We start from the raw sequence: 288358 nt of genomic DNA on the forward strand, positions 1-288358 counted from the left end.
GGAGACTGAGCTTGAAGTAGTATCCATATTCATATATAACTTCCTTTTTTGCAAAAGGAATATGCATATGTATATATTCCTGGAGGAGTAGATGTTACATATTCTTTTGTGTACTCATGCAGTGATTTTTAAATACAATGTCCCTACTGTGTGATCCTGGGCAAGTTTCTTAAATACACTAAGCCTTAGTTTTCCACATCTGTTAAAAGCAAATATGTAAAAATACCCAATCCATAATATTGTTTTGAGGACTAAATGAATTATTATATACAAAGTACTTAGAATAGCATCTGGCACAGAAGAGCATGAAATAAATATGAACTATTTTGATCATTTATAGAAAAATATAACCATGGTATTCCTTATTAATAAATATTTTAAAAGAATAATTAGTAATAAATATATAATATCTATTGATGTGCTTTGCATTGATGGCTTGATACAAATATCAGTAATTATTTATTAAAAATGCCTAACATTTCTGGGAAAGACTTTCTGATCAATAGTACCTGTTTATGACAGGTTAAGTATTTGAATTATAATAATAACAATATAATAATAATAATAATAATAATGATAGAAGTAGCTCATTGTGATGCTTCCAAATGCACTATTCACACGTTAATAGATGCTAAATTATTGAAGAAGTGGAAAATGTAATCCTGATTTTAGTTGAATGATTTTTTTTTCTCATTACAAATTTAAAAACAGTCACCAGCAGAAGAGAATATTAAGGGTATAGGTACTGTCAACATTGGTGAATGAGGACGTTGCATTTGCCTTGGGAAAGACAGTGATTGCCTTAGTTTAATTCCTATCTGGAAGCCAATTTATGGATAAGTAACCACGCAAAGAGGGAGTGCCACGTTACTGACCCAGCAATGTGGGAGAGGGGGAAGGGGGAAAGGAGAGAGGGAGAGAAAGAATGAAAAGAAGGAAAGATAGCAACCAACGAGGGAAGAGAGAAGGAAGGGAGGGAGAAAGGGAGGGAGGGAGGGAGTAAGGCAGGCAGGCAGGCAAGCAATGGAAAAAGTTTGAGTATGAATAAAGAGTACTCAGAAGGTTTCCAGTTCAATACATCTCCTTTGTATATTCCACAAATTAGATTGTCAAGAACTCAGCTTCTCTCAGAAATTTAGGCTATTAGCCATCTACAACTTACTTTGAATTGATTTAATCAGATTATCAGATTAGGATTTTGCTTAGAGCCTGCCAAAATCAGCCAGCCTGAGGAAACTGGAGTTTTGATTGAAAAGTGGAACCGACAGGAGTTTGATTGTGAAGCACAGGGCTGCCGCTCCAGGAGGAGGGGATGCGGGTACCCAGTGGGGGAGGAGAGCCTGGGACAGCCAGAGGGCGGCATGAGGGCCCTGGATGCCTGAGGGCTGATTAAGAGAGTTTACCAAAAGGTGAGAAGTTTCCCAAGACAAACAGCATACTTTGCACTTTGGCTAGGGTCCCTAGTGGCAGTGCACATTCTTGATATCTGCTCTTGTTACATTTAATCACAGTGATGTTATTTGTGAGATGAGAGGCACCACATTCTCTGAGAGGACAGCTGAAGGTTATGAGTTTATACCTGCATATCTATTCAGTTTTATGTCCCACTGGTTTTGCTTATAAACTAAAATGTATTATATTTTAGCCCTTTGCTCCAAAATGCTAGTGTAATATTAATCATGTTTTTAGCAGACTTGAGATTTTAACCCTAAAACCTTCTCAGCATTCCATACGCTGTGTTTCACAAGGGCCTTGTGAAGTATAGACTAGACACATCAGAACTGCAAGGGGCTTTTCGTTCCTACTATTGAGCATTTCAGACTTCTTCTGAAGGTTATAAATTTGAAATGTAATATCTTTCATGATGTGGGGAACGCTGTGGGGAAAGGTCTGGCCAGATGAAAATGTTAAGTCTGTCTGCCATCAATGCCTTTATCCTGAGAGACTTTTGTTCCATTTCAATAAATTTTACTATCTTCAAGTTTTAACAAAAAAGTAATTATTAGAATATATATAATGTGTTAGGATATCAAATTCAGTTTTTATTACCATGATTACTTTCTTTTAGATTCCAAAAAATTGTAATAACTGTAAACATTTAAGAAGGAAAGAAAGTGGAGAGACCATAAATAATTGATTGTGATTACATTCAAGATAAAGAAACCTGTATTAAATTCCTAGGGCTGCCATAATAAATTACCACAATCTGGGTGGCTTCAAACAACAGAAATTTATTCTTTCACAGTTCTGGAGGCTAGAAGTCTGAAATCAAGATGTCAGCAGGCCATGCTCCCTCTGAATGCTCTCTTCCATGCCTTTCTGTTAGGTTCTGGTAGTTGCCAGCAGTCTTGGGTGGTCCTTAGTTTGTAGAAGCATCACTCCAGTCTCTGCCTCCATTGTCACCTGACATTCTCCCTGTGAATTTGAGTCTTCACCTGGCTGTCATCCCTCTGTGTGTCTTCTGCACTTCTTATAAGGACGTCAGTCATACTGGATTAAGGACCCACCCTACTCCAGTATGACCTCATCTTAACTGATTACTTCTTCGGTGACCCTATTTCCAAATAAGTTCACATTCACAGGTACCAGGGGCTTATGACTTGAACACATCTTTGTGGGGGACACAGTTCATCCCACGAAAAACTCACACATAGGAATAAACCAAAGAACAAACACATACTTAAACCATGTTAAAGGAATAAATGTTTCAAATAAGAAAATCACTCAAATGGAGTGTTAATTTATTCATTTATAATATTGTTCTCAAGTCTGTTAATGAGAGTATGACATGACTCAAAAATGTTGTCTACTTTCCAGAATCTAGTTTCTTCCTGTACTTGAATTTGTATTTATTCCATAGACTTCAAATTAGCTATTTGAAATTAATCAGTAAACATCTATATTTTCTATGTAATTCAAGACTTCTGCTTTATTTAACATTAAATATTCCACTCAGTAATTTTCTCATTAAGTAATTCATAACACTTAGGAGTGCTTACTCAGTGCCAAGGACTGTGTGGGCTACTGAGAATGGAAAGAAGGAAGCATAATTCCCTGTTCTTAGTGTCTTGGGAGATGGATAAAAGCAAATTCAAATAGGTTATTATGTTATTTTGAAGTGTGTATTGTACTAGGGCTAGGCATAGAAAGAAAGCTAAACTAGACCTTGGTCAGGAAACAGTCAGGAAAGTCTTCCTAACAGAGTTGATATCCACGCTGTTTCCAAAAAAAGGTTGGCAAGCAAGGAAGGGCGTTACCACAAGTGCCCAGACCGGGGAGAGAAAACATGACAATGAACCTAGTTTTTGCATTGATGGTGTAATTGGATAATTTGCAAGAGATGTTATTAGAGAGCTAAACAATGATTATACCACAAAGAACACTTACAGAGTAGAGGCCTGGTATATAGTGAGCACTCAATAAACATCACCTTACAGTTTCGATAGTAATCAGGAGCATAGGTTCTGGTGTCGGATTGTTTGGATTTAATCCTGTTTTTCCATTTACTTAAACAGTATTTAACCTCTCTAAACCTCAGTTCCTCATCTATGTAATGGATATAATAATAATGTATTAGATTCCTTGGGCTACCATAAATTACCACAAATTGGGTGGCTTAAAATAACAGAAAAGTATTCTCCCACAGTTCTGATGGCTAGAAGTCAGAAATCAAAGGGTTGGCAGTGTTCGTTCCTTCTGGAGGTTCTAAGGGAGAATCTGTTCCATGACTTTCTCTTGGCTTCTGGTGATTGCTAGCAATCCCTGGTGTTCCTTGTCTTGTAGAGGCATCACTCCAATTTCTGTCTCCATGGTACCATGGCAGTCTCTATGTGTGTCTCTGTGTCCAAATTTCCTTCTTCTTATAAGAATACCAGTCACATTGGATTTAGGGCCTAGCTTAATCCAGTAGGACCTCACCTGAACTTGATTACATCTGCAAAGATCCTATTTCTAGATAAGATCACATTCAGAGGTACAAGGTGTACATGAATTTTGGGACGATTACTCAACTCAATACAATAGAATGTATGTCATTGGGCTGGAGTGAGGATTAAAGGAGATAATTCATGTGACTAATTTAGTAGAGTTAGTGCTCAATGTTGTTGTTAGTGTCATCAAGTCAAGTCTGACTCCTAGCAACCCTGTGTACAGCAGGGTGGAACCCTGCTGGTCTTTTTACACCATCCTCTCACCTTCCAGTGCTGTATCACACAATGCTTTGCTGCTATTCATAGAGTTTTCATGACCAATTTTTTCGGAAGTGGGTGGCCAGGTCCTTTCTAGTCTGTAAGCTCTGCTGAAACCTGGTATTTGAAATACCAGTGGCATAGCTATCAGCATCACAGCAACATGCAGACACCATAGTATGACGACCAGCAGATGGGTGGTGTGGTTCCCTGACCGGGAAACAAACCCAAGCCACAGTAGTGAGAGTGCCAAATCTTAACCACTAGACCACTAAGGCTGGCTAGTGCTCAATACATTGTAGTTATTACTGTTGCTCTTTATTTAAGATCATTCTCCATTGGTTGACTTTGAAGCATAATTATAAGAGTCATATTCATAGGAACTTGATGTTAAATGCTAAAAATTGGGGTTTTCTCAGAAAATATCTACATCTGCAGACATTTTACTAGATCTTCTCACTTATTATCATGGTGCTCTACACATTTTTTTCTACAGAAAAAGAAACAATAAGTGAAAGGACTTTTTGTCTAGTGAAACTGGCATAATATCACAAATTCATAAATAGTTTAGCTATTGTTAGCAAGTATTGGAGTAGAACATACTGTTGTTGTTTTAAGTGGCCATCTAACATTGTGTTATGAAGAATGTAGCATGAAAAATCTGTTTCTTAGTACAAGAAAGGAGAAGAAAAACAATATAATATCTTAGGCAAGATTTCCAAGACCAAATACAGAGTCTGGGATTCAGCTTGAGTAAGCAAGTCCTCTATGCTGAGTTCTTTTTTTTAATTTATTTTTCTTTTTTCCTAGCTTTATTGAGGTAGGATTGAGAAATTAGAAATTGTATATATTTAAGGTATAGAACATGGTGTTTTGATATAAGTATACCTTGTGTAATGATTACCACACTCAATCAAGCTAATTAACATATCTTTCACCTCACATAGTTACCTTTTTGTGTGTGTGTTGAGAACTCTTAAGATTTACTCTCCTAGCAAATTGCAGTATACAATGCATTAATATTAACTCTAGTCACCATGCCGTACACTAGATCTCTAGAACTTATTCATGTCTATAACTGAAAGTTTGTACCCTTTGATCAACATCTCCACTTTTCCCCCACCCTCTCAGCCCCTGCAACCACGATTCTCTCTTCTGTTTTTCTAAGTTCAACTTTTTTGGATTCCAAGTATAAGTGAGATCATGTAGTATCTGTCTTTCTGTGTCTGGCTTATTTCACTTAGCATAATGTCCTCCAAATTCATACACGTTGTCAGAAATGGCAGAATTTCTTTCTTTTTTTATCTTTGAGGAAGATTGGCCCTGAGCTAACGTCTGTTGCCAATCTTCCTCCTTTTTTCCTTTTTTTCCTCCCCAAAGCCCCAGTAGGTAGTTGTATGTCATAGTTGTACATCCTTCTAGTTGCTCTATGTGGGACACCGCCTCAGCATGGCTTGCTGAGCAGTGAGTAGGTCTGCACCCAGGATCCGAACTGGTGAACCCTGGGCCACCTAAGCAGAGCACGAGAACTTAACTGCTATGCCACCGGGCCGGCCTTGGGATTTCCTTCTTTTTTAAGGCTGAATTATATCCCATTGTGTATCTATTTCTTTATCCAATCATCCATTGATGGATACTTAATTTTGATTCAGTTCTTAGTTAGCCCACATGTCTTATGCGATTTTCTTAAGAATGATATAATCTCTTAGTTTTTGATCATTTAAGATGTTTTATTGTTGCCTTTATACATGAAACTAAATTTGGCTAGCTTTTCAGTTATAATACTTTCCATGTCATGTAAAAGAAAAATAAACTCAAATGGCTTAAACAATAAGGGAATTTACTGGTTCACATAACTGAAAACAGTCATAGGTGGGGTAGGATTAAATCTGTTTTAATTATATCATCAAGGTGCTAGTTACCTTCTCTCTCCTCACTGTCTTCTGTGATGTCAGTTTTGTCCCCAAAGCTTGGTTCTGTCATAGTTACAAAAAGGTGATTCCCAGTGACACTTGCCTCCTTTTTACATGAAAAACCAGATCAACTATGGTCATGTAGTCCAGATTGCTCTGAACCAGTATCTGTGGTGGGAGGAATGCAGTGCATTGATTGGCTTATACCTGGTTTTCACCTAATTCTATTGGCTTAAGGCAATCATAGTTCACCTCTGATCTTTATGGTTGGGCCTGAATCCTTTTTATTCAAAAACGAATTTACTCCAATGTTATGTAGATATTGTTGATTTTTTATATTGTAGCGAAAGAATGTGCACAGCCCATTTTTATTCTTATGTGGATAAACACACACATACACTTTTCTGTTTTGATAATGGTAAGATTTGTCCTTCAAAATTATTATGAAAACTTATTCTTTGCTAGAGTGATCTAGGCCTGGATCTTCCTCCATCAATTTTGCCAAGCACATGGTGAATTATTTACTTTGACATGGTTTAAGAAAAGTTTGCTTCTATTCTATCATCTTCTATACCTTTGATTTTTTTATTTGTTCTGATATTTCATGAACATTAATTGTCCATGAATTATCTTTTCATTTTTAATTCTTGCTATTGATCAATTTCTCTTTCACAATTTCTTGTTTTTTCCTTCTGCTTTCCTGGAACAAAATAGGTCTTTTTGATGTGCCCACTAAAATCTTTTATTTTTTGTTGTTTTGAGAACTTTTTTCTTCAATTATATTTTTGTGTTCCACATTTTTCCACTTGTCTCAGGGTTTTACTTGGGAACTGTGGAAATATCGTGAGATCTCTTCTGACTCCAGTTATCTGGCATCTGAGAATGGTTGGCTGTTAAAGAGAGTAGGAGCAGGTTGGAGGAAAAAGAATAAATTTGATTTTAGGAATGGAGATGGGGTGCCTATGGGCATTTAGAAAATGGGATTTGGAGCACCATAGAAGTATCTGTGCTGAAGATTTGGAGGTTATCACCCTATTTGTAAGAGTCAATTAGATTTCCGAGTAGAGTGAGAAAAGGAAAAAAAGGAACCTTGAGTAATATCTGTATTTAAAAAATTGAAAACAAAATTAATACATGAGAAGAAAAAAAAATCTAGAGGAACCAGTGTAATGGAAACCAAAGAAGTAGTTTTATTACTTTAATACATGTTTCTCAGAAATTTTTCTTCCATGCTTAAGAAAATATTGAGTAACCGACCCATGAGGTGTTTAATCATTTTTTTATTTAAAATATTTTCTAGTGCATATTTTAACAAACTTTTAATTTTAGAACAATTTTACATTTATAGAATTATGGCAAAGATGGTACAAAGATTTCCTGTATGTCCCACACTCAGTTTCTCATTACATTAATATGATATATGTGTCACAATTTGTCAAACACAATTAATACATTATTACAAACTAAAGTCCATGCTTTATTCAGATTTCCTTAGGTTTTCCCTAATGCCTTTTTTTTTGGTTGTTGTTCCAGGATCCCATCCGGGATACTACATTATATTAATAGTCATGTTTCTTTAGGCTATTTTTGGTTGTGACACTTTCTCAGACTTTCCTTGTTTCTAACAACCTTGATGATTTTGAGGTTTATTGGTCAATTGTTCCATAGAATATCTCTCAGTTGGAATTTGTCTGATGTTCTTCTTATGCTTAGACTGGAGTAATGCATTTTGGGGAGGAAGACCACAAAGGTAAATTGCCATTCTCATCACATAATGTTGAAGTTGAACACTATCAAAATAGCTTACCACTGTTGATGTTAACTTTGATCACTTGACTTGTGGAAGTATTTGTCAGCTTTCTCTGCTGTAAATTTACTCTTTTTTCTCTCTCTCTTTCAATATTATGCTCTTTGGAAGGGAGTCACTAAGCTCAGCCCACATTTAAGGAGTGGGCACGTATGCCCCACCTCCTTAAGAATGGAATATATATATTCCAATAAATGATTTGGGATTCTTCTGCATGGGATAGTTGTCTATTTTCTCCAAGTTATTTATATAGTAAATCATTAATTTATATCAGTAAGTACTCATGGATATTTATTTTCTACTTTGGGTTATAATCTAATACTACTTTATTTATTTTGTTGTTCAAATTTTTGCAAATTTGGCCATTAGAACCTCTTTCAGTTGGCTCCTGTATCCCTTTAATATATCTCCATCATTGTTTACTTTTTATTTTTTGGCACTTACTTACTTTTTGGCATTATAAGATGCGCCAGGCGCATTTTGCATATATCCTGCCAAGTCCTGGAATCAGGCATTTCTCCAAGGACCCCTAGCTCCTTTTATTGGAGAATAGTGTTAGAAACCAAGATCTGAGTGCTGGATGTGCTCCTGTATACTGGTGTCATTGCGTCCTAGGCCCTCTCAGCTGACAGAGCAAAGACATGCATATACTTAGATCATCTTTTGTTTTTTTCATCAGCAGTTTGTAGTTTCTCACATGTATGTATTGTACATATTTTGTTAGACATATACCTAAGTATTTAAGTTTTGGATAATATTATAAATGCTATTTTTAAAATTTCAAATTCTAATTTTTGTGCATGTGTGTGTGAGGAAGATTGGCCCTGAGCTAACAGCTGTGCCCATGTCCCTCTATCCTATATGTGGGACACCTGCCACAGCGTGGCTTGACACGCAATGTGTAGGTTCACGCCCAGGATCCGAACCTGTGAACCCCAGGCCTCGGAAGTGGGATGTTTGAACTTAACCACTACGCCACAGGGTTGGCCCTTCGAATTCTAATTTTTCATTGCTGGTAAAGAAGAAAGCAGTTGGCTTTTAAAAACATTTTTAGTGTGTTTATCTGTTTTATTGAGGTATAATTGACATATCACATTGTGTAAATTTAAGGTTTACAATATGTTGATTTGATACACTTATATATTGCAATATCATGACCACTGTAGTGTTAGCTAACACCTCCATCACATCACATAATTACCATTTCTTGTTTGTGATGAGAACATTTAAGATCTAACTTCTTAGCAATTTTCACATGCACAATAGAGTACTGTTAACTGTAATCACAATGCTGTACATTAGAACCCCAGAACTTACTCATCTTCTAACTGGCAGTTGGCTTTTTAATATTAACCTTGTATCCTGAAAACTTGCTCTAGTTGCTTCATTTTTTTTTTAATTATTTGGGATTTTTCTCTATAGATAATCCTATCATCTATGAATAGAGACAGTTATATTATTCTTTTCTAATATTTATATTTTTATTTCCATTTCTTGTCTTATGGCACTAGCTAGGACTTCCTTTGTGATGTTGACTAGCAGTGGTGACAGGGAACATTCTTGCCTTGTTCCTGATCTTAGGGGGAAAGCGTCTAGTTACTCATCATTGAGGATATTAGCTGTAGGTTTTTGTAGATTTCTTTATCAATTTGGAGAAGTTCCTCTCTATACCTAGTTTGCTGGGTATTTTTATCATGAGTGTTTGATTTTGTCAAATACTGTGTCTTCTGTGTCAATTAATGTGATCATATGATTTTCCTTCTTTATTCTGTTGGTATGGTGGATTACATTGATTTTTCAAATGTTGAACCAGCCTTGCATACATGGAATAAATACCACTTGGTCATAGTGTATAATTATTTTTATATGCTGTTGAATTTGACTTGTTAATATTTTATTGAGGCTTTTTGTGTCCATGTTCGTGAGAAATGCAGGTCTGTAATTTTCCTCTCTTGTATCTAGTTTTGGCATTAGAGTAATGATGACCTCATTGAATGAGTTAGGTAGCATTCTCTGCTTTTATTTTTTGGAAGAGATTGTGGAGAACTGAAATCATTCTTTCCTTAAATGTTTCGTAAAAATCACCTGTGAAACCATTTGACTCTGGTGATTTCTTTGGGGAAAGATGATTAATACACTTTATTTATAGATATAGGGCTATTTATGTTATCTCTGTCTCCTTGAGTATTTAGATTGTTCTTAATCCTTCTGAAACTATAGAATATACATGATAAAATATAAAAATATCTACAGAGATTCCCTCAAAAAAGCAGATTTATAGATTTAGAAAATGGAGTGAAGCAGGGAGTGGTTTAAAAAAAAAAAAACCACAGTGGGAATGTGAAGTCATTTTTGAAATTTTAATCAGATCAGTAAGAATGGGTTATCATATTTCCATTTCTTAAATGCACTGTATTTTTGTTTGTTTGCTTATATGTTTGCTATATGCCTGTGTGCACCTCTATTTGCTACCCCAGGTAAGAAGTTAAAAAACATTTTTTCTGTTTTGACAATTTTATGCTGTATTAGGTTTTATTTTAAATCTTTGCATATAATATTCATGGAAAATATTTAGTCATTTAAGATCATTTTCCTTATAATACTTTGAGTTGTTCCGTGATCACATTCAATTTTCATTTAACATTTATTTGAAATTGTTTCTCATTGTTTTATGGATATTCTTATTAGGAAACAGGTTTTCAAAGTACTTTATTATTAGTCTATCTTGCTTAAAGTGAAAGCCAGTGTAGTGTCGTTTGCAATTTACTTGGGCGTGATAATGGGCTTTTGTGCACAATGATTATGCCTTGGATTTTATTTATTTATTTATTTTTTGTGTGGTGAGGAAGATTCGCCCTGAGCTAACATCTGTTGCCAATCTTCCTCTTTTTTGTTTTGCTTGACGAAGATTAGCCCCGAGCTAACATCTATGACAGTCTTCCTCTATTTTGTATGTGGGTCACCACCACAGCATGGCTGACGAGTGGTGTAGATATGCACCCAGAATCTGAACCTGCAAACCTGGGCTGCCCAAGTGGAGTGCACCAAACCCAACCACTATGCCACAGGGCCAGCCCCTGGATTTTATTTTTAAATGTCAGCATTTCAAGAGATATATGGTCTTTTTGGTCTCAACTAGCATGGGAAATAATAAGGAAAATGTTTACAAAAAAAAGATAAGAGAAACTAACAACCGTAATTTCACACAAGCAATGATATATGTTGGTACTTTAAGACAATGACATCATGAAGCTGTAGGGTGACATAAAATATGTGATTTTTCACAAAAGTGTCTTTCACAGTAACTTGTTTATTGTAAGTACTTGAACATGTAATAATTATCAATATTGTCATAACCCTCTATCACATTTATAAAACCACTGAACATTACCAACTCAGCATTCTGAAGCACTCAACAAACAGTGTCATTCTCTTTAGAATTGGCTGTTTGGCTTTCAGTTTGCTTAATAGACTATCTGAAACATGAGATCAGAGCCTGTGTTTTTTATCCCACGTAGACTGAGCCCAGTGCCCCACATGGAGTCAGCATCAAGTAGAATTTTTGAGAGGATGGGTGAATTGAAAGATGGATGAATGCTCACATCCACATGTCAGCTGGTGGGAACTGTTGCTAGGTACAACAATATCCTATTGCAGTGGTAATTTCAATCACCTTTTCCTTACCTCTTCTGGTTAGGTGTATCCGTTTGCTATTGGCTTCTTCTTTCTCCCTCTACTAACTTTACATGGAGATCTCATTGATTTTTACATATAGGTTGATAACCTAATCAGCAGAGCAACTATCTCATCATATTCACAGGTTCCGTCCAACCTCTAGGGGATGTAGTATACCCAAGTGTACACCAGGGGTGGGAATCTTGGAGGCCATCTTTGAATTCTGCCTGCCACAACAGCAAAAGTCTTCCTGCTCTAATCCATTTCTCATCATTATCTTGCTGCTTCCAACTTCATGTAAGTGGAGTGTCCATCCCTCAACTTTCTGGGCTAATATGGTTTCCCTTGGTGATATTCTGATTAATCTTTGACTTGTTTCATCTTTGACTATCTTCAGTCTCACTTCATTTATCTTTATCCAGACTTTCTTGCAAGGCATCCACATTTCTTTTCCTTCTTCCTTTAGAGTCTCTTCCCTTTGTAGAAGTATTGGAACTTTCCCCTTACAAAGACTAACCTTTTTTGTTTATAACTCCTTATATGAAATTTTTATGTAGTACCAGACCTTGACTGGAAATTCTCCATGCATCAAAACTTTCTTGAAAAAGCAAAAGTTCACATACTATTTTTTTATTGTCCTAAAGGGAAGGCTAGGTACCTATTTCTTCCATAATTCTTTTCAAAGTCTGTGCATATTAATTGTGCACATACTGTTTTGTTAGGTACCAAACAATGACTTCAGCACAGCATTCCTGTTCAAAATATGCAAATGAGAAGTATCATGGAAGAGTAGCAACTGTGTTATATTTTCCTTCATTCTTAACACCGTGTATGGCTTTTATATAAAACTCAGGCATACGTGTAGTTCTTCCTCTTTTCTGGAAAATGTGAATAACGTACACTTCCTTCATAAATTACATGCTCTCTTGGACAAAATCAAACAGACACCTGAGTATAGAAACAAGTTATAGTCTAATAATAAGATAATTTTTCACTCCTTTTTACTAAGACTTGTATTAGTCTGCTCAGGCTGCCATAACAAATAGCATAGACTGGATGGCTTAAACAACAGAGATTTATTTTCTCATAATTCTGGCAGCTAGAAGTCCAAGATCAAGGTGTGGGCAGGGTTGATTTCTCCTGATCCTCTCTCCTTGGCAGCAGATGGCCTTCTTCTCTCTGTGTCTTCACATAGTCTTCCCTTGGTGTGTGCCTGTGTCCTAATCTCTTCTTGTAAGGATACTAGTCATATTGGATTATGGTCCACCCTAATGACCTAATTTAACTAAATTGTCTCTTTCAAGTTCCTATCTCCAAATACAGTCACATTCTGAGGTACTGGGGGTTAGGACTTCAACATATCAATTGCGGGGGAGGGGAACACAATTCAGCTCATAACACTCATGATGTGAACTAACTGCTTTGCACACAGATGTCTAAGGAGAAGATAGGAATGCAGAATGCAGTGTAAGAGAAGTAATTACTGAGATGAACAAATGCTACTATAGGACCACCATTTTATAGCTACTGCAGAAGTACATGTCATGTGATGGTGGGTGATAATTTACTTGGTAGATTGTGATAGACCATTCAGAGAAACGTGTTGACCGTTTTCTTGGATTGGTAGAAAAGGACACACAAAAAAACACATTTTTCCCAACATTTTGTTTGATTCTATAAGATTTTTGAGCATCAAACTATACTCTGCTATGTAGGAAGCCAGATCCAATGAAAACTCTTTTGGGATTATACATGTATTACTTTCAGAATAAGGATCATGTGTTCTACAGTATTATCTTGACATGCATTTTTAATGAATTGAGTCTTTCAGTTTATGTGCACCCATAAAACCTAATAGTTCAACATCCCGCCATCTTCACCACTAGTTCAACCTCTCTATAACCATCTTCGCCACTTCCTATCTGAGGAAATAACATTTTATTATAAAATTACAATTTTTGTAATTTAGACCTCTAGTTTCTAAGATAAGAAAACAGACATATCATTTGGGGGCAGGAATAGAAACAAAGTAAACTCTCTGTTTAAAGGAGAAGAAACAACTTTCTGAAAAAATTCCTGGACATACTTTTACAGTATTTCAAAAACATTTCTTTTTTCTTATCTTCTGACTACAGTATGAACCAAATTAGTTATGTTAAAAAATAGAAGTCTTACTGGCTATTTGCCCTAAATGAAGAGACATATTTCTACCTCAATGTGACAACAGAAACTAAAATCCCCAAATGAAAAAACGCTGTCCTCTCTCACCATCGTCCATAATTAGGCATTTGGTCAGGAGTAGGAATCACTTGGTTATAGTGCACATTATCACACTTCTCTCGATTTCTCTCTCTCTTCCACATGTTGAATGACTTACCGATTCATTTTCTCCACGTTTGGAGCAATGTTTGGCTCCTGTCTAGTGTGTAAGAAGATCTTAGTTATTGGATCTCTTTTCCCTGCTACATCAGATAATTTTCATTATTACTTAAATTGTACTTTCCCTGACTAACTTCTCTTTAGTTTCCTTTTCAATTTAGACTACCAATGGGCAAATTTTAATGTTTTACAATTCAGGATATAATTTTTACACTCAACCTAAGAGCTAAATAAGCTTAGAAATTTAGCAAAGGTAAATTGGGCCACTTCGTACTTTTCATATAAGGAAAACAAATTACTTGTGTGCTTAGGAGGAATTCTCTGGAGCATTAAGCAGTCAGTACTAACTCTTAGAATGACGTGAGTCTTTCCGGTCCTATGATGGCAACTTTCCATCTTGCTAGGGTCGAAGAAGTTTGGGTTGGGGGGAATAGGTACCACCTTTGTTCTTAGGGTGCATGGTAGGGGCCTTGTTACTGATACACACAAGTGTAATTTTAGTGTTAATTTTAACACGTCAGAAGAGTTTAGGTTAGAATTTGAAAGAAATGTACAAATTCTCGTTACCTTCAAATCTCAAATTCTTCTCCATGATATAAAATGATCTTCTCTAAAAAGATCATGAAATTATCGCGTAATACCCGATGCCGAACGACAAACAGTCCATAGTTACCACGAGGAATAGGGTTAAAATGTGCTCTGCAATGACAAATCCCAACCCGGAACAGATTTCAGCCAGGCAGCTAGCAGAGCTCGCCGGGTAAACTGCACAGGCCATCGTGGGTGCAGAGCTCAGAGCCGGAAAGCAAACAGCTGCTGTAGCCTGATTTGAGTTAAAATAGTGTGAGTGTTTAGTCTGGCGCACGGCTTCAGGGGAGATTGGCAGCTGGGTCAAACAAAGTCCTTCCATTGGCTCTCTTCCCAGGCAGCTTCTGCTAGTATTTAGGTACTAGTGCAGTGGAAGGCCCTTTTCTCAGGCAAAACCTAACATCTGACCGCACCCTCTCTGCTTTTTCCAAAAAAAAAAAAAAAAAGCAAGCTTCTTTTTCCTTCTTTCGTTAAGATAAATTCTCCAGTAGACAACCTCTCCCACTAATTGTGTATTAGCAACGTATTTTATCTTGAGAGCTGACGTACTCGGCTCTTAACGTGGTGTAGAGAGCAGCCTGTTACAGTGCTGGATTCATAAAAGGGCCTTTATGGTTTGTGAAAGAATATCTGTGTGCCTGGGCAGGAAACTTTTTGATCTGCAGAAAAGCCAGGAGACATCTAGGTAAGGCTACGGATCAGATCTACTTTTTGGGGGAAAAGTTGGGCAGCGAGAATGATTCGTCACAGTCAACGTGAGTGTGGAAGTGTGCGTGTTCACTTTTGTAGAAGTTTGAAAGTTGCTGAGGATTGTTTGCTTATTTCTTGTTTGTTTGTTTAAATCTTAAGGGAATACTGCAGTCTGCATTTTTCCGATTTTGTTTTCTGCTATTGAACTGATTATAGTGGATATAGAGTTTTATTATATAGCAAAATCTTTGTAAACTGCCACAGAAAGAAAGTGTATTTAGAAGGGAAATTGACAAGTTTTAAAGAGTAATTGTACAATCATTTGAGGACAGAGGAACACTGCATTAGACTAACAAGGGTTTAATTACCAAAAAAAGTTTAATGTTGCTTTGGAAGGAATATTAAGTAAGTTGTCTTTGTCTCTTACTTTTTAATTTTAGTCTCTGATTTAGCCTGTTGGGTCACATTTTTTGTTAGTGCTGAAGGCTGCCATGAATCCCTAATGAGGCCCCTTTGCACATGATTTTGGCACTTGGCCAAAATCAACTTCCCAGCGGCAAGCTTTCTCTAAAGAACCTGGAGCAATTTTTTTTTTTTTGATTAGGAATCGTGTCTGAAAGCTGCCACGACCAGTTGTGTAGGCATGTCAAAATGACTTTATACAGTGAATATGAAACAAGCATTTAAAAAATTTTTTCCTCATATTGTTGCTTTTATCATTATGAATTCCTGCTTGCGGCCACCTAAAAGACGTTAGAACAAGAACAACCTTAAAGAAGATTTACCAATTTTTTTGTTTTTCTCAGCAGACCAGAGTAGGGTGGTCATCTCATTGAGACGTATACAGTACGAAAGGGTTATTCAAAACACTTCAGGATAAATAACAGATGAATTCTTAAAACTGTTAATCTCTGTAAGTAATACTCAGTGAACAGTAAGTAATGAAGTTTTCTAGAAGTTTCATTGTGCGCACAATTAAGCTTAACATTTTTTAAGTGGGATTTTTGTGTATTTTAAATATCATGGTGTTTGGGATTCTAAAAAATGTTAGCATTTATTATATAATTTTGAAAATTTGTTAACACCTTGATATTGTTTCTAACAATGTTTTAATAGAAATGTTTGGTGTATAAACATGGCTGAATAACTTTAAATTATTATATTTAATTGCTGTTTTGCAAGAAAAAAGATGATTTTCCATGAAAGAAATTCTGAAGCTGAAAGGCGCTTCCACCCAATTTTTGGAACTGTTAATTTTTATTATACCATAACTGAATTTTGTCACGTAAGCCGACATGTTATTTTATAGTCCAGTATTTTAAGAGTTAAAATCACAAGTTGCAATGAAATACTATAGTAATCAGATATTAACAACCTCAGATTTTAAATAGCCATTTTCAGCAATATCTTTAGTCATTAAAAATAGAATATTTAAAAGCAGAAAAGTAAGATCTCGGTTGCTCTACTTTCTTGTTAAGAAATTCTGTTATCACTCTCCTAAATACTATTTTGCGTTATATGTTAGTCTATAGTAATCTAGTGTGAAACATTATTTTGTACTTTATAATAATCATATTTCTTTTTCAAATATTGATGAGAACCTGATTTATTTTCCTTTAAAGAGACGTGATTTAGAGCTGTCTTAGTTGGTGTGTTTTTCTTATAGTTAACACTATGTTTATCTTCCCTTTATTATTACACAGTTTAAAATGTTGCTACTTTGGGCCATAGAAAAAAGTGAAAATTAAGTAAATTTTCACATTAGAAAATGCGTCTTGATTTCCTTCAGATCAATTTATGTATATATATACTTTACATATATATAAAATACTTTTTTGGTATTAAAGTGGACTGAATTATGATACTGTATATACCTTACTATTAGTTGCATTGAGGCATGGAGTTTGAAATGATCACATTAGATAACATTAAAATACATAGATGTTACAAATTGGGAAAGGACAATACACATCTGCTATTTACAGAAATATACCTAGATAAGTTCTCTACTTCTATGTGAGTTCACAATTGAAGTCTCATTTAATGTAATCTTTGATATTTTTTAAAAAAGAGTAATGTATAAGATAGATATTTCAAAATTTGGACAAAAACGGGAACATTTTATCATTTACTATCATCAAACAGGTGCAGGAAAAATAAGATAGCTTGTCTTATTCCGCATAATTCTTGCTTAAAAAATTATTTTTGAATTCTATTTTTATTTTAATCAACTCTCATACACATAATATTGTCTTCTGTTTTGATTTTTCAAGTATTTTACTTACTTGAAACTGGCAGAATATTTCTCTAAAATATAATGAGAAATGTTTTATGTGAAAATTTTAGGTTTTGGAGGTTGTTTTTGCTTAACTAGAGGTCATAGCAAAGTACATGCCATAAAATATAGAACTTTTAGAGTGCACAAATATGTTAGTGTGTGAGTTCAGAAGAAACTTAGCTGTACACGATTACTTATGTATTTTTAAGTTGAGATAGAAACAAGTAAGTATTGACAAAAATTTAAATTATACTTTTTACTGAAAAAGCTAGCTAAGAAATTTACTTTCTTTTGCTATAGCTACAAATTGTAATTGAGTATTACAATAGTGTAGGTTTTTTGGCAGAATTATTAGCTAATTTTCCTTGGCACCGTAAATGCAAACACTGATTGCATTTTCTTCATTGAGCTGACATTTTAGAAACAATATTCAGAATATAATTACTTTAAAAAGAAAAATATTTCAATATTTTTGTTTAATTTATTCTATTCATGAAGAACAACCTGATAATTTGCTTCATTTATAATTTTTTCCATCTTTTTGGAAATATTACAACCTATTCCATTACAATGTGGAAACTTCACTCTTTAGAAGAAGTGAAATTAATTTGTAGTTGTCAATTTAGATTATGGACTTTTACCATTTTAAGTGTGACAGGGTTTTTGTTTCAATTATGCAACAGGCACATAAAATGCTTTTTTTTACCCAATTAAAAGAGATATTAAATAACTAAATATCAACTTTAATTCTGTATCGAAAAGAAAGCTTTAAAGCCGCAGTATTTTATCCACAATTTTTAAAATGTGAGAAATGTGTACCACACGGCATTTTTGATGAGCGTTTCATCATTTAAATGAAATGCTTTGTTCTAAATGGTCTAAATTCCAGCAATGAGATAAACGTAGTGCTCCATTAGATAGAATGTAATTATTGAATTTTGGCACAACTTCAGTGACCTCTGCCATAAGAGATTAGTATATGTGGGGAGATGTTGGATTTGCAGTAACAAAAGTAGATAAGTGTAGCATGTGAGACACCAACCTTTGTTGTTTTGGAGAAAGTATATACTAAAATAAAAGGAGACATTTTTCATGTAAACTACTGATAATAATATTTTGTCATTTCGTTAATACAATAAATCTTAAACATTAAAAAATTAATTACAATTTGTAATGCATTTGTAAGACTTTTCCCATAGAATTAACTGCAGTATTTTATTCTTTTATGAGATGAACTGTCATATTTCCAAGCAGCAAACATATAACTATAAATTAGATAACTAAGTAATTTTTTAATGTTGTGCTTGGATTTAAATACAATTAATATTGAATAAAAAGAATAATGTTCTCTGATTTCAAGTCTTTTTCATAAAAGAGAACAGTTGATTTGCACTTGTTGCATTTTTTACTTAATATTGGTTTAATTTTTAAATTATCATAAAGTAAATATTGCTATTTGATATAGTTTTTAAACACGGTAGGATTTATTTTACAAGCAACCTGACCTGTTACATATTTAAACAGTGGTGATTTATGTCTAGCTGTATATTCTCTCAAAGTCAAGATCAGCAAAGGGCCCTCATTTTTGGTGCTCAAAATTTTTTCTAAAAAAACTCTTGAGTTTTCTCTTGTTTGTGTGTTCAGGTGTGTTTGTTGACCTGAGTATCTGCCTACCTCCTGAGGTACCTGTCTTGTGAGCAGTAGGCTGGAAAGCATAGTGGTAGGCTCTACATTTATTTTTATTCCATAAACTCTGAATAAACAAAAATTTTGGTTTTTTTATTGAAAGCTAGTCTATATATATGAATCAGTATAGATGATCACGTCAAATCTGATGATTTGGATAATTTAAAGCCCTGAATATTCAGCATAAGTCAGTGGTCATTTACATGTTTATGTAGTGATTCTAAATATTTGATTATTGCTGGTTTTAAAAAGTTACTACTTCATAGAAAATCTGGAATGCCATCATTTGCTTAGGAAGCTATTAATATTTACTAATTTTATAATTGCCTCCACTTTACTGTAGCTCTCTTTAAAAATACCCTGAGACTAAATGGTGCCTTACTTTCCCTTTCTCCCATTAACATAAGAGGTCAACGTGTAGAGGGGGGTGCTTCAAAATATTTCAAAAAAGTTTTCTCCTGTGATTATCAACTACTTTTATTTGCAGAGATTTTCAAAGAAATGATTGTATTTTTTGAATGTTTATACAAATGTGAGGAATACATGGTCTTTCTGTGGACTTCAGTTGAAAAACTAAAATAGGAATTAAAACTGAGATTAATGACATGGTATATTTTCATAGCAACTAATTACAACTTGCTATTCATACATAAACAACAACTAGAAAGGTAGACAGTGAGCTCTGAGAGCAGCCTTCATTTACTCTTTGCTTAAGAACTGCTGAGAAAGTGGTGGCCGAAGGATAGTTTGGGTCCAGTCTGTATGATCTGTGGTGTTTTCGGCCCACGCAATCATTTCCCATATTTAAATCCCCTAGTCTTGCCTCAGATCCCCATATCAGTAATCTCAGACATTTTTATAGAGAGAGAGGTTGCAACAGAACACACTCATTCTTGTTGTTCACTGGAGGGTCCGTGGTTGGAATTTCTTTGGCAGAGGCAGTGTTCTTCTCTGTATCCTGATTTTTTAAAAAATCACAGTTTGGGTAGGTCAGCTCAATCAGTTGGCCAAGTCATCGTAATAACCAAGCTAACTCAGCCTTAACAAGAATAATTAGTTTTTCATTCTTCCCTAAACCTGGGCATTTTTCCGAAGAATGTGGACAGTTGTGCATGAAAGGTTGAGTTGCTAAAAACTGTACAACGTGTGTATTCTACTTATGAGTTAATAAACTGTGTTTTGTACTCAAAATGGTATATATTAATATACATTGTGTGTCCAAAATATTTAAACAATGATAGAAACAATTATCCTGAAATTAAATTTATGGGATTAACTTTATTACAATTCTATTTGCGATATCATCTACAAATTACTTTTTAAAAGCATTCCTTTAAAAATTTTTCTATTACATTCTTCATGCAGCATAACGATTTAGATGTGAATTTTCTGCTAGTGACCAGTTTTTGAACATTATGTGTATATTACCATGGCGTGTTCTATGGGATTGTACCCTCATCACATGTTCTTTCCTCTCCATTCCTAGGACCCATTCATAAATATTCTCTAGAGAAATTTTCTTTTTTGGCCACAGTCAGTTTTAGATACATTCAGGTAGCTTGACATTTGAAAAGCTTGATGCTCAGAAAATTCCTACTCAAGAGTGATTTAGCTATTTCTAAAACATTTTTGATTGTCAGGAAATGAATCAACAAGGATATAGAAACAAAGAATGATTTGTAATTTTGGCAGATAAAACAGAGCAATAATCAGTTCAGAATATTTATAGAATGATAACATTTTTCGATTCACATATTTTTTTTTGCCAGCGAATTCAATTTGGAAACTGCTATTTGTTACTAGAAGGCAGTAATTGACTTTGGTAATCAGTAGTTCAAAATGCCTGGTATAAGATGAAGGGCTGATTTATTGAATGAATAGGTCTTAGATAAAATGTAAGCTGTTAGGCTACCTCATATCTGAAATTTGTTTTAATTTTCAATACCTGAATCATTAAATATGAGTGTAATGTTATTTGCATATTTTCCATTTTCAGAATTAGCCAAGTCTACCTATGAAATTTGTTGTCTCCTCTTAGATAAGTAAATAACTTAAGAGCAATCAAATATCTTACAGTTTCCACTTTCCATCTTAAAGCTTGCTCAAGATCAAACTTGTAGTAGCTAAATCACATAAAAGTCTGGATTAATAGCCAGATGAGATTGTGTACCCCAAAATGAGATTATTTTTAAAGCACAGGTGTTTACTAGCATTTGTGTGGTCAGATATGCAAATTGCGTTGCAGGTAGAGCTTCTCCTTTCTCACTTGAGGAAGGTGCAATTAAAAGTAATTTACAGATGTGCAAATGCACAGCTGCTTTCTTCAAACTAAATTTTGCAGAAATAAGCTAAATTATAATGGGTTTACAAGTCACTACATTTTAATGGTTTTTAAATTGGATTGGAGGCATCGTTACTAGGTTTACTAGATCAAAGGAATTAGTACTTACCAGTACCTGGGACTGTTTCTGTCTAGGGGGCAGAACCATTGAGGTATTGGAAATTACAACCAGACCAAAACTTATAGCAGGTTTGTGAAAACTGATTATTGTGTGTAGTTCCACTCTATGCCTTTATACCATTTATATTACATACTGCCTGACAGCATGCAAAATGATTCAGCTACAGCTGGGAAAAGTGTATGTATGTGTATGTGCATGTTCACAAGATGGTGTGTGTGTGTAAGAGATCTTTATGTTTCTGTGTTGCCTAAATAAGGAAAATATCAAGCGCAAGATGTAGGTACATTGGTAAAAAATAGGGAATATTTTTAAACTGTTTTTGTGTATTGGATTATAAGCAATGACCATGAACCTACATTTCTGGAAAATCAGCTTTTTTTTTTTTAATCCGTGCATTTTACTTGGAGCTACTCATGTACTCAATAGTGATAAGCTGCTGTCGTTAATATTATCCCGTTAGGTAAAGACCTATCCTTGACCAAGTTTCCTTGGGCTTGAAATAGATTTCTTTTCTTTGCAGCTAGGAATAGTCAAGTTTTTCTAAAACCCTTCTGGGAAGGCATGTTGTTGGTTAAAGGAAGAAGGGGAAGTGGAAGGTGAGGGATTGCTTTGGACCAGCGAATTAAAGAGCTTTTACCCTGTGTAAGCTCGGAGATTTATTATAATCAGTCCATTACTATTTCAACAATAACTTGCTTTTCTAAGAGTATTGCTGAAAAGAATTCCAAAAATTTGACCTTGGAGGGAATTAGAGAACTGACTTGTTGGTTACGAGTATCCTGATGGAACCCCTTTATCTATCCTGTCGACAACATTTTTTCAAGTGATTGACTCTTGCCATTGAAAGTATTATACACGACCACTCATTAATGCAGTGGTTCAGATCCCATGCAGATTTCTTCATCTATCTCATCTCACTTAATCCTTAAAAAACCATCACAGGTGGGAATAGTTATCCCTGTTGTACAGATGAGAGACTCACAGTGCTTAAGTAATTTTCCCAGAGTTCCAGAGTTAGTGAATGTTGATGTCAGGATTTGAACCTGTGTTAATCGTGCTTCTAGCCCATCCTGTTATCCATTGCGCTACATATTTAATGAACTTGACCTTGAGAGTATGAGGAACATTAAATATAACCTTCTGATTTAAATGCTCTTTTTAAACAATTGAAGAAACAGTTCTGAAAATATTAAAATCAGCCTTAGATGGTGAGTAGTGGGAGATACAGTTCCTTTATATAGTAAGTACTTTTAATATTGTTCTAAGTTAAGCAATAATGAGTGACCAATAAAACACTTGGGCGTAAGCAGTTTTTCTCCAGAAAAAAATGATTATATATATGGGCAATGATTGCATTTCTAGTGTGAGGATATTTTGCACATAAGTGGCTTAAAATATTGAGAGCTGTGGAATAACACAATAGGGGAAAAACATCTCTCGGTCAGGATATTTCACTAGCTTATTTTGGTGAAACAAACATATAAATGATGTTATTTGTTTTAACATATATGTTGTTAAAACCAAAGAGATGTGAGAATTGGAGAAGCACAGTGATTTTTCACTGTGGCCACCGATACCATCCAAAGCTCCCAAGCAGTGCTCGATTATGGTATCTGACGGAAGCAGACTCAGAATCTTCCCAAAGTGCTTCACTGTTCTGAAGTAGATGTTTCCCGCTAGACGCCGATGTCTCTTTCCTTTAAAATTCACAGTTTGTCCGTATCACATGCTGTGTAGAAAGAAACTTGAAATGTATTATAGACCAATTGTTGGTAACTGTTTTAAACATTAGATTTCTAACTTCTGTTGATATGACTAAAACTTAAAAGAAATAAGCATAAAATGCATTTTATAAAATTGTTTATTTTATTTCAATTAAGTTTCATGTCATGCTGGATATTATGATCAAAATATCTTGATGAACACTGAAAAATTTGGTTCAAAATCACTTTTCCAACACTCAGATATTTGATTCATTGGCTTTTAGAGCTGTGATCATTGCATCTTATTTCTTTAACTCCCTTATTTTATGCAGGAGAAAATTGTGACTTAGAGGGGAAAAAATGGCCTTTTTGTTCATGGTAATAACAGTAGTGCCTGGAGAGTTGGCTTTGAATACACGTCTTCCTTCCAGTTTTGTATTCCTTCCTCTACATGAGGGCCTCTTACCCTGTCAAGTCATTTATATCCAGTGAGCAAATATTCTGTTTTTCTTTTTTTTAAACTGTAGTGGTATGGAAACATAGTGGAAGGGGGATTTAGCTTCATAGTTAAATGTAGAAAAGACTAATAACAAGTCTATATAATTGAATATAAACTTACCCATGAATTATTTTTTCTGTAAAGTCACATTATTAAAAGTTTCTAGTTTATCATTTCATCCTTGCTTTGTATTCTAGGGCATTGTGTCCTTTAATGAGTTTTGTTGAAACGTCCACTTAGCATCCTTTCTGAAAAACTGAAGATAGTCCTTTGGATTTTTTCTTTCTTTGTGAGATTAAAAGGTTTTTTTTTTTTAATGGAGATATTTAACATGCATGATTTTAAGTATAAAGCTGTATGAACATATGTATATCTATGCATATATACATGTAATCATCTCACAGATCAGGATGTAGAAATTTCCAGCACCCTAGAACACTATCTCATGCCCTACTGATGTCTATACCATTGGTTAGGTTTACCAGTTTTTTATTTCTTATAAATAGAATCACAGAGCGTGTATGCATTTTTGTCTGGCTTATGTTACTCAATGTTTTGTCCCTATGATTTCTCTGTTTGCATATATCAGTATTGTTCTTTTTTATTGCGGTGTAGTATTTCTTTATGTACATGTAGCATAGTTTGTGTATCCATTCTACACTTTTAGGTTGTTTCCGGTTGTCTTTTTACATAATTTTTAAAATGTAGATCTGGTGCCAAAAAGGTAGTAGTCAATTTTTCTCTCTAGTAGATAAAATATGAAAAAGGATCATTTTAATTAAACCATTAAAGGCAGTGCTTGCTTTATATGATAACTGACTCATGCATATTTGAACTATGTGAAGCAAGGACTCAATATTACTGAGTTATTAGTGGAAATATTTTCTGAAAATGAGAATTAGTATGTATTATTCTAAGTAGATGCTGAAAAAGTATTTCTAAAATATTTACACTTTTAACCATTATTCCTTTGCTGTTGTTATTTATACACAAATGTAACTATAATTATAGGTGGCCCCAAATATGCATCTTTTTTAGCTCAATTATCAATTTTTTTAAAAGTCCTTGTGGATTGCTGAAATTTTCTAGTGTAAAACAAAATAAATTAAGCTATTGTCTTTGACACAGAATAATTTGGAATAATTCTAAACATATTTAACCTCATAATTTCATATATAAGCAAAAAAAGATCCAATATTTTGGCAATCAGGATAAAGATTAGTTTTAAAGTAATGGAAATAGTTTTAAAGAGATTTTTGTTATCATTTTCTATGTTATTTTTGATAGTTTCACAGTTCCTATGACGCTATATTCAAATTTAAGATAATTTACTCTACCAGGAAAACACAAACATTACTAATAAAAATTGAAAAAGTCTTTATTGTAGGAAAAAATCAGATTAAATTATTTAGATGTTATTAACCAACTCAACTATTGAGTTATTTACTAGCTTCTATTGAATGCATCCCCCAAGAGCTAATGAATATATTTATTACATTGGCTATATTGATAAACAGTCTTGGGTTCTCATCTGGGTAGTATTTATACTTGCTAATAAAAAACTGCTTTAAATAAAATAAATAACGTTAAAGTAGTATGTTAAAATGTAATTTACAAGGTTCTTTCACATAATACGCATACTAACTTGGGGACGGAGAAGATATCACATTTCCCTACCCCAAACAGTGAAATAATTAGTAGTCTATAGCCAGTAAAGACTGATCTATGACCTGTGCTGGGATTTTTTTTTCTCATTCTTACTCTGTTGTCTTTTATTACAAGCAACTACATCTCTGTAAGTAATGGAACCCCATATAAGAGGTCCAGGGTGAACAAGTGGCTTACTACAATTTTCCAAAATATTTTTTTAAAGAAAACATTTTATTTATATTTATTGCACTATAGAATTCTCATATAATCTGGAAATTTATCAACAATAAATAATAAACAATTTGTTTTTACAAGTTTCTCAAGGGTTATATTTTAAAGACATTATAGCCCTTAAAAACAATAATACCACTTTCCAGTATTTTTGTTTTAATAAGAAGTTAAAATTTGTCCAGGGTCAATGATGCTTATTATTATTTTTGATAACTATACAATGCTGAATGATGATTCCATTTCTGACATCTGCTGGCAGTAAGCTTCCCTCTCAGATGAATTCATAGATGGCCTGCTCACAATTCAAACATGTAATGGACACTACAAAATTCCACTGCTGTGCTTCTGCTTAATTAGATGTATTTGCATCTCGTAGGAAGAGAAGACGAACTTTTTGCAATGCTTTTTTCCCGTAATTTTATCTTATGTATTTAAATACATTTTTAAATGTGTGCAATGTCTGAAGGCCTCCAGATAAACAAACTAATGTGGACTTTTAGAAAATACTAGTTTGTCATTCTACGATACTATATATCTTTAGCTTTGCAAAAATATGGTTGACTTCAAAGTATTGTCCTCTTTAACTCAGGATTCACCGTGCAGCAACTGGCTTTTGCTGACCCGTGAAAATGGATGGAGTTGTTCTGATCTCTCTGTGGAGAAGGTCAGGTTCACAACTTGGATCTGAGAACAGCAGAAGGAATCACCTTAGAGGAAGAATCTGATTTTAAAAAAGCAAATGTTTGTTTACATTGCATTCATCAGAAATAGATAGAGATCAGGAAGGAAACAACTGTAGAATTACTTCAGATATTTTTAAAGTGCCTCCACTTAGGTATCCTTGTCTCAATATGTTAATTTTATAGCCATTTCCTCATGAAGAATGCATTGAACGTTTCACTAGAAGAATTTTTTTTTAACTCCTCAATTAACACATGCGTATTCTTCTTGTAATATTTAAGCAATTTTATCTTATCTTAAAGATTTCATAGTACTTAGTTCATTAGTCATTATTTCTGTCATCCTGCAATTCTGTTTGCTTTAGTATAGCTGCTATAAAAAGCAACCATGATCATTGCAAATAAGCATTACAATTCACAAAAATAGCATGCCTTGCAGAGATACAAGTAAAAATATAGTAGAATATATGCATATATTTATTAGTAGTAGTAGTATTTATTTATTGTAGAATATATATAGTATATGTATACATTACTGAGATGAACTTAATTCCTGGAAGTTATTTTATGCTTTGGAATTTTTATCTGGAATAGTCTAAATCTTAGGTTATTTTTGGTGGGCATACAAAGATCTCCAGGAGAGAACAATAATAAATATAACTTTTTTATTAATAGCAATTTATTTTGCGACTATGGTATTTATATTCTGAAAACACTTTTTTCATTCATGAGTTTGATATAGAACAAGAAGCAGTACATTAATGGGTGATCATTTTTTCCCCAGTATTATAGTTTTTTAAGAGAACATGAATTTACATTTAACTATGGTGAACAACAGAAAGAGCTAAATGTGTTTTTATTTGTCTAGACGTATTGTGAAGTGATAAAGTACAAAATTTCTAACCGATTATACAATGTTTTAAAAGCACAGAACTTACTGTCACTAGTGGCTGTTTTGCTGTAATCACAGTCATAATTTATCAATAAGTTTTCTTTTGAAAGGAGGGGATGTATGGGATATTTCTTTGATTTTTCCTTGTCTTGTTTGTAAGAAATTCTAGCTTATGGAAAACTAAATGGCAATTCTGGCCATAAGGGACCACAGCAATACTCAAACCCAATAAGAAAATTACCGTATGTAGAAGATTGTTCTCCTGCCTTGTTAGAACTATTTATTCTTTATTCATTGTAGGCCCTGATACCCATTGGTAGGAAATAATATTCCATTCTGATGCATGACTAATTTGTCATTTGAGTTGTGTTAAAAAATTAAATAAAATCCAAGCCATAAAGGGTTAAAGAAATATACATTGTCCTATTCTTTTGCATTATTTTTATTGCAAAACAAAACCAAATAGTCTTTTTTTTATTAAAGTATAATCGACATACAATATTCTATTAGTTTCAGGTGTACATTATAGTGATTCATTATGAAATGATCGCCATGATAAGTTAGTTACCATCTGTCACCATACAAAGTTATTACAGTATTATTGACTATATTCCCTATGCTGTACATTGTATCCCCATGACATTAATTTTATAACTGGAAGTTTGACCTCTTAATCCCCTTCACCAATTTCACTTGCTCCCGCAACCCCTCCCCCATCTGGCAACCACCAGTTTGTTTCCTGCATCTGTGAGTCTGTTTCTGTTTTGTTTTGTTTGTTCATTTGTTTTGTTTTTTAGATTCCACGTGTAAGTGAAATTATATGGTATTTGTGTTTCTCTGACTTATTTCACTTAGCATAATTCCCTTTAGGTCCCTCTGTGTTGTCACAGATGGCAAGATTTTATTCTTTCTTATGGCTGAGTAATATTTCATTGTGTATATATACCACATCTCCTTTATCCATTCATCTATCGATGGACACGTAGGTTGCTTCCATATCTTGGCTATTGTAAATAATGCTTCAATGAACATAAGGGTGCATGTATCTCTTCGAATTGGTGTTTTTGTTTTCTTTGGATAAATACCTAGAAGTGGAATTTGTGGATCATATTGTAGTCCTAGTTTTAATTTTTTGAGGAAACTCCATACTGTTTTCCATAGTGGCTGCACCAACTTACATTCCCACCAACAGTGTATGTACAAGGGTTCCCTTTTCTCCACATTCTCACCAACAATTGATATTTTTTGTCTTTTTGATGATAGCCATTCTGACAGGTGTGAGGTGGTATCTCATTGTGGTTTTGATTTGCATTTCCCTGATTATTAGTGATATTGAGCATCTTTTCTTGTGCCTGTGGGCTATCTGTATGTCTTCTTTGGAAAAATGTGTATTCAGTTCCTCTGCCGACTTTTTAATTGACTTATTTGGTTTTTTTGATATTAAGTTGTATAAGTTCTTTATATATTTTGGATACTAACCCCCTTATAAGATGTATGATTTGCAGATATCTTCTCCCATTCAGTAGGTTTCCTTTTTGTTTTCTTGATGGTTTCCTTCACTGTGAAAAAGCTCTTTAGGAGGAGACTGGTCCAAAAAGTATTGCTAAGACCGATGTCAAAGAGCTGACTGCCTATTTTCTTTTAGGAGTTCTGTGGTTTCAAGTCTTACATTTAAATCTTTAATCCATTTTAAATTTATTTTTGTATATGGTATTAGATAGTGGTCCAGTTTTGTTCTTTTGTATGTAGCTGTCCAGTTTTCCCAGCACTATTTATTGAAGAAACAGTCTTTTTCCTATTGTGTATTCTTGCCTCCTTTGTCATAGGTAAATTGACCATATATGCTTGGGTTTACTTCTGAGCTGTCTATTCTATTCCATTGATCTATGTATCTCTTTTTGTGCCAGTACCATACTGTTTTCATTACTATAGCTTTCTAGTATAGTTTGAAATCAGAAAGCATGATACCTCCAGCTTTGTTCTTCTTTCTCAAGATTGCTTTGGCTATTTGGGATCTTTTGTGGTTCCACAGAAATTTTAAGATTTTTTGTAGTTCTAGTTCTGTGAAATATGCCATTGGTATTTTGGTGGAGATCGCATTAAATCTGTACAAATAGTCTTTTAAAAAGAAATGTGAAATGAACTGATACTTCTTTCCCCCTCTGTTGTCCTTCCAGTCTCTAATGGGTGTTGGCTATTAGGTAAATGATTCAAGAAAGGAAAAGATGAACAGACAGCATGGTATATCAATAGACTATAGTAATGCTACCTTCCCCCTGGAGTAATAAAAATCAGTCTCCAGTCAGAGTGGTTAGTCAGCCAGCTGCCTTCCATGTCATGAACACACATTTCTGTATTCTTCTTAAAAGCACATTCATGAGTATTTCTGTCCTCATGAAGATTATAACTTGGTTGAGAATATTAAATAGAAATGAGCCAGCATGAAAAAAATAGAAAATAGGCTAAATTAACTGAGCTAGTGGGGTGTTTTTTTTTAATCCTATGCTTTGCTTAAAAGAAAAAATAATCAGCTCAAAGCCAGCAAAAAATCTCTTTGAACGACTTGCCATGAAAAATATGCCCTTAAATATATGAGCCGGTTGGAAAGGTAACCGAGTTCAACCAAACCATTCATTGACATTCTGTGTGAAACCTACCCTGATAGTGCATCTGGCGTCCTATTCCTTTTTCTGTTGCGGAACAGGAACTGACATACAATGTATGCTCAACAAATATAGGTTGTATCGATAAATGAATGAATGATACTAATAAAATGAATATTTGTATCTCTAACTGGGTTTCCCATTCTCAACACAGCTCATTTCCTTAAAGACTAAAAGATTCTTACGGGTGCTTCTGGAGCTCTTATCCTTCAGTGACTCAACTTGTTTGCAAAGGAATAGCATCTAGTTAAAATTTAAGTATTCAGAGAAATCACTCTGATTCTCATTTTGTAATATTATCAGCCATTGAAATTGACAATTTCTGAGGATCTGTGTGTGTGGGAACTTGTAGTCATTGTGGCTATATCTGATCCACAAAAAAATGAAGATTGTCAACAAAGATTTCATAATTTAGTTTATAATATGATTTAAAAATCAATTAATAACTCAGAGTAAAAACCATACCCAGCCTATTTTTGGCCTCCTTGTATTGTATCATAATTAAAACAAAATATTTCACTTTTCAAAAGGTAATTGTGTGGGTATATATGTAGTTATTTCTTGGAGCATTTTTTGGACCTGGTACATACAAACCATAGCTTCATATACATGATAACTTTTATTTTTGCCACTTATGAAGTCAAATGAACAAATAGTGCATATTTTCATATTCAATTATTAAGAGATTTTAATGTTTAATGAGGATGCATACACAAATGTCATAAGTGATAATGAATTGGTATAACACCTATGTCGGAACACCTTTTAATTAGTGTAGTAAGTGGAGCAGATTTCTATTCCTAAAACTATTTTTTCTCTGGATTTAATGATGACTTCTAAATCCTCCAGTTCATAGCTATCATGATCCTCCCATTCATGGCTGCTGCCTTTGGCTTTCTCTCTGGCAACTTATCACCAGGAAATTTCTTAACTAATCATCAGGAAGATTTAATCAACACCAGTTAGTTCATTTACCAACACATATACACTTAAAGGTATGGAAAAAGCCCAGTGTACAATGATTATTTCACTATATATTGCTAACACAGATATAAAACCAGTGACCTTTCCCCTCCTCCCCCTCAAAAAATACATTGAAGAGAGTTGGGAGCAAATAATTTTTGACAACAAAAATCTATTAAAAAAATAGTACTAGCAGCTACTACTACTACCTCTCAAATGTCACCTCTGCCATTTACTAGTTATCAAATCTTGACAAAGGTACCTTTCTACCTTACTTTGTTTATCTGTAAATTGGTAATAATAACAGAATTGATATAATAGTATTTGTTAAACAAAAAAATTAATAACATTTCTTCCAGTTAAGTGAAGATATACAGAACTTAATCCGGATGTGGGAGTGAATGTGAATGAAATGGGAGAGGAAGCGTATTCTTATGAGATGTTACTCTTTGTTAATATAACGTCATTGAAAGAAACATCAAAGTATCTGAAGTCTTGCCCGTCATGGAGGTCAAAACAGAGAACAGAGTGGCAAGTTGCAAAGAATATTGGAAAGTAATGAATGTTCTCTGCTTCATTTTTTTAAAAATCAACATTAACTGGAGGGTATGCCAGCCTTATCTTCCATTTATGTTTTCTTTTGAAACATTTCTTCAAGGAACCATAAGCACCTTAATTAAACCAGGGTAAAACTTCAAAGAATCTACTTCACTTCTCATAGTGTAAGTTCACATAAGAAAAAGCAATTAATTTAAAATCCAAGTTTCATATATTCTCAGCTCTCCAGTTGGGAGATGATGAAACATACATTCTCAACTCTCTTATTTCTTTCTAGAATCAATTGTCACTTTCTCTTGGTCTTTTTCCCTGAAGTAACTGGTTATTTTGATTACCGTCAAAAGGCTGAATGGTGTTAATAATTGTCTTCTTTCTCCTTCTGACGCTAATTCTATTGTTTAGTAAATTAAGAGAAAAGAATACCAGATCAAACCTGGTACGATTTTTAAAGTTTGGAAGGGAAATCAGTGTTTAGCTTAATTATTGTCTTTTATGTACAGGTCTGAATATTTACATTTGGAACAACTCTTGAGCTTAATTCAGCTGTTTAGACATGAAATAGAATTCCAAGTCAAGTTAACCAATTTTTCATTAAGATGTATTACTGTCAATATATCTTGCCCTGCTTTTAAAAATATCTTTTTATACTCTATGTTTTGATCTATTTAATTTATAAAAAATTTAATAAGTTTCCAGTGTGGAAAATGTTATTGTTTCTAATCCAGTCTCTTTATACAAAGTCCAATAAGTCCATTTTAAGAACAGAATAAATTTTTCTTTGGATGAGTAACTATTAGTGGGGAGCACAGTATCTAATCTATGCTGAACTAAATCTAAAAAGTTTTCCATTCTGGGATGTCTTGCATTGTAGATACTGAAAGCGTCAATGTTTCCATTCTCTCAAATTTTCACAAAAAAAATCAGCTCTGATGGTGTGATGCGTTCAAGATCTAACTAGAGACATAAATCAGAAACAAATTAACTGAAAGAAAAAGTTAAAAAAAAAAAAGGATGGATGTTTTGGGAAAGGAAATGACTTGGTGGTGGAGTGCTAGTTTAGATTAATGCACCCAGGTTTCAGAAACTAGAGGGCTGAAGTATGATAAAGGATGCTCAGAATTCTTGAGCACAGTAAAATAAACAAACATATAGCAGAGGGCCTTGCGTAGAGTCTGGGTGTTGCTTGATTTTTAAAAAACGAATGAAAAATGTCCTTCAGTTGCTTTAGCAATTCCTAAGAACATCTGTATGGTATCCATCCAATGTAATAAGGAATCAAAATCATCTGTCACTACCTACTGCCGCTTCATTCTCATAACAACCCTCTAACTATGTCTCATCAGGAAATTAAATGTCTATTCACATAGGTTTAAGGTTGTTTACAAGACAGACTTCCGCTGTGCTAGTTCATCCTGCATATTGCAGCTAGAATGTTGCAGCAAATTTCCAACTGATCTCCAAGTTTGTACTCCCTCAATTATGTTATGTACTCTTTTCCTTTTGCCTGAATTTTCTTTCAGAAATTAAGATCACATCTCTACTTTTCTGAGTCTTTTATGACCCTGTTGCCTGAAGTTTGTTTCGTCCCCTAAATTTTGCATATTAATAGATTATAGCATTAACTGATTATTAGTACTAAATTGATCTTGGAGGAACTTTCTGCGAGGAAACATTTCTTGGTGGTGTTTTGTAGGTTATGACACATGGGCACGTAGAAATTTTGCAGAAAGATTGTGAAAGATCCCAGGAAGGGTATGGAAATGGGTGAAGAATAAAGTTGAGAGAGAAAAGCGATGGCATTCTGCAGGGCAGGACATATTATGTAGAATTTAATGTTTCTTAACTTGCCTTATTGAATAAACTGAACATAGAAATTCCATGCCTTAAAATATGACCACCACAATGAACAGTAAAGGGATAGCACTAGATCTCCAAAAAGAGTTCTATGTATAAGCCGTGCATTGGGCCTCTGAGGTCATTTCTTGATTAAAAACGTAGCCTACAGAATTTAGAAATTCTCTTCAGAGTCAACATCTATAAGCTTGAAAATGTGTATATAAAGATTTAAAAGAATAAGAAACTGATTTTGTTTCATTACCAAAACATAGAAATTGTATGTTGTGGTTTTAATCGTATGTTTATTTTTTGAAGAAGACGAATTGAACTAAATAAGGAGACAAAATTCTCATTTAAATAACCATTTTCTAATAGTCATCTACACTTTGAAGAAATTATTATTACTAAATTATTTTAATACCAATAACTACCACTGTAACATAATAAGAGATTTATTATTTGAATTCATTATACAAATGACATCCAGAATGTTTTTAAAGAAATTTTAAAAAATCAATTGTTTGCCTTTAAAGTATTTTTGCTGGTAGCCATGGTAAAATACTGACAATAATAGATTTAAAATGAATATTTGTATCTATTATTTCAGAGTTTCAAAAAAGTTACTGGATGATAAAATTTTTGAAATTTTATTTGTCATTAAAAAAATGAAGAAAACAGAGAAACAAAAGTTCGCAGTATTAAACATCTATGAAAATCACTATCTGAACTTTCTTGTTGCTTTAACATCCTGGACTGTCACCTTTGTATATTAAAATGCTTGATGTAGTTTTTATGCTATTAGGGGAAAATATGGCCTTCTTCAGAAATCATACTTTGTCAAGGAAAAACGTAAATAACTAACGTCAGTGAGAACTGGCTGGAATAATGACAGATTTCTAGATCATGGTCAAAATAATGCCATTACCTCCTGCATGATTGCTGCACATGATTTTTCAACACTATACAAGCTGTTTTATCAGAAATTTTGGCTATTGAAGGCTTCTCCTGTCTAAATGCAGTTGTGGTAATAATCAAATGCTGAATAACTTGAGAGTATATTTTAGACCTAAAACTATTTGTATTTATAGAAGGACCAATTTCATCTTTGGTAAAACATCACCGGAAAATGGAGATTTTGGTATTTTAAGCATTGTCACTTGAACCTAGAGGTGACATTTCTCCTATTTGCTTATATGATAGTTTATATGCTTCATTCAAAAGCAAGAACTCCTCAGAATGCTTATTTTTAAATTTCACCACAGCTTCATATGCCAAAGAAAATATTTTACTTTAATTGAGTTTCAAATCTTAAACTGGAGTTAGTATAAAACATTGTTTGGTGATTACATATATTTTATTGTTGATAGTTAAACATATGCATTCAATGTATAGCTTCTATTTTTAAAAACAAATATGAAAGGTGGGGCCAGCCCCATGGCCGAGTGGTTAAAGTTCCACACGCTGGGCTTCAGCGGTCCAGGGTTTGGGGGTTCAGATCCCGGGCACAGACCTACTCCACTCGTCAGCCATGTTGTGGAGGCATCCCACATACAAAATAGAGGGAGATTGGCACAGATGTTAGCTCAGGGCTAATCCTCCTCAAGCAAAAAAAGAAGAGAGAGGAAGACTGGCAGTGGATGTTAGCTCAGGGCGTATCTCCTTTGCCAAAAAAAATACGAAAGCTGCTTTAGCATGGTGTGTGAACAGCTGAGCAAAGGAATGATAAAAATACTGACTTGCAAGGAGTGGGAATTGGGCAAACACAGTCTGTTCTTTGCTCCAGAGGTGGCAGTGGGAAAATAGTCTGTCTACCCAATATCCCACAGCTTTCCTGCTTCCCTATGAGCTGCTACTATTTTCTACGTTTTAGTCTGAAGAATGACTTCAGGGAGCCACCCTAAGATACCCACCCATTGTCTGCCCAATATCGTCTTACCCCAAACTACAAACCAGCTCATAGATCACCACTAATGTGCTGCAGGAAGGAATGTGGGTTGGCTGTGGATGTATATAGGGAGAAGTTATTTCTAAAGAGGTTATTTTTTATGAAAATTATTTTTGACTATTTTTCTTCCCTGTTTAAATACCTGCAAGATAAAGACTATTTCTATCTATCCAGAGTCTTGTATGTAGAGGATCCTTTCCTCATGAATGTTTATAGAATAAAATTCAACATTAGAAGCAAGACTGAGCATTTTGTTTCTTGTCGCATGCAGGGTTAAGGCAAGCTCATGGGATAAGTCTGGGGTTTTTGTTTTGATTTGTTTTCATTTTTTTTGGATGAACTGTGGTGTAATAGAGAAAGAGCAAGCAAGCAAGAAAGAGCAGTGGTAAGGAGGACAAGAATTAGAGAAAAGTTGATAAGTTCATTAGTCCTTTCCATTTCAGCTTAGTATTTAAGGCCTTTGCCTCTACTCTTTAGCAGCTGAATCAGTTGACTTGAAACTCGCACCAGTTTTTCATAACACTATACATTTGCACATAGTATTCTACATCATGAAAAATCCTCCCCTTCTTTTCTACCTGAAAATTGTCTGCTCTATATCCTCCAATACTCTGACATCTTTGAAAAAAATCTTCCCTTACACCCCCAGGCAGAGTTGATTGTTCTTTTTTGGAGATGGTACACATCTCTATCACAATGCTTTTCATGTCAGCTTACAAACATTCATTTACATATATGTCTGCTCTCAGGCTAAATTGTCAGCTCTTTACAGCCAGGACTATTTCTTATTCATTTCTGTATTCCCACCACCTTCTATTATGCCTTTCGTAGTTGGCATTCAATGAAAGGCTGATTGATCTTTCTAAGCATTAAACCAGTCTTTTAGAACAATAATATAATATATTTACAGTGAGATGATATATGATCCCAAACAGTAGTTTGTGCTCTCGCTACCTTGTTTTTTCCCATGAAAGTAAATAATAAAGGAAAAAAAGCACTAAATTTAGGAATGAAACAAGATATGTTTGAAAGTATTAATTTGAATAACTTCAATAAAATATCCAGAGTAGTATAAATATCATATTAAGAGAAATTAAGATTAGAAATAATTTTTACACACTCTTTCTCACTTTTTCCTAGACAATAGAATGCTAAAGTAGACAAATCATTAGAGGGTATCTTATTCAATTGTATTATAAATATACATTGAATAAATGAATGAATGCATGAAGCGAAGATGTTAAGTGACATACGCAAGTCACATACGTTAGCATCAATGCTAGGACTAGAGCCCAGATCACAATGTCAAGTTTAAAGTAAAATCCTGACTTTTAAAATGCTGTGATTTCTTTTCTTAACTTTTATTTTCATATGGTTTTAGACCTATGGAAAAGTTGCAAAAATAACAGACAGTAGATGTATATAGCCTTCACTCAGTTCCCCCTAATGTTAACTTATATAACTATGGTATAGTTATCAAAACTAGGAGATTAATATCAAATTCAGGATCCCATATTACCTTTTGTTGACTTTGTCTCCTCGATATTTTATAGTTTCTCGGTCTTAACTCTTCTTTTATGACCTTGACACTTTTGGAGAGGACCAGTCAGTTATTTTGTAGAATGTCCTTCGATTTGAGTTTGTCTGATGTTTTCTCACAAGGACCTTGAGGTTATGCATTTTGGGCAAGAATAAGTGATATGCCCTACTCAGGGCATAGTATCACGGGATACATGATGTCAATGTATCTTACTCCTGATGACGTTAACCTTCATCCCTTGAGGAGGGTGGTGTCGGCCGGGTTTTTCTAATGTAAAGTTACTATTTTTCCCTTCATAATTAATATATATATTGGATGAGATACTTTTAGACTCAGCAAAACTCCTGTGTTTCTTCCATCTTTTGCCCACTGATTTTTAACATTTATTTGTGGATCTTGTCTGTAATGATTATTACTATTTTGTTTGCCTAATATGATTTTGTATGCCCCTCATTCCTTCTACCTTTAGTTGGAATTCTTCTAAACAAGAGACGTTCCTTCTCCCCCATTTATTTGCTTATTCGGTTATACATTTATGTTAGTATGGACACATGGGTATTTATTTATTTTAAAGGTTATAATTCAGTACTATTATTGTGTATTTTGTTCAAATTATTTCAGCTTCAGCTATTGGGAATTTTTTTCAGACCGGCTTCAGTGGCTATTCAGCATGCCTCCACCCTTTTTTGAGCACTTTCTTATTTTTTGTAACACAAGATATTCCAGATTCGCCTGGTGTTTTTCCTGCTCAGCTCTGAAATAAGCCACTTGTCCAAGGAGTTCTTGTTCCCTTTATTGGAGAATGGTATTTAGAAACCAATATCTGCGTGCTAGGTATGCTTATTGCTACTGAGGTGTTATTGCTTGTAGATCTTCTTAATGGATAGAGCTAGAGTACATATGTATGTATACTAATCCTTGCATAGACATTTGTTCATATTTATTTCTGTATCTATCTGTCTGTAAATATATGAACAATTGTAAGTTAATACTGATATCTCTGATTCTAATTTAATCCAATAGGGTTCGTTCCAGCTTCCTATGTTTCCTTGTTTGTAACTTTTTTATCTAACAGTGAAAAATTTGGCTCTCATTATCTACAATATACTTACTTATTTGTTCAGTCCTGGTACACACATCAAGTAGTTACAAAGTTGATAAGCTTTACCCCTGTGAGAAACTGATTTACTCATCAGAGTAAAGTAATTGTGTGCAGTTCTTTTTGCTTCCCAGTATCTCAAAATGTTTTTTTTCCAAAAAAATACTTTGGTTCATTGTTTTCTTTTCCATCCCATTCAGTGTGGTTATGTTATTCATTTATAGTGTAACTAGGTTCATTTGTTACTTGTACATTCACGTCCTATTCTGGGTTATATTAATTTTCCTTTATTTTTTTAAATTTTAACTTTCATTAATTTTTGTGAAAATGGCTATAGTTCTGAGGGGAAACTATTCAAAAAAAAAGTTATACTTGGAGAACTGTTGCTCCCTCTACATCCTTACTACCATTTCTCCCTTCTTCTTACTCTTTTCTCTCACATTCCCTGTAAGTAACCTCTTTTTTTAGCTTCTGGTTTATCCTTTCTGTGTTACTTTTGCGCAAATGAGCAGATACATGTTTATTTTCTTATATATTTTTATTTCTGACGAGAAAGGTAGCTACTATAGATACTCTTTTGCAATGTACCTTTTTCATTGAACACATTTTCCTGGAAACCACTCCAATTCCATGCATAAAGATCTTCCTCATTCTTTTATACAGCTGCAGAGTACCCCATTGTGTTGCTCTAACATAATATGTTCAGTGACTTTCCTGGGCACGAGCATTAGGTTGTTTCCAATATTTTGCAATTAAAAACAATGCTGCAATGAATAACCTTGTGCATATATATTTTCTAATTGTTGGAGGTATCATCAGGGTAGAGTACTAGAAGTTAGATTGCTGAATCGATAGGTAATTGCATGTGTGGGTTTGTTAGGTATTGTCCAGTTTATCTCCAGAAGGGTTGGACAGTTTTCATTCCTACGAGTAGTACATGGGAGTGGCTGTTCCGTTACACCCTGATGAACAGAATGTGGTATCATTAATTTTTGCCAGTCTGAGAGTTAAGAAATGGTACCTCAGTGTTTTAATTTGTACTTTGCTGATTATGACTGTATTCAAATATTTTCGTATATTTGAGGGTTATTTTCTGTGAAAATTGTTCAAATGTTTTTCCAATTTTCATGTTTTTGGTGTTTGTTCCCCAATTTTTAAGAGTTGTTGATATATTGTAGATATTGGCTCTTTGTCTATGGTATATGTTGTGAATATTTTTTCTCAGTTTTTCAGTTGTCTTTGACCTTGCAAATTTTCCCCTGCATATATTTAGATTTTTTTTATTTATTCAAACTTATCAATCTTTTCTTTTTTTTCTTCCAGTTTTATTGAGGTATAATTGACATACAAGACTGTATAAATTTAAGGTGTACAGCACAATGATTAGACATACATATATTGCGAAATGTTTACCACAATAAGTTTAGTTAACATCCATCACCTCATATAGTTACAAAAAATCTTTTTTCCCTGTGATGAGAACTTTTAGGATCTTTTCTTTTATTGCTTCTGGATTTTGATGTGCATTTGGAAAGCCTTTTCCTATTCCACAGCTAGAGGAATTCATTCATGTTTTCTTCTGGTATTCATATGGTTTCATTTTTAATTTAGATCCCTAACTCATTTATAGTATATTTTGGTGTATACTGTGAGATATGGACCTAGTTTTATTTTGTTTCCAAATGGCTACCCAGTTGTTCCAGCACCATTTATCAAAAGTTTATCTTTACTCCAGTGATTTGAGATGCCACTTTTAACACGTGCTAAATTTTAGACTGTTTCTGGTTGTTGCATTCCATTTTTCTGGATTATTTGTCTACTTATGTTCCAGTACTACATGTTTTAATTATAGAGGCTTTATAGTATATTTTAATGTCTAGTAGGGCTAGTCCCCCTTGTAGTTTTTCTTTTTTAGTGTTTTCCTGCCTATTCTGAAGTTTCCTGAACTGTAGTATCACCTTGTCTAACTCCATAAAATAGCTTGCTGGTGTTTTCGTTGGGAGTTCATCAAGTTTATAAATTAGCTTAGGGAGAGCTCACATCTTTATAATGTTGAGTTGTCTTAGTCAAGAACAGGATATGTCTTTCCATTTCTTCAAGTCTACTTTTATGTCTTTAAAAAGTATTCTTAAAAATTTTAAATGTTCCACATTTCTTGTTAAATTAATTCCTGAGTATTTAATCTTCTTTATTGTTATTGTAAATGGGTTTTCTTTATCATTATATCCTTTAACTATTAACTACTTATTTATTAGTATAGTAAGGCATTTATTTTTTATGTTAATGTTATATCATGCTACTTACTGGACTCTTTATTTGAGTTAGCATTATTATTGATTCTCTGAGGTTTTCCTGGTATACTATCATATTATCTAGAAATAGAGATAGTTTTGCTGCTTCTTTAACTGTTCTTGTGCCCCTAATTTCTGTCATCTAATTGTATTGGCTAATATTTTGAGTACCTTGTGGAATAGTAGCATAAATATGGGCATGCTTATCTTGTTCACAATTTCAGTGGAGATGTTTCTACTCTTTCCTCATTAAATAAGATATTGGCTTTGAAATTTAGATATATATAATTTTATTTATATATATTATTTTATATGTTATATATACAGTATCCTTAATTCCTATTTTCTTCATGTTTATTTAATCATGAATTAGTGTTTAATTTTGTCAAAAGCTTTTTCAGCATCTATAGAGACAATCATGGTTTTTTTGACCTTAGATCTATAACATAATATGTAATAGTAATAGATTTCTAAGTATTAAAGTAGTTTTACATTCCTGGTATAAAGCCCATTTGGTCATGGTGCATTTTTTTCTTAATATGGTATTGGATTCTGTTTGCTAATATTTTATTTAGTATTCATGAATTAATTATGAGTGATATTGGTCTCTTGTTTCTTTCCTTATAATGTCTTTATTTTGTTAGATATCATTGTTACACTTGTTACATAAAAGGAATTATCAATTTTTAATTTTTTTTCAGTGCACTAGAATAATTTCTGTAGCCTTTATATGGTCATAGAAAGTATGTAAAAAAATCCCCTATGAAACCATCAGGGCCTAGTGCTTTTTATGCAGTAATTCCTAGGTAACTTCCTGTTTTTTTTCCTATGGAAATTGTTCTGTTTAAGATTTATAGTTCAAATTAAGTCAGTTTGGTAATATCTATCTAGTTTTTCCAATTTATTTGAATAGAGCTCTGCAAAGCAGTCCTGTGTGTGTGTGTGTGTACATGTGTGTGCATTTCTTTTAATTTCTTTGATTTCAATGGTTATTTCCTTTTGTCATTTCTTCTTTTGCATCCTTTTCTTACTATACTTTTGCATTGCTTTTTCTTGATCAGGTTAGCTAGTGCTTTTTCTCTCTCATTATTTAAAAAAACAAGATTCTAATTATAATTAGATACCCTGTTTTTTAATTCTCTATTCTGTTTCCATCCTTATGATACCTTATTTTTGTTTCCTATTTATTCCTTTTCTACTTTTGGAGACGGGGATTTAATTCATTTACTTTCATTCTTTCTTTGTTATTAATGAAAGTCTTTAGTGCAATAATTTTCTTTTTATCAGATATGTAGTGTTTTCATTATCATTATTTTTTTATTTCTGTCATGTCAATTTGTATTTCGCCTTTTACCCAAGAGTTATTTAATAAAAAGTTTTTTTTTAATGTACAAGTGGAAAGGCCTTCCTTGTTTTTTTAAAAAAATATATGTAATTTTTTATTTAATTGCCTTATAATTATGGAATATTGTTTATAATATTTTTGCTTTATCAGAGTTACCAATATTTTCTTTGCAACTTAATATATGATCAATTTTTGTTCACTTTCTGTGAGTACCTGAGAAGAATGTGTATTCTCTGTTCTTAGGGGGTAGAGTTCATTATATATCCAGAAAATCTACCGTGTTGGTTATGTTGGTTAGATCTTCTATCTCCTCTCTTCTTTTTTGTCCATTTGTTCTGTCTTGTACTAAGAGTGGCATATTAAAGCCTTGTATTATTAGTGTTTTCCTCTTCTTGCATCTCTTGTAGATTTTGCTTCATAAATGCATTTTTCTGATTTCGTTAGAGCCTTTCCAGCTGCCTGACTCCATGGATGATTCATAAACCTTTCTCATTTAACAAAATAGTAGAATGCATTGGAATGACCTTATTGCTCTGCATAAAAATAAGGTCCTATTGATTCTATCTCAAAATGAATTCTAGACCAGAAAATACTTTGAAAATTGTCTGTGTATATTGTTATGGAACACTTTGTCTCAAAAATAGATTTTTTATTGTAATATTTAACATTGAATACTTTAGACCATTAAACTACTGACATTTCATAAAATTTAGCCCAGCAGTTCCCAACCCTGGCTGTGCATCACATTAAAAGCTTGTCACGCAGATGCGTAGGCCTTACCACTGGGATTTCAGTTCAGTATATCTGGACGTGGCCTGAGACCCAGAGGCAGAAAATCTGGAACTACACAGGGAAACTATTGATGTAGTCCTCTAATTTTGCAAGTGTTCCTCTTAAGCAATGTTTAATTCCCCACCCAATCACTTTGATATTCAGACCATTCAAACCTATTTACCAGCTTTGCTGGTAAATGTCCTCCTTCTGAACCTTTGGCATTTTGACTTGGTGATCGTGACACATATTCAACCATTTAAAATGTACTTAGGTTGACAACAGGCAGTATTAAGACTCTCTCCTGGGTAAAATACAAACAGTTCCTTAAACCTGTCACTCTTATATTTCCAAACAAAAGAGGAGCTATGTTAGCATCTGAACCAACAGCTGTAAATAAAGCTGAAGGATGTGATTATTTAACAAATTTGTTCACACACAAAAAACCAACTTTGTATACTATAAGTATCTGGGCACTTAGAAAAGACTGTGAGTGATAAGGAAAATACAAAGAGATTATTTGGAAAATCGTGCAACAAAACTATAACCATTGAACTCATTCAAGCAACAGAAATATTAGTTAGAAGCCAAGCTCTAATCATTTGGAATTTTCCTAGACTTGGAAACAACTAACATCACTTCATAATGTCAAGTAGGGCAATATTCTGAAAAGTTCTTGTTCTGAGTCTTTAGTTGTTTTGCTAAAGTCTCACTCAGTTTCAACTGAGCCTAGGTTACAAGATTATTAGACTCAAGTGTCATCCAAACTGACAAATGAAAGCATCCCATCCCTGCCATTGTCCACAAAATACAATGGAGAATAATAGGTAATATTACTGTCGATGTTGCATTTGGCTGGTAGTTTCTCTGTTAAGCTAGTAGATGAGTTATTTATCATCTCTTTTGATTGTAAAATAGATGCAGTGTTGTAATTCAGGGGTTATTCATATATCCTTTAAGATTTTTACTGTGCTTGCACATTGCACGTTGACATTCATTTTTAAAAAATTATTCTGGTGTAGCTGAGGTGGAAGCCTGAAAGTATTGGTCTTATTTATTCAGTGGTGAAAGAGAGACAGAGAGTTAGGGAATGCTCTGCCTCAGGCTATCAATGTAGATCTCTGAGATGACTAGAGGCTGGGAAAGAAGTTCAAATCTGTCTTCATTTCCCAGGCCAAGATTTCTCTACAAGACTAATTTTCAATTTAGCCATAAATATAACATTTGATTTCCCTTTATAATGTATATAAACATATAGAGCCTCCTTTGTCCTTATTTCAGAGTTCCTTACCTTCTACTATTGGAGGCAAAGCGAAAGTCAGGAGAATTAGACTAATATGAAAAATGACCAAATTATTATTGCCCCGGAGCAGAGCACAGTTGGAGTTTATCAGTGAATCGTTTTATAGCCTCTGATAATGTTTCTGTCTCCTGAATCCATCCTCTGCTAATATTCCTGTATCTTCCAAAGCAATTCTATGGAAGAATTATCAGCAAAATTGTTCACGTGCAAGGGAAGTACCTTAATTTATTGACGGTAAAACAAATGTTGTCAGTTTTTACTCCAATTCAAAAGATAAAAAACACCAAACGAGAGTCATACACAACAGATGTTACTATTAAACAAAGGAAAAACTATAAGATCTTTTCATCTTTTGAAATAAAATGGAATGTCCAACCACTATTTTATTAAAATTTTTTACTATAAATAAGACTAAAGAAGAATCAATAAAATTATTTCACTTAAGAGGTAATCATGCTTCTCCATAAATATTTAAATATCAATTGAAGTACAGATGTTTAGCAATTCAACAGACGCCTTCCAGTGATATATGCACCATTTACCATGATACACGCAAACAAAAAATTGCATCTATTTCAGAGTTTTGAATGTGTCAAAAATGCCCTGGTATACTGCTCAGTAGTTACAACTAGCAAACAATTTGCACAAATATTGATTTGAGATAAGATCATTTTCATCAGATCCTGGTTCAAAGCAAGCAGACATTGTAGGTATAATAATATCAGACACGTTTTTAACAGTGTTTAAGGGACCAATTTTTTTGTGTGTGAGGGAGATCAGCCCTGAGCTAACATCCATGCTAATCCTCCTCTTTTTGCTGAGAAAGACCAGCTCTGAGCTAACATCTATTGCCAATCCTCCTCGTTTTTTTCCCTCAAAGCCTCAGTAGATAGTTGTATGTCATAGTTGCACATCCTTCTAGTTGCTGTATGTGGGACGCGGCCTCAGCATGGCCGGAGAAGCGGTGCGTCAGTGCGTGCCCGGGGTCCGAACCCGGGCCGCCAGTAGCGAGCGAGCGCACTTAACCGCTAAGCCATGGGGCCAGCCCTGGACCAATTGTTTTGAACATTATACTTGGTACAAAGGCCCCATGAGAGTGACTTTTAACCCCATCAATTCTTTTAGGCAGGAAAATATTAAAAATGATTTTAAATAACTTTGGAACTAAATTTGGTCATGTAAGAATTATTCTTGAAACATTAGTTTGATTAATAGATGTTCCAGATTTACAAGCCGTGTCTATTAGAGAGATAATTTCAGGTTTTTTAATTTTACCAGAAGGAGAAAGGAAAATTGTAGTGTAGTCTAAGTTCTGCTGTGATCATACTTAATTAGTTGTGTGATTGTAATAATAATGCTAGGAATAGTAATGTAGCAGTTACCATGTATTCAATATTTACTTTGTACCAGGTATGTTGCTATACACTTTACATTGATCCTGAGATTTAAAAATTACAACTACTATTATTTGGAGCATTTTGCATAAGGAGAAGGTACTCTCAGAAAAATTAAGTAACTTTTCCAAGGTTAAATTTCTCCATAATTTATACTAATTTCTACAAATGTCTTCTTTTCTTGGTTAAGCTAAATCTTTGAAAAACTGCCTTGATCATGCAATGTAATCATGATGTAATGCAACGAGAGTGGTGCCAACTCTTTGGGCTTTCTGGGTAATAGTGAGGATGCTCCACTCTACTTGGGGACATCATTTGGCCCTGGGTGTAATTGGTCCAGCATAATTGTGAGCTACTTTGTAATGGGCTTCAGTTGTATCTGATTGTCTACTTTGCTGCAGTGAACAGGACTGTGTATTTGATGAGAGTCACAGCGGTATAGGTATAAATGTGACATTACAAATGATGTCATATGCAACACATGAGACAATTATTTAATGAACAATGACTATAAGCATTCTACATTGCGTTTTATTCAAAATGTTTCATAAGAAAGGCTCTTTTGTATTCCGTGAGGTGATGATGGAGTAATTATATAGTACTTTTTCTAATGGGAAAATTATGAAACATTCACATTATATAAAAACTAGAGAGATGACAATATAAAATTCAGTAAAGATGCCGCCTACTCCACATGTCCATACACGTGACTATTTTCTCTAATGTTTTCTTCTTGTACTACAGGAGAGTCTGAACATTCATTGAATTAAATAAGTGTTAATGTGGTTTCTGCTTTCCATTTTTCATTTTAACTCAAATTATTCAGAACAAATTATGATTTTAAAGTCCCTAGCTCAGAGCTTTAATTTTAAAAAACAACTTTAAGAAAACATTTATATGCTCAAAATTCATTGAATACCAACTCTGAGCCAGATACCTTGCGTAAGACTTGAGGACAGAAACAAATGATTTAGTCTTTTGGTTGAGATATACAAATTAAGAAATGATTCTCCAGAGCTTCTTTATATGAAGTTCATGGTCTCCATATAAGTCTTTGAATAGGCTGCAGAGGATTCTTGAAATCCTGAAATTATATGCAAATCGTTGTGAGTCTATGGGTATGAACATTTTGCTAGGGTAGATGTTCATGGATTTCATCAGATTCCCCAAAGATTCATAATGTAAACAAAGTTAGGAATTATTAATCCTCTTCTTCCCTGGCAACGGAATTAAACTAGTTTTAGTGGTAGGTTTTTTAACATGCAAAGAAATTTTGGTTCAAAAGTATTATGACTTGCCTAATATCAAGTATCTGCTTAATGGCAGATTTAGAATAAGAATAATAAGTTATCTTTTGACATAGTCCAGAATTGCTTCCCACCATGTATTTATCTCATTAATATTATCTCAATTTTTATTAAAAGTCTAAAATATTGGCTAGCCATATAGCCAGAAGCATTTTTTCTTATATTCTCTTCATCTGTTAAATGGAGATATGGGCTTTCATACACTTCCATGTTTAATAGGGGGAAATTCCAACCCATCATTAGACATTCAAACTCTAATTCAGCTTTTATTTCTGCTCAATTTTTGTAAGAGGCAAAGAACAACCAGAATTTTTTAAACGTAATTTCCTGGAAGAGACTTAATCTCAGAACACTGTTTATCCAAGTCACAATATCTTTGATGTCTAACGATCTTTGATCATCATAAAGATAAATAAAAAAAAAAGATTCCATTGTGTTTCTTCTGTTCTCTGACAACTAAGACAAGGGCATAAATGAACAGAATTTTAGATATTTCAACAGGATTGGGCAAGATGTTCCGGTCAGACCAGTAAACCAGATAATGTAATTAATCTGAGGAGCCCATTCTTCGTGCATTCTGGTAGCCATCAGTGGTTTGGCTTGCCTTTTTGTTTGTTTGTTTGCTTAGCATTCAGATTTGGTTTCTCTATCAGGAAAATGGTATTTATCAGTTTAAATGATAACAACTTAGTGTTTTCCTATATGACCTCAGAAACTGTCACTTTTATCAATGCACATATATAAATATATATATGAAGATTGATTTGCTTATTTAAAATCCTTCTATGAGAGCTGTTTTAAAGATTTTAGTTATTTTAAATAGAAAAATTGGAAGATATGATCTTTTCAGAAAAGGTAATATGCCTTGCCTATTTTGTCATTATGAAGAGTAAAGTTCATGCTACATTTCATGTATTTATCTAACATTTTACCACTCTAGGGGCTGAAAAATAGGAGGAAATTAGGTCAGATTTAGCCTTTATAAAAGGCATTTTTACTCTGACACACCACTGGGTGGAGTACATTGCTAGCCCAGACTCTAATTATTACTGTATTGTAGGGTGTTTCTGTGCCAGAAGAGAGAAACTTCTAATCAATTTTGAGGTTTTGTGTATTGTTTTAAAAATCTGGACATGTTTAATAAAGGCTAAATGACTAGAATATAATACCAACATTGAATATGCTCTGGCATTATAACTTTCAAGATTCAATCCATCTTCCCTAAACCCATGGGAGATAAGGTTTGACACCCTGCCTAGAAAACTCAGGGAATTATTTGGAAGAAGGCCATTTTATGTTGTGGTCAAAAGAGCAGCTGTAATTTGGGCTGAATTAGTGCTTTATCTCTACGTGGTAAAGCATAAAGCTTATTTTTGATAATGGAATCAAACTGTACCCAGATATTGAATTTGACTTTTCATTCGATGTTGCTTTGATACAGTTGATGTTGGAACTGAGCCCTAATCTTATAATAAAATGAACTTCTGTCAGATTCACTGGGGGACTATTGTTGTTGATAGCATTTACCTGCATTTGGCCTTCAGAACTTCATGAATGAGAATAATTTCATAGGACGTGTTAGTTCTCTGTGACTTTCAGTTTTCCCCATTCCTCTCATGTCTCTTTAATTTTTTCTATTTAAATGCTGGGAAAATGAAATTTACTGATCAAGTCTAAAAATCTCCAACGTTACAAATTTATTGTGTCTCAAACTTTGCAGTTCAATAAAATTACGACATTTTCATAAAACTCTTTAGAATCTATAATTCCAAACATATATCTCATATCTCAAGTAAAAAATTTTACGTTCTTTGAAAGACTCTCACTTTGACAATTCCTTTCTCTTTGTTTCTTTTATTCCTTTAATTTCATTTTTCTGCTCACAGTACCCCTTCGTTTCTTCTAAGCTTTCAGCTCTCAAACCTCACCCTTTAGTTTTCATGCTTCCAAACCACCCTCCTGCTCCATTTTCCATTCTAAAATGAATTCTCTTTCATCTGTGTTTTTTTAACAGCCTCATGTTTTCACTTCACTTAAATTTTCTTTCCAATGCTATTAAAGATTCTTTATTTCTCCTCCCCTCCCCCTAAAGTATAGCATCTCATCTATTTCTCTATACTGGAGCTGCTGTTTACCCATGGGAGGCACGTTCTCATGCACACAGCTCAGTGCTATGATGATTTCAGTGGTGCCAGCATATTTTAACCACATCATTATCATGTAGTCCCAAAGCCTTGCTCACTGAAAACACCATCTTTAAAAGGATTTCGTTTCCATTAATCAATTTTAGAACTTGAGATTCAAGCACGTACAGCATTTATTAGAATGTTCCCTACTTGTTCCCACATTCATTTCATTCTCTTGACTATCTGAGAAAAAGGAATTGTGCAAGGGTCTTTTCTTCCTCCATGCTTACCTCTCCTTTCTATATCCCACCGAGCCCCCCCAAGTCTATTCTTCCATACAGTAGTTAAATCAGAGCATGCGGCAGGACGGCATTGTGTGAACTGGTGGCCACACAAGTACTTTGTATTCACTGGAGGTTTAGAAGTACAGCAGCTGCATATAAATATGCATAGTTGAGAGATTCATGATGGTGCCACCTCATTCTAGTGCTGGTTGGCTGCAGTGCAGGCGCTACAAATCAATGAACATTTTCCCCATCCATCAGCTGCTCGCTTGCAAGCAGACAAAACACTTACAATGCCAGAAACCCACAGAGAGCTCCTTAGTGAACGAAACCTCACTGTCACAAGATTCAAAATAGCCCTCTCCCTCCCACCCAGAACCTCCGCAGCTCTCGACCTCAAATGTCTTTTTTTATCCAATGTGGATCACAAGCACTTAAAAAATAACACCAGGAAAGAAAGAGAAAAAAAAGGAGCAATGATAAATCAGGGTTTGGAGGGTCCTCATGTTACACTTGTCACAAAACAAAGGATTCTTTGAGCATTAACCCTTTTAGAGAATAAAATCCATCATAAAGATGAATCCACTTATGTTGACTGTACTGCTTTATAGTTGTAGGGTTTGAGTGTTGAAGCATTTAAGTATGCAAAGCGTTGTGCCATACTGTGGCAGACATTTGTAATTTATCCATAGTCATTTGATGGCTTTGGGTACTGAAGGAGTTATAATATGCTGATATGAGAAAAATAAATCATAGATGTACTTAGTAGTAGAAATCATGTTATCTCCCATTGATTCAACAATTTTTGCAGAGAGCTCAGACATATTTATATTGTAAACCATTCAGTCCATGTAGAAATTTTAATAAAAGCTTAATTTCATTTAATAAACATATTAATGAATCAAATGTATACTTCATGGTGAAAAGATAAATTTATTACATCTAGAGAAAGAGTCTATTTTTCATTTTTAGGTGGATTAACATTAGCCACAAAAATAGTTCATTCTTGTGTGGAATGAGTGTTTAGCTATTAAACAGTTTATAATGCTTTCTGACAACTTGCCAATCAAGTTTCCAATAATGATAATAATCAATTCAAGTTTTCATTTATTCATTCACTTTTTCAATTATTTGTCAAATACTTACTGTAACACTGTGCAGTATAAAATAATATATGATAATATCTATAGTCCATGTTTTGAAGATGTGAATATTCTGGTTGGGGAGATAGACAATACAGTTATGTAAGTGATCATGTGACTTTCAAATTTTGAAAAAGTCTAGTTCTAAGCATGTCATGTTGAAGATGCTTAGTAAATACTTGATAATTGTGTATGACATATTGACTTATAACTTATCTAGCTGGTTAATATGTTTGGTCACTATATTGCAGGAAAGGTATAAACAAATATAATTAATGTAGTTGTAATTAACCATAACTATGGCTCAGAGAAGCTGACTGGCATGTCCACGTTTTATTTGCTTGGGAGCAGCAAAACCAAATTTGAACCCCTATCTGCTTAACTCAGAGTCTGTCCGTTCACTTTCACTAAGCCATGTTGAATTACAGGACAGAATGTGATAATTGCTCTAGATCAGAGGAGGTAAAGATCACTTCCAGCTGGGATGACTAAAGAAGACATCATTAAGAAGGAGTAGCATTCGAGCAAGCCTTTGAAGAACGGGCACAAGAACAAAGCAAAACTACAGACAGGGGTGAGCATTGGTGAAACATTATGACTCTGGAAAACAAGTTGCCAGGCAGACGAAGGACATGGCTTTCAGTGAAATGGATGCTGTAAATAACACCACTATTTAAATAATTGCCAGCCAGAATCCTCAGTTATTATCCACAAATGGATTTGTATTTCAGGTTTCAAATGAAAGTCAGTTAAACTGTCTGGATCCCAGTTTCTTCATTTCTAAAGGATTTGAACCAAATAACCAATGAAGACTCCTCTAGGGAGTTCTGTTTTGCAATGCTTTGATTTTCATTTTTTTCAGAATATATAAAAAAATGCTGGAAGTAGCTGATTCAATGTATGGCAGTTATATACCCTGTGTATATGTAATTATTCTCAGAACACAAAGCATATCTAGGTATTTACATAATCTATATCTATGTCTATATAAACCAGTTATTTGCATTTGATTGACTAATCTAAGCTTTAAATTTAATTTCAAGAAAACTTTTATTTCTGGCATGTATTTTTTCCCATTTTGCCTCCCATTAGTGTTTGAATGCAAACTAATTCTTATAACAATTTAATCAACACATAACAAGAAAGTAAACATATATTAAGTATATGATAAATAGAAGATTTGGGGATTATGCACTCTCTCACAGTATCTGTTTTGTATTTCTACTATTGGAAAAGATATAGAGGTTGGAATATTAGACATTAATTCATCAATAAAAAGGCATTTTTTGTAATATTCATGTTTTTGAATAGATTCACATATTTTCCACTTTTCTAGCCTATAACTCAGACAATATTCAAACGAATATTTTGGCAGTGTTTATCAAATATATATCAATGATATATATATATATATCAAATAAATATATTGTGTATGTGTGCACACGCATGCATGCATGTAAACAAGTTGAGGGAACATGAGAACTTAAAGAATGATACAATACTTATTTTTTCCTGACTTCAAATCTTTTTTTTCTGCCAACGTTTTCCCCCTAATTTTCCTTCCCAAACAAGAAAAGAGAACAAAGAGAGAGAAGTGTTTTGTCTGAATTTAGGGTGAAAAGAAAACCAAACATCATTTTTCTCATAATTTTTGCAAAGGCTACTAAAGGGATATTAGTGGGGAGCTCTTCCTTGAATAGAATTGCCCTGGATGGAATTCCATCCTGCCATTGTTGCTGCCAAGCACATTAACAGGGAACTGGATGTCGTGAGAGTCCTGGACTCTTTCATTTTCCATCTTACACTTTCTCTTATGTCCTAAAATAGTATGTTTGGGTAAACACTTATTGGATTCCAATTTATTTGGAATTGAGCTGAATTTATTGAGTTTGTTTTAATGGTTTGAATGAAACTAAACCTCACTTGCAGCAAACAACACAGTGCTTTGATCATTGTAATTCTGACTCTGATCTTAAGTGGAGATAGTTTAAGCTCATTTTGGTTAAATCAGTTTATGGTCAAATTAGCTAATCTTCTTAACAAATATTTACTTAGCACCAACTATACTCATTAGTGCTGAGTCTTGTTAAGATGAAAGGAAATATAACAAGTTTTCTGACCTTGATGGCTTATATTTTATTTTGAGAAATAATATTAAATCCTCAAAAAGTTACCAATTTAAGGTTTTATATACATAAATGCTAAATGAGTGATAAAATGTACAACGTTGTTTGAAAGTTCAGAGATCAGGAATTTGCGTAAGTCCTGGCTTTGTAACTAGGCAGTACCAGCACCACTTTTTATGCGAGAAAACTCTCAAGATGAATTTGCCCTCCGGTGCATTCTGAGCAGACGCAAGTTGAAAGCCGCTGCTCCAGGCAATGAAAGTAATTGAAACAATTTGAGATAATCACTTAATAAAAAGAAGATGAAATTGGAGCAGTGGGTAGATTGCAGTAAATTTTACTATCACAACTGGAAAAAAAGCCTCCCTTCAGAAGAAGTAGTATCTTGTAGGGATGATCTTAAGTTAGAAGAACTTTCACTTGAGTTACTTTTAAATAGGGTCATTAGTTTTTGTGAAATAAAATTGTCAAGTTTACACCATGGAAAAATTAAGAGCAAATGTTATTTAGTATTTCAAAACCAGTCATGGAATTAAACGCTTATATTTCAAGAAAGGGGAATATGAATGAATACTAAGTACAACAACATCTTAAGACTGGAACTTGGATAGAGTGTTAACTTAATGGCCCATAAGTCTTCCCATTTTTCTTAGGTACCATCTATATATCCATCTATCTGAGTAAGCAGCAGATATAGTAAAAAGGTAGGTTGGAACCAACATTCGGAAGATGTGAATTGCTTCAAGTTTGTGCATTTCACCTCTCAGTGAACTTGGAAATGTGTTTCAAATCATATAAATCTCAGATTTCTCAGCAACAACATGTAAAATAATAACTATTACCAAACCTACCTTCCAGAATTGTGAGGGCTCTGTAAGAAGTAAAGGAGTATGCTCTAAAAATGGTGAAGCCCACATTTGAGATATTGTCATTGCTGTAATATTACTTGCTTTGTTCTACGATATTTTTCTTTTAATGTTCAAAAAATTGAGTGAGTATATTTTAAATTCTACCTTTTAATAAATTTCCTATAGATAGAAATTGTTTTATTTCTTTAGTCTTTTGTTCTGTTATAAAATTGATAAAAATCTTGTCTGATATATACATTAATTATTTTAATCTGAGACTGGAGGAGAGGTGAAGGTGTATTAAAATTAATTATGAGATCAATCACTAGAAAAAAATGTAATTGTGGACAAAATAATGAGCAAATAAGTAATAAATCGATGATTAGAATGTAATTTGTGAGCTTCTTTAATGGCTTATTGAGCAGTGGATTCCAAAACTATGTTATTTCTTAAAATCTAAGTCTGTTGAAGTGACTAAAGAACAAATATCACGCTATCCTCTCCCCTTCCGGCACTATACCAAACAACGCTCTGCTGCTGTTTGTAGGATTTTCATGGCCAATTTTTCGAAAGTAGGTGGTCAGGTCCTTCTTCTTAGGTTGCCTTAGTCTGGAAGCTCCACTGAAACCTGTTCATCACGGGTAACCCTACTGGTATTTGAAATACCAGTGGCGTAGCTTTCAGCATCACAGCGACATGCAGTCACCACAGTATGACAACCAACAGACAGGTGGGTGGTGTGGTTCCCTGACTGTGAAATGAACCCAGGCCATGGCATTGAGAGTGCCAAATCTTAATCACTAGACCACTGGGACTGACTGTCTTAAGATTAAAAAACTATTTTTATGTTTAAAACTTACTATTGATTTCACAATAAAATGCCACATGACAGGAATATTATTAGCTAAATAAACAAATTTAGCTGAAAAAAATTTAATTTTGACCAAATTGGCATTCCGTTGTCAGTGTCCATGCATCAAACTATGTTCGGTTTTGGCCATCCAAAAAAAACTTAGGTGACAGGACACCGTCTCATCCACAGAGTGATTTATTTATTTCTTCTTAAGCTACTTGGGTCCAGATAGTAATTTGAAATGTTATTCATCTCTGATTTGGAAAAAATTGGGTTGTTCTTAATTTCCCATTCCCTAACTCACTCACTTAACTCGTTCTCATAGACCCAAAGTCAAGAAATTTCCACCTACATAGTGAGGGTAATGCTTTGAGTTTTAGAATCAGGACTTGAAAGCTCAGATTCTAACTGTACCATGTCATGCCTGGGGCATGTTACTTACAAGTTTCAGGCTCCTGCTCTGTGAAAATGGAGATTGTATCATTTCCTTCCAAATTTCTTCTAAAGGTGAAATGGGATATGAATAGCACAAATGAACAAGCTTGATGCCTGCCCCATGTTGAATGTTTGGTAATTATTAGTGTTGCTATTCATCCATCCATTCATTAGGTATTTATCTGTCAGGTACTGTGCTAGGAAGTGAGACTATGCAGATGGATCTGACACGTTCTCTGCTCTTTAGGAATATTCAGTGTGGTTGGGTAAGAGAAAGAAGAGACACACCAAAGAGTAGGCAATTATAATATGTATAATAAGTATGCTGAAGGATAAGCAGAGAGAACTAATGGGACACACAAAAATATCTAAATCAGGTTTGAGACAAGAGAGCTGTTTGTCCACTGGTTTAATCATTCAGTCCCTTAACAGTATTTATTTAGTGCCTACTATACACTAGTTATTGACCTAGAAGCTGGGAATATTATGGTGAGAAGAAAAACAGATACTGTGTGTTTTATGGGGACAGGTATCATCTTGTGAGAGAAGACAGTATTCTAATAATTACTACAATAAATATAAAATGAAAACTGCAACAGTTGCTACTAGGTAACCCAGTGCTTCTCACCTGGGAGTGATCTTGCTTCTCCCAGGGGACAGTTGGCAATGTCTGGAGATATTCTGAATTATCACAGCTAGGGGAGTGCTGCTGGCATCTAATGAGTAGAGGCCAGAGTACTGATCCTACAATGCACAGAATAGGCCCCCATGACAAAGAATTATCTAGGCCAAAATGCCCATAGTGCCCAGGTTGAGAAACCCTGAAGTAATTCCACCACTCCTTATAGAATATAAGCCCATGATGGCAGGAGTGTCCCTCTTTTTTCACTGACATATCCCCATATGCCTCTTTTTTCATTCCCATGTCCCCTAGTAATGTGCCTGTCACATAATAGGTATTCAGTAAATATCTGTGGGGCAAATGAAGCGGTTGTGAGTGATTATAAATAGCATATTCAAAGGCCTAGGCTTAGAGGAAGGAGCTGTAAAGGGAGGCTAGGGAGTCTGGAATCAAAGAGAGCAAGAGGGTGGTTCCATTGAGAAAACCAATGAGAATGGGCTTGCAGATATTTTAAGTCTATTTGCAAGTCTCAGTCACTTTATATGTACAACCTAAATTGTTACTCCTGAAATTTCATGCAGTTTCTTTTTATTCTGTTCTCATTGGAGAACATATTAAATATGTTTAAATAAATCCAACCTTTTCTATTTTTGGTTAAAGAAGTCTAAAATGTACTCAGCCTGTCTTTTTTGTCTATGCTGATTTATGTTTTCCAAATTCTCAGAATTGTGATCTAGATCAAGAGTCCCAGGGAAGAATCATTTAATGACTCGGACAAATTTGAATGAAGAGATGGGATTCCTTAGAGCAGTAGATCTTGAGGGAGTGTTTGTAGAATGAGTGGGGTGCTGGAGCAGAAATAGGACGGCTATTGCAAAAGAGCCATATAACCGTCTATTCCTGCCAGTTGCATCCAACCAAAGAGTGGAACATTGCTTTCTCGGGCTATGTACTCTGACTCCCTATATTAGGCCATAGCTCCCCTTTACCAGCTCTCCCAGCTCCCTGTCTATCATTTCTCAATGATGCCTACATTATAAATATCTTCATTTTCCTTTACCAATGGGGGAAGGATTCAACAGTGTGTGAATTAAACATGGCAAAAAAATATTGATAATGATTAATTTGTGAAAATCTTAAAATATATTTTATGAAGCAGCAAAGACACCAATATATTAGCAAGTCTTACACTCGCTCTCTTTTTTTTTTAAAAAAATAATTATACTGTAAGCACTTCACCCCATCTGTGATTACAGGAAATATAACTTCCCTTCTTTGGGAAGGAAAATATGCCTCATTGTGCATAGGCATGTGCACAAACACACACACACACACACACACATATACATACACAGATTTTGCCAGTGGCTTCTCCCAAGAGTACAGTAGTAAGTGGCAGCATTTGAAGGCAGAGGAAAGTCTGACATTACATGGGGAAAGTATAAGTGAGGAAGCGAAGGGAGAGAAGAGGGGACATGCCGCTGAGTGTTCTTCTTTACCCATCTCAGGTTGCGTTCTATTATTTGAAAAAGGAAGACTGTGGCTAAGAAACAGGCATAAATAATAAACCATTTAAATATTTTGGCCATTTTAAATCAAATCATTCATGTGATATCCAATATATTTTTTGAAATTGTATTACTATATAGTTTTGTATAGTTTGTACAATTGTATTATATATCTAAATGGCTGATGTAATTTTAACTAAATTCAATTACTTTAAGTCCAATTTGTAAAATTATGTGATTTATTTTGCTTTATCTGAATGTCCCACCTCTTTAACCCTTAACTGGAAAACCTGGAGAGTCACAAAAGGAAATTTTAGAAAAGGTAGCTGAAACCTAGCAGAGACACTCCTAGGATCTCTTTCCATTCCCTAAGGGAGAAGTGGAAAACCCATATTGCCCACCTTATAGCTTTTCTGCTACAGGTGAGAAGTTTCATCCTTCTGGGAGATGAAGCAACTTCAGGAGGAATTCTGTCTACATCATGACATTTTGTTGAAGTAGACTAAATCAAGATTGGGGGCCATGGTCTGTGGGGTGAGCCATCCTGGCTCACATGTAAGATAGTGATTCTTATTCATGTATGCACACCAGAATCACCTCGCTTCAGGGGCCCTTTCAGAATGCACATGCCTTAGACCCATTCCTGGATATTCTGCTTCAGTAAGTTCAGGGTAGGGCCTTGGCATGTGTATTTTGAAAAGACTCCTGGGTAAGCCCAATGAGCTTTCTGGATTAAAAATCACCAAAAACCTAGGGCTTTCTTCTCACGGTCATGCTACAAGGGTCCCTGATAGTTAAAGTTTTCACTATTGGACAGAAAGTTAAGAGAGTCCACTCTTTAGGACAGTGACCTGCCACTCTATGAGTTTGGGACATAGACTAACCTACCTTGCCCTGCCGTTCTTCCCACATTTTTACCTATGATTCACATCTATACAAATCAAAGCCCTAAATTTTTTGCTCATGTTTAAATAATATTTCAAAGAGAATGTCTTAAAGTGAAAAATATCTCCAACTACTAATTTATTTTAAAAATTCTTTTTTTATTGAGGTATAATTGATATATAAAACTATATAGGTTCAGGTGTACAACATAATGATTCAATATTTTTATACACTACAAATTAATCACCACAATAAGTCTAGTTACCATCTGTCACCATACAGAGTTACAAAAAGTTTTTTCTTGTGATGAGAACTTTTTTTTTTTAAGTTTTATATTTTCATCGGGAGTGTATGAGAGATTTGATTGTTCCAGGGGTAGCCTCTTTTTTTTGTGTGTGTGAGGAAGATCAGCCCTGAGTTAACATCCATGCTAATCTTCCTCTTTTTGCTGAGGAAGACCTGCTCTGAGCTAACATCTATTGCCAATCCTCCTCCTTTTTTTTCCCCAAAGCCCCAGTAGATAGTTGTATGTCATAGTTGCACATCCTTCTAGTTGCTGTATGTGGGACGCGGCCTCAGCATGGCCAGACAAGCGGTGCGTCAGTGCGCGCCCGGGATCCGAACCCGGGCCGCCAGTAGCGGTGTGCGCACACTTAACTGCTAAGCCACCAGGCCGGCCCCAATGAGAACTTTTAAGATTTACTCTCAACAACTTTCAAATATGTCATACAGTATTATTAACTATAATCACAATGCTGTATGTTACATCCCCATGACTTATTTTGTGACTGGGAGTTTGTACTTTTTGACCCCCTTCATCCATTTCTCCCTCCTTTCACCTCCTCTTCCCTCTGGCAATCATCAGTCTGTTCTCTGTATCTATGAACTTGATTTTATTTTTGTTTGTTTAGTTTCATCCATCAATGGATGAATAGATAAAGAAGATGTGGTATATATATACACAATGGAATACTATTCAGCCATAAAAAGGAATAGAATCTTGCCATTTGTGACAACATGGATGGACCTTGAGGGCATTATGCTAAGTGAAATAAGTCAGACAGAGAAAGACAAATATTGTATGATTTCACTTACATGTGGAATCTAAAACAAAACAAAAACAAAATAAAGATTCTTTTCTAAGTTATATAAATATATCCTGTATGCTTCTTTGAGAGAAGTAATACTTTAGAGAAATATTTGCAAAAGGCAATGATAATGAAGTAAACAACAATAGGTATAAATAAGTAAATAATAAATAAATGTATAACAATTATAGTTATCCCGTATGGAACACCTTTATATCTCATGTCTAACTCACTAAACTAGAGGCAACTTGAAGCTCATACAGATTTTAATTAAAATGTAATTCATCTTTCTATATATTTAAAATAGTATAGAAATGGCCTATTTTCATAATATTTTATTTGAACTTTATATATACAAAAAAGAAATCATCATACCTTTGCTTTTATTTATTCAATAAACATAAGAAACACTTTATCAGATAATTTTAAAATATAACTTCTGCCCTTATAATGCTACTGAAACTACTCTGTTTCCTTAGGATCACCTAATAAACTCTTAATTGACAAATGCAAGGGACATATGTAGTTCTTACTTTACTGGACTTCTCTGATGCCTTTGACTTGGTCAACCACCCTCTTGGAAATTCTCTTGACTTCTGTGACTGTCACCACTCTTCTTCTAATCTTTCACCATTCCTCCTCTATCTCCTTCAGGGGCTCCTTTCTCCTAGGAACACTATTATTTATCATTCTTCAGTTTCTTCTCCCTACATTCTAAACACTGTTTCTAGGTAAGCAAATTGATTCCCATAATTTCGACTCACTAGTATGCCTATTGTTCCCTTAATTTTTATCTCCAACAAACTGACTTCTTACCTGAGCCACATATTCACTGCCCTCTAGGTGGCTCCATCAGTATCCCAAATCTCAAAGCCATATTTCAGCATTTTCCTCTTCAAATTTGTTATTACTCTTATACCTTCTATCTCAGGCGGTGGCATCAGAATGAACCAATCTTCCAAGCTGAAAGTTGAGCATCATCTGTGACTCCTCCTTCAACATCATCACCCATATCTGACTTCTTCCAGTATGGCCTCCTACGTATTTCTGGAAACTTTCCTTCCTCTCCCTGCGTATTCCTACTGCCCTGGTTTGGGACTCTCATCATCTCTCTTCTGAACTACTATAAAACCCTCTTAATTTGTTTCCACATTCCAAGTCTTGCCTGAGTAATCTACAATTAAAGAAAAATCTTAACATATTATTACCCCACACATACACTGAAATACATCAACCATATGTAACAGGAATAGCAAATATAGCATCAGTGCCATGACTCCCTGTTCTTGCATCTACGGAAAATTTAGTAATCAACTAAAGTATTCTATTTTAATAAGTCCTAATATTCCCTCAGAGTCCTTCTCAAAACAGAAACCAAGCCATCCAGTTACATTGTATAAAATTTGGCAATAAGAGTAAATTCACTTGCCATATTAATTAGGATAAATCCCTTAGTACAACACAGGTCGTCCGTGATCTGTCCTTTGTCAAATTCTCTGGTTTCATCTCAAGCCACTCCTTGCCTCATATTCTATGTAACACTTCAGTGATAATAGTTTCTTTCTAACACCGTGCTGCGTGCTGCTTCTTCGCTCTGGGCTTTTGTTTATGCTGATCTCTTTGTCTGGAAGCTTTCTCTTCACACCTCCAACTTTTTGCCAATTCCAATTCCAGTTAATTCTTACCTGTCCTTGTAGCGCCAGCCTAGTTGTCACTCTCTTCCTGACTCCAGTGAGAGATGGTGTCTCTAATCCATGTTCCTGTAATATCCTGTGTGTATCTCTGTCAATGTCTGTCATTGCTCTTACTGTGCTTGGTTATCATTTTTCCAATTATGTGTTTGTCTGCCCCACTAGGTGATAGGCACCTTGAAACAGGAACAGTTCTGTTATTCTTTACAATTTAACAGGGACAACTTAAACAGTAACAAGCACGTAACAAAGCACTATATAAGATGGATTAATTAATTTTAAAAGTATTGCTACATATGGGGAAAAAATAGATATATGTAAGAGAGGTTTTCATCTTTTTTTAAAGCAGAGTTGCAAACTCCTGAGATGCACTCTCCAGCCCAATACAGTCCACCCCAGTCCATGTCATTAATTTATGTTGTCAGGTTGCTGTAGCAATTTGAATTTTAGACATCTGTGTAAATAATATAAATACTAAATATATTTTCTGAAAAAATTATGTATGTTTAAGTAATGACTTCAGAGAAAACAAGGTTTTTTGGGGGGAAATTGCTCCTAAATATCTAAAGTCTGTGTTTTTTTAAATCACAAATTATTATATTCTACATTATACATCAAAGTTACATATATTTTATATTTATTTGTCCTCGCCTGTGTTTAAAAGAATACATATTGGGGGGCCGGCCCAGTGGTGCAAGTGATTAAGTGTGCACACACTGCTTCGGCAGCCCGGGGTTCGCCGGTTCGGATCCCGGGCGTGCACCGATGCACCACTTGTCGAGCCATGCTTGTGGCAGCGTCCCATATAAAGTAGAGGAAGATAGGCACGATGTTAGCTGGGGGCCATTTTTCCTCAGCAAAAAAGAGGAGGATTGGCATCGGATGTTAGCTCAGGGCTGATCTTCCTCGCACAAACACACACACACACAAAAAGAATACATATTGACTTGATTATTTGTGAATGTAAGCACTATTTATTCACCCCAGAGACATGTTTTGCTTTTATATGGTTGCAGAATATTTAATAAAACTGTTCTAAGATATTTTTATAAAATAATGCATACTACTTTCCTGGGCTTCTTAGTCATAAACTGAAGACATAACTTTGCAGATGTGAAAGTAGGTAAAAGAGCTCTATATGGCCTGGAGAAATTTGCTATTAAAATTTATTCATATTTATATAGCAATGTACTTTTAGAGTCCTCAGTCAAAAATTTTTTTTTTTAATTTTCTTGAAGCTTTACTTGTCGGGTTTTTGTAAAACTAAGCAGAAATGATTATATACTAATATGGATATTTCCATATTGTCTGGATCTTAATTCATCATCAAGGTGTGTGTGTGTTTATACACGTTGTTTGGAAAGAATGTGAGAAGAAAGAGGCCAGAGGAAAAAGGGCTAAGTTTCAAAAGACAAATGCTGTGTAATTTGACCCAATAATACATGAGCCTTTGAGCAGGAACTTAGGTGAACTGGATCTCATATTTTACATGGAATGTTTTTGAGAATCATGAGACAGCAATCTGAAATATTTCTGCTTGATTCACCAAAACATCAGTACCACAAAGTAGTTTTCTCTTTTGTGTCTGAATGTAATTTGGTGACTCCTAGATTTGGAATGTGTTGAAATAAAATTGTTTATCTCAAAATATGAAACAATATGTGTACTGGCCACTTTATAGAGATGAACGGAAGGCTCTCCAGAAGTATAATAAAAATTGTGGGGAGAAAATATCTGTGTGACAAAGAGAAATAGTACCCTGTGATTCTTGTTTCATGTCAGCCAGGCAAACCAACTTCATTTCTAAGAAAATGGAGAAGGAAAATCTGGCCAAGGAAATGACTGATTCCTGGCCTTAGTAAGTCTGCATTTTCATGTATAGGAGTGCAGCTCGGAATCATTTCCTCTGAATTATGTTGCGGCTCAATTCATTCACTCCCTAGGGTTTCCTGAGCACGTTCAACATGTCAGGAATGATAAGCAAACACAGAATTGACCCCAGCTTCATGGAGTTGAAGGTCTAGTGGCAGAGAGAGGCAGATTATTCAATATTCACACAAACAAAAGTAAAATATTAACTGTCATGATTGCCAGGAAGGAATACAGAGGAATTAGCAGGGGAGTGGGAGAAGGTCTATATGAGAAATTAACACATCAGTTCAATGCAGTATCTTTGTTACGGAGACAGACATTCTTCGGGAAGGTAAAAACTACACATAGAAAGCACACACACCAACTTCAGACTATTATTGGTAACCAGGGTACCCTGGAGGGGAAATGGAATGTGTTGGGTGGAAATTTGGCTGCAATAAGATGCTTATTTAGCGTGCAGCTTACATTCCACAAAGGTACAGGTAATAAACATTTTAGCACATAAAGATCAACATGTTAGGTAGTAATAAAGGCTATGAAAAATAAAGCAAAAGAAGAAGCTGGAAAGGTTGGGGGGATGCCATTTCAGATTGGGTGGTAAGGGAAGTCCTTTCTGAGCAGACACCTGAAGGAAGTGAGAGAGTAGCTCTGTCCTGTTTTATTTTATTTTTTAAAGAGCTAGAGAAAAAGATAACTGAAGCAAGCATGGCAAAGGGGTAATGCCTATTTAATCTGAGTTGACTACTTAGAGCCTGTTTATAATTTTTGGTACTTCTGTACGTTTGTATTTGGAAGTATTTGAAAAATAATTTCATAGAGCATATGTTTCCAGTCAGTGGGAGGGAGGCTGGTGTCTACGAGGTCCTGGAAGAATCCAGGTTAGCACCAACAGTAAGGTAGGAGTTTCATGTGAGACAAGCCTGGAGAAGTGGGTAGGTACTAAACCAGCAGATCATTGTAGACTGTTAAGAAGTTAAGTCTTTATTCAAAGGGCAATGAGAAAATGTTGAAGGATAAGCATGAGTAGGAGTGATAGGATTGGCTCTGCATCTTGAAGAATTTAAGAACTTCCATTCAATTAAGAAATTTTAAGCTAACATCTACTATTTGCCAGGCCCTATGCTAGGTATGGGGAGACATAATGATGATAGGTCTTTTTTTTCTTTTTGCTGGGAAAGATTCACCCTGAGCTAACATCTGTTGCCAATCTTCCTCTCTCTTTTTTTTCCCCTCCCCAAAGCCCCAGTAGATAGTTGTATATTCTAGTTGTAGGTCCTTCTAGTTCTTCTGTGTGAGCCGCCACCACAGCATGACTACTGACAGGTGAGTGGTGTGGTTCCACTCTCAGGAACCCAACCCGGGCCCTGGAAGCAGAGTGCGCCGAACTTACCCACTAGGCCATTGGGGCTGGCTCTGATGATAGATCTTTATAATTGGAGAACTTGAAGTCTAGAGATGGGTGAAATTTTTGCTGTCATCTATAGATGAACTCACTGGCTAGCTACTTTGAGATCTCCCTGTAAGCTGTTTATTCTGCATTTTCAGCAACCTGCATGTTATCATCTTTGACAAAGATTGGGCAATCACCTTTATTTTAATGACTGAGAATTTTGGTAACTCAGTTCATTTATTAGGTAGAAAAATTTGTTTCTGTGTAATTCAGTAGCTGCTTATATGCCATTTTACCAGTTTCCTGTTGTATCCATGCAATATTTACGATCCTTTTCTAAATTTCAGGCTTTTAATATTTCAGGGTCAAGAAGTCCTGGGCAAAGAACAGAAGAATCACATGAAGGGCATGGTCATTGATAAAACAAAACAAAACACACCCCTTTTTTGGAGTGTCGTGTGAGAACTGGAACTTTACAGCATTGCCAAAAAGAGGATGTAAAATTCAAATATCAGTGATAAGTAAACTTTTAATACTTTGGAGGTAGCATATGTCCTCTGTCCAAGAAACATATTCTAAGTGATTCACTGCTGTTGAGAACCTGTAAGAAGTGATAAAGATTAACTCTTGATGAGAATATATGAGTATATCAAAGGATGCCAAACAATTCAAATGATTGGTTTAGGATCTTCTTCTGAGCACTTTCCTTTCACTTTGATTGACATCATTCCTGTGGTGTTTTATCATTTTCCACAAAACTTAACTAATGTACCTCTCAAGACAAATGAAGGTCATTGTTTGCCACAGAGAGAATGTGAGTATTAATTGAACTTGGTTATTGAGCCATTCTCTTTAGTTATGTAGAAAATGGGACTACCAAGTTACTCCAATGTCTCGAGTAATTTATTGACCTAGGCATAAATTTCATAGCCACTTAGATTTTGTTTAAGTAATACAAATTGATGCCCTATAGAATAAGCCACATTATATTGGTCGTAAAACAGGAGCAGTTATCTTTCTGGAACATGCTAGACTATTAAATCTTAATCTTTAGAACATGTAAAACTCAGTTATCATACTAGGAAAAGAAAAATCGTTGTGTCCAGACTGAAATATCTATAGATGAATTCTGAGGAAGAAAATAAAATTTATAGCTAAGACTGATGTCTACTTTTAAGATAATCATGAGTAATATAAACAATTAACTGAATCATACATATTGTATGCAAATGCCAAAACCATGGTGGAATTGTATCAAGTCTAATAAAGTATAACTTTGTATGTCCCCAAATTAGAATTGATTAAATTTATTTGTTTGATTGGGGCCAGGGAACAAAATGAAGAGTGAGATAATCTTATGAAAGATAGAGAGTGAGAATGCTAAAATCAGAAAATGGGGGAACTTCATGTTCAGTTCTTTTGTTGTTACTACATAGGCTCAACCTCAAGGGCAAAAGAGAATCCAATTTCTGATTTGAGAGCCTTCAGTGCTATCTTTCTCATTAACAATTAGATGAGGTTCATAAGTGATCATTTAACCATTCTGCCTTCACTTTCCTGAATAATACCTACTTCAGAACTTTTATGAGAGTGACAATAAGTAATTAGGGAACATGCCTTGAAGAATTTTAAGATATGGCAGAAACATAAAGTATCACAGTTATTATACTAGATACGAAGGTTTGAGAGAATTGACATGATGGTGGAAGGAGCTTTACATTTAGTCCTCAGAGGGTCAGTACAGTGGGGCTACGAGAAGTGACAGGGACCCAGGCCAAAACCTTGTCTTCACCCCTTACAGTCTTTCTGATGTTGGGAAGTTACTTAATTCTCTTAAGTATCTGTTTCTTTATCTATAAAATGGAAATAATAATTTTGAGTTTTAACTAACGTGTAAGTGACCTAAGATGGTGTCCAAAGCTAAATGAAGGTCATTAAGTTCCATTCTGGTGCATTCTCTTTAATCACTGTGTTCTTCTTTTCAAATATTACCTATAATATTTTTGCAATCAATTATATGTTACAAAAATCTGCAAAGTGTATGTTGTTGTCCCATTTTACGGAAAGATCACATGGTGATATGAAGGAATCTCAGGCTCAAACTCCATTATAGCAGAACCTAGGTGACAGCTGATAGCCTCCAGGAAGCAGTGTGACCTCTTCCTTTTGTTCTTTTCCTTCTTGATCTTCCTAATCTTCCCACCTTATCTAAAAATGTAACAACACCAACTCACTTCCCCATTTCCCTGCTTTATTTCTCTTCATAGCTCTTACCACTATTTGTTATGTTACATATTTATAAATTAGTTTATTACTTTTGGTGGTATATAAACTCTATAAGAGCAAGAATTTCTTTTTTTGGATGTAAACTTCTCTTAATGAAAATTATTAATTATTTTATATTTTCCAAAATAAAAATTGGTGTATTTTTAGGAATAAAATACTGTGCATTTCATTTGTTGGGATCAAAAGAAAATACATTTAAAGAGGGTATGTGTGTGTGCGTGTTTTTAACAGATGATGTTAAACCTACTTTGTCATGTATATGATGAACACAGCTAAAAATTACTCTTCCTGGATTTGTGTGATTTTAAAATATAGCCCACTTTACTTGCATGGAGATTTTTATTCCAGAAAGGTATGGAACATGACAAGCTGACAGTCTTTCGCTGGGATGCTGTCACTGCTTGTCTCAGATCAACTGACAAGACCTCAGCTGGTCCTCTATAAGTTGTTTAAGAACACTTCTAGAACCATCCTAATGGGCATGTTCCAACTGTCACTTAGAAAAAAATGATCACTTGAGATCAGTCTCTACAGCGGGTCTTTTGGCAGAAAACCAGTCATATCCTTCTCTCCAATAGAGGCTGTGTGGGGAAAAAAGCCTTATCAAATTCCTTGGACGTGAAGTGACTGTTGGAACTATTCTCAAAGCATTCTATTACCATGCAAGGAAGCTGCAGCTTTTGAAAGGTCAAGAGTGGCCTTACAATGATTTAGACCATCTTACGATAGTTAGGAACTGAAGATGGTTTTAATTCTATAAAAGCTTTGGGTCTTAAGCTCTTTTGTGAGAAGAATCTGTGTATCATTAACTAAACCACAACTTCCTGACATAATTGTTAAAGAGACCAAGACTGAGAGACTAACAATAACCCTCACCCTACCCTGGACTTGGATTCAAAGTGTAGACTTGGGTTATTCAAATTATAGGATGTAGAAGAGAAAATTGAGTGTATAAAAGGCTAGGCAGAAACAGTACTTTTATTTCTTATGAACAAAAATCCATGCTTTGCTAATAATTGTCAGAAAATTTAGTATTTTAAAATTAAGCTTTATTTTTTAACCTTGTGTTTATTCTTTTGTGTTGATCAAATAAATGAATGTAGGTTTTCAAGTAAAAATATAGTACTAGTAGACATTATTTGATTTGAATCCTAAGGAGGAGCTGGAAGTGAACCTCAAAGCGAAAAACATGGAAGTTTTAATGCTCATTATTCCTAAAATGGCAATACTAAGCTTAGTGGAAATCAAAAAAGAACATATGCTGTGATAATAAAATTAGGCTTTACTCATAAATATTATAGTATACATCTTAATTCATTTATATAATATCTGTACAATAGGGGACTTCTCTAGACAATCAAAAGGCTTTTAACCCAGTTGGCCCACTGGTAATACTATACTATTAAATTCCATTTTAATAAATATGTGAAGTATAATTCCCTACATGTTCATGATAAAGAGCATGCTGATTTTGTGTTAAAGGTGTATAGTGTATTATGAAGTTGGTTGTTCCTATGTACTTTTGTAGACATGCTAAGGTCTAATTTTGTTCCTGCTCTTCAAATGCTTTGAGCATTTGCTCTCCTTGTAGAATATACACTTGTTGTGACCTCTTATTCTGATGAAAGAATTAAAGACTTTAAGAATGAAAGCTCAAAAACATTTATACAATATTTTAAATTCTCTTGATTATTCAAACTGCAGGATCTTTTAGTTGTTTTTGGTCGCATCTTAATAAGCAATAGCCTCCTCAGTGGAAGAGAAAGAGGGAAGAGAACAAGAAGAGAGTTTCTAATTAATCCTATATTAAAAATAGTAACTTGACTTATCTACTTCTTTGTCTTTCATCAACTGTCTGCAAAATCTTGCCTTCCGCATTATGGTACTCTTGCCTTAAATTGGCAGTCGTTTGTACCGTGTATTCCACTTTGAAACTTGTAGATGTGTTTATTTACCATAACCCCGATTTTGGAGATATTAAAAAAGCCAAAACTCTAGTCTCTAGTCAAGGATATTTGAGAACACAAGATACATAATGGATTAGAAGTATATATTTCTGTTTTTAATGATATTTGCTTGTGTACAACATGATTGTGTCCACCCACAATAGTGTGTGTGGGTGTGTGGGTGTATTTATATATCTATAAAATAGGAGTGTTGAACTGTGATCATATGTTTTCCTATAGAAAAATGTGGGAACACTTTATTCTTTACTCATTACTGAAATTTCAAAGAACGTATTTCTTTGTAATCCATTCTGTGACTTTATTTCTCTTAAAAATGGTTGGGTTAAGTTGCTTAAACTTTGGCACAAAAAACATTTGTCTCAGCATTCTTTCTTCATGATTTAAGCAGAATTGAAATATTGAAGTAATAAAATCCAACAAATACATCTTATTATTAAATAATGCTTTATCTTGTTAAAGACACCAGATACTTTAGCTAGGTACACCCCAAACTCTCATTATTTAAATCTCACATTTTGGAAACATTTTTTTATATAATGTCTTTTCCTGTATCTGATAGAACTTTTAAACTTACAACACTCATCCTTTGACATTCCGCAAAGGAAGCGTGAATTAATCATCGAATGTGTCCAGCAAGGGGAGAGGCATCTTGCTGACGCTGCGAGCTTTCAGCAGGGCACATACAAGCTGTGTAAGAGATGACAGCACAAGACAACAGCCCCACAGCTATTGCATTGCTGCTTGCTCAGTTCCCGGTCTCTTCAAATTCTAGGCCTTGATAGTACAGGAGTGGATTCGGTGCTTACATAATGTTGATTCTGTTATTGCACTTTCTGGAAAAATAGAGGTTACTGTTAGCAAAACAAACTGGGCCAGGGGTTATTGTGTATTTTTTGAAAGCATTTACAAGAAATGGTTTAATAAGCCATTGTTTTTTTTTTTACAAAAACTACGTTTTATTAAGAATCACAGATGATTGTATTTATTTTTATTTTTATTTGTTTAATTTTATTATTTTTGTGTGTGAGGAAGACTGGCTCTGAGCTAACATCCATTACCAATCGTCCTCTTTTTGCTGAGGAAGATTAAGCCTGAGCTAACATCTGTGCCCATCTTCCTCTATTTTGTATGTGGGATGCTGCCACAGCATGGTTTGATGAGCAGTGCGTAGGTCTGCGCCGGGGATCCAAACCGGCGAATCCCAGGCTGCCGAAGTGGAGCATGTGAACTTAACCGCTACAACACCAGGCCAGCCCCGACTGTATATTTTTTTTAAAAAATAAAGTCTAGTCAGAGAGCAAAGGAGAATGATTTCATTACTGCTTATAATAGTACAGATCAATTTAGAAAGGGGAAGCATTTCTTAGAGAGCAATGGTAAATTTTTTTTGTTCGAAGTCTGCCCAGAAAACAGATTTTACGTGAAGGACTGCTGGGTGGCTTCTCTCATATCCAGTGAGTAGTGTTATTGACAAGTTTTGTCAGCTTTGTTGCTCATGTGCTTTTTCCCTTGGTTTTTTTTCTGCTTGTTCTTATTGATTTGTAAACAGCTGAGAACTAGAATCTGTCATCTAAGTCTTTGGTGTCTCCCTCCACCAAGGAAAGGAGTTTTGAATGATACAATACAATACAATACAATGCAATGCAATACAATACAATATAATACAATACAATATAATAAATGTCTATAACATAGGTCATTTATTCAGGCAGGAATATGAAGCTTCAGCGAGAAGATGGAGCTTGTCAAGAGCAGAATACACCATTCCACTCCCTCTAATTCTTTCCAATCTTGGAAGTTACAAAGAATTACATAAGTTAATGCTGTGGGATGAGTATGAGGCTGGGAGATGGAAATTCTACCTTGAGTTCTGTCATGATCTAGTTATGCCACTTTCCCTTGCTTATCTGTAAAGTGAGGATGTTGGACCAGTTGATGTTTAAATTACCTTCTAGTTCTAAGATGAAATCTTTTCTATTGAAGGGTAGTAGCATTTTCTTCCGTTAATTCTCTATGCCAGGTAATATCTCTCTTAAATCTCTAGAGCATAGGACTTGGTTTCACTCCAAGTGGCTCTTATGATCATATAAGTCCACAAAATGGACTGCAATTTTAGTAACTAAATTTTTAATGATCTAAAAAGATGTTATTAAATCTGGAAGTCATTGTTTTGTAATTTTGTTGTTTTTTTAGTTGTTGTTTTGCTTTGTCTTAGCAAGATGGCATGATTTTACTTTTTCCTTTTCACCTTTACCAACTGTCAGTAGTCAAATTACTAAATTGGCTAGCAGTTGTGAACAAGAGTCTTAATCACCACATCCATGCTCTACAGAGCACAGAAATGCTCAATCTACATGTACTGTTTTTATTCTGATGCCCTTGTGCCCTGTGTCACCCTCAGGGTTGCCAGCCTCACGTGTATTTGCAGATGGAACAGCCAATGCCTTGCTGCAGCAAATAGACCACCCCTTAGCGAATAAACCACTAACACTCGATTTGATAATAATGTTAAAACAGTCCTGCTATTTTATTATTCTCTATGTCATCTATTTTCTATTTCTTTTTTAGGATATCCTTGAAGATTAATCAGAGAACCTTTCACTCGCCTATAACGGTAGGAAAAAGAAAACTTTTCTGGTTATAAAATATGTTGTATTTGTTTTAGCTATGTTTCAATAATTTACTCTTGTTAGATAGAAATGGAATTGATGTTGCTTATTCTGAATAACTGAAAAGTGTGTTATATCTACTTACTTGCTAAACTTAAAATCATTCAATGCATAGTGTTTAATCAGTTTGAATTTTTCTTCCGTACTATTACATACTATTACGTTTATTATATATTATTACAGTTTATGTTTTACTGTAGACAGAATTTATTCTTTCTTTTACATTTTTGTATTACCCCCTCAGTAATTTTAGGGTAGTTTGACATTACCATATATCAGGAAGGCAATTTTATAATATAGTCATTTATATATATCAATATATGCAATATACTGTTAAAAACTGAGATTCTCTTGTCTACCATTATTTCATATTTTTCTTGCTATTATAAACCTGTAATTTTTTGAGAGAAAAACAAAGTAACCATAAGTGTAATTAGCTGTCCGTGATTTAGTAATATAAATGTTAATTTGGGAGAATTTGCTTCAGTGTTAGCTTTACTTATTAAGAGTGCCAGAAAATGTGGCCCCTTTCTTGGCTACGACGTATGTGAAGATAAATTTAGAATTTCTAGTCTAGTAAATACTTCTCTGATAATAGCTTAATTGTAGCTATTTCAAACCAAATTGTTTAATTGTGGTGAATCATATGCAAATTGTTCAGATGTAGGTCAACTCCCACTGCCACATTCTAGCATCTCTTTTCTCATTCAGGACAAACTGCTCGATGCCTAAAAGAGGCAGAACAGTACAGATTAAAGGCAGAAGACAAAAAACAAAGCAACACTAACATAAAACCAACAGTGAGCCAGGAGTCAGAAAGTGTTCGTAAAAACGGCAAGGCAGGTTGCACTTATTTGTGCCTTAGTTGATCCCTTATGCTGGCTGTGTGTTTGTAGATCATAATTTGCTCACTGCTCGTGCGATTTGTAGCTTGGTTTGCAAATCATGGTGCCTCTAGGATGCTAAGTTTCCTCATCTGTAAAATACATGCAGTAATATCGTTCTTGTCTGTTCATTGAACTGAAATGAGGATCCAGTGCTATAACGAGTGGGTAACTCCTCTAATCCCACATGGGAAGGGCATGTGATTTTTGATGATCTGGGTGAGTGACAGAGGAGTGGGCTGCACTGATGGGAAGGAATACCTGTGTAGCTCTGGGCAAGGCCAACTGAAATATATTGCAGTTATAGAAACTAAAGAAATCTTTCATTTTTCTAGTTATTACATTATACTTCTAGCCTGTAGTTGCCTTTGTGATGAAGCATTGTGTCATTTTCTGATGAATGGCTGAGCTTTTATGATTCTATTTAATCTCTGTATGTCATCTACTATACTTACTTCCAAAGAAAATTTTTTATTTCCAGTTAATAAAGCATTGAAAAATGATAAGGCAGATTCACGAATTTGTTACATTTTTGTCTTTTATCTTTAGGTGATTATTGCCAATGTTTTTGGTATTGGCAGAAAATAGTGAACCTTGCTGGTTATTGATGAAAAACTGTTTTTTTTTGGTTTTAATTCTACTATAATTAGAATTCTGCCTTAATATAAACATAATTTTTTCATTATCATTCTTCACTGGAATTTGTTCAAGAATTTGAATTTATATTTTTATATAATTTATGCTCTTTAACATTTTCTAAAATTTATTTTGAATTAAATTATTCATTCTTGAAGAATTATTGAATTAAATTTTTGAATTAAAAAGTGATAGTGATTTTTCTAATTCTTAGAGTAGGGAAAATAGATGCTGTTTACTTTGTGCTTCTTCCAATATAAATATCTTTCGTGTTTGAATTATTTAAAATAAAAAAATAGAGAATTATGCTAAGTACAAAGTAATATTTCCCTCAAAGTTAGCTACTGCTAAAGTTTTGGTGTTTATTCTTCAGGGTTCCCTCTTTATAAACATAAACATCAATATCAATATGTGCATATAATGCTTTCATACTATATGTGTGATTCTGTTTTTTAACATTTTAATTATGAACATCCTTCTAAGTCAAAATATGTTATCTATTTCATCCTTTTTAATGACTGCATACTAGACAACTTTTTTGATGTACCATGATTTATTTAATAGGCCCTCTAAACTTTTTTTTTAAAGAGAACTTTAAAATAGAATAAAAGAAGACCTTCCTTAATTACACGTTTGGCAGGCATACAAAAGAATAATTCCCATTCATACATCGAATCGGGAAATTAAGGAGCGAAGAAAAAGTGTTACAGTAAAGAGGCATAAAAAATATTATTAGGTAAGTGCACATAAATGGTGAGGGGAAAGAAAAGCTAATAATATAGATGTTCATGAAAAGGTGTTGTAGTTATGTAATACTAAAATTATACTAGTTTCTTCAAAGTTCACCCCAAGATACCTCTTTCATAAGCATTCAAAGAGACTCTTCCCTTCATTCTCATTCTCACCAGCTGTCTTACATCTCCATAGCACTTTGGGAAAAATAGACCTTATTAGATGATATCACATATAAAAATTCATTTTGCGTATATCTTTTTTCCCCTGCCAGGCTGTTAACCCCTGGAGGGTAATGACTCTGTTATTCATCTTTGAACCTAATAGATGCTGAATAAATGTTCGTTCAGTTAAATTGAATTGAAGTGTGAGAAAAAGGAGTGATCAGGTAGAAATTTTTAATCTTACCAAAACTTTTTAAAGTACCACTGTCTCTCTGTGTCTCAGTTATCTCTGGAGTAAATTATAATCAATTCACCTGCAAGATGAGACACAACTAATATAAACAAATGGTTTTTGATAGATGATGAAAATTATTTTAAATTGAACTTTAAGGATTCTTTGTGGTATTCATGCTCAAAATCGTACCTACAAGTCAAGTATTTAAAAAAATCTGTAAGTTTATGAAATAAATACTTGTATGGTGCTGAACTTGCGTATACGTTACTTCACATGGATCTAAAAGCACTTCGTCAGCTTTAAAGCATTATACACATGCAAGACATTATTATACACATGCAAGACATTATTATTATTATTGTTGTTAAGACAGTAATTAAATTGGCTCTGTGGATTAAAAATAGAGATGCTTATTTACAAAATAGAAGTAATATATAAAAGAAGCAATTCTTTGTGTGAATTCTGTTAGAAGAAAGGGAGTATTATTTTTAGTACTTTGCATAGTACACGTTGCTACTCATGTCATTTAAATGAATGTTTGGCATTGTCTCAACGAGCAAAAGTAGAGTTATTAATAGTGTGAATTATACCTGAAAGAACACCTGATTCCACATTAGCCTGAATTCAATGGTAATGTGAATTTAAAATATCTGAAGATATATACCAATATCAATTTACATTATAGAAAAATAAAGCATTAGTGAGTACAAAGGTCTCTTGAAACTGAATGTAATGCCTAGAACATAATAGTTTTTCTCCTCATCCGACTTGCATAAGTCACTAGCCCCAACTCTGATTTTACATATACTTTTATTTTTTTGTGTGAGCAAGGTCAGCCCTGAGCTAACATCTGATGCCAATCCTCCTCTTTTTGCTGAGGAAGATTGGCCCTGGGCTAACATCCGTGCCCATCTTCCTCTACTTTATATGGGACGCTGCCACAGCATGGTTTGACAAGTGGTGTGTCGGTGCCCACCTGGGATCCAAACCTGTGAACCCTCGGGCCATCGAAGCGGAGCGCACGCCCTTAACCGCTGCACCACAGGGCCGGCCCCTATGATTTCACATATTTTTTACTGGGCAAGTTAGGAAGAAGGAAACAATCTTGGCCAGTATTTTCTAAAAAAATTTTTTTTGAGCTTGTTGCTGACCTTTTTAAACTCAGAACTTGAGACTTAGTATTTCAAATGCATACTTTTGCGTTGTCTTTGTTCTCAAAGCTCTCCCAGTCATTGTTATCTATTTGGCCAGGGTTGCACATGAAAGTACCTTCAGGATCCATGCATACAACAAAATGAGTGTAACAAATAGTATCAGACAATAGGGAGTGGTGTGGACTTCTGAACAGATGATCATAGGCTCAACATATGAGGTCTACTTCTACTCATTCTAGTCCAATTTTATAGTCAATTGTATGTTCCAGTGGCCATAAGTTCTGAAGGAATAGGGAGTTAAATATTGGAATTTTTCTGTGAAATCTCATGATTTTTGAACGTTGGCTCAAATTTTAAAAATTGGAAAAAAAAAAGAAAACCTTGTAAAGGAGTCAAGACATACCTTAGGTAGGCAATTTCCTGCCTTTGCATAGATAACCATGTAAATATTTGCTCAATCAATGAGTAAGTCATAGACCTCTATAAGAATTGGGAAATTAAAGAACACTCTAACCTTTGTTCTCCCTTGTCCATTAGAAATTTCATACAATATTTTAGGAAGGGCCACAGTCATAGCAACAAATATAGAGACCTACCAGGTAAGACTTTTCAATCTATCTCTGAGTTCCAGAAGCCAGAAAGATCAGAAGGGGGAGAGCAAGAGTGAACCAAGTAAACTAAGAATGTGTTGTTAAAATATTTTATGATATGCAAAAGAATGGTGCCTAAGAAACATCATTTTTTGGACACATTTTTATCTGACCCCCAACTTACCTTATGCTACTAATTTATTACTGTCTTGTCTTTTATTTGATGTTGCTGCAAATCTTTTGTCTCTTATTAATCTTAAAAGAAAATGATGAATAAGGATAATGGATCAAAAGGAAGTTAAATGCATGAGGAAAATAAAAATTAAACATGCATATCCTGTCACATAATCATTACTGAGTAAACAATGGTCCAATGGACCCGGGTTAGTTTTCCATTCTGACCTAAGATTTACTTCCTATTTGAGATCTCTCCTACTTTCCTTCTTGACAGGCTCACCCTTCCCTCTTCTATATCAATCCTTTATTATACTACCACATATTTCACTGTACTTAATGGTATTAATTACAGTTTCTCACATGTCTCTCTTCCCAAGTAGAATTGAGAATCTCAAGACCAGAAACAATATCTTTAAAAATTTTTTTGGAAACAGTCATAAACTTGTAGAAAATTTGCAAGGTATGGTACAAAGAACCATTTGAAAATAAATTGCCAGGGCCAGCCCCGTGGCTTAGCGGTTAAGTGCATGCGCTCCGCTACTGGTGGCCCGGGTTCAGATCCTGGGTGCGCGCCGACGCACCGCTTCTCCGGCCATGCTGAGGCCATGTTCCACGTACAGCAACTAGAAGGATGTGCAGCTATGACATACAACTATCTACTGGGGCTTTGGGGGAAAAAATAAATAAATAAAATTATAAAAAAAAAAAAAAAAGAAAAGAAATTGCCAACCTAATGCCCCCTTATCCTCAACTACTTTGGGATATGTCTCCTTACAAACAAGGACATTTGCCACATAATCACCATGAAATCATCAATATCAGGTGCTAAGGACTCAATTATGCCTCCCCCCCAATACATATGTTAAAGCCCTAATCCCCAGTGTAATTGTATTTGGAGAAAGAGACTTTGGGAGCTAAGTAGGTTTAGATGAGGTTATGAGGATGGAGCCCTCATGGTAGGATTAGTGTCCTTTTGTGAGAAGAGACACCAGAAAGCTTGCTTCCTTTCTCTGCCATGTAAGGGCACAAGCAAAGAAGAGAGCTCTCACCAAGGAATGGAATTGGCTAGCGCCTTGATCTTGGACTTTGCAGCTTCCAAATATGTGAGAAATAAATTCCTGTTGCTTAAGCCAGCCGGTCTATGATATTTTGTTATGGAAGCTAAGCTGATTAATACATCAGGAAATTAACATTGATACATTACTACCATCTAATCCTCAGATCCCATTCGGGTTTCATGAGTTGTCCAAATAAATTCCAACTGCTGTCCTTTAGAGTGTGAGAATGTGTTTCCAAATGTTATGCCTCATTCAGCAGTCACATTTTATTAGTCCTCATAAGTGTAATGAGTGTAGAAAAGTTCCACAGACTTTCCTTGACTTTCACGACCCTGATACTTTTGAAGATTACTTTGCAGCTGTTTTGTAGAATGGCCTTTAATTCGGATGTATCTGATGCAGGGACCATGTTTTATGCATATCTGGATCCTAGCATCTATGACAGTGTCTGGCATATAGATGATGTTCAATAAATGCTAGTTGAGGAATGAATTAGTGATTGAAAACCTCTGCTGGGATACTCTGACTCTGAATCACTTGGGTAAAGCTAATAACAACTATTTCAAAACTTTAAGGAGAAAAATGTACAACATGTCCAGAATAGGAAAAAAAAAGAAAAGAAAAAAACACAACTCTGGTGTCTTCCTGTAGCACTATTGAGGTCTGTTCTTTAATTCATTTAGTGAGCATGCATACACTGGCCACTGTGTAAAGTAATACTAGTTTCTTTAGAGTAGTGCTTTTCAAAGTGTGGCCTGTGGACTGTTTCCAGTTGACACACTGTTTCTGGTTCCTCATGATATAAGCAGAGAAATTAGAAATAAGCCTTTAGAAACCTTTTTAGCATAGTGATTCTATTTTTGCTGAATCTAATAATTCTAAAGTGATAATATTAGATATATTTTATCTGCCTTTTTTATTCTATCTACCTAGTAATTAATTCACATTATATTTTCCATAATTATTGATCCACAATGGATTAGAAATTTTAAAATGTGGCCATTTACCACAGTTTTTGGCCTTTCCCATCAGAGTAGAGTGGGATAAATGTGAGCTAGAATATGGTGGGATTTGACCTGGAACCTGAAGAATAAGTAGGATCTTTCTAATTTATAAAGAAGTTGTTGTCGTTAGTGCTGTCGAGTAGATTCTGACTCTTAGCGACCCTGTGTACAGCAGAGTAGAACCCTGCTCAGTCTTTTTTGCACCATCCTCTCAGCTTCTGGTGCTGTTATCAGACAATGCTCCACTGCTCTTCAGAGGGTTTTCGTGGCCAATTTTTTTGGAAATGGGTGGCCAGGTCCTTCCTCCTAGTCTCTAATCTGGAAGCTCTGCTGAAACCTGTCTACCATGGGTGACCCTGTTGGTGTTTGAGATACTGGTGGCATAGCTTTCAGCATCACAGCAACGTGCAGCCACCACAGTATGACAACCGACAGATGAGTGGTGCGGTTCCCTGATCAGGAAATGAACCCAGACCACAGCAGTGAGATCACTGAATCTTAGCCACTAGACCACCAGGGCTTGCCTTATAAACTACAGAAATGGACAGTTCAAGCACAACAAAGTGTAAGAGTATGCCTGTGTGTGTGCATATGTGTGTGCCTATGTGCACGTGTGCACTTGTATGCACGCTTGTGTGTGTTGGGTGGGTATCAAAAGACAGGAGCCTTAAAAGGCAGTAAGAGCTCATGATTCCAATACTGGGTGATAGGAACTCCTCCCACGTCTCATTTCAGTGTATCCCAAAACATTGATTCCAGTAGTATTCCCCTCTGTAGAACATTCTCTTGTTCTTCCTTTCCTTTGCGAACTCATTCTCTCTCTCAACCACCAGAAACCTAGAATTCCCATTGCTGACAAAACCGCTAATAAGCTCCTCTGACCAAGAAAGTGAATAGTACTGCTATTGCCCCTTCTAGATGACAGAGCCTATGCACAGATTTCCAAATATTTATATGAAGAGAGAAGAGATGTAGATAGAAAAGAGGAAAAATGATGAGAGAAATAGAGTGAGCATAAGAAATAATGATAGGGGGCAAAAAACCTGAAAGGAAGGAAGTAAATGATTGCATTAAGTTTAATTTACCTTGGGAACTTTCAATCTCAGTAACATTCAACTCAGTTCAAAACATATTTCTTAAGCAACTGTCATAGACCAGACATTGGACGCAGGAAATGAAAAGAATAATAAGACACAGGATCTTGCCCTAGAATGGCTGCAGTGTTTTGGGTAAGACAGATAAGCAACCATGATGCCAATGTAATGATTGGGACGTTCCTTGGGGTATTCTCAGGCACAGAGGGAAGGTGATAGACCAGCCTCTCAGGCTTCTTGAAGGAGATGATGACCGTTAAGGGTCTGGATGAAAACTAAACTAAACTGAAAAAACGAGAGGGGAAAGAGCGCAGCTTGATAATCAGCATTCAATCCAGAAGCTGGTACATTGTTGGTGCTTAATAAATATTTGTTGAATGAATGAACAATTTAACTAGTTAGAATTAGGTGACAAACTAGAGGTACAAGGAACTCTAGGAAGAACTAGGCCGAGGCATGGAAGCATAAAGCAGCAATGGTGAGGAGGGGAAAGGGGAAGATCTGCAGTCCTCCCTGGTGGAGAATAATTGTATGACAGAGAGACGTGAGTTGAGAATGGAGACATTAAGCAGAGGCCAGGTAACGGAGACGTTTCTTTGCAATAGGAAGGCCTCAGGCTTTATCTGTGGGTAACAGGAATGTGACATTGTGAGATCTGTATTGCTGTTTGATTGTAGATGACTAAGTGCAGGGGAGACAGGGCAGACACAGTGATACTAATTAGGACGCCATTTCACTAGTCTTGGCAAGACAAGACAAAGACCTAAGATAGGGCGATAGAGGAAGGGATGGAGAATGGGGAAGAGGCATTGGTGTACAAATTCAGGAGTCATTTGAGAAATAGACTCAGTGGAGCTTTTCACTTATTTAATGGAGACTGGAGGGGGAAGGGCAATCACAGTGTGAAGAGAAAGGATGAGAGCTTGGACAATTCCCATATTTATGATTTGGGTTCCTGGATGGCTGATGATATCTTAAATTGAGCTAAGGTATATGAGAGGACAAATAAGTAATTGGAAAGTAGGGAGAGTCATAAAAAGGAATCCAGTTTTAGACATTAAATTTGAGGTGCCTGTTGAGGAAGACAGAAGATCAAAACTGGAGAACTGTCTGTATATATTTTTGTATGGGTGTATATGTAATATTACAGGTATGCATATATAGCAAGGGTTCTGTGTGTCAATTCTGTCTGTACAGAATCATGTAAAAGCTTTACTTTCTCGTTAACTTACTGCTGTCAAATTAACTTATTGCTTGAATATATCATTTGAAACTCTAGTAATTCATTCCATATTTCAAAATGTACCACAGACAGAGAAAAATGCTGTAGCTTAAAACTGGTTCCAGACTTGTGAAAACATCATGTGTCTCTACTACCAAAGCAAAGAGGAAAACTGTGCCAATTACATGCCTGAACCTGTTTCGGTTTCAATTACCTGGATTATTGAGGCAGAAACAACCTTTGTGCTTAATTTACCCTTATAATTGCCTTAGTTCTCTGCTTTGCCTCGATTGTGGGTGTATTTCCACATTCTACTATTATTAGAAAGGAAAATTCACTTCCTTTTTTGGTGATTCCAGAAAAAACATTTAAAATATACTGTACAATTCAGAGAATTAACATTTTATAAGCCTTTATATTTCAAGAGTAATATACTAAGCAGGGGGAAAACAGTTAACCAGTAATCACTTCATTGTCATCATGTGATAGTTCAATTACCTCTTACTCGTTTTTATAACAAACCTCAGTGAATCAGCCTTATCTGGAGTGACCTTTGAGCACCTCCTGGTTTAAGATGTCCAAAGAGACAAAGTAGGTTCTTGAACTCTCCATATATTTGAGTCAGTGTTGTGAAGGTTAGGTCTCCAGTCAGCTCACGCACCTGCAGTGAAGCTCAAAGTGGATTAGTCAATGGGAAGAGAAGACTTACCCCTCAGTCTCCCAACCGCAGGTTCAGCTTTTCTATATAGCAGTCCAAACCCTAAGCATTTCAACTAAATGGAGACATTAACAGCACAGCCATCATCATAGCCCTAATATTTCACTCATAATACCTACTCAGTAATTTTTTTCAATGTAGTTAATGGGAAAACCAGAATGGTAAGGTAGTGCTTAAACAAATTATCATTTTCTCAAATTACCTTTTTGGATTATCTTTTATACAAGAGGTAGATAAGATTTATGTGATGTCACTTCTTTTCTCCTGCACACAGTCAGTGAAAATGGATGTCAAGTTTTAGTAGTCAATTTTGTTTAACTATCTAAAATATATAGAATCCAAAATACATAAATCTAAGTTGAGTGTTTTAAAATTCAGTTAGAAATATTTAACAGCTCAAATTCATAAAGCATGTAGGTAGCCTCCCATCATTTATTTTCATCTCTCCAAGTGCTCATTCATTTGTGGATTTTATTAATGAGAATTGAGCATATACTGTGTGCCAGGCACTGTACCAGGCTTTGGAGACTCATAAGCATAAGTTAGATTGTCTGTCCTCAGAGAGATGCACACAGAACTAAGAGCACAGAGGATAGACTTTTAACCCTAATCTGACCCAAAAGCCTCAGGGATGGCTTCCCAAAGGAGGGGATATGAATATGGAGATTTGAAGGGTCAGGCAGACTGACAAGACGAATAAGGGAGTTCCAGGTACCATAAACAAATATTGATGGCAGGAAATGCCACCGTTGAGGAATAGCAATATGGTACTTGGAACGCAGAGTGCAGGTGGGAGAGGGGCAAGACAAGTAGGCATGTGCCAGATCACAAGAGCCTGCATGCAATGCTAATGACTTTGAATTAAATTCTGCAGATACTGAAGAACAAATGAATACATTTAAGAATGGGCATGAATTGACATATTTATATTTTATTTTATTATTTTTTTATTTTTTTTTTATAATTTTATTTATTTATTTTCCCCCCAAAGCCCCAGTAGATAGTTGTATGTCATAGCCGCACATCCTTCTAGTTGCTGTATGTGGGATGCGGCCTCATCGTGGCCGGAGAAGCGGTGCGTTGGTGCGTGCCCGAGACCCGAACCCCAGGCCGCCAGCAGCAGAGCTTGCGCACTTAACCGCTAAGCCACGGGGCTGACCCATATTTATATTTTAGAACAATGTCTGGAAGGTTGTTCTGTGAAACAACCTTCTGTGAACAACTGTGAAAGCTGAGTAAAGCTAAGTAAATTGATCAAACAAGAAAGATCAAGAAAGAGGAGAGTGATTAATGAAGAGAAGAGAAGAAGGTATAGTTGTATTGGTTTTCAAGAGATACTTTAGATATCAAATTGACAAGATTTCACCATTCATGTGTGGGAGGTTAGCACAAGCTGGAAATCTTAGATGAATCCCCAAGTTTGCAAGAAAGGCTGGGTAGATGAAGGCCCCATTAATGGACTCCAAAGAACAGGTTTGGGGAAAAGATGACGTGTTCAATTATGAACATTTTGAGAGGTTGATGTGTTTGGTTATGTAAATAGACTCTTGAATCAATAAAACTGACCCTTAAAAGAGAATCCTAAGCTAGAGTTAGCAATTTGGGTGTAATCAGTATAATGATGTAGGTGGAAGCTAATTTATTGATGTAAATGGAGGTAGTCCAGCAGTATATGGCAAGAAGAGAACAGTGCTTGAAACAATAGTCAGCCAGTAGATAACATGAAATTATAAAAGCAGGATTGATGTGACAAAAGTCTCATCCACAATCTTAATGTCTTTGAATATTAATGGGGGATGGCTTCTTTAATAGATGCCTTGTATTTTGAAAGACAAGGATCGAAAGTGTAGGAAAAACCTTTCCAAAATAAAAGGAAGAGCACCCAAATCTTAATATTTGTTCTATTTCTGTAAATCTTATTTTTTAAACAATCCACTTTTTATATTTTGACTCTCAAATGTTCAAACCTGTCCTGTTCAAATATGAGCACAAAAACATGATCAAAGATTGCTCAGCACTCAGGATCCCACTTCTTTATACCAGATCTTTTGTTTTTTATAATTTTATAGTACCCAACTTGCTTGAAGAAGAACAGCCGTCTCAAAGTGTGAAGTTTTCAATGATCTAACTCACTCAGCCACGGCAATATTTTCCGGCATTAGCTCATCAGAAAGCATGCCAATGACATAAAAATAAATGGGAGTAAAAATAAATTAAATATTTGACCTTAATAACATATTGCGCAACTTCTATTTTGTTTAATGTCACCTTCACATGAATTAGCCTAATTGAAAAGAATGATTTCATTTTCTACACTGTAAAACAAAGTTACAGAAAGGTTAAATGACCACAGAAAGAAACATAGTCTGAGGAGGCATTTTTTTAGTTTGAGAATTAAATAGGTTTTAGGCAGCTATTAAATCTTACATATTTTAGGCCAATATTTTAGTCAAGGTAACATTTTACTTTTAATTAGACCTATACACATTGGTGAGATCTCTGTGGGATCAATATTAGTAAGACCATACATGGTTGAATGCCATAAAGATGAATCAATTTCATAGTCTTGAAGTTTTTTAGGATTCATTATTACTCAGATTTAACTGTATTTCATCACCATCAAGATATTGTTTAAGTGAATCAATGAATTTTTATCAAAAGTAGATGTAAACCTAATTACTTAATTTGATAATAGCTTTTTTCTAATTTATGATGTCTGAAAATTTATATCATTTTCATATTATCATAATTGTCATTTTAAAGTATATATCTTGAGCCATGTCCAAGTCATAAATAAACAGATAAAGCCTCTTTTATAACAGTCATTTGTATTCATATTCAAAAACTGAAATTTTTAGAAATTTACATCGTGAACAAAAGTAATATATTATCATTTGAGATAATTTGAAGATCAGTCATTACTCATGGGCACATGGATGGGTTGATCCTTTATCAACCCAATCCTCACTTCTCGTTCCCTTTCCCACCCATCACTCTTCTTTCTCTGGTGAAATATTTCCTTGACCAGACAGAGCCACATGTAGCTCTGACCTGTGTGTGGTCAATAAATATCAAGAGAATTTGGAATGCTTCTGAAAGAGCGCTTTTTTTTTTAACATTTTAAAGGAAGAGATTAAAAACAAAAAGAAAACTCCATCCCTAGACTCTAAACTATCATACATTGTTTATGAGAGTATGACTTTGAGAATTGCAAGAAGACAGGGCAGGGGTGAGGGGAAGGTGGAACAGTGTGGTTGTTCAAATGAATGTTGAAGAATTATGTAATCCAAGACTGGTATTTTTATGAGTTTCTTGATGCGGTATATAATTAAAATAAACGTTTGCTTATTTTAATATTGCTTCAATCTACTTTTAGCAAGAGGCTTGTATCCAATTTTATGGAATATATCTTTAAGTATCTAAAAATAAATCACTCCTTAAATTTAACTACTAACATATTTTTCCAGCTTAGACTTTAATGAGCAAAAAAAGTTTGTATTTTTAGCCTTAATAACTTATTGGAAAATAAAAGTTTTTGTCATCTTAGGTTTAAAATAAGGAATTCATGTATTAATAAAGGAGATAAAAAATTTTTAGCAATGTTTTTACAAGTTGCATTAAAAAAATGTTCTCTTTGGGGTGCCGGCCGGGTGGCGCAAGCAGTTAAGTGCTCGCGCTCTGCTGCGGCGGCCCGAGGTGGCAGCTCAAGGTTCGCAGGCCCGGGCTCGCACCGACACACTGCTTGTTAAGCCATGCTGTGGCAGCGTCCCATATAAAGTGGGCACGGATGTTAGCCCAGGGCCAGTCTTCCTCAAGAAAAAAGGGAAGGATTGGCATCGAATGTTAGCTCAGGGCTAGTCCTTCACAAAAAACAAAAACAAAAAAAAGTTCTCTTTGTAAAAATTAGACCTTTCCTCTTCTAGCCAAATTAATCAGATCTTGACTTTTTTGAAGGAAGCATTTTTGAGATGTTTATTTTCTTTTTTTTTGATATATTTTTAAAAATTTTTTGTTTATTACAGTAAATGGTTTATAACATCGTATAAATTTCAGGTGTACATCATTAAACGTTTATTTTCTCATTTATCAACTTACGTGCACATCTTTCTTCTTTGACACTTTCATTTCATTCAACTTGATCTAACTCACTCTTTCAAAGATCTGTGGCTAGCTTCTCCTTACTCCTTTGGGATTTCCATTATTTTAATTAAAAAATATCCTTCGTTTTTTCCCCGATAGTCTTCGTCCCTCCACACGTTGCAAAAATTGGCCTCACAATCTTCTCCAACATAGCCCACATTTTCCAATGGTCTTTCTACTTTCTGCATCCTCTCCCCATCCTGAATACCCCTACCCTTGCCTTGGTATTGCCTGCTAAGGGCCCCACTTAGCCATGTCTACACTCTCCTTTGCAACCCCACTCTATGAATAGATGTCAAGCAGAGTAGTTCATTATACTTCTTTGTATCTAACTCTCCTTAATAGTTTATAAGCTGAATTATTTTTGTACTCTCAGAACCGTACTAAATGCCGTATATGTTCTAGATGCTCAATAATTGTTTACTGTATAAATGAATGAATGAATAATCCCATCATTCGAAAAAAATATTTATTCACATTTTTAACTGTTTCATTCAGGTATTGTTTAGTTTTCATGAAATGTTTTTTAGTTGATACCTAAACATGTTCTGCTTGCTTTTATCACTATTTTAATATTAATTCAATGTGTTTTCTCATGCAAAGCAAATTTCTCTGTATGTAAAAGTTTTACAACACCTCAATATTTTATTTCCTGTATGTATCTGCCCATTGCTTCATAGAAATATTTATCTGCATTTTAATTTTTCCTCTGAATATATTTCTAGAAATGAAATCACTATAATCCTGCAATTTAGAGCTTTTGATATGTTTTGCAAAACCACTTTCCAGAAAGATAGTGCCAAATTATATTACCGTGGAAAATTTGTAAGACTTCCAAAACCCCTCTCTCTCCCCAAAACTGGAAAGTCCTATGATGTTTAACATTCGCTAGTTAGATAAGCATAAAAAATTTGTCATATGTCATTTTAAACTAGATTTCTTTCTTTTACACTAGTTAGAAGATAAAGTTTTTAAATGTTCAACACCATTTTGATAATGGTCTTCTAGTTTCCAGTCTTCCCACTTATTGCCTCTAATCCACTATTACAACAGTAATATTATTCCTCTACCATGCTCATGACCACGTTGTGTAGAGAATATCAGTAATTCCAAGTTATTCACAAAATAAATTCCAAATTCATGGTTCAAATTACTGTCCCCTTTACAGCCTAGTACTTTCTCTTTCTCCTCACTTCTTTCTTTCTCCTCAATAAATTTTTCAACTCTCCCTCACATACCCTATAATTGTGTCAAACTGGTATATTTTTCAATCCCCTTCCCCCATAACTTTTTTTCCTCCCATTTCTACCAATTGAAATCCTACCCAAGGTTTACTATTTGGTAAATATGCACCAATGTTTATGTGAGATTTCTATCTAATATTGCGTTTAATTTTCTGTTTTCTTGTCCTTGGTGTTCAATCTTACCTGAAAAGTCCCTATACTGACATTTCAAAAGACCTTTGAGAGCATGTCCAACTGTTGTAAGATTTAATTACAAAACAGTTGGTCCTTTTTGAATCTTGTGTTTTAAAATAACCTCAGGTCTGTATATCTATAACTTCCCAGAAAGGGTTGTTAAATTCTGGTTGCTGAGTCTTTGAAAAATAGCTTAAAGATATATAAATAATAAGTATTTGTACCAATTAACATAATTTAAAATAATTTACATATGGTGGTTATGTTCTGTATAAGTATGAGTGTACATTTAAGTTTAATTCAAAAATTTTGCAGACTAACTTTGCATAACTGTCACCAAATGGTAGTCATTAAACCCTATTTATTTTTGTAGCGTTCTTGGGATACATGTGTTTCATTTTTGATAATCTACCTTCCATTCAGCCAAACACATGTTTCTTCAGAAAGAAAAAATTGAGAACATAATCAAAATATGCACTCAGTTTACAAGTTAGTTATTGATGGAAAAGTAGACCAATTGATTTAATAATCAGTTCTATTGGCTTGTGTTTAGGGCTGTAACTTCAAAAACGAGAAAATAGATCAAGAGTTTTTTTCTTCCATCTGTTAATATCACCTGCCTTATTTGGATATATATTTACGTTTACATTTGCATTTAAATGTGTATTTATATCTTACTTAGCATAGTAGTCACATATGGTGATCAGCAAATTGTGGTAGTCCTTTTAATAACCGGGTAGTAGGTCCAGTTATATAAACTATATATAGGAAATCAATCTATAATTTTAAAACTTTTTAGGTTTTTCTTTTTAAGAAACTCTCTGAAATAGACTTGCTATTTCTCTAATCTAGGTAGAGTTTGAATTTTTTGAAAGGTTATTAATTTATGATAGTGGACTAAAAGAACGTATAGTTATTGGTTTAGATGAATTTAGAGTGCAAAGTAGTACAGGTAAGATTCTCAGGTCATACATTGAGTTATCATGATCCACATTTATTTTCTTTTTTTATCATTATATTTCTACTGCTGTGTAAGCTACATTGTGTTCACCACCAAAAGTCTAGCTGCCATTTGTCACCGTACAAATGTGCCCCTTTACCCCTTTCACCCTCCCCTCACCCCCACATTTGTTAATGACTTTGTCTTAAATGTCGTTAGCAGTTAACTCTCCGCTGGAGAGAATTGATATTTTTATATTATTCAGCTTCATTCACCTAAAATAAATAAAATGTCTTTCTGTCAAAAAATTGCTTTGGCTTTCTGGTTAGGCACTTTATTTTCGGAATCTTTAAACACCTCAGTCACACAAAGTACAATTCCAACAGTCTTCAGACCACACAGATAGTACAGTGTTTAATACTTGGTTTAACAAATACAGGCATTAGCACTCACAATTTTGATTCTTTACATATTGACCGGACTCATTAAGGCAAAAGATCAAAGACTCTTTTTTAAAAAGAAAACCTCCATGCTAGAAAAATGGGGGAAAGCTGAGTTTGAAATTAAATCCTAAGCTTCATAGGTTAGCTTTTCAACAGTTCAAACCTCAATTTTTTGCTTTAGCTCCCATTTGAAACAAAATGAAATTTGCCAAACCTAAGTGCTATGTGTTGCTAGCTTTTTTGGTTTCTTTGTAACAGTATTTCTCTTTTTAATCAGCCTGTCTCCTGCTTTTATTATTTTCTTTGATCTCTGTTCTCTTTTAATTTTCCTCTTTTTCTATGTAGTCTCTTTTTTCCACCACACTTTTCCTTTATCCGCCTCTAAATCTTCACACTTGAATCTAATGATTAGGCCTTAGAGCAATCTAATACTTTTGACTGCTTGCAATAAGCATGTGTAGACAAAACTGCAACACTTTCTCAGTACCTTTGTCCTGTTTCCACTATTTTCATAATTTATGAAACCATAGTAGATGAAATTTGAGTAAATATTCTCAACGTATAAATTCCACCTCTTGTAATTATCAGTACCAATTTGGAGTGTTGTTTATCTATAACTTTACCTTTGACAAATGTTGATTATTAGCATCCTTTCCTATTTCTCAGGGAAGTGACAGTTTCCATCTTTAAATTATATGTTTCTAGTGCTTTCATCTCATACCTCTATGAATTACTTCTGCTTTATTAAGAAATGAGATATTATGTAGGAAATGTGCTCTGGAGTCATAGAATATAGAAAAGCCTGAGAGCCTAAGTGTGCTAGAAAGTCATCTGGCTAGGTGACACCAAACCACAGTACTGCAGACCACACAGTGTACTTCATCAACACGTTAGTTAAACTGGCCCTTTTTTTTTCCTATAGCCAAAAACAAAACATAACCCACCAAAAATATCTTAATTTTATGCTTTTTGGTTGGCAGGGTTGAGATCCAGCACATACGCTTTAATCATAGAAATGCCTTTCTTATAGAGAAATAGAGGATGCCAACTAACTAGAGCAAAACAAATAAAAAAAATTCTTAAAATGAACAGGGCATTCATGCAGACATCGAGGCAATAAGGCTGGCACTTACTCGTCTCAAAGGACAGTGTCTTTTGGCCAAGGCTACCATCCTCTCTGCTTTGACACTTGGAAATGGTAACTGAGTTCATAAGACAGAACCAAACATTGCCCTTCTTAATGTGAGAAAAATATGAAGTAGAGCTCACAAAATGGAATTCATGAATATAATTACATGCAATATTGCTGGGGGCAAAAAACAGACTCATTACTATAGTAGGTCAATTATTTGAGTTTCAGGGACCAGTACATTTAGTTTATTAAAGGGATGATATGGGAGTAGTCAATTCCAGGGAAATGGATGCCTCCGTATTACTGAACTACGCTTTCATTAAAAGGCTGCTGAGCTGGACACAGGTTAAGAAAGGGGACTGTCAGGCATTGTGTCGTTAATCGTTTGAGGTTTCTCTCTAGGCAGATGAAACAAGGAAGTATTGGTATGACTTCTCCTCTCTTTAATGTTGATGTAGAAATAAGTTATTTTAGAAAATTAAGAGCAGGAAAAACAGGAATCGAATTTTAAATTTAACAGCAAAGTAATTTGAAGAAATAAAAAGAAGACATATTTTAGATTGTGACGCTTTCTTGATTTATTTTTGTGTTTTCTGAACCTCTGCTGTGCAGTAAAGTTGTAGGAAAGATAAACAGTAGCCCTGTGTTCTATAAAGAAAATAGACAACACCCCTTTTTTCGGTTGTTGTTGTCTTTTGAAAGTGCTTCATTTGAACTTGAAGTGAGAAAAATATCGTATTTCTGGGAATAATCCTGCAATGCTAAAATGAACACATATATAGAAATAAATTGGTTGTCACAGCTCTCCTCTATGCTTGGCACATTTATATCACACATACCAGAAGAACATTCTGCTGGTGTCCCCAGATCATTCCATGTCTTTGACTTTCCCATTCTGTTTCATACAAGCTCTCATATTTATCAATCCCTCTCCCCAGGTGTTTTGAACAATCTCCTAAGCAGCATTTCTTTTCAAAGCACTAGGCATCTCATATATTATTAATATCAGAAATATTAATAAAACATATATTATCAATATTTTCTATATAATATAGATATTCAGCACACTCACCTCTTCAAAGATAATATATATGCAGAAGTTTAGGGTAAGCAGATTAGATCATTAAGCAAGAAGGGACAGGATAGAGCTGTGTGAACACAAAGAAATAATGAAATTCAGAGAAATTATAACTCATCTAGGAGAGCTTCTACTGGACCACTTGTTGCTGTTTTGGTTAGTTGGGATAATTTACCAGTGATCTCTGTGTTTTGTTGTTGTTGTTTTTTTATTTTTAATTTTTTTTTTTTGGTGAGGAAGATTAGCCCTGAGCTAACATCTATTGCCAATCCTCCTCTTTTTGCTGAGGAAAATTGGTGCTGGGCTAACATCTTTGCCCATCTTCCTCTACTTTTATATGGGACGCCACCACAGCATGGCTTGAGAAGTGGTGCACCAGTCCGTGCCCAGGATCCGAACACTCGAACCCCAGGGTGCCAAAGCGGAGCTCGAGAACTTAACTGCTGCACCACCAGGCCGGTCCCAGATCTCTGTGTTTTTAAAGTAGTAATTACAAAATAGAATTGTTGTACCTTTTGACTTTAGAATGTCACTTTTTTATAAGCCTATAAAAATTCTACAAGAATTCCAATGGGAGCCTATTTCTGGAATTATAAGTGGCATTTAAAGAAACGTACAGACAAAACAATAAACTGAATTTTTTACAAAAGAGCAAAAGGCTTTCAAAATGGTTAAATCTATCCAATACTCATTAGTGCAGTTTAACAGGAATTGATCACCCCTGAGGTGTCTGTCGTCGTTACTGATCACAGATCTTGGAAAACTTTAATTACTCTTATTTAGTTTAAAAGAATGAAAAGAACAGAAAATAAAATTCCTTCAGAAATCCAAAAATAATATTTTAATAAAGAATTATTAAAGATGCATTAATTGCCAGGCTCCTTTATACTATTAACATAGTTGTGCTGATTTTTGAGGAAATAGCAAAAGCTTTAAATGGTGTGTAGTATTTTGGGGGTAGTTTCTACATTTTTGAGCGGGTGTACACGTTGAGGTCAGTAAAAATCGTTATTTACATCTTCCCTTGGTTCTGAAATACTCGGCTACATATATGTATGGAAATTCAAAAGTTATTATATACAAGAGTTTTGCCTTGTAAAGTCAGTACCATGTAACAAATTTTAACTTCCACAGCAAAAAGAATTTTTGTTATATCTTGAAAACCACTTCCGTTACTGGAAAAGCAAGAGGAAAATGCTTTATGAACTCAGAAGTGGGCAGGAATATGATGCTCTAATTTTTTATTGCTGTGGAAATGCACTAGAACTGATCAATAATTTTTAAGTGCTTGCTATATTTCAGTACAGTTTTTATCATACTAAAAGATACCAAAGTAATTAACATACTGCCTCTCCTCAAATATGTTATGATATAATTATGGAAATGTGTCTAAAACACACAAAAGAATCTTGAATAATAAAAAGCCCTTTTACCAGGAAGTGTTATTAAGGATATAGGAGTTGAGAGGAGTTGGGGCTAAATGATGGTGGCAGTAATAAGCGAGTACTTCATGGAAGCATCAGGATTAGAATGTTGACGACTACGTAGAACCTTGTTAGTGAAACGAAGGTAGAAGTGGAAGGCATTTCGTATGAGGAGAATCTCATGAATGAAAAAATGCAGTTTCCAATGGATGTGACTTTTAATGAGACAGGGAAAAGGTTACCCGTAAGTATTTGTTGGTGAATCACAGTGAATAAATTTAGATGAGAATGATGGACATAGTTTATGTATGGTCTTGACATCTACATAGAAAAGTTTGTTTGGTGTGGCGTGAAACAGAAATCCATAATTGATTTTCAAGCAGAGTTATAATATGATGAAAGCAGCATTTAAAATGGATTAGTCCGGAAGTGGTATGCAGTATATGGGTGACAGTTGAAGGATGGAAAGAGAGGTAAGAGGCAGCCTAGAGTCATGAAGGACCATAGGAAGCAGTTGCAGTACTACAGGTGTGGAGTGAGTGATAAGCTTTTAGCTTTAGGTGGTGGCAATTAAAATGGTGTGAGAAGAGAGGATACCTGAGGCATTTAATTTACAATAACACTTTATATTTTAATCTTATAACTACTCTTAAATGTTTCATCTGAAGGTTGTTGGTTTAGTTCTGTGAGCAAAATATGTTTACGTTAATGCATTCCTTATCTCTCAGTTAAAGGCATTATTAAAAATCCACATTGTCCTGTCTATACAAAGATAGTCCTACATAGTATTATGGATCCACTAAGAGCATGTACTTTGAATTATTTTCCAACAGTGGCAGTAGAATTTGCTGACCCAGACATGTGCTCTCAGTCCATCTCCATTGTGAACAACAGCAGGTAGTTTTGAAAGTGTTGGCAAGGGTTAGTGACCCAGTTGATGGTTTGGGACTGAAGACTGTATTTATCCAATAGAAGGTAGCAGGTACACAATGGGTACCATCCCCCAATAGTATCAAAAATGCCATCTACTAAGCAACTGAACCAATCTTCCGTGGAGGGCAAGCTAGCTGCCAGAAAAATGATAAAAAGTTAAACTAACAGAATTTCTTTTTGAGCTCTAAGGCCTTTTAACTTTTCACTAATTCTGTAAATTATCAGAATGCAGGCTCCAAATTAAACTAATAGTATATTTGATAAAAACATGAGTTTGATGCTTACATGAATTGTATGAATGCTAAAGGAGTACATTTTCCATTTTTAAAGTATTAACTCATACTGTCCTTGTCAATTAGAATGCCATTTAGAGGTCATTTATGGAACGGAGTTCAGCAATATGAGCGTGAGGATTCTTTCTGTAAAGCGGGAAATTTTCTTTCCTGTTCATGGAAGGATAAGGTCAATTTTGTAATTAGAGTTTGAACAGTAGAAACAGTGTGTTGCTGTTGTTATTGCTGCGGTGGTTGTTTTGTTTGATTTTAGAATTGGACTAAGGAGCCTTAACCATTGTATACTCTCTTTTGCTATATAGCCTCTAACCTGACTAAGGGGGTCAATTAGAAGATGGTTTGGACATATCAATGTTAGATATATTGTATTAGCAACGGGCTGGTCATTTCCATTTTTCCTGCTGTTTTAATAACTGATTTCCTCATATCAATTAATTGACAGGTGATCCAAATAAGCTGTTTTGATAACTCAAAAGATTGCTTTTAATATGCTTTTTCCCCTTAGACATTTATCCAACTTCATACCAAGTCTCTGTGTATCTATTAGTCTATTTTTGCCATTTGTACCTCCATAAAAAGAATGCTATTTACATAACAGATATTTATGGGTTATGTTGCTATAACCCGTAACCCGTGACCCGTGTATATTGCTATATATTATTTCTACATTGTCAATCCTGGAAGAATTCTAGATATGTAAGTAAAACATTGTGTGAACTTCTTTAAATCAAGCAAGTATTTTTTAGGGCTCTTTGAGAGCAGTGGTTGCAACTTCTATTTTAGAAAGACATTAATGACCCATATTTGAAAATCTCTAGGAATTTGCTCTGGGCAATACAAGTCTTTCATTTTTAAAAAGGGAGGATAAAACTTCACTTTCTGAGTTGTACTTCTCTGAAGAAAAACTATATTAGAGCTTTGGTATGATCTTGACAGGGAGCCTCACTGCCCTTGTCTCTAAAATGCCTAAGAAAGCTTGAGGGAAAAAAAACAGATTTAAACTATATAGAGAGTTCACTGTTTGGGGCCAATTTATTTTTTCTTTTCTTGTAGGTAATTAAAACATACTCAGCAATGTGGGAATTACCTACTTAAAGAAAAGAAAAAAAAGTTCCTTGTTTGTGATGAAGAGAAGTTGTAAATAGTTTAGATGGGAACATCAAGACGGTAGAAGTGAAGTTGTGCCAGGATCCTGCATGGGGAAGGCATGACACGCTTCTTATAACACCAAAAATAGCAATTGATGAATAAAAAGTAGAGCAATATTTAATAAGTGTTTTAATATTTTTGGTGACTACTTCAGGAAGTGAACACTATTGAGTAGACGAGCATACAGCATATTTAAGATAGTAAATCAAAATGCAAAGACCTAGCCTTGATTGCACCAGATTGTGCCATACCACAAGGAAAAACAATAAAGTAACTGTCGTAGATAAAGCCTTAAAATAGGTCTATTTTTTAAAATTCTAACTATGCTGAATTAATACAAATCAAGTTGGGGGTAGATTCAAACTTTTGGATTCAAAATGCTTACTTTAAAATATATGAGCTTGAAGTTTATCTGAAAATAGCTCATGTAAATAATTTATTTCCATGAGAAAAGTTTATATAAAAATTCTTTTAAAAGTCAGTGTGAGAAACTATACTTAAATTTCACAAGTTGGAACTTTTTGTGATAATTCAATTTTCATTCAGAAAATAAGTAAAAAAAAAATAAGTCTTATGTATTTCTTAAGCTTTGAAAGGCACAAATATCTGTCTTATAAGCAGAGAACAAAATAGGAAAAAGGAAATCTCTGGGAGTACATAGCGCTTTTTGCCTCTGATGAACCACTTGTAGTGTAGGTCTTCCAAGAAGCTTATTCATCATGGATCAACCAGTTAATTTTCTTTTTGCAAAAAGCAAAAATAAACAAAAAGTTTATTTATTTGTTAATATATTTTGACAATATAATTAATAATAAAATGTATTGGCTAATCACAGAATGTATATTCTCAGGACACTCAGTAATCACTTTTTTAATTGGAAAAATTATTTTGCTAGATTTATTTAGGTTTACTGCTATTTTTTTTAAGAAATTGTATAGTCTGTCCTAAAAGAATTTTTCCCATCAATCTATGTCTAGTAGGAAGAAAGAATGCAGAGGAAAGAAATAAAAGGTGGGTAGTGAGTGAATGACTGTAGAGTGTGAAGAGCTTTAGGAAGAGATTAGGAAACTACTTCATAAATAAGAGAAATTGGTAATAAAAACAAAGAGAACTGATCAAAAATATGTTGATGAGGGGCTGGCCCGGTGGCGCAAGCGGTTAAGTGAGCACGCCAGTTCGGATCCCAGGCATGCACCGACGCACCGCTTGGCAAGACATGCTGTGGTGGCGTTCCATATAAAGTGGAGGAAGATGGGCATAGATGTTAGCCCGGGGCCAGTCTTCCTCAGCAAAAAAAGAGGAGGATTGGCAGATGTTAGCTCAGGGCCGATCTTCCTCAAAAAAAAAAAATATGTTGATGTAATCATAGAATATGGGACATCCATGGGAGAGCTTATAAATGCCACTCGATATTTGTACACACGTTTGTGTGTGTGTGTGTGTGTGTGTGTGTGTGGAACAGGGGGTGGGGAGGAGGGAAGCACTTGTATATTTTTTATTCTGGATCTAATTTCTTTTGGGATGCAGGTACCACACAATGGTGTTCAGATTCTGGGGAAAAAAAAAAGACAAAATGTTTTGCTTCTGCAAATATATTTAGTGCAACGCATCCAAGTTTATCTTAAATACATTTCGACACAATTTGTCAACCCATAATTCTTCAAGAAGTGGAATCAGCGGTTGATAATAGTTGTGCATCTGTGGTTAATTAGCTCAGTTGGTTGAATCATGGAGCTAATGAGGCCAAAGCCTGGGTTTCATTCCTGTGTGGGCCAGTGAGTTTTGTTCTTTTCCTGGGTCTCAGACTACAGTTCAAACCCAGGCCAACCATCTCATAGCTGCATGCCACTGACCATAAGGAAACTGGGCAAGAGAAAGAAAATCCAACAGCATGCCTGGAAAAATCCCCAACTATACACAGTATCTGCTTGTTAATGATTTCTCTGTAATGCTCATGTATGAAGAGAAGCATCAGTTCTGCACTCAGTACTCTACAAGGACACACAGGAAACTTTCTGTGGCCTCAAATGACACATTGAGAAATAAATCATATGAAGAATTATCTAAAGAGAGCATGAAAAATAGACTAATTCATAACCACAAATTGAATCTATTTCAAACTGCAAACAAAGCAAAATTCCACATGTTGATTTTTCTTCAATAGATTGTAAGGGTGCTTAAGAGATCTGATAACAAAACACCCTACAGGCTCCCTGGAGTTCTGAACCAACTGTGAAGTAAGACAAAAGAGGAGAAAGGAGAGGCAGATGGAAGGCCAAAATATTACATTTGTTGTAGATAAAGACTAGATTGGAGGATATAGCTTAGACCCACAGGTATGTGGGCTTTTTAGCAGTAATCTCAAAATTAGACAAACTTACTCACCCGTTCTGACCAGAAAAACTAGGTCTCCCCTGTGGAGCCCATCTTATTGCCTGTTAGCTCTTTTTGTAGGAAAGTCATCCCCCAAGAAAATAGGGCAGCAAAGGGAATTGATTCATGCATGGGCAGTTTTTCTTGCAAACATATCAATCAGATTAGGTCACTGGGAAGACTGAGGAAGAGAAGGAGAGAGGCCTGGGTTGTTCTTTTTTTCTTTGTTTTTTTGAGGAAGATCGCCCTGAGCTAACATCCATGCTAATCCTCCTCTTTTTGCTGAGGAAGACGGGCTCTGAGCTAACATCTATTGCCAATCCTCCTCCTTTTTTTTTCCCCAAAGCCCCAGTAGATAGTTGTATGTCATAGTTGCACATCCTACTAGTTGCTGTATGTGGGACGCAGCCTCAGCATGGCCAGAGAAGCGGTGCGTCAGGGGATCCGAACCCGGGCCGCCGGTAGCAGAGTGCCCGCACTTAACCGCTAAGCCACGGGGCCGGCCCCTGGGTTGTTCTATATGGAAGAAAACATCAGGAGTGGAAAAGAATTCCTGCCATCCCGGACCTACCTCACCTACACAAAATTTTTTAATTGAATAAATGGCCAGTGTAAGATGAAAAGTGGGGAAAAGGCCAGAAACTACAATTTACAACTATGTGTATGTTGTGGTAGATAAGCGCTTGTAGACATTTTGAGAATCAGTGTAGCTCTGAAAGGTGGTGGTCCTTCTTGATGGTCTCCCAAGTTTCTGAGGTGGATGGTTCACCTGAAGTCCACCACATTGGGATCGTAAACATGATCATAAAGAAATGCTTGCGGGGCTGTTCCGGTGGCATAGTGGTTAAGTTCACACGCTCCACTTAGGCAACACAGGGTTTGCTGGTTCAGATCCCGGTTGCAGACCTACACACCACTCATCGAGCTATGCTATGGTGACATCCCACATACAAAATAGAGGAAGATTGGCATGGATGTTAGCTCAGTGACAATCTTCCTCACGCAAAAAGAGGAAGATTGGCAACAGATGTTAGCTCAGGGCCAATCTTCCTCAGAAAAAAAAAAAGAAATAAATGTTTGGATTGGAAATCTCTACATACAATGATGGAAAAGTCAAATTCAAAGCACGTATCTTGGTGAAATAGTTCATTTTACTAGTTCAGTATCGTTAACGATAAACTCAGCATAACTTTAGTCTAATGAGATAGCCAATGAAAATATATCTTTTAAAGACTGTATGGCGTGTTTCTTCTTGGGAATTCACAATAATCACAATTGCATTTCAGCTCTTTTTTTTTTTTTTTTTTCCTGTGAGGAAGATCAGCCCTGAGCTAACATCTGCCAATCCTCCTCTTTTTGCTGAGGAAGCCTGGCCCTGGGCTAACATCCATGCCCATCTTCTTCCACTTTATATGGGACGCCGCCACAGCATGGCCTGACAAGCAGTGCGTCGGTGTGCGCCCGGGATCCGAACGGGCGAACCCCGGGCTGCAGCAGCGGAGAGTGTGCACTTAACCGCTTGTGCCGGTGGGGGCCGGCCCCTGCACTTCAGCTCTTTAATGTTAGACTTTATCACAATGTTTCCCATACTCTTGATAAGGAATGCCATGGTAATTGGTGTTTGGTAAATTTAAGACTGGGAAACACTCATCAAAACCATGGTATAACCAAATTCTTTGTAGTATGATTTTGTAGTGTCTAGTTTTTTAGTAATGAGGAAGAGAAAATTTATCCTCAAGTTATGTTTGTTTAAAAAAAACATAAATGCATGGTATATCAAGTAGAAAGTGTTTCTCTTGTAAAACTAATAAAAGCTTGTTTTGCATTTATATTTTTGTTTCAATCTATAGGGAGAGACTCTAGGCATATGTTTATATTGCTGCAATTGCTATTTTGAGCATGAATGACTATAGAGAGACTAATGATTTTTATAAAGCAAACTCCACGTTTGTTAATTTTTTTCAGAATGTTACTTAGGTCAATGAAGATATTCAGTTGAAACATTGGCATAAAACTGCAATTTTTATTTCCAAGGAGAAAAACCACCTTGGAAAATTAACTTGGTTACTACAAGTGAGAACAACTCAATATTCATTAATTTAACAAATATTAAAAAGCACCTCTTTTTTGCCAGGCACTCTTCAAAGAACCCGGGATATAGTGGTCAACGAAATAGACAAATATCCCAGCCCTCATGAAGTTAACACTCAAATGGGAGAAGCCGACTCCTCCTCCACTTCACAAATATTTTGAAGTAAATACCCCTCCAAATTTAAGTAAATAAAAACATTCGTCATTATAGGATTAAAAGCCCCTATGGGTTTCTAAGCCCATTAAATAATAAAGAGGTGGGAGGATTTGTGTTGATTAAATACATTTGTTTACTCTTTTTCAGGGAGGCAAAGGATTATAAGATTATTCCAGTACAAAACCTTTTATGTATTTTAGAACCTGCAGAAAGCTCTCCTTGTGAAAACAAGTGATTAAATATTACTCTTTTGATCCTTCTTGTAATATTTTTCTCTTCTGTCCTTTTCCCTATCTCAAGAAAACTTGTAATAATCAGTGCATCCTAGTCACCTTCTTATCTAATTCATCTGCATTGTGTGACTGAATATAACTGAATTTTCAGTCATTGAAACAACAGACTAAATTAACTATATTAATTTCATAATTTAAGCTCTAAAACTCCTATGGTTGTTATAATACTTTTAATTTTAATACATGTGGCATTTTGTCCAAATAATGTGAACCTACACTTTTTCTCTAAAGTCTATACTTTTTCAACTATCCTGGATTAGTATAGATTACAACAGAAAATATGTTATTCCCCTTCTTCTCCCCAGAAGAAAAAATCTGATAACCTCAGATTCATAATTTTCCATCACAATACTAAGTTGTAATTACTCTTTAAATACATGCAATGCAATTTAACAGGATAATTGTATGTTTTCTTCTGGATTTTCTGGATTTCTAATTTGCCTTCAACAAACCTGTATTACAGATTAACTAAATATTTTAGAAAACAAAATATCAGACTACACTATATATATTAATTAAATAAAATTTTATTTAGTCATGATAAAGTGTATGTTTTGTTTGAAAATCTTTAAGAATCTACATTTGTGGTTTCAAAAAAAATTAATCTGGTTTATAGACAAATGTTGATTAGATTTAGGTCTCAAGCTCAAATTTTCATTTAAGATAGATACATAGTTGGAGTTTTGTTAAAGCTAACATTCACAGACATTGAAGTTCATATAATCCTCTTTATAATACATGCCGTCCTATTATTCTTTATAGGTTTAATTTGATCTGTGGAGAAGTTATTAACAAAAATGATTCAACTACATTTAAAAGGAATAACAATTTAATAGCGAAGATTCTAAATTGTATAGGAAAATCTATAAAAAATGCTTTTCATAACTAGGCCTTTTGTTGATGAAAATTATCACAAAAGAACATCTTTTGGTGTATTTATTTATTACGTTGATAAAACTGTATGACAGTATAATTCAACTTGAATTCTTACTGAATGCTTTTCCAAAAGTTATCGCAAAACAGAACTCTAAACGTTCTTCACATTCCTCATGTTCTTCTCTGCATAAAGCAAACAGTCTGGATAATCCAGATTTCACCAAACTCAAAACTATTTACTTTTACTTATTTTCAGTGAATTCTATTCTCCCCTGCCCCCCTGCTCCTCCCAAGAAAACAAAAAAACTAGTGGACTAAACAAGACTAAAAAAAATAAATACAATTATATGGGAAAAATAATTTTATATTTTATGCCTCCTCCTATCCGCACTTCTCCCATAAGTGGAGGGCCGGGGATGAGGAAAGAGAGACAGAAACAGAGACAGAGACAGAACCAGACAGACGGAGACAAAGAGAGGGAGAGAGAGAAACAAGAAGAAAAAATACAAGCTAAAAGATTTACTTTTTTTAAAAAAAGCATGCTTAGTGAAAAAAACTAGACCTTGGATAGGAATCAGATAACCCGTGTTCCTGGGTTTTTATATCCCAGATATATTACTTTAAGCAAGTATGTTAATCACTCTGACCTTCAGTTCGTTGATTTGTAGATGAGAATAATAGCACACTGCCCTGCTTAACTTTTAAAGATGTGATGATTATCAAATGATATGTGTGTAAAATATAGTTTTATATCAATGTACAATAATGGCAGCGTCATTGATGTTTATAAGCAATATTGCTGGAAAATGTTGCTAGATGGCTTTTTGTTATTAAATATTTTCAATTGGGCATAAAACTCTGAGGTTTAAAAAACAACTATAGGGGCTGGCCTGGTGGCGTAGTGGTTAAGTTCAGCACACTCCCCTTCGGCAGCCCAGGTTCAAGGGTTTGGATCTTGGGCGTGGACCTACCCACTGGTCAAGCCATGCTGTGGAGCAAGCCACATACAAAATAGAGGAAGATGGGCACAGATGTTAGTTCAAGGCCACTCTTCCTCAAGCGAAAAGGGGAAGATGGCAACATATGTTAGCTCAGGGCCAATCTTCCTCACTAAAAAAAACCCCACAAAACTATAGTAGCTGACATTATTTATTGATTACTATGTACTAGACATGTTCTAACCGCTTTAGGTGAATTTATTTACTTAATGCTTTCAACAACGTTATGAGGTAACTACTGTCTTTTTTCCTATTGCAAAGGAGAGGAGAATGAGCACAGATTGATTAAATGACTTACCCAAGGTCACAGTGTAAAAAGGGCCTCAGATTGTCTGGTCTACCCTGTCTTCACAGGGCAATCGCTTCTACAGAATCTCTCCCTACAGTTTTCCAGCCTCTGTTGAAACTTACCTGACTGAGTGAATGAGGAGGGACATGTGGGTGTGCTCATTGTGGTGAGAAAATATCCTTCCATAGTAATTCCCCAGTACTTAAAAAGCACTTCTTTGAATCAAGTTGATAATTTTCCTTTTTCCAGCAAGCATAAATATCTGGAGCTGTAGAAGAAAACTACTTCTACAATTCACTACTCCTATTAAAAGAAAGGAATTTCAATAATAATTTGGACAAATGATGATAGTGAAGGGAGTATGAGGGGGCAAGTTCTAAAATAAGTTCTTAAATATCATGATGGGATCTTAGAAATGTATACTTAGATGCTTCCTATTATGTATATGGGGAAAGGCATTTTGTAGTATAATCTAAGCAATAAACCTTTTGAAATGAAACATATTGACTGTGCTTCCTCAACATATGTAGGAAATTCTTGTATATACACATGCACATGTTAACATTTCAGAAGCTCAGACTGAATAGTTAAATAGATCCATCCTCCACACCTTGGAAATTTATCTTCTAGGAACTACCATTATCAAATCAAATACTTGCAGTTAAACACAGCGATCATTGATGCATTGTTTGTGAAATGAATAAAGCAAATGAAATTAAATAGTCAACTCGGATCCCAACTCTGACTATAATCTAAGCTGTGTTTTGTAAAACAGGTTTGATTTCAAGTTAGATTATTTTTTAACCAAAGTTTATATTTAGCATATTTAAGTACTACTTTTAGTTTTGCTAATCTAGTTTCTTCTCTTTTATATCTTTTTTTTTTTTTTGTGGGGAAGATCAGCCCTGAGCTAACATTCGTGCCAATCCTCCTCTTTTTGCTGAGGAAGACCAGCTCTGAGCTAACATCGATTGCCAATCCTCCTCCTTCTTTCTCCCCAAAGCCCCAGCAGACAGCTGGATGTCACAGTTGCACATCCTTCTAGTTGCTGTATGTGGGACGTGGCCTCAGCATGGCCGGAGAAGTGATGCGTCGGTGGGCGCCCGGGATCCAAACCCGGGCCGCCAGTAACGGAGCGCACGCACCCAACTGCCAAGCCACGGGGCTGGCCCGCTTTTATATCTTAAAATAACAAATAGTAAGATGTTCTTTTTCTTTAAAATTGAAAACATTATAAAGAATAGTTCAAATTATTTAACTGTAAGTAAATACCACTACACCCACCCACCTACCCACCCCCATACACATTCTTTTCATAGCATTTCCCATTTTCAAATAAGAAAACACACATTTTGACAATGTGTAGAGTTTGTTCATTAGAAATCAATTTCAAAATTATTTTGAAAACAGTCACGGTACATAGTCTACCTTGTAGCATAATTGAACTATTTAATCAAACAAAATATGCAACTAACAATTTTATTCATGTATATGAATTACATCTGAACTTTATCTTTTTCTTTTCTATCTTCAGCCCAAAGTTGGGTATGTTATTGCCTGTGGGCTAAAATAGATAAAACACCAAAAGCTTACTTCTTTTGGAGCCTTCTAGATACCATCACACTGAATGTCAGACAAAGCTTTGCAATACACATCCCATCAAGTACGGTATATGATTTTTGTAATACTTAAAGCACAGAATGAATTTCAAAATATGTTACAGAATTGTTCTTAATTTTCAGATGAGTGTCTAGGTGCACATAAAGCTCTTCTGGATTTTGTTTCCACCCTGCTCACCCAACCTTCTCTTTATACCTATTCTCAATCACATTCTACCTTGAAAGGTGCCTATGACAACTGTCATAACCTGCTGGAGGAAAAACATTTGGCGTTATGCTAAAGAAATTTGGACATGTTTTATCATTTCTACAAGATTTTAAGCTTTTTGAAAGACATGGGACTATTTCTTGCATTGCTTTTTGCACATTTGAATATGCATTTATTAAATATTAGAAGAGTGATGACGACTTTGACACTTTTATAATGCCTTGGTTATCTGTTTTTTTTTCTGGGGCACAGATTAATTCAGTAAATAAGGAGTTGGCATAGACCCTGACAGATAGGACAAGGTTGACATCCTGACAGACAAAGAAAGAAAAGGAAATGAAGTCAGTGAAACTCAAATTATAAAATATATATAATATAACGTGTAATATAATATAAAATATAAATATATAAAAATGTAAAGACCATGTAGTTTGGGGATAAATAACCAAATTCTGTTTTTGAAAAACTATATTGACCTTACACTATGTGCAATAAGCTACATAGGCACTAAATGTTATGGCAAGTTTAAGGGAGTACGTTCTTTTTTTTCTTAATAGATTTTATGTTTTTAGAGCCATTTTAAGTTCACAGCAAAATTAAGAGGAAGGTACAAAGATTTCCCATTTCCTCCCTGACCCCCCACATACATACCCTCCCCCATTATCAAAATTCCTCACCAGAATGTTACATTTGTTACACTTGATAAACCTACATTAACACGTCATTATAACCCAAAGTCCACAATTTACATTGGATTCACTTTTGATGTTGTATGTTCCATGAGCTTGGACAAATGTATAATGACCTCTATCACCATTATCATATACAGAGTAATTTCACTGGCCCAAAAATCCTCTGTGATCTGCTTAACCGTCTCTCCCGCCTCCCTAACCTCCTACTATAAACAAACATGTGCAGGTTTTTGTGTGGACATATGTTTTCAACTCCTTTAAGTAAATACCAAGGACCTTGATTGCTGGATCATATGGTAAGAGTATGTTTAGTTTTATAAGAACCTGCCAAACTGTCTTCCAAAGTGGCTGTACCATTCTGCATTCCCACAGCAATGAATGAGAGTTCCTGTTGCTCTACATCCTTCCCAGCATTTGGTGGTGTCAGTGTTGCAGATTTTGGCCATTCTGTTAGGTATGTGGTGGTGTCTCATTGTTGTCTTAATTTGCATATACCTGATGACGTAAGATGTGAAGCATCTTTTCATCTGCTTATTTGCTATCTGTATACCTTCTTTGGTGAGGAGTCTGTTACAGTCTTTGGCCTATTATTTAATCAGATTGTTTGTTTTCTTGTTGAGTTTTAAGAGTTCTTTGTAGGGGCCGGCCTGGTGGCGCAAGTGGTTAAGTGCGCGCGCTCCGCTGCAGCAGCCCAGGGTTTGCTGGTTCGGATCCTGGGCGCACACCAATGCACCGCTTGGCAAGCCATGCTGTGGCAGCATCCCATATAAAGTGGAGAAAGATGGGTACGGATGTTAGCCTAGGGCCGGTCTTCCTCAGCAAAAAAAGATTGGCAGACGTTAGCACAGGGCTGATCATCCTCACAAAAAAAAAAAAAAAAAAAAAAGAATTCTTTGTAGTATTTCTGGGATAACAGTCCTTTATCAGATATGTCTTTTGCATATATTTTCTCCCAGTCTATGGCTTGTCTTTACATTCTCTTGGTGCACATTTTTTTTTGCGTGTGAAAGGCTATCTTGCTCTTTGACAGAACGGGGACACTATGTTCAAGCAGAGTTCAACAGCCAAAGGCCATAATAATGAAACCTAGAAAAATAAATCTATCTAGAAAATTAAACTTATGACAATATATTCTGTTTAGTAAATCAAAATATGCAGTGCTTTCTAAATATATACACTTATATTTTAAAAAATTATTTTCCAGTTAATAGAATAAAGCTCTATTACTAAAAAAAAATTTGTGGGATATACCATTCTCTTATGATGTCATATAAAATATATAGTCATGTAATAAATTTTTATATCTAAGAAATTGGGAACAACAGAAGAAAGAACTGATTAAAGTGGGTTTAATTCACGTGCAAATCACTTTGACTCTGGGTCCGGCCCCGTGGCTTAGCAGTTAAGTGCTCGAGCTCTGCTACTGGTGGCCCGGGCCCGGATCCTGGGCTCGCACCGACATACCGCTTCTCCAGCCATGCTGAGGCGGCAACCCACATACAGCAACTAGAGGGATGTGCAACTGTGACATACAACTATCTACTGGGGTTTTGGGGGAAAAAAAAGAGGAGGACTGGCAATAGATGTTAGCTCAGAGTCGGTCTTCTTCAGCAAAAAGAGGATTGGCATGGATGTTAGCTCAGGGCTGATCTTCCTCACACAAAAAAATAAAATAAAAAATAAAGTTCTTAAAAAAAAATCACTTTGATTCTATTTTTTTTTGGTTACACGTGGTTTTTTGTGAAATAAAAAATGTTCTCAATTCATGAAGGTAACATGAATAAATTATCCTTGCATTGCTTACAAAATGAAGGTTGTTGATAAACAAAAACCAATGTTACCACATAATATCATAATAGAGAAAAGTGTGCATGAAAATATGAAGAGTGAATTCCTTCTGTAGCCCACAAGATGATTCCAAAGCCCATGGAATTTTCATTTCGTTCTCTAGGAGAGATGAAGGAGTTGTAAAAACTCATGTAGTCAGAACAATGGCCACCAATATGGGAATAATCTGGAGAATTCCCATTATGGATCTGGAATAAATTTAACACAATTGACTACAGATGGCTGCATATGAATAATCCATGTTTTGCTAATGCTGCCCACTCTTGGTTCAACTACACCCATTTTTAAGGAGAATCTGTCACCACCCATCCACCTGGAGGATAGCACTACACCAGCACAACTACAAATTACTGGAGAGGTTGAGGGCAATTTTATCTGATATCAAAATTATTTTAAAATATAAGTAATTGACAGTACATGCATGAGGGTCAAGTCAGGTCATAAGTACTTTCAGAAGTAGAATGTGCCATCTATAATTGAGAACAGACACTGGAAGAAGGTCTGGGGAGGTGCGGCCAACAGGAAACCGAGGTGCAGCTCCTTTGTGCACTTAGACACCTTAGGGTGCTGCCCCAAATGGATTTCCTCTACCTTTCTGGGGTGGCATCAATTAATAATTATTCTGTTTTTGTTTCTTCAAGCATCCTTACATTACACTTGGACATCAGTTGAACATATTCATTTGACTGCAGAGAAACTCTCCTATCAAATGATCTAGTTGCTAAAAGAGGACAGTGAACACGTGTTCTCAGTTCTGACTGTCATGCCTTCCCAGCAGTGCTCCCAATATTGTCCCAGATCTGCGAGCAGGTGTTGACTGGACACCTTTGGTTCATGCTCTGCTTATTTCCTAAGGCTTTACCACTTACTTCCAGGGATGCAATTGGTGAAGTCATATGAAGACTTGATATTGAGTCAAGAAGGCCCTCATGCTGCCTCCCATTAAGTAGAAAGGAATGTCTTGGCTATTTATGACTTTGTTGCTTAAATCTTCTAATAAAAACTTCCAATGTGCTAAACATAGATTCTTATAGCCCTTCATTCCCATGAAATCTAAAATCAGTTTATATATAAGGCATGGCTACTGAGTGGGCAAGAAAGATGCCAGACTTCCAAGACTACCATGCTTAATATGTGAGCTTCATTTTGTATGGGAACCAGGAAATAAAATATCATGCATATTTAAGATAAATTCTCTTCTTAAACACAGTCAAATTAATAAGACAACTAACAGTTTTACTTATCTACATCATTTTTGACTACCCAAATTTATTAATTTTAAACTAAATATAATTTATCTTTTCAAAGTCTTTTTTTTTTTAATAATTTTATTTATTTATTTATTTTTCCCCCAAAGCCCCAGTAGATAGTTGTATGTCATAGTTGCACATCCTTCTAGTTGCTGTGTTTGGGACGCGGTGTCAGCATGGCCGGAGAACCGGCACGTCAGCGCGCGCCTGGGATCCGGACCCCGGCCGCCAGCAGCGGAGTACGCACTCTTAACCACTAAGCCATGGGGCCGGCCCTCAAAGTCTTAATATAGTACCAGACTCTATTAAAAGTTCCATGAAAGGAGAGCATTTATGACACTCCCTTTGAATTTATGGGCTTGATTTTTTTCTTAATCTCCAACCAATTTTTTTCAGGTCTTTGTAATCTGGTTTGTATTCTTTCAGGGCGATGATCTTGGTACCCCAAATTCTTAAACCAACCAAAGCCTGAAAGAATCTGCTAATTATTTGTGGGCCAAATCTCTAGATCTGAGAGGGCCCAGATATCCAAAAGCAGCAAAGGGGGGGGGCATCTTTTAAAATTACTTAGAAAAGACCTATATACTGAAAATTGCATACTATTCAGTTTCTCTGTTTTGGAAAGATAAAAATTGAAATGTACATTGAAAATTGAAAGAGTTACTGCAAAAGTAATTGTTAAAATCCTAAGCCACTTCAAACACCAGTGTTACCACACACTTAAAAACAGCATTTTTTCCCCCGATGTGTGACGAGTAGTGTTTACTAGCAAAGGTAACCATACATGTATGAACTTCTTACTGCTCGTAAAAGTTGGGTTAGAGAAACTGATAGAGTTATCAACTGAATCAATTCACATAAATTGCTCAACCCCAGACCTATAATTTGAGAGTGTTCAATAAATATTAATATTTCTCTATTCATACCTATGTATTAAAGGGTTTTAATATGACTTTTAAGTATATATATTAACTCATATCAGTAATGATAAAGCCTCGTTTTACTTTATGGTCAGTATTTTAAGAAATCATGTTTATTTAAAACTTCTCATTCCAAATGAAATGTTTTCATCACCTCACATCTGATACAAAAATAATGAATGCTCATGAGTTCTTAATGAGTCTTGGTGTTTAGTTGATTATAAGGGTAAAAATAATAAGCAATTTAATTTTCTACATTAATTATTTGAAGTTAGTTAATAAAAAAGAGGCTTTGTTCTCTATCCATTCTAATTTTCTAAAGAAATTATAAACAATATTATCTGAGGACTCTAAAATTCCTCATTTCTGTGACTTAATAACTGCTTTTTATAGTATCTTTAAGTGGAAAAAAATCTTATTTTTCGTGAAAATAATAATTCCCTTAGAAGCCTACCATTTTACCCACATGGCCTCAATGGAGTATTTTGACTTCAAGAATATACAAGTTATTGCCTACTATCCTTACTCTCATGTAGGCTTTGCTTTTAAATTTCTCTTTGTGTTTGATGTGGTTTTATTTTTTCTTGACTTAAGTTTGATTATGTTAAAAGATAAACTGAGGCATATTAAAAATTTTAAGAGTTTATTTGAGCAAAAATTGATTTGAATTGGGTAGCCCCATATCGACAGTGCTTAAAGTGCTGGGAAGTACTCCAATAGGAATGAGGGGAAAGACTTTTATAGAAAAGACAGGAAGCAAAGCAAGGAAATTATTTGATTGGCTATAACTTAAGCAGTTGTCTTACTTGGGAAAGCCCAGTTGATTGTCTGTCCTTAGGCTTCAATTTCTTAACCTTGAGGCATTACAGGCTCAGGTTTTGGTTGGCTTAGAAAGGCTACTAAGGCATTGCAGCCACCTACAGGTAATGGCCACCGTGTTTACTTAATTGAATGATTTCAATCTACTTTTTATTGTCACGAGCTACTTTTTTCCCCTGCTTTTTAATGCCATCTCTGCTCCCCTCATCTGCCACCAATTTCCACCATCAAGTAACACCTACAATCACAACATACCACAATGTTTCTTTTCTTTTTTTTCTTTTTGTGAGGAAGATCAGCCCTGAGCTAACATCTGATGCCAATCCTTTTTTTTTTTATTGCTGAGGAAGATTAGCCCTGGGCTAACATCTCTGCCTATCTTCCTCTACTTTATATGGGACGCCACCACAGTATGGCTTGACAAGCGGTGCCTCAGTGTGCACCCGGGATCCGAACCTGCAAACCCCAGGCTGCCTGCAGCGGAGCGTGTGCCCTTAACCTCAGTACCAGCAGGTGGGCACCCCACACTGTTTCTTAGAGCCTTTTTCTTTTGCTTTTGTTTTCAACTTCTGGTCTAAATATAAATTTGAATCTTTCAAGTCATTTGCCTCATGTAATTTCTTCTTTTCAGGATTCTTAAGGCATGTATTATCAAAGAGGTCCCGTAAAAGGCAGCATTATTTCTCACTAAAATTATGAAGAAATTTAAACAAAAGGTGATATTGGGAAGATAATTTTATCCAGTTTTCTCCTTTGTCCCAAGCTCTACATTTTAAAAGGAAAACTTCTGTTTGTGTCCCTTGACAACATGAGAAGGAAAACATAAATGGAAGGACAGTAAGAAGGAATTCCTAAATGGGAGCAATTAGCAGCTTTTGAAATGTAGAAGATGTTCAGAAAGAAAAGAAAAAGGAAACAAAAATGAATAATGTGACAATAGAAGATTCCAGAAAAGTAATTTAGCTCAGAATTCAGCAAACTACAGCCTGTGGGCCAAATCCAGGGTCTGTTTTTATACAATCTACTTGCTAAGAATGGTTTTTACATTTACACATGCTTGGAAAAACAAAACAAAACATATTTTCTGAGGTGAAAATTGATGAATTAAAGGTTTGTTGTCTATAAATAAAGTTTTATTGGAACACTGCCACATTCTTTCATTTATATATTGTCTATAACTGTTTTTATACTGTAATCACAGAGTCGAGCAGTTGTGACAGAGACCATATGACATGCAGGGCCTAAAGCATTTATTAACTAGCCCTTTACAGAAAAATTTGTTGACCCTTGATTTAGAATAGTCTCCCAAGTTAATTTTCTTGGTTGATCACATCGTTGTTTATTGACTAGCACTCTGGGATTTCAAGTCCAAATAACCCAATAGGCAGCTAGTACATTCAGATTTTTCCATGTGAGTTTTCTGTACAATAACACAAGGACAGCACAAACAACCAGTAAAAGCAGTTGGCTTGGTGTGTTTGTTACTGAAAAAAAAAAAAAAATTAAACTGTTTCTCTTGAGATAACTCTTATGCAGTTGTAAGACATAAAACAGAAATACCATGTATTGTTTACCCAGTTTTCCCCAGTGGTAACATCCTGAAAACTATAGTACAATATCAAAACCTAGATATTGACATGAGTACAGTCAAGGTACAGAATATTTCCATCACCATAAAGATTCTCCATGTTGCCCTATTATACTGACACTCACTTCCTTCCCACTCCTACTCTCACCTTAACCACTAATCTGTTTTCCATTTCTAGAATTTTATCATTTCAAGAATTTAGAAATGAAATCATATAGAATGTAACCTTTGGGGATTGGCTTTTTCACTTAGTATAATTCTCTTGAAATCATCCAGGTTGTTGAGTGTATCAATTGTTTCTTTTTCTTGCTCAGTAGTATCCCACGCTGTGGATGTACCACAGTTTGTTTGACTTCTCATCAGTTGAAGACCATCTGGATTCTCTGCAGTTTTTAGAGATTATGAAAAAAGCTGGTATAAACATTCATGTACAAGTTTTTGTGTGAACATTTTCTTTGAAATGAATGTCCAAGAGTCAAATTGCTAGGTCATATGGTAAGCACATGTTTAGCTTTTAAAAGAATATGTCAAACTGTTTTTCCAGAGTTGCTGTACCATTTTACATTCCCATCAGCAATAACATGAGTGATCCAATATCCTCACCAACGTTTAGTGTTGTCACTATTTTTTTGTAGTTTTGGCTCTTCTGATAGGGGTGTTGTGGTTTTAATTTGCATTTTCCTAATGGCTAATGATGTTCGACATCTTTTAACGTGCTTATTTGCCTTCTGTGTATCCTCTTGGATGAAATGTCTCTTTATATCTTTTGTCTGTTTTCCATTTGGATTGTTTGATTTTTTTACTGTTGAGTTGTGAGAGTTCTTTATATTTTCTAGATACTGGTTCTTTGTCAGATAATGGGGTTTGAAAATATTTTCTTCCCATCTGAAGCTTGTCTTTTCATCCTCTTAATGGAGTCTTTTATGATGCAAAGTTTTGAATGGTGATGAAGACCAACTTATCAATTTTTCTTTATGGATTGTGATTTGGGTGTCAGTTCTAGGAACTCTTTGCATAGGCTGAAATCCCAAAGATTTTGTTATATGTGATTTTCTAGAAGCTTTATAGTTTTATGTTACATTTAAGTCTGTGACCATTTTGAGTTAATTTTTGTATAAGATGTGAGATATAGATACAAGTTTTCTCTCTTTTTTGTTTTTGCTTATGGACATCCAATTACTTCAGCACCATTTGTGGAAAAGACTATTTTTTCTCCATTGAATTGGTTTTGCATCTTTGCCAAAATTCAGTTGGGCATATATGTGTGGGTCTATTTCTAGAGTCCCTGTTCTGTTTCATTCATCGATGTGCCCATTCCTCTGCCAATACAACACAGTTTTGATTATGACCAAATAGTAATCTATTATTATATTTATTATTAATAATATATTATTATATAGATATATAATAGTATATAACCTAATATGCTAATATACTAATATTAGGTAATTAGTATATTACTGAACCATATACCTAACATGCTAATATTAGGTAATATACTATTATAGAATGTCTTGAAATCAGATAATTTCTCTCAATACATTTTTTTCCAAAATTGTTTTAGCTATTCTAGTTCCTTTGCATTTCCATATACAGTTTAGAATAATTTTTTCTATATGTACAAAAATTTTGCTGAGATTTTTATAGGAATTGCATTAAACCTATATATCAATTTGGGAATAATTGACCTTTTTGCTATGCTGAGACTTGTAATCCATGAATATATCTCTCCAGATCTCTTAGGTTTCTTTCATCAGCATTTTATAGTTTTCAGCATACAAATTCTGTACTTTTTTTTAGTGATTTTAATTATTTCTGTACTTTTAAGTAATTAAAAGTAATTTAAGTAATTCTGTACTTATTCTTTAGTGATTTTAGTGATTTTAATTAGTAATGTATTTGTATTTCTACCTTTTATTTCCTTTTTTTAAAATTTTTTTTAATATTTTTGATGAGGAAGATCAGCCTTGAGCTAACATCCATGGCCGTCTTCCTCTATTTTGTATATGGAACGCTGCCACAGCATGTCTTGATGAGCAATGCGTAGGTCTGCACTTGGGATTCAAACCTGCGAACCCTGGGCCACCGAAGCGGAGCACGTGAACTTAACCAGTACGCCACCGGGCCAGCCCCTTTATTTCCTCCTGTTTTGTTTTTTGCTTTGTTACACTAGCTAGAATAGAACTTGCAGTGCTCTGTTGAGTAAGAGCGGTGAGAGTGAACATCCTCGCTTTATTGCTGATCTTAGGGGGACGGTGTTTAGTCTTTCACCATTAAGTATCATGTTAACTATAGGATTTTTCAAATGGAAGATCTTTATCAAATTGAGGAAGTTCCCCTCTATTCCTAGTTGTCAGAGAGTTGGGTGCTGAGTTTTGTCAAATGCTTTTCTGTATCCATTGATATCATCATGTGATTTTTCTTCTTTACCTGTTAATATGGTGAATTATATTGACTGATTTTGCAATAGTGAACCATACTTGCATTCCTGGAAGGGACCTCAACTGGTCGTGATGTATATAGTTCTATTTATATATTACTGAATTCTATTTGCTAACATAATGTTAAGGATTTTTGAGTCTATCTTTGTGAGGAATATTGGTCTATACTTTTCTCTTTTTCTATTGTCTTTGTCGATATCAGGATAATACTAGTTTTATAAAATAAATTGGAAATTGTTCCCTCTTCTATTTTCTCAAAAAATTGTGTAGAATTGGTGTTAAATCTTCTTTAAATATTTGTTAGAATTGTTTAACAAAACCATCTGGGCTTGAAGATGTCTTTCTGAGGGGGTTTTTAAACTACAAATTCAATTTCCTTAATAGTTATAGGGCTGTTCAAATGATTTAATTCATATTGGGTGAGTTGTGGTCATTTGTGTTTTTAAAGAGTTGGTCCACTGCATCTAAGTTGTATAAGTTCTGTGTTTAGTATTTGTAGTTTTCCATTATTGTCTCTAGATGTCTGCAAGGTCCGTAGTGATATATGCTGTTTCACTCCTAAAATTGGTAATTTGTGTCTTCTCTCCTGTTATTTGTCAGTCTTGTTGGAGGATTGCCAAGTTTATTGAGCTCATCAAAGAACCAACTCATGACTTCACTGATTTTCTCTGTTTTCAATTTCATTTATTTGTGCTCTTATCCTTATTATGTCTTTCCTTCTTTGCTTTAGGTTAATTTTATTCCTCTTATTCTTGGTTCTTGAGGTTGGAACTTTGATTATTAGTTTGAGACTTTTTCCCTTTTCTAATGTATGCATTTAGTGCTACCCATTTCCCTCTGAGCTGTGCAACAGTGGTGTCCCACAAATTTTGATATGTTTTATTTTCATTTCCATTCACTCCAGTGTATTTTTTTTCCCTTGAGACTTCCTCTTTGACCTATGAATTATTTAAAAGTGTGTGGATTAGTTTCTAAGTATTTGGAGATTTTTCTGTTATGTTTCTATTATTGGTTTCTAGTTTGATTCCATTGTGATCAGAAAACACACTTTGCATGATTTTACTTATTTTTAATTTGTCGAGATTTGCTTTATGGACTAGGATATGGCCTATCTTGGAAGATGTTTTTGGGCGCTTAAAAAGAATGTGTATTCTGTTCTTGTTGGGTGGTATGTTCTAAAAACATCAGTTAGATACTGTTAGTTGATGATGTCGAGTTCTGTATCTGTGTTAATTTTCTGTATAGTTGCTCTATCAATTGTTGAGAGAGATGTGTTGAAGTTTACAACTATAATTATAGATTTGTCTGTTTTTATTTTCTATTTTATCAGTTTTTACTCTACATACGTTTTGCAGCTCTTTTGTTTGGTGTATCCACATTCAGAGTTGTAATGTCTTCTTGGTGGATTGTCTTTTTTTTATCATTTTATGGTGATTTTCTTTGCTTTGAAATCTCTTTTATTTGATATTAGTATTGTTACTCATGCTTTCTTTGATTAATGTTTGCATGATATATATTTTTTCCATCCTTTTACTTTCAACCTGTATATATGGTTGTATTTGAATTGAATCCCTTGTAGATAGCATATAATTGAGCCATGTTTTTTTTTTAATCCACTATGCAGATCTCTGCCATTTAATTGATATATTTGGACAATTTATATTTAATTTAATTATTTATATGTTATGGCTTAAGCCTGCCATTTTGTGCTTTGTTTTCTGTTTTTTTCTCTCTGCTTTTCATTTCTCTTGCCTTCTCATTTCTTTCTCCTACCTTCCCGTGGGTTACTTAAACAATTTTTAGAACTTTGACTTACCTAGTGTTTTTCACTGTATTTCTTTGTGTAGTTTTTTAGTGGTTGCTTTATGTATTGGATTATATGTACATAACTTACATATAATCCAGTAGTCTAATCCACACAGTCTCCTGGTGTCTTCATTTTACCAGTTCAAGTGAACTATAGATACTTTACATCCCTTTTCGTACCTTTATCCTTACCCATTTATAGTATAATCATCTTAAATATTTCCTCTACATACATTTAAAACCACATCAGACAGTGCTAAATTTTTGTTTCCACCATTAACCATAATTTAGAAAACTCCAGAGAAGGAAAGTCTGTTATTTTTAGTTACATTTTTGTTACTGAATTCTTTCTTCCTTTCTAAAGTTCCAAGATTCTTCTTTTATCATTTTCTTTCTATTTAGACAACTTCCTTAGCCATTTTTTCAGGGTAGGTCTACTGTTGAAAATTATCTTAGTTTTCCTTCATCTGGTAATATCTTGATTTCTCCTTCATTTCTAAAGGATATTTTCCATGGATATAGGATTCTGGGTTGACAGTTCTTTTCTTTGATTCCTTCCTTCCTTCTGGCCTCCAAGGTTTCTGAAGAGAAACTCACTCACTTTTCAGAATTATTTTTCCCCTGTAAGTAAGGTTGTGTTTTTCTCTTGCTGCTTTCAAGATTTTTTTCTTTGTCTTTAGTTTTCAGAAGTTTGACTATGATGTGTTTTGGTGTGGATTTCTTTGGGTTTTACCTGCTTGTGGTTTGCTCAGCTTCTTGAATCTGTATGCCTTTTGCTAAATGTGGGGAGTTTCCAGCCATTATTTCTTTGAGCATATTTTAAGCCTTGCCCTCTTTATCCTCTCTTTCTGGGACTCCAATGGCACAAATGTGTTATGTTTTCTCATAGTTCTTATAGTTGTCTGACTCTCTATTTACTGTTTTTCTTTTTTAAGTATATTTTCTCTGTGTTGTTCAGATTGGGTAATTTCTGTTGTTCTATCTTCCGGTTCATTGACCCTTCCCTTTGCCCTCTCCACTTTTTAAATTTCAGCTATTGTGTGTTTTTTTTTTTTTTTTTTTTTGGTGAGAAGATCAGCCCTGTGCTAACATCTGCCAATCCTCCTCTTTTTTTGCTGAGGAAGACTGGCCCTGGGCTAACATCCATGCCCATCTTCCTCTACTTTATATGGGAGGCCACCACAGCATGGCTTGCCAAGCGGTGCGTTGGTGTGCACCAGGGATCCGAACCTGTGAACCCCAGGCTGCTGCAGCAGAGCCCGCGCACTTAACCGCTGCACCACCGGGCTGGCCCCAGCTATTGTATTTTTTACTTCTAAAATTTCCATATCTGTTTACATCTTCTATTTCTTTGCTAAGACTTTTAATTTTTTTTATTTGTTTAACCATGTTCATAATTGCTCACTGAAGCATTTTCATGATGACTACTTTAAAATCTTTGTCAAATAATTCTAATATCTCTGTCATTTTGGTGTTCACATGTATTAATCATCTCTTTTCATTCAGTTTGAGATCTTCCTGCATCATTGTATGACAAATGATTTTCAATTGGAACCTGCATATTTTGGGTATTATGTTATGAGACACTGGCTCTTATTTAAACCTCTGTATTAGCTAGCTTCCTCTGATACTAGTCCAGCAGGGAAAGGGAGGTACAGCCTTGTCACTGCTAGGTATAGATAGAAGTCCAGGCCACCACCTTGGCCACCATTGACGCCTAAGTGGGAGGGCTCTTTGTTACTGCTGGGTGGGGGTGAGAGTTTCTGTTCCCCAGTAGGCCTCACTGATACCTCCCTGGCTAGGAGGGATGGAAATGGCTTGTTACTGCTCCCATCATGGCCTCCACTGGCACCTTACAGGTTGGGGTAGCCTTGTTAACTGCTGGGCAGTTTCTAATGCTCTGACTCTCCACTAGGCCTCCTCTGTCTGACATCACCTTAGTGGGGAGGAAGAAGGGTGCCTCACTACTCTTGGGTTGGGGTGGAAGTCCAGGCTCCCTATGTAGTCTCCACTAATACTACATTGTGGGGGAAGGAACTTTTAGCTCCTGACAGGGATGAAAGTCCTAATTCCCTACTGAGACTTCTCTATACTACCCTGGGGTTGGGGAGAGAAAGTTGGGACGCCCTGTTCTAACCTAGCAAAGGTTCACGCCAGGCTCCCCACTGGGCCTTTGCAGAAAAGAGTGGGGTGGGTGTTTGTGTGGTGTTTGCCTGGAACAAAGTGGTATTATGCCAGTGCTTTCTGTCTTTCTAGATTGCCACTTTCTTGGTCCTTTGGCTAGAGAGAACAGGCTTTTGTTGGGGCTTTTTTGGTGTACACTAGTTGGTGTCTCTGGGCTGCAGGTTTCCTCAGCTCCAAGTTTTGGATATATGAGGCAAAAGTAAAATCTAGAGAACTCACCACCATGTCGTTCCTTGGGTCCTGAGGTCCCTGGCTGATCTGTCTTCTTTTCTCCATCTTTCAGAGTCTCCTTACATTTGTTTTATATATAATGTCCAGGGTTTTTAATTGTACCTACCAGGAAGATTAGGAAAAACTACATCTACTGCATCTTCCTAGAAGTGAATGTCTCCTGTTTCTTTTTCTTTTCTTTTTTATGTCATTTTTTTAATTAGGAGGGCAACATACAATTTTCTCATTAGGGTCTTTAAAGAAATTAAACAGAATTATGAAAAACTGATTAATATATTTTGTATTAAAAAGAGAAAACTTGAGATAGAGAAATCATTTCTCTCTGTAATTTATTTTTTAATACCCATTTCTCTTCTACTTTCCAATTTCTCTCAGTTTGTTTCTTGACTAGTTTGTCACCAATAAATGCTCCTTTAGGACTTGCAACACTTCTGTTTAGAAGTGAGGTTTTCTTACTTGAAAGTTCTTGCTGAATGACTCCCGCATGGGGGCATGTCCCTTGCCTCATTGCTGTTCCCCTGTGCCTATCACAAGACCAGGCCACATGCTAGTATTTAATACATATCTGCTGAATAAGTGAATGAGAACTGAAAATTTAAATTTTCTTTTCTATGAGGGCTTATCTACTTTCTTCTTGCTGTGCTGAAGCATGAGGCACATGTGTCTGCCATGCCTGATTCCCCACCAAGCATTTGTAAGCATGTGCTTAGGACATTAGCAAAATTTGTCCAGAATTTTGCAATCTAGGAAAAAGCAATTTTAATTTCAGCACATGTGTAAGTTTTTGTTTTATGATTTAGAATTGCTGGTATTTTGAATTACAAATGAGGAGGATACCAGAATGGTTCCCATGCGTACGTGTGTGTGTGTGTGTGTGTGTGTGCGCGCACAAGCACATTCACTCCTATTGCTCCTAAAGAAAGTGACCCCAAGAATATGACATAAAAAAGACCATAGATCACTTTTAGGATATATTTCCTAGATCCCCATATCTTTTTTTATCTTGGATGATTTTTCTTTTATTAGGCAAGTCATGGTTTGATTGTCTTTTTAAATCTTTGTCATGTATTGTGCAACATGTGTGTGTCTGTATTCACGGAGGAGGGATAACATTAGTCCATCATTTTGTAAGGCGCTGAATACAATTTTAGATTTTGTGCAAGCATAATTATGCTTTAGATAAAGATTCTGCCAGCATTGAAACATTCTTTAATGCATGTAGGAGACATAATTCTTTTTAGTCCTACTGAGTATGTTTGGTTCAAATAACTAATAATACTTGCTTTCCTGCTTGTCTTTAGATTCTGTTTAAGGAAATAATGAAAGATTTAATTCACTGTACTTTTGTTAGAAAGTATGGAAATGTTTGTCCATGGGAACTTTCATAGCCTGCTAGAATGGAAATTCATCAGGGCGGGGGAACCATTTCATTTACTGCATAAGAGCTGTTGATATATTCCCTGCATCTTTCAAAGGCATCTTTCATGCCACACAGGCAAACTGTAGCCAGTGAAGGAACAGAAAGAGCACCTCTTACATGAGTCAGTCTCAGCTAACTTGCACAGCAGCTGTGCTAGGTACTGATGACGATTACCACTGGACCCAGTTGCAGGGTTTTGTGTGGTTCAAGAGACAATTGGCTCTCTTGGCAGACCACTTTGATGGAGATTGTAGCAATAATGCATCCCCACTGTTGCTAGTAGATATCGTGGCCATGTAGTACAAAATCGGTGCCAGATAAAATCAGAAAGTAATAAAAAGGAAAAAGAAATCTCAGAGATTTTACATCTTAATGTGAGAGACTAAAACAAATGTCCTGGGCTTGTTGCATTCACTCGTAAGGAAAAGGAGACAGACGAAGGGATACCTTTCACTGAGAAAACTTGCAGGGCGTTCAGTCTTTTCATTTGAGAACCATTTGGGCGTGTTGTGAAATAAAGTTGCAGAGTAGGCATTCAGACCTTTATGTGCTACATTTAGTAGGAAAGAATCCCCCCCTCCCCCTTAACTACAAGAAGCCAGAGTTTTCTGTGCAAACTGAAACAGGCATTGCAAGAATCAGATTCACTTTGGACGACTCTTCACATTCCAAGTCATCATTGCATTAGGCAGCACAATTCCATCTCTGGTTGATGGGCAGAAAAAGTGGGCAGCTTGCCAGGTAGACGTTTCCATGACTCCCAGCCCCCAAAGGTGATGCGTTTTTCAGCTAATTCAATGAAGAGTGGGCTGAACTTTGGGTCTAAACGAGACAATAGCTGCCTTCGCAGTATCAGCAGAATGGTTGATGGGAATGCACTCTACATTTGGCAGAGAATCATGTGACCTTACGACTGAGATTTTGTGATGGTGCCAACGGAGACTTGGAAAGCAGCAACCGTCCTGACTTTTTTCTTCTTTTCTAACATGGCTCAGAAAATGGTGGATCTTAATACTTGACTTTAGCCAGACTCAGCAAGCGACTGAGCTTTGAAGCACAACTTCGCCTTTATTCTGGGTTTTTGGCAGGCCACCAGGAGGCTGTCCCTTTCACGCCTGATAAATTCTGCTGCTTATCTCTAAATAGGAAAAAAAAAAATAAAAGGAAAATATAAACAGAATACTGGGGCATAACAAGTGAATCCTAAAATTGTACGTGCTTTTTGTTTTTTTCCTTTTTTTCACTGATGATTTTTTAATACCCTTTCTGCTTGCTGAAGAATCCAAGTAGTTCTTTTTTTTTTTGGTTTATAATGAACAGGCATTTGAACTGGGCAAACAGGACGACAGCAGCAGTGAGCATGAGATCATTGCAGCAGTGAGTGTAGCAACCTGGCACCCTGCCTTCTCACCCTTTTGGTTCAGGAGACAAGCGTGTGCAATCCTCATTTCTAAAGTCAGCACAGCCTGGAAGGATTCCTGGTCGTTCCCACCTTCTACCATTCTGCTGCCAGGGACGGCAAGGATTGGTGCAGCTTCTGCGCAGTGCTTTGTGCCTGGAATACCGAGAAGGAAGAAAAAGAAGACAAGCACCCTGGTCCTTTTTTCCAAGAAAGAACAGGAGCCCTGAAGAAAAAAAAAAAAAAAATCTCTGAGTTTGTCCTACTCCGTGCAACAGTGCTGAAAAAAACTGAGACGCTCCTGCTCCAAAACAAAAACAAAAACAAACAAACAAAAATCCAAACCAAAACAAACCAAAAAAAAGCAAACATTGGCTTGTCTAACTACAGAGACATCGGGCTTTGTACAGCAGCTTTGTAAGGCAACATAACCAAATGAGCCTTCTTTATTTTTATTATTTCAAAAATATGGCATAATTAGCAATATATTGCACTTGGTGAAATCGCACCTTTCATATCAGGTATAACTTTTTTTGTTGTTTCTTTTTAAGTCTGCTGTTATATAAAAGGGGATCCTTGAACTTTCAATTTACTCTTATTTAACTTATCACCCGCTTTACTCTTAACGTTTTCCTTTTGCTCTCTCTTTAATCCTGATTAGTATAGAAACTTAAGTAAAAATAGAAAAATCTCTATAAAAAAGACAGTACTTTTTTTTTGTTATACATAGAAGTTTTGGAAAGACATTCATATGTTATCTGTGCTTTTTGTGTACAGTGTTAGTTTTGGCTACCTAAGAAAAGTGAGCGTTTAGCCCTACTTGGTAAAGAAACTAAATCTTTCATATGCTGTGACTCATAATTTGAAATGTGAAAAAAGAAACTTTTTAAACTTCTAAAAAAGGATCGTATTGGAATATGCATTAAACTGCTGATAAATAAAATTAGTTTGGGGAAAGTTATATTTAAATTATTTTCCAGGATTTCAGTGTAACAGAAAAGAGATGAGAAGATCATGTTCTCAGTTGCTAAGCAGAAAAGAAGCTTGTTCCACAATAATACTCTCTTTTAAAATATATTTTAAAAGAAGTGTTTGTTTTAAGAGCGGTTGCAGAGGGTGTTGGAAATATCCATTAAGTATTTTAGTGGAAAAAGTACATACAAACTTGTTTTAAGTTTCAGGCAATGTATTGGCTCGGCAGATAAATGCATTGCATTCTAATTATTTTGTCTGTTTGTAGAAGTAAATTGCTAAGCAATTTAAGCATTTTATAACAAAACCCAGTTTTGCCTGGTTCAATGGGAAAGGATTAGCAGCTGTATTCCACCTATTTTTTGATTAAAACTGTTTTGTGTTTAAAAATTGTTAAAAAGAGAAAATGCTCTTGAAACATACAGCGTATATAAATGAAGACTATAATTTGCATATTACAAATTGATGCTATCATATTTTCCATGAAAAGAATAAACTTGAAGCAAACTATTGTGCTTTTGAAATAATATTTTATCATATTGAAAATATGTAGGGTAAACAGTGAGGAAATATTATAGAACTGATGAATTCTTTCTTTCTTCTTATTCTACGAAGAATTATGGGAAGTTACAAACACTCTATATACTGATAGCATTTAAATAAAACGTTTTATTAAGTTTATTGGTTATTGTTCACTAATTATTTAAAAAATAGCTCTTGTTCTTTATGCTGCCTCAGCTAATGGAACGTCAACTTTCACAGCCTTAATTAACATTTATAAACCTGTTTTCATGTTTCAAGATCCTTTAGTTGAAAAACATTTATTTTAAATGTTATTTTTAGGAGCCATTAGTCTCTACACTCTTAATTATCTTATTAAGCTCCATGCCAAATCCAGATCTCTTTCCAGCTTGCACTAGCTCATTGTGCAAAACATAGTCGCTTCTTTAACAGCCATGCCTCCTTTCACTTTCAAAACTGTTACTGTGAAAACAACACCAACCAAAATGAAGGCATAAATGCAAACTATGAAACCACATTATATGTCATATGAGTAGCCTTGGGTGGGGCTCTTTGAGTCTTCCAAGCCTTTTTTTAAAAAAATACTTTAAAGGTTTTGCCATTTTGATATTGTGTTCTCTTCTCGATCGTCTACCTTCATTTCCACCATCTACCCAGACGCTCCTCCTAGACAGCAGTTGTCTGATATTTCTCCTTTTGTGGTTGTTTTAGGGAAAAACTTAAAATGGATATGAGAAGTGAAGAAAGTGATCATAGGAGAAAATCATCTCAGGTAAAAATAAAAAGTGAAAGAGCAATTAATATGTAATATCTTTAAAGAAAAAAACTAATTTTGACTATGTTTAGTTATAATAATTCGTTTCATATTCTTTATGGGTCTAGCTGTTGGAAATTTCATTGATAGTTTGAGAATTTATAATATTATCTACCTTTGTGAAAAATTTTTGTCTGAGTTTGTGATCACTGAACAGTTTGAGTCCCTTTGAGTGTATATCTGTATAGCCATTCATACGACATAGGTGGAATACGGTTGAATAGTAAGTAATTTAGAAAAAAGAAAAAATGTCTTTTTCATTTGTCATACCATTTAAAAGGAAGTGAAATCTGGGGGGAGGGAATAAAGTTGTGCCTTTTTTTAATGATCTAATAAGAGAATGAACCAAAATATCCATTCTTATGATAAAACCCAAAACAAATAAATGTTGCCTTTTATTTCACATCTAAAGTTATGAATATATGTTGAAATATTTTTACTACAATTGAATGCATAATTGTTGATTTTTTACTATAGTTTTTAATAAGTATAGGAATAACTAGAAAACAGATAATGGTAAAAAATTATGTAGACCAAATTATCTATATAAAATCTATAAAACACATTTTATTGGATTTATTTAAAAACATGCAAAACACTAAGTAATTTTTATGTACTATTACTATTTTTCACAGTGAAGATATAATTTAAGAATGCTAAATATTGTGGATATGAGTGAAACGGTTCATGATTGTACGACTTATAATTTTGTTGCTGTTGAACTTAGAATCTTAAAAAATGTGTATGTGGCTGGCTTCATGTTTACTCTTTGTGTGTTTGTTTATTGTCTGGTGGTTTAAATTTTTTTAATAATAATTTATTTTTGCCCAACCTCTTGACCAGATGAGAGCTGTGTGTAGCCATGTGTTTTAAGTATATATGTTTTGAAAAACAGATTTAAGTATATCGTGTTTGAGACAAGATACCCTCTTGTATGCAATAGATCTGGAGTATAAATGTTAGCACACAGTTTAGTAATAATGCTATTAAAGTGTCCTTAATTTTAGTTTTCTGATATTCATTTATCCAAATATTGTTAATTTCAGTATCATTCCAACTATAGACACATATGTATATATTTAAGACTTTTAAATAACTTCCTGTGTTCTCTGCCTACTCAACAAGATCTTGCTTGTTTTATGAAAAAGTTATAATGTTACCAATTCCTTGAAACCACTAACAGAGGTTTTATAAGAGTTAAAAGAAGCACAATCTAACTCTTACACAATTAACTTAATAGTTAATTTGGTCTTAATTATAGGCTGGTAATACTACATTCATGCCTCACAATTACATAATTCATACATGCATGTATGGATACTTTTTTTTTCTTTTAAAACTCATTATTAGAATAGTCTAATTTCAAAATATTCACTATTAAAAGAAAATTAATCTGTGAAAAATCTTTCAATATACTATTTTTAAAATTCTCATGTATATAAGCCTGTATTTAGTTTATAATATTTATGAAGGCCTTTAACTGGGTGTATGCACACTTAGAGCATTTCAGCATTTAAAATATTTATACTAAAGTATCGATATTATTATTTTCATCTCTTAATTTCATCAGATATTTACAACAAATTCTGCATTAATAGGGAGCCCATGTGAGATGTTGCCCATTGGCGTAAACCCGTAGATCCGATCTTGTGGTGAAGTGGACCGCACAAGCTCGCTTCTATGGGTCTGTGTCAGTGTGGTAATCTGACAAAATGCTATACACAATGCTGTTAAATAATATTTCAGTCAAACTCTTGTTAAATTCTAGTTGATTAGTTTTGAAGTGATTATATTTTCCTTTGTTTTTTGTGTATATGTTAATCCTCATCTATCTTACGAGGCAGGTTTCAATTGTCGACCACTTGGAAGGATTTATAGCACAGCCATTCAAGTTTGAATCCAAGTAGAGTAAATTGCTAAAGAAATTTGCATTTTTTATAACAAAGTTTGAACCAAGATCTGAATAGATCTTGTTCAGAAACTTCAGTTCACGTTACAGTGGTTAGTGCACCTCATCAACTTCAATAAGAAAATTAAAGACTATAGCTGGATTTATGTGTTACTATTGCATCTATTTCTCTTGAAAAATTAAGCTCAATGCTATTGACTTTTAATCTTATTAATCGCTAGTAGAACCATGCCAGGGGAGATGTCAGAGGACATTTTGTATGACCTATGCTGAAAACCCAAGAGGTTAGGATAGTCTTAGTCAACACATATTGAGCTTATTGGTAAAATATTAGAATATTCTATCTACATCCTTGCCAAGCCCTTAGGTATATGGCCGCCATATTTGGAGGAGCTGACTGAAGATATGATAAGGAGTTTGAAGCAACATTGGAAGCTGTGTGCATCCGGGTTGAGGTAGTAGGTTGTATGGTTTAGAGTTACACCCTGGGAGTTAACTGTACAACCTTCTAGCTTTCCTTGGAGCACACTTGAGCCATCGAGGAATTCTTCATCACTTTAATCTGATTGAGCCAATTTTTGTGCAAGAAGGTAATGTGTCATGAGTATTTTGGATAATTAATTTGAGCCTTTATTACATTAAAATGATCCTTATCCTAGATATTAGGTTATTCCATTTGCATCTACTTATAAACGCTAGCAAGATGGTATTTCTAATAGGTGGTTACTCTGTGATCAAACATTTTTAAGAACTGGTGAGTAGTGACTTAAACCACATTAATACTGCAGCTTTTTTCATCCACAGATTCTCAAAATTCGGCACTTAATTTTGCAAACTGACCATTAGCTTTTCTTTCTATTTTTGTTGGCTACTTAGACACTATGATAAAAAAAAATATCTGCTAGTGTCAATGACTTCCATTGCACATTATCCGAGTCTTTCTTATGACACATCACTTTCTCCCTTTTGTTATGGCTATCTATGTGCTTGTTTATTTTTTTCATACTAGACTGTAAGCCCCTTGAGGGCAAAGTCCATGCCTTGTTTTTCATTGTATCCCCTGCAATACCTTACACACAATAACTAAATATTTATTGGATGAATGAATGAAGTATACGATCTCACTCTGTGATGTTTCTGTTGAATATTTGAATGAATTACAACGGTGGTCACAAATGTGAGTTTTGTTTATTGGTCCTGAATTTGCCTAAATTTAATTCGCAGACTGCTCTGCATTGGTAATATACTTGATTTGTTTTTTGACTATGTTGAGTGTGTCCACTCATCCTAGACATACACTTTCAAATTTAGGAGTACTTTTCTCTAGAATAAAAAGAATAGAGCAAATTCATTTTTATTAATAAGTTAATTATAGTTTATAATCCTAAATTTAGATTATGTATATTTCATTTGAATTCTTAAATTCTTTGATTTCCAGATGAATGGTTTTTCTTTCAGCATCAGTTTTATACATCAGCCTTTTGTATTCTGTAAACTTCCCTTATCTTCTACTCTTTATTTTTGTACAGCTATATCTGTCGAATAAACCAGAAACAACTAAACAGAAACATGTCAATAAACTAATAATAAATACATGAAGTATAATTTAAGGATTGGATCACATTTTTGTTTGAAGGAAAGGCACCTACAATATTCTGTCTGTATAAAACGAGTCCCTTTGGAGTCCATTAACTTGCTGTCAACTTTAGTGACAGTGAATGGTGAAGTTCATATAGAGAGCCTAGTTTATATAGATCATCTTTCATTCAGAGAATTAAATAGCTGTAGATATTAAATAATTGTAGATATGTGCTTTAATTTAAATTCCAGTATGAAACATTGCATACCTAAGAAATGATTTTAAGATACAAATATATGTTAAGAACCCTAAGATCATGGCTGTGTGATGATGAGCTTTCTATAGAACACTCCTGCATCCAGACTAGCTCAGAATTGAGAATTTACCAACAATGGTAGTAAAGAAGAAACTTTTTAATCACCAAAAGGAAGAACATGTGGGCCTTAGAAAGCTGAATACCAATGATTTCAAGCAAAATTATTTGACTGGTATGCCGAAGTTAAAGACTAGTGGTCTCTAAGAAAGAAAAGTCTTTGTAAGGACTAATCCAGAGACAATGAACAACGGGTAGGAGACAAAGACAAGAGAGCAAGAAAGAGAAAGAGAGAGAGAATGAAGAAATGAAAAAGAAAGGGACTTTTAGCAAAGAGAAAGAATCTTGTGTCTAATGGTAGCAGTTCAAACAAAGGTGGAAGAAACAGACAACTGAGTGGTAAACAGTTACACCTTTGTAGATAGTTTAGCTCTTGAGAGCCTAGGATCCCTTTCCTCTGTGTGTATATGTATTTGTGTGTATCCCAATACGCTGTGTAGATTTAGAGATCAAGTCATGAACAGAATGATGGGCCAAATAGAATACTATTTCCAGTAAATGCCTGTTTCCATGCAGTGCAATAGAGTTAAGTATATCACAGAAGTCAACTGTGATGTATAGTTGAAGGATAATCTTATAAAAATACTATGACAAATGCGTAGAATTATCTACACTATCTAAAGTGAACTGGTATTATAGAAGAATAGGTGAAACGTGACAAAGATGTAACTATGATCCATTGTGTTAGTCATGCAAAAATCATAATAATTCTGAAAGGCAAAGGATATAATTAACATCAATGAAGAAAATAAACTTCTCTGTAGGGTGAGAATACTACATGGGAGAATTATGATTTCACTAATGATTAATAATAAATTTTGCTCCTCCAGCTATGGGGGTTATTTAACTTACTATATTTTTATGAAAAAAAAATGGTAAATGACAAATACACAAATTGGTAAGATCATTTTTAAAGAAACCAAGAATCAGAACCACTGCTGGTGTCAGTATCTAGAAGTTAAATTAATGTCTAAGAAACCATAGGGCAACATTGTACGTTTAGAGAATTACCCTTAAATGGCAGAGAAACTATATAGATTGAATAATTTCTTTAAGAATTTTAAGTGGTCAAATTTTACTGTATACCAAAGTTTTCACATTTGGTAACAGAGGAAATGTGAAAATTCAGGAAACAATTGAATAGCAGTGAATCGTACTTAACCAATATCTCTTTTGATATCTGGGGACACTAAACTGTATATATATCTTTATGTTTATAGTGGCTGATTTGCCTTAAATGCTTTGTGGAATGAGGCAGGAAGGACTTAGAGTGAGAAGGAGGGAAGGGGGGGACGGACGAGGAAGAAAGGAAGAGAAGAAGGAAAAGAAAGGAAAACCAACTGCAAAACAATTGATTGAGCCTTACCAGAAAAGTCCGATTTGGCCAAAGTAACTATGAGGGAATCAGATAAATTACTTGGCAATTGGACTGAGTCTTCTTGAAAACAATTCAGCAGTACATGACCTATGTTATTAGAATAAATGAGTCACTTTCTGTAAATAATCATTTTGTTTCTCTTGTTCCCTATTATCAAACACTGACTCATGAGCGTAGGTGATTCCCCAAGATTCCCCAAATGATGTGATACAGGACTCTGCCATCCTGTGCATTATTTCACACCCATGCCTAGTTTCTCTTCCACATAGTAAAGGAATAACTCTTGAGGTCACTGATCTTGACTCTACCCATCCTAGCCCTCTAAAAGACCCATGGGGAATGCTATGAAAGATCGTTAGGTGAAGGGTCTGACATATCAAAAGAGCATGTATCCCTTGCTTACTAATTCCTACTACCCACCATGACTTCCAGGCACACCTGCTACCTGTTACTGTGTATATTACCTCTTCATCCACAAAGGCTTGACTCTTTCTCTAAGAAGGAGTTTCTCAGTTTTGAATCCTCATAGCCCATGCAATTTTTATTCCCAAAGGGTTTTCTCTAACTCCCATTAGTGGTAGGTCTGAGTGCCCAAAGGGACTGTGATTTACATTTGTTCCTCCTGCAATGTACATACTTTTTTGTTTTTAACTGTTAGATTGAGTTGAACTTTAGATCATTTATGGGCAATGGTGAGAACCTATACATACCTTAAAATAAACTATGCTTCCAGCAGTAAAGTCCTGTGTTATCCGAGATATTTCTAGACTCTCCAGAATATATCATTATGAGATGAGGAGTTTTTTTTTAACACTGTCTATGAGGTCTTACAGGCCAGTCTTGATTAAGTCTGTGATATATCATTTGAAGGTGATTTATGAAACTAATCTCTATTATTTATAATAAATCTAAACCTCTTGTGTACAGAAATATCTGTCTTTTCGAAACTCACAACTCCTACCATAGTGCTCAGCTTATAGGATGAATTCAAGAACCCTTTGGTGAATGAACAAAAATGTTTAAAATGAAATAAAAACATTGTGTGCTACAGTGGAGCAGTTCTGTATTTAAGTGGACTTCTTCAGACTTTTTTAAAGTTTAGAATTTAAGAGAAATTAGGAATATCTAACCTTTAGCTTTTGGGAAGTCTGTTTGATGGTGGTTCTTGATTTTTAGGTTGGCGTTGTCTTGTGTGTGCCTTCATTTTTAATCTCACTCTACACTATGTGGAATGTGTGAGTTAGTTAAACTACCCATGTTTCTCCCTTCTATCTGATCCTTCTTAAATCTCAATTCTGTTTCTCTTCACTCTGAACTCTTGGAGCACTTACTTGACTCCAATCATATTCAACTTTGTGTTTCCTGTTACTTTTTAGATGTTCAGATAGTACATAGTAAAGTTAAATTGTAAGTTGTGTATATAATTCATGTACTTTTACTTAGTGGGCACTTAAATAGTACTTGATTGGAATTAAAAATAAAATCTAGATTTATAAATGGTGAGAACTGTAGAGGTCAACTGGCCCATTTTCCAGATGACCAAACTGAGGCCCAGGATGTTTAATGATTTTGGTAGGGTCAATCCACTAGTTATAGCTACAGCCCAGATTTCTACCCAGGTCAATGATCTATCCAAGAAGAAATATTTTATGTTTGCTATCAATAGATTTTTTGGGTAGTGTCATTAAACAAATTTTAATTAATTAAGTGATTGAAATGAGAAAATAAGGTTTTATTTCTGAAAGACTACAAATAACAGTAATTTATCTTCAGATTCAAATATGTTAGATATATAATTAATATTATTTTCAATGAACTTCATAGCCACTTAATTCTTTTGTTTCAAGTACATACAACTGCACTCTTATTCTTCTGGGCATAGAGAGAAATTTATCTACCTTCTAGTTCCACCATGATATTCCCTTCCTTCCAGAACCCTTCTCCAGGGGAGAGGAGTATGACCTAGCAGTGGATAGTGTATCTTAAGTAAAAAGGGAAGAACTATGAATTGGTTAACCTGTTAGCATTCTGTTGGTTGGGAGAATCAAAGTTAATATGAATGGTAGCATAACTAAGTCCAACTTCAGAACTCAAAGGCCTATGCCCCTCATGAGATGTGCAAGATATCTTTATGTAAAACATCTTAGCAGGGATCATAAACTTAAATAACTTCAGGGTCTAGGCAGCGTAATAAGCCAGACTTTAAGACAAGAGGAAGTAACGGGGACTGTGGTAGACCGAAGAAGGCATACTCACTTTCAAAATACTCCAAAATGACTTCGTCAGTCACTCTAAATTAGGACCCCAAGAGCAGCCAATTTTCCATCTTTGATATGAAGACATCATATGGTAAAGCAAAATTGCAATAAATCTGTTCTTTTGATGAACCTAATAGCATCTTTTCTTACAGTTGAACTAAATAATTTGGAGTATCTATAACACTTTCAAGTAATTCTAAGGTGTATAAAAAAGTTAAATTCTTACACACTTATATGCGGATGCTGTTATTTCAAATAGACATATATGGTCCATGACAGTCTTAATAGTTCCTTGAATTTAATTGACTAATGAAAAATAATTTCTACATTTGTAATATTATTTTGATGATACTTTAATGAAAGAAATGTAGTAGTAGTAATTGTAGTAGTCCTAGTAGGAGTACGTAGTTTTAGGTTTCCATTTGCATCTAAATCTCAATGTGAAAAACAATGAAATTCTTATACTTTTTATTTCTCAAGCAATTAATGCTGTAGAGAGATGGATAGATAGCGTTTTTCAAGTCTGAAAAAATCAAAAGGGTAAAGAGAGTGAACACAATTGAAGTTCAGTTGGTCTCATCCGCAAGTAAAGTCTTATACTCAGGCAGCTGGGTAGAGTTCAAGAGTAAAGTAACTGGCCCTGCTATTAATCATATTTTTATTGTGTTATAATTAAAATACCAGTTCTGCATAAATCTGGAATTAGATCAGGTTCCTGTCCATAAATTTTTCAATATAATTTAATCCAGTGAACTTAAATTTGGCAAATGGAAATAACACAACAATTATGAAAACACTTATTTTACAGTAATGAGGAAGACGTTTGCAATTTCGCTATGTGTAGTAGAAACCTTCCCATTTAATACAGTTGGAATCAGTAGTTGATTAGTTAATCCACAAAGAATTTTAAAGAAACGATCTTAAAAATTAACACATACATACAATACATATTTTGTTTAAATTTCAAAACTTGATTATACATATATTTGCCAGTATTTTTATGTAACCCAAGAACTCTTTTTGAGTTTGGGTTGCTGATTACAAATCTTAGTCATCTCTTCTTTCTGTAAATCCCATAATGCATCATCTATGATTTCTGATTTTGGTTGCTTCATGAATGTCTTTAAGTGCAAAACCAATGGAAAGAAATCTGAGAGCAGAATCCTATTTTCTCCATGATTTTGTATAATCTTTTAAAGTTGTCTTACCTACGTCTAACTCTATAGTGTTTTTTAAAAGTGACTGAATTTTATTGTCCTTTCAAAAATTTCAGATTTAGAACGTCTCATACTTTTTACACTGATAGTTAAATTGGTTTATATAATATTTAATTGAATTATGCAATTTCATATTAAATGAACTGGCATAAACTGGTTTGGGAACAAACAATAACTGACTATGGCAAACATACAAATCACTTGATGGGAGCAGAAGTACCTGGGTGTTCTAGAACTTTCTGAGGTGATGGAAATGTTCTCTGCACTGTCCAAAACAGTAACCACTAGCCACATGTGGCTATTGAGCATTTGAAATGTGGCTAGTGTGACTGAAGAACTGAATTTTAAATTTAGTTAATTTTAGTTAATTAAAATTTAAATAGGTACATGTAGCTAGTAGCTAGTGTATTGGACAGTGCAGTTCTGGAAAGTAGCTCACTCGCGTTTAGCATGCTGAGGGCAGCAGCTGAAAATGTCAGATAATCTGTAAAGTGATGAATGGTTAAGAGTACTTCCTCAGTAGTTGAACTAAGATTTAGGGGAAGAATTGCTTGGGAAACTCAAATTGATTTGGAATTCATTTTTGTTTTGTTTAGTTATTGTTTTATATTTATTTGTTTATTTTACTCCTATTTGAGTATGGATTCAGTTTGATGGAATTTTAAAACTTTATTCCAAAGAAAGAAGCCAAAATATTAGAAACTAGAGAGGTTTGCAAGTCTTTCTGAAGCATTCAATCAACACAAACCTAATTAGAAAGTAACGACATTACTTCTCACATTGGCAAAAAAGAAAGACAGTGTGCTTAATTTAGGATCAGAGATCCGTAAGAGTCATAAGATGGACTTGTTGAGTCTCTGGGCCCTTTGAAAATGTTTATAAGACTTTAAAGGTATGTGGGTGTGTTTATTTTTCTGAGGAAAAAGTCCCAGCTCTTGTCAGATTATCAAAGGAGTCCGTGATTTCCTGAAAAAGTTAAGAATAACTGCATTGGGTTACCATTTAATACTTTTTGAGGTGCCAGAAGTTAATTAAGTAGTAAACTCTGATAGAATTGAAAGTCTTCTCTTACAAATATTGTAAATCTGCCTATCTGTCCACGTATCCATCTATCATATATATTTCAGATTATGTAGTTTATGTATGTAATTAAATATGTAAAAAATTAATTAAACATTGTACAATATATAATTTATATGTAACTTAATTAATAATATATGTATCATTTCATTAATTCACTAAACTTATGGAACATAGTTGACGAAATAAAGAGAATAGCTTAATTCCTTGGAAAGATTCAATAAAATTGGCTAGCTAAGATCACCGTCGTATTAAATTTGAACATTCAACTGTAAATTATTGGAAAAAGCATAAAAATATAGTTTGACTCATCTCTCAGTTTACTATAGCAGTGCCTTTATGCGTTCTTGTGTATGAATGACTGGGTCCACTAAAGTGGTGCATTATGGGTACGGTTTATGAAACATAGACAGACCGTCATCAGTCCCATACTCAATGAAAGGACTTTCTCACATGAAAATATTGGAAAAATTAGAAAATTGTACTTTTATATGTTTTAAGAAAAATTAAGATATTTATGTTTTATTTTTATTTTTATTTTTTTTTAATTTTATTTATTTATTTTTTCCCCCAAAGCCCCAGTAGATAGTTGTATGTCATAGCTGCACATCCTTCTAGTTGCTGTGTGTGAGACGCGGCCTCAGCATGGCCGGAGAAGCGGTGCGTCGGTGCGCGCCCGGGATCCGAATCCAGGCCGCCTGCAGCGGAGCGCGCGCACTTAACCGATAAGCCACGGGCCGGCCCAAGATATTTATGTTTTAACGTATTTTTATGTTTCCCTTTCTAAGTAGTAGTTTTGTTTAATCCATCAACTACTGATCCCAAACACATCAGGTAGGATGGTAGTAGTATTAGTCCTCTTTTAAAAGTGAGGAAACCACAGTCAGGGTTTATATAATTTCCTCCAACTACATAAATGGTAAATCTCAGGACTGAAACAAATGTGTCTTACACCAAAGGAGTTGATTTCAACTACTTCGTTATAACGCCTCCCATGACAGAGGCTCAGCAACTTGAGAGCAGTAGGTGCCCACAGTAAAAGTTTGAAAATAAGATTTGCCCTACTTCATTTAGAATGAAAGTGCAGCTTTACTAATCGAGCTGGCCAGCCCTTTTTGTGCTTCCAGAGACTTCTTAGACCAGTGTTCTTTCAGTTTAGAGATCCACATGACAAAAGTTTAATGGGTTCTTTTCTGTTTCTGATTTTTTAAAACATAGACTAGCATAAGGTTGCCTGACCTACCTAAAAACAGCAAATATGTTTATTACTAACTGGGAATTTATCAGCTCAGTGTGGTGAAATGTTTGTTTAATGATAAAGAGAAACATGGAGCGGCGTCTCTCTGTGACATAAATGATTACTTCTGTTTTTGAAGTCGAAGTATTTCAAAACATAGGAGACAGTAAACTGGACTTACAGACTACTTGAGGTTAACTGATTGATATTTGAGAAGTATCTAACATCGTTCCTTACATAATCTAGGGCCTCTGAGAAGACCTCCTTTTTCTTCCCCCCTCCTCTGATAATATTGGCTTGACACTTGCTTATTATTCCCTGCCTTGCTCTGGGTTTTAAGACCTCTTAGAATGGTGGTTCTCAACTTTGTTGCTTGAGGACCTGCAGGGGGAGGGGAACGTGGGGCAGGAGGTGAGTGTAGTTTGAAAAAATCCTCCGTATTATTCAGATTTTTCATCTGCATAGGCCCCATTCCAATAGGCATCCATTTTGTGATAATGTTCAGGGGCCTCAGAAAGGTCACCCCTGCTCCAAAATAGCTTGATCTTTCATTGCACATTATATTTAGAGCACAGTTATTGACTATTCCCCACTCCCCAGTAAGAAGGGAATTGAACTCCAGCCCTGGAGTCAGGCACGCCTGAATTTATAACAAGTCTGAGTGAACCACTACTACAAAAGCTGATCTTTTCATCAGTGCCTTGTGATCTTCATCTGTAAACTGAAAATTCTGACACCAGTATTGCAAGATTTTTGTGAAGATTAAAAGATTATATGTATTTAGCAAGCATGGTGCTTAGTAGATACAAGGAGTTGAAAAAATATAATTGTTATGACCATCATTGCACATACTAAATGGTGCAGTGTATTGCTTACTTTTTAAATGTCCCACATGTCCCATGTTGTGGAATTTACATAGGCAGAACCAGCCACAGGAAACACGGGGAGGTGGCTGTTTTCTATGAGACCTCCCCCTGGATTCCAGAACATCATGGCTTTGCTGTTTTGAATAGGCCACATTTCAGACATTCTTCTCATTGTCAGATCGTGGTAAACAAGAAGTCTCACCTTTTCCTTCTGAAATTATAGTCCTTCTTATATCTGAAGTTAATTCTTCTCTTTTTTGTATCATTTCAACAATATAAGCAATTTGTCACTACTGTGTATATACAAAGTGGAGTGATAAATTGTTTAAGAGCCTTAATTTGCCCATGTGTAAAATAGGGGTAACATTCCTTCCTGTTGCATTCTCCAGTGCAAAATGTTGAGAAAATAAAATATCTGATGTAAAAAATAAAAAGCCTCGGCATTCTCACAAATAGAAAGTTATCCCAATTAAACTTATCTACAGGAAAGTTTATAAACAGACTTCCAGGGAAGGAAAAGTAGCAGAGAATTCTTAAACTATTCCTTCTCCAGGGAGAGGATGTTTCTCTCTTTCTCTCAATACCTGTCTTTGTCTCTGTCTCTCTGTGTCTCTTACTGTGACTTTCTCTTTCTGTCTCTCTATTTTGCTCTCTCTGTCTGTCTCCCTTCCTCTCTCTTCCCTTCTCTCTTTTGTGTATGTAGATCCTGCTTATATTTCTATTGCGTAACTCTTTGCGTAATGTCTGTTTACATTACTACACAAGTTTCTTTTTCAGATCTAGCCAAGTGCCAAAAGTAAGAGCATTATATTTACTAGATAAATGAATGAGTTGATTAAATCAATTAATGAGAGCAACTACAGAAATGTAGACTTTAGTTCATATGAAACTGGAAGGTATTTGCTACAGTGTAATTAATATACTAATAGTTGGTCAATCTTGGTCATTGTCCTGGTCAAATGATGCGTCTTCTATAGGAAGCTAGGTCAGTCCTGTAATTTCTTCCTTATAGGTTTCTTTTCTTATAAAGCTGATCATTTCAGTATGAGCTAGGGCATGTACAGTGCTTGTGTGATAAGGTTGATTTACCTTAAACTTGATTTGCATTAAATTTCTCATAGAAAACTGGGTGGGTCTCTATGTTTCATGATTAATTTAAATTTTTTTTAATCTGTAGAAGCTAAATTCAGTTTGCCATGCTATTCCAGTGAAAACATATTCAGTAATTTCCTTGTAACCAATTTTCATTTTAGATAATGGATAGGAGCCTTTTGAACTGGGTTCAAAGGTTTGTGAGGTTTTGAACATGGTTCTTTTTCCCTCTTTTCCTCAGGCTGGATACAGTACCATGCAGAGTATTGGCTGGTTTCCCAAAGCAGGAAAACTTCCAAAGAGGAAGCAACATAGGCATCTAAAGTTCAATGGTATAATTCATCTAGGGCCTGACGTCCATTAATCACTCCTCTTATCCTGTCCCACAAATCTACAGAAAGGCCACACCATCTTCCTGGATCCTGGATGAAGGCCTAACTACTCTCGAGGAAATAGCATCTTCACCTGCTTGGCCCTAAGCACCTATTATTCCCTTTATGGTGGTGTCAGAGATTTTAGGAGCTGGGGTAGTGACCTTGCCCATTTTCAACTGTTGATTATTGTACTAATGGCTTGGAAAGGGCTGTGGCCTTCAGAGTTAGTCTTTTCAGATTTGGTGGATAGTTGTTGGGAGCAGGGAAGGTAGACCTTTCTTTGTTTAGATAGTTTTATTACGAAGCATGGGCTTTAGATACAGGCTGCCAGGTTTAGCAAATAAAAATATGGGATGCTCAGTTAAATTCGAATCTTAGACATACAATAAATAATTTTTTAGTATCACTGTGTCCAATAGCATTTTCCATAATTAAGTGTCTTATCCCATTTCTCCATATATGCTCCATTCTCATTAAATAAGGGAGTAGAAACTAATAAAGAAACCAGAATAAGATTTATGTCATGAAATATCAGGGAAAAGCATATGAATTAATATAATAATTTATATTAAAATAATAGAAAATTGGAGATAAGCTTCTTTTCCTAAATGTTAGGGTCGTGTAAAATAAGCATTAGACTATATTACTTTACGTGATAAAGAAGTTTAGCAAATGACGTTTAATAGATGGAAGCCAGTTGATAACATCAGCATAAAATCAGAGGATTAAAAATTTATTATAGGGGCCGGCCCCGTGGCTTAGCGGTTAAGTGCACGTGCTCTGCTACTGGCGGCCCGGGGTTCGGATCCCGGGCGCGCACCGACGCACCGCTTGTCCGGCCATGCCGTGGCGGTGTCCCACACACAGCAACTAGAAGGATGTGCAACTATGACATACAACTATCTACTGGGGCTTTGGGGAGAAAAAGAGAAAAAAAAAAGGAGGAGGATTGGCAATAGATGCTAGCTCAGGGCCAGTCTTCCTCAGCAAAAAGAGGAGGATTGGCATGAATGTTAGCTCAGGGCTGATCTTCCTCACAAAACAAAAAACTAAACGAAACAAAAAAATTTATTATAACATCAAAGCTACGTTACCTGATGCATTCTGTGATATTCTAAGCAGTCTTTGCATTAGTTACAACAGAATTTTTTTTTTTTTTTTGAGAGTGTTCTGGAGGGAATGTTTACCAGAAAATGAAAATTCTGGTTAAAGCAATTTCACTTCTGAGTTAATATACAGCATTGCTGGCTCTTCCTATGATATGTTGCTATCAGTTCCTTTAGAATGTTAGCTTTTGAAACATCAGTTGCCATTGCTAGATAAATCTTACGCACATGACCTATGCTGTGTCTGTGTTTGCCCTAGACTCAGTGAATATTTTACATGACGCCTAGAGATCATTGATACTGACTCCCTCGCTGTGTTCACACCCGTCAGTCTCACCCTTTCTCACAGCCTGATCTTTTTCTTCCTGACCATCCCGACTGCCCCCTGCTCAATAGATCCCACCCTTTGCAGTTTTGCTTGGACCGCCACCAGAGCCACCACCAGAGCCAAGCTTCCCAGCTGGGTCTTTTCCCCACACTCATCAGCCCCAAGTTCCTTTCTATTCTTGCAGCCTTGGGCAGGGAATCACAGACCTGGAGACTCTCAGAGTATCACCCATCAAGTCACACCAGGCATGCATATGCTTGTCCATGTATTCACGCGCAATGAATCTTTTCATTTAATGAGGCAATTTGTCCTGTCGACTTGGCCCCGTTTTCTTTATTTTATACAGAAAGACATAAGCACATAAAGATCAGGAGATTATTTTCAAAGTCACATAGTCACTTACAAGTCAAGGCTGGAACCCAGATTCCTTAATCAAATCAATCTTTCCCGAGACTTAAGTTCTTCCCCTGTCATATGGGATCATATGATATGACCACAAAATGGTGTTTCTTTGAGAATTAAATGAGAACTTAAAGTATCTAACCGAACTGCTTCTAGTGGGCTTTGAGAAAATGTTTGTTTCCTCCTCCCATTTTCACTAAACTGATAGACAATTTACTAGAATTTATTAGAAGACCTGGCATTGGTTGGGGCTAAGAATTCTATTCATTTCCAGATCTCTGCCTAGCTTGCTTTTTGACACTGACAAATTTATTTAACCTTTCTGTTCCTGGACATAGTTCTTTGCCATACAATGATGTTCTGTGATTATATGATTCTATAATTTTTATATTTTAGAATTTGACTTATTAATTAGCATGTAGTTATAATTCAGTAAGTATTTTCAGATGAATAAATACATGAGTAAATGGTAGTGTCCAATGTTGTTATTATTTTCCAGCTGTTTAATGACACATTTGAAAGTAATATAGGTATTATATGGTTTTTGTGGATATTTGAAAGTAAACTGTGGGATATTTTAAAGTAATTGGATTTTTAAAAATTGTCCCATTCATCTAAGTTAGATTTTTACTCAGTTCCACAATATTTCACATTGACCGCATTTAAGCTCTGGCTTTCTTTCACCTCCTGAAGCTCCTTTCCCTTTCTGCAAGTCCATACTCAAAGAGTAGCGTGTATTTTGTAAAAGCTTTATGATCTTGTATACACCAGAAAGTTTAAATTCCTCTGCAGGACATTAAGGAACTTTACAATCTGTTTCCAGTGTACCAGCATAAACTTTTGTGAAGCTACCCGTGCCTCTCCTGGCCCCATTTCTTTCTAGGTCATACCCATACACCACTACTCTATATTCAGTCACACTGGGGCTCCATGCCCCCAAAGTGGCTCATGAACAGTGTCATGTAATGGAGGGCAATGAGGTTCATAAGCACAGGTTTTGGAATGAGACAGCTAGAGCACAAATGTGGCTGTATCATTTTGTAGCTGTGGGAGTTGTCTCTATAAGCCTCACCTGTTTTATCTAAAAGTAGGGTAATAATACAATACAGAGCTCCTGTGGGGATAAATGAAATAGTATAATTTAAATTACTTTATAAATTGCTTGTTACATGGAAGGCAATAAGTGGAAGCTATTGGGATGTGGTAAAGATGAACACAAGTCTTTATTTATTTTGTTCCTTCTGTCTAAAAGTTTTTAAATTACTTTTATTTCTAGAAACATTGCATTCCTTCTTTAAGATCTGCTTATCCTCTATATTCACATTAATATGTAATTAATAATGTTTAATTTGCATGCTCTGGCATTTCTACGCTCTTGTTTCTTCATTGACATGGTATCCTTTTCTAGTTTTTACTTTGTCACTTAAAAAAAACCAGGCATAGGTAATTAGAATGAAGGGGACTTTGATAATCATTTACTCCAATATTCTCACTTCATAACTAAGAAAACTGAAGTTCAAAATCATAAATAACATATTTTTTTTTTTTTGCAATTAATTGTATCTGTCTCCCTAGTAGTCTGTGAATGTCCAAAAAGTAGAAAACTTATGTCTATGTGATCAGTTTAGTATCCACAGTGACTGGCACAGGTTGGGCCATGGTGATGGATATTTCTGGAATAAGTGAATGTCGTGGAATTACTTCTGGCCAAACTTCTGAATTCTAGGTTAGTGCTTTTGTGATATACTGTATGTATTTTCATTCAAACTTCATCATATTCTACAGATTTGCTTACTGAAAAGCTGCCTTGGAACTTTTTGATCATCCTGGAGTGGCCCATATAAAGCTGATCTTTGTAAGATCTGGGAACTCTTCTGGGTTTTATAATGCAATCACTGAACTCACTTTGGAGTTGTAATGCTGATGCACACTCCTAGAGGCAGGTGCAGGGAAATTAAAGCTGAAGCAGTATTATTTTTTCCGAGTAAAGTTGAGCTGGACATGGGGATCTTCTAGCCTTGACGTGAAACCCAGCGCTCCTTTCTTTCGTCTAACGATTGATTGTTTCAACTTTGACTTCATGATAATGCCTATTGTGTGTTGATCGTGGCTGCCTACAGACCACTTTCATGCTTGTTACCTCATGTCTATTCCATAATAACCCAAGGAGGAGCAGGGAAGTTATTAGGATCCACGTTTTACAGATGAAGAAACTAAGGTTTGGTTTGAATTCAGATTTCCTTTTTCCCAGCCTGGTGTTTACACTGCACAATGTTGCCTCTCATTGCTTGGTTGGGGCTGCCTTACCTGTGGCTGAGCTCTTCTACACCAGCAGAATGTTCTACACTTATTCTACCCCAGTAAGACAAACCTAATATTCTTCCATGTAAGTTCCAGCAAAGTGCCAAGAACAGCCATGAGCTCGATATCTACTGAGTCCCCATCCTCAAGGCCCTTTTATTTCCTGAAAATCAACAGCTGGCTAGTTCAGATTGTGGTTTAGACATGCACACTCTGCGTTTAGTAATTAGCACTTGAACTGAGCAATAACCTTCAATGAATCTTTCATTTCCCTGTTCCAGGAGAGAGAGATCAACAAATAGAGATAGAAGGTGCTCCAGTATCAGTTTGTCAGAGTTGGAATCACTCGTTAGATGTATGGCCTCAAACAAGTTGTTTAACTTCTCTGTGCCACAGCTGCTTCATCTTTAAAGTGGTGCCAACCTCAAAGGTTGTGGACGAGGGTGAATGAAATAACAAATGTAACATAACAGCGCTTGGCTCCTAGTGAGTACTTGATAAATGTTAACTCGTAACTATTATTATTCATGACTTCGTGAAAATTAAAAGCGACAGTTTCATCCAATCTGAGGTGATCATTGAAAATATGGTCATTTTTTTGTGTAACTAAAAGCAAATTCCTTTTAAAACAAGAAATAAAGTGATTTGGAATTAATTTCTTTGTGTATAATTAGGTGATTTCAGTTCGTTCTATTTTCAGTGAAAACGTCTTTGTCAGTTTTGCCCACAGTGGCAAGGGAACACATCTCCTCTAGCATTATTGACACCACGTTGGGTTGAAACCCATTATTGAACCCACGTTGGGTTCTGTTGAGGGTACAGTTTTACAAGTGCCAGATTCTCTTTTTATACTTGCTTGAAATTCAGCGCTTTAGGGTTATGTGTTAGTAATGAAGGGTGGAAATTTGCTGTAAGCATTTAGGTTTGATTTAGACATAGGTTAATATTGTTGGCCTGTAATATATTTAACATCCCAAGATGGCTTTCTGATTTATTTTATCACATCTATCGTAAAACCAACAATTATTAATCACTCCCATTTTTCTATTAAAACAGCTAGGACACAACAAAGCAGAGTATTAATATAGCTTGACAAGTGATAGAATTTCAAAGCTTCTTCTCCTCAAGAAAATGGAAAATATTCTGTGCAGGCAGTTGTTAGGGAAAAGGAAATCTGTCCCTATGAGGTTATCTCATATAAATATTAATATTCCTTATTTGACCATTACTGCCAGCATTTCATTTTCCAAATGCACTTTTTACAAACATGTAATATTATGGTCCATTACCAACCACTAATGGAGAATTTTATGACTAACTTTTGCACCAAAAACGATTATTTGCTGTGTGAGGATAGAATTGCAAAACAAGATATGGTAGCATTTAAATGACCACTTATTTTTAGTAGAAAACTGCCCTGACTGTGGCCTAAAACTTAGATTGCCATCTCGTGGCATCATTATCTCCAGGCCCAAATGGACGTCTCTTGCATTTAAGCAGCATAAGGGAAGCCAATTGGATTAAAATAGGCTATTTCTTATTGTTAGGAAATTTGAAGATGGAAAAATAATGACTTGTGTAATAAATATATGGTTTGAAGCCGTGTTTATCCTCCAGGGTAATTAGCAATTCAATTCTTTCAGGAACCAGGGAGGCGCCAGATTTTTCTACTGTATGCTTTTTTCGGAGAGAATAGTGGGTATAATTCTTGAGAGGTCAAACTGAGCAAAGTGAATTGTTTCATTTATGGTGTGAATATTATGGGGATTGTTCCGTAGTTCATTTCTTCCCCCCAACCCATGAAATTGTTCTTTTAAACATATTTTACAATCAAAATTTCTAGAAAAATACCTAAGAATCTCATCCTGTAATAACATCATAATTCTGTCTCATTTTTGTTTGATATGTTGGATATCTGGATCCATTAAAGTTATTTTTAAACTGTCTTCCTCTACTGATGTTGCTACAGTCCATTTCAAACATTAATATCTGAGGATAATGATAACGTAAACAGTGATTCAGTAAAACATGGAATTTACGTTTGTATTATAAATAGTGCTCAGGATACTTGATTCTTAGTCTAGAATTCATGCACTGCAATAGAAGGTGATAATGTTTTGGAAGTTGTGTTGTTTTGTTTAATTTTAACTTCTAGGATTTACCCATACTTAAATAAACTTTAAGTATTTATTTTATAACTAATCTCCACTAAAGCTCTTTCAAACATTGTTTCTATGTTGTTTAAAGTATAAATGAGGAGGATAAAGAAAACATTTATTAAATAAAATAGGAGTTAAGTGACCCGCCTGAAGCCACAGAGCTAGTTCATGGCTATGCCAAGAATTGAACCTACATTTTCTGGTTTGTGATGTTCTATTCATTACTCTTTTAAAGAAGTCAGTGGTCTAAGAGAACTGACATTAATACGTGGTTTAATATATTTACTTAGCACAAAATACACTTCACAATATTATGGTGTTTACATGAAGCATACAAAATATAAATGCTAATATGATACCCAATATGTGATGATTAATCACAAATAGCGATATGATGTGGCACACATTCATCAAATTGCTAATTCTGTCAATGTAAATATTTCTGTGAGGGTAATACCTTAAGGAAGCCACATGATATCAGTAAGTAATGAGAGGTGAAACCACTCAGTGGTAAGATGCTTTCAGATTCTTAAAACTAATTTAGTAATATGCAAAATATTCAGCAACATTATTAACAAGTTTCTTTGGCATCACAAAGATGAGATCCTGCTATTTCGTTGGTAGAACATTTGCTAAGTCACAGGAGAGATAAGTGAAGTTATATGAGTTAGGAGATTTTTGGAAATGTAGTTCCCAAGAGAAAACTTCCCATGTGATGGAAGAAAAAAAATAATTTAACTTAGGGATTTTTCCATACAATTTGGAAACAGGTGAACCATAAAAGAAGATTACGAAAGCATTGCCACATGATCTTTGGAACAAGGCTAGGACATGAGGAATTTAAGAAGCCCTCCTCATACACAGAGCATCATGCCCTTACTCTTTTCATCTCCTTCTCCATTGCCTGAAATATTTAGCTGACAGACATCAGTCTCAGATATCACATTCTCCAAGAATCCTCCGCAGATTCCTCAAGGCTGTGGTAAAAGACTTTCCAACGTGTTCCTGCGCATCTTGTACTTTGCCCAACCTTTGTCACGTGATTAGAAGACCTTATTGCGGTTGTCCATTTACCTGGCATTATCTCCCACTAGGCTCTCAACTCTACTAGATGTCCCATTACCTCGCCCAGTGTTTCACACATGGTAAGTGGTCAGCTTTGCCTGAGGGAAGGGACACTAAAGTGAATGAAGTCCTGTGCAATTCTTCATAGCTGACACACACAGGATGTCTTTTGAGGCTCTTTACAACTCCTTCTTTCACCCATATTACAGATGAGAAAACTGAGACTTGCACAGGCTAAGAGGTAAGAGGTCATGCCCTATAAATGGCAGAATGAGGAAATCAAGCCCATTCTCTTTCCTCACTTATTCTTTCAGTGGATTTATGCTGAGCATTCTCTACATGCCAGACATTATGTCAGAGCTGGGGATCCAAAGATAAATAGGTTAAGATCTCCTGAAGCTCTCTGCCTCGTCAGAGAACTAGACTATAAACAATAATTATAATACAATGTGATAAGGGTTTTGACAGAACAATGTACTCTTGTGCAGTGGGATTTCCAAAGAAAGAATAAAGACTGTGCATATTCATTTGCTCTATTTTATTTTTAATATTCTTTTAATACCCTTTTATGTCTGAATGTTTAGTATATAACCACTCTAATTCAGAAAAAGGTAGGCAAAGGCCTATGAAAATTAATGAAAGTTTAAATATTGCAATACTATTTCTAAACTAATTAGTTTGCATTATTGTTCATATGATACGTTAATTTGAATATCAAACAGAAGTCTACCTAAAGTCTAATCCATGGTAGTTTTAAATGGCTTGCTTAGGAAAATCATTATCATTGTCATTTATATAACTTAGAATCCTAAGATAATTCTCCAGAGAGAATTATCATAAGCACATTAACAAGAATAGACAAGTGGGGGAACTAGGGTAGGAGTGCAATATGGTGTGAAGATGGCTTAGGGTGAGTCAGGAACTCACAAAACTGTTCTAGAAGGCAGCTGTGTGCCTGAGTGTGGATCAGAAGTTCATCTGCTGTTTTTAAAAATCTTATAAAGAAAAAATAGTTCACTGGATGAAAAGATTTGTTTCACTTTTCATAGTGTTTAAATTATTCTTCAGAGAAAAGAAAGTAGCCATGGAAAATAGTGGTCTTTAATAATGGCAATTAGAATATTTTACTGAATGAATGAAAGATAGGTAAATGTCAATAAACAGCTAGAGTCTATTTGCATTACTTACTAACCACCAAGCCATTCAAAGTGAAAAGCTCATAAAGGACAAGCCTGAACATACTAGTTCCTGGAAGGAAGTTCCTTGAGGAAAGGGGCCTTGCCTTACTCATCTGTGTATTTCCAGTGCTAAGTATGGTGTCTTGCTCATGGTTGAAAGGCTTCAACCAAGATGAGACGACTCTGTCAACTTCATTCTTAAATTTAAAAATAGAATGAACAAAAATTGAAGAGACCTAAACTCACTGTGGATAAAATGTAGCTGTGCTTTTTAAAAGCTTAATTTTAGAAACGTGAGAGCAGTCAGTTGCCAGTGATGAAGAACGAGGGACCCCACTGTGTGTTTAAAAGTAATACCTGTTTCCTACTGAAGCAACCAAACCAGTGAACATGGGTAGAAGCCAAGAAGGGGGCAGTCACCCCTTCCAAGCATCTAAAGAATGCACATTCAACACATTCCAGGAGCACCTCCCCCGCTGGCGACTTTGCTCAGCCCAGTGACTATCCACCTCAAACCGCATTGTGCAAAAATTAATAGGGGAAAAAAAAGGAGCTCCACACCGGTAACCCTTTCTGTTGTAATTAGGAGAAATAGAGTCAGTCATAAGCCGTTGTGAAAAGGGAAAAGTATGTACCCAAAAGTTTCTGGTAAAGGAAGTGGAAAATTCTGCAGGGATAAACACAGTAGCCCACATAGAATTTGCTAGATATTTTTTCCTTCTAGTCACTCTTTATAATTCCTTGGTTAAATCCCCATCTGACCACCTTCAGCTGAATGCTCATGTTTTCCCAGTGTCAGAATGGACAAGGAGATATTCAACTGTAGATGAAGGGTACCCCACCTGTGATTTAGTAATGTGAATGGCATCAGTAGACAAACCATCCGATTGCTGCATATACATCAAGCATTGTCAGGAAACTCATTCCGCCCTTGATAACTAGAAGCAGGAAGTGGGTTAATCGTCCGATGTCACTAGCTTTTACTGCTATGTAGATACTTATGGACACTCCTCATGGGACGCCAGAACTTCATATGTACGTAGATAACTTGTTCCCGATTCCTTTACTTTCTATCAATATTATCCATATGTTTCTTGATAAACTCATAAGACTTTAGCAAGATTCTAAAAGTTAAAAATGAGCCCCACATAACTAAAATTTCTACTATAATAAAGCAAGATAATTGTAGTGAGGTCTGATAATATGTGTTTAGTATGATTTCACTGTAAATCATGCTTTTTTTTCACATTGTCCTTAGGTATTAACACCTGTCAAAAAACATTTGATCACTTTTTCACCAGAGAGCTATCATGCTTCAATCTTTTTTGAAAAAAATCTTCATATTCTAGCTTCATATCCCAGAGGGAACCTAAATTAACATTTACTTTTCATTATGATCATATGTTACCTTGCCTACATACGCCTATTGAGGTCATAATCCTGCTTTTAATAATCCCTCTCTTTACTAAATTATAGATGCAAGAGGATGGCAGTGTACTTTTGCCTCAGAACAAACCCTGGGCATATTTCAGTCTTGTTTTCAGGACCAATCATTTATGAAAAGATTTATAAAATATTCTAAACTAAGTGGCTTTTATCACTACTTGTCATGTTATTTTCTATTGAAAGTGAATTTTATACTAATGCTAGTTGAGGCAGGTATTTAAGGCAATACATTCTAGTCCATCCTTCATATGAGAAGTGGTTAATAAGACAGGTTATTTTTATGGAATTAAAAGCTAGGAATAAACTTTTCCCCAAATAGCTGTATTTCTTTATGTCATTCTGCCAGGTAGAAAATGTATGTCCTTATGTTTTACCTGCATGGTGTTTTCCTAATACGAAAGTTATGTAATTCTGGGTTGTTGTTGTTGCTGTTTTTATATGTATTTCAAACTCTCGGCATTTGTGCTTTTTATCACTCTTAGGTAGAAAAAATTAACTCATAGCGTCTTGACTTTACTAATTATCTACAGAAGATATAATAAGTTACAGCACAAGCCTTCCAATGAGAATTTATCTACTTCTGTTGGTCAGCTGAGGGACATCAAGAATTAGGAGAGAATACATCTGCAAAATTCTGAATAACATTTTGTTGTTGAAACCAATGTGGCTCGTTAGTCTAATATGTCCACATATGTCACTCTAGGTGGCACTTATCCCTTACTACTCATACCTACAATCTTGTTTTCTCATTTTTACTTGATTTTCTACCCTGAAATCCCTCATGTGTGTGTGTGTTTGTGTGTGTGTGAAATCATGGCTTTTTGAAAAATAATATAGATAGAAGACATAAATTGGGGAGTAAGTAGAATGATAGCTGTGTTTTGTGTTCTAAATACCATAATTTAAGCTTCAAAAGTTATTGTACATGCTCAAAATTGAAAATTAAAATGTGAAAACAGATTTTTAAATAATAAGTACTTCAGGGGCGGCCTGGGAGCGTAGTGATTAAGTTCGCAAGCTTCAGCAGCACCAGGTTCATGGGTTCGGAACCCCAGGTGCAGACCTACAGCACTCATCAAGCCATGCTGTGGTGGCGTCCCACATATGAAATGGAGGAAGATGGGCATAGATGTTATCTCAGGGCCACTCTTCCTCAAGCAAAAAGAGGAAGATTGGCAACAGGTATTAGCTCAGGGCCAATCTTCCTCACCAAAAAAAAAAAATAATAATAATAATAAGTACTTCATCCTAAAGCTGTGCCTATTGAAAAATGCATAAAATATTAAATATAGTTAGCCAGGAAAGAGTTACATTGAGTAGTGAACTGTAACCTGCACTGTCACACTATGATGTCTCTGGCTAAACATTTTGTAACCTAAATTCATAAGATGTATATTTTAAAAATCTTAGTAATGTCCATGCAATAGAAGAGTTTGCCCTTAATTTGAGTATGGATCCCATTTAATCATTGTTTTCAGTTCTTATCAGTGAAGTTTTTATTTAAAAGTTCTTATAAAGAATACAGATAAACAGGTTTCTAGGGTTTTTGAGATGATTTCGAGCTTTTTGCCCATGTTAAATACTATGAGTTTATAACTTTACGATACTCTAATATCATTTGCCAAAAAAGCAGGTTTCTTATTTTTCTTTTTTTTAACAAAAGCTTTAAGGGCAGAATTCAGTTGATTTTAAAAAATTTGAAATATACCCACCATGCTCTATTCCCTCCCTTAGTAACTGACTACTTTTTTAAAAACTAACTTAATATTTAGGAAATGAAAAATTCTAGATCCTTATTATAAAGCAGTCAATTAAAAGAAAAGTTATTTTTTAAACCCAGCAGCTTTCATTCCATATCCCATAAATCAAGTTGAATGTATACTAAAAATAAAGTTTTACTTCGCATTATTAAAATCACTATAGGACCTCCATATTTTTCAAGTTTTCCTGATCTTCAAGACTCTAAGGGGTTTACTCTGAGACTATGTAATCAAACCTTAAAATCTTTGGTGTTCTTATGTTCTCCCTGGCTGTTAACACTGCAACACCATGCCACCATCACACAACACCACAACACCCTTAAGGTCTTCCTTAAAATGAATAATTATAGTATCTTTAACATAGTTCACTAATATTTTTCCTTGGAAAAATAATTCTCCTGTATATAGTTATATACATTTGTTGACTCCATATTTGGCCTAGATTAATCTCTGTGTTAATTTTCTTGTTCAGTTGGGTGAAAAGAGGACTTCAAGCATTATATGTCTTGAAAACTAAGAAAAAGTATCACATAAGAAAATGTCAAATTTAACATACTTAATTCCTTTGGGCAGTTGACCCACACGTGTGCATGCATGGCAGCCTTCTGCAGTGGAACCAGTTTATATATGAGACCTGTCTTTCAGCCTGGTAAAAGGCATCTAATCTATTTGATGACACATTGTCCTCACCTAGGGTTCCAAAACATAGACTGAACAAGTATATGAATCTAGTACTGGAGGAAAGGTAATTAAAAAAGCATTTAGAAATTGTTTTGCAGAATGCATTGCTGCAAGGTGGCATAGCCATGTAAACATGACACTATCATCTTATGGAATGTACAAAAAAGGGGTGGCTCTTGTGCCAAATAAACATTCTTCAATTAACGCTTCACAATATGTAGTGTGAACGTTCATAGTCTGTGTTTATCCATCCTGAGGCTGCTACTTTTAATGCCTCAAAAACTGTTGCCTGTGTATATTCTCCTTCTGGTGGATCTGATTACAGGCACATTTTCCCCTTGAATCTGTTTAATAAGCTAAACTAAAACCAAATGAATACAAGATGGAAGGCCTCTTATAATGAATTAAATTGAGTCTTATAAATAGAGGTTTGAGGGAGCTACAAGAAAACTAATGGCCTAATAAAATCTTTGTATTTGAACATATAATACTTACTTTGAATTCCGTAATTAAGATACTCATATATGAAAAGATTCCTACCCAGGATGTTTTTGGTCAGTTTTTGGGAAAAGTCATTTTATTTTATTGTGAGGCTTTGAATAGGCATTTTGACATGCATTATCTATTTGCAGAGACATGACGAGTTTTCATAATGAAATAGACTGTATTACCTGTTCTGTCCCTTTTCCTACTGAAAGATTTACTCTCACATTATTTGTTTTGTCTATTTTAAAAAATAATACACATTCCTTTTCATTACTTCTATTTATTTAAATAACACATTAATTTTGAATAGCTATGAATAGTTCTATGTGTAATTCTCCAAAAAGGTTAAGGTTCAAATAATTATAATGGTCTTCTTTATTTTATTTTATTCTTTTGGTGAGGAAGATTGGCCTTGAGCTAGCATCTGTTACCAATCTTCCTCTTTTTGCTTGAGGAAGATTGGCCCTGGGCTACCATCCATGCCCATCTCCCTCTGCTTTATATGTGAGCGCCTGCCACAGCATGGCTTGATAAGCAGTGCATAGGTCTGCACCCGGGATCCGAACCTGCGAACCCCGTGCCGCTGAAGCAGAGCGTGCGAACTTAACCACTACACCACCAGGCTGGTCCCTGGTCCTCTTCTTTATATTTATACATATTCTGAAGAAAGAAGAAATGCTTATCCCTGGGATGGCTTAGATAGCGTTGCCCCAATTTTCTCAGGAATGTTCATATTTCTTGGAGCAGCCAAAATTCACATCATATCAGCAGTGTACAATCTCAAAATGCTAGGTGATTAGGCTTTAGTAGAAGGGCATATTTCCCTCCCATTTTATTAATAAATCTATTTCACAATTTTTGTCCAGAGTTTATACCTTGAATTACTTTTTCTTGTGTTAAATTTAGTTTCATAGGCTTACTTAAAATGCTGATGTCCACATATGGGCATACCTCGTTTTATGGCACTTTATTGCACTTCGCAGACACTGCATTTTTTACAAATTGAAGGTTTGTAGCCACTCTGTGTCCAAGTCTATCAGCACTGAAGGCTCAGATGATGGTTCACATTGTTTAGCAATAAGGTATTTTTTAATTAAGGTGTGTACATTGTTTTTTAGACGTAATGCTATTGCACACTTAATGGACTACAGTATAGCATAAATATAACATATATATGCACTGAGAAACCAAAAAATGTGCGTGACTTGCTTTATTGCAGTATTCGCTTTATTGCTGTGGTCTGGAACTGAACCCACAATATCTTGGAGGTATGCCTGTAGTTAAATAGTTCTTTGAAGCCAAGATGTTAGGCCTTCTTTGGCCTACCTACATGACTTATTCCAATTAAACATTATCCCATCCCTTTGAGCTGCCTGTTAGGTGTTAGTAGCAGAGGTCGGTCCAATCTCTTGCAGGAGAAACAGGGAGGGACTTGGCAGATAATCTGGTCGGTGAGTCTACATCAAGTGATGGTTCTTAGAGCCTTGTTGCATTCACAGGTTGTTCCAACATAGCCAGAGTGATGCTTTCTGAACTGTGGGCAGCTGGCCTTCCTCTTGATGTGTATATTATCTCTTTCATCATTGCTAGCATTTTCATTTCCATTTATTATTTTCACTGGAAAAGAGAGGCCTTGTAATATTAGCCTTGTTATATGTATTCCCTTATATGTAATATATATGTACATATTACTTAAATCATATATTAAATCCATTCTTCTATAAAAATTTTAAAACAAGTATGTCCTTTCCTAATCATTTTTCCAAAAATAAATTATTTTTAATACCAGGTAAGGCTAATAGGTAATGGTCTTCTTGGTGTAGACTCTTAACCTAGAGCTAAGCGATACTCTCTGATAAGCAGACCTCAAGGTATAAGAATTTTCTTTCATTATCAGAAACATAGCTCCAAATTGTTATTAAATTTATGAAATTTAATTCTCTGGCAACTTCTTTCTTATTCAATTTATCTTTCCTTAGAGCTGTGTTATTGCTGCAGTGGCGGAGGACTTAAAGGTTTTTTTTTGCTCCAGTCACAACTAGAAAACGTAATGAAAATTCATGTAATGAATTTTGCATGTACAAGTAGAAAGAAGTGGGGGTACGTTATTGTTTGAAAACAAGGTCGAGCATATTTTTAAAAATTGCCGTGATAAATAGAACCAACATTTGTTAACAAAACACATGCTAAACTACTACCATCTAAACTTGAAATAAAGACAACTGGGTAAAATTAATAAAGTGTTTTCTGAAGTCATTTCCAAAGTTTCAAAGGAAAAAGAGGCAGCCACAAAATCACCAGGTGTGGTGAATGCACCATTTAAGAGTTTGCTTAAAAGCCGATGGAAGTGATAGGAATGACAGCAAGAAGCATCCTGAACGTACGTAGGAATAGAGGTGCATTCAGCTGGTCAAATGTAGTAGGATTTCTGTTATCCCATGGCTGCATTAGGTGATTGAGGGGCAGACTAGAAGGCATGGTTTTCATATTATCCCAGTGCATCTGCTCAGTGGATGAGTAGCGGGTGATAGGGAGGTTGTCTGGTAAATCCCAAGCGGAAGAGGATGTAAGCCGGTGAAACAGGAGAGCAAAGAATCTGAGCGAAACATGTTTGAACCTCATATGTTGTTAAATTCTGAAGCCCTTAGTAATTTCATGTTTTTTTTTTTTTTATTGTGTACCATTGTTATTTCTCCTGAAGAACAGACTGTTCTGTGACTTTTCTTTCCTGTCTTCATATTTTTAAAAATAGTATCTAACACATTTTGTACTTCATCTCAAGGAAAATTTACAGGGTTTCTTTAAATTCTTAACTCAGTATTTTTCAAGGTAGGGCAAACCCTTCTGAAGAAAGGAACACAAAATTCCAGACATGTTTGAGGTATGTAAAAACTCCAAAGTACCTGGATCCTAAAGAATTGTAGGCACAGCTTAGGTAGTTGTCCTGAAAATTAGAGAGGTCAAATACTACCTCTTTGTTTAGAAATTTTACCTCCACCATTTGTTCAAGAGATCCTTTTTGTGAAAAGAGTTTTGACTGTAAGGAGTGAATGAAGGAATAAGCATTTTTTATTCAACAAGCTCAACTTTGTTCTGTTGCTGCTGTTCCTTTGTTGTTATGATGTGTGCTTGTAATTCATGCAATACCCAGCATATTTTCCTTCTCTTTAATAAATAACCCTTACTGAAATACTTTCACTTCTAAACAATGTGACATATATATTTGAAATTTTCTTTTCATTAACAGAGATCTGTGTGGGAGTGTTGTCTAGAATATTGATAAAAATCTTTCCAAATACCCTCAAGGCGACCTGAACAGGGATGAAGACTAGTCTGAGTAGAAATATGCCTCTATTTCCCTGCACTATTTATCGAATTTTTTCAAAATAATGCATAAAGAAGAAAAGAAGCTATAAAAACTATCCAAGTTATATGGGCATGTACTATTCACTTTACAATTGTAAAAGTTGGTTTGAATAAATTATTGGAGTCACAAATCAGCTTCCTTTAAAATTGGTTGGGATTAATTGCGAATCCAACCAATGGATCCCCTCCTTCCCTAGTGAGAAAGTCCCCTACTGCTGCTGCCCTTAGGACAGAAAGACCAGGCTGCACAGAAGAAACCAGTAAAAGGACCAGTATGTATTACATTTCTCTGACTTGTTCGCTCACCTCCTCTTCCTCCCCATAAGTAGCAGATGTGTTTTTTAGGGTCTATGTGCAAGTATGATTTAAAAAATTATTATAAGGTCGTCTTTTCAAAGGAGTCTAAAGTGTCTTTCATATTTTTCATTGTTTTGTAAATCGAAAGCTTTTTTGGAAGGAATATATGAATTGAGATGGCATTATTACAGTTTGGAAATTTTATTTGATTCTTCATCTCAGCATAACAGTGCCCTCAGATCTGAAAATTCCACTAGTTGTCTCTATTTCTTTTTACCCTATTAGACCTACGTACATCAATCAAAAGTAAAACTTCAGATTTTTTTCCTTTACTTTTTGCTCTGCTTCACATCTTCAAAGCCCAGCAACTCTGTGATCACATTCCAGGTGCATAAAGCCAAGTTTAAGAAATAGAAATGAATTGGGAATTTTTTTTCCATTTAACAAAATTTGCTTTAAAAGTAGCAGGTAAAATAACCCCAAATCAATCTGATACATGGAAATGTTATTTTGCATTTATATGGCACTTTTTTTTTTCATTGGGGTTACAGTCGCAAAATTGACATTCCAATCCAATGTGGTAGCTTAACGCTTTTTCAAATGGGGAAACCAAAACCTTGAAGCATTAAGTAGCCTGTCTGTAGTTGCACACTGAACATGGCAGAGACAGAATTAGAACTCAGAGTTTCTACGTTTCAGTGTATGTTTTCATCTGCTTTTCTTTTATATATTAAATTCTCAAATTAGAAATCCTGTGTGCTTTCAAAATTAATTTAGACCTCTCAAAACGCTTGTCCTATGATACACTTGTGCTTACTTTTCTGTGATTTAAGTGCCTATTTTCAAAAGGTTAAAAATGTTAGAAATGTGAGTGAAATAGAAATGTAAATAAAAGCTCCAAATTGGTAGATTCCTTGGTTTGATAAAATCCTCGTGGAAGATTTGGTACAAACTTTGATGTTCCACCAGCAGACTTTATTCCTTGGAATAGACGTAATGGTGTATTGCTAAATGCTCTTTTATCATGTAATTTGAGATTACCACATGGGAGAGAATAGAATATTTTGTTGATATGTCCTTTGAACATTAAAGTATTCAGTATGACTGAAACTTACAAGCAGAGGCTTTAAAGAAATTGTATTAGATATGATTCTGTGTTTGATATATTGTAAAATTCAAATAAAAATGGAAATAAAAATGGAAAACATCTCTAGGCCACCAATGATTCAGTTATGCCAAAGTTACTGAGCTGTTTAAAATCATTATAATCTTCCCACTTCTGCAATGTTTTACAAAGGAAGAAATTCTAATACGGAACAAGACACATGGGGAAAAGTATTGATTTCAACACTATTCATAGTATCCCCCAATTGGAACCCCTAGAGATTCTTGGCAGTTGGGAAACAGTTAAGCAAATTATAGCACATTCCCAAGATGAAATTTTATACGGCTACTTAAATTATTAATTAGACAAACAGTAACGTGTGATGAAGGAAAGAACATGAGCTTTGGGATGGGACGGACCTCTATTTGAATTCTTCTGTCATTTCCAAAATGTTCAGAATACAAAGGGACTCCTAGAACCTCTGTGCCCACTTAGAAGTTCTTTGCAGGATCTTCCTGGTATGATGTAGACTGTCTATGTGGTTGGGTAGTAAGATCCAAATTCAAAAGTGTACTCTCAGAGAGACCAATTTAATTTTGAGAGGTGATGTGACAAAACACTTCAGAAAGAGATGAACTTCAGGATCAGATAGGCCAGGATCAAATTGTAGCCATTTACCAATGGTATGACATTGGGTATATTACTTAACTTTCTTCAAAGTACACTTTTGAATTCCATGTGAATCATTTGTGGATAACGGTACCACCTAACTTCTGGAGTCCTTGTGATGATAAAATGGCATGATGAATATGAGCACAGGACTAGATAGGAATTAGGTATTGCATACATGGTAATTATTGGCATTGTTGTTGGGTCATTATGCTAATCAAAAAAACCCTATTCAAAAAGATTTTAGTTGTTCATTTTTGCCTAAATAATTAATTCCCAGTATAACATCAAAGACCCTCTATAACTGTGCTCCAATCCAACTGCCCGGCCATTTTTCCTAATAACAATCCTTGCATAAGCCAGCATTCCACCACTCTCACTTGCTCATTTCCCAAACATTGCATGAATCCCCACCTTGGAGCCTTTCCTCTTTCTCTGCCCTCAGACTTGATGTCTTTTCTCTCTAACTTTGTCTCCTCTAACAGTCTCTCTCATCCTTCAAGCCTCAACTCAAGTGGAGCTTCCTGTATAAGCCTTCTGTACAGCACTCAATATTTATTGCCTCTCCCCCTGTGTTCTCATAGCACTTCGTATCAAATAGTATGCTTCACATTCTCCATGCATTATAATTCTGTTTGCCTCTGACACTTGCACTACATAGTAAGCTGTTGGAGGACAGACACCGTTTCTCCCCTCATTTTATTAATTCTTTTAGCAGCTTGATCACTTGTACACAGTAGACTCATAAAATATATGTCAAATCAAATTCAAGTGACTGAAAACTCTAGAAATAACTTCATGTAACTCTGCTTGACAGCTATGTGCCATTTGAAATGCCCATTTGACTGTGATTTTTCTAATTTTTACATATATAATTTTCATTTATATGAGGTTGCTTCTAAAAAGGCAAAAAGTATTGGGATACTTGACCCCAAATCACTTTTTCCTCCTCCTCACTTCATTTTAATTAATTGCACAGATATAAAGCTTATGGGTACAGTTATATGGTTATAATATGCTTTCTATCATATTCATGGACATAGCCTTTTTGTAATTCACAAGCATTGTCCCTGGCTTGCTTACTACAGTGCCTGTAATATATTGGGAAATTTATAGTACTTAAGATATGGAAAGATAAATGCATTGATTAACATGGTAAATTTGGAAGACTTGTAGATCCTCTGGAAAGAAAATAGACTCGAGGTTTAAAACATAATGTTTTATCATTCTTTCTTTGGAAAGGAAGAAATTTTAGTTCTTTAAAACTGATTAACTACAGGGGTGGTGAGAATAGGGGAAAGAAAAAGCCAAGATCTGACTCTAACATGAATGTCAGCTGATCTTGAAAGAGTTCCTTATTGTAGTCTAATTAAAATAATTTTTTTAGCAGCCTGGTCTATAACTTAATGCATTGATAGCTAATATCAATCAAGCATCTAAAGACAAAAGCTCACCTTGTAGATTTTTCATTTCTTCGTATCTTTATAACTCTATGGACCATTTTTATAGGAATTTACTCACTGAGTGACTGAAATGATCAATTAAACTGCAAAATCCAATATACATATAAACTATATATATATATATATGTAGTTTTTTTCTTTCCCAAAGAATTTATACCCAAATTAATGGCCAATTCCCTCCTAACCTAGAGAATTTCGCTAAACCCTTGGATAAAACATTCTAAAATGGTTCGTGATATCCACTTTCTGACAAGGAATCCGTATATTTGATAATCCAATCAAAGAATCAAAATGCTTGATCATAATCTTACAATTTTTAAATATCTTGATCACTTTCTCTTAGTATTTCATGTTGGATGAATATTACTAAGATCCAACCCTGGATAGAGAAGTGACTGGTCTTCACAGAGTTTGACAAAGAAAACCCATCAAAATTTAAAACCATCAAAGTCAGAGTAGACTTTCAAAAATCTTTATTCCTGATCATATGCAATGGTGAACTTAAACTATAAAGATAAATCCATCAGTATTTTGCAACCCAATATAAGATGTAGTTCTCTTTTATCATAAATAGAGAAGAAATTGTTTAAATAGTCATATTTTTCTTCAGATAGAAAAGAGACGAATTAGTTCATGTGTAATCCTAACTTGGAAGCATTATTTGATTGAGGAAAGCTCTAGAATATGTGTTAAGAATCTTATCTTATGAGCCCTTCTGTTTCACCACACCTCCCTGTATTCTCTTCATATTCATCTTTATGCAACAAAACTGGACTTCTCACCCCTCGCTGAATATGTATTTTTATTACTTTCTACTTTGCCAAGTTCCAAACCATTTTTAAATAAGTAAAATTCTACCATTTTCCTCTTGAGACTGGATGATGCTTGTGTACCATTACAAATGAAGTATACATATAAGCAAACAACTCATATAAATAAATGCTGCCTCGATGATTCAAAAAATAAATTATTAGGATTAAAAAGGCTGTATTAAACAGCAATCAAATATAATTCTTTAGGCTTGTTTAGTGGTAATTATATTTAAATAACATACTTTTAAAATATATATTGTGACTCTCTTAACACCTAGCCCAAAGAAATTAAAACTCTTATTATCACACAAGTTTATATGTAATATGCTTAACAAAGGATTTGGAATATTGATGCAACACCATGTCTTGCTAGTACTTAATAAGAGTCAAGCTAATATTAATGGACAAAATAATCCTTTAGTGTGATAAGAGCAAAACTCACAAATAGACATGGAATATTTGCGTATTTTAGACCATTTTCTCTCAGTCTACCAGCTCAAAACTAGATGCAAATCCTCAAGACATTGAATAATTCATTATTTATTACATTTAGTTGTTAGCTGGGCATGTTACAAGATGTTACCAGTTGGGGAACACCTAAGACAGTAATTTTCTAATAAGAACCCACCCCCCTTTTTGTCTCTCAGCTGAAATTGGCCTGGGAAGTCTATTTTGTTTGTCTTGTTATGAACAGTATTTGTGGAACAGTTTCTCATGCTATTGGTACAGGTGATTTTCTATTGTAGATTATGAAGATTCCTGGATATTTTTATTTTTACAAAGATAATAAATGTTCATTTATATAAGCATGTGTGTATATATATGTAAATATATCATATGTTACGGATGTTTTAGAAATATTACACATTTGAATGAATATATAGACATCACAGGATTCTGGAATACATGTGAATTCAAATAACTAAAATGTTTACAAGGAGCACTGAAAACTTTAGTCATATGAATTTCCTTATGAAGCTGACTTTAATATTACAGTAGAGAACACAGTGTGGGAGTTGCCTAATTTTAGTCTTATTTTAAAACAATGCACACTTTAACTGGTTGCTTAATTTTAAGCGATATATTCATAAAATTAAGCTGTGTCCATTCAAGAATTTTTTCTATAAAGTTAACTTTCCCTCTATTCATCAAGAATATTATCTGGTTATTTCTGGATTGGTTGGTTCATATTTGAAAAAGGACAGATTATAGCGTTCACCCCCAAAGTGATGAAATTAAAAAAGAAAATTTGGGATTTTACATTTCAGGAGCGATAGGATAAGCAGATATATTTTGGGATTTTTGAAATGATCTGCAATAATGTGGCCATTTGAGCTGGAAAGGACATTAGACCCGTATTCTAAGGGGGAACCAAAGAGGTTATGTGCCTTCCTCTAGATCCCACAGCTGGTTAATAACCAGTGATAGACAAGAGGCAGATCTCCTGTCTTTTGGTTAAGTGCAATTTTCTGTTACCCTGAAATTCTTAATCCTCACAACACGAAATATTTCATTCTTTATTGAATCACATTTCTAACTGTTCCAGACTATTTTTCTATAGCCCGTGTACACATTGACTGACACACGAAAATCAGTCACACGTTTACCAAGTGCATGAACTTGAACACCTTTATGTGAATTTAGTATCTAACGAGGAATGGCTACTTACTATGTGATCACCATCCATCATTCAATATAAAGTGAAAGTATACTTTATTACTATTTATTTTTTCACTCTTTTTTTTTTTTTTTTTTTTTTTTTTTTGTGAGGAGATCAGCCCTGAGCTAACATCCGCCAATCCTCCTCTTTTTTTGCTGAGGAAGACGGCCCTGGGCTAACATCGGTGCCTATCTTCCTCCACTTTATATGGGACGCCGCCACAGCATGGCTTACCAAGCAGTACTTCGGTGCGCGCCCGGGATCCGAACCAGCGAACCCCGGGCCGCCGCAGCAGAGCGCGCGCACTTAACTGCTTGCGCCACTGGGCCAGCCCCTATTTTTTCACTCTTTTTAAGTAGAGGTAAAGATTGCCAATCCAGTGTAACTGAAATAGCCACACATTTTAATAAGATGGCTAAATAATGAAAATAACTTGTTTACTTGTATATTGATTTAACTAAAGAAGGAAAAAGAAAATATATTTGTGATCTGCTTGTGTATTGTTTTTAACACAATAAAAACTGGATTGAGAAGTTTTCCAGACGTATATAGTCATTTTCCCAAGGTGAATATCTTTTTGAGGGCTTTAATGAAGAAAATGATGCATTTAAATCAATATATTGTGTGTAGTTTAAATGCCAAGGATACATTTACTCTTCTGGGTTTTTATGTGTTTTAAGTTTATCTAACTTTTATGGAAGGCTCTTCACATGAAGGATTGGCCGCATCAGTTTTTGTTTTGGGGAGTCTTAACTTTTGCCCTAGATGCAGTTCAAGGCTTCTAGGGTAGAGCAAAAGTGACTGCCGCTCTTGAGTTTCTCTTCTAGTGCCAGAATCACCTCCCTGCAAGACTGCGTGTGGAACATTCCTAATCCGAGTTTGTTTCTCCCAGGACTCTGGCTCCTTGGGGATTTGCCTGCCTAGCTTGATGGAGGTATTCCAGCCCTGCTTTCTTTTGGATAGTATTTCTCCTTCATTTTATCTAAATCGAGGATTATATTAGCTACACATGATTAAACTTGAGATATGAGTAGGTACATTCCTGGTCTGGTTTTGTAGCAGGTTCTCATGGTCAGTGTTTATGCATGTAGCATAGTGTTTTAATGTAACCATCTTTAAATAGATACAACTTCTTGGAAAAAGTTTTGAAGAACCCTAAGCAAGTTGTTTGAAAGAAACAGGCATTTAAGTGCTTAATTTAATTAGCAACTCAAAAAGTCTATACTGATGAGGATGCAAATAGCCTTTATAAGCATTCATTTCATGAAATGAACATTTTGTAAAAGTGAATGTGGAGTTATAGATCCTTAGGCAAATCTTCACTGTCGGTTGAATTTATTTAAAGAGCTTTTCTGGTCACCTTTGAACCTCAATGATTTCTCCAGATGTACAGAAGTGAACAATGTAAAAATCTTGCTGTTTCAGCAGAACTGATTCCAGCTGGCTGGGAACTGGATCTGCAAGTCATTGGTTACAGCTGTGTTTCGATTTATGTGATGGTTGAAAAAATAAATTACCCGATTAGATGGCTAGAAAGAGGACTCTTTGTTTAGCCCTTGTGTGGGGACTGAAAAGTGTTTATGGTGCTGTTTTCTACGCAGTCTTTGCAAAGTAAGCTGGACAAATAGACTTATTCAGTGCTCCTAAGAAATGTTGCATATTCAGCTTTAATCCTTTGCTAAAGAAACTGTATTTTTTTTATAACACTGTCATCCAGCAAATGTTTTAAACGTCCAGCATTTAAGAGAAGCAGTAAGTTTTCTGTCCTACTGAGCACTGCATTTAGTAATTGAAAAGCTGTTCTCTTTTGTTTAATGTGTACTTTAAAACATGTCTTTGTCAGGCACAGGAATGGAAATATGTTTCTCTTAAATTTAAAGCTTTATAATAGCAAAATATCCCAACATAAATTCTAATTTAACGTCTTTCTTTAATGAGTTATGACTTGTGGCACATAAGAGAAAATAAATTAATTAAATTGCTCAAGAAAGAAATATAAGCAGGCATTGCTGCAAACATTGACGTGCCCCGGGGGCCACTTAGGCTAGAGGGTTTGGAATTTGTGAATATTTTCTTTGATATCTAAGTGAAGTTTACAGATAGAGTAGAAAGAGTATTAAGCAGCATGGAACTTTCGAGGTTAGTAAAAGTCAAAAAGCTAGTAACTGTACAGTGTCTTACAAAATACCCTCCCAAGAGGATTAATATACTAATGTTACATTGTATGAAGGTTGTTTTTTTAAAAATTATTTTCCAAGATTGCTTAAGTTGAGTCCTTCAGTTTCTTTAAGTTATTAAGCTGTCAGAACCAGTGGATTTTTTGCAGCTCAACCAGTTCCACTGAGGCATTAAAAAAGATGAATGGGTAGGTGGCTCTGGAGAAGGAGGCTACAATGATGTGTTTTCATTTGTATTTTCTCAGACACTGATTTTGTAAATGAATTCAACATTTTTTGAAACTTTTTCTTCCTAGTGCTTTGTAAAATCCTGAAAAGGGACAGAATTCTCGAGTGAACTTGAAAATAAGGCCAAACACTTGATCAGGTGTTAAAATGTCCACCAAGTTCAATAGGGATTCAGTGTGGAGAATACCCAGAAATGTATCATTTTTTTCCAAGAAAATAGACCATTCTTTATCCATTTCCTTTCATAGGCTGAGATATGTATTATGGAATTTAGGTGATACAGAATAAGTAACCATAGTTATCCAAAAGAAAACAAAGGTGGGATTGATCTGTCTTGAATTGGCTGACAGTTTTGCTGTCAGGCTCTTTCCTTGATCAATGAAAGTATACCCTCTAACCCTTTACAAATCAATATAATCGATTGGAAAGGATGGGAACAAAGCATGAGAATGCAAGATACACTTGAACTTCCCTGTTCAGAAATTTTTAAATGATGTTTATAATGCTTGGAAGCATTTTCCTCTACTCTCATGTAATGGAAGCTTCTTCAGCCTACATTGAAATCCTCTGTAATAAAGTTTGAGAGTTTGCTGTAGTGGCATTCTTCATGAAAGAATGTTTTGAAAAGTTAAGCTTGTCTCATAGTATTTATACTTCTAAAAGTACATTAATCCAGAAACAATTTCTATCACCGATAGTAGAGATAACAAAGTGAAAATTCAATCTTGAAAAGAACATGTATGATTGTATGATATTGAGTTTCAAAAATATGCATTATTTTAATAGGAAAAAATTAGAAGAGATAGTATCTATAAAGAGAGAATGCTTTGTTATTTAAAATAATTTACTTTGTCATTTGTGTTCTACTTCCTACCAGTCAACCAATGGATAAAGTATTTTCTTTGTAATAAAAAACCCTACAATATTAGCATACTTTTTCATGTTGAAGAAAACTCTAAAAATCTAGAATAGAAATGATTATGAACAAGCAGAATAATAACTACCTATCAGTAACTTGATTCTACTTCTATGAAGCAGCATTTCAAAATGAATATTTTTAAAAACCAAAAAATTATGTTTTTAAAGTTTTTGATAGTTGATAGAGATTTTTAAAACTGTCATTCACCTGATTTTCTGCTATCTTTATTATTCAAAATTTCTAAAATCCACTTAAGGAAGTTTTATAAGCTGATGTATTTTACCCTGACATTTAAAATGCAATGCATTATTAAAGCTAAAATATGTCTATTCAATGAATCTTAAAATTTTTTTATCCATATAGGCTAATTTTTGCAAATAGTTATCCAAGGAAACTATGCATTCCTCTCCTTAGTACATATACCATAACAGTGTATACACATTTTTCTAAATCTTAAAAAATTACTACCTCCTTAGTTCTAAAATGAAAATATTTTGTATATTGTTCCCAATAAATGAATTTAAATGTAAATAGGGTAATCCACATAAAAGATCTAATCTAACATTTTGATATTATGAAACGATACATTTTTGAGATTCAGTTATTAGATGAGATAGCATAGGTACAGAGGAAGAGGATAGATCATTAGTCTTTCTGTGGATAAATGCTACTGGACAGTACTATAGGATTCAATGAGACAATTCTGTATACAAATATCTAAATAGTACGTAGTAAAGACCAACAAGTGTTTCCAATTTTACTCCCCTTCCATTGCACAAAATTTTAGAGCTAAATTTGGCCTTGGTGATTAACTTAGTCCTCCCTCCTAATATTAAAGATAAGAGAGCTAAATGACTTATCCAAGACCACAAACTTTATTATTTACTGAAGTGGCGCTAGAACCAGTTTCCTGACTCCTAGATCAGTTCTCTTCCCACTTCCCAACTCGTTTCAAAGTGTTGTAGATAATACTGTAAGGAAAATAGTATTCTTCTACAGTTATGTTAGCTAAAACATAAATTGTTGCTCCTTTGCCATAATATGCAAACTCTAAGTATGACAGTAATTCTGAAGTCATTTGATGTCATTTAAATCCTTTCCACTTATGTCCTGTTAAAAAGCCAAGATTAGTTCTTTTCTCTCTCACCTGTTACGAAGCACATCAACACAGCAGAAATGTCCCTTTATTATAATCCTGCTAACTATCGAAAAAATACTTTTCCAGATTTAAATATAATTTGATGTGGCATAATATTTCATGGTCTCCAAATTGCCCCTCATTATCCTACCCTGCCTTTTTCCTGAAACAGACACTCCATGTGCATCCTCAAGACCTATTTGTTCATGTGTGTCACTGTACAACAGTGGCCATTATTGTCACTTTCCCCTCAAGACCTCCCTCAAGTTCATGTTCCTGCTCTAATTACCCGTCTCAGACTTGCTCTCCTCAAGTCTCGTCTCTCTGGCGTGGCTTTGAATGCAATCCCCTTGTGGATACTGATGACAGACTGGATTGGCAAGTGGGATCTGCACTTGGGGAAAGAGAGGTGGGAGGGGAAGAGGTCAGGGAAAAGGAGGGAGGGTGGGAGAGAGAGATTGCTACAGAGAGTTACAAGCATATACATTTCCTAAACAGAAGAAAGAACATTAGATTTCGCATGCTAGAGTCTAAAGGATCATCTCTGAAAGGAAGAGAAATCTACGTGATACTTATTTTTCCATTTTTGTTGTGATGCCTTCCATGTATATATCAAAATCGAGGGATAGAAAAAAAAATTCAGGTTGACAAATAAACCTTTTGCATCCTAGTCAAAGAGTGTCTGAGTTAAATACTGAATCATCCCTGAGCCCAAATACTAAAATTCTAAAAGAAAATATGGGTCAGGTTTTTTTCCTGTTTAAAAACTAGCTGTATCCTTCGCCATAATATTTTTTAAGCAATAACTCATATACATTTATATTTTACTTTATTTTCATTTTGCTTAGGATAATTAGTTCCAGAATTTGATTTGTAACTCAAAATTATCTTAACAAGATCTACACACACACACACACACACACACACACACACCCCTTCTGTGTTTTTTTCCTCAGTGTTTTATTTGATAGAAAATTCCCGTCAGATCATCCTTGTTCCTTGGCATCTGATTCTTATCTCCCCTGCCCTTTAATTATTCCTCCGTTTTTCTTTTTAAAAAAAGAACAAAGTCTAACCAAAGTTGTTAGTGCTCTTTCCTGTTCTTTCCTTATATGAATAGCATTTTTTTAAATTGCCTTTTTTATGGATTTTTGCTCCTTACGCTATTACATCCCTTCTTTATTGAAAACAGAAATATGTAATATATGTTGTTTGACACTAAAGAGAGCATGACTGTCATTTCCGGAAAGGTTAGACAAACAAGCATCTCTCAGACTTATTCAGACTTAGGTTTGAGTATTTTGGTGTGTCTTCTGATGGTTTTGTAATTAACCTTAAAGTTAATTTCTGTATAACCCTTCTCATTAAGGAGTCCTGCATATTTCAAAACTATGAGTAAATACAAGCACCAGATGCTCTTTAGTCAAAAGAAATTCTCTTATTTTAGATCCTCAAATAAATCAATATAGATTCATTCTCTTAAAATAGACTGGAAGGACAGTATTAGGACTCAATGATCGGTTATGCTATAAACTTTTCACAAGGACAGTTTAAGTCAGCACTGCCCAATAAAACTTTCTTCAAGGTTGGAAATGCTTCATAGCTGCGTTGTCCAAAATGGTAATCACCAGCTACGTGTGCTGTTACATACATTTGAAATATGGCTAAGGCAACAGAGGAACTGAATTTTTACTTTTATTTAATTTTAATTTTAATAGCTACATGTGACTGGTCGCACCTTATTGGAAAGTGTAGGTTAAGCGAAACAAAGAAAATGCTATGCAAGTAATAAAAAACAATATATTCTGCACATCCATGAATTTTGAGTCAAAGTTTGAACTGTATATCATTTTTTGTCCTCCATCCCCCCTACCCTAAACCTCACCAATGTTTTTAAATACGATTCCCATAATAATACTGACTTCAAATGGCCTTTATAAGAAATAAAAAATCCCTACCTTAGTAGTAAGGTAGATGGCAGTTGGATTAAAGAATTTCAGAGTAGTTATTGCTTCCTTTTATTTTAATCATTTGATATACATTCAGATCTTAGTTATTTTTGAAGTTAGAACAAAACTCAAAATAACATTAAAATAATCTGGCAAGACCATACTTTCATTGCATTGCTTAAATTAAATATGAAACAATGAAATTTTACTTTGTAAATACTTTAGCCATAGTTAAAGTCTCATTTAGAGATGTTTTGGTATTGGTGATTAGAAGTTTAGAATCAGAAGAGACCTTAAACCCATATCTAAGATAGTGGTAACTGAACTGATTGATTACAACATCTTTCAAATAAATATTGATTTAATCAAGTCTGCATTCCCATTGGCCCTAACAGTGGTCTTGACAGAAGCCTGGGCACTTGAAACTGGCTAACCGCTGTCTAGATATAAATATTTTAAATGCCTGGCCATTTAGTTATCACTATTATTTTTCTTGAAACCTTTATTCCTCTTGATTTTTTAACCTCCTTGGTTAATATTTTTATGCCTTTTGTAAAGTGAAATGATGTCTGTGTCTGTCTCTGTGTGTAATAAAAAGAGCTAGCATGGATTAGGAAAAAAGAGTTGTATTTACATCTGTTGTTTCTGTTGCGTGGAGCTGGGAGTGAGATGCTCATGCAGACAGTCCACAGAGCTAAGATATCAGTAGGCTGTTTGCTGTAAGCGCATGTTCAATTATTAAAATAGTCGACATTTTATGTCTGATAGCCATAGCAAGGTCATGACATTAATTTATCCAGAGTATTGTGGGCAACTGTCTAGAAAAAAAAAATAGCATAAGAACACAGATGCTGGAGAGCTAAAAAGGAAAACAAAAAAAGATGGGTCTGAGCAAAAAGACTTTGAGATGACCAGGTTAATACACGTAGAACAGGAAGAAGTCGGCAGGCGTCTCGCTGTTACCGACAATGAGTATTTTAAGCTCTGCTGTGCATGCGTTAATTTCTGTGATGGTTTTTCATTAAATTCTGAGCTGGAACACTATTCCTGAATCTTCGGCTTCTGAAATCTAATTTTGTATTTTATTTGTTGCTTCAATGCCCCGTGATTCTTTGCTCTTTGCCTCTCTGTTCCTTTCTTCCCCTTCTTCGTCATCCCCCTCCCTCTTCCCATTTTCCCGTTTCCTTTCCTCCCTCTGCTTCCTGCCTTTCTCTCCCTCAAGAGAGCGTGTACTTAATTCCATGGTTCCTTCGGGTGCCCACTTCTTTTTTTATTTGTGCTTTTTGTTTTGTCTTGAGTTTCTTTTTTCTTTTCCTTTTTCTTTCAAATCAGGAGCCTGTAGGAGCTGATTTTAGAGCTACGTATCCTCCTGCAGAGGCTTCTTTCTCTTTATGGGTTGTGTGATGTTTTCTCTGGAACCTCTGCGAACGGTCGTCCTTCACGTTCGTGGCCACAGATCTGGTGCCAAACTGCTACCTTAGTTGGTCCTGCAGTGCCGCAGTGCATGCTGGGATCTGTCTGTGTGAGTAAACTGAAATTTCTCCAGCACCAGACAGCATTAGAGTTGGCTTGAGAATTGCTGTAGTTTTCTTCCCTTAGTCTGTATCTCTTGTATGCTGCAGAGTCACCACTGGCTAGGTGTGTCTGGCAAGTAATTCAGAAATATTGCTCATGTAGAAAGGAAAGGTAGGCAGTTTACCACATTCTGTCACTAAAGGGGACAACTGAAGAACAAAGGAACTGGATAAACACCTATATACTGCCTTTTATGTTGTGAAACACTGTAGCACAAACACGACTGTCCTCAGCCAAATATTTTACTTCCTTTTGTACAATGCACACAGATTTTTTTCATATATGTACACAAATCCATATTTTATGTAAACATATATTCAATCTTCAATATTTATAGCCTACAAACATTTCTCAATCTCAAAGACTTTTATATATTCACCCACACAGAAGTATCAGTTATTATTTTTAAAAGTTGTTAAATCAAAAAAACAAAAAATATACTACTATCCTGTTGATTGATTTCATGCCAGCAGCTTAGGATTTCAACACAGTTTAAATCATATTGATGATTCAGATCCTGGCAGATTTTATAATTCCTGTGAAATGAGAGCACAGCTAATAAAAATATTAAGCAATTATTTTTATTAAAATGGAAGTTTTTTTTCATTATTAACTAGAAATGATCTGTACAGATCGGCCTCACTCATGTGTCTCAGGCTGTTTGGGGGCATAGAGAAGTGGCAAGACTTCTTTTGCTCTTTCTTCAGACGGGGAAAAAATGAAGGCGCAGAATAAAGTCTAGGACTGTGAAAGGGCTGGCGTTCTTTCTCTATCACGTGTGATCCTGGCTGCCTGCTTCCTGAGAGAGTGGAGCCAGGATGAGACTGTGTCGGAGCCTGTTTCCACAACTGCATTTGGAGATCCGTCTTATTGATTAGGGGGAAAGGGGGTGGGAAGCGGAGGGTGAGGTGAGGGGAGGACCAACTGGCTACTGGCTCGTTGAAGCAGAAGACATTTTCTTCTGGAAAGATGTCAAACAACTGAGACATAGCCACCGAGGAAGTAGAAAGGTGGAAAAATAAGGAGACCCTGGAAGAAATGAAGGCATTTCTTATGAGATCCTTGGAGCTTTTCCTTTTCACTCCTTTTCTTTCTTTCTTTTTTTTTTTTTTTTTCTTCCATCATCTGACCTGCAAAGGCTAGAGTGACAGCGTCATGCAAATGCTGCAGTCCCGCAGGTCTGGGAGAGGGTGGATGCTAGACTGTGAGTTAATGTTAATGATGAGCGCAGTGAAAATACCAGCCGCTGCCACCCCCTGCACACAGAAGCGCTCTGAGTCAGCATCAGATGCTTTGCCTCGCCTCTCGCTGGGTGTCTGTATGCCTGTGCGCGCGCGTGCTCGCTCGGGCATCCGTGTCTAGCCGAGGGGAGGGGGTGGCGTGTGAGTGCGTGGAGGGTAAAAGCCAGTCAGTCAGTGAGAAGCAAAGGTACGTTGGAGAGCAACTAAAATCTGACTGATTTCCATCTTTGGAGCATCAGATGTATTCCCTAAGGAGGATGGGTCTCCGTGATGGGGGTGGTATAATTATGTTAATGTCATATTTATGGAGGGGTGAGATTTTTCATTCTAATAATTGGTTGAATGTTGTGGTCAAAAATTGTAAAGCCATATTCAGTTTTAAGGAAAAGCATGGACTTATATCTAAAGACTGTTTTATTTTTTGCTTTTTGTGAGTACTGCTTTTTTGTTTTATTTTTTTAAACTATTTACTATTTTAAGCCATAACTGATTCAGTATGGAAAATCAAATGATAAAACAGAAAGAGATCTTATATAATGATGCATTACATCATGGAGCAGAATATTTAAAGTCTTACAAGGCAAAGTAAAGATCTGGACAGGGGGTGGGGGGTGGTGGTTGGAAAGGGGTGTGGTACTAGGGTGGAGGACGGGGGCCAGTTAGCAAATATTTTGTTCCGCCTAGCTCTCCTTGCAGCTTATTTGGAAATGGATGATTCACCTGTTCTAGAGGAAAACATTCTAATTCTTTCCGTTTTGTTTTTTTTTTTCCTCCTCTTTTCCCTTTTAAGATCAACCACTTCAGAAGAACCAGATTCCACTTCTGTGGCCAGGACTTTTATGTTATGGCTGGTCCGATTGTTTTACCCTGCGTTCTATGCTACTAAACCTTGGATCATTCCTAAAATACAAATTCTGTTCTCGAACCACAAACAAGGCTAAAAGATCGGAGGAAATTGAGTGAATATACAGGATGGGGATTGGGTATTTTCAAAAGTATTGAGCTTTATCATGCAATTATTTAAGAAATAGAATCATTTTTCTTTCTTATCCTGTTGCCAGCATTTTAAGTTACATGTTTATTAAGTGGCATTGCTCAAATAGCTACAGAGTATGCATGGAAATATTTGCTGTCTGAATAGTTTGGAGATTCAAAGAGAAAAATCAAGCTTCGGAGGTATTAAATTATGACATGCAAAAAAGTTTTTGTTTTATTCTTAACTGCAACAGTATGTATTTAAATCAGATTTAAAGTGTTATATGCCCTGGGCCCACCTTAACAGTTGTGCTGTATAGAAGTAGAAAGGGAAGAAACATTTCAGTTAGGGTCCCATTAACTGGCATATAATCCTTCTTTAATGTCATAGAGGCTGTGGTGTTGCTGTGCAAATCTGCTAGAAACAGATTTTAACCCATTTTTAGTCTCTTTCTTTGGAGCTAATGGAATGACTCTTAACTGTTCGTTGTCTGCATTGTTTCTCATATTCTTCATTATTTTAAGGTCTGGGATTAGTCTATAAATGGTCGTCGTGAACATTTGGCTCATCCTAACTTTTATATATCATGTAGATTTCTACGTATGTATTTTAATTAGTATTTAGAGGAAAAAGTTTAAGTGAACCCAACTGTAATTTCTAAGCTAGCCTTATTACTGGAAGAAGAATTCTGCCGCATCTAACCAGACTTTTCCTAGTCCCTGAGACCCTAACTTGTGAGGTATTTTAGTAACATCACAAGTCAGGCTCTTGGGACCTAGGCGGAGGGGAACCAGCAGCCTTTGGACCTTACTGATTGTCTGCAGTTACCACCAGAACAAAAGAACACACATAGATTCTGCCTAGGAGAAAAGAACAAGGCTCTTCTTTATAATCAGCAGTGTTTTCACCAAGACCCACCCCCCAAAATACTATTTTCAGAAACTGTACTCTAAAGTGATTACAGAGTTGCACTGAAATAGCGTTTGTGTTATATTATAATGACCATATAAAAGCAATATGAGATATCTGTGTAAGAAGCAAAATTAAAATACAAGTGTTTTTAAAATGCTTCTTTTTGGTGTATCTCAAGGTGGCTAGTCTGAAAGAATAAATACCTTTTTAGTTAATGAAGAGAGTGGTTTATATTTATAAAATTTTTCATATGCATAGAAATATATACATTAGCTACTTAAATAAATCCTATATGTCTCCACATAACTATGGCTCTAATCATGCTTGAGGCCTAGAAAGAAAATGATGTACAATCTTCTTTACTGACCCTATTAGATTTGACTACTGATTTAATAAGAATGCTGTTTTATGCTTGGTATTTATTGTCAGAGTTTTCCTTAGTCTTTTACCAAATACTTTATATATCTTATGATAATAAGACATTCTCGTGTTATGAGTTCAAGAGTGAGAGTTATCAATAATTAGCAAAACTGTGATACCTTTTAGATTTTACATTTTACTTCGTATGTATCCTGGACCTACGTGAGATAAATCAGTAAACACCACCTATGAAGTCAGACTGCTCTAGTTCATCTGTCAACTGAATCTTAACTGCATAGTTTCAGTTTTATAAGAATTGTAGTTTTGTAAGAGATAACTATTCCAACTATAACTAATGTGTCATATTTGAACATTATTAGCCATTGCCACATTAAATATATATTTTTTGGAAATAGAATCAATATATTAAATCCATTTAAAAATTTTGCAATAATGTTGCAGATATTAAGATTCAAAATGGAGATGAGAGACTTTCCATAATAGACGAAACAAAGCGATTTCATTCTTTCAACTCTATTGCTTTTCATGGGTACTATAAATTATATGTTTATCTTCTGCATTGTAAAAATAAATTTGTGAATGTATTTTAGAATACTGTATGGAGTCTTTGTTCATGTTTTCATTGGATTTGTTACAATTACTTATGATTTGAAATATCACAGACTACAAATCATCCATAAGTTATATTTCCTAAAAAATTGATATTACAATATTGTAAACATATTCTTCATCTAGATAAGGCACATAGAATATGTTTAAGCCTGTATCCACACTGTACCCATTCAGATTCTTTATTTATATCACCTATTTCATTTATCTAGAATCTCTGGAATTTTAAGTGTGTGTATGTGTGTGTACAAACATATTTTAAAACTCCAAATGAAAGAAGATAACATAAACAGTAAAGATTTTTGATAGTATTTATCTTTTACTTCTTTTAACCTCATTCTCATTGTAATTAAACATTTTTAAAAGCATAAGTTTCTCAATACAAAGAGCTCTATGTAAGTGTATCTACAAGTACACAGAAACTTGATTATATTTTATGGCAATGTTTACACGATGGATCAGAAACTACTTCGTATATAGAACAATCTCACATGCAGGTATGTGTTTACAGACACCTGTTTTAACATAATCATAAATAATATGTATAAGATGTTCCATCGTTTAGTTCCAAAATAATGTAAAGGGTAGATGTTTATTGGCTATAGTGACATCAGATATGTCATTTCAAATGCAATGTTTTCTTTTTATATTATCGTATTTATGAACCACACTATATATTAACTTCTATTTCATAGAAGAAAGGTACCAAAGCTGAATTTAGAATGCAATGATGTTTATTTTCCCCATAAACATAAATAAAATATACATTTTTTGCTAATCATCATGCATTCTTTGAACCCTCTCTATGTAACCTTCCTACATATAAACTGTCTTTTCTGAGAGCATCATTAATAAAGCTTTTCTCTTACTCCATAAAGGTGAGTAGAGATATAAGTGGATGACTTTGTTTATATAAACTACTTTATGCTGTATATGGATAGATGGAGGCCACTTTTTCTGCATTTCTATCTTAGCTGTCACAGGATAATATTGTTTTGGGGCTGTAGAATATGGTTTGGAAAATCAGATCATACTAAGCTTAAAATAAAAGGAGAGATCTACAACAAAGAGCGAGAAAATGATGTGTGTTGCATACAAAAAAAGCGGTGATATTAACAATTCGATGGCTTCCTGGTTGGGAGACCAGCCTGAGCCAGACGCATATATTAAGCGCTGTCTGCTGCCTATGTGAGCCTGCTCAATGCGGTGGAAATGAGGAATCACCTCCTCTCTGACACCAGCTTATTTTTACATTTTAATTTTGAAAGAGCAAATCACTGTTTTACATAAATATACAAACCCCTGCTTGATTCTTTTCTTTTTTCACATTGTTTGCTAATTTACTATAACTTCAAGTTCCTTTTTTTGGAAATATCATCAGTCACCTTAAACATCTATCAAAGACCAATGAAGTATTAGTTTTTCTTTTGTCTCTTTTGTATTGTTCTGTTAGTATTGTGATACTCATGCTTTTAACTTTTAATCTCTGTAAGGAAAACATCAATTTTCCAAAATGGCAATTTTTAAAGCCTTTTAGGATCCATCAAGGAAGCCACTTCTGGAATTTTGCCAAATCTAAATATGATTATATTTCATTTCGGGGTTCATGGGATCAATATCTTAGTATAAAAGTGCTTAACACTTTAGTGTTCCAATGAAGCTACAGAAGACATAGAGAGAGATTCTTAAATCATTGAAGCATTAGGCTACATTAATAATGTCTAGAATAGGTATACGTTTCTCAGGGGAATTATAGTACAAGTTAATTACTAATGAAATTAGAAAAGGTGTATACTACCTTGCTTCCTCTTCAAATGGACATGCTGGTACACATGCCTAGGCTTGGTCAAATTCACCTGATAAATATGTAAACGTTTTTGCAAGCTGTCATGTTTGGATGAGTTTCTAGAAAAGCAGTACATAAAGGGTTAGCTAACGCCCAAATTTTCTTGCCATTTACACATGCAGTGCAGCCTACATTTCAGAAGGCAGCAAATGCAGGCATCATTTTGATTAGTTGGATTTCTTTTGTTTAATATCTTACTAGACATTTAACTTAGCACTCAAATCCCACCGATCTCTTAGAGACTATATTTGGAAAAGGAAAACAAAGTTCCTAATATAGAGAAGTTCTAAAAAATCCTGGGCATTTGTAAGCATTTGAAAAACAGACTTTTTAGTGGAGGTCTGCAAATACATATTCAGTATGCAGGTGCTATTATGATCTGTCATCTCTGTATTTAGTTTTCTGATCTATCAGTGACCAAATACACACTGAGGCATTGAGAGAGAGATATGTATATATATATATTTTTTCTTTATATATATTCATTTTTTAAAAAGTCTTGCTAAAAACAGTATAAAAATTGAGACATGGTTGCAAAATCATCCACAACATTTTTTCAGTGAGCTAGCTTCAGTTTTCATTGAATATTGCTTTTCCCCACATCTCTCCATATTAAATGTAGCTTTATCAGATAAAGCACATTACTAGCCAACAATATTAACTTGTATGCAATGTTTCACTTGTGGAAATTTAAAAGCAGGTGGAACTTAAAGGTAATTAAGATTAAGTGAATTTAAGATTGGTTTTCTTTTATCTAATCAGTCAGTTAATTCCATGCATATTTTATGGAGAATTTAGAAGTGAAACATTCTCATACGGTGAAATAAAATTTTCATTGTTGATATAAGTAATGTGATTTTAAGTCTGTTACCTTAATAATTAATTCCTAAATAAACAAAACAAGTATAAAAATAATCATGGACTGTATCTGTTAGGTCAACTCAATAAGAATAATAACTTATAGGTTTCATCTTGGCCTTTGAAGGTTTTTATCTTGGCCTTTTAAGGTTTTTGGGGTGTTTTTGGTTGTTTTATGTAGGTGGATTTAACCATTCCTTTTTTCTAAGAAGTTTCTCTTTCTCTGTCAGTAGATGTCTGACGATTTGTGAGCACCAAGTGACTATTCTATGGAATCATCTTTCCTTGCCTTTGAAATTAGCTTTCCGTAGGCCATGAGTCAACATCAATATTTTATACATCCAAATTGGTAGGTCTTTCTTGAAACCCTTCTTTGTATTTTTCTGGACATATAAATGAATTGTGAGAAATTATAGATTTACACTGTGATTGTCTTTCCAATTTCCAGATATCTTCAGTAAGAAATGTGGGTGGTGTTGAAACACTAGCCAACGGAAGCGTTTGGTTTTGTAGGATTTACAAAGGTAATGTCTTTTTCATAGAAGACTTCCTACTCTTAGCTGGGAGTGGGGAGCCAGGCTGTGGCTAAGTTATTACTCTGTTATACATCACACTAAGAGCCCAGCCTGTGCATTTGTAAACCTTGGGGAGGTTTCTACCTTAGACAACATTTTTTGTTGGGGGATTACACCACGGTCGGTTCCCTTCACTTCTCTCTCTCTTCCTGGCCCCCCTCCACCCAACATGGAGCCTTTTCAACTTCTTCAAAGAAGTGGGGAAAAAAAGTAGACTCTTTATTAATGGCAGAAAGCAAACTGGCTGCTGAACTTCCGAGACAGCCTTCTAATAAGAAAGCAGAGTAGGCACTGCAACAAAGAATTCTTGAATGTGCTAAATATATAGGGAAGCCTATTTAAATTCACCAGAGGGGCTTAGAGGACAAGCAGCAGAAAGTTTAGAATTCAATTCAAGCCATGCCAGAAAATGAAAATGTACTTGAAAAAGGATTTCTGAAACAATTGTTCAAAGACATGTCAACTTTTAAAGTTCTTTCTAGAATAATGAAATTCGTACTCTAATTTCTGTGGTGACTTTTTCAATTAGAAAGGGAAAATGATTAACAGGATCTCAAAGGAATTGTGTCTTAGGTTTAAAGAAAATGCCTTTTCCTTCCATAGGGTGTGTTCTAGTGAGGGCCACCTAGTGCACTGACCAAAATCACCCAAATATATACACGGGACAAAGAGATTGTGTATTTATTCAGCAATTAGACATATTATAACAGAAATGATCTTTCTACTTTGGAAGAAAGATACTCAACTTGTCTGTTCTTTCTAGTTCATTTTCTCCCATTTAATTCTATGATTTATAAGATTTTAAATGAATGTGATCAAGTAGTTCTGAAAGAGCAAATTGCTGATAAATAATAGGACTATATGATGCTAAATTTGACAGATAAAACAGATCTCTACGTTATTTCTTATTAACTTGAGAAAATGCTCTTTCCTCTTTATCTGCAAAACATGTGTATCTATAAGGAGTACTCACATCTACAAGAATATATATTTTATTAGTCCTAATGTTGAGATACAGAACTGTGTATCAAGTTCATTTAAAGGCCAATATAGCCTTGACTCAGGGATGAAATTTCTAGCAGGCTTTCTCCTAACGTCTTCTTTTAGAGTTAACATAGACATTGGGAAAAGATTGTCATTCTTTGTCTCGGGGATTACAGATTATAAAGAGGTGGAAACTTGGACTCACTAGTGACACATCTTTGTTGCCATTGTGGAGAGATCCTGCTTGAGCATGAAGCCCCCATGGAATTCACTGTTCATAAACATAATTTATCAACTCAAAATAATAAGCTATTGATTCATTAATTCATCCATTCATTCACAACTGTATGTCCAGCATAAAAAAAGAACTCAATGAGTTAAGGCTGCATCAACACCTTGGACCACCATGGCCAATTAAGACTTGATCATTTAACAAAATCTGATTGACGTTAAAATGAAATGTCAGATTTATGAATATTAGTTACAGATATTAAATATTTAATGATAAACGTAGTTGTTGCCCTCAATACATATAGATGCAGCCTGAGTCATCATTTACCCAACAATGGAACTGATTTCCATTTGTTTTTTTTTTAAGTATTAGCAAATGCACTCTCTTTTTTTTTTTTTTTTTGCTGGGAAAGATTCATTCTGAGCTAATATCTCTTGCCAATCTTCCTTTCTCTTTTTTTTTCTTTTCCTCCCCAACGCCCCAGTACATAGTTGTATATTCTAGTTGTAAGTCGTTCTTGTTCTTCTATGTAAGCTGCTGCCACAGCCTGGCTACTGATAGACAATTGGTGTGGTTCCACCCCAGGAACTGAAGCCGGCCACCGAGGTGAACCAAACTTTAACTGCTAGGTCATCTGGGCTGGCTCCCATTTGTTTAAGTTTTGTGACATTTTAATATCAAATACTTGAGTAGACTTAATGATTGATCAATGAAATAATCCAAGTAAATTCCTTACCCCAGTCCCTAGCACCAAGAAAGCACTCAATAAATATTAGCTTATTTCTCCCTGTTTGGGTCTTAGTATTTGCCTTTGCTAAACAAACAAACCATTTTTTTCATTGCCAAAATTTACTGGGTGTACACTGTGCCAAAGGGTGAGATGCAGATATCGTTATAAAATCATTTGCGTTCCAGGGGCACTCAAAGATCATTTACCGTAAATGTCTTTATCAGATGTTTTCTGAGTGATGACTATAGGAAAGAAAAAGAGAAATTCTGCTCTCAAATAGCTTATAGTATACAAAAGATGTATTTCACTTGTCTAACACTCTGTCCTTTTTGTGTGCCTTAGCATTTCATAAATCCTGTAATTTGACAGTTTTATTCTTTTTTATATTTTATAGATGAGCATTCTATGTGCTTTGTCCTATTTTCTAGTTGTAGGTGCAGTAAGCTACCTATATACTTTGAGTTGCTTTGGACAAGATATGGAATATTGTTAAGATTTTGCAATGCCTAGATTCTGTTCTTTTTGTTCCTTATACTACACAAAGTTCTGGTGATTACAAAACATAGCTAGACCGTGAAAATGTTAATAATTGTGGTTTGTAAAAATGTTATTTCCAGAATAATTGGACCAAAATGCAGTATTTACACATGATTTCAATCCCTCTTTAAAAAAGAAGCTGTCATTTAATTTCTTAAAAACTATTTTAAATTGAATATAATGATATTGATCATGCAAAGTTTCATGAAGCAGCAGTTACATTAATTAGTCAAAGGACCAAAACATTCTAATTGGGCTATTCTCTGGGAGTTAACAAAATATGCAGAATAAGCTTGGGTTTTTAGACTTTTGCATCGTAAATGCCACCATTGAACTTGAAGAGTGAAGTAGAAGACAGAAGACCAGAACACTAACACCACTTCTACCGCTAGTTATCTTATGGAACTGAACCGGTCTCCTTTTCACTTTCCTAATTTACAACCGATTAATAAAATAAAGATGTCAAGGAAGATGATTTTAAAGTGACTTTCAGGTAAAAAATTAGTATGTCATTAGATAGTTGGATATGTTTCCATCCCGCAAGGGACTTTTTGAGTCAAAGGGATAGGAAAGAATAGCCTTAGCTTAAGTCACTACAGTAAACAGACTCGTTCAGTGGCAAAAGATGAAAACCTAGCTCAAACTAGTTTAAGCAAAAAAGGATGCTGTATGTACCTCATCTTCTCCTCCTCCTCCTCATTTTCCTTCTCTCTTTGTTGCTTCTCCTCCTCTCCTCTTCCACCCTGGTCCTCCCTACCTCTCCCTCTCCCTCTCAATATCTCTCCCTCTCTTTCTCTTTCTGTCTTCAGCCTGTTGACGTCATTCTCACATTCTCTCTATGTGATGGCAAAGATGGCCACTGACAACTCGAGATATGCATCACACATCATTCCTAGAGCTTGTGATTCCAGAAGGAAAAAATAAAAAGGTTCTCTCTACCCCCTCATCAATTTCATTGCTCAGAAAGGCTCTGATTGGCTCTGTTTTGGAGCCACTTCTCTGTCCAGATGAGAGTTACTCAGATTGGACAGCCCGTGTAAGGAGGCGGGGCAAAACTAACCTAGTAAGGTTAATGTCAATGGCAGAAGGTGAAAGAAATTCAAAGCAAGCAAAAATGTAATAGGGTTCCCCACAACCACTACAAATTTCTAAATTCTTTATCACAAGTATATGTTATAGACTTCTGTCAAATACGTTTGTCTTGGTAAACTTAGTGGAGCCTATCAATATATAGGCAATATTAAGTTATTTAGCCCAAATGTGCTCTATACAGCATTGTAACTATAAAACATCTGCAGCAGCAAATCTCAACCTTAAGTATCATGGAGATTCATTACATTTTATTAACACCTTCCATGATCATTTAATATGTGGCACACATCAAGAGAGTCAGCATTTGGATTCATTTAGGAATTTGACATTTTAAAAATTATCTAGGGTTATTAGAAATGGGAGTTTGGTAAAGAAGTGATGGTGATTATATTCTGTAGTCCAGTGTCTATCCTCAGCCACCATATGTCTATGCCACTCTGTTACAGAAAATTTGATATCCTCTCCACTTTTACTTCCAATATTAGCGAGCTTTATGTCGCTGATTCTTGAAAATCTTTTATTTTGATTTATGAATTGATTTCTTCCCCTTCTGCTATCTTTAAAGATATATATATATCATCCTAAATCATATAAAATCATATAATGCCCAAAATTATTTACAGATATAATAATACATATGTATATTATTTGTATGTATATTATATGTATTATATATGTTATGTATTTTATATAATACATATATATAATTATATCTGTATATAATTGTTTATAATTATATGTATCTAATTTTATATAATTGTAGCCATTATATGATTTTTATATGTTTCAACTGTTAGATCCTTATCCTTTTCAGCCTTTTTGTTTGTCATGGTATAACCTGGGCAGTTTTAAACATTTAACTCTCAAGAACTACTATTTAGGGATATTCCTCAATGAGAAAAAGATTAATTTGCTATGAATAATCATTCTAATGCAAAACATTTTGGGGTTTTTTTGTGATGCAGATGAGCAATGCTATAAATATAATTTAGAGAGTTTGAAAATTGATTTTAACATTCACAATTCTTCTTCCTAATTAATCAAATCACAAAATTATGCTGTGGTTTCCAGTATATTAAAATAAGTTGTCATATTTGGAACATCTGTTTATGCTCCTATTATGAATATGTGTTTCTAAACGTCTGAAATATAGATTGCCATAAATAATGTTTGTTATTTATTCTGTGGAAGTATGATACCCACTTCTTCCCACAATCCTTTTTTATTTCTCACAAAGTAAATCTGCCAGATTGCATTTTATCATTTCCTTATCAAGATGGAGGAGAAAAGACTAGGGTTTTAGTTAAGTCTTTCTCATTGGTTAAGAAAAGTGATGGCTGTCATCAGCAGCCTTTCCAGAAGCTGTGCCATGGCTCAAGACAGTCAGCTGGTACTATTGCTTTGTCTCAACTATAAATCACATTTTCAAGAAAAGTAAAAGATCTGATTTGAATGGAAATCAATTTTACTTCACAAATCTTGGGTGCTACTCCAAGCCTTTTCTTGTGTCTTCTTGAGACTCATTTGGGATTTTCATGATCATCAGAGGATTATTTGAGTGTTATACTTTCACTTTTTTTTAGCTGTAAAACTACATTCTTATTTCCTTCTTCAATCTTAATATGGAAAAATTGATTTTTAAAATTTTATATAAGAAAAAAAATCACCAATAAGCCAGATTTTATTCTAACCATGATGTACTGATAGTTTAAAAATATGGCATTAGTATAAACTGATATTTAGTTTTGCAAAATTTTTGTAAAATAGTCTGTGATTTAAACATACAAGCTTTGTACACACATATCCAGATTAACTTTTGATTAATTAATGTTGATTATGGAGTGATTTTTTTTTTTTTTTTGGTGAGGAAGATTCGCTCCAAGCCAACATCCATTGTCAATCTTTCTCTTTTTTTGCTTGAGGAAGATTAGCCCTGAGCTAACATCTGTGCCAATCTTCCTCTATTTTATACGTGGGTCACTGTCACAACATGGCTTGACAAGTGGTGTAGGTCCGCACCTGGGATCCAAACCTGCAAACCTGGGCCGCCAAAGCAGAGCGCGCTGAACTTAACCACTACTCCATGAGGCTGGCCCCGATTATGGAGTGATTTTTGAACTCTGTCAAGCAGTTCTCAAGCCTAGAATCCTCTGAAAAGTATTTGTACTTTTATATTCTTGCACATAAAAAACAGGTTTAAGTATTCTAGGGGCAATGAGAAATAGCATGCATAGTTGTATTAGGTAGGTCAAGCATTAAACTCCGCTTCAGTTTTTTTGGCTGTTCAACCTAAGTGGCATAGGAATAACTCCACATTTGACTAGTGTGAAAAGAAGTTTTTAGATCTTTTAGAAGCTTGGCATTGAATGTTTAAAAAATTAACCTACTCTGTTATATCTTCCACCTTTAGGAGAACACCACAATTTCTTTAAAACCATAGATGGGAAGAAACTTCTACTTCCTTAGTATTTTTGTTTGTTCCCTCTACAAGAGTGATCTAAATTCAATGAAGCCTTAGCTCTTCTAAACACAATTATTGATGGCGAATTGGGGCATCACCTCTCTCTATCTTGTCAAGTATGGAAAGAGTACCACAATGCCTGGTAGTGATTTCTCTTTATCATTTTCATTGTTAGTTTTCAACTTTGTCCCAAATCTCGCTTCTAAACAGGAGTACTCTTTGATTGCTAAATTCATTGTTTTATAACGCCCTGTGAGCAAGTGGAGTTACAGACTTTTACGAACAGGAGACTCCCAACCCTTAAATTTTTTTATCCGCCATCTCCTCATCCATCCATTCATTCATAATTTATACAAAATAAGGCCCTATGCTAGGTATGTGGGAAATATAAAGTTAGAATTCCTTCTTCACAGGATATTATATTCTTATGAGAAAATAAGAAAAACTAAAAAAACGTTGTCAAGTCAGAATGTGACAGATCCAGAAGGAATATATAAACACAATGTTTTGAGATTTGAGAGGAAGTCTTTACTTTAGGTGCTGAGAATAAAGGAAATTCCCTAGAGGAGGCTGCATTTAGCTAGTCTGTAATATATAGGAAGGGTTTCTAGAGGAAATGATGGACGGGTTGGGTTTCAGGGGGAATATGCAGCATGTGCAAATGTGTAGGAACAGGAAAGATGGGTTATGTTTGGCATTCAATTTTGTTGGAAGATGGGGTGCATTTTTATAAAATGTCTATTGAAGGGTAAGCTGAGATCAGCTTAAGGAGGGACCCTACAGCTAACAGGGGCTTTTCCGGTAATTGTGCAGTTTTACAGTGTGGTAGACACTGGGAACCCTTTAAAGATTTGGGGGCAGATGCAAGAATGTAAGACGCAAGATTATTCTGAAGTCAGTGTAACTTAAGACTTCAACCCAGAGGACATATCAGAACCACTCAGCAAGGCTTATGAAGACACAGCACTCTTCCTGCCCTGTAAATTCTGACTCAGTAGGTAGGTTTGGAATAGAGCCTGTGCAGATGCATTTTGTAAAAGCTCCTAGATGATTGACCAACACTCCAATTGAGAAATAGTTGAGTAGAGAATGTTGAAATGAGAATATATCAGGGATAATTAGACACAAGAAGAAACAAAAAGAGATCTAAACCAGGGGTTCCTAATCTGAAGTCCAGACTTCCCCGGCCTTTTGAGGTTTTGTGTTCCCATGAGATTACATGAAATATTTTGAGTGGATATCCATTTTGGGGGAGAAAAATGATCTAATAGTATTTGTAAGATTCTCAGTGGAGACTAAAACCACCCCAAAATTAAGAACCACTAGGGATAGTTAATGTAAAAAGGAGGAACCAAATATGAGAAATCTCCTAACTGTATAATTAAGAGAGTTTAATGACTGAGTAGATTGTTTGGGGATATAAATTGTGGCAAGGAAGAAAGGAGTAGAAGATGACACTAAATTTTCCACTTTTTGACACTAGAAGAATGAGAATCCTGATGATCCCTCTGTGGACCGGAGTCAGATCTCTCTTGGCTCCCATTTTAGTTAGTAGAACCGTGATATCAGGTATGTTGAATTCATGGTGTGAATGTCACACCCAGAGGTAGATGTCAAACAAGTAATGGAAAATTTGGAGGAGGTTACATAGCTTTGAAAATCATTCTCATGGAAACCTAGTTGAACACTTTGAAGTCAGAAATTTAGGCCTCTTCTATCTTCTTGCTCTCTTGGAATGACTTCATGTCCCAAGAAATCTCAAATGACCATAGGAGCTCCACCATGTTGTTTACTTTCAGTCAGTAGGAATAAGAAGAGAAAAATAAGGACACTCCTCCTTCTTCTAGAAAAAATTTTTGGAATTTTTATACATACCTTCCACTATACCCTTAGAACTTAGTCACCAGGTATACAAAGCTTTTGGGGAGTGGGTGAATGGAAATGTAGACTTTATTCTGGGTAGTCACCCACCCAGCTAAAAACCAGAGGAAAGAGGAGACTAGATATTGCAGAAAAACTTGTTCTTCTATTTGTCCTAGTTCACTATTTGTCATAGTGAACATAAACAATTTTGAATCATTCAATAATTAATGAAACAAAACCATAACATAAGGACATTTTATCTCAACCTTCAACTAAATAATATATTTTGATTGGAAAGAGGTAGAGATTTCCTTATAGCATCATTTTATGCAACATATCTAATTCAAATTCCTGTCCTCCTCAAGTGGTTCATATTCTGAAAATATTGAAATTCTTCTATGTGCAACTGGAAAGATAGTATTACTGGTCACAAATGGAGTTAAACCGACTAGTCCAATGTTATTAAACCTATTAGTCTCAATCCGTCTTAAACCAGTTTAAGATATTTTCACATTATTCTAAAGACAACTAGTGTATTTACAAAATAAATTAAACTCTTCCTGCACAATTATAACAAGTGTTCACTTCATAAAATTAGAAATTCCAGACAAAAAGAAAAGCAAAAAAAAGTATTAATCTCATCATTCAGAAAATAACTCCTATTATTATGCAGTATATACTTGTACCTTCTCTCTCTCTCTCTCTCTCATTCACACATACACATGCACTCAATATTTTCATAATCATTTGTAACTTGCTTTTTAATTGTTAAATACCAAATGAACACTTTCCTACATATTATCATTTTCGCATATGCTCATTATGTTATTTTTTGAGTGTAAGTTATTTAACTAGTCCATTCATAGGTATAAATTGAGTTTCTTTCCATCCTTTTTTTCCTAATATAAACAGTATTCTGATGATAAATGCACTTTTATATAATTATATATAAAGATTCCCTTGGGCTATTAATTGGGACAGACAATAATGGCCTAAATGAAGGTGGTGGCAGTGGAAATGGAGAGACAAGGAGAGATCAGAGAAATATGTAGAAGATAGAATGGACAGAGCTAGGAGATGAACTGTATAGTGGAATGATATCCGGAAATTTTCAACCAAGGTTATCACTTCCCCAAAATACGCTTGTTGCTTTATTTTTCTCTACTTATTTGATCAATGACATTTATTGCTCTAGTAGGAGGGTAGACACAATCAAGAACAGAGTCAACAGAAGATTTAAAGTGCCTAATAGATTATTTTTTTAAACTTATAGCAAGTACAATAAGCTCAAAACAAACTTCTGATTTGGAAGAGCTAGGCTCTAGAGAGGGAACTGGTTTTATTTTTAATTCCTAAAGGACATGGCCAGAAATATTAACCTGATGCTAGAGACTTGGATCATAGAATTTATTGAAGTTAACCACAAAGTAGAGAAGGGTTCAGGATATGAGCTAGAGGTGGTTGCTCATCACACAGGACAGCTTGAAACTTTCTAGGCTATGGACAGTGAGGAGCCTAGAGTGTGAGGGAGAGGGAAAGAAATTGGATGTAGACGATGTAGACCACGTAGACAATGAACATCGCATATTCCACTCCTAGTGTTGCAACTTCTGGGGTAAGGAAGTGGGTAACACATTCCTTTTAGATGAGTTTGAAGACAGAGGGGCTGGAGGAGTTATGATCCCTTCCCACCTGGAGCCCTGGGAGGAGGCAGTTGTGTAGATGCTTGTAGGAATGGCAGCAGAGGACAACTAGAGTGGGTCTGAACTGGCACCCTTCCCCTCCAACCCTCAACCATCACCTTCCCTCAAGAAAGTCCTTCTGCAGGACATGGGAGCGATCTGGAGAAGTTTCCTTGTCTTCAAGAGGCATCAAGGACATAGCTGACAATGGGCGGAGGATGCTGTGTATTTTCAGAGAATCCACGACACCAGCTAGAACCAAGCATAGAGATTTAATTAGCAAGCTGCGCTCTTTGAGAGCAGCATTATATAGTTTTACTGCTGAGGGAAGAATTTCATGGATTTTCCAAGGGTGAAAACCAACACCCAAAGAGATATATTAGCAGAGGTTAGTGAGGACCAGAAAACAGTGGGTAGCCCTAATGGAGAGAAAGTAGAAATTAGAGATGTGAAATGCCACCTTTATTATATACTGAATTCTAATATATTCTAGAATATTCTAGATCATTTTAAGATAGTAGACCCAATAGTGATAACTATATTTTTAGATTTTTCCTTTTCCTTCCTAGTGAGTGAGTTAATAACCTTAGAAAATTAGAACCTTTTTCATACAGTTTATCCAAGGGTAAAATAGGATTTAGTCTTTTATTTAAGTTTCTTTCAAGACTTTGTTTTTTCTCCTTTTGTCTTAGTCCTTTGCAGATAGGCCCATTTATTTATTCACTCAGTCAGCAAACACACTGAGTACCTTCCATATGGCAAGCAGATCTGTAAACTTAGTTTTAATTTGTAAACTTAGTTTCAGCTACAATTTATCTTATTGAATTTGTTTAATGTTAATTGAACATATCAATGACTTTATACTGGCTGGAGCATATGCTTCACACGATTCTTACTTAAGGATAGATATTAGGATTACAATTAGAAATAAACAAAAGCACACACACAAACACATCTACCCACTAAATTATAGGAAAGATTGGTGATGCTAAAGAAAATGTGCAATGGAATAGTTTAGAAAGACTATGCTGTGTAAAGTCATGGCACATCTCTTCAAAATCATTGACTACAGGAACATCGTGAGAAAAACAGTATCATTTCTTTGTTAGTGCTTCCAATATCTTTCCTGGGAATTCAAGTGGAACAAGAATCCAGTGAAATCTGGTGCTTTGCATCATTATTAAGCTCATATCTGCAAGCTAATCATGTGTGATAAGGCTAAAACGTAAAAGCATTTGAATCAATAGCTCTTTCAGATGCTTTTCTGGCAAAATTGCTTCATTTTCTTTTCTAATTAATTAATTCATGTTTTAGAGAGAGATTAAGAGAAAAATTTATATTAAGAGTAACTGGATCTAAACAGATTTTTGCACTGTATTGTTGCCATCTTTGTAACCAATAAGACCCTTTTAATAATCAGATCTCAGAAACATCTGTCTTAGAAAGGGGTATATTTTCTGGCTTCCATTTACTTGAAAAAGAATTAAGTTAAAGTCAGGATCAGAGGTTAGGTTACTTCTACCTGGAAATTAATAAAAAAATTCATTTTGCCCTTTGATGTTGCTTTTCTGTCCCCCCACACCACCCCATGCACACCTTTTCTCTTCTTAAAATCCTAAAGCTCCCTTTCAAGCCTCGTGGTAGTTGAAAGGAATTTGAAGTTGTGGATTTCTATATTTATGTAATTATATACTGAAAATATAATAGGATAGGGTAAAATGTTTTTAAAAGATGTGACATCTTTAAGAAAATTCACAGACATCGTAAGTGACTCTAATATATTGGCAAATTTCAGGCTACATTCTTAGTCATGTTTCTGTTAGGAGAAACCTACTTTCCATTTTGTGTTTTCTCATTTGCATTACTGCAAAGTTATTCATGCATATGAAAAGAATATTATTCATCTCCATATTCCTTCCTCTCCATATTCCAAGCCCAATGTGCTTATGAGTTATACATAAAGAAACACTGCTATATCTGTATATTTATACATACATATCTATGTGATTCAAATTTGGTATTACAGCTGGATAGCAAACCCAAGTGATAACGTTATATGTTAGATGTGTCTTATTACATCATTAATGGCATATCAAAGTTGTCAAATATGTTGAAATCCAATAATTGTAACTGACAAGGCTTAGCATGATTTGTCTCCAGTGGGAAGGATTGAAAAGAGAGAGAGAGAAAGGAATGTACTTCTGAATTCCTTCTCTAAGTGCATATGACTGTATGGTGAGCTCGTGCTTCTTCTGCAAATATCTTTAGTGAGATCCTGTTTTCACAGTATTCGTGATAACTGGCTACTGAAGTTTTTATGTGCATAAGCCGTGTCATCTCCTAAATTCAGAAATCCAGTGCTGTTCCAGAAAGAACTATAAAGATGAACTGGCAAGAAGAAAAATGACCAACCTGGCAGAGCTTATCTCCCTCTAATGTTTGATGCTTCTCAATATTCCAGGAAATTTTTTCACTCAAAAGTTTAGGCAGAGTTCACAAAGAAAAATTATTTCTCTCCTACTCTCCAGTTCTACTCCTACCCCTTAGAAGAGCAAATATTATTGCTTAATTTCCAAAAGTTTTCTCTCAGAACTGTCTTGACATTTGGGAATAAGAGGAAAATAGAGAATTTCCTGGACGCAGGACTCATTCATTATACTGATGAGGTTTTCGAGAATCCCCCTCTTTGTGTCCTGCTTTATCTGGATTTGGGGATGGCATGGAAGAGGAGAAAGAGGAAGCTCATGTTTTCCTCTTTAAAATTAATTCCCAGTTAGACATTTCCTCGGGGATTCGTTTTAAGTCCAGAGGACATTGTAATTGATGTTTCTTTTCAGTAATTGTGGCAGATATTAAAGTGAATAGACAATGCTAGGCACGTGCAGGATAACCTGGTTTTCTAGACAGACCCACTTGTCCGAGATCAAACGGCTACAGCACATTTAGGGTTACAGTCTCCTTCCCTTCCTTCTTATTCTCAACCACGGTGGAGCTTTTTCCAACGTTGCCATGGTAACACTATATCTGGCTGCTAGCTCTGTCGTAAGTTATTGAACTGAGACTGGCTTTTGGTTTAGCAGATAATTAGGTTCTGTCTCACAGGTTCATTTTCCTGTGACTGGGACGTGAATATGACCTACAGCTGGCCTCAATTTCAGTGTCACAGACAAAACTTTAACCCTTCCCAAGCTCCCAGGCACTGTCCTAAGCCTTTCTGGTGAGGTGGAGGAAGTCCATTGCAACTCACCGACAGCTCAGAGAGGATTACCAATTCCTCATTTTGTTTCTTATCATCATCGTAACACTAAGTTAAATATGGTCAAGGTTGTACATGTAGGGCATTTTCAAAATTTAAAATATGTCAACAATATGGTATGCATACTTACATATTTTATAAATAACACAATATATAAAACATTCCATAGTCATTATCATGTCCCTGCTTCTTTAATAATTTTAAAGTCATATCAAAGTGTCATGTGTTGCAATGTGGATTCCACAGTATTTAGATTTCAAACACCCTGTTCTCAGGAATATTAGCTTGGTACACTTATTCTCAGCTTTCAGAACTCTCTGACAGTTGATTCACACCCCTCCCTCTCCTTTGTATAAACCCTAGATTTTAGCTGACATTGAAGGCTTCCTTTGGAGCCACAGGCAGGTCCATCTTACTGGGAACAATGCCACTACTCTGCTAAAATAAAATGCCCAAATGCTCACTCAGGGCTTGAATCTTGCTGGTTTGGAAAACCAGCAAAGATCTGCCCTTTGTTTAGGACAAAGAAAAAGAGGCATAACTTTTGGAACAGATATTGAATTCACCATACCCATGGCAACACAGAGAGCTGTAGGGTTAATATGAGAGGGTTTGTCTTTCTATGTCAAAAGTAGGAAAGACTTTCAAGGAAATCTGTCTGAAAATTTTAGTGTATTTCACCTAAAACCTTACTGTGAAAGGATAAGAAAAGAACAAGGGAAAGTTGAGACCACCATAATTAAAACAGGAATTAAAGAAATTCCATAGCTTAATTGGCTAGAGAATCACATAACTATGTCAATAGAGATAGATAAAATTTGGAAAGGGAAAGACTTAAAAGATTCAACAATTGTACATTGGAACTAGGATGTGTGTGTGTGTGTGTGTGTGTGTGTGTGTATGTGTCCCCACTACATAGACTATATTCTGTTTTAATCCAGTCCTTCCATTCTCAAACTCTAGATGAGAAGAGCCTCTTGAATGGCAGCAGCCTCAGACGTCCTGAGTAAGAGCAGCCATGGGCTTAGAGGTGTCTCATAGATGCAGAGAATTTAGTGGAAGGGATTGAGGTCAGGGTGGGGGGAGTTTGTATAAAGAGAGGGAGCTGATAGGTCAGGAATCCAGTTGTTGCTCATTATTTTCCACTAAACTGAGCTTCTTTTAACCTCTAATCTCAAGTACATAGCACCTGTTGTTCTCTTGTTGATGATCAATGTGTTTGTTGAATGAATACATGAATTCTTCCCCACTCTCCATTCTATGTAGTAAGAACTAAATTAGCACTCAGTTATGAAGAGGACTTAGGAAGTCTACAAGCATTTTCAATCCAAAATCCTGTCAACTGTCTCCTCAAGGTTCCCAGTCATCCCTAATCCTACACATGTAGGCCATCTCTTGCCTGCATTATTACAATAGCTTCGTAACTGTCTTCTTCCCTCTTAATATATAGTATCTACTATGCATAGGAGATAGCATGTTAATCTAAAATGCAAATCACTTGAAGTCAGCACCCTCCTCACAACTTCCCAGTGGTTTTCCATGTAATTAGAATAACATGCAAAATCCTTACTGCGCTTACAAGGCCCTCTATGACCTTGTCCCTGACTTCCTTGCTGACGTCATCACTGCCCTCTTTTCACTCTCCACCTTGCCTTTCCTCAGCCGGCTGAGCACACCCCCACTGGAGAGCCTTAGCCTTTGCTAAGGAACACATGGCTCACAACTTTACTGTATTCTGATCTCTCTGCTCAAATGTCAGCTCCTTAGAGGAGACCTTAAAAAGCACCTCATTCAGTGTCCAACGCCTTTCTTGCTTTAAGTTTTCTTTTTGGTGCTGATCACTTCTTGATATGATATTAGACAACAAGCAAAAAAGTATATGCCTTTCCCACTAAAATGTAAGCTCCATATGGACAGGAGCTTTGATTCTCCATGAGTATAGCTCTAGTGCCTAGAACCTAGTAGGCTGGACCCTAGTAGCCTTTAGTAAATATTCCTTGAATGAATAAGTGAATGAATGATTGAATAAAGAGATCCAGGTAGAGGGTCTGGGTATCCCGACATATGTGAGACCAGTAGTGAGTGTTCCTGACATAATGAATGAAATCTTACCCTACGTGATGAAATTGCATGAATAGGTACAATAAAACTTAGGGGCATGGCTTACATTTCTTTGACTCTCTTCCTCAGATTGAGGTAAAACATGGAAATGGAGCTTATTTCTACCTCATCCTTGCATGAATTAAACTCAGAATAAAACATCATCCAGATACCAGACACATCACAATCCCAGTCATTCATGGAAGACTTTTTCTGTAAAGGGCCAAATAGTAAATATTTTTGGCTTTGCCGGCCATACAGTCTGTGTCACAGCTACTCAGCACTTCCTTTGAGGTGTGAAAACACCACAGACAACACATAAACAAATGGATGTGGCTGTGTTCCAATAAAATGTTACTTATAAAAACAGGAAATCAGCTACATTAGCACACAGGACGTAGTTTGCTGACCCCTGAAGTAGAGAGTCTTTCCCCAATTTCTCCTCCTACCAAGTTATTGAAAGAATGCCCCAAGGACCATGGCTTTCTTACCTGGTTTTTTCAGGAAATGAAACAAATCGGGGAATGGCTAGTGGTTGAAACACTACTGAGGCTGGTTTCTTTCCTTTCTCCACTTATTTGTTCCAAGTTAGTCAGTTTCCTGCAGTAGCAATAACCAGGCCATGTTAGATCCTCCCAATGACAAATTTTCTTGGAAAATGAAAGAGGGATACATAAAGTGGTATATTGGTAAATGTCTAACAAATGGCTCTCTGGAGGGGGAAAAAAAGACATTTACTAATTTCTGTAGTGTAAATTCTCCCACCGTGGCCATTTTAAACTACCGGTATGGTGTCACTTGACGTGGGACTGGGGAAAGATGCATGTAATAGTCTCCTGAATCAGTATGAGCTGGCTCCAGCCCACAGCAGGAGCAGGATACATATTTAAAAGCTGCAGTAACTTTGCTCACTGCCATTGCAGTCTGGAGGAAAGAGTGGTGGGCTTGATGGGAGAACTGGCTGGGTGATCTTTTGGAATGCCAATAAATAATGAAAAAGTGTATAAATGTAGTGCTGTGTGTAAAACCCTCATCTCCGTGTTCGTGTTAAAAGACATACTCAGTAAATGGTAGCTATTATCTTCTTAGTTTAAGTTATTATAAGCATTAAAGTTAAATGTTTAGCTACAGACCCAATCCAGTTTTAATGCCTTTGTGTTAATAAGGCCTCTTAACATTGAAGCAACAAAGATAAAGGAATTTTATGTTGCTATTCATACTCTGCCCAGCTCAAGGTTAAGATAGCAACAAAATACTCCAACCAGAATAAAAGAATTCTCCACTAGACTGCAGCTCTTCATAACACTTCACAAGGGTCAAGCTGTGTTATTTTCCTTCAATGTTCAACAGAATGCATCTTAGGAGCATAGTTCAATTATTGATTGAATAGTAGGTTCAATTTGACTTTAAGCCAAACAAATACACGCCAACGAGTTCAAGATTAGGGATGGGGCAACAGAAGGGTAAAGGTTTCACTCAAGTTTTGAGGCAAACACTCAGATGGAATTATAGCAAGGAAGTCATATTATTTGGCCACGAACAATATAGTTCAGTCCTCACTGAAAAAAACTGATGAAATACAGGCAAAGTATTGACAATGGTTTGAGTAACCAGATGCCAAAATGGACGTCAATCCAAAAGAAATTAGTGAAAAAGTATATATAAACGCCGAAAGAGATTAATACATAGTTTAGATCTAAACACTCAGTATACAGGAGAAAATGCTAATATATGCTGTTTTGAATACTTTAGAAGTGATTTTTGAATTATTTATCCTCTAGTCTCCTCCACTCATTCCCTTGAATGTACAGTTTTCTGTGCTTCTATAAAACGTATTATTTAGTATTTGGTCTGTGAAATAAAGTAAGAAGGAAAGTATTCTTTTTAACTTTTTAGCTAATCTTAATCTTTTTCTCCCTGCTTCTATTAGGACATAATTCAAACATATTGCTCATGTAGTGGTTATCCTGCCCTGCTTCTCGCGGGCCCTCTGTTCTGGAAGACTCATTTTAACAGCAAAATACTTCAGTCCAAACCCTGGTCAGAATTCCTCCCAACCCCCAAATGTTACTGAATGAGTTGAATTTTCTGTTTCGATGAATTCTCCCATAGGTATTTTTTGCTACATTTTCTTTTGATTTTTCTGCTTATAGTAATATTAATGAAAATATATTTTAGGGGGCCGGGCCCATGGTTTAGCGGTTAAGTGTGCACACTCCGCTACTGGGGGCCCGGGTTCGGATCCCGGGCGCGCACCGATGCACCGCTTGTCCGGCCATGCTGGGACTGCCTCCCACATACAGCAACTAGAAGGATGTGCAGCTATGACATACAACTATCTACTGGGGCTTTGGGGAGAAAAAGGGAAAAAAAAAGGAGGAGGATTGGCAATAGATGTTAGCTCAGGGCAGGTCTTCCTCAGCAAAAAGAGGAGGATTGGCATGGATGTTAGCTCAGGGCTGATCTTCCTCACAAAAAGAAAAAATAAATAATGAAAATATGTTTTAGATAAACAGCTTTCTTTTTAAAAAACTTCTATTGTGGAAAATTTCAAATATTTACAAATTGGAGAGAATGAACCTCTATGTGCTCATAACACACAGAGGTTCAACTAACTCTTCAACTTTTTGAGTGAGGGGAGAATTGACATCTTTTTTTTTTTCCTAGCTATATTTGACATAAAACATTGTTTAACATATTGTGAAATGATTACCGCGATAAGGTTAGTTAACATATCCATCACCTCACATAGTTACATAGTTGCTTTTTTTTTTTGAGAGTGAGAACTTTTAAGATCTACTCTCTCAGCGATTTTCAAATGTATGATACAATATCATTAACACTGTTACCATGCTGTATGTTAGATCCCTGGAACTTACTCATCTTATAACTGACAGTTTGTGCCCTTTGACTACGATCCCTCATTTCCCCCATTCCCTAGCCCTTGACAGCCACCAACATACAATCTGTCTCTAGTGGTTAAGAGAGCACCACAGCCCAGGTTCGTTTCTCGGTCAGGGAACGTGACTGTTGTTGATTGTCTGTTGGTTGTCATACTGTGGCAGCTGCATGTTGCTGTGATGCTGAAAGCTATGCCACCGGGATTTCAAATGCCAGCAGGGTCACCCATGGTGGACAGGTTTCAGCAGAGCTTCCAGACTAAGACAGACTAGGAAAAAGGACCTGGCCACTCACTTCCAAAACAATTGGCCGTGAAAACCCTATGAATAGCAGTATTGTCTGATATAGTGCCAGAAGATGAGAGGATGGTGCAAAAAGACTGGGCAGGGTTCCACTCTACTGTACACAGGGTGACTAGGAATCAGAATTGATTTGACATCACTAACAACAACATATAAGTGAGATCATACAGTATTTGTCTTTCTCTGACTTTTTTCACTTAACATACTGCCCTCAAGGTTTGTCCATGTTGTCACAAATAACAGGATTTCCTTCTTTTTTGTGGTTGAATAATATTCCATTATATATGTCTCTCTCTCTCTCTATATATATATCACATTTTCTTTATTCATTCACCTGTCAATGGGCACTTGGATTGCTTCCATATCTTGGCTATTGTAAATGATGCTTCAGTGAACATGGGGGTGCAGCTATCTCTTCAAGATAGTGATTTCATTTCCTTCAGATATATACCCAACTATTCAACTTTTATCAATTTATGGCCAACCTGGTTTCATCTATACCCACCATTCACTCATTCCTAACTTCCTGGATTATTTTGAAGCAAATTCGTACATCATATAATATGCATGTATCTATAAATATTTCAATACATATCTCTAAAAGTAGAGCACTGTTTTGTTTGTTTTGTGAGCAAGATTAGCCCTGAGCTAACATCTGTTGCCAATCCTCCTCTTTTTGCTGAGGAAGATTGGCCCTGAGCTAACATTGTGCCCATCTTCCTCTACTTTATATGGGACACCACCACAGTATGGTTTGACAAGCAGTGCCTCGGTGCACACCCAGGATCCGAACCTGCGAACCCTGGGCAGCCACAGCGGAGCGCGTGCACTTAACTGCTACACCACCGGGCCGGCCCCAGAGCACTGTTTTTTAAAACACAATAGCGTTATTACACCTACAAATATTTACAGTAGCTCTTAAATATCATCAAATATCCCCTAAGTGTACAAATTTTCCTGGTTGTCTCATTTTTTTTTACAGTTAATTTGTTTGAATGAGGATTCAAATGTGGGCCACACATGGCTTTTGATTGACACATTTCTAAAGTCCCTTTCAATCTATAGTTTCCTCTTCTTTTAGTTCTTTGCAATTTATTTGTTGATGAAATTGAGCCAATTGTCCTTTAGTGTCTTCTCATTCTGGATTTTGCTGATTGCATCTCTGTCGTGTCATTAGCCATGTTCTTCTCTACTGGAATTTCCTGTAAACCAAGAGCTAGACTGAAATGTTTCATTCAGGTTCTTTTATTTTTGTGTTTTAACAAGATTCATTCATAAGTGGTATTGTGTAAGCACATAGAAAGCCTGTCTTTATTGTGGTTAAGGGCGAGGGTGTTTGCGATTTTGTAAGTGTATATATTATGACTGCATCATCTAGGACCCAAATATTTCAAACTCATATGTTAGACCACTCCGAGAAGATGGTGCATCCCTGTCACTATCCTGGAATGCAGAGTTGAGATAAAAACATGAAGACATGATATGGAACGTCAGTTGTCTCTTAAAAACAGAAGTATGTGTGTATTCTTGAGGATGGAAATAAAAGTATGTGATTGTTTATGAACTTTCAGAAATTTATGGCTTTTTAAATGGCCACCTCTAGGGTTGCCTTTTTGATTCCTCTTATGAAAAAAACTGGAAAATTAGGAGTTTTTAATTCATAGTTAGCTCATTATGACAGAACTCGAATCTCATATCCTTTGTCAGATATGAAGATATGTCTTTCCACTATATATTTATTGGGGATAAATTATAGTTAATTTTCCATTTGTACAGATGCTTCTAGTTCAAAGCTATGGTATCATGTATAAAATATTCCAATTATTCAATAATACATCAATAAAATTAGATTCATATTCTATTTTGAAACTGTTGAAGAATATCTTACTTAGAGTCTGAGAACTGTATCACATTAAAGAGATCTCTTCCAGTTCTAAGTTTCCCTGAATCTACTTTAATTCTATATCAGGCATTGGAGAGATTTTTCCAGGAAGTTACATAAATCTATAAAATGGAATGTGGGAGTTTATGACCCACTTATACCTCTATTCTTCCTACTGCTTTTGGCCCAAAGTAAGAATATAGACATATTGCTTCCTTATATCATTGTTATCAATTTTTAAAAGAATCTTCTGCTTTAATTAGGCTCCTTAATCTAATATATAATTTAAAAATTATTATTTTATTTAATATCTTACTTGCCACAATTGGAAACCTGGGGCAGGGTGAGGCTTTAGAGCAAATTGATGAGGTTATTGTGAAAATACACAGGGATAGCCCGAGTCAACCCCAAGCTTATCATCTCTACAGAGCAACAGCAGTAAAATACTCTGGTCCAAGTTGGACCAGGGATTATTACACTTTTCATATGGTGGAATTCTTATTATTTTATTTCATATTTCATAACATATCAGGGTCATGAAATTAACTCTCTTACATAAGGTGCCTTTGTGTTGCTTGCTCTGCCAATGCTTTGTACTGATTAAGAATATAAGAGAAATGTGTGAAATGCAACTTACCAAGAAACAGGTTAGTTTTTTATTGGGTTAATAAAACCCATATTCTGAGAGTTTTAGTCAAGAACCTAAAATTCAGTTGTGTATAAAGAAATGGCAATTACTCAGGAAGCCTCAGAAGGTATATTTCATGAACTGTTGATGTGACAACATTTAGTCGTGTATTATAATATGAAAAAAAGTGTCATGAAATCAATTTCTTTTTGGAATATGCATGTAAATATGTTTTACATTAAGTTAAATTGTTGTTAAGTGTGTAGTTTATGTTCTTGCATGACAATTTTAGATTTTGTTTTTATCCATTTATGTTTCATTTGAAAAGTCTTTTCTGTAATTTGATTGATTTGTCACAGAATACCAATTCTCAGGATACATCATTAAAATTCTGTATTGGTGATAGAACAGTTTTTCAGAGAAGGTATACTTTCTATTAACATTTGAAAGTCAGTATTCCTTAGGTTACCCTGATAATGACAAAAACTTATATGGGATGATTTGAGCCTACATAAATTTAAATGTTCTCTCAGAGCACTCCTTTTTTTTTTTTTCTGGTAATTTTAAGTGAAACAAAATTACCAGATCTTTGTAAAAGCTGAATAGAAGACCTTGACCTATTAAAAACATGTAAGCTTTGCTTTATTAGTTGCTACTTTGAAGAAATAGAGACCATAAAATAACAGAGTCTTAGAGTTGGAAGATCTTTTAGTAATCACCCGCCCTCTCTTCTGAGGCTGGAATCCCTTAGCAATACATCTGGCTTACAGGTTTCCATACTAGGAGTTAACATTTTCAAAGTTGGGAGCTTGCTACTTTCATAGACAGCTAATGATTTCCTTGGGTGGCTCTAATTTTTAGAAAGTTCTATCTTACTTTGAGCCAAATTTTGTCTCTGGAGCAATACCAAATATGTCTACATGATTCTTGGAATATTTGAGGTCAGTTTTCCCGCCCCTGTCCTCTACAAATTTTTAATATGCTGTAATACGTTTTCAAGGATCTCTGAAATTGTTGTGTTATTATTTTACATCTACACAGAGTTAAGGGTATAGTCTTCAAGACCAGCAAGTCTGCTCAAGGTTTTTGAGCCCAACAGCAAAGAGTTAGGGTCCAACTACAAAATTAAAGGGAAGAGTCCACACAAGACCACCCTTACTTTTGAAACCAACTGCAGGTGCAGGGTTTCTCAAATTCACCCTCAGGTTTGATAATTCACTAGAAAGACTCAAAGAACTAACTGGAACCTACTATACCTAGAATTTCAGTTATTACGGGGAAATAATACCAAGAAGCAGTCAAAGGAAGAGACATAGTGCAGAGTCTGGGAGGGTTTCAGATGTGAAGCTTCCATTGTCCTCAGAACGTGTTCCTCTTCTAACATTGATGTGAGACAATACACAGGGATATTGCCAACAGGAGAAGCTCATGTGAGCTTCAGCATCCAGAATTTTTGGGGGGCTTTATTACATAGGCATGATTGATTGATTGATTGACCAGGTTGTCCAGAGGGTCCACCATGAGTAACAGACACTGCTATCACTTGGGAAATTCCAAGGGTTTGGAAGTTACCTCTCAGGAACCAAGTACAAAGCCTAGACCGCTCTTTGGGTGAGGCTAAGTTTCTTACCATGAAGCATGATTTACTGTATTCTTGGATAAACTACTCCAATTCCTTATTCTTACATGAAATACAGTTTTAGAAGCTCAACATATCTTGGTTGCATTTCTCTCAATAATCCCTAATTTATCAATGTCCTCCTGTGGATCCCAGAAACTTTGGGTAACTTTGGTAATAAAATGTATACTTCATATCACTTGTCTTCAGAAGCTATCTCTATACTGAAGTATTTGATCCCTACTATAAAGTGTGAAATAATACTTTGGACTTGGAGGTCAGGCAGACAGGAAGAATCTTGACATTTAAAAGCCATTAGACCTTGTAAAAATTACATATTCTTTCTGAGTTTCCACTTCCTCATGGACACAGAGTTAATAATACTCCATATATTATGGGAACTAAATGAGATCACTTGTAAAATCATTAATCTATCATAGGAGCTTAATAAATATTCGTTCTTTTCTGGAAAAAATACTGGATGGTATGAATTTGTGTTTGAGGGTGTCTTATACAATGTTTGCCTACCAAGTCTTCTAGACTAGATGTATGCATGCATTATTAAAACAAAACAGCATTCATTGAATTCATCAAATATTTATCTAAGTCCAACTGAAGCATAAACCAGTATGCTAGTGACTGAGAGAGAAAAAGACAATTTCTGCCTTCCTGGAGTGAGAACATTTTCATAAATATCTTTGATATAAACAGATTGGAATAGGTGTTGAATTAAGGTAGATATCAGGTGCAATAACAGAAGTGCAAGAGAGACAGAAATTCTGATTGGGATTATTGGAGACGGCTCCTCTAAGAAGGTGATATGTTTTGGCAGGCCCAGAGTACTAGGAGGGCTTTGATAGTGCTTTCAGGAAGAGTGAATACCATTTTTCAGAATTTCTGAATGAATTTACTTGGTAGAAAAGTGAATTTCGCAACAAGATGTAGATAAATTTATCATGAATATAGGAACAAATATAAATAAAATGATCAGAAATGAGTTCTCTAAAATAAACGGCAATGTTAAAAAAAAACTTTTAGCCAAAAGCTTAATCTTTGTATTAAAAATATCTTGTTGATCTTATTGGGATGTAAAGAGATTGCTTGTGTGCTTTGTACTTTAAAAACTCGGGAGACTTTATCCAATTTCTGAAATTTATGATGTCAGTTTTCGAATTCAGGGAAAATGTGGATTTTCTTTGAAGCAGGCAGTTCATTTGAGAACTGTGAAAGAGTTAAACATAATTAATTTGTTCATCAAACAATTCATTCAGCAAATATTCGTTGGATGTGTTCTGTGTGCCAGGCACTGTTCCAGGCTCTGTGGGAATCTGGCAATAAAAGAGTAAGTAAATATATAGAATGTCAGATGATGTAAGCCCTGTCAAGGAAATTCAAGCCGTGTAACGGGTGATGGAGTGTTGGAGAAGAGTGGAATTTGCTCTGCTGTATAAGTAGGTCAGGAAAGGCCTTGTGACAGACATCTGAGGAGAGACAATTCTTAGTGTGGGAGCAAGTCAGAGAGGGATCCTGGGGTGAGGGTTCCAGGCAGAGAAAACAGCACGAGCAAGGTTCCTGAGGTTGGAGCATGCTTGGCATTTTCCAGGAACAGCAAGGACTCCAGTGTGGCTGAGGAGAATGAGGGAGGGAGAAAGCAGTGGGAGATTAGTATAACATCGGGCTCTGTAGGCTGTAGCAAAAACTCCAGATTTTATTACAAGTGCTGTTTCTGTAACCTGACCCATGCCTACCACTTAAACCTCTGTCTTTACTTCTTATCTTTGTAGTCACTCTGTCTGTGCTGACCAGTATGGTAGCCACTAGCCATGTGTGGCTATTGAGAACTTGGAATGTGGCTAGTTCAACTGAATAGTATGAAAAAAAGTAAAATATCTCAATACTTTTTATATTGTTTAATACGTTGAAATAAAAATACTTTATGAAAAAAAGTAAAATATCTCAATACTTTTTATATTGTTTAATACGTTGAAATAAAAATACTTTGGATATATTTGGTTAAATAAAGTAAAATAAACTTAGTCTTTTAATTAACATTTTTATTTTGAGATGATTCTAGATTCTCATGCAGTTGTAAGAAATAATACAGAGAATTCCTGTGTTCCCTTTATCCAGTTTTGCATAATGGTGATATCTTGCAAATCTGTTGTCACAATGTTACTACCAGGGTATTGACAGTGATACAGTCTTATTCAGATTTCCCTAGTTTTAATTGTATCCATTTGTGTATGTGTGTTTAGTCCTCTGCAATTTTATCACATATGTAGGTACACGTTTCCACAGCCATGTCAAGATTCAGAACAGTTCCTTCACCACAAAGATCCCTTGTGCTGCACTTTTATAACCACATCCACCCCATTCCTCTGCTCCATCCCTCCCCCTGGCCCTAACCTCTAGCAACCCCTAGTCTGTTCTCCATTTATGTAATTTCATCATCTCAAGAATGTTATGTAAATGGAATCATACAGGGTGTATCCTTTGGGAATTGGCTTTTCTCTCTTAGCATAATTCTCTGAAGACTGATCCAAATTGTTGCCTGTATCAATAGTTCATTCCTCTTTATTGCCAAATAGCATTCCATGATATAGGTGTACCACACTTTAGCTACTCACCCATTGAAGGACACCTGGGTTGGTTCTAGTTTTTGGTATTATGAATAAAGCTGCCATAAACATTCCTGGACAGGTTTTTATGTGAACTACATACGTTTTCATTTATCTGGGGTAAATGCTTGAGTTCAATTGCTGAGTCATATACTGTATTTGCATGTTTAGTTTCATAAGAAACTGTCAATCTGTTTCCCAGAGTACTGTACCCACCTGTTTCTTTTTACTCTTTATTAAGATGGCGCTAGGAAATTTAAAATTACACATGTTGCTCCCGTTTCTGTTGGATGGTGCTCTTCTGCTGTAGAGCACCGAGTTCTTCTCCACCTCAGGTTCTCCCCATATGCCTGTTTTTCTATTTGAAATGTTTTCATTATCCCCTTACAAATGCACATGAAATTCTATAGCACAGTGGTTAAGAGCATACTCTAAAACCAGATGGCCTGGGTTTGGATCTTGGATCTATCCCTTACCACTGTATGATTTGTAAGGCATGATATTTCATGCCTTTTTTCCTCAGTTTCTTTATCTGTGAATGGGGTGATTATAGGAGCAAATGGGGAGATTGTACTGATCTCATTGGGTTGGTGTAAGGATTGAGAGGGTTAGCACAAGTGAAGTTATTTCCTAATAAGACCATCTGACCTCTGCCCAAGAGCAGATTTAAATCCTCATATAGGCTTCCATTTCAGTCAACACCTTTTAATTTTACAATTAAAATTGTAATTATATGATTATTTCATATCTTTCTCCATTACTATACGGGCAGTGACTTTGTCTATCTGATTCAGTGCTGTATCAGTGCTAGCACAGAACTGACCAAGAGGAGGCAGTTAATATAGCATCATTGAATGAATGAATGAATTTCAATGTAAGCATTTACGCATGATTTACTTAAAGTATTATTTGATTTAATTTCTTCTTTCTCAATTTTTTGTAAGTCACATATTATTCATGTTTTTCTGATTTAGAAGATTAGGTCTCTACCTGTAAGTTATATGAACAGGGTTCACATGTTGATCCTATGTATTGTGAAATAAAAACTCTTCTGGAGTAGTGGCAGAATTCAATGCTAAAAATGTTAAGACTCCTATATATAACATAATACTCTTTGGTAGTTTTGGTTAAATTGTTCAGTTTAAGTAATCGTTTCATTGTTATGCTGGGATTCCCTGCAGGTTGATGGAGTCCACGTTATTTTACTGCTTCCCTTGGTTTTATGGGCTTTATGAACACTGATCCCCCAATGCATCAGTGACATTAGGTGACACTGAGATAGAAGTACTTTTTTATACTTCTGCAGATAATTTTACCTCAGTATTCCAATTATTTAAGGCTTTAAATAGGTAAGCTCCGTGACATTCTTGGGAAAGTCAGAGAAAACCACAGCACAGCGTAGATGATTTTCATTCACCCACTCATTTAAAACCAAAACTCTGCACCAACTATCAAGAGCACATGGCTTTTTCTCTCTCTCTCTCTCTCTCACACACACACACACACACACACACACACAAACACATTTTGTCGATGATCCATCTTTATCTTCTCACCTACTGAAGGAGGTTACTATAGTAGAAGGAACACTGGCTTATGGTCCCTTTGACCTAAGGTGAGTGAGGCTCTTGCTATTAACTCTGTGGTCTTGAAAAGACCAATTAACATGTTTCATCCTTCATTTCCTTTGCTAAGTAATGGGAATGATAATGAAACCTACCAAGTGGAATTGCAGTGATGACTGAATACAAGGGTCCATCTATAGATCCCTAATAAAAAATATCTCCATATTTGGATGGTACAAGGCCATGTGCTGAGTTTCACGGACATATGCATATATGTATGTTTTCTTCAATTTTACCATATGCCATCAAAGGCAGGTATCATGAGACCAATGTTATGCCTTAGAGTGCTGAGTATTAGAAATGCACTTTGTTTAACTTCACACAGTAACATGACAAGACTTTGCCACAAAATTATGACTCTTAAGTCCAAACTAATCAATAGAGGAATAAAATGGCTCTTCTTTTCATCAAATATTTGAGCTGGAATTTGTACTGAGGCATATCCAGGTATAAAAGAAAGATTACGGTTATATGTGTTTCCTGGTTTAATGATTTTTAATACTGAGTAGATTAAACTAATACAAAATAACATAAAATTTGCTAATGTTTATTGAGTGTTTATTTTGTGCCTAGAACTATATTGAATAAATTTACCAGAATTATTTTTCATTGAGGTATAATTGACATATAACATTGTGTAAGTTTAAGGTGTACAGTGTGTTGATTTGATACATTTATATATTCCAATGTGATGATCACCGTAGTGCCAACTAACACATCTATCAAGACCCATAATTATCATTTCTTTTTCGTGGTGAGAACATTTAAGATCTAGTTTCTTAGCAACTTTGAAGTATATAATACAGTATTGTCAGTATAACAACACAGGTAGCTACCATAATCATCCCTATTTTATACTTGGGGAAACAGGTTAAGAGACATTAAATTAGTGGCTCAAGGTCACAGTGCTAGTAATTATTAAAGTCACGATATGATTCTGTGTGATGTGAGTGTTCAAGCCTTTACCAGTGGTGCACGTTGCCTCTTTTTTGATAATTTAAGTTGGTCATTTGTGTTAATCATGGAGAAGGTGATGTTCCTTTGTTTTCATATGCCATATATTTTTCAACACTTTTTGTTCACATACAGTCTGGTAAAATAAAATCATGTTCTCTCTCTCCTATGCCCTTACATTTATTGTGTTACTACGGCCTTTATAAATAAAACAAACAGTAACAACAACGAACCCTTCCCTGAAGTGAGTAACTTTTCTTACTGCTACCCGAGGACTTTGACATTCATCATAAATATCTACATGTCAACAATATTGAATTTTCATGATCAGGTAACTCCAGTGTTGTAGATGTGAAAGTGTAACACCATTTTTTTTCTTTTTACAATCACTCCTTCTACCACATTTTAATAGATCTACAGTTACTGTTTGGAACAAAAATATTAAATGGATTATTTCTTCTAATTAAAATATTAAATCCTTATTTAAAGATTATTGTTTCTTTGATCATTCATTTACGTATTACACACAAGTCTATATTTGGAATTTGTTAGCCTTCTCTCTGCTGTACATCTGCTCCACACAGCAATCTTTATGTGAAAATTGTTGCTTTATAGCATCACTTTGCCTCTGTGTTGCTATTTTATTATTGCTATTATATTTAATTGGAATGAGCCTATTGTGTAACCAGGGTGTTCTTTCAACCTGGGAACATTTGCTTCAAATAGCATAGAGATTACTTATTTATTTATTTATTTTTCATTTTCCTAAAATATCAACTTTGATTAATAATTATATACAGGCTTTGTTCTTCTTATCTGGGTGTCAACAGTAATTGGAATCCATATCCATATCCTACCTTGCAATCATGCTGCAGAAGGCCAGTAAATTCCTGCTGAGTGTGTTACTTGTTAAATTTAGTGCATTACATTCAGGGTAATGAATAAAAGCAGTGGGCCGTTACCGTCTGGCTGGCTGAGGAAGGCTAGAACAGCCAGACTCCCCTGAGGCCTTGAGCTGGCTTAAAACGGTGACAGGCAGAATCAAGGGAGTCCCCGAGCATCTCAGTTCAGTTTGTCTCCCTTAAGTTCCTCTTCTGTAGAGACTCAGAAGGCTATAGGGAGGTGAGGTAATCTTAGCCATTAATTCACCACACTTTCTTAAAATGCTGCATGCTCTGGTTTCTTTAACAAGCAAATACAGTTTAGATAAATAGTTATGTATTTACATTCAGCAGAGAGGTGAGAATACCATTGAGTCGCTGCCTCGGTGCAGTTCATTTTGTATATCTACATATGTCTATTGTGTATTCATTTGTCTATAGTAAAAATGCAGATAGGTATTTTTATATGAATGAATAACCAGTGAAGCAAGTCCCATAGATATATATATTTCCATCTCATTTTTATTGAACATACATAAACAGTTACTGAAAAAAAGACTACCACATTCTTAAGCCTACATGTAGTTCTTTCTTTTTTTTTTTTTAAGCTTTTTTTTTATTTATTTATTTTTCCCCCAAAGCCCCAGTAGATAGTTGTATGTCATAGCTGCACATCCTTCTAGTTGCTGTATGTGGGACGCGGCCTCAGCATGGCCGGAGAAGCGGTGCGTTGGTGCGCGCCCGGAATCTGAACCCGGGCCGCCAGTAGCAGAGCGCGCGCACTTAACCGCTAAGCCACGGGGCCGGCCCCATGTAGTTCTTTCTTAATAAATATGTTCTTTGTATGAAAAAGGTTCTTTCTTATAATATCATAAGTTCATAAGTTCTTACTATAATATCATAAAAACTTAACATATACTGTAAATGTACAAATGCAGGGATATTAGAGCAACCTGGTCTATGTTCTCAGTTAACTACTTTTCTTGATAATTAGGTGAGAGTCTTTATTCTCCCAGCAAATAATTGCTATGCACTATGTTTCATGCCAAAGCCGGCTGACTCCTTAGTCCTTTGAGTTATTGTGAATGTTAATATCCATCCAGAAACAACTAGATTCTTAAAGAAAGGGGGAAAAAATAATTTGTATGAAATGACCACTTATATTATTCTTGAATATCTTGGAAAATTTATAGTAGAGTGTCCTTTGCTATCCATGATAGAGCAGCTGGTTCCAAACAACATGGTATATCTCATTAGAGAGATATTAGATCTAATTATGCAACATATAAGTGAGATCATTATAGTAACATTATCTCAATGAAGTAAGTAAAGCACCCGTGTAACGTGAAATCTAACACTGCTGCTTGAAAGAATTTTTGAAAGCAAATGTAACAATTAATGATCACTTAAGTGTACACTGAAAGATGTTGAAAACCAGTCATGAATCTTTGACATGTAATGGCCAAATAAAATAGAATGATAGGTACCCTGATTAATTCTACTGGAGATAAAAATGCATTTGCTGGGCAAATATTCTTTTTTAATGAACACAAATTGTTTTCTAAACAAAATAAAACAAAAAGGCAGTAGAAGAGTCATCGGTTTTGTTGTTTTGTGTTTATTCTGTTACCTTTTTTGGGCACTTCTACTATGTCCGAGATCTTCAAACTTTAGAGTTTGAAAGAATCACAGAGAGGGCTTGTTAAAACACAGATTGCTGGCCCCAACCTCAGAGTTTCTGATGCAGTAGGGCTGGTTGGAGCCTGAGAATTAGCATTTCTAAAATTCCCAAGCAATGCTGATGTTTCTGGTCCAGGTCCTATTTGAGAACTACTGGACTATGTGAAAATCACTATAGAAGACACTTAACTCACACTATCTTCTTCTTTTTTTTTTTTTTGAGGAAGATCAGCCTTGTGCTAACATCTGCCAATTCTCCTCTTTTTTTGCTGAGGAAGACTGGCCCTGGGCTAACATCCATGCCCATTTTCCTCTACTTTATATGGGATGCCTGCCACAGCATGGCTTGCCAACGAGTGCATCGGCGCGTGCCTGGGATCCGAACTGGCGTACCCCGGGCCGCCGCAGCGGAGTGCGTGCACTTAACCACTTGCGCCATAGGGCCGGCCCCCTCACACTATCTTCTTGATTACTTTTCTGTAAGATGACAGTCCAAGGGTCCTATATCCTGTTTGGTATTTTTCAGTCAAGCTATATATCTTGGGAAATCCAGATTCTATTACAAAGAAAGCTATCCTTAAAATATAATTAAGGTTATCTGGCTGACAAGTGCATTGGGCATATTTTTAACAACATATTTATAAACAACAGCTCAAACAATAAAATGAATAGATATTACCTAGCAGGAAAGAGGCCAAAAATAATGTTTCAGTTCTATGAAGCTAATTTAGCTCACTCTTATCTGTAGATATTATCTCTTTCCTAAGAGGTCTGAGTATGTTAACTACTAAACTGATTGATTCTAAGGTACCTCATGGTGACTATAGTTAATAATACTGTATCATGTACTTGAAATTTGCTGAGAATGGATCTTAAGTGTTCTCATCACACACACACAGAAATGGTAACTATGTGAAGCGATGGATGTGTTAATTAACCTGATTGTGGTAATCATTTCACGAAGTATATGTATGTCAAATCGTCACATTGTACACTTTAAATATATACAATTTTATTTGTCAATTATACTTCAATAAAGCTGGAAGAAAAAATAATAAATAAGTTGATGCTGTCAAACAAATTTTATGTTTTAAAAAAGTAGCAATCCATTGAAGATTGTTATATCATATATAAAACAGCTAGTTGGCTCCTTTCGCTGTAAAGTAATGTTAACTATAGCTTGAATGGTTTTGCTAATTTATTACCTAACAGTGTGTTTAGGAAGATGCATATAATAAAATACCACCAAAAGTCTGCATATGAGTTTTGGGTTTTTTTCTTTTTTTACCTATTTCTTATTTCAAGTCAAGCATTATAATTGTTATGGTAACAAATGTTGTTCAACGGGCCTTTGCAGAGAAAATATTTCCTTGACTCTATTCAGGTACCCTTCAAAATTAGATAATCTCTATTCTGAACTCAAATGTCTGAGGTTCCACAAAATAAGGAAACTTCTGTGTGGTAATCTGCCTAAAAATAAAGGAAAGGTTGTAGGACCTCAATATTAGGGCTATTATTTGCAAATTTTCTTATGGAAGAGAGCCTAAACCAAATTTCCGAAACAAAGTTCTTAATTTTGGAAAACTGAGTTACAATGTGTTTTCCCATGTTGGTTTTAAATGAATATCTGACCAACTCTGAGAAACCCTCTTGTCTCCACTCTCACCACAAAACAGAGCTGGACACTCCATTCACCTGCTTGTTAAAAATGACGAAATAGTTGTTACAATGATACAAGTGCTTTTTGATCATTTTGATGTGGTTATCCTAGTCCTGAAGAAAGCCGTTTCCCAGGATTACTTTTTAAGTATCCAGAAAACTCTTTCTTATGTTGCGCTGCATCCACAGGCAAAGCTAGACTGAAGGTCCAGACTCCGCCGCTGACTCGTCTGCGTTCTCATTCTTGGCTGCACTCTTTAGTCATGTGAGGAGCTTTAGAAAATACTGATGCCTGGGTCTCAACCAGAGAGATTTGGATTTAATTGGTCTGGTGAGTAGCTGGGTCATTAAGATCGTTTAAAAATCTCCCCATGTGATTACAATGTGCAGCTGAGTTTGAGACCAGTGTTTACAGTTATTTCAGGTGAATCCATTAAAAGAGCTAATAACGATGACGTTAGTGTAGGCACCTCACATTCCAAGAGTGTTAACACCTGGGAAATAGTCAAGCGTTCATTCCCATTAGTATGGATTTGTGTGTGTGTTTCCCATGGCAGAGATGGGACTATCAGGGTGAAATCCACTCTGTGGATTTACCGTAATCTTGGTGGTAACGTGTTTATGGTAACATGCGCTTACAGAAGCAATACTTATAGATGAGTTTAAGTTTCACTTGTTCAGGCTCTTATCTTCTCTCTCCTGTTCTACTACGCTGGTTCCTTAACCAGCAAGAGCATATGACCTGCCAGTCACTGTGCAGGGGACAGGAACACAGCAGTGAATGAATATGTTTATATAGTTGTTGGTAATATGCTTAGAAAACTGAATGCAAATGTGAAAATCATTGGCAAAATTAAACAAATTTTTTTAAAAAAGATTAAATAAGGAGTTGGTATTAAAAATATAAATTATAGTGACAAAAATTAGAAAGGGAATGTGGACATGGGAGTGGCCAAGCAGAGTGGGAGGGAGTGCAAAAAGAAAGATGTACCAAGATTTTCATCTTAATTGGGAGGGGCCAACTGTACTGATTCATTCTTGGCTCTGATATACACAAGCATAAGGTATAAAGAATGTATGTAGACATTTTAGGGGGAAAAATAAAATAAATAAAAAACATAAACATGATGTATAATTACCAAATCACTGGAGAAGAATCACATAATTTAAATAACTAAAATCAAGAAAATAGAAAGAAAAGTTAACTGATATTTATAAAGATTTGTACCCTACAAAGAGAAACTACAATTTTTTTTTCAAGCATCTATGGTTTATTTACCAAAATAGATCAGTATTAGTCAAGAACAAATAAATGATAAATAACAGAAATTGTAGCAATCACACATGGTCACAATTTAATAGTATTAAAAAATAAATTTTTCGTAAAAATACCCCCCAAAATATTAAAAACAAACAATAAAACAAAAGCAACATTAAATAAGCAAACTATTTGCCAAATAACTGTTGGGACAAATTGGAAAATAAAACCATAATCGTAGACTACTTAGAAATCTACCAACATTATAGCACCACATTTCGATGCAGGTATATTACCAAAGATGTTCTTAGAGACAAATTCACAGGCTTTGGCATTTACTGCCTTAAAAAGAAATGTAAATGATTCAAGTCTTTATCTCAATAACTTACTTAGATTACAATAAGTCAAAGAGACAAAACTTAGAGGCAGAAGTGACACTAATTTAATTGAATTAGAGAAATGTAAAAACAACAAGGGAATTACAGAACTTTATGTTTTTTTAAGGAAAAATCTCTAAGTTTCTGCAAGGAATAAAAAGCAAAAAAAATTAGAAATGAGAAAAAGAATACAACAAATAGGAAATGAAAAAAATAATGTAGAGGGTAATCTTGGTAAAGAAGGTAATTGGAATTTTCTTTGTGAAATACTAGCAATATAATTTGTATGGAGTATTAAAACAATACCCAATAATCCATCAATACTTCCATTTATCTAGCAATATGTAGATGATTTAAATGACCAATTTATAATATTTGACATTACCATGTAACAACACCATTATCCCTCTGTGAATTCAAGGTTTCTTATAGGGCCCATAAACATGTTCTAAGTATATTGCTTACAGTTTCATATTTTTGTGCAAATTTGAATCAAATTGTTCCCATTACATTTTTTACCTTGTTATGGTTGAATTAGAAGAGTCACAAAATTCCATATACACTACAATTTGGATGTAAACAGAAAACATAGTACCTGTAATCCAGTCTTTCTCTCAAATTCACACCCAAAATTTGTTGGAAAAGCAAAGTATTCAATCTCTTTAAATCTACTCTGATCTACTATATTAGAAAATACTCCATCTTTCTGTGCTATATTTCCCCCTCTCCATAATCTCTTACTAAATGTTGCCTGGGAATTGCAAGCCCGGTGGAGATCCAATTTTGCTACTAAGCAGAATCTGAATTCCAGTTTTGACTCAAGTAAAGGAACATATTAAAAAATGTCAACATTTTTAATCAATATTTATCATTAAATTGTGTATAGATTTTGAAATATTTTTATTTATATACTTTTTATTTCATTTTATAAAATTTTAGTAAAATGTCTCTTTTTATTTTTTTACTTTTGGCAGATATGATACGTTTTTAAGAAATATATGTTAACTTACTAAAGACCTGCATTTTACTCTCTGCTACACTTTCTTACCCTATCCTTACTCCCTATTCTTTGGTATTACTGGTCTTGGGGCATGCCTCTTCCCCCACAGACACTGCCTGTCATCACCACTCCCAGTTGTTGCTGATCATCCAGGTCATTGATGTGGTGAGGGCGGAGATGACTTACAGGATCTTTGTATGCTGGACATTAGGATACAGGCCTACATCATGGGAGCAGCAAAGTGGTATCTCAAGCTTCATTCACAAAGTTGATTGAGTCCAAGCCCCTCTCCAGCTTTCATGCTCATTTACTCTCATTGTAACAACCTATGTCCTATAATAGGCAATGAGGACCATTACCAAGAGCATTAGGAGGGGCAAGGTTTGGCTGTTTGTCTTCCAGGATTTCATCCTATGAACTAAATTTTCTCTTCATAGACTGGATACCTAGCACTTACCAAACTATATTTGAAGAGGATCAATCTATATCATCATGTCCCCAATGTCTTAGCGTCAAGTATTTTGTTCATTCACAAGTGCTCCACCTGGGATGTTGAACAGAAACTGATATATCAAAGATGAGATGAGCATAAAGGTTCATAGAGGAAAGTAAAGAAGGCCAATTCTAAATATATTTTAATCATAAAGAGAGTTTGGAAAATGTTCTAAAATAAACAAAAATACAGGATGTGTCACAGAAAGTAGGATGCACCAATGAGGGTAGGTTTGAAATACCAATTCAAAGCAGATTTTCACCCTTGGCCTTGGCTATAGACATTAAAATTCCTTACTTAGGAATTTATTATATATGAGGCATTGTGCCTAAGAACTTTGCATATATAATCACATTTGATCTTTCCAATGGCCCTATCAGGTAGGTTCTATTATTGTCCTTCATTTTTTAGATAAGGAAACTAAAATTTGGGGAGATTAAGAAATTTGTCCTCCTTGATACATATAATAAATAGCAGAATCTTGATTCAAACCCTAATTTTGTACCCCATTTTAAGTTCTTAAGCACAACGTTATAATGTTGTTATATGTTACTTTTATCGATTGCAAAGGATTGAAATCCAATTCAGTTTAAGAAAAAAGTAGAAATCATAGAAAAAGACCCTGAGGGATTTCATAGAAACCAAAAACAGGAATGTAGCTGGGCCTCAGGAACATCAGAAACCAGGGAGTAAACGCGGTCCAAACCCAGTTTCCATCCACCTCTCCTCCTACCATCTCACCCCTTCCCACCACCCCCTACTTGTTCCCTCCCCAACCACCTACTCTGCAGCCCCCACTGGCTTACTTTGATTCACGTAGTGGAAAACCAGCAACTGCAAGCTTTATATCTTCTAATTCAAGAACTCAATACCCAAAAAGATGAACTTGACTCAACTTTTGATCACAAAGCCACACATCATAGGGGTGGAAAACTTTGGCCAGGTTTGGGTCATTGCCCATTCTATAACAATCATTAATTCACTCACTTAAATCAAGATTATTTTGAGAATGCTCTATGCATCTGACAGTCCTGGTTACTGGAAATACAGTGGTGAACCAGACAGACAAAATCCTACATTCTAGTGGGGAGAGATAGGCAATAGATAAAATATATGATAAATATCTGAGAGACCAATTCAAGATAAATGTGTAAGCCAATTTGAAATGGTGCTAAATTAAGACAAGGTAATATATATAGTGAGTGATGGGATGGAGGTCAAATTTAGATAGAGATGTAAGATGATATTTGTCTGAAATGACATTTGAGTAGAGACCCAAATGACAAGAAGAAATCAGCCATTGAAAAATCAGGGAAGACTATTCCAGGCAGAAAGGATGAAGGGTACAAAAGCAATGAGCTGAGATTATTAGTCATCCAGGATGTCTAGAATTTAGTAAGCAAGTGGGAGAAAGAAAGGAGATGAGTTAGGGGTTAGAGAGCAAGACAGGGATAAAAAATCTGTATGGGAGGCCCTATAAGGGATTTGAATGTTATTCAAAGTGGAAAAAGTTATAGCCAGAGGGAGGGTGCTCTGATTTGCCCAGTTGGGTCTGGTACCCCTTGAGTTACGTTTTAATTTAGCTGATGTTGCTACAGCCAGAGGGCTGTAGAAGGAAGAGGAACATTTCTTGTGGAAGCTGTGGTTCTGGGTGGAGAAACCAATGAACGCTTCTGTTCTCTTCACAGCTCTGTTCAAGCAAGTCTCCTTAACTTAAGTTAGTCCTCATGTATTGTCAAGTACCAGTAGCCACTGGTCTTATAAAGCCAGCTTTATCTAAAAGGTCATATTTTCTACTAGTTTTAAATATTTTAGATTTTCTGATCTTCCATACAATTTTAAGGCTTTTTAAAGGGGCTAACTCAATTGGAATATCATCCAATATTGGAAAATTGTCTTTGTTATGCTGATTTGGTGATTGATTAACTGGTGGTTAATATCTACTTGAATACTGTCTATTGACTCTAGGCATTGGCTTCCAGTTTGATTTCATTGGGCTTTGTGTCTTAAATTTCCTATCTTCCATGTTCTGTTATTTGCCATGCTTATTATCAGCTTTCTTGGTAAAAATGATTGATCCTGAGGGCATTTTCTAGATATCCGGCAAGGAGCATCACACAGCTATAAAGGCAGTCAAACTAACTGGGGAAAATGGAGTAAATGGAAAAGGGATGCTAGGAGAAAGGAGAGAATCTGGAGCAAAAGAAAAAAGGAAACTACAGACAGTCAGATAGTAGTCATATCGAAAAACAAAGAAATGGCCCAAAGAGTTATGTATGAATTGCTGCAGCAGATATAATGAGATGGAAAATTTCTCAAGGAAAAGAGCTAAGTATAGATAAAGGAAGAAAAAACAGCTTAAAAGGAAGAAAAAGCTAAATAGGAGAAAAGAAAAAATTAAAAAACCCCCAAGTGCAAGGTGAAAGAGCAAAACAAAAGAATGGATAAATTAAGAAATGGTGGATTGCATTCAAGCAAATGTATTCTGTTTTCTTTATTCTTATCTTTAGCTGGCTTTGCATTTCTCCGGTAGCAAAAGCCAAACTGAAAGGATAATTTTGTTTATGTACCCAATTTGCATAATTGTGCAATATAAATTACAATGCTAATTAAGGACAGCCCTTGGGCTTCTGGAATTGGGTCAAAGTGGCTCCCTGAGTGCAGGGAGGTTGGGGCATTGGCTCTGTCCCCTGTCCCACCACAGGGAAGCCAGGCAAGAGAAAGAAGCTCTCTGACAGTGTGTGAAATCTTGTCAGAATTTGTTGAAGACCCAGAACTGTACATCTCACTCTAAAACTTGGCTTTTAAAATCATCTTTGTGTGATCTGCAGTGCGGCGCTTAAAAGCTAAAAGTTCTCCTAAAGGCTGTGTTAGTTATCTTTTTATGAGTATTTTTTTCTCACTTTTTTTTTATTCAGAGAAAAATTTTTTCAAACTGTAGATAACTGACCGTGAACCTGGCATGCAATACTTTCTCACTGGACTGTTGCCAGAATTGTCCCAAACCAGGTAATGACATGCCCTGCTCGGACTCCTGAGCCTGGGGAAGACAATGAGCTGGTTTCTGACCTTTAGTTAAATCCATGTCCTTAAAACTAACTAAGCTATTGCACCACAATTACACCAAAAATTCAGTCCCAGAGAGTTTATTCCCTGCACTATTCATAATAGGGGGCTGTAACGTATAAGATTCATATAATCTTTAGCTTAGGTTTTTCAAGGAAAGAATATTTCTGAGTTCTGGTAGTGAAGGCTGGCGTAACTACAATGGAGGAGCCTCTGTTTAGGCCTGTTCTGAGGTGGTGTTTCGCAATATTTTTTGAGCCACTGAACCCTGACCTCAAGTAAAGGTTATATACAAAATAGAAACAGGTCCAAAATCACTCAAGATGAAGTAGGGATGAGGGGGACGGCCACACGGGAGGCCCAGTGTCCTCTCTCAGGACCCTCTATCCACTTTTCCCTCTTCTCCACCTTCTGAGAGTGTAGAAGCCGCTTCTATAAGGGATTTATTATCTGCCTAACTTGGATAATAGCATAACAGCTAAGAATGTTGGTTTTATACACTTGATTTTGACTTTAAGACACCTAGAAGTTCTTTTCACTGGAATCATTATAAGAATAATTGGAAAATATGTGGCCTATTTCCCATCCTATGTAACTTTATTTTCCAGAGCATTGTTTTCCAAACTCTTTAATGTCCAACCATATGAAAAAAATGATAATATTTCTATGGAACACTGGAGTAAACTAGAGGAGAATTGGGACTTTGGACAAGGCTGCTCATGTTCCTAGGTGACTGGCTCTGGGGCTCTGGCCAATGCAACTCTCCAGTTACTCAAGGCCACAGGCATTGGTACATGGTTGGACATTAGACTAAAGTCTTGCAAATCACAGTCAGTCTCAGGAACAATTGGGGAAGTTGGCAAAATCTTGAGAATATTGTTTGAGTATGTAGATACAACCATGGATAATTTTTCCAACTTACTCCTCGTATATGAGACAGTATGCTTCCCAATTTGCTAAAGTTAGTCTAAATTGAGCTTCGTTTTCAACTGGGAGTCTTGATTGATATATAGTTTCATCTCCTAAAATTCAGATGTAATAAGTCATGTTCTAGTTTAAAAATCTATAGGAGTTACCATTTCATAAAGGATAAAGTCCAAATCTTTGCCTAATAATAACTAATATATAGGCTTACCTATAATACAGTCAGTTTCGGGGTGGTGTTCTCTCTCATGCTTCATTGATGACAATGTTCGCCAAGAGCAGACAGGGTGGTCATCGTCCCTGGTCTGGTTAGTATCCTTTTGTTATCTTAGTTGAGCTGTCATCAACAGGCAGGTCGCTTGCTGGTCCTAGAGCTGATATGCTTTTTGGTAGATTTTCTTTCTCTTTTCTGCTATTGCTCAGGATTTAGTCATTTTAGCCTTTTTCTGTAGCATATACTCTGACCCTAACTGTAAAGGCATAGTCTTACAATGTAGATATCTTAGAGAAAACTCCTTCTGATGGTTGAGAGCAATTATTTATATCGAGAGCAATTACTGTAGAGCAGCTATCCTCAAACTGTGGTCTTTGGACTTGCAGTATCAACAGCACCTGGGCAATTGTTAGTAATGCAGATTCTTGGGCCCAGCTCAGACCCACTGAATCAGAAAGTCTGGGGATGGGGCTCATAAATCTCTGTTTTAACAGAGTAATTCTCTTGGATGATAAAGTTTGCAAATCACTGTCAAGGAGGGTCAGGCTTGGACCACATTTTGGTTGAGGACTTCCTAAAACCCTTTCTCTCATCACTCCAATACACTTTCCTTATACCTTTTTAATTTCTGTTTCATTGGAGTTTTCTATAGGGAACTCATCCATTCCAGGGCTGAATCTTCTCAATCAACTGGTTTATTCTTCAACAATTTCATGCCCACTTTGTGTAGGTGACTATTGTTAGGTTCTGTCTTCTCTAAAGTTTTCCTGGAAGACTGGAAAATTAAACCGACTAGATTTTTTTTTTTTTTTTGTGAGGAAGATCAGCCCTGAGCTAACATCCGTGCTAATCCTCCTCAATCCTCCTCTTTTTGCTGAGGAAGACTGGCTCTGAGCTAACACCTATTGCCAATCCTCCTCCTTTTTTTTCCCCCCAAGCCCCAGTAGATAGTTGTATATCATAGCTGCACATCCTTCTAGTTGCTGTATGTGGGACGTGGCCTCAGCATGGCTGGGGAAGCAGCGCATCGGGGCACCCCCGGGATCCGAACCAGGGCCGTTAGTAGCGGAGCGCGCGCACTTAACCGCTGAGCCACGGGGCCGGCCCCAAACCGACTAGATTTTTATTATTCACCTGCCATCATATCGCCTCCAGAGTGGAATTTTGAAATGATGGTATATACTTTTTTCCCCTCTTAGATTTGCCTTCTTGCTGATTTCAGGCTAGTATTAAAATCATATTTCCTCGGCATAAAACACTGACGATGTTATGAGAAACAAAGCAATCCATGTTACATGGTAAGGGGACATCATTCTAGATTTAAACTCATGTCATGAAAAGTGCACCGAGAAGGCAAAACACATTTACATAAACTGAGCTTTGACTGTATTTGCATCATAAGTAGTAGATATAGACAGATACAAGCCCTATAGGGATTTAGAGCACCAACCCTGGAGCCAGACTTCCCGAGCTCAGATCCTGATCCACTACCTCCTGGTTATGAGACCTTGTGCAAACCACTGTGCCTCGGTTTCCTTATCTGCCTGTCACAGAGAATGTGTTCAGTAAATTTTAGCTAACCCTATAGCTGTTGAAGCAACATCCTGCAAAGGATGCCCACTCGTAGTAGTCAGGCAAGGTTTGTATAAACGAAGCATCTATCTCTGAAAAACACAGAGACTAATATTTCGATGACAGAGCATTGGTTGAGAATGATTAAACCCACGCTGGGAGATGAAAACAATGAATAGTTCCTCTAAAATGTTCAGTATGTACTCAACGCTCTCTTTTTATTGGACTGTGCAAGTTCTTTTTCCTTTCTTCAGAGCCTCATTCTCTTCTAGCATCCCTGCTTCAGAAGATGCCACCTGCATGTTTATAAATGGATTGGGCTGATATGTTGTTACTTTCATGCCTGTAAGCACATAGTATTGTTTGTGGAAAATGTTCTAAAATTTGTAAATAGCTCAACGTTTATGTTAAGATAAGATTCTTGATATACACAAATCCAAAAGAGGTTTGGCTTCTCTCCACTTTGGCTACAAAAGTCTGCCAGGAATTGTTAATTATCCCAGAATGTCCCTGATCCCTGTTTGCATGCTCTTTGAGTGTCTGGGCTTAGAATTTTACTGTTTTTCCATTTTATATCCTATATCTTATCTTTCACAGTAACACCCATCATATTCCTTTTAGTCTTGCAAATTCACTTAAATATTACATGTATGACTGTATATGCTTATTAAAAATATACTAAGTGCCAGGCACTGTTCTAGGCATTAAGGATACAGTGGTTATTGGAGTTCTAGCCATCATGATGCTTATATTAACTTAGTGAAATAGATTGTAATTTCCTAGAAGACAGAAACTGAAGCTTTTTATATCTACCTTGTCCTTAGTAGAGTGCTGGGAACATAAATAGATGCTCAATAAAAACTCCTGGATTATTAAAATAAATATTATATTTAAAATACTAGTAACTTTTTTTTCTTTTTTTGGTGAGGAAGATTCGCCCTGAGCTAACATCTATTGCCAATCTTCCTCTTTTTGCTTGAGGGAGATTCACCCTGAGCTAACATCTGTGCTGGTCTTCCTCTATTTTGTATGTGGGTCGCTGCCACCACATGGCCACTGGCAAGTGGTGTAGATCCGTGCCTGGGAACTGAACCTGGGCCACCAAAGTGGAGCATGCCGAACTTAACCACCAGACCACAGGGCCAGCCCCTAAAATACTAGTAACTTTTGAGGAGCCTGGTTGAAGGAAACTTGGCAAGTATAGACTTACAGAGAGGGAGATGATTTGAGCTGCAAGGTACTTAAAAGGATACCTAGTGAAAATGTTTGGGTTTTAGGTGAGACAACAGAGAAAATACCTGTGTCAGTAATTGAAAATAGACTGTAATTGTGTAGCATATGGTACACCCCCAGCAGACCTAGTGGGGAGTTGTGGGAAGTATTGGAAAAAGCACTGAGATCAGGGTGAGAAAATCAGGGCTAGCTTTGTCACTTAGTAGCTATATGACTTTAGGCAAATCTCCTACAACAAAAAACCCACATAAAATGGCTCATTCAATCTTTCCAGAATGTTGCGAGAATTAAAGGAGTAGAATATTTGAAAGCACTTTGATACACTTTTATAAATGTTAACTATTTTCCTAAGCAGACAGGATTGGGTTTTGGGGAATGTATCTTGAATGGAAAGATGGTGATGAAAACAGGGAGTCATTGAGAGAAGGGGAAACGTCATTGTTCACAATCTTTAAGGGCTGCCATGAAATTCCACCCACCAAAAAATCTAAAATGGGTATATATATACCTTCAAGAACATGTAACTTGATCATCAACTACAGTAACATAACACACTTAGAGTTTAGACTATTATTGTCTGGTAGAGTCCATTAAAAATATTTAATCTCTTATTCTCAAATACTTAGTACAAAAAACAAGCAGGAATTTAAGTATTTCTCAAGCTCCTCATGAAAATGTCTAGCATATTTTGTGAGCAGCAAATTCTTGGCTTATTAGTTACTTTGCTATTTGTTTTTCAGTAGGTGCAAGCATATTGTGAGATGTTCTATATTTATGAAACTTATAACAAACTGTGAAGATAACATAATGCATTTTGGGTGAGCCAAAGCAGTAGTCCAAATATTTCATTAAAAATCAGACCAACACTTTGGGTTGTATATTTATTCATAGATATATTTAAAAATATTATTGAAGATACATATTTCATTGCCACTTTTTAATTTCCATTTTTGGATTGTGGGAAATGCATTAGACTGAAAGTCAGTGAACATGAGAACTGGTCCTGATATGAACTCACCCAGCTTGGATATCACGTCTTTGGAGAAGTCTTCCCTGCGTGCCTCCCTCAATGGAGTTAAGCATTAGTTCACTGCACTATCCTCTAATTTGTGCTCGTATCCTCCTCTATTGTAGTTACATGTTCACATGCCTAAGTTTTGTAACTTTTTCTTCCTGGTAACTTTAGCACAGGGCTCGGCACATTATCGATGCTCAATAAATGTTTCTTGACTCAAACACATTCAATTGAAGTGAATATTAATCTTTGATTAATTTTGAAAAAGCGCTGCAAGGTTAGTTAGGACTCTCAGGAAGTCTTTTTATTTCACTTCTGATTAAGCAATAACTTGAACCTCAGAACTTCCCAGTACTTGATTCAGAGACATTGAAACCTGGGCAAATAACACTTAGGTTTTTACATTCCTCCAAGAATATGCTTATGCTTTCAGGGAAAGAATCTACTGAGGAAATTCATACAAGCCGAATGTAAGTGAGCACAAAGAAGTAGCTCAAGTGCATATGTGTGTGTGTGTGTGTATGTGTGTGTATAGTTTGGAGGTTAGATGGAAGAAGGTTGTATCAAGATAGCGAATCTTGTGTGTGATAGTCGCTAGCAGTGACTACCAATGCCTACTCAATATCCTCTTCCCCTTTCTTACTTAATAGCCATTCCAATTAAGAAATGTGTCCAGCTAAAACCTTGCTTTGGCAGCCTCTGGTGCAAATAGAGATAGTCACGTGTCCCAATTCTGGTCAATGATAAAATTGGTGGAAGTCTTTGGTTGGGGCTTCCAGGAAAGCTTTATAAGAGAGAGAATCTCACCGGAATGGTCCTTTATTGCCTTTGCCTTCCTCCCACCCCTTCCCCTCTTTGCTCCTTTGCCTGGAGGAGCAATCATCTTGCAATCATGAGGCTTAAATCCACATTTTAGGGTTGATTTCAGTAGGAATACAGAAGAAAACTGGTGATGACCTTGAGCTGCAGCACTCATCCTGGTCTTCCTCTCCATGGGCTTGCTGCATGAGACAAATAAACCCCTTACTTATTTAATTCACTGCTGGGTTTTCTTGAAACCAAACACAGTTCTGATACATTTGCCCTTCCAAGGAAAGGGAAGGACATGGCTTCCGAAATCTCATGGGACTCGTGTGTGGCCAAAACCACTCTACAGAAACAACTCTTATCTCTGCCCAAGGTGCAAGGGAATTGCCTTAACGACATATGGTGTCTGATCATTTTGTTGATTTCTTTGTTAGTTTCTCATGAAGTCTAGGTTTAAAGAACCCATGAAAGTTGTCTTCGTGGTAAATAAGTAATTTCTGTGGACATCATTAGATAAATTCAATTACTATACGTATGCCTAGGTTTGGCAAAATCATATAAGCAACATCCCTCACGTTTTATATTGCTTCAGTTAAGTTTTATTTCTCTGTGGGTGTGATACATACTGCAGAAACACAATCAGTGGACATTGGTGATTTGTTTAAATCTTGCTCTTTGTCCAATTTATATAATTTATTGTGTCAGTGGTTCTCAAGTGGTATGCTCCCACAGCTCATCATCTGCAAATCCTTCCCAGATGTGCTGAAAAATTTTCATTAATTTGTATACTTTACTTTTGATAAGTAAGTACACATGCTTGTGAGTGGAAGAGAAAACACCCTTCTTCTAATCCCAGAGGATTATTTGGCCTTAAGCATAATTGATTCATACCCTGCCCACTCTACCCCTATTATTCAAATAGAGATTATTGAAGAAAGCCCTGCCTATAAATTTAGCTGATCCAAAAATTAAAGAGAAAAACACTCTATTTTAAAGATTTCTGCAGGATCTATGTATAACTTGGGGTTTTTTCCCCATTAAGAGTCATATGATCCTAGAATAGGTTTCATTCCTAAGTATCAAAACTAGAACATAGTTGTAAAACAAGAAGGGATGGTCCGTGTGGTGGCATTTATCCATGGAGATGATATCTCTGGTTAGTGAATTTCAGGACTAGAAACCAGGCCTGCTGTCACTTAGCTTGTGGAACAATTAAGAGAGGAATGAAACTGCTCTGTATGTTCACGTGAAGAACTATTTATTATGGGCAGCTATCATTACATACATTAGGTTTCTCTTTATGAATTATAGTGCTTCTTCATGAGAAGCCTGTGCATGTATGTGTACACACATGAGCACTTATGCATGTGTGTTTGTTTGAATCATTAATTCTGGCCTACTAAATATACTGAAGGAATGAGGAGAAATATTTATACCTTGAATCTGACCAAAGGACCTAGCTTAGCTCAATATCTGTACCATCTACTTTCTAGTGTCTAATCCTTTACCGTGAAGAATGCAACCTAAAACTAAAATTGCATTTTCTAGCCTCCTTTGCAACTTGGTTTCTGGGTGAGATTACATTTGACCGATCAGATGTCCTCACATAACATTTGGAAGGTGACAGTGAGGCTAAGGTCACATGGCTGGCTGATTCTGTTTATTTTTAATGATGTTTATTGGGGTACACTTTATATAGAATATAATGCACAAATTTTAAGTGTATAGTTGGATGAGTTCTGACAGGTTTATAGACTTGTGTAACGAGTATCAATATGAAGGTAAACAATAATTCCCTCACCCCGGAAAGTCCCTTGAGCCTCCTTCCAATCAATCTTCCACCTCCCGATCCAGGCAACTATTGATCTGCTTTTTATTACCATAGATCACAGTTACCTTTCCGAGAGATTCAAATAAGTGGATCATTTATGTACTCTCTTTAAGTTTGGCTTATTTCACTCAGAATACTTTTCTGAAATTTATCCATACTGTTGATATGATAGGCCGGATTCTAAGATGGCCTCTAAGATTCTTGCCTCTTGATATGCACACCTTCTCTCAGTTATTCAATCAACTAGTAATCTAGATGCTATCGTGAAGGGATTTTGCAGATGTAATTAAAGTCTCTAGTGAGCTTATTTTAAGTAGGGATATTTTTCCTTAGCGAGCCTGAGCTAAGCAGATGAGCCTTAGAGAAAGTGAGAGCTATCTGAAGCATGAAAGAAACTCTGCTGTTGGCTTTTAAAGAGAAAACTTCCATGTCGTGGAGAAGCTCTCATAGCAGGGAACACCAAGCAACCTCTAGGAGCTGAGAACAACCCTGTGTTGACAGCCAGCAAGACCTCAGTCTTACAACCATAAAGAACTGAATTCTGTCAACCACAACGTGAACTTAGAAGAAACCCTGAGCCTCATGAGATCACAGCAGTGGCCAACACCCTGAATTCAGCCTGGTGAGACCTGAGCAGAGAACCCAGCTATGCCATGCTCAGACTTCTGATGTACGGAACTGTGAATTAATAGATGAGCATTGTTTGAAACTGCTAAGTTTGTGGTAATTTGTTATGCACCAACAGAAAACTAACACATTGTGTATGTCATTAGATTGTTGCTTTTTATTGGTGAGTGTATGAGTTATCTATTACTGCAGAACAAATCACCAACAACTCAATGTCTGAAAACAACACATATTTATTATCTCCTAGTTTCTGTGGGTCAGCAATCTGGGCATGGCTGAAGTGAATAATCCTCTGATTCAGGTTTGTTTACAGGTCTGCAAATAGGGTGTCAGCCAGCACTGAGAGTTAACTTGGGGAAGGGTCCACTTTCAACCTCAATGTGATTGCTGACAGGACTCAGTTCCTTTGGGATTGTTAGACTGATGGCCTCAGATAATAGATAGCTTTTAGCCAGAGGCTAAACTTTTAGTTTGTTGCCTTGTGGGTCTCCCCAAGACGGCAATTTGCTTCATCAAAACCAGCAAGGGAGAGAGTCTGCTAGTAAGATGCTACAATCTCTAGTAATATAATCACAGAAGAGACATCCCCTCAGCCATTAGATATTTATTGGGTGAAAAGAAATTACCCAAGGGGAGGGGATTACACAAAACTGTGAATACCATTTGAAAGCTGGGATCACTGTGAGCTATCTTAGAAGCTACAGACCCACAGTGAGTAGTACTCCATTATATGAATATACCAGAATTTCTTTTTTTTTTGGTGAGGAAGCTTAGCCCTGAGCTAACATCTGTTGCCAATCCTCTTCTTGCTGAGGAAGATTGGCCCTGGGCTAACATCTGTGTCTATCTTCTTCCAGTTTATATGTGGGATGCCTGCCAGAGCATGGCTTGATAAGCGGTGTGTAGGTCCACGCCCAGGATCTGAACCTGTGAAACCTGGGCCGCTGAAGCAGAGTGCACGAACTTAACCACTACACCACCGGGCCGGCCCCTATACCAGAATTTCTTTATTCCATTCATTTGTAGATAGACTTTTGGGTTGATGCCAGATTTGGACTATTATTTAGAAAAAAAAGACAACAGTTACTATGAACATTCAAAGTATAAGTGTTTGTGTGGGCATATGTTTCTTTTGTCTTAAGTGGAATTGCAGGGTCATATAGAGGGTCTATGTTTAATCTGAATGAGAAGCTGCCCCAAATGCTTTCCAAAGTGATCCTTCCATTTTACACTCCCAACAACGTACAACACTGTATCAGAGCTCCAGTTGTTCTGTATGTCCATAAACACTTCAAGTGTCAGTCAGCTTAATTGTAGCCATTTGAGTGGGAATATAATAGTACTTATTATGGTTTTAATATGCATTTCTGTAATACATATTAGGTATGTTAATGACGTTAAGCATCTTTTCATACACCTAGAGGCCATTTGTATATCTTCTTTTGTGAAAAATATTTAGATTGCCCATTTTTTAAATTGAATTGTCTTATCTTTTATTATTGAGTCCTAAGAGTTCTTTATATATTCTGAATACGATTCCTTTATCAGATATATGTATTGCAAATGTTTTTCTCACTTTGTGGCTTGCATTTTCTTTTTTTTTTTGTGAGGAAGATCAGCCCTGAGCTAACATCTGCCAATCCTCCTCTTTTTGCTGAGGAAGACTGGCCCTGGGCCAACATCCATGCCCATCTTCCTCCACTTTATATGGGACGCCGCCACAGCATGGCTTGACAAGCAGTGCGTCGGTGTGCGCCCGGGATCCGAACAGGCGAACCCCGGGCCGCCGCAGCGGAGAGTGTGCACTTAACCACTTGTGCCACCGGGCTGGCCCCACATTTCATTTTTAAACACTCTATTAAAGAGAAGTTTTTATATTCGATGAAGTCCATTTTATCCATTTTTTTCTGTTGTGCTTGATACTTTTTGAACTATCTATGAAAATACTTCTATGTCAAGTTAAAAATATTATATTTTTAATCCAACAAATTTATGATTTTAGCTTTAATTTTACATCTGTGATCCATTTTTGAGTAAATTTTTCTGTATATTTTGAGGTAAGGGTTGATATTTGTTTGTTTATGGTAGATATTTCCAATTTTTCCAGCACTATTTGTTGAAAAAACTCTCCTTTTCCCATTGAATTATTTTGTCTAAGTTATTATGTCTAAAATCAAATGAACATATATGCACAGTCGACTGTCAAACTATTTATTTTGTTCCATTGATCTGTATGTGTATCCTCTCCCCAGTACCATTGTCTTGATTACCGTAGATTTGTTGGAATCTAAGTATTCCAATTTTGTTCTTTTATCAAGTTGTTTTGGCTATTCTGGGTCCTTTGCATTTCCCTATAACTCTTTGAATTATGTTGTCAATTTTCCTCAAAAATAAAGTTTGCTGGGATTTTGAATGGGATTGTATGGAACCTATAGATCAACTTAGGGAGAGTTGGTAACTTTTTTTCCTGAGGAAGATCAGCCCTGAGCTAACATCCGATGCCAATCCTCCTCTTTTTTTTTGCCGAGGAAGATTGGCCCTGAGCTAACGTCCGTGCCCATTTTCCTCTACTCTACATGCGATGCTGCCACAGCATGGCTCAACAAGTGGTGCATCGGTGTGCGCCTGGGAGCTGAACCTGCGAACCCCGGGCCACTGCAGTGGAGCACGCACACTTAACTGCTTGCGCCACCGGGCCAGCCCTGAGAATTGGTAACTTTTAATATTGAGGACCCTAATCCATGAGCATATGGTGTCACTCTCCATAATGGCCTTTAATTTCCCAGCAATGTTTTATAGTTTTCAGCCTGCAAGTCTTGCAGTTAGTTAAATTCTAATATTTCGTGGTTTTGGATGCAATTGTAAATTCTTAAAAAATTAATTATTTTTTGTTTATTGCTAGCACATAGAAATACAGTTGATTTTTATGTTGATCTTGTCTTGTGCAATCTTGTTATACTCACTTGCTAATTCTAGTAGCTTTTTTGTAGATTCCTTAGGAGCTTCTAGATACATCATCATGTCATTTGCTAATTAAAACAGTTTTACTCCTTACTTTTACATTGTGTGTCTTTATTTTGCTTTATTGCACTTCACTACAACGTTGGTTAGGGATGTTGACTGTGGGGATCCTTTTCTTGATCCTAATGCTAGGAAGAGAATCTTTCACTCTTCAGTATGATGTTAGCTGTAGGTTTTTATAGATACCCTCCATTAGATGGAGAATGTTCCCTTCTGTCGCTAGTTTACCAAGATATTATATCATAAATGGGTGCTGAATTTTGTCAAATGCTTTTTCTGAATCTAGTGAAATGATCTAATGGTTCTTCTCCTTTAATCTGTTAATTTGATGAAATATAAAGATTGATATTAAAAAGTCAAATTAGGGGGCCGACCCGGTGGCGCAAGCGGTTGGGTGCGCGCGCTCCGCTGCGGCGGCCCGGGGTTCGCTGGTTCGGATCCCGGGTGCGCACCGACGCACTGCTTGGCAGGCCATGCTGTGGCGGCGTCCCATATAAAGTGGAGGAAGATGGGCACAGATGTTAGCCCAGGGCCGTCTTCCTCAGCAAAAAAAGAGGAGGATTGGCGGATGTTAGCACAGGGCTGATCTCCTCACACACAAAAAAAAACAGTTAAATTAACGGTGCATTCCTGGAAAAGCCCCATATGATTACAACATATTCCCTTTTTAAAGATTTACTGGAATTAAATTTGCTAATATTTGTTCAGGATTTTTGTGTCTAAGTTCATAAGGAATATTTATCTGTACTTTTGTTGTCATATTTTAAAGCAGGGTAATACTGTCTCATAAAATGAGTTAAGGAATGCTCCACTCGCCTATAACTTTCTAGAAGAGTTTGCATAAGATTGGTATTATTTTCCTTAAATCTGTGATAGAATTCACCAGTGAAGCCATCTGAATCTGGAGATTTCTTTGTGGGGTCATTCAAAATTATAATTCCAATTTCTTGAATCAATGTATAGCTATTCAGATTTTCTATTTCTATTTCTTTTTGAGTCAGTTGGGTAATTTGTACCTTTTAAGGAATTTGTTCATCTATTTTTTTTTAATGTATTGGCTTAAAGCTGGTCACAGTATTCACTTATTGTCCTTTTAATGTCGGTAGAATTTAAGTTGATGTGCCCTTTTTCATTCCTGATATTGTTGACATATGTCCTCTCACTTTGTCTCAGTGTATTTTCCTTGGTATTTCTCCTGCTTAGGGTTCATTATGTATCTTATACAGTTAAGTTTTTCTTAAATTTGGAAAACTTGTTCGTTATAGCTTCAAATATTTTCTCTGCCACCACGCCTCTCTGGGACTTCAATTGTACAGCTTTTAGACTCCTTAATGTTGTCCCACATGTCACTGAAATGCATTTCAATTTTTTTCACTCTTGGTCTTCCTCTCTGTTTCATTTTAGTAGTTTTTATTGATATGATTGAAAAGTTCACTAGCTTTTCTTCTGCAGTGTATAATTTGCCGTTAAACATATGTAGTGAATTTTTCGTGATAGATATTCTATTTTTTGTCTCTAGAAATTCCATTTTTTTCTTTTTTAAATGTTTCCTTTCTCTCCACACTATGTTTATGTTTTTATGTACACAGCTGGACAAAACTATATTAGCTGTTTTAATAGCCTTTACCTCTAATTCTCATTCTGTCATCTCTCACTTCTTGTTCTGCTTCTATTGGCTAATTTTTCTCCTGGTTATTTGACTCATTTTTCTATTTTTTAGCACGTCTGGTAATTTTTGACTAGATGCTGAATGTGTACATTTTATAGTGGTGATGGTCGGTAATTGTTGTCCTTTAAAGAGTGGTAGCCTTTGTTCCAGAAAGCAGTTAAGTTACTTACTGTTCATCTTGCTCTTTTTTTAAAGTTTCTTTTTATTTTTCTTTGGATATGGCTGAAGCAGCCTTCACTCAAGGTATAATTTAGCGCCACTGCTAAGACGTAGCTTTTTGGACATCTCTGTTGCATTCCAGAGTGATCAGCAAGGACTTTCCACACTGGGTGGAGCAAACCCCAAGGATCCCCAGCTCTCCTAGTTAATTTTTGCCTAGTCTCATGGGGTTTCATCCTGTGTGTATATATCCTATTATTCAGCTTAACCTTAAGGGGGCCTTATCAAGATTTCTAGTGTTCTTTGTCTGCATAGCTCCTTCCTCTTTGGAAGTCTAATTCATCCTTCCATCCTTCTTAGACTTCTGGAATTCCAATCTCTTTCTTCCCAACTTGGTGAGACAGCCATGATCTGCTTAAAACCATCCTCCTTGCTCCAGGTTCTAGACTATAACTCCAGCTAGAAATCTAGATCATCATAAGGTTCACCTCATTTGTTTCCATTCTCTCAAGGATCACAGTCCTGTGTTGGCTGTTGTCCAATGTACAGCAACAATAGTTTATATTTTTATTTTATTTCTTTCCTCTTTAATTGTATTTTTATTTGATATCACCTTATCTGTGTCTTTCCCCCTGTTGTATTGAGATATATTTGACATACAGCACTGCATAAATTTAAGGTGTACAGCATAATGATTTGACTTACTCTATAGTCAAGTGATTACCACAATGTTTAGATAGCATCCATCATCTCATATCGATACAAAGAAAAGAAAAAGAAAAAAAATATTTTTTTCCTTGTGATGAGAACTCTTAGGATTTACTCTCTTAACTACTGTCATATATACCACACAGCAGTGTTAACTATAGTCGTCATGTCGTACATTACATCCCTAATATGTATGTATCTTATAACTGGAAGCTTGTACCTTTTGACCACTTCATCCAAACAGTAGTTTAATGTAGTTTAAAATACTTGGTCCATTTTCCTATTTGCTAAAGGCAAGAGAGAAAATCTGATTCTTTTTATTTCACTTTGGAAGCAGAAGTCCTCCTCCTCCTCCTTCTTCTTTTTCTCCCGGCGAGCATGTTTGTGAAGTTCTAGGTATTTTCTGAGATTGTTTTCCAGTGTCCAGTTTTTGTTTTAATGTGTCTTCAGATTCACTCACGCGACATCTATTTTCGTTGTGTCCCATGGATTACTTGCAATGATAGTGGCTTCCTGATCCCTAGATTATACCAAAATGATGAGTTACTGAATGATATTTTTAAAAATCTTATTTTTTAACTGGTTATGGTATAAAACAGGAGATTTTGTAACACCTGTACTTCTGTCCAATAAGCTTAACTTCCTCAATGTAGGTCTTAAATAGTTCGTTTTCCTAAAATATAATAATGGCTCAGATTTTGCTGTATGTCATCTACTTGGGGAAAAACAGCTGTATTAGTTTACTCAGGCTGCCATAACAAATCAATTTTGTGGCTTAAAACAACAGAAATGTATTCTCTCAGAGTTCTAGAGGCCCAAAGTCCAAAATCAAGTTGTCAGCAAGGCTACATTTGCCCCAAAAGGCTGTAGGGGAGAATCGTTCCTTGCCTCTTCTAGCATCTGGTGGCTCCTGAAATTACTTAATTACATCTGCAAAGGTCCTTATTCCAAATAAGGTCACATTCTGAGGTTCTGAGTGGACATATATTTTGGGGGCCATGATTCAACTCACCACAATAGCTAATGAAAAGGACATCATTTAGTACTGACCCCTTGAATTTCATGGTAGAGGCTGACTAGAAACTGACTGGGAAGTCCAACTTTCCAGCAAATATCCAGAATATAATGAAACAAAACTGAGTGCTCTCCAAATGCTTTTACTAGATTCCTTGTACACAGGTTTATAGCATCTGCTATAACAGTCACAAAAACATGACACAATACTCTCCTTCAATGTAGTTACTGATAAATCATGAATACACAAAAAATTAGAACTCTGTTCAAGAGCAAATTAACAGATGTCCAAGGGTGGTAATTGAGTGGTTGTAAGATTAGTTTAGTGAAGAAAGATCTGAAGTCTGGATTCAATTGGAACAGTTTCATAAATAAGAGGGAGCTTGAGAACGGCCTTGGAGCATGAAGGACAGAAAGGAGGGACTTCAGAAGGGAAAGGGAAGATAAACTGGAGTGAACAAAGGCTCAGAGGTGGGCATGGGAATGATCTTCAGGAGGAAGAGGTGGAAAATTCAGTAATTAGGTAGCAAACTATGATTTAAATCTAGGATAAGAGCTTGGCTTTTGTGATATTTTGATTTATAATAAAATGTATTTGGTCTTTGTCCCCATTTCTGGCACACAGCTCCTAAAACCCTTGGAATTTCCTAAGTATGAGAGCATAAAAGTGTCTTTTGTTAGGTTATGGGTGACTTTTGGAAAGCACCTAAGGATGGGGGCTGGTTGCAAGGGGAGCCAGCCGTGTGATTAAAGGGTTGGAACTTTTAGCCCCACCCCCTAACCTCCAGGGAGGGGAGAGGGGCTGGAGATTGAATGGTCAATGGCCAGTGAGTTAATCAATCATGTCTATGTAATGAAGCCTTCATAAAACACAAAAGGACAGGGTTCATAGAGCTTTCCAGTTGGGGAACACATGGAGATGCGGTTGTGAACATGAACATGGAAGCCCTGAGCTCCTTCCCACATACCTTGCCCTATGCATCTCTTCCATCTGGCTGTTCCTGAATTATATCCTTTTATAATAAACTGGTGATCTAATAAGTAAAATGTTTCTCTGAGTTCTGTGAGCTGCTCTTGCAAATTAATCAAACCCAAGGAAGAGGTCATTGGAACCATCGATCTATAGCCAGTGGATCAGAAGCACAAACAACAAGTGGACTTGTGATTGATTGGCATTTGAAGTGAGGGGCAGTCTTGTAGGAGTGGAACTACAGGTGGAGTCTGATGCTATCTCCCGGTAGAAAGTGTCAGAATTGAGTTGAGAGCCAGCCCTGATGGCCTAGTGGTTCAAGTTCCGTGCTCTCTGCTTTGGTGTCCTGGGTTTGCTTCCTGGTCGTGGAACCACACCACCTGTCTATCAGTTGCCATGCTGTGGTGGCAGCTCACGTAGAAGAACTAGAAGGACTTACAACTAGGATATACAACCATGCACTGGGGCTTTGGGGAGGGGAAAAAAAAAGAGGAAAGCTTGGCAGCAGATGTTAGCTTAATCCTTCTCTGGAAAAAAAAAAAAAGAATTGAGTTCAATTGTAGGACACCCAGCTGGTGTTGGAGAATTGCTTGGTCATGTGGGGTTTTTACATCAGAGTTGGGTGCAGAACTAGAACCTTTATCCCACAGGAAATGAAATTCACTTATTTTTGGAGCATAGATTGTGAATGAGCTTATCGCTTCTAGCTTTTTTCCCCACTTCCACTACCTCCTCCTTTAATATTTTCCAAGGTAGTCTTTCCAATAGACTTACAATATTGTTCCAATGTAGTCTTTCCAATAGTCTACTCTGCACGTTCAAAACCTGTTGCCAGTCTTTTGCATTTCTTTGGCGCCTCCCCCAATCTCATAATCTTCTCTTTTCTCTCCTGTAAATCGTTTTCTAAAAATTATCATAGTGATTCTTCTGTCATTTATTTATTTATTTATTTTTTATAATTTTATTTATTTATTTATTTTTTCCCCCAAAGCCCCAGTAGATAGTTGTATGTCATAGCTGCACATCCTTCCAGTTGCTGTATGTGGGACATGGCCCCAGCATGGCCGGAGAAGCGGTGCGTCGGTGCGCGCCTGGGATCCGAACCCGGGCCGCCAGCAGCGGAGCGCGCACGCTTAACTGCTAAGCCACGGGGCCGGCCCCTCTTCTGTCATTTAGATGTACATGTTTGCAAGTGGGCCATACACAGAAGTAGTACCACCTAATAGGCATTTTCTTTCACTTCAAACCCAGAGCCTATTGACATGTTGATAGTACTTGAATATTCCTTTGATTAATAGGTAGAGTTTCTATATTTTATATAGATTCAACCCTACTGTAATGAAATGCAAAGCAGATTTAAGTTTATATTTAGCAGGGATCTTTTCAAAAAGTGAATGAAGGCCTGTCTGGGTGAGTGGGAACCACACTGCATTCACTGGTAATTCTCTGGTCCACTTTGGCTACAGTTACTTCTGTTAGGCATGACAGGGTGGAGCAGAGGCAGCTAATGAAGGCAGCAGCAGTTTAAACATACTGTTTTGTCATGTAAGTGTTCTCTAAGCTCCAGCACTGGAATATTACTCTCAGCCATTTATTAGTTCACAAGAAAAATACAAGTACATATGCAAATAAGCATTGCATACAAAGATGCTTTTCAATACTGTATCTAGTCTTAATATTTCCAACTTAGTCTTTTCTGGAAATGAACAAAAATGAGGATTAAAAGCTTGTCACAATATCTTTACAATGGTTATTTCTAATACAATGAAAACAGCTTGATGGCATAATCTAGAGAGTAAGCGGTGGTAGGTTGTGTTTCTCCATTTCCCTTCCTGAGTCTCTTCTTCCACATATCACATGACCAGAAATAATCAAGTATGATACACATGCTTTGTTTCCCAAACCTTACACATTTTAGAAGAGCACTTTAAAATCTCTCATATTGTATGTAGAGCATAGCATAAACTTCAGGCAAAATATAACAGCACTAACTGGTCACGTTTGGAAAACCATCCCAGAGTCATGATTATTAGAAAAAAGAAACAAACAAAAATTATGTAGATAGGCTAGACAGACTTTTTCAGAAGTGTCTCCTTCCTTTTAAACAACAAAAACAAAGCAATGCAGAACAGTTTGAGTGACCACTGATTCTGGAGAGGGATGAAGAATGTTCTAGCTACTCCTTGCTACACCAAAGCCAGCTGCTTCTCCCCATCACCCATCCTAACCAGAAGGTTGCTGAATACATCCGGTAACAGGAAACTGGCTCCTAGGTGGCCTCAGTCTCCCACTCCACTCCCACAAATGACAGGAAAGATCCCAAGGGCCTGAGGAAGAAAACCTACAATAGAAGGTAAAAAGAGATTTGCTGAGCCTGTGGAGAGGCAGAATAAGCAAAGGTGTAAAAATTGTCTTTGAATGTGAAGTGGCAAGCCGCTTATCCCCATGAGGATGAGGATTGTGTCTAAATTCATCCTGCCCTGGGCATGAATTATAGAGAATCAGATACTTTTCCAAATGTAGCTGTTGCAATGTATGGGACAAAGGGTTTAGGTTGGGCAGTTTAAATCATTTGCAGATTTTAGGATTTGAAACAGGGGTTGTAAATTTGTTTCTGTAAAGAGAGAGAAAGTAAATATTTTAGGCTTTGGGAAACGTATCCTTTGTCGCAACTACAGAAATAAGTCAGACAGAGAAAGACAAATATCTTATGATTTCACTTATATGTGGAATCTAAAAGACAAAACAAACGAACAAATAAAACCAAACAGAAACAGACTCATAGATAACAGAGAACAAACTGTTGTTTGCCAGAGGGGCGGGGGTGGGAAGACAGGCGAAATAGATGAAGAAGATTAAAAGGTACAAACTTCCATTTATGAAATAAATAGGTCACGGTGATGTGGTGTACGGCATGGGGAATATAGTCAACAATATTGTATTAACTTGGTGTGGTGACAGATGGTGGCTGGACTTATCGTGGTGATCATTTTGTAATGTATAAAAATATCGAGTCACTATGTTGTACACCTGAAACTAATAGAGTATTGTATGTCAATTATAATTCAATAAAAAAAAAAAGAAATCTGCTGTTGGAGCAGGAGGGCAGCAACAGACCATGCATAAAATAAAGGGCGTGGCTGTGTTCCTGCAGGTCACAGGTTGCCAACTCCTGATCTAAAATATTAGCATCAGTTACCAGAGCTGAGCCAAAGCAGGGCTCTTGGGGAGTGGAAATGAAAGTGGTTGATGCTGAGGGTTATTGTCAAAGGGGAAGGCTAAACTCCAACTCCCATAGCTTCTGCTAATAAACATCTCTTTAAGGAAAAAGATTGTTGGCAATGCAAAGGAAGCATCAGTACAAATCCCAGAGGCCTCCTTCCAACCAGACTACTGCCCTCATGCTCTACTTTATAGCAGTGTTGCAACTTGCATGACACAGAAAGGTACAGTGTTCACCTAACAAAGGGAATGAGTTAGGTGTCCTTCCTGCATGTTGGGAATGAGATATTGCTTCTCACAGCCAAATCAATTAAAGTAGTTCAACAGCTTATGGAATTTTGATAGTTATGCTAGATCAGTGGTTCTCAACTTGGGGTGATTTTACAATGTTTGGAGATGCTTTTGGTTGTCACAACTGGAGAGTGGTGGCTACAGGCATCTTGTGGCTAGGCCCGGGATGCTGCTAAGCATCCTACAATGCACAGGACAGTCCGCCACAACAAAGGATCATCCAGCCCAACATGTCAAAAGTGCCAAGGTGGAGAAACCCTGTGCTAATGCTTCAACAAACCTTTCCTTTAGTGAACAGAATTACGACACAAAACACATTTTTTGGAGGAATATTGAGAGCCATCAGCACATAAAAAAGTTCTCAGAGCAAAGGGCTTCCAGTAGTTTGCAAAAGGAACTCCCGTGCAAATATTTTGCTCTTTCAAATTAATGCAAGAAGTAACAGAATTTCTCACATTTTTAGATCTGAATGCAGTCTTTCAGAATATAATTGGAAACAATCTTGCTTTGAATTCAGGGTGTTTTTTAGTTTAATTTTCTAATCCTGACACTGGTTATAAAATGTAGGTATATTTAGGTTTTCCAATATGTGCATGACATAGTCTGGAATTACTCAAGCCTGAACAATAACTTACCTGATTGATGCTGAGGATTGGAGCTTTGGAATAGAGAAGGCTTCAAGTACATGATAAAATAGAAGTAATGCTTTCGTAAAGTGAAATTGCAAAGAGATTAGTGGGGCCTTGGATCTGTCTGGGAACTGTATGCTTTTTTCTCGGGAAAGCAAGAGCTAAAATGCAGTTGAGGCTGGGCTGACAGAATCAGGTCAAAGCGTTCTGCTTCCTTTTGATGTGTCTTAAAATGGAGTTCCTCGGATGGAGCTAAACATACACAACTCTGAGTCTGGGGAAAGGAAAGACATTCCTGCATATACATGGAGTTTCCTCCAGTAGCTACATTTAGTCACGTATGTTAATCTAGGTTACGCCAAATGATCAGGAGCTAATGAAATTTAACAAAACATCCAAATTATTCAATGACTACTGAGTTAGGAAGCAAGAACTAATCAATAAATTCTCCCCTGAACAAAAATAAAATCAACCAAACTGTTTTTTTGAAGCATTTAAAACAAAATTCTTGCTATGAAGCAATTAAAAAATTTTTACTTTAGAATAGCTTTAAGTTTACAGAAAAATTGGAAAGATAGTATAGAGAGTTCCAGTATATGCCACACCCAGTTTCCCCCATTATTAATGTCTTACATTACATTATTGATATCTTACATTAGTATAGTACATTGTCACAACTTATGAGCCAATATTAATAGATTATTATTACCTAAAATCTATACTTTATTCAGATTTCCTTAGTTATTTCCTAATGTCTTTTTTCTATTCCAGGATCCCATGCAGGACACTATATTACATTTAGTCATCATATCTTCTTAGGTCATAACAGTTTCCTAGACATTCCTTATTTTTGATGGTTTTGAGAAGTACTGGTCAGGTATTTTGTAGAATGTTCCTCAACTGGGATTTTTCTGATGTTTTTCTCTTCATTAGACTGGGGCTGTGGGTTTTGGGAGGAAGACCACAGAGATAATGTGGCAATCTCAGCAAATTGTATCAGATTACATATTACCAACAAGTAGGTATTTGAATAAGAGACTCCTTCAAATGGCTGAGTATCCATAGACCTACTTGCTCAATATAAGGGTGAAATAGAAATATTGATTTCATCGCCCAGAATGTTGCAAAGAGAATCACTTGATTTAACCTTAGAATTTGTAATCACAAACTAGCTCTCAGGTGTGTTTGCAGCCTGAATTTATGATCCCTGAATGGTCCAAAACAGTGGGGATTAGGTAAAGAGGTCCTGGATGGTACAGGAATGTTATTAAAGCAAAGAGACAAAAATGGTACAAAGGACTCTACATTTATTCCAGACTCCTCTATCCCCCAAATTAATCCACAATTAACATTCCAAAGAAAATAAGCAGAAAACTCTTAGAAATCAATAAATCCACAGGCAGATACATCACCATGTGCTAGAGATATTAAAGTTGGAAGAATAGAAAACCAGATTAAACCCACAAAATTGATAAAATTGAATATAAAATATAAACTATGTCTTTTAGTGTATTAAAGATGTTAAGGAGAGATTTGATATCTTGAATAAAGAATTAGTATATTTGTAAAAGGACTGTTAGAACTCTTAGAACTAAAAAAAGTAATAATTGAAATAAAAAATTTAATAGTTATCATCTGCTATGTGCCCAGTACAGTTCTGTGTGCTGGGGATACACCTCTACACAGAAGAGTCAAAATCCCCACCTTCAAGGACCTTTAATTTCTAGTTTGTGGAGACAGACAAATAACTGAATAAGTAAAGCAAATTGAATATTAGATGACTGGAATAAATGCTATGACAAAAAATAAAAATAAAAACAAAACAGAAAGGAAGGATAAGGAGTTCTGGTGCCTAGAGAGAAACGTATACACTAGGATGCTTCTACTGTGAAAATAAAAGGCTAAAAATTAATGAGCGAGGCATCTAAGTTAAGAACTTGGAAAAAGAACAACAGAATAATCCCAAATAAAATAACAACAATATAAATCACTTACATAGTGCTTATTATATGACAGGCAATGATCTTAAGGATTTCATCTACCAGCTATAAACTCAATATTCATAAATCAACTGCAGTTTTAAGCACCAGCAGTGAAAAAAGAAACCATTTATAATTGCAGCAGCAATAACAACAACAAAAAGGCCTATAGGGGTAAATCTTACAAAATGTGTTAAAACATTGTATAAAAATTACAAAACTATTATAAGACAATAAAAGATCTAAACAAATGGAGGGAGTTATTTTATGGATTGAATGATTCAATATTTTTAAGATGCCAATTCTTCTCGAACTGACATATAGATTTAATATAATCCTAATAGAAATCCTAACAGAATAGTCTGGGTGGAAATTGTCAGGCTGATTTTACAGTTTATATGGAAATGCAAAAATGGCCAAGATGATCTTGAAGAAGGACAGAATTGAAGGACTTATCCAAACATTAAGGCTTATTATAAAGCTACAAAAATTAAAACATGTGGTATTAGTAATTGGATGGATAAATAAAAACAAATGGAACAGAATAGAGAAATCAGACCCACACATATATAGTCTTCTGATTCATTACAATGTTCCCAATACAATGCAGTGTGGAAGCTTTTCAAATGATGGTGCAGGTTAAATTTAATAAATATGAATAAAATACAAATCTTGATCCCTATTTTATAGCAAACTATCAATTTCAGTTAGATTAAATTCTAAATATGTAAATCAATACAATAAATCTTGTACACATATTGTCTTGAATTTGGGATTTCTAATCATTACAAGTCAAGCTTCATAAATTGGACTTAATAAAAATTCAAAACTTCTGTCAAAAACTACCAGCATGAGAGTGAAAAAGCAAGTTACCCTATAGGTGAACATATTTGCAATAATTTTATCTGACAAAAGATTTATACCTAGACTAGATAATGAACTCCTACAACAATAAACATGAACAACTCACTTTTAATAAATGGACTAAAGATTTTAAAAGGCAGTTCAGAAAAGAAAATATAGAAAGGACCAATAAGTACACACACACACACACAAAGTGCTCAACATCTTCACTAATAAGAGAAACTAAAACAGTAGTAGCTGACAATCAGACTGACAGTATCAAGCGATGAGGGTGCAGGACAGCTGGAACTTGTACACAATACTGCTGGGAGTCTAAGTGGGTATAACCACTTTGGAAAAGACTTTAGAAAGATCTACTAAAGCTAAGCATATGCCTCCTCTGTGACAGTAGTTCAGCACCTAGGTATATCCCTAACTAAATTGAGTGCATATATCTACCATGAGATATGTACGAGACTGTAAATAGAGGCTTAGTTTATGTTGAGAGTTCAATTAAACTACTCCATAATATGGCTGCCTCAGCATCCATTTTGAACTGATGCTAGTGCCCGTCCCCCCCTGACCCCAGATAACAGCCCCTGTAAAGTCACAGGTAAATGTAAGTTCCTGATATGACTCCCCAACCACCCTTATGATAAGCATTCTCTCCTCCCTCCCATGGCCTTGCCCTTGTGTGCCCTTTAGATAAGACCCCCGCGAAAGTTACCAAAACTCTGCTCTCTTTGCTTTGAATTGCTCAATCTGGCCTTACCCTGAGAACCCCAAAGCACTCCACCTTGTGGACCCTAATAAAGGCATGTGCTCCCAGGCCTTGCCCCTTTCTCTCTGCCTGCATCCTGCCCTGACCTCCCTCCAGGTGTGCTGTGTACCTCCTCCGGGACCTGTGAGTAATCAACTTCTCTCTTACAATTCCCTTGTGGTCTTTTATTGAACTGTGGCTCACCATCTGACACTTCAGGGCTCTACTTTACAAATGCTAATTTGACCAAGTCACAACAGCTTATAAAAACCTAAAACTGGAAATAGCCCAAATGTCCATTAATAGCAAAATGGATAAATAAATGTTGGTATGCTCATATAATAGAATAGTAAGCAGCTGTGAAATAACAGACTGAGCTTAATAACATGGATGACCCAAACAGTTATAATGTTGAGTGAAAGTATTCATACTAAAGAGTACATACTACATAAATTCATTTACATAAAGTTTAAGTATAGGCAAAACTAATTTGTGGTAAAAATATCAGAATAGTAATTATTGTTAGAGGGGGCACTGATGGGGAAGAAGGATAGCGAGAGCCATTTGTGATGTAGGAAATATTATATATCTTGATGGTAGTGGTGATTACATAGGTATATACATTTATAAATATTTATTGAGATGTACACTGATGACTTATGCACTGAAATACATGTGTATTATACTCTAAGAAAATGTTTTTAAAAGGAAGATAGAGCTGGCAATTACAATGTATAGTCATAATTTAGATCCTGATTTCAGGGTCCTTTAAAAGGATATTTATATGATGATTAAAATTTTAATACTTATATTTGAGGATGATAGGGAATTATTAATTTTTATGTGTAACAATTTAAAAAAGCTTTTTATTTTTTAGAGACACATACTAAAATATATACAGACAAAATAATCTGATGTCTGGAATTTGTTTCAAAACAATATGGGGGGGCCGGCCCCATGGCTTAGCGGTTAAGTGCGCGCGCTCCGCCGCTGGCGGCCAGGGTTCGGATCCCGGGTGCGTACCGACGTACCACTTCTCCGGCCATGCTGAGGCCGCGTCCCACATACAGCAACTAGAAGGATGTGCAGCTATGACATACAACAGTCTACTGGGGCTTTGGGGGGAAAATAAATAAATAAATAAAATCTTAAAAAAAAAAAAAACCAATATGGGGAGTAGGATGGGTACAGGTGAAATCATGTTGTCCCTAGTTTGATAAATGTTGAACTTACGAGAGGAGTACATTAGAGAATTTTATACAATTCTAATTTGCATATGTTTAAATTCTCCATAATAAAAAATATATTTAAAAAACTGTTGGGAACTGTCACCACATATGTTTCCTCTATTGGCTACTTATCATAAAAAAATAATTGAATTGAAATTCTAGAAACAAACGAACAAACAATAATTGATAATAAAAACTCAATGGATGAGTTTAACAGGACATTAGGTAAAGCTGAAAAGAGATTTAGTAAATAAGAATATGTAGCTAAGAAAGAAATGTCCAAACTGACACAAGAGGTTAAAAAAGTCTAAGAAACACAAAAAAGAGCATAACTAGCAAAGAGGACAAAGAACAAAGGTTTAATATATGTGTAACTGGAGTTCCAGAAGGAGAAAATAGAGAACATGGCATAGAAACACTATTTGTAGAATTAATGCTAAGAATTTTCCCAACTTACAAAAGACATAATACAAGATTCAATAATAATTACAAACTTCAGTCGGAATACATATTAAGAAACCTGTTCCTAGTACATCATATTACAACTGCTGTAGTTGTAAGTGAAAATCTCAAAAACAGCCAGAAGAAAAAGACACATTATCTTCAAGGGAGCAAAAACTAATCAACCAACCAAAGAAACAAATAACAAAAAACAGAACTGACTTCTCAACAGAAATAATGGAATTCAGCAGATAAGGGAATGTAATGCTGAATGCTGAAAGAATGTAACTAACAACCAAACATCTTATATTCAATGAAACTGCCTCAAATATCAAATAAAATAAAGACATTTTGAGACAAAAACTGAAAGAATTTGTTACTACGAGACCTTCACTAAAGGAAGTCTTTAGACACTTGGGAAAGACCTATAATGGCAGCTTGAGATAGAGAAAGGAGTGAAGAGCAGTGGAAAGTTCAAATATGTGGATAACTTTAAATAAATACTTACAGTATAAATTAACCATAGTGATAGCTTTGGGGGTATGAATACATAGAAGATCAAAGTATAAGATAACGAGCATATAATTAGGGAGGAATAAATAGAATGAAAGTTCTAAAGTCTTTTCATTTCCCTAGCAGTATCTTAAAATTTATATTAGACTTTAATAAGAAAAGTATCTGTTTTGTAATCTTTAGGATAACCAAAAGAATAACAAAAAAGCCTAATAGACATAGGGAAATGGAATGACAACAAATATCTAATATTCCAAAAGACTGCAACCATAGGCATAATAAATTAAATTAAAGTATAAATAGTATACTTGTATATTTAAACCAAATAATAATAACTATGTTATTAAATTTAGATATTAAATTAAAATATTTAATTAATATTAAATATTAAATAACTATGTTATTATTTAAAAGGAATACATACTCCAATTAAAATCAGAGATTGTTATGGGGGAAAAACACCCAAATGTATGTAGCTTGCAAGAAATACCACTTAAATATAGGTATACAAAACGGTTGAAAATAAGAGGATAGAAAATGCTGTACTTTTTCAACAGTACCAAAAGAAAGCTAGCATAGTTATACTAACAAAGAAGACTTTAATGCCAGAAGCATAACTAATACTAATGAGGATCTTTGTTCTACGTTTTATTTATTTAGGATATTTGATAATGATCAAAAGTAAAGTCCACCAAGAATATACAGCAGTCCCAAATTTGTAATAAGGAAAATTCAAAATATTTTAAGTAGAAGTAAAACTAAAAGGAGAAAAAAAAACAAATCCACAATCATAATGAAAGATTTCAAAATCCTTCTCTCATGAACTAATAAACAGGCATTTGACCATATGTTAAGCCATAAAACTAATTTAAACAAATTTGAAAGAATGGAAATCTTACAAAGTATGTTTTCTGATCACAGTGGAAATTACTAAGAAACGAAAACAAAAGATAACTAGAATATTCCCACATGTTTGGAAATTATCCATTTCTAAATAGTCCATGGGTCAAAAAAGAAATCACAATTGAAATTAGAACATATTTTGAATTGAATGATAATAAAAGTACTACATATCAAGGCATGTAGGATGTGTTGAAGACTCCTTATTAAAAGTTTTTGCCTTAAATTCCTATATTAGCCAAGAATAAAAGCTTAAAAACTTGTAATCTAAGCATCCAACTAGCAAATGAAATCCAAGTAAAATAAAACATTTAATGAAATCCAAAGACCACAGAAAGAAAGAAATAATAAAAAAAAGAGTGGAAACCAATGGGGGAGTGGGGGTGGGGGTGGAGGACACAAACTACAATATAGAAGATCAACAAAGCTAAAAGGTTTTTTTTTCCAAAGGACCAGATAATAATTTTCCCACCCCCCCCCAAAACCCCAGTGCATAGTTGTGTATCCTAGTTGTATGTCTTGCACAGCTCTTGTGTGTGGGACGCCACCTCAGCATGGCTTGATGAGCAGTGCATAGGTCTGCACCCAGGATCCGAACCTGTGAACCTCGGGCCGCCGAAGTGGAGCATGCAAACTTAACTGCTACGCCACTGGGGCAGCCCCCAAAAGTTTGTTTTTTGACAAGGTAAATAAAACTGTCAAGCTCCTTGTAAGATGGATGAAGAATAAAAACAGAAAACACAAATTGCCAATATCAAGAATGGAAAAGAGAAAATCATTATAGATCCTGGAGATTTAAAGAAAAATAAAAACATATCTGAGACAAGTTTATGCCAATAAATTTGACATTTTTCGTGAAACAAGACAAATGCCTAAAATTACAACATTAGTCAGTGAGTACAGGGAGAATTAACAAAATGAATAGTCTTATATGTATTAAAATTTTAATCTGTGATTAAAAATTTTCCCATAAAGAAAATTCTAGCCCAGATGGCTTCACCAGGCAATTCTACCAAACCTTTAAAGAAAAAGTAAAATGTAAAAGACTGATAATAATAAGTGTTGGCAAGGATGTGAATGGACTTGATCTCTAATAAATTGATATTGGGAATTTAAATGTGTACAACCACTTTAGTAAACTAGCATTGTCTACTCAAATTAAATATACTCACCTACTAAGTTTATACCCAACAAAAATAACTACATATAGCTACATCAAAAGATAGGTACCAGGGGCTAGCCTGGTGGTATAGTGGTTAAATTCACGTGCTCTGCTTCGGCAGCCTGGGGTTCGCAGATTTGGATCCCAGGAGTGGACCTACACACTACTCATCAAGCCATGCTGTGGTGGCGACCCACATACAAAACAAAGGAAGATTGGCATGGATTTTAGCTCAGGGACAATCTTCCTCAAGCAAAAAGAGGAAGATTGGCAATAGATGTTAGCTCAGGGCCAATCCTCCTCATTAAAAAAAAAAGATAGGTAACAGTCAAATATTAAAACAACCCAGTTATTCACCAACATTAGCATGGATAAATCAAAGTGTGCTATATTCATACCATGGAATATTATACAGCAATGAAAATGCACAAACTCATGCATCAACACGAGTGGATTTTATGAACATAATTTCAAATGAAGGAAAGCAGACAAAAATAGTTCGAATGGCATAATTCCATTTTATGAAATTCAAAACCAGGCAAAATTAATTTATGGTGTTAGAAGTAAGGATAGTAGTTATCTTTGGAGGGTAAGTGATTGGAAGGGCATGAGGGAAAGTTTCTGGGGGTTGTGATGTTCTATTTCTTAGCCTGAACTGATGTCCCACAGGTGTTTTCATTTTGTGACAATTAACTTAGCTGTACATTGAACATTTTTTCAGTTTTTGCGATTTATTTTTAAAAGTTAATTTAAGACTGATTTTTCTTCAATAGAACTTTGTGTACATGCAATGTAATTCAGTGCCATATTGTTTTTCCTGAATATCTTGCCTTGATTCTTTTGCTGTATTTTTGTTAAGAAACCCTTGCCATAATTCCACCTAGAATACCTTACCCTTCCTTCACAAGCTCCTTGAAATAGCAAACACTTTCTTCTCCTATCTCAATGTGTCGCTATTTTCATGTTTGTAGGCTACTAAATTTATATTTGTAACCATAGTTTCCTGAGACTAGTAGCTTACCATTATGTACTGTTAAATTTCTACTTTGTGTTGAGCTCATCCATTTTAAAGAATGTCTCACTTTGGAGGGTTAAATATGGCTAAGGTTTGTTTAACTGTGTAACATGAGGCCATTAAATGCTCATATTACACATGCTAAAAACAGAGGTGCTGCTGCCATTCCTTCTGCTCATGGTGATGGTCATAATGGAGAAGGACAGGAGCACAGGCTAAGTAAGAGGATACAGGGAGTCTTCCCAGAGCATGCCTGAAGAATGTGAGAGTCTCTGGTTGGCCCAAATCACTGACCTTTCATTTTGTTGAGCAGTAAATGCAAGCCAAGGGCTTGTTCAATTGCTAGGGAATACAGTAAAGGAGGCTACTTAGAGATGGAAGAGAACGGAGAGAGTTGAAGGATGAAGTGGTTTGCAGAAGAAATTATGAGAAAGAAATATGTTTTAAAAATGTTTCATGGAATTTTACTATATGGCATATGGTTAAAACCTTCTGTCATAACTTCACCCAAAATATTCAGTCAAATATTTATTTTTACTCTTGGTGTTTTTTGGTTGGATACATGTTTCACCAGCATGATGATCCCTGTTTCAAAGTCAGGAGGTTGACCATAAAATAGGCTTGTCAGGAGCCCACAGTATCTCAATTACAACTAGAAAAAAACAGTACAGAATTTCTTAAAATGCATCATAATAGGATGGGCTGATTTTAAATCCTCAGTCAAGTGCTTAGAAACTCTAGAACTCACTGGCTAATCAACACTAAATTATCTAGCCTTCGGAAGCAGGAAGTAGAATTCTTGCTCATTTCTAGTTCATAGCCCTATCTTTGCTTCTAGTGCTCTTTATTCCACAAATTTACCAAATTCTGCCTTTTTAAAAAAATCTTTATTTTCAAACTCATCATGCCTCAAAAATTATTCACACTGAAAATAAAAGTCCAGCTGATGGCTATTTTTAAAAGATTTAATGGGACTTTTTCTAGAAATCCTGGATTAGAAATGCCTATCAAAAAATCCAGAATGCTTCAGTTGGCCCTCTCTGCATCTCTTATATTTCTCAACAATTCTGGGCAAACATATTTAAAATTCAGGTTATTTTTTTCCAATTAAATTTCTTTTCTTTTTTTGTTTTTTTGTGAGGAAGATCAGCCCTGAGCTAACATTGATGCCAATCCTCCTCTTTTTCCTGAGGAAGACCGGCCCTGAGCTAACATCTATTGCCAATCCTCCTCCTTTTTTCCCCCCTTTTCTCCCCAAAGCCCCAGTAGGTAGTTGTATGTCATAGTTGCACATCCTTCTAGTTGCTGTATGTGGGACGCCGCCTCAACACGGCCGGACAAGTGGTGTGTTGGTGTGTGCCTGGGATCCAAACCCGGGCCGCCAATATAGAGCACGCACACTTAACTGCTAAGCCACGGAACCGGCCCCCAATTAAATATCTAATTAAACTCTTTTTTGTGTGATACAAATTTGAGTCATTGCAAAAATTCAAGCTTGCAAAGCTTTTATGTATTAAACCTGTAGATTAATAGGGGGCCGGCCCCGTGGCGTAGTGGTTAAGTGTACGCGCTCTGCCGCTGGGGGCCCCAGTTCGGATCCCGGGCACACACCAAGGCACAGTTTGTTGGGCCATGCTGTGGCGGCGTCCCATATAAAGCGAAGGAAGATGGGCACGGATGTTAGCCCAGGGCAAGTCTTCCTCAGCAAAAAGAGGAGGATTAGCATGGATGTTAGCTCAGGGCTGATCTTCCTCACACACACACACAAAAAAACCCAACAAAACTGTAGATTAATAAATTTAAGCTTGTTTAAAAGTTAGAGAATTTTTTTGGTTTACTGTGCTCATGGACTCTCTAGGGAATTAAAGTTTCTTCAGCTTCAACTGAGAGCTTTGTATGACAAATCAAATCTTACTGACCTTTGAGCCTTCTTTCTTAGAAATATGAATGATTTGGTAGTTTGAAATTCAAGATTATATCTCTACATTTTTTAAGGATTATTACCATGTTTTCTGAGATAGATGGACAGATAAATTTATTGCTGTTTGGAAACACTTTAATTTGTTCTTGTTTTCCTATTTCCAGAAGCAGATGTCTCTCTGGAGACCCAACAATATGTGAAATAATATGTATCTTTATTATCTTACTTGAAAATTTAATTAGTTTATAAGCTAACCTTGCCATAATATTTACATGCTAGTCTTATTTTAATAACAGGTCTAGAAAAAGGGCAACTCTATTCATTTCAGGAAATAAGAAACAAATGGTTTGCTTTAGAATGAATCAGGATATGTCTTAGTTCCTTAAATAAGCTCTTAAAAATACAACAGTGAAAATTAAATAATTGCTTATTCTGTACCTAAAATGGAAAAAAATAAAAATGTATTTGGTTGTGATATGCCTTTGTTCCCCATGTCCCCCTATCTAAATTGTTGACTTTCTCCTTTCTGGCCATCCTAAATCTATCCATTTCTAAAGGACCAACTCTGACCTCCTGTCCCCATTCCTGGGCAGCTAGCCACACCCACAGCAGTGTATTACATGACTTTGTACTGCTCAGTGTAGCAGATTTCTGAGTCTATGTCTCATCTCTTTAACTGTAAGGCAACAACAATTTATTTTGTTTCTCTTATATCTGTTGTATCACCTACAACATCCTAAACATTCTTTTTCCTCAGAGATGTAAATAATAAAATAAATACTTATACACTGATTCTGTGACACAAATATTCTTCTCTGATGATACCACCATGATGTGATACTGTGATTAAATTGACCTCTATGTGTTAAGAGAAGTTCATAGAGTCCAGTACTCATATAATATGTTGCTTAATGTGGATGTCTCTTGAATTAACTCAATTCTCAAAGTATTTATTGAGCACTTACTATGTACAGGACACCATGTAGGTAGGTAATGGGGACATAGCAGAGAATAGAACTGACATAAATCTCTGTTTTCATAAAACTTACATTCCAGGGGGATCAGATAATAAGCAGAAAAGATAAGTGAATATGTGTGTGTGTGCATAATATCTGAGTATATCTGAGAGAATAGCATTCTGGGCATGAAGAATAGCATGTGCAAAGGCCCTGAGTCAAGATTGTAAAGGCATACGAAGGAAGACGTTGCAGAGTTAATAGGGAGCCAGATGACACAAGTCCTTAGGGAGTATTAGAGTGTAATGCAAGCCATTGGACAATTTGAGCAAAGGAATGACATGATCCATATTTCTGCGAAATTCTGTATCCCCATGACTTTCTTTTCCATTTTCCTTAGTGCTCATCCTAAAAAAAGCATCAGCTTATAATCAGTATACCATGACAATCTTTCTACCCATACCACATAGGTTCTATACATGTACGTTTGAGAATAACATCATACAGATGTAGAAATAAGAGCATTTCCTCTTACATGATCATTCAAAAAAAAACTAGAACCTAATTTATACATATTCAAATGCTTTGTATATGCCATTATTCTTAGGTTCACACAGAACTCATTCTTTCTCGGAAACAGGCTGGTATTTACACAGGAATGTTTCCAGAGAAATTTTGAGTAAGCAAATGGGCTTGGGTTTTTTTTTTAAATCATTTTTTGTGATTATGTACATACTTCTTTGCCATGCATATATTTTTAATTTAAAACAAAAAAAGCAATCTTTCTTGTCACCACTCTAACATATATGTCCTCAGTATCTAATCAGAGTTCAGGTGAATCATTTTCACAGTTGTGTGTACATTCCATCCAAACAAATAAATAAACAAAAAACATTTTATCGGGGAATTGTGTTACATTAGCTAATGGAATATTTTCTTTATGTTTGAAAATTTTAAAAGAAATTGCCATTCTGAGGGAGACTACTGAGAAAAAATAAAACCTTTGCATTTCAAGATGTATTATCATTGCCAGGCTGCCTTTGCAGTCACAAATACTAACTATATATATATAATCAATAAATAAAGTTACAAAGGTTATGTGATGAATTAGGAAAATCTTTCCTTTTACCTGTTTGGGAACTTTTTCATCCCTTTCTTCCCAGAGCATATCTTACTAGCTTTTAGGGAACTTTTACCTGTTTCCACGTAATTCTCAGGGTGTTGTCAATAGGAAAACGCATGTGACCTAGTCTTAAAAATCATCTTTCTCCACAGACATCATGTTTAGTACAAGTTGTGATTTGTGACTAAGTGACTCGAGCTAAAGTAATTGGAATTCCGTATTGGAATTATCTGAATTCCTTATAGAGGTATAGCTTTATTTGTCTTTTCCTTTGTGAGCTTTACGTGTATAATTCTCGAGGCATCTGTGTCCATGTTTACTGACATGTGGAAAAATCCATTTTGCAGAAGGAGACAATGAGAACAAGAGACACAAGTACAGGTGAGAAGAGGGTTTACAGACATATATATAGGAGTTAGAGGACAGAGAGAGAGAGAGATAAATAAAGAAGCAATGAAAGACATTTATTTTCCAATTCCAATCCTTGTGCTCCTGATTTGTGCTATTCTACTGTGTCTCTCCCCGCTACATAAACCAATAAAATCCTCTTTGTCTAAGGAAATTTGAGATGAATTTCTGTGATCTGCAACCAAAACAAACCTGGGATAGAAATTAATACCAGAAATAATGTTGGAAAAAGAAGACTTTCAAATGGAAAATTGGCTGAGTTGAGGTAGGCTAAGTTACAGGGATGATTCCATTGTCCCATAATGGAAATTGGCAACCTTTGTTATGTCACAAAAAGCAGGTTAAAAATTTACCTGTTAAACAAAAACATACATAAGGAGAACAGATTAGTGGTTACCAGAGGAAAAGGGGGTGGGCGAAGAGTTGGTAAAGGAGCACATGTGTATGGTGATGGATAAAAACTGGACTATTGGTGGTGAACACAATGCAGTCTGTACAGAAACTGAAATATAATAATGTACACCTGAAATTTACAAAATGTTAAAAGCCAATATGACCTCAATGAAAAAAATTTACCTGTTAAATCTTTGGGTTTCATGTGCTGACTGAGGCTGGAGCTATAGGAAACTTGCTGGAAAATGTCAGAATCCTTAGAGTAGATTTAAATTCTTTCTGTCAGTAAGGTCTTAAACAAATGACCCAAGTTCTTATATGAACTGGCCCATCCAAAATGAGAAAGGGCACAGCACACGGGTTTGTTGAGGGATCTTGTCATCTGGTCTTTCTCTGTCTCTCCTCATTTAGCTTGGGACAAAACATTAGGAAATGGCCATTAATTATGTGATCCCCAATGGTTTTGGATTGTTGGCAAGAGGAACAGAAGACAGAGAGAAGAGATGAAAAAATGGGAAGTAACTATTTCATAGACATATATGTATCAGGTTGAATTTGAATTCTCTAAATTTTAAATAACAAAATCTAATTCAGATCCGTTTGAACAAAAAAGAAACTTATTGGTTTATGGAACTCGAAATCCAATGACAGTCTGGCTGTAGATCCAGGGACTCAAACGAAGTCCTTATGACACAACTTTTTCTGACTATTCACTCTGTTTCCTCTGTGTTTGATCAATTCTTAGAGAGGTTCTTCTTTATTTGGAGAGAAAAGATGGTTGTTAATAGGTCCAGGTTTATATCCTCCCAGCTCCAATTCTAGAGAAGAACATTGTTCCTCTTTTCTAGTCCCTCAAGCAAAAATCCGGAGTAGTCTACTTGAACGCAATTGGCTTGACTTGTGCAATGTTGGGCAAATAACTTAATTGTCTCTATCTTATCTGTAAACTAGAAATAATAATTATAACAATAATAATAATACCTACCTGGTAGTATTTTTGTGAAGAATCGGAGTTAATTTATGTAAGACTTGGCAAATATAAAGTCCTATAAAAGGATAAGCTTCTACAATCCACTATAACCCACTCATGGTTGCCCAGCACACATAATAATGTATATTGGTAGCAATAATAGTAGCAGCATAGTAGTAATAGTAATAATTATTATTATAGCAATTGTTTTGAGCTACCCAGAATACTTTATGCTCATCGTCCTTAACAGTGCCAGTCAGCTTTACGGAATTTCTCCCTTTCTGCATGTAGTCATATTGGAGCTGCCAATCACAGGGCCCCTTTCCCCGCAGGATTTTAGATTAGCCAAGTGATGTAGGCAGGGTCACATGCAATACTGCATCTCCTAGACAGAATAATTATTCTAAAAGATGAACATATTCAGTCCAGAGAACTTCCTAGAGATTTTCTAAATAGGAAGTGAATGAGGATAGTTCTTGATTCTTCTTGGACGGAAAGCTGTAAATATGTAGACATGAGGCCATATGAGACCTTGTTTCTGCTATATGGAGATAGTCTGAGACAGGATTGAGAGGGAGCTGATGGCTTTGATTACCCAATTCCAGTCCCTAAAACCCAGTTCTTAGTTGTTTTGATTTTATTTTTAGCTACTTCATTATTCTTCCCAGTCATGTTCATAAAGAAATTCCATTTTTTTTCTTAAGCTAAGATGAGTGATGTTTCATTGCTCACAATCAGAAGTGACTGGAATAAGGTGGATGTTATTATAGCTAATGAGTACTGTACAGTTTGATAAATGCCTTACAGAAAGCAAGTCATAGAAAACTAATCTTCAGAGATCATTGAGACCAATGCTCTCTTAGTTATAGATGAGTAAATTGGTCTTAGAGAGGGTATGTTAGCTTGTGATTACAAGAAGAATCCAGCTGGCTGTATCAGACAGATCTTTGGACAATGCTAATATCGAGTGTGGCAATAGAGGGAGAGGTCAGGAGGAGAGAAGTGAACTACAAGTCCATGGTCCAGATTATAAGAAATTCTGGGGACTGATTCTTATTAACCAAATGCAGAAGATCAAATTCATAAACAAAAATGTCCATATTTTAATTTAGAATGGGAAATGAACATTGAACATGAGATATGCCAGCCATCTAAGGAGGCACTCAATTGCCTGTATATTCATTCGTTATTATACATACATATGTTACCTAATTCTTTATGCTGAGAGAGTCCTTAAGCAATGACATCTCAGTGGCAATAAGGATACCCAGCACCTAGACGTTGGTCTCTACATACCATTCCCTACTAAACACATCAGATGTGGCTGATTCTAGGGTTAAGACAGAGAAAATACAAGATGAGTCTGGAGCACCTTGTAGTATCAGAAAGTAAGAAAGTGCTCAAAAACAAAAAGATAGGGTTATTATCAAAGGGACAAAGGAGCCAACTCAAAAGACCCAATAGCCAAAGCAACAAAAATGTAAGCCACAAAATAAATAATGTAGTATTGGATTATAAACCAAAGTATAAAATAAATATACATGACTCCATATTGATATAAATAAATGATTGATAAGTAAACAGAGGAGAAGAGACAAATCTCCCTTACAGGAGAATTCCAAATAATATATGTAGGTTCTCCCTCCTACAGGAGGTAGAGCTTGATTCCCATCCCACCCCCTACACCTAAGAGTGGGCTAGACCTAGTGACTTGCTTCCAAAGAACAGAGTAGGTAATGGGAAGAATAGCAAGTTTTTAGTAGAGAAACCTGGCAAACACTACTTTAACCAAATGATAAAGGTTAACATTGTTAGTGAATTCATGTGAAATCAGGTAACACCTTATATGATGTTTCAAGAATGGTGCTTCACCTTGTTGGTATTTTTTGAAACACATAACTCCAGTCTGATTATGAGAAAATCATAAAACAACCTCAGATCGGGGAACATTCTATAGGATACCTGGCCAGTACTTCTCAAGGATCTCATAAAAGAAAGACTGTGAAATAGTCATAGACCAGAGCAGACTGGGGAGACTTGACAACTAAATGCTGATGAAACATGAATAAAGTCTGGAGTTTAGTTAAGACATAAGCAGTCATTTACCAATGTCAGTGTCTTAGTTTTGACAAATGTGCTATAATAATGTAAGATGTTAACCACTGGGGAAATTGGCTGAGGGGGTTCATGGGAACTCTCTGTACAATCTTTGCAACTTCTCTGCAAATCTAAAATTATGCCAAAATAAAATGTTCATTAAGAAATGGATATGCTTAACAAATATTTTCATTAATTTATGAACTGTACTTTTTGACTGTAGGAATATTTCTGTTAAATGTGATTATGTTTGGGTTAAAATATATGGAAAATACATCAATACATTTTTCTGCTTTGTGCCTTCTTTTTCTAGCAATACATAAAAGACTGCAGAATCTCTCATGTCATCCCTTATTGTAGTCCCTTAATTCACAATATGTATCTGAAATTAGTAGAAAGACACAAAGGAAGCACTGGCATTTCTACTTTCATAAACACTGTTAGGAGGTCTTCCTGGCCACAGCAAGTGGGTGGTTTCAGTGTTTGCTTCCCAGCATGGGTCTTACTTGAATAATGTTGGCAAATTACATATGACTTTATTAAGCACCTTTCACTTTTCAGAAAAAAACTACTTTTCATTAAATGTAAAATAATAATAGTTAAATTCATAATGACACCAACTATCCATCACAAGGACCATATTCTTTTTTTCAACTACTATAGAAATCCCCTTAGACTTGTGTTGAGCCTGTTGCAAAGTCTAAATACAACATAAATTATCTCCACTTGACTTTTCCAAACCTGAATGTAAAGTAAACATAAAATCCTAGAACTCAAATTACTGTCTAGAAGAAATTTGGGGTAAAAGCATTAATTAAAAATGTTTTCTATGAAGAATTTATAGGTGAAAAGAGAGCCCAAGAGCTGCTTCTAAAATTTGTTTGAGGGGCTGGCCCCGTGGCGTAGTGGTTAAGTGTGCATGCTCCACTGCTGGCAGGCTGGGTTCAGATCCCAGGTGTGCACCGATGCACCTCTTGTCAGGCCATGCTGTGGCGGCGTCCCACATAAAGTGGAGGAAGATGGGCACGGATGTTAGCCCAGGGCCAGTCTTCCTCAGCAAAAAGAGGAGGATTGGCACTGATGTTAGCTCAGGGCTGATCTTCCTCACACATAAATAAAATAAAATAAAATTTGTTTGAACCTATGAACTAAGCAGATTTATGAGACAAAGAGATGAAAGTATCATTTTTTTAAAAAATCCAAATAATAGTAACAGTAGTAATTGTGGTAAAATCAAGCTTTGGTAGTAAAACTATTAGCAAACTTATGCGCTATTTTTAACTCTCAAAAATTATGCTGCTGTTGCTTTATTTATCTTTATGATGCTCTGCAGAGAGTTCTTCCCTGAAAAACTTGAAATATGTTATATCTGATGATCTCTGAGAATTGAGCAACTAGAATTATTGCATCCTGTTGCTTAAACTGATGCTGCTATGAAAAATCAATTAATTAAACGAGTAAGCAAAATGAGTTGGGTTTTTAGATCTTTTCTTCATCTAGCTTATGTGTGTTCTTAATTTTTTTCAGAAGTAAAAAAGTAGGGCTTTTGTAATAAAAATTAGTAAAAATTATTCTTAACACACAAAATTGAATAAGACTTCCACTCACTGGACTAATTAACGATAAATAGAAGTATTGCTCATTAACGCTTACATTTAGCTATAATTCAAGAGGTTTTGGGAACTCTGAGATTAATCCCAAATTCCAAACATATTTGGAAAGAAGATATGCTGTATCCTTAAAAATAAGCAATATAAATTGATTTTCCTGTGTCCTTTTATTCTGTTGTTTTCTGGAGCCAGTTTTGTTACTAGAACTTTCTGTTTCCAACAATCTTTCACAGTTGCTGATAAAAGAGCTAACTTAATTTAACTCTCAATCAAGCAAGAAAAATCTTTGTCCAAAAATCACAGAAGGGCCGGCCCCGTGGCTTAGTGGTTAAGTGAGCGCGCTCCACTGCTGGCGACCCAGGTTCGGATCCCGGGCTCGCACCGATGCACTGCTTCTCTGGCCATGCTGAGGCTGCGTCCCACATACAGCAACTAGAAGGATGTGCAGCTATGACACACAACTATCTACTGGGGCTTTGGGGGGAAAAAATAAATAAATAAAATCTTTAAAAAAAAAAAAATCACAGGAAACTCAGCATTTGAGTAGGCCATCCTGACCTCCAATGCAACTTGTATAAAGTTGAAATCATCATTTACTAATTTCCTCAAACGCTAAAAACCTATACACAACACTGCTGTTATTCTATTCTTTAGATGTGAGAAATCTTGGAGAAACTTTTAAAGAAAGCATTTTCCTTTTTTGCAAACTTTAAAAAAAATTAATCACCAAAGTTACCCGTTTATTTTTTGATATGTCTTTTGGAATCACAGCTTCTTTGCTATTCTGCCCATAACCAACGTGATCCAGGGATTCAGCTTCTCACATCTGGACTACCAGGCAATCTTCCTGTCTTCAGTCTTTCTAGTGAGATAGTCTATTGAGACAATTGAGATTGTCATCCAGCAACGGCCCCTACTATGTCTACCATACTAGGACTAAGGGCCTCTGCCAGGATTTCAGGATAATCACACTGCCCTTTACTTATCTGTTTATCTTACTTTCCACTCCAGTCAGGTTTTCTCTGTCCCCTAAACATGTCACACTTTTTCTAGTTTTTGCCTATCTTAACTCTATCTAGAAACTTTTCTTATCTGTCTTCTAGCTAAAGGCTCATATCAAGGCTTTATCCTTTCAATCCACTCATTGAGTTGGCTTTGACCCACTGCACTTATAGTCAATACAATACATTTACTATCAGTTATTGACTGTTTTTTATGTACTATTTAAAGTTTTATCCTCAAACAGGTTATGAATACTTGAGGAGTTGAGGCCATGTCTTATGTTCAGCTGTCTCTCTCACAGTGTTTGTATAGTGGTAGATTCAGTCGATATTTGGCCATGCACAAAAGCTGTTTTAGAGTCTCAGGGAATTTTATTTTTTATAAGTGATAGCAAACATGGTTTCCTTCACATTCTCATTTGAGATGCAGTCACAGAACGGTGAAGAGGAAGATGAAAAGATCAGTGCTAGTGTAAGTAATTCTCCTTCCATTTTAGCTGTCAAAATAAGGACCTTGTGGTGTATATGTGCAGGATGTAAGGGAGCATGATGGAACAAAAAGCTCTCTTGGTTTTTACCCAGAGCCTACCATTATGTTCAAGCAAGCAAGCAGGTTCTTGGCTAGTACGTCCTTTTCAAAGTGAATATTCTCATTTTGTAATGTGGTTAGAGACTATGTGAGCATAACACAATGGGGTTAAGTAAGAATTTCCCCCTTCTACTCTCAGAAATTGGCAAAAAGCAACAAAGATAAGAAAAAAGAATGCAAAGTCAACAAAATATAAGCCCCTTAGCAATGTTGGCTAAAGAAGTGGTATATCCAGGATATAAATCCAATACTTGGAAGAGTCTCTGTACTTGAGTTAATTTCAAGGAGAAACCAAGAAGATGAGACTCAACAGCAAAACACACAGTCAAGCCATATTTGCAGGAAGCAGTCTGTTGTTGACGCGAGTAGGGATCAGAGAGTTTGAATTCTGAGCAACCCCACAGCTGTCAATCTCAGTTGACTGAGCTAAGGGGGTGGGAAGGTGGTCATAGCCAAGGGAACTCATTTGCATAAACAACTTAGGGATGGTAGGAAAATATCTGCTTGCCTTGCAATATGGTCCTTGCTCTTGCCCATATAAAATTTTTACAAATATTTGCAAAACCCTCACATCAGCCTGAGTAAAGAGAATAAAAAGGAGCCCAAACAAAAATAACACAAGGGAAAAAAGAGATGAAAATTAAAAATTATAAATGATTATAGAAAACACAATGCATATGTAATTCAAACAAAGAGGATCCAAATATGCATACTTTGTATCCCAGAAGAAAAATAAATGAAATAATGTAACAGAAAAAAGTTTAAATGAAGTTGAGAGAATTACTAATGTAGTAAATAAGAATGGATCTGCATATCAATCTAGGAAAAATAAACAGAGAATGGATGAGGAAAGTTGCTTGTAATCAGACTGGAAAACAAATTAAAATCAAGACTTCTATAAGAGGAAATAGAATGTCAGGCTGACCTCACATTTCTCCAACATCCAGGACTAGAAAATAGTGGAACAATGCCACAAATAACTTATGGAAAGAAATATACACAAAGCCAATGTATGTGCACATATAAAAGCAATGAAAAACATTTTGAGCATGTAGGGACTCAGTGAACATTGTTCTCAGAAAGCTTTCTTGTAGAGAGTACTTGAGAATCAACTTTAGTCAACCAAGATATGAATTGAGAAACAGTAGTGAATGGATCATGCACAGTGTTAAATACAAACAAATCAAGCAAACATGCTTATAGAAAAGAATATCAATATTGTAAATTTGACAAAGCCAAAAATGATATAAATCATAGTATTCAGTAAGAAAAGGGAATGAGAAAGCCTTAAGTAGGATAATTACACTAATTTGCTCATTTTTAAGGCTAAGAATCCAAAGAGATCATTTATTTTCTTAAAAAATTAAATAAAATTATATAATCAAAGGTAAATAACATAACCAAAGTTAAGTGGTGGAAAAAAGGAAAGAGAAGAGGAAGACAGAATCAATGTATAATTACATCATTGTTTATGGTAAGGAGTCAATAAATACTGCATAAAATACAGAAGAATTAGTCTGTTATTAAAAAAATAATTATTCAGCCTTAAAAGGAAGGAAATTATGACACATGCTACAACATGGATGAACGTTGAAGACAATATGCTAAGTGAAAAAGCCAGTCACAAAAGGACAAATACTGTATAATTCCACTCATATGAAGTACCTAGAGTAATCAAATTTATAGAGATAGAAAATAGAATGGTGGTTTCCAGGAGCTGAGGGGAGACGGGAGTAGGGAGTTCGTGTTTGATGGGTATGGAGTTTCAGTTTGGGAAGACGAAATAAGTTCTGGAGATGGATGGTGGTGATGCTTGCTCAACAATGTGAATGTACTTAATGCCATTGGCTATAAATTTAAAGATGGTTAAAATAGTAAATTTTATGTTTTGTATATTTTACCACAATTTAAAATATAATTTACAAAAGACACGTAATAAACTCTGGTGTATTTACTATGAAGTTACTGAAACTTAAGCTTCAAGTCCCCTCTTTTGCACAGACTTCTACATTTTGTTGTGATTCTTTTCCTGGTTGTAAAGAAATTTTCACTTGCCTAGTTAATTTCATTTCATTAATTTCTATTATTTTTCTTAAGAAAGTTCCTTCCAAATTGTATAAGCTTTAGGTCCCACAAAACCTGGATCCACTCCTGATTTTAAAGGTAAACATCAGGAAAAAAAATACACGAAGCACAGCACACACACAGCACAAACAATAAGCAAATAAAAGGGTCATTAAACATCTAACGAGATTGTTTGAACAACTATGCAAATAGAATAATTATATATATCAGAACAGAACTAAGATGAAATATATCCTGATTTTAAAAACTATAAATGGACCAAATTCATTTATTAAGATGAAAACACTCCCATTTGGATTATTATAAATATTCATCTATACAGTGTGTACCAAGAATCTCCTAAAACAGACTCAGAGAGATTAAAAATAAAAGGATAGGAAATGTGTAGTAGACAAATGAAAACCAAAAATGAATCAGGAGCCACAATCTTAATATCAGACAACATAAAATCAAAGGAAAAAGCACTAAGCAACATAAGATATATGACTATATAATGAATGAGGATGAAATCCACAATGAACATTTTAACAGGTGATTTTCTATGCACAAAAGGATATAGCATCAACAATCAAGCAGGAAAAAACCTAATGAAAATACCTGAAGAAAGTGGTATGAATGCATTAGCAGTAGGTAACTTTTGTTCACCTCTTAAGTGCATAATAGATCAAGTAGTCATAAAATAAGGTCCTATATGGTAGACTTATGTATCAAAATTAATGAGATGTACTAATTGATATTATGTCAACTTTATTCCCTGAATATTAAGAACAAGCCTAGATTTTCTAGTACACTTGGAACGTTCACATTAGGACACACGCACCCCTAGGAGCTGAAACCAGAGTAGTAAATGAGCAGCTATGATTGTCCTGAGGCTGAATGCTATAATTAGGAACCTTGAGTTTTGGGGAAATAAATGGGTCCTCACAAGACGGGCAGATAAATCTGAGAGCCCTGCACAGGCTGGGCACATCTAAGTCAGTGTCAGTGAGAGTCTTGGTTAAAACAGCAACAATGACAACAACAAATGTGCCAACTAATAGAACCAGTCTCTGCTACAGCTCTGGATGGAGTAAAAATAGTATTTCCTGAACATGATAAGCATAGGCCTACCTCATTAACTGAAGCCACCTGACTAGGTCAGGGGCTTCTCAAGTTGAGAAATTAATTTAAAGTTGCATTTTGTTAGCATCCTTCGGTACTAGCAGAGGCAACCTCAGTTCTTCTCTGGAGATCCTTAACCCAGTAGCACAGAAATTTCGAAGATAAAAGCCAGCAACTAGATTTAATAATTAACAAATGCCAAATACAGAGAGAGACAAGTTACCATGGTCAGGAAACAAAAGAAGCAACAGGAAAATAATTTGGTTTATCAGATACTGGAATAACTAGACAACAAAATATAAAATAAATATGTATAAAATATTTAAGGCAATATAACTGAGAAAAATGGTCAAATATGGAGACTATAATTGCTGAAATGTCTAGTTAGTTAGGGGGAACTGGTGATAACTTGCCATGGATATAGCCATTACACTAATAATAAGTATAGGATGCTTCCCACCATTTGGAAATTTTCATAACACAAAATGATGAAGAAATCCAACTAAAGGACTCTATAAACTAGACTTTATATGGCAAAAACAAATCTTTCCCCTCCATTCCCAATGGACAACATTGCAATTCTATTGCTTTTCTTCTAAGAGGAACTGGTAATCACCTATCCAGGAAAATTGCCCTTTGAAACTACTATCTAAATACTATCTAAATACTAAATACTAGCCTTTGGTTACTCTTGCCAAATTCAACTAAAAATTGCGTAAAGGTCATTTTAACATTACCTCTGTGACTAATAATGATAGACGTGTACACCCTTGGCTATCGTCACAGCTCGTATGGCCTGGAGACACATTTTCAAGTTTAAAAAAATGGCTTATGAGTGTGTTATCTGTCCAAAAATACATCTGTTAGCAATGTACTGTATAAATTTTACAGTTGGTGAAAAACTTTAATATAGGCTTTTGTAAACTGAGATTACATGGAAAAGGAAAATAACATTTTGTGTTGTCTTCTGGGCCTCTTTCCTTTTATTTCTCTGAGTCAGCAGCATGTACAGGCTTATATCTTGGAGTGGTCAGCCAAACCCTGCCAACGTTTTGCCCAATGTGAAATTCCTATTTAACAAAGAATCTAGGGCCTTTTTTTTTTTTTTCAGCATGTTGGCCCATGTCTACAGACTTACAAGTAACAAAACAAATTGCTCAAATGGAAAATCTTAATTTAAAAATACAATCAATGCCAACCACAACTCCTTCATACGATCTTTGAGAAAGTCCCCCCTTCTCCAGGAATGCATTTAATTGGCCGTAGCTGGAGACTGAACGATACTCCCCGAAGTAGCACTATAACTCCATCTTGAAACTCCAACTGTTTAGACTGGCTTTTCTTAAAATACCGACCTTATCTATTAAAAGTCTGCACTGTACAATTTCTTCTCATCTCCCATTCTGGAAACCTAATAGCCAGATATTCTTCTTGTCTCTGGCAGTTACGACTTCAGCATTTGACATAGTATGAGATTTATAATCTTGACAGCATGACCAGAGGTTACCTGTGCTATTGAGAATACAGCAGCTGTGGCCTCGCGTGTCCTGAGAAAGCCATGTCCAGGGCAACTGTGCCGGAGGGAGGGGGGCATCCCAACCAGACTGCTCCCGTGATTGCTATTTTCCTGCTGTATCTTTCCTTGCCTTTGCTTGTTTATTTGGCATCTCCATCTATTGTGCAAGTTATCAGAGAGCCTTCTAATATGTTCCTTTCTGCTCAGACTAGAGTCAGTTTCTGTCATTTGCAGTCAAGAAGCCTAACTGACATAATATGTCATCTAAAAAGTAAAGTCTCAGTTACGAAGGATGCATGTTTTTTTTTAGCCATTTGTTCCGTGTAACGCAAATGAATTTACTGTATGTAGGTACCATTTCCCTCTATCCTCATTTTCCCAGCTTTCTCATTTCTGAGTTTATATATCAATAAGGAGACTACAAAATTAAATTTGTCTAACATATGCTTAGCTTCTCTTTTTCATTGCTGTGAAGCATATGTAGTGCAAGGGATTAGGGCACAAGCCAGAAGATAACAATTATTAGACTTAAATCCAATATCAAGTGTCCTGTGAATGCATTTCTTGGGGGACAAAATGAAAAGTATTTGAACTGTTTCACTCTGATACCAGCTGCTTAAGCAATTGTGGACTCTGTCATATTGAGCTCCTAAAGGAATCTATGAAGTGCAGAAACAATGGAAAAATCAAAAGTGATGGAAAAAAGTTGTATATGATAAGGGGAAGGAAATAAACTTTAATATTTTTCAAGTAATATTTAACACTTTTTTAAGTGTTTACTCTGCATCGGGTGCTTGAAGTGACTCAGATCAGGGTTTTTTAACCTCAGCTCTGTTGACATGCTGGGTGGGATTTCTTTTGTGAATTGTAGGACGTGTAGCAGCATCCTTGGTCTCTACGCACTAGATGCCAGTTGCACCCCTCTCCCTCATTTATGACCAACAAGTGTTTCTAGACATGGTCAATGTCACCTGGCAGGGGATGGGGAATCACCCCTGGTTGAGAACCACTGCTTTAGATGAAGTTAATCCTCAGAACAAACCCATGAGATAGGAATTATCATTACCTCCTTTTACAAAAGGAGGCACCAGTGTTTGGTTAGTCAACCAAACAAACAGCTAATAGGTGGGAAAACTGGGATTCAAACCTAGGCAGTCTGACTGCAGAATTTTTGTTCACATTATTTGTCAGTTGTACCCAAAATGGTTGGGCTCAAGGGTTAGTTGAATTCAAAGGTTTATTGAATTCATCTACACACACAATTCAGAAAAAATTATACATTCTACTAATGTCTTCTGATGTTTTCTTTGCAGAAGCCCCCTTAGGTATTCAGTGCCAGGCAAAGATTCCCAATATTTAAGCTCACATTTAAGTCATCATTTCTGGACTTTATACACACTTTTAAAAAGCTTCGGTGGGAAAAAGATGTGGAAATATAACTTTAAAAAAGTCAATGTTGGTATCTTCTAAAGTGAAATTAATAGCACATAGACAATTTCAACCCCTTCCTTTGAACATATTAGCGACCTTGGCTGTGAGTGGACTCAGTTCCATCCCAGCACAGCCCCACCTCATGTTCAAGACCTTGCTTGCCTGGTGGAACCAAAATAGCAACTCAGGTTTTGGCTTAAAGCTCTTTAAAGTGGAATACCCACAGAGCTTATGTGAGAAGAAGTTATGTGAACTTGTGCTGTTTCAGTCTATTTTTCTAAATTTCAAAGACCTTTGTTCCCCACCCTCCTCAAGAGTGTAGGTGTGTGGAGTGTAGGTAAAAGAAGGTAAGAAAAGAGGAATTTGGAGAGGGAAAGAGAGTGAGGAAAAGGATATAGGAACTGAAATTTTTTACTTAAAAGCAATTTTTCTCCCTTAGAACATTTTCTATAGTTTTAATTTAAATATAAAATTAAAATTTAAACATCATCTGTAACTTGAATTGGCAAAGTAATTAGATAATTTCTGCCAAGAATTCTGCTTCTAGTAAACAAATAAACAAATCTATAAAATGTCACTTTTCTTCCGGGACTCACAAAAATTTTATACTTGGTAGCTTAATATACTGAAACATAATTTTCAATGTATTTCAATATAATTTTCAAAGACTACTGTGTAAGTCTTTGTAAATTTCTAAGTTGGCTAGAACTTAAGGAGCAGGTGGAATGGAGATTGAACTATTCTTGCAAATTTAGGAGAAATGGTTCATTGTAGATGGAAATTCCAAAGAGCATGCTAAGAACGTAGTGGCTATGGAGTCAACGCAGGCCATAATTGAGTTTTTATTTGCTCTTTACAGGACTTAGGCAAAGCTTTATTCTCTTAGCATAGTACACACAAGATGACATTTTTCAGCAGTCTGACTTTTCAATTACGGATCTTTTGGAAAGCTAATGATGTCTGTATTGTTAATACTGCCAACATTGTGTCAGTACGTTGAAGACCCTGTGATATTAAATATGCTGATGTAAAAATATATGTTATTTCTGCTCAGCCGTGTGCAAACAATCTGGCTGAAGTGCTGGAATTATAGGAAAATCCTCTCTAGAGATAAAAGTAGAATGGAATTCTGTTGAGAGCAGTTAAAAGGCTCTCTTCTTTTAAGTGGTTTCTTGAAGTACTGAGGCCAAAATTTTAGAAGTTAATTACATGAAGTCTCTCACTCAAGACTTCTTGTTAAAGTTGTAATATTCTTACTTTGGGGGTGGGGAGGACATCATTAGACATTATTTAGACAATCATTTAGAACTTTAAAAAATCTATACAAATTGAGTTTTTAATAAAATGATTGATGATGTTTAAAGTTTCAAGAGAGTGGCAATAACAATTCTTCAGGCAGCAAGATATAAGGATCTGAGACTGAATATTTTCCATCACGTAATTACTATAACAAAGCTAGGATCCTATTCTTAATGTTTACCCTTTGCAGTAACCACTCATTGATTGGTTATGAGTGTTGGCCATTGTTCAGTGTGATGGGTTCCAGATGTTTAAATTCAGTGACAGCTCATTGATAAAATGAATTACAGCCACCAAAGCAACAAACTACAAGCACATTCTTCTCACAAGTAAAAGGAAAAATAAATGTGATACTTAATCACGTATTTAAAATATCACTCTTCTAGATTCTTTTTATTATATTTTTATTACTTAGTTCCAAATCTCTTGCCTAATATATCTCTGTTAGACAATAAATTCTCATAATGACATTATTTCCCATGTATAAAAATGTCTGTCTGACATTTTCAGAGAATAAACTTTATTTGGCATGAAATTACAGTGCATGCTACGCTTGAAAAAAATTTCACTTGCTGGTAATGACCAAATGGAACAAAGTATTTGGCACAGAATAGAAACTATCTAATGCTAACAACAACAACAACAACAACAAAAAATGGGGAAGAAAGGTTTTGTTATGAAAGAAACACCAGAAAGAGCACATTATTAAAAATTTCTGCTATTTTAAAATAGTATGGTAATATTAATTTAGAGGTAGTTAAGAAAAGTGTGTGTCATAAATAGATAAACATTATTCCCTAGGCCATCACTATAATATAAATATTAGAATATATTCTTGGATGTTATTATTTAATAGAATTTTTATAAAGTTTTAGTAAATACCTTCACTTATATTGCATGACAGAAATATTTAGTATTTCTTTTCAGTCTATGTAAATTGTTATGGTGAGTATCCCATATATAACTTCCATATAGTAATAATAATAAATACTAGTTAATATTTAGAAAATTATAAAATAAATATAAGCAGAGGTTAGGAAAGGTAATCTTTCTCTAGAGGGCAAATTCTGAGTGGTGTTTATTGAATTATTGATCCTGTTTTGCTCATATTTCCAGTGGAAATGAGTTTGATAATGGTAGGAAAGTGAAGAATGGGCACCCACCTAAAATTAAAGACTCAAATTTATCATTGCATAGTAAAATTTAAAATGAGTATTACCTTTCAAAGTAACTGCATAATGACAGGAAAACTTTCTGGAAAAATCTTTTCATACTAGGGAAAACAAAGATTATCTTTTTTTTTTAACTATAAAAAATGAGAATGGTGGGGCTGGCCTGGTGGCGTAGCAGTTAAGTTTGCGCACTTCGATTTCGCAGCCCAGGGTTCACAGGTTTGAATCCCGGGCATGGACCGATGCACCGCTCATCAAGCCACATGTGGCAGCATCCCATATACAAAATAGAGGAAGATGGGCACGGGTGTTAGCTCAAAGTCAGTCTTCCTCAGTAAAAAGAAGAAGACTGGCAACAGACATTAGCTCAGAGCCAATCTTCCTCACACACACAAAAAATGAGAATGGTGATAAGTAATCACCATTACTGGAAAAAGGTCATCAAAATTTTGATATAGTTAGAAATATTTTTGCAGAGAAGGGAGTTTTTTGGGGGGAGAATGGCAGATGCACACAAGATGGTTATTAAAAACTTTGATAATCTTCAATATTAAAGGTGATTCAATTATAGAAATAGCCCAAAATGTAGTAAATAATTAACAAACTGAGTAAACTTTTGTCTTGTTTTATTTTGTTTTTTAATGGGTGTTGTGATTAATTTTTGCATGATAAACTGCTGCTAAAGGTAATCCTAAATGGCTCTGTAAAGTATTTTAAGTTATAACATAAATTGATTTTCTTCTTTGAATGATTTATCTCCCTTGTATTAGTTTTCTGTTGCTGCATAACAAATTGCACAAATTTAGCATTGTAAAGCAATAGCTTATAATTCTGAAGGTCAGAAGTATGGACATGGCATGACTCGGTTTTCTTCTGAGAATCTCACAAGGCTAAAATCAGAGTGTTGTCTTGGCTACCTTCTCGTATGGAAGGTGGGGTCCTTTTCCAAACACACGTATTTGGGCAGGATTCAGTTCCTTTAAATTGTAGGACTGAGGTCTCTGTTTCTTTGCTGTTTGTCATCCAGAGTCCACTCTCAGCTCCTAGAAGCCACTCACATTCTTTGCCATGTGGCTCCCTCCATCTTCAAAGCCAGCAACCAAGTATTTCTCTCATTAAATTGCTCTCACATCTTGAATCTCTTTTGCCCAGGGCCCCCTTGATTAGGTCCAGCCCACTCAGGAAAATTACCCTATATTAAGGTCAAATTATTTGGAAACTTAATTACATCTGCAAAATCCGTTTGTCATATAATACAACATCATCACAGATGTCTCATCATGATCACAGGTTCCACCCACAAATAAGGTAGGAGATGACACAAGGGTGAGGGTCATTAGGATTCATTCTGGAATTCTGCCTACCACGTGCCTCCTAACTAGACTGTCCACTTCCTTCAGTCTCTGATCTGCTGCCAGATAGTTCCTGTTTTTTCTAAATGCAAATATGATCAAGTTGATCAACACATCACCAAAATCATCCCTTCCATAAGTGCTTAAAATATTTTGTTGGCTTTCATTTTTTTATACTTATGATAGCATTATTGTTTCTTCAAATATTTTCTGCCTTTCAAATCTTCATACTCAGTGCTCCTGTTCTATTTACCTACATTCAATCCATTTTTAGACTTTTATTCCCTCCAGGCTCCCTCATGTTTGAAATGTTTATTTTTCCAAACCTGCTGGCTACCTCTCCACTATACAGGCATATTGTTTATTTTTAGGTTCATTAAGATTCCAGCTCAGCCTCGTGTCCTTTAAGAACCTTTCCTATCACCTTGCCCCATCCCTGTCACCTTCAGTCTGGGACAGGTGCCTGTCCTCTGTGATCCCACATGACTTGTGTGAAATCTCCTAACATCGTTCTGCATTTTGGTTCTCTCTACTCCACTGGATTGTGACCCTGTTGAGGAAGAACCTTTCTGAACTTTCTGCTGTATCTCATTTGTTCTATTCCTGGTGTCAGCCATAGTGCCTGTGACCAAAAAAAAATGTTGAATTCATGAAATTTTGGAATTTTCTAATTATTTAAACCATGTCTATAAGACACAAATAAATGGACTATTATGTATTCTGGTTATTTCAGTTACCTTATGGATTAGACAAGATCAACAGTATATTGACTTTTATAATCAAGTGGAAATTTTTTTTGCTGAGGAAGACCAGCTCTGAGCTAACATCTATTGCCAATCCTCCTCCTTTTTTTGCCCCCCAAAGCCCCAGTAGATAGTTGTATGTCATAGCTGCACATCCTTCTAGTTGCTGTATGTGGGACGCGGCCTCAGCATGGCCAGAGAAGCGGTGCATCGGTGTGCGCCCGGGATCTGAACCTGGGCCGCCAGCAGCAGAGCGCGTGCACTTAACCACTAGGCCATGGGGCCGGCCCCAAATCAAGTGGAAATTTGACTTTCATAGAGCTAATTCAATAATTGGCTAGGTAAATGTTTATTATGTTTGTATAACTGGAAACAAGGTATTAATTATACCTTTATTGTGCCCAGTTAGTAGAATAGATAATACTGGAATATAGATCAAATAGCAGATCAACGAAAAGGACCCCATAAATGAGACATAATTAATGAGGCAAAAAGATAAACTTTTAGCAAAGACACAAATAGATGTATTTTTGCTTTAAAATATTGGAATGATGTTGGCTGCACTTTATATCCTAATTTATAGTTTTTTATTTTAATTCATTACTTTAAGAAAGTTTCTAGGGTTAGATAATTGCTTTAAGAATCAATTCTCCTAGGTCTGCCACCCACACAAAAGCATTTGTATAATTTCTTTCTTTTATCAACACTGATTAAATGGCCACTCTGCTGCCAATGACCCTTTACCTATTCACTTTAACATTTTTCTTTCTTTTTAGTGAATGGCAAATAGGAAGCAAAAAAGAAGCTCTTAATTTCCCCATTTTCATTATATCATTTTATAGGCATTTTACCATGCATGAGTAGATATTGCTAACAAAATATATCCTACAATGCAGATGGTAGAATTATAGAAACAATTCTTAAGGAAAACAATCTGTTTAGACAAATGAAGTCCCTATCATCAAATACAAAGCACGCACACACACACATGCACACACATCACCCAAATGTGAAAAAAATATATTTTAGAGAGAATTTTTTTGTTGATACCAAAGAATAAGAATGTAGTCCTTTACACTGATTGAGTGTAAGCATTTGGATATGTTTTGGGAGGAGAAAAATACTTTAAGCATCAGCATTTATAAATTAAGTTGTAAGAAATACCTCACCGGGTGTTTACACAACACCTCAGCAAGCTACAGTAACAGAATCATATAAACCCATTGCACGAGTGTGGAAAAATCTTTAACAGTTTACACCTGGCTACTCTCTGAATGTGTTATCAAGCCTTTCATTAAAAGGAAAAATCAACACTGTATCTTTCATTCAGATGGATGCTATAGTCTTTAAATAGATATTCCTTTTCTACATTCCACTTTTAAGTAATTGACAGTTTACATTAGTTGTCAAGAGCTTGTGTTTTTACAAAAATTCCAAGTAGAATAAACATTTATAGGTGACTTTTACACATCTGAAAATATTTATATGAGAATTGATCATGCTCTTTTTAAGAGTGATGAATCTGAGAAAAAGTGCCTTCTCTCTTCTCTATCTCATTTTTACTTATGAGTAATAAAATTCTTGCAAGGATTATTTTAATTGTAATGCTTGCATTAAAAATAACTTCTCTGGATTATATTTTTTATAATTTTCTTTCCTCAAAAAGTGATGACTTTTCCCCTTGCATCTCACACTTTTACAATGAGGACAAGATTTTTCTTCTGGGAGCTCTTCACATGTAATTATCAGTTATTCTTTGCCTTAATTTATTAAACTACATTCAAATAAGTCTATTTTAAAACTTAAAATTTCCATATTACATATTTAAAAATTCAATGTAAGAAACCTTATAAATATGAAAATTATATTGATCTTCTGACCTAAGAAAAAGTGAAATGCTAAGGGGTAGTTCTTAGCCTTGGTTATTTACTAGAAACACCTAGGGGCAGGCTGAAACTCCTCTCATTCTGGCTGCACCTTGGACCAATTACATCAAATTGAAGTGTGGGAACTTGGCACCAATATTTTTGAGAATTCCTAAAAGTTTCCAATGTGCAAACAAGATTGAGAACCACCACTCTAAACTAGTGTCCCTCACTTTGTTGTACATTAGAATTATCTGTGGAGCTCTTAAAACTTCTTTAAAAAAATCCCAAACCACACTCCACACCAATCAAATCATGTGGGAGGTCCCAAAGCATGGGACCTGAGGATCAGCATCTTTTAAATGTTTCAGATGGTCCCATTGTGTAGCCAACGTTGAGAACTAGTGCTTTAGACTGAAAATCTGTTTAGATATATTGGTACTCTATGTTAGTGTGTTGTTTTGGTTTTACGAGGTAGGGGAGCTGGTGGGAAAGATGGCAGGAAGGGAAAGAATACCATGGCAATTTTAACAAATGCTACTTGGAAAATTCTGTATATTTAAGAGCAATTTAATTACGACTTAACATGTATAGAAGGTGAAACACATGTAACGGAGAGTTTTGCACGAAAACAAAATAAAAGTGTTTAACGAAGATCTGGAAGTTTTTCTTTCAGAATTGGAAGGGAACATATGAACCATTATGTAATCCATCCTTTATATTTTTCACAGATGAAGTATACCATAAAGGGAACAAGCGTATGTTAAAGCAACTGTTATTGAACATTTATTTCCTTTTCTTACGCATCGTGCCCTTTTGTTGAAAAACTGTTAAGTGATAGATGGTTAATTTCTTTATATCCTTAGGTCGTATAAGATGTACCATTTTTAAAAGCTGTTCTGACATTTTAGTTTGAATTGAGCTTGGATCCTTCCAAGTTCTATTACCATATAGATTAAGTTTCAATCCAAGTTTTAAAATTTACAGTTATGTTTTTTCAACAAGCATTCCAAAGAAAAGTTACAGTCGGGTCAATTTCTTAAAATGTGCTAGAATAAAAAACCTAAATAATCGTGAACTTTCCCCCCTAATCATTATGTTTGTCCCTATATATGTCTAAATAATTTTTGATGGAGTTCATAGTCAACTGTGATAACAGAGGTAGACTTGCCCCAAATTTTCTTTGCATAATTCTTGCTGTAGCAAGTAAACTGCCAATTCAGTATAATGTAAAAGATACATAAATTCTAAAATATGGAATAAGTTAAGTTTTGAATAAGTTTTCTTATTCCTTGGTGAGAAGGGCTGTGAAAATTATATATTGATATTTGGAACAAAAGTAAGAGTTTTGCTAAATAGATCCATCATGTTCTTAAACTCCTATTTCTACATTGTCATCAAAATCATCATCTAGCCCTCAAGGGGTGTTATAATTATATAGGTGCAGATACCCTCTGCAGGGCTCCTATATCGCACACATACACACTCACACACACACACACACACACATCATGTAAAGATTTCTTAACAATCATTTCTGCACTGGCTTTTGAAATTATGGGGGTAATTATATTCCTACTCCCTGATTTTAATCATATTTCAATGATCAAACATTCTACAAACAGGATTAAAACACATCCATGTTTTAATCAAGATCATTTTCCCTGTTGGAGCTATGGTTTGCATCAAGGGCAAATGTATGAACTCAGCTTGAAAATCATTCAAGAGTCTAGAATAACTGTGGCAAATCATTTAACCAAAATTCTACACAATCAGCCAAAAACAACTTGTGTCTTTGACTCATGGTAATTTACTCAAACACTCCCCAGTCAGGTTGGATTAGTTTTCTGGAGATAAGTGTCTATACCAGATGACTTCGTAAAGCCCTCTGGAGCGTGTGACTCAATGAATTTAGAGGAGTCCTCTGTGTTTGAAAACCTGTCCTTTCATGACAATAGAAACTCTTGCTATGACATTTAAACCTTCTGTTTGGTCTGCTATGGAGCCCAAACTGAACCTTTGTCCCAGCTGTGAGGCATATTGAATATAAATGATTGGAACACCATGCTTGTGGAACCGTGAGTAGATCTTTGAACTACTGGATCAACCAACCCTACATTTAAATTCGCTGCTCCCTAATCTTTGAAAAGAGACTAACTATCAATACGAATATAAAACTACGTATATTGCCCCTGAAGGCATACTTTAGGCATTATCCTGACTCAATCCAATCATTGTGAAAATGTTTTATCATTTATACATAGAACATGAGTCTTATTGGAGATTACCCAGACATGAATATGAGCTTCATCACTCACCAGCTCTCTGACAATGGGCAAATTATGTAATGTCTGAAAGCCTTAGTTTCCTCATTATAAAATGGAAATAATAAAACTGCCCAAGAGTTTGTAGAGACAGTTAAATGGGACAAAGTTTGTAATATAGCTAACACAGCAAGTTCTGAGAGTAAGCTGACTTGCAGAGTGATGAGATAAATAATAATATTAGAGTGGTAAAACAAAGACTACATAAAACTACAATATTTTCCATCTTTTCTCTATAATTGCATTTCCTTTCCTTCTTTGACCCACTTTCTATTTGTTTTTCTCACTCTTCTGGAAGACTGTGTGCTCTTCTATTCAGCCTAATCATTCCACATACACAGATACATACTTGGGCTATCATGCCTGAAAGTATTTTAAGGTAAATGTACAAATTTTAGATCAAAATATACACATAATTGTTTGTGGATATTTTGGCCTCTGAAAAATGTATTTTTATACCTAGTAGTAATGACAAAAATGTGATAAATCAAGAAAAATAGGAACCACCCTCACATTACTGACTGATCTAAAAGTACATATGTCCATGCTTCTGATGTGGTTACATAAACACATCACACTGTTTCAAAGCAGAAGAATGCATAACGTGGCAGTCCTAGAGGGAGCGAAAGAGTTAAATGATTATCAGTGTACCAGGGATGTTTCACTATAACTATGTACTTATTTTACTAATAAAAACCAATATTCAATTTTCTCTTAGAAAAATTTGACTCAAGAATATTATTAGATTTATCTTGCTTTTATTATAGATATTGGCAGGACCTCATTCACCCTCCTAGAAATTTTTGCTCAGAATAACTTGTAAGTTATTTAAAAGAAAGTTTGTTGAAATAGAAGATTTGGGCATCTTTTCTGCCCATCTCATGTTTATAACATTCCTTATATAGAGACTTCTGACCACACTTTAGCCCAAGCGTTTAAGGATTTCAATGAGTGCTATCTAGCTATTCAGCTCTATTACCTGTACAAATAGTTTTGTGACACCATGTTCTATACACCAATCATGATTATAATGCTCTAATTGTGACTTCAATCCTTAGGCATCTGTTCTTTTCATTCACCTTAATTTTATTTTGAAAAGTATTGAAAAGTAGCCTTTAAATAAATGGCCTTTTCAAAATGCTTCATTCTAACCACAAGAAAAACATCAGACAGTTAAGAGACATTCTATAAAATAGCTGACCAATATTCATCAAAATGATGAAGGTCATTAAAACCAAAAAAAGTCTGAGAAATTGCCAGTCAAGGCGACAAGACTACTTAATTGATTGTAACAAATGTACCATACTAATATAAGCTGTTAGTAATAGGGAAAACTGGATGTAGGGTATATGGGAACTCTTTGTACCATCTTTGCAATTTTTCTGTAAATCTAAAACTATTCTAAAATAAAAATTTAGTTTAAAAAATGCTCCCTTTCTGCAATTCGTGTTAGGAATACATGATGTCAATTTGAAGTCTTATAATAGTGTTCAAATTCAAAGCAACAAGTGGTTATTAATCATTCAGCAAGCAAAATTTTCTTGCCCTTGAAATTTAGTATCTCATGCAGATAATATGTATAAACAGGAAATATATTTAAGAGAATAACCCAAAGGCAATGTACAATTAAGGGATAAAATGAGGAAATAAGACAAAGAAAGAACTCTTAGCATTGAGAGGTAAATATGCTAAAAAATGAGCAGTCGCAGAAAGTATTTCAGGGACATAGAGTGGCACTGTCCAATAGAACCTTCTGTGATGATGGAAATGATTCTGTGTGCTATATAATATGTAGCCTCTAGCCATATGTGCTGTCAAGCACTTGGAATATGGCATAGTGTGACTAAAGGACTAAATGTTTTATTTTATTCAATTTAAATTAGTCAGTGCAGAGTTAGCATATGAGCTGAACACAGAAGACTACATAAAAGTTGTGTGGACATTCCATTTCAATGCAAGGACACAGTATAGTTAAATGAAAGACACTATACTTGTGGAACAATGAGCAGATCTTTGAGCTGCTGGATCAACCAATCCTAAATCCTGCCCCACCTCTGTAGTTCTTACTTGAGACAGCTCATTCTCCATATAACCCAATTTTAGTTAGGATTTCTATTACTGTAGCCAAAAGCACCCAAACTTATCCATGAGGATTAAATGAGAAATACACAAGAAGTACCACCCATTACCCAGTGGATCACAGATTCTCTGTAAATGACAGCTCCTTCCCTTGCTCTCTCCTTTAACCAAATCACCTTCCTTGTATCCCTTGCATTTGGGCTCTTATGATTTTGCTCCCAGCATGTTCCCTTCTGACCTACATTATCTATTTGAATCCTTCTCACCCTTTAAGTCCCAGCTTAACTCACATCTTTTTTACAAAGCTAATCAGCTCATGGAAAAGTTCCATCCTCTCAACTTCCACATTGCTTGCACCCAGTATACCTCATCTGAGCCAATGCCAGTCCTGTACACCCTGACGCAAAAGGCATTTTGAGCAGTAGCTAGAAGGTCAATTGGAGTTCTCGCCTATGATGTTCTGAGTTGGGGTTGAAGGTGAAGCTCTTTTCACTTTTTGGTCTTGGACCTGGAAGGAGAGACTCCTGAGGCTGCCTCTGGCCATCTCTGTTGTTGCATAGACAACTAAGAGAATGAGACTTACCTGTATAGAAGAAAAGAGGAAAGAAGGAGTAACAAAAGCGGCAGTATAGCATTCAAGATCCACATTCTAAAAATTGCGGTTTTCTCTCAATATGCCCTGGTCCTTTCAGCAGTTCTTTTAATGCCCTTAACTGCCCTTACTTTTCCAGTAAGTCCTCTTCTATCTTTGGTTATTTGACATTAAATTTCTGTCAGTTGCAGCTGAAAATATACACACAAACCTCATCCATACACTGTCAAATACATACATTTGTACACATTTAAATATATGTGACAGGTAGGAATTGCTGTATTCCAACCAAGGTTAAATCCAGCTTTCTGCTCTAGTAGACCTGAACTCCGAAGTGGTGCAGGTCTGGTCACAACTGTGACTGACTGGTCCCTCTTTTAATTTACATCTTACAACTCTAAGGTGGTTCATGAGAGCCTAGAAAGAATGTTACTCATACTTTTTCTCTTTCTTAAATGATTCTTTTAAATTCTTTGCTCCTCAAGTCTCAAACACCTGCTTTTATTTCAGCTGATAACTTCAACTCTTGTTTCCTTGAAAATAGAAGCAACCAGGAGAGAACTCTTTTCTCTCTCTACCACCAAACTGAGCAAACTCCCTGTCCCTGTGCACAGTCTCATCTCGTAGTGCATGGACTGCCCTGCTGCTGAGACCTATCCCTCGACTTGTGCACCTGGCTCCACCTCTTTCCTATGCGAGGACTTTCATCTTAATCATTATATATCTTTCCTAAATCACCTATTTTTTCTCTGTACTGTATCTTTATAATAAGTTCAAAAATATATATATATATCATATATATATTTTCAAAATATACATTTTAAAGATAGTATAGCATTGCGGTGATGAGAATTAGAACCAGATGGGACAGACTGGGTTAAATTCCTAGCTTTGCTGCTTGTAAGCTGGGCATCTTTGTGAAATTACTTCTCCTTCCCTAAGTTTTCTAATGCATAAATAAAGACAGTGGTTTTATCTACCTTCCAACAGGATTGTTGAGGTTATTAAATGATTTAGTACTTGTAAAGCTCTTACAGCAGTGCCTGGCATCTAGTAAGCACCCAAGAAATGTCAACTATCCATCTTTAAAAACAAAAAAGAACACTCTTGGTGCAACATGCCCCTCTAGCTGCCCAATTTGTTTGCTTCCCTTAATATCAAGATATTTAGAAAAATGTGTTTATTCTTACTTTCTCTACTTCCTTACCTCCCATTTTATTTTTTACCCACTGAAATTAGATTTTTATCCTCACCATACTTCTGAAGTCACTTATATAAAATTTATATATAATGTCCATCTTGCAAAATTCAATTTTCAGTCCTTCTCTTAACCTCTTAGCAGTATTTGAAACATGTTCTTCACTTGGCTCCTAGCATACTATACACATCTGGTTTCCTCCTTACTCATTGGCTGCTCCCTTTTGGTTCTTTTCACACTCTTCTTTTCCTTTCCAACCTTAAAATGTTGAAGTGCCTCAGAGTTTAATCCTTGGCCATCTTCTCTTCTGCATCTTCATTTATTGCCTAGTGACCTGATCCAGTACAACCCCAGCTGTATGCAGATGACTCCCAAATTTATGTCTCTGCTCACATCTCTAGTTTTTCTTCTGAATCCTAGACTCATACATCACCCTACCGGACATCTCCACCTTGATGGCAAATAGATCTCTTATATTTAACACATCTGATACCAACTCTTCATATCTCTGCCTCCAAACCTACCAAGTAAATGAAACAACCATACACCACCATTCATCCATTGTTCAAGTGAAAAACCTAGATATTATTCTAAACTTTTATTTTTCAACCACTTTCACATCCAATACATCATCAAGCCCTGTTAGTGCTATCTTCAGAATATACCCTAAAGCTGGCCTCTTCCCATCTCCTCCATCACTAACACTTTTCCAAACTTCCAGCCTCCTTCCCTTAGCCAGTTACTATAGTATAGCCTCCTGGCAAATCCCCTTACCTCCTCTAGCTCTACTACCATTAATTCTTCACATAGTGGGCACTGGCAGAAGAATCTCTTTTATTATCATTCCCTTGTTCAAAACCCTTCCATTAATTCTTAACAGATTTAGGTTAAAATGTCCTAGTTTTGGGGCCAGCCCAGTGGTGTAGTGGTTAAGTTATGTGCTCCGTTTCGGCAGCCCGGAGTCCGCAGGTTCAGATCCCAGGCATGGACCTATGCACTGCTCATCAAGCCATGCTGTGGCAGCATCCCATATACAAAAATAGAGGAAGAAGGCCACAGATGTTAGATTTTTTTCTTTCAGCAAAAAGAGGAAGATTAGCAAAGGATGTTAGCTCAGGGCCGATCTTCCTCACACACCCAAAAAGTCCTCGTTTTCCCTACTTTTTCTGAAATCAGATTCTAATAGTCTTCTCATGCCACTGTAGTCCATCTTGCTGTTCCCTCAGGGACTTCACTCTTGCTATTCCCTGCTTGGGACATTTCCAGCAAACTATCACATGACTTTCTCTTTCACATCATTCAGGTATTTGCTAAAAAATCCCTTTCTCAGAGAGGCTTCCTCTGACCACTATATACTCCTCATTATCTCTTCCTTTAGCCTGTTTTATTTCTCTGTGTAGCACCAGTGATTACTAGAAATTATAGTGTTTGTTTATGTATGAATTTATTGCAATCCATCAATGAGAATGAAACCTGCATGAAGGTGTGTAACTGATGTGGCTCATCACTTTTCCTTATTTCTAATAACAGTGCCTAACACCTAGTAGATCATGATGATAAATAAGTATTTTCTGAATAAATAGCTAAATTCTGATGTCAAACAGACTTAAGAATAAAAAAGCACTAGTTTGTGATCCATTGAAAGATGACTGGGGCGGGGGGGTTCCTTCATGCAAACAAATTTGTCTGGTGGACTTACAACATTGGTGGTTTAGGTGATCAACTCATTTTTGTGTGTATGTGTGAGGAAGATTGTCCCTGAGCTAACATCTGTGCCAATCTTCCTCTATTTTGTATGTGGGTCACTGCCACATCACAGCTTGATGAGTAGTGTAGGTCCACGCCCAGAATCTGAACCTGGAAATCCCAGGCCACTGAAGCAGAGCGTGCGAACTTAACCACTACGCCACTGGGCTGGCACAAGTTGACTCAATTTTTAAAAGCAGGGGTCAAGACTATTGCATATTGGCATCTCTATTATTTCATTCATTGTCTAGTTCTCTGTAGGTGCTCAGAAATTTTGATAATTGATAAAAAGAAAGCAAATGCCCAAATTAATTGACTGGTCTTAAGCTTAAGTCACTGACTAGATATGATTATACATTTTATGCTGCTATTTTTATTGTCTGGAGAAATGGTAACCCACAGGGAAGACCATGCATGACAAGTAAGAGTCCTTGGTGCTAAAGATAGTATGGAAGTTAGTGGGACTTGACAGAAAGAGAAAGAAGCCCTCTTTTCCCATTTGAGTTTAAGCAATGAGAGAGTAAAGAAGATGAGCAAATGGAGCTCTAATGTTATCTTTATTAAACCAAGTTGCTTATATGAATAGCAACAATGGGTTTCCAAATATTGAAATTTGGAATTATCCAGCCTTTCCATTTACATTCAGATTGAATAACTACAGACTCTCATATTGGGGCCCTGCCCTGTCAAAAGTTAGGCAAAGAAGTGTATTCTATGCTTCTTGCAGGCAACTGACTCTATAACCAGTTCTTTCTAAAAGATTTCCCAGTTGGAATTCAGTTCTCCTCTTCTAGGGAGAAGTGAGTGAAGGAATGGAGAAAGGCTATGAATTTTATGATAATGAATGTCACTCTACATAGAAATACAAAGAAAGGGGTACAAAGATCTCCCTTAGAGTAGGTCCCAAATTGTGGAAGACAGAATGATATTCCTGGCCTATGGAACTTGGAGATAAAAATAGAGGTTTAAGTAGCCTTCTTGTACTCAACTGACTAGAACACAGAAATGTTTCATTATCAATGAGAGAAAAGGAAGTCAGAGATCACCTCTGGAACTGTTGATGACTTTGTGATCTGGGCATTGTCTTCTGGAAGATTCTATGTACCAATGACCTATTGTCACAATAATACTGCAGTGGTAACATCACAAAACAAACAACCACAAAACTGCAGTGGTAATCAACAATAATTGTTCATTGTGCATGCATCTGCAATCAAGTAGGCATCAGCTAAGGGGCTCTGCTAACCTTGGCTGTGCTTGCTTGGATACCTGGAGCTCAGCTGGCTATTGGCTGATGTAGGCTGGCTTCTGCTGGAGTAACCAAGGTAACTCGGCATTTGTCATGTGCCACTTAATCCCAGTAGGCTGACCAGACTAACTGTTGGTAATGGCAGGGACATAAGAAAAAGTAAACTGAAACATGCAAGATCTCTTAATGTCTAGGTTCAAAACAGGCACGCCTTCACTCTGAATCAGTCTGTGGACCAGAGGAAGACACGTGGCCAAGGTCAGAATAAAGAGATGGGGAAATACACTCCTCTCTTTTTCAGAAGGAACTGCAAAGTCACTCGGCAAAGGTCATGCATGTAGTGATGGGGGAAGAATTGGGGCCATTCATGCAGTCTGCCAGAATGTAGGTTGGAGGAAGTGACTAGATTGCTAAAATCTAATTAGTGCCAGAAGAAAGATGCACAAATAGCTAAACTACAGCTGACTTCTCCTTACTCTTAACATTTACAACATATCCAATATACTATCAATATCAACATATCCAATATCCTACCGTCATCATCTCCTTGATAGTAACTGCTATATAAACATAACACTAGATACATTGTTTAGAAACAAACTTCTTTTAATTATAAAGAATTTGTCACCTCATAGCCATTCACTATAAGACGTGGAAACACCTCTTACAGTAATGGGAACTCAAATTTCCTGATGATTCCTAATGGGGAGGTAATCATACTCAGGGTCAGCTTATGCAGAAAAATATAAACCAAACCTAGCCAGTCAGGAAACTACCCAGAGGTCCTAAAGAGGGGGATACAATTGTGGCACAGGATATAGAGGAGTAAGAAACACTGTATGGTCAAGTTGGTAGTCACAGGTCACAGTTCAGTAGCTCAGGTGCAGGAGAGATAAGTTGGTAGTCACAGGTCACAGTTCAGTAGCTCAGCTGCAGGAGAGATAAGTATGGCACAAAGAGTTGAGATTCACGTATATGAAGCAGGGAACCAGACTATTTATGCTGAGGAGAAACTGAAGAAACTTAGACAGCAAGCATTGGTATCTCTGGTACCCTCAGACATCAGCTCACATATTATTAATCCCTTCACCTTCCAAGTGACCTCCTTCATAAAGAGTTCCAACACAAAACTTGTAGTTAGGTTTTACTTAGAGATACAGAAAAAAGTGCTTGCCAAGAAAATATTAACATGAGAAAATTCAATTTGTGTGCTAAAATTAGGAGTGTATTCACTGTAGATGAGACAGGAGTATAGAAAAGAAGGTGAAGAGTTAATAAAAAGAGCCCCAGAAAAGAGAAAGAAAGAAAGATTAGAAGAGAAGAGGAACAACCGATGAGTAGAAGAGTCACATTAAACTAGGGCATTAACTGTTTCCTTCACAAGTATTAAAAAAAACAGGATCATACATTGGCCTTTTATTGCTTGAATTTTTCTTATTGACCATGATAGGGAGGGAAAATGATGGCAAAGGCTTAGGAAAGTGGGTATCAGGGGGAATTTAGACCACCATTTGGCCCAAGACTGGTTTTGAACTTGAGTATGCATTTTATAAAATCAATTAATATTATATATACCCATTGGGTTAATAAGTTTAATTCCAGTGAAAGTGTTTTATATCAATGAGTGTGTAAAGCAAGTATATAATGAGAATGAGTGTATGATATAGGTATGCAGTACAGTGAGATTTATGACATCAGTGTGTTAAATTATAACTTGCTTACTTTGTCCAAATGAAATCCAGCTAAGACTGTCAAAAGGCATGGCCAGGCCATTTGAATAGACAAGTGATAAGACAGACAAAAACAGCAGCTCTTTCATTGTATCAACAATATTTACTCTGAAAAACCTATCTAAATAATTTAACTGCTGCCTATGCCATAAGAGGAAAAAAAACTAGATTTATAACACTTTTTAGGCCAGAGAATGTAATTGAAATTCTTTAGTGATATCTGTCCAATCTGCACCATCCAATTCACTTTCATCTTAGAAGAAAATTACTTGGGTTAAAAATCATGGGTTTAAGTCCCTTAGGTATATTATGAGACACAGAATGTTAAATTCAAAGGCTATTAACAAGTTTCTGATAAAGGCTTTTGTTATATGAGTTCTAATTTTGTGGTCAGAGTTATTAATGAGTAGTGTGGAGGTTTCGGCTCTCACTCCTACTCTTGGGTTGCTGATTCAGTAGAAACATGTTACAACCAAGTACTCTGGTAATCTGCCTGAATTCTTTCTCTATAGCATTACTTTGGCTTAGTCTGCTGAGAGACGTTATTCTTGTATGTTGCTTCCCAAGAATATTAATGTACTTTCTCTTTCATGTGTTTTCTTGGAAATGCAGCCTGTTGAAAGAAACAAGTGCCAACTTTTACCTTAAACTTATTTCACCTAAAATCTATAAAGCATCTATCTCTTTGAAGATTGTTATGGGTTTATATTTCATTTTAGTAAACCATGTTCTTCCAGTAAAGTTGCTACTATTTGCAAATTAATCTTAGACTTAAAAAATACAAGTCAGAGTTGACAGAAGCTTAAACAGAATCAATTTTCTCTTTAATACATATGTAGATCAATTGTAATGAGAGATGTATCCTGACATTATTTAATCAGACTTTATTTTGCTGTTTGGGCAATTTATGAGAATTCATATGCAAATTTTCCACTTTGTAAATTTTGTAAACCAAATGTTTCATACAAGGTTGATTTGGATGAGCATAAAAAAGAAGCAGAACTTTTCAAGGAATGTGTATTTATCATGAAAAAATGGGCATCCTAATCTGTGATGGGTTGTCCAAGGAAATATCTCACCTTTGCAATACTCCCAAGCCAATACCGCTGTATGGTTCTGTGGAAGATGAGACGTATTGTTTTCATTATATTTATTTGTTCCACAGATGATATTGAGTAACTGACATGTGACAGGTATCGTGCTAATCACTAAAATTAAGATGATATGTCTTTTTACTCCCAATGTCCTTCACAGATCCCTATCATGGAGGATGTTTAAAATTGTTGTTGTATTGTCTCCTTTTCTGTGAAGTTTAGTTCTTCTATGCTTGATATCACTATTATTACATAAAATTGAATTTTTGGGAAAATTCTGCTAAAAATCATGATGCATTATAAAGCCAAATAGAAATTTTCTCAAGACTTGAGGCTGTTGTGGAGTGTTAGTGCCACTGTACTTCTTCATTAGAGTAAATTATTGATAAGTGACTGAATTGCCATGACTAATAGCTTGTGGTTTTTCACACCATGGTTGCCTGAACTGACATTTTATAATTTTATTTATTTATTTTTTCCTCCAAAGCCCCAGTAGATAGTTGTATGTCATAGTTGCACATCCTTCTAGTTGCTGTATGTGGGACGTGGCCTCAGCATGGCTGGAGAAGCGGTAGTCGGTGTGCACCCGGGATCCGAACCCGGGCCGCCAGCAGCGGAGCGCACGCACTTAACCGCTAAGCCACAGGGCCGGCCCTGAACTGACATTTTAAATATACGCCAGTTTGTTTTTCCAAGACTGGATCTATTTGGGTAGTCCTATGGTAAGATTTGATAAGTGCAAGAAAATCTATCCTGTTCCCAAATACTTTCATCACAACTCTTAAAAAGACCATCATTAAAACTTCTGTCTTTGAGGTTAAAACCTTCAGTCCAAAATTTTGTTTTGAAATAAAAGTACCCTAGAAAAGAAATTTATGTATCTTTTATTAGTCCTTAATACAGTTATAATTTGTCAAGTAGATAAAGAATAAACACAGGTCAAGCAGAATTTTTAAAATAGCTTTATTGAAGAAAAATTTGTATAAGAGTATTTCACTCACTTTACTATATAGTTTGAAGAGATTTGAAAAATGCATAACTGTGTAATCGTCACTATAATCAAGAAACAGAATCTTTTCCTCACTTGAAAAAGTTATCTCTTTGTAGGTGATTCTTTGTGTGTGAGCCATTTCTCGGGCTTCTCTTTATTTGTTAATCACTGGTTTTCAGTAATTTGATTATAATATGTCATGGTATGGTTTTGTTTGTATTTATTCAGCTTAGGTGCTCTTTTTGAATGTGACAGTTTTTTTTTTTTTTGGTGAGGAAGATTGCCCTGAGCTAACATCTGTTGCCAACCTTCTTTTTACTTGAGGAAGATTGTCACTGAGGTAACATCTGTGCCAATCTTCCTCTACTTTGTATATATGTGACGCCACCACAGCATGGCTTGATAAGCAGTGAATAGGTCCGCGCCCAGGATCCAAACCAGCGAACCCCAGGCCGCCGAAGCGGAGCGCATGAACTTAACCACTATGCCACTGGGCTCGCCCAAATGTGACAATTTTTTTAATTTGAAATATTTTGATTATTCTTTCTTCAAATATCCTCCCCCCCCACACTGACTCCAGTATCATTTATATAAGCCAACTTGATATTATCTCACAAGTGCCTGATGAACCAAACTGTTTTCATTTTTTTCTCTCTTTATGTATTAATTTGGATAGTTTCTATTTGTATGCCTTCAAGTTCACTGATGTTTTCTTTTGCAATTTCTATTCTGCAGTCAATGCTTCTAATGTATTTTCCATTCAGATATTATTGTATTTTTAATCTCTAGAAGTTCTAAAGGTTTCATTTTTATCTTCCATTTCCTATCTCATCGTGTTTTCTTAACATCCTTGAATCTATTTATGTTTAGACTAAATGCTTAAGGCATTTTAATCTGATAATTCCATCATTTCTGCCATATCTGCATCTGTTTCTACTGACTTTTTTTTTCTACTGGCTGTGGGTCATATAGTCCTGCTCTTTTGCATGCTGGTTATTTTTTATTAGATGTGAGAAATTGTGAATTGTGTGGTTCTGAATGGTGATTTTTTTTTCTTTAAATAGTTTTGAACTTTTGTCTGGCATGAAGTTAAGTTACCTAGAATAATTTTGATCCTTTTAAGATATGCTTTTTCACTTTTTTATTGAAATTTTAAAACAGCCTTACTCCAGGGCTACTGCATGAGCATGGCTCTCCTAAGGACTCTACCAAATGCTGCATGTATCATGAAGTTTATCAATTCTGGCTGCTGGGAACACAAATTCTTCCCCGCCACAGGTGAGCTCCAGAAAATTTCCAACTTACCATTTTCTGGTTGGTGTTTTCCTCGGCTTCATGAAATTTAACTCCATACATTCTAGATTTCTATTCAAAGACTGAAGAAGACACTTTTGCAGAACTCCAAAATTCCCTGTGTGTATGTATATAACCCCAATTTTTTTTTTTTTTTGTGAGGAAGATCAGCCCTGAGCTAACATCCATGCCAATCCTCCTCTTTTTGCTGAGGAAGACTGGCCTTGAGCTAACATCTATTGCCAATCCTCCTTTTCTTTCCCTTTTTCTCCCCAAAGCCCCAGTAGACAGTTGTATGTCATAGTTGCACATCCTTCTAGTTGCTGTATGTGGGACGCCACCTCAGCATGGCCGGACAAGTGGTGCATCAGTGCACACTCGGGATCCGAACCCGGGCCGCCAGTAGTGGAGTGCGTGCACTTAACTGCTAAGCCTCAGGGCCGGCCCCCCAAATCCCATCTTTTTTGATATTCTGCCTCACAAAATTTAGCCAGCTTCCTCCCCTAGCTCTAATCTGTGTCTTCAGCTCAGCTAGATTGCGAGGCCCTGTTTGAATTCCCCCTTGATGCATTGTGATCCACAAAGTGCCCTTCTGAGTGTAAGCTGGGGAAAGTTTAGGATTCACCTCACCTATTTTCCTAGTCTCAGAGATCACAGTTGTGCACTGCTTATTGTCCAATGTGTGAAATTTGTTGTCTTTTCTATTTTGTCCAATTTTATAAATATTTTCGGCAGAAAGATGATTCCCATAGCAGTTATCCTTCATGGATAGTAGTGGAATTTCAGGTGAGTTTTGATGAAAGTGACCATACGACTTCTAGAGGAAGGAATATGGTCCTAAGGGGTAAAACTGAGCAGAGAATTGAAGCAGAGAATTATGGGAAACCAGAATATAACCTATGGTACCTATGGATGAAAGAAGTAAAGACAAATTTTACTCACTGCCCAATTTTTCATGTAAGAATATTCTATTTTAGTTATGTCCACATCCATGGAAAATTCTATGGGGCATTTAGAATTCTATGGGGCTCTGTAAAGAATGATTCCCCCAAAATTCCTCTTTCCAACTTCTGAACTGCTACAGGACGGGGAGTCTGGGTTTTGCCTTAAAAAACCTAAGATTGGGTTCCAGTTTCTCCTCCTCCATCCCTCTCCTGCTGATCTTTTTCTAGCTGTATTTTCACCCAGTTTTTTGCATCATCTCTCTGTTCTGGTTGTCTGTAGCTCCTTGCATTCAATATGTACAATAGCCTGCCAAGGTTTTTCACTACTAAGCTTACTATTACCACACTTAAGTCTATTTATTCTCTAAGAATACTCTACATTTCTATCATACTTTTGCAAAGGGCTCTCCTACACATATTTGGAAAGGCAACCTCTGAGATAGATACTATTTTCATAGTTTCAAATGACACCTATATATTGAGAATTCCCAAAGCAGTATGTGTGTCCAAGATTTGTCTCCTAAACTTCAGGTTCGTATATCCAGCAATTTTCTGTACATTTCCACTTATACAAACTGAATGTACTAAAGTGAATTCATCAACTTTCTTCACCAAATCTATTGTTAAAGGCAATTGCCTTTGAGGATTAAGACTAGAAAGTAAGGACAAGAAGGGCAGGAGATTGCTGGATTTCCTTACAAGCATTTTAATATCTTTTTAAAATGTATCCATTCATCCATTGATGGGCACTTGTTGCTTCCAAGTCTTAGCTATTGTGAATAATGCTGCAATGAACATAAGGGTGCATATATCTTTCCAAATTAATGTTTTCGTGTTCTTTGGATAAATACCCAGAAGTGGAATAGCTGGATATTATGGTATTTCTATTTCTAATTTTTTGAGAAATCTCCATACTGTTTTCCACAGTGGCTGCACCAGTTTGTATTCCCACAGCAGTGTATGAGGGTTCCCTTTTCTCCACATCCTCTCCAACACTTGTTACTTCTTGTCTTGTTAATTACAGCCATTCTGAAGGGTATGAGGTGATATCTTCTTGCATTTTGATTTGCATTTCTCTAATAATTAGTGATGTTGATCTTATCTTCTGTCTTGAAACGCAAGCACATCCCAAATGAAATTAGGGACCCGGCCCCATGGAGGAGCACCAAGCACTCGAGTGTTGAACCTCAGCCATATGGTGACACAGAAGGAGGGGATATTTTCTCCTTCACTTCATGTCTACTCTTTCTCCTTCCACAATAGTGTGGTGTAAAAAAAATTGCCTCTTTTTTTTTAAAATTTAAATGTATATGCTAAATTCCATGACAAAGAGACAAATCTTACCATCTTTTACATAGTCCATTTTGTAATAAACTTTGGCAAAAAGAAAAGGTTCTAAATACTTAGGTAATAAATCGTATGACATGATTCCTAATGAATGATGGGCAATGATGAAAACAATTCCTAATGTATGATGAGGCTGATTGTTTTCCCTCCTTTGGTTTATATAATTAAATTTAAAACATCTCCGCAAGGTGAAGGGAATTATACTTTTAATTTTTTAATCTAATGTTGAGCATATTCAATTAAGGCTGTCAACACCGCAGAGTTGATTCTGTACCTGCAATTTGGAGACCTGCTATTACAGACCTTGAAGAAAATTATGCTCTGGTTTAAGAGGAAGATTTGTATTATTAACTATACTGAGACACAAGGGAAAGACAAGATTAAGTTGAAGAACTTAAATGTTCACTCTGAATTTCCTTGCTTCCAAAGACCCTAGTGACTAAGTGTATTTTAAAGCACATGTGGTAATTGATTCTGTTTAATTTAGATGAGACGGAAATTTGACTCTGCATTATGACTTCATTTTGAAATATTTCTGGTGTTGTATTGCTTCAAACAGCGTAAGGAGAATGGATAGTTCACCCTGAACCATATTCTTCCTGTAGTTCTAAGTTATAGCAAGCAGTACATCTTAGTAGTCAGACCTTATGACTTGATTGAATGATACTGTTCCTTCTCCTTTATTCTAGTTTTTTACAAGCTCACATAGTTGTGGTCATTGTATTTCTGCCCCTGAGACTTTTCTTCCATATAACAAATAGTTCGGAACTGGTTATATTTCCTTACAGTTTACTCTTACCAACACATTCTTTTATCTTTATTCTTCTGAAGCCAATGAAGGCAAATCAGTGTAAATAGACCCAAGTATTTGCTGTCTTCTTTTAAAAGAGCCTGGCCAATTGTGACAAAGGTTTTATGCTGATATTTTTAGTTTCCATTTGTACATTCCTATTTTTACTCTAGATTATAAGGAAAACCAACCATATGTTTGATGTTTATAACATTTGAGAGTCAAGATCAGTTATTTTGTTTTATTTAGCCTACAAATAAATGACAGTTGAAGTTCATTTTCAGGATTCTAAAGATTAAAAGTATCCAAATATTTTTTTTTAAAAAATCATCATTAAAAATAGTCATGGCATGTCATAGTTGAAGAATTACAAAAAAATTCAAAACTGAAATATTTGCTATGGGAGCCAGAAGAACAGATGAGGAACAAGGTGGGTGTGGAGAGGACTAGGAATAAGACTTCTTTTTATGTCATTTTGATTTATGAACCATATGCCGTATTACCTATTTGCAATAAACTGAAAGGCTTGTGGTAGTGGCGTTATCCACTAACAAAAGTGCTAAAAATGAATGGTAGGTGTTCCCTCAGTGGCCCAAACCATGTGACCCAGACAGAGTGTTGTCTATTGTAATGACGATTAAGAGTGTTGTAAAAATTGCAGATTTCACGAAACAAAGATAATTTACTACAGAACAGGAGATCCTCCAGATGTAGAGGCTGAAGGAAATATTTGAAAAGGAAAGACATAACAAGAGGAAGCAGATGACACTGACGGATGTTTTCAAAAGAGCTGTCACGTCGTCCTCTCTCGCTTCTGCAGATGCTGTTGGAACTAATCCTGATGATGAGTGATTTTACTTCAGCACTATCTGCAGATCAACAAGGATTCTCTGGTAAATAAAGTTTTTTCTGTCTGTTTTTTTTCCATTGAGCACAATGCCTTTTGCCATATTAAAGTGAAAAAGATGTAAGCATTGCAAATTAGGCTTGACAGTGAAAGACTTGTAATGCAATTATTTTTTGCTTTTAGTGTATGAAATATTTAGGACTTATTTTTGCTCCATTTTTAGTTAAAGCCTGATATTATAATATATGTAAAATAATAGACATTTAATATATTCTTCAGTTGACTTTCATGATATGTTTATAGATAACAAAAAGTTGTTTGGAAGATATATTATTTATATATTTTTGGACAACTTATCATATATCCATATTATGTAAATATATTAAATACCACAATATCTTTTTTATTCTTTATTTTATGCTCTTCAGAATTTAAGCTATCAAATCATAGAAACATTAAACTAGAGCAGGGGCCAGTCATAGACATCCAGGTAAAGTAATATTTTAAAGCAATGTAGCATCTTGCCCAAATATACTACATTCTAACTCAGATTTAGAAGAATATTAGAGAATATTAAGTTGGAAATCACTCATTTTTCAAATGAGGAAATTTATTTTATTTTTATTTATTTATTTATTTATTTATTTATTTATTTATTTATTTGTGAGGAAGATCAGCCCTGAGCTAACATCCATGCTAATCCTCCTCTTTTTGCTGAGGAAGACCGGCTCTGAGCTAACATCTATTGCCAATCCTCCTCCTTTTTTTTTTTTCCCCCAAAGCCCCATTAGATAGTTGTATGTCATAGTTGCATATCCTTCTAGTTGCTGTATGAGGGATGCGGCCTCAGCATGGCCGGAGAAGTGGTGTGTCGGTGTGCACCCGGGATCCAAACCTGGGCCGCCAGTAGCGGAGCGCCCGCACTTAACTGCTAAGCCACGGGGCCGGCCCTCAAATGAGGAAATTTAGATTGATAAAAATCTAGCAATTTTCTCAACATCACTGAACTAATTAGTAGATTGAACACTAAAATGAGATTTTCTGTCTTTTTAGCCCAGTGTTCTTGCTTCTAAATCACAAACTCAGCTTGCTTTTTGGAAGATTCTTCTAATGATTATGAAAATTCTGATATGCATTTGAATCTATCTAGCTGATATTAAGGCATCCTAATGCATGTTGACATTGGGTTTAGTTAAAGTTTTTGTTTGTTTGTTTTAGTTGTTGAGGAAAATTCACCCTGACCTAACATCTGTTGCCAATTTTCTTCTTTTTGCTTGAGGAAGATTTGCCCTGAGCTAATATCTGTTGCCAATCTTCCTCTATTTTGTATGTGGGGTGGCCATCACAGCATGGCTGCCAATGAGTTGGAGTAGGTCCGCGCCTGGGAACTGAACCCAGGCTGCCGAAGCAGAACATGCTGAACTTAACCACTAGGCCCTTGGCCTGGCCCCTAAATTTTTTTTTTGTCTAAAGAATGTTGACTATTATTCCTATTATTCCTGTATCTACAGGAATAGCTCCTGGACATTCCAAGTTCAGAATCAAAGAGTAAAGGAGTACGAGGGGAAGAATCACAGAGAGGCCTCTCTGAAAACATTTCTAGAGAAAAACAAAACAAAACAAACAATAAAAAAATTCAAGAAAGAAGACTTGGAATATAAAGGAAAATGGTATGCAAAGAAACAAGTACAACATACATTTAGTACCAACTAAATGATGTGTAACACTGGCTAATTAACTAAACTGGAACTAAAAAAGCCAGATGATCTGGACACGGGTATTGGTAAGAGGAACGTGAAATAGGAGGCAGATGAAAGCATGGTAAAATTCTTGCCTTATTTGGGCAGAGGGAAATAGGAAGAATGGAAATAGGATATATTATTTCCAAATCACCAAACGAAAGCAAAGAAACAATGGAGACAAATACAATAAAAATATTGAAAATAAAAGGATGGAAAGCAATAGACAAGGCACATATTTATCAAATCACTATAGGTTGAGCAATATTAACATCAGATACAACAATATGCAAGGTCCAAAGAGCCAAATAGTAAAGAGTTTTTGGGTAATAAAAAAAGTTACACTGACAAAAACATAAGAGAAATTAAAAACTGAACAATCATTAATTAAAACTTTAACATGTTTTTTCCCAAATCAACAGAACAAATTTCCCAGCCATTTTCATGTCTTACAGTATTTTATGTGAGATAAGTTTAATTTTATTTAGATATATTTATTTATACATATAAATTACTTAAATATTTTAGAACCAATATTTTTAACATGGAAGACTGGACCTAAATACAATACCTTAGATTGTCCTTATCTTTTATTCACATTCAAATTCATGCCATTTGGTGTTATACTGGAGTAATGAACTCTAGATTTGTTGAAGTGTTTGCTATTGTTTCTGGCAATGAGTTGAAGGGAGGGCATGAGTGGGCAAGGACAAACCCTACTTCAGAAATTTTCCAATTGCAACGAACAATTTTTCATTCTTTCTCAGAATGTACGCAGCATTCATGTGAATCTGTGGACTAACCAGATTCTTCACAAAGAAGGTTTTAGAAATATGTAACAAGAGCTATGACTGCCAAATAATTCTAAATGAGAAGTTAACAGTATTCTTCTAGCTCTAAAAATACTAAGAAATCCTTCAGTATTTCTGTTCTAATCTGTCCTCATGCTAATTAGATGAGATTTTAATCTTAGAAACAACCCTACTATGTTCTCTTTCTCATTTAATTGGCACATCAGATCTTTATTCGTGTCTTAATGACACCAAGGAATGGCAGTTACAGCTATGACAATGAAGTCTCACTCTTGGGGTCCACGCCATAGGACCATTAGAGGTAAATCAGTTTATGAGTCATAGTATGCTTGTAGTAATTAAACGCTACTTCAATCCTGTCCCAGGTGTATCTTGTTCTGTGTCAGGACAAACTCAGTTAGAATCAAGAAAATCTTCCACCAAAACAAATGTCATCCACATTGGAAGACTAACCTGACTGGAGCATACACATTTTTGTCTTGAGAAAACAGCTCTCTGCAATATAGATATTTGTCATGATAAAATCCCTTTTATCGTGGGCCACACTCTTGCATTAATGAGTGTACTACTGGATTTAGAAATACTAACAAATTGATAGACTTAAAGTCTGTAAAATATTTATTCTTATGTGACTTTACTGTCAAATTATTTGAGTAAATAATCCATTTATAAGTAATTTCTCTCACAACAAAAACTTTCCAATTAATACACTGCACTTACCCCAGTGCAGCTAAGAAGTAAAAAAAAATAATTTCCAATCAAAAATCTAAACTATATATATCTCCATTATTTTTGAAGAAAGTGAACTGTGATATAATTTGATAGAGTCTTAGGTAGAGTCAATTATTTTTTTCCTGAATATACAATTTGGGGAATTTTATAAAAATATTAAAAAAACAGATTGCTCAGTTATAAAATTATTCCTTTAAAAAAGTACATACATACACACGCATATACATGCAATGCATTGAGTTTCAAATAGTTTCACATACCCCCGCATAATGAAACCTGTTTTGATATGAAAATTATTAAGAAGCCTAGCTTCTAAAATGCCTTATAATTTTTAAATTGTAGAAGTCTGAACCTTGTAGAGTAAAGCAGGCTTGGCAGATGGGTGGAGAGAGAAGAACAACACACAAAGCCAGAAGAAATGCTTGGAATGTGATTGATTTTTGGACTTGGTGCAAACACACAGGGTGACGCCTACAGAGGAGGCTGCAGAAGGACAGAGTATAATAACAAATCAAATTTTGCTGTTTTAAACTTAAAAAAGCAGTTTTATAACAATGTGAAATAATCATGAATTTAGTTTACAGTTTGGTCGAGAATAGTTCACCTTAAGTGCTCTCAGATATTTCTCTTGCCCTTATCACCTTAACTGGTCACTCGCCCAGAATGGGTTGTGTTTACAAGTCATGAGATGCTTCTTCCATGACTTTAGTGGCCTCTAAACTCATATGAAATTTATATGTTTAAGTCTTGTCCAAAATAAATCACATCTGTTTTTTTTGAAACCGTGGCCAGTTTAAAACATTCAATACAAAATGAGAACTAAAAATGCGTTAGCTGGCTCAGTGATGCAGAAGAAAAGGATATGAAAGGATATACAATTTTGACATTATGGACATTATCCCATTGTTTTTGCAGTTTTAAGATCAGCAAAAAGTACTAAAACTGAAATTTGGATACATGTCACCAAGTGCCAGAGCTGTTTCAATCATAACTGAAGTGGAGAGAACCAGTCTTTCACTCTTATAACAAAAATAAAATTCTTCATTCTAACTATGAATGAGAATTAACAAGCAAAGTTTTCAGAGACCTGATATTAAGGAAACTGTCATTAATTATAAGACAGCTTATTATACAAATGGAATTGTAATAAATCAGCCCCAAGTCAAAAAGCCCTGAAGATCTAGGATATTTACATGAGTATTTTCCCTTTTCTCTTCTGTTTATTCCATATAATTCTTTGAGATATCTGTTATTTTCTGATTTTTTTCTTGTTTATAGTATTTTATTGCATAGAGATTGAAGGCTGAAGAAAATATTGTAGTATTAATTTTGATAGAATAGTCTGTGTTAACAAACATACCCCAACATATATAAAGGATCAAAAGCAATAGAAATGTATTTCTGATGCTCTTCATAGTTCAAGGAAAGGGCTACTTTTTTCAGCTAGCAGTGCTCCTTTTGCGGTAATTCGGGGACCCACGCTCCTTTCTTCTCATGACTCTGCCAGTCAAGAGGCAGGGTTCTTCATTTGTTTTTGCTTTTGTGCCATGGACCAATCTTTTACTCTGGTAAAGCCTAAAGACCCTTTTGTAAGGATAATATTTTTAAATACATAAAATAAATAGGATTATAAAGGAAAGCAACTATATTGACATAAGTTTATTAAAATGTGTATAAAGTGAATTTATGACAATAAATATATGTGCTTCTTTTTTTATTTCCTTAGGTGAGGAAGATTGGCCCTGAGCTAAGATCTGTTTCTAATCTTCCTCTTTTTGCTTGAGGAAGAATGTTCCTGAGCTAACATCTGTGCCAAACTTCCTCTATTTTGTATATGGGATGCCACCACAGCATGGCTTGATGAGTGATGTGTAGGTCCGCACCCAGGATCCAAATCCGTGAACCCCGGGCCACCAAAGTGGAGTGTGCGAACTTAATGACTATGCCACCAGGCCAGCCCCTATATGTGCTTTTTAATAGACATTAAATAATTAGACCCAGCAGCATAGCTCTAATTAGACCCAGCAGCACAGCTCTAATAACCATCATAATTTTGAAATAGTGATGAGGGTAAACAGTATTTTGAGATATCTGCAGCACCAGAAATGTGATATGAAATATCTGTGATTTTGACTGGTGACCAAGTCTCAAGTACTATTAATGTTACTGGGATTTGTTGACCACCATCATCACTGAAAGAAATGCTAACTTTCAGTTAAAGGCTAATTTAAAAATATAATCTGTTCCCATCCAAGTTTACGAACCCCTGAATTCCGTCCACAAGCCCCAGGGGCTAAGAACCTCCACCCTTGCCTGCTCCAAACCAGCAAGAGAGGAAAGTGAGCATGGAGGGTATCTTCCTCCTTTCATAAACTTTGCCTCCAAAATGACATACATGACTTTCCATTGGCCAGAATTCAGTCATTTAGCCACATCTAACTATGAGGGAGATGATGTGAGGGGAATATAGGTTTTGGTTAGCAGCTAGCAGACAGGATTTATAAGATATCTGGAAAAATCATTCTCTCCAAAACATGCTTGGACTGGGACATTGTAATTCATATGATTAAGTCACCAAATACTTAGTTATGGGATTTATCATGGAACCTGCACTGTCCTAGGTGCCGGGGATACTGTAGCCCATAGCTAAACAATGTCCTACTGTTCACTGAGATTTCTATGCTGTTGGAGTAGAGGAGGGGGAGAGAGATCACAGCCAAGTCACTACATAATAAGTCCTATGGCATGACAGACACCAGCTGAGATCAATAAATATTTCCTTCGAGTTTCTTGAGTCAGGTCTTTTTATGTCCACTTTTAAGTCATCGCAAATATTCAGAGGGTCACAACTATTAAAAAGGGGATCTTGGTCCTGGGGATGGAAAGAACTGAACCTAAGTAATGCTACCAGATTCTTAGATACAGGTCCATACCAGGGCAGCGGGAAGGGAAGACAGAGATACGTGGAAAATATTTTCTAGTAGTCCAGTCAATTTACAGACCTGAAAGAAGGTATCCAATTTAGATCCTGTTAAATCCCTAGCTCTTTAAAACTATCTTTTCCTTGTGTTTTCTACCCTTTTAATGTTTTTGTGTCTTAGTTTCCATGTTGTTTTTAATTTATTGGTAATCTTAATAAAATGTACTGGCAAAAAAATTACTATTATAATAACATAGTATGTGGAGCAAGTATTATTAGTTGACTCTTGAACATTATATTTCTAGAAGCAAGCTGGCTTTTTACCTCATAACAATACATTAATGATTCATCTTCAATATGAGTTGTAGAGAAGGTAGACAAGTGCCTGATAGAACCCTGAGAGTAACGCCAAAGAGGAAGAGAAGGATTCTCCTTGGAAATCAAAAAAATTTCTAAGGGGAGATAAAGTCTGGGTGGGATTTTGGGAATTGATAGTATTTCAGCAGGTAGAGACCTAAGGAAATGGCATCCGAAAGAGCACTGTGAACAAGGAAAAGGAGAAAAGCATGTTCTGGAAATGATGAATGTTCTGGGTTGACTGTAATACAGGGTTCATGAAGGAGAATAAAACAGAAGTCAAGTCTGGGAAAAATTGTATGGGTCAGATCATAGATAACCTTGATGTTCTGCCAGTCTTTTGGTATGTACACACACACACACACACACATCCTTGGTAAGAAAATAATGTGATGGTAGCACTAGGAAGAGAGAGGAGGGAGAGAGACTGGCTAGATCACTCCTGTGAAATCTAGGGCAGAGTGGATGAGTTCCTGAATAAGGCATTGACTACAGAAAGGGAAGTGAGTGGATTAATTTGATAGATAATTTAGACTTAGAAATAATAGGTCATAAGAGCCAATTTTTTTTCAGGAATAAATGAGAGAGAGAGAAAGTTGAGGGAGTGGTTTCTGGTTGGTTAACCTAGAGGATAGTGGTGCTGTATAAACCATGGTGGAAAACAAAGGGAGTGGGGCAGACTGAGGGAAAGAAGATACTAGGCTCAGTTTGAGACATTTTAGGTTTGCTGTATGAGCAAGATGTGTCTTTTACACTCAGAGAAACAGTTGAAGGTGTAAGTCTGAAACTTAAGAGAGGCCAGGGTTTGGATTATAGGTCTCCTGGGAACTATTTGGGAAGTGTGAGTAAAATCAGTTAAGAAAGGACTGTCGAATAGAACATCAATCAATTTTAAATCACCTAGGAAAGTAGTTCCACTGAGCAATTGTGACCTTCTCATATAGCTGCAATTTTTTAAAAAATTTAACTAAATAATAGATGAGAAAAAAAGAAACATCAAAAGACTTGTTAGAGTAAGATTTTTAAAATATGCCCTGCTGGGCTGGCCCCGTGGCTTAGCGGTTAAGTGCGCGCACTCCGCTACTGGTGGCCCGGATTCAGATCCCAGGTGCGCACTGATGCACGGCTTCTCGGGCCATGCTGAGGCTGTGTCCCACATACAGGAACTAGAAGGATGTGCAACTATGACATACAACTATCTACTGGGGCTTTGGGGAACAAAAAAAAAAATAAAGGAGGAGGATCGGCAATAGATGTTAGCTCAGAGCCGGTCTTCCTCAGCAAAAGGAAGAGGATTAGCGTGGATGTTAGCTCAGGGCTGATCTTTCTCACAAAAAAAAAAAAAAAAAAAATGCCCTGCTATATTTTCAGGGATAAGATTAAAGTAGAGTTTTACTTTCCCTTTTATGTATTTATTTTTCTTTTAAAATTATCACAAGTGTGTCATTATCAACAGCTTCACTTAAATATTGAAGAACGATATGGGGCCTCATTTACTCTGTGAGTAAATGCCTCATAAACCAAAATTGGATCACAGGTCCATTCCTAAACCAATCACTGGCAAGGAGAATGGGATTATCCCTAGGACCATCATTTTCTTCCTGGAGGAAGCAGGATTTACCTCATCAAGATATCTTGGTGGGGGTGGGGTACTGGTTGTTGTTGTGTGTGTTGGGGTGGGATTAATGGTTACTTGAAAAAAACCAGGATTCTCTTGGAAGGAAAGGAG

Source organism: Diceros bicornis, chromosome 27, assembly GCF_020826845.1.
Source record: "Diceros bicornis minor isolate mBicDic1 chromosome 27, mDicBic1.mat.cur, whole genome shotgun sequence".
Taxonomy (NCBI): domain Eukaryota; kingdom Metazoa; phylum Chordata; class Mammalia; order Perissodactyla; family Rhinocerotidae; genus Diceros; species Diceros bicornis.